A 288,358-nucleotide genomic window follows, 5' to 3' on the forward strand; every position below is an offset into this window, starting at 1 on the left:
GCTCACTATTTATTTTTATTTTATTTTTTTTAATGACCAGTTCTGTCATTCTGGGGTGACATTCCCACCGGCCTCAGATGTATTTTGCATTCACCAAAGAGGTGTTGTTTTTTTTGCCTCTGTTCCCTAGCAGGATTATGCAGAAACTAATTTGTCCTGACCTTGAAGGAGGGATGGGGCATGAAGAACCCTTGAAAGTATCAGGCAGATCCAGATCATTTACTGGTGCATGTTGTTTGGCATTTGCTGTGAGCATGGCTGTTAAAAGCTCTTTTTTTTTTTTTTTTTTTTGTTACCCCAAAAGACAGTGTCATTTAGTTATTTATTCATTTGCCGTTTTCTTTTTTGTTTGTTGTTGTTATTGTTGTTTTTTTTTTCAAGGTGCCACAACGAGGGGGAAAAAAAAAACATACATTGCTCAATTTCTCACTTTGACATCAAGGTTACCCTGATGGCTCTTTGCTGACATCACTCAAAGAGATACAGATGTAAGTTGAACTTTTTTTAGTCAATGGTCTACCTGTCCCTCCCTGCCACAGCTGTATTTACTGTGGTAGGTATATCAAAATATGATCCAGGTTGGTTCAGCTCAGTCACATCAATCATCAGAATTGCAAAGCTGCGAAAAGCAGTGTACAGTATGATATAGCCCTGGGCAGAGCCATAAACTAAGGGAGAAAACATCAGATCCTTGAAGTTTTACACAATTAGGTAAATCCTAATTGCCAATTATTTTGATTTGTAATCCTAAAGGTACTTAATGAGCTCATTTAATGGTGCCATGGAGCATGATGGAGTATGGTAATGGGTTTTTATAAGAAGAGTAAAAATCAAGGTGTGCTCATGAGGTGGGCGGTGCCAATTCTTTGCCAAGCCATCATTTGGCTTTGAGAGAATGTTTTCTACAAAAGAAGTTGAGGAAAGAATCTCAAAATCCCAGTTGTAGTCCTTCAGATAAACAGACACAAAGTTTTGAATTGAGATGTTTTTCGGTGCTGGCAGCTCTCTTCTTAATGATCATCCCCTGATGATGGTGTTTTTATGTACATCCATCTTGAAGGATAAAACCAAAAGGTAAAAAAAAAAAAAAAAAGTCACCCAGCTGCCCTCGCAGCTTTTTTTCTCCTAGTTTGCTGTAAAAGTCCATGTCTTCACTCTCCAGTTCTAACAAGGTCGGAGCTGTCAGGAAAGAGTGAGACCGGGGAGCTAATATACTCAGGCCAGGAGGAAGAGTCATCCTTCATACATACAGCAGATGGAAAACTGGAGGAGAGAGAAGGAGGAGGAACAGTGTGAGACCAAGAAAAGAATGGAGATGAGTGAGCAGAGGGGGAGACGGGGCGATTAGGACAAGTTAGACAGGGAAGACGGAGAGGAGAGGCAATGAGATAATGGAGAAGTGGAGCAGGCAGTGGGGGATGGAGGGCGCAGAGATGGGTGAAGAGAAGAAGAGAGAATCTGGCTGCCCTACCCTAAAGCAGTGTTGATATGACAGTTGTCTAAGGCCACATCTGAGGCCAACTCATTCCAATGATAAATGCCTCTGGCTTTACCAACCTTCACACTGAGGGATACATGCACAATGCTTTATCTCTTTTTTTTTCTCTCTATCTGAGAGAACAACTCACTTGTAAAACTTGGACCACTTAAGTTTTAGATCAGTCATATCTGAGTTGTCATTAAACTGTAAATTCCCTGCAGAGGGAAGCCATTACTGGCCCATCTGAAACACCATTTATCCCTCTGCTGTGTTCATACACTTTTATCTTTGTGACGCCAACATGACTCCGTCATGCTGACACGACTCGGCAGCACTCATGCACATATGCCTTCGTAGTCCTCCTTATCAATATTCTGTTGGATTGGATGTACTCAGCTAATGATTAATAAATAAAACTAATTAAGCGTATGGTAATGGAATGATAATTTGACATCAATTACTCATTCGCTGCACAACTAGGACACTTTGGTTTTTCAGTGGGTGACTCAAGAGCAGACAGGGAGGAGAGATAAATATCTGAAGCTGATGCCAGCCTTTGGGCTAATACTCACATTATGTCTACATTATCTCACTGTGCAATGGAGCCATATCAAGGCTAGCAAAATAACAAGGTAATCAATTAAGTTAACCATGCAATTAAGTTAATTAATTGCTTGTATGCCCAGGAGTTTCCTGGGGCTTGTGCTGCAGACTGCATTACTACATTGGCCAGTGATTAGATTACAGAGTTAGTAATGCCATTTGAGGCTCAAGTGTGAGAGCTGTGAAGTGGAGTCCCGCTGGTTGCTGTAAGCCTCTATCTCCAAATTAACAGCATAATGCATCCGACGGCATCAACAGCATAAATAAGGGAAGTTGTTTGTAGGGATACAGATTTCAGTGGATTGAAATGCTTTTCATAAGCCAGCACAATGTAGTTAAATCTCTTTAGATAGAATCTTCATAAAAAATAAAGATTATATCGCTGCATTGCCATGTGCTTTGGTTTGCTGAGGAGGAAGTAATGCAAAATTGCTTTGCCATCTAACAGGAAAGTGCATTAGATAGTTTGCTTACTGTGCACAGATAAACAGCTGATGGAAACAACACAGCAGGCCCTTCAAATCCTACAAACCCAAGAAAAAATGTCAGTGCCACTGTAGAAATGTAGTTTATTTCAGATAGCGGTCCCTTATGCTTTTTTTTTTTTTTTTACTGTAAGCCTCACTTCAAGGGCAATGGTTAGACTTGTGATGTCAAAAAGAAAATCCACTCTCGTATATCACCATCTGTACTAATTTTAATGTGCATTAGCTTATTAAATATAGGTGACAAAGATAAAACAAGGTCGAACAGAGCCTGGTGTCCAGTTAATCACAAATGATCTAATTTAGTCAAACTTCCACACTTCCCAACTGCAACTTAATTTGGATTTTGGTCACTGTCGCACAGCACAATTTACTGAAGTAAACAGTCTGGTACCACACACAATAAAGTCATAGCGCAACTTCATTCTAGCAGTTTCGACAGGCTTTATTCAAAAGAGAAAGTAAATTATAAATTCCCCTGGCAGAACATTGTTTGAGCTGACATTGCATATTCAACATATCACATTTATTTCGTATTTTTACGGTTCATACTTAGGCTGCTGTTTGCTGCGGTTGCACTTTTGTTAAATCATATTGACAGTAGCAAGCTTAGTAAGCATCCATCTCAATGTTATTGCTGAATATGCAAAGCAGATTCATGATTACTGAAACCCAAGTAACAATCGCCCCAGTTCTGTTACCTGTTTATCAATTCATGTCTCTGCTGTGTTAATTTATTACACGTCGAGTTAAGGTGTGAACATTTAGTATTTTAAAAGAATAAAGAACAGGACATCAAATAAATGCTTTCTGAAGTCCTCGCTGGACCAACACTTTGATTTTGACACTTTAAACCCTAGCGCCCTAACACCCTAACGCTTAAAATGAAAAGACAAAAGAAAATGAACATTTTCATGATTTCAATCGAAATGGGTAAACTATCAGCTAATAACAGTGGCTAATCTCCAAAAATACTACACAAAGACTTAATTAAGTTCTTATAAATGAGATTAAAAGTTAAAAAAAAAAAAAACTGCAGTAAAAAGTGGTGTGTGTGTGTGTGCGTGTGTGTGTGTGTGTGTGTGTGTGTGTGTGTGCTGTAATAATATTGTCCTGAACACAGAACAAAGTCACACCCTCTGTGTGTTGTAATCTGTGGAATCTGTCTAACTGTGTGTGTTTTCAGTGTGCCTGTTTTCAGTTTTAGCAACAGGGCCAGGAACGCGGGATGCCCAGGCGTTTGAGTCCCCCTCGATAAAACCGTTGGCCTTCCCCTTGAACACACAAGCACCGGCTGAATGTGAAGGCCTCTGACGAAGAGAGACCAGAGCGCAGGAACAGCTGGCTCAAATCCCTGTCAGCAGGTGAGTGTTTGTGTGACTGCGGATAAATCCAACGCTGAGTTTATTTCCCAGCTGGACTGTAGTCGGATCGCGTTCAGCCTCGGTCTAACAGCACATATTTGTCCGGATGTGAGGAAACTATGCTGACCATATTGATATTTACCATCTGAATCAGCTGCTTCGGGGACATTTGTGCAACTGCGTCCAAAGCTAAATATGGAGCCGATGCTGTTTTCAAAATCCTTTGAGCTGCTAAAGAATCCGACTTAAAGCAGAACTGGGTTCTTTTCCTTCCAAGTCCAGGATACTTGATTCTGCGTGATATAGTGTGTATTTTTATTAACGACCAGCTTAAGCATCAGCAGCTACCCATATAAGAAATGATTTTGCTAAAAGTTGCTGACAGGCCAATTGTTTGTGGAGATCTCTCAGTATGGGCTCTGACTGAGACGTGAAGTGGGGGGGCATTTGTCTTGGTATGAGATTCTGGTGGTCTAGTGTGACATCTACTGACAGGTTTATCTTTATTGGTAGAAATAGATAAAAAAAACAACAACTTTGAGCTAACTTTAATGAAGAGGGTTTGAAGTCTCAGTGGTGGATTTCATTAAACCGCAGACACGGTGCCACTGCACAGGGTACTTTTACGCTAAAACAAGTTGTGCCCTTAATATTATTATACTCCATTATGTTTGGTTTCACTTGCTCAAGAGACCGTAAAAGACTTTGAATAACGTCTGGTGTTGATGCTCTTAGAAAAAAAAAAGGGTTTTAACTTGAGATATTTGAAACACACACCCACAAACAATAAAGCGATTCGCAGTCATTCAGATGTGTCCATCTCCGTTTTGACTGGCAGTAATCTTGTGCGGTTTCTGCATGCAATATTGAAGATAAGGAACCCTGTCATTACTGTAATGGGCTGTGTTTGAGCACCGTGCTACTGCACCAGACATCTTTGGTGGATTTTACCAGAACAGAATGTGTTTCTGTCCTTCTCTCCCATTTCCTCTTGTGTTATAATGAACACGCTGACAGTCAAATTAGCATGGTGTCACTGTGGTAGTGTGCTTCAGCTACATGGCTGCACAGCTGTCCCCCTGTGATAGCACACCACACTCTATTAAAAGATCACTACAGCCAATGAAACATGTAGAGCCATGTGTTGTGAAGGTGGCTGACAGTACCTGTTTGGATTTCACTACTGCCAGCAGTGGGTCCATCATTCATTCCTTTTTAGCTTCCGCGTTACATTTTTTTTGGACGTAGCCAGCTTTTCAAAATGAGCATGTCATTGCCTCATTTCAGTCAGATTTCTTTTGTTTTTTTTAAAGGATTAAAAACATTTACCTACTGTAGAGAATGTACTGCAGTATCCAAATCGCTGACAACAGCAGTTACATTGACCAGAAGGGATTTAAAGCGTTGTTTTGGTCCCAGGCACTATTGTGCGATGCATAGATGATTTTCTTATAATCAATAACACATTTTATTTAGAGGAGTGCTGAGTTATTTGCACTGAGAAAAACAATTCAGTTCTTTTGTTTACTATTTTTCACACACACACACACACACACACTGAAGACATGCACTTGAGTCCTTGTACTACATGTTAGGGAAGTGCAATAAAATATTGGAAAAAATTCTCACTTTAATTGAGTCCCCCTGAGTAAGCCAGGCAAGTTCACCCATCACTCCAGCACAGGGCTCCTATTTTTAAAAACACACACTAGAGAGACCGACTCTTTAATAGGCTCCCCTGGGTTATAATGTTATTGTTGATTTCCATGCAGAAGACACAGAGGTGTACATAATCAAATTCCTGTGTAAGAATGCTCAGACACACACTGAACACATGCATGAATGCATGAATACTGGCAGACCCACAAGCTGCAAGTCCTTGCAAGTCCTATTCAATGTCTTCCTCTCTTCAAATGCCCCCACCCTCCCTCCCTCCCACACAAAACACACACACACACACACACACTGAACAGTTAAAAACATTGAGGTGCATTTTGTTACCAATGTCAGATTGTTTGTATAGGTCTAATGTATTTTACTTCATAGGAATGCATACAGAGGAGTTTTAGGAGTTAGGAGTGTTGGCAGAATTAGATCTGGTTATTCATCCATTTTAGACGCCTAAAACAGTTAAATAAACACGTTATTTTGCCGTGTCTCCATCCCCCTCTTCTGATTTATTGCACAAGACATTTTATATTGAGGAAAAGTATTTTGGTGTCTGGAAAAGTTAAAGGTCACCCGTGCTAGTGTTTCATGAATTTAAATAATCATCATTTATATTTTTATACTATTGTATTTATTATTATTACATCGTTGATTACATGCCAAGGCGTCAGTGTGTTTTTCGTTGTATTGATCACACACATAAAACACACACCACTCTTTTGTTGGCAATGTCATTTTCACTCAGAGTTTCACTGACCTTGCATGTGACGAGTCAACCTAATTAACTCCCAAAGAGTGACTGAAAGCTTTTCTGACATGAACCTCGCCAAAGTGCATAGCGCATGCTGTGAATACATCCCATAACTTTGCCACATAAAGTCAGTCAAGTACACGTTGAACTTTTTTGTTCTGGCTCCTCTTCAAAATAACATGAAAGCAGATCAATGGGAAACTAAATAATCAGCATCTAAGTGGAGGTGACATTACTGATTTTTAAAGGGCCCATGTATAACATTTGGTGGCATCTCGTGGTGAGGTTGCAGATTGCACTCCACTGAATGCTCCTCTTCTTAATATTCAAAACAGTATGTAATAAAGTAAAGCAAGGCAGGAGAACTATACAGTATATTGAGCCACGCGCAACTCCAAACAAAACATAATGAAGGTGTCTGCCTTCAGACATCCCTCTCAGTAATGGCCAATAACTGCCCCATTATAGGCAGTCCTATAGAATGTGTTCTGTGTTGCTGACGATGGAAAAAAGGTGGAAAAAAATAGAGGAGTGATCACAGATACACAGGAATCCCAGCCTAAAGTTATCGGCCACTAAAGTTCAGTATTAGTTGATTATTCAACAAGATATTCATCAACACTAAATCTCCAAAAATGGCCATGCTAGGTTTTTTTTATATACAGTCTACCAGTGCAAATGTCTTCTTCGAGTCATTAGCTTTTTACCCTGTGGCCCATGGTAAGTTACACAACCCACCATCCCACATTCTTTCAGAGAAATCAAGTGGTTCCTTTTTAAGGAAATTGCAGCTGTAACAATATGAGCTTGTAGGCAACTGCATGACAAAACTCAGGAACAGGCCCTTAGTTCATGCTGCCCTGCTTTCAGAATATTGGCAGGCAGGGTCTAAATATCACGCCCCCTTTCTTGACTTCAGGCTGATTTGAAAGTTTGAAGAATTGGTAGCGACATAGTGAATGTCTGCGTTTTATGTTCATGCTGTTTTCAAAATACATTTACTCCAGAAACTTGGACACATGGCCTAACAGGGTTTGTCTGTGTCTCTGTCCATGATGCCGACACGCTGAACGCGAGCTCTGGCGACTGCAGTTCTTTCCGCTAATGGGCCAGATGTTAGCATCGTTCAGTGGAAGGAAAAGGTAGTTTTACAAGCATGCCTGAGATGCAGCTCCCATATTTTAAAATATGTTGGGGCGTTTTTTCCATATAGAATTAAACAGTTTTATGTGTGGAACGACTCACATACACAAATGTATATTTTGTGTTGCCCTAAAAAGGCTTAAATGGTAATCGGTCACACATTGTGACCTGTTTCATATATTTGTTGTTATGGGGTATATTGTGATTTAATCAGGGTTTCTATTGTTATTTCCGCTATTATCTATGTTGCAGCACAAATTTATTGTAGGCAATAAAATGGAAAAATCCGGTTTGGCAAAAAAATGGACCACAGAGCAGATTTGCCCCATTGCCCACCATTTTCCAACACACAATACTGTTACTCTGTCTGCACACTCTGTCTATGACACAACAATGACTAGATCAAATCGTCTCCCTTTGTGTCTCTGTCCAGTCAAACCAGTCAAAAATTGCTCTACATCAGCGCGTTTATCGCTTAAACATCAACTGACTACTGACATTTACACATACACTAAGGAGCTCATTATTTACTTTTGATTCAATTACTTTGAAATAAAATAATTATTGGGTGTACTATGCACCAAACTTAAAATTTGACCCAAACAATAAGCTTGAGGTGTTTTCATAGACTTGATGATGATGATTTGTTTTTTGTAGACTATCTCTGACCACTGTCACGTGACCTTTCCATGACCTTCTCCAATCTGCATGTCCCGTAGACAGATGGGGTAATCATTTTCCTCTTCAGCTACTTTAACAGGCATCAAGAGAGCTATAAAACACATCTAAGACTCGCCTGCAGTCTTTTCATTAGTATTCATCTCCCTGAAAGATTGAAAAGAGTTTGCACTGGAAAATAAAATTACCTTGCAGGCTTAAAAAAAAACAACAACAACAAAAAAAAAGACAAAACAAAACCCCCAAACAGAGTATGTGAATATTTAGCACCTGCCGCATCCACATAGTAGCCACAAAACATGTAACTTTTCTTCTTCATGTTTATAGGCTATATATATTTATAAGAACTGTCTTCATAAGAGTAAAAGCAGCCGTTCCTAACAGCAACACGTTGAACACCAAAAAACAACAACAACAACCGTATAAAGGACTGAGATAGTATCATTTGCTATTCTTAAAGAAAAACTCCAAACAAATGAAACTGATGATTGATTATTATAAGTCTTCCACGTTCAAGATACTTGGAAATGCACAAATGCATGATCAGCTTTTTCACAAGTATAACTTACAAACGCAAGGGATATTTCTCACCCTCACATTTCATAGTCATCTTCTAATTCAACCAACCAGGTGGATTATGGGTGAAAAATGCGAAAATATGATTTTTACGGAGAGGAGAAGTAGACAACATTAAGTTGTGTTCATTTTATGTTCAGAAAAAAACGATCAACAAATCTATGTAAGTAGTGACTTAGTCTCATGATCAAAAACATCAACATGCTTCTTTCAAGGACACGTTTCAAGGAGTTATGAGATTTGACCCCCCAAACACCCCCCCCCAAAAAAACAAACAAACAAAAACACCAGAAAAGTAAGTAATAAGTCCTTTTCATTGTTTTGTTTGTAAATTATATCACAAATTAAGATTCATTCTTGGTGTTAAATATGATATGATGATGCACCCACAACTGACAACATAACAAATATAGCTGATGTGTTGATTTGGCAATTACTGCTTTGCACAGAGAATCAAGCTCACTTTGATGCATCTCACCCCTTTGGAGACACAATGCCAGCCAGATTTGCAGATGAAGAGGAAGAGGCTGCTGAAATTCCCCCTAATTTAACCATATTTCTGATCAGCCCTTATGCATCACAGCCACACAGCTAAATTAGATCAGTTTGAATTGTTCAGACGATGTGTTGTTTTGCTTAAATACTGAAATCTCACTCTTTGCCCTTTCGATCTTTATTGATTTTATGTAATGTCCTCTGCTCTTAGTTTACTGACACATTTTGGATTTTGATACCTCCCCTGCACTGTGCATAAATATGTGTATTGATGAGTGGATTAGATGTAAATCATCTGCCTAGTATGCTAGCTCCTATTTGCCCTTTTGAACTTCTGAACTCCAAATAAAAGTGGAAACCTTTATGTTAGTGTCTCCGCAGCAGCTTTAAATGTATCTTTTTGTTATTCATATCATGTTCCTGTTGTACAGCCATGAAAGTATAATTTAAAAACATCGATATAACTTCTCTACAATATTTAGGTCTGAGCAGCCTAATCAGGGCAGAAAGAGCTGAACATCACAGCTTTTAAGCACATGCTGTAGACATACCATACACACACAACTGCGGAAAATAGGTGCAAAGGCACACAGACACACTCGTACTTTCATTTAGGCAGCTGATCTAAACTGGGCCAGGCAGCGCCTTGGAGGGGGAATGAAGCTGTACAGAAAGTACAAGTCATACGGAGAGGTGGAGGGGCCACGGGGTGTGAGCGGGGTAAAGGGAAGAAATAAAAAGGAAAGAGAAAACGTGAGAGGAGAGAGAAAGAGGACAAAGTTTGTGTAACCCCTTTGGCTTGAATACACATTGGCTTCAAAAGTTTCGTTCTCATGTCTGAATGCATTAATAGTATCGAAAGTTGTAGCTAAATTGCCTACGTGCTCTATTTTAGTCTAATGACATAATTGTGTCTCAAGTTATGTCAAGAGAACTCTCCTGTTTAAATATCCAAAGTGAAAAAACTATTGTACTTGGCTCCTATTCTTACCCGTAAATGTTATATTGCTTTGTCCTCTCAGAAAGCTTTGAATTGGCGAATAAAGGACAGTCCTGACTGCTTAAAGGATTATAAATGTCCGTACATGATGCTGGAGCATGAGTCTGTTCTCTCAGAGCATTTGCTGTTTGGCTTCTGAAGTACAAGTGTATCACAGAAGTAAAACAAAAGGCTTATGGTCCGGCAGAGGGGCCTTTTTGGCCAATCTTACTGGCACATCTTTAATAAATATTTATAGGGGCCAATGGGGGGATATTAAAAAACATGACATGCAAGGATGGCTTAATCCCCACAGTGACAGAGATCTATGTCGGGCTTGAATAGAAAGACAGGTGAGAGGATAAAGACAAGACTGCCATTTGTTTGGTGATGGCAGGCCAAGAGATGACTTTGGCAAGGACGTGTTTGATAGACATCTGTTACACATTGTAAGTGATGAAAGGCAGACCCTAAGGGCAACACAAGGACTGTGCCCAATGGATGTATCAATGTATATGTTCCAAGAATTCAGGTGACGCGGATAATGAGTGACTATACAACGACTAGTTTAGCTGTCATTGACAAAGTTCACGAGTCGGATCACGGGCATTAATCTGACCGGGCTAAAGTGAGTGTTTCTGACAGGCTGTTGTTTGTGATATAGTCTGTCATTCTGTCAATCATGAGGTGTCCAGGCCATAACGCACACCCCGGTTTGTCCTCTAAATGGTATTGCAATAGGAAAAAATAAAAAAAAAAAGAACATGACCATCACTTTGTATGGAAGACTTGAAATTAGCAATTGTGACAGAATTTCACACAGACTTCAATACATTCCAAGAACCAGTGGATTTGCTGGAAAACTTTGCCGGCAGAATGCAGCTTTCAGGCTTTTCAACACTGACTTCACTGTACAACCTCAGAACCAGCGTCCACTTTTATATACAGCGTAATAAAGTCACACTGTTTTTTTTTTTTTTTTCATTATTATTATTTTATTTTCCATTAACCACATTACATTACACACACACTCAACACTTTAATCTCATGACCCATGTTTCATTTTAAATCCAATTTGCTTCTTGTAAGCTTTAGACGCCCATCTTTTCTGAATTTGACCTCAGTAGAAGGCTAAAATGTCAAATAATCAGACAGGAAAAAGACGCCATTTGTATGAAGAGGTGGATGCTTTAGGTTAATAAGCATCCTGATCATGTATAAGAAAGACTCGTCTCTCTGAAGTTAGATCTAATGTCCAGAAATCTTTTTAAAGCCTTTATACTTGCAGCCAGGCGGGATCAGACATTCCACTTTTTAAATGCAAAGTGAAAACCTAAGGTTGAAAAGATACATCAGTATGACGGCTGTTATATATAACCGTGGTGTAATAACAGCAGAATATGGTTTTAAAAAAATATCTCCTTTATATCTTTAGTGAGGAAATAAATTCAGTAATTTCACATCTAGGTCACTCTTAAAAAAAAAAAAAAAATCTATGTTTTTATATCATGTAACATTAAGGAGTCATTTCAGGAATTCATCTCCACCGCCCCTTATTTTTCAAAACACACAGACCGTCTTTGTAACAGTGTCAGTGTTAATCTTTAAACTTTTCTTTAAAATGCATGGAGCAACAGAAACACTGCACTTTAAAGTCAGGGCCCGGTTTTATAGTGGGTCAGGGTACAACATAGTGGTAGTGGTTATGGTCAAAGCTAGTTATCTCCTACTTGATTAAATAACATTTCTCACACACCCATTAACTCTTAAAAACAACCAAAAAAATGGGTTGAACACAGTGTTTAGTTTTTTTTTGGACGTTCTGTGAATGTCACTGTCAAACCAAAGCTTTGTTTATGTAGCAACTTTTCCAACACACCAAACCTGATGTCAAAGCACATATTTAATGAGCATCTAAATGTGCAAAGCTGAGCAGAGTATAACTTTAATGATGTGTGAGATGCAGACTTTACCTCTTGCGTCTGGCTTCCATCAGCAGTACTGAGTAAGGACACTGCTCTTATTAAAAAAATTTTTTATATATATATATATATATATATATATATATATTACTGTGCACAAGTATCATCTTTGCATTTCCTATAAATAACTTCAGGCGTTCAGCTGCAATGTGTCATTTTCTTCTCTGTTTAAAATTCATACAGTGCAAACTTAAACACATATTGAATATTATCAGAACATCTGTAAACTGCTAAGACTAATGCATACCAACGGATATAGATCACTGGTCCGACTGCAGGTTTGCCCAGCTGTGTCCGGTCTCCTGCTGTATAACAGCCTTTTAATACGCCCCGCTCACTGCGCTCATTTGTTTCCCGCATTCCATATTTTTGCATAATCTGAAGTAGCTTCTGCTATCAATTTCAAGACTTTCTGGCGCCGTGCAGTATTCATTGGCACTTATTACGCCCCTGCAGGTTTCATTAAAATTAAGGTGCAACTCTGATTATGTTTAACATCTGTTTCACATTATAATGTGCACTAGCAGGTCACAAACCCTTGGGTATATTCTCTCCCTTGATGCTGAGAAGACATTAGACCATTAAGAGATGGATTAATTAAGGGCTTTGCTCCACAACATCCAGGCTTAAATAAAACCTAATTTTCATAATTGAGGATTTTAATATCCTGTCTACAGTTAAATGCTGACAGGTGATGCACATTTATTCGGGTTCAGAGACTCTAGGCATTCTCCCCAGAGTTGTCTTTTATCTTCTTCATTATTTCACATATCTGTGGCATCCATCACCAAAGAAGTACAAGTCTGTGGGCCACCAGTCAAATACCATTTTTTGAAACTCCCCTTTTCTGAAGCTCCCTCTGCTGATGCCAACTTGATTTTCATCCCTGAAAACATACAGTCGCTCTAGCATGAGAAGTTTTGCGTTTGATCCTCTGAACGGTATATGTCACGGTATCAATGCACGAATACCACAGTATGTCGGACGTGAGGGAGCTGATTGACAGACCTAGTTGTTCTCTCTGAGGTCTTCTGAGGAAAATTTCGCTCCTCAGCGGGTTCCCTCTTGTACTCGATGTCTCAGCGTAGCCATTAATCAAGTTATATCAGTGAAATGTCTGAAAAGTTTGGAGAAGCTAAATGCGACTCATCAATCACATTACTGAGAGGCTTCATGTGTAAGCGATGTAGAACATTTTTCTTCTCTACCCCTTGTCAACGGGGGATATGATCTATATGCAGAGTCGGGTTCTACCTACATTTGATCAGTTTGTGAGGTCCTCAAAAAAAAAATAGGGAAAGAAAGAAAGGATAGAAAAGTAGAGAAAGGTGCAAGTGGAATGATGAGGGAAGTAGGTGGAAACAGAGAAGAGGAAAGATGAAGCGAAGGGGAGCGGGACACAGAAGGAAAGATAAATGGAGGGACGAGGGGGAGATTGGGTTACTTGTAGATAACATCGCTGTGTGATAGATTCTTCTGGAGACTAAATTGGGCTCATGGGCTGAGAGGGAATCAGTCCTGAGTCTTGAGTGACAGGCAAGGAGAGCGCTTATCAATGACTAGTGGGGGGAAATTGGACATGTCCTGAATGGTCTCATGATAAAGCTGCTCATTTGGGTGTATTTCTCGACTGGAACACAGCACCGTAATCAATTATTCTTTTATGTCAATTTAAAATGCCACATTTCAAGCTTTGTCTTATCTGTGGTAGATATTAGTCTGAGCATTACAGCTGCACTTATAAAAATTGAAATGCTCCCCCACCGCCCCGCCCCCACACACACAAGGACCCTCAGGGAGTAACACATTTGTCTTGAAGTTGCGCACACAAAAGCAACATCTGTAGCTAAGACCCTCAGTCAGGTTAAAGAATAATTTTGACATTTTGAGTAATACACTCACTTTATCTCTCACAGTTAGAGAAGAAGACCCACTGTTAGAAACTTTCATATTTTCATTAGTTTGCATGGAGGACCTGGAAGGCAGTAGGTGACTTTGCACAGAGCTGCCTCCAGTCTTTGTGCTTATTCAAGCTGTCCAGTTGCTAGTTTTATATGTAACACCCTAAACGAGAATCTTCCTTGTTTTCTCATTTTACCCGTAGTGGAAGCGTGACATTTATTTCACTTATTTCACCGCCAAACTATCCTCTAACGAGACACCAATGTTAATGGCAAGGTGAGAGGAGAGGCAGGGTTAGTCAGTCTTTGTCTCAGTTGGGTTAGTACACCTGTCCCCACGTTCACCTTGCTTTCTCCCTCTCCATCACTTTCTGTCTGTGCTCCCTGTCCCACTAATCTGGCTTTAAAAGCTGCAGCCAGATGGCTCAAGAAAATGAATGGCTCTGCCTTTGTATGTGAATGAATGTGTGTATGTGTGTCTGTCTTGTGACAGATTCAGGGTTAAGAGGGGCATTAGAGAGACGTGAAAAATTTCCTAGTCCTTAAACTTGGTCATTCTTCTCTATCTCTTGCCTCTGCCCTCGATATTTTGCATGAAAGTTTTAGTTCTCTTGTTTTTAAGTGCTGTGAAGTATGATCAGCACCAGGAAGAATGTTTAGGCCATAAATACCTTCTTTTATCGTCTTAAAAGAGAATCTCATATCTTGTGCCAGGAAACCTGTTATGTCGTACTGTCATCAGTGTTGTTGCAACTCAATAATTGAGAATTTTGAATTCAAAGTTCAAAACATATACCAGCTTCAGCTTTCTGGTGCACAACTGGCACCTTGTTGCATATTGTGTGTTTAACTCTCACAACAATTAACAATGCTCCCAGGCGTTCCCAGCTGCGTATAGCAACATTCAGTTCATTGTTCACAGTTGAATATATCCATTAGGCCCACTCATTCACCACAATGAGCGCCATGTTTTCAAAGTGGCCCAGAATGGGGAAAAAAAACAAAACAAAAGCATAACCACAGCAAGGTGAGTGGAGAGGAAATCAATTGGCCGTAAATGCGCAAACTCATAGTCAGATGCCACTAAATCCTAAATGTTGGTCATTTATTCTCGATCAAACATTTATTTAGGAGCCCATTAGTTCATTTCCACGTTATTCAGCATTCTTTTCTCACTTGCAAACATCTTATGTGAATACATCCTGGATGCAGTAAATGTAGAAGACCATAGCTGGCATACAGAGTTCATCTTGTTGTAACTGAAAGTATAACTGAAATGGATTTATCATCCTATACAAATATACTGTACAGAAAAATGATAGACAGCATTCAGAGCGCGTATTTTTCTGGAGGGAAATTCACTTCTCTTCTATGCCACAGATATATTAATCACCTCGGGGAGGGAGAGTGACAGCATGATAGTTTCATGAATTAATAAAGCTCTTGCTTTACAACAAAGCCTTCCGGTTAATCCAAATAAGGTCATAACTCAGTTGCATTTGTTTGCAAGCGGCCCCCCCCCCAACACACACACACACACACACACACACACACACACACACACACAGACACACATGCACACAGACACGGACAAAGTTGCTGTATCACAGCGTTTTTCATTGAGGAGATAGCAAAATGTTAATACTTATTATTCAGAAACAGTGGGGAGCAGTCGAGCTCAGCAGTCTGTCCATTTTTAATAAACAGCACACTGCTGAGCTAAATCATATCATTGCAACTGGGTATGTGTCTGTCAATGCATATGTTGGAGAAACACGATAGAGGAGAAAGTGAGGATGAAAGAATCTTTGTTTTTAATATCTACAGTAAAACAATTAATTTGCATAATTGGATTTGTGTCTTGTCTTAGTGAATACTAAGAAATCTTTTAATTTTAAATTGGGAACACTTTGAACTTGTTTCGTTTTGAGTCTCTTGTGCTACTGGGAAGAAAGAGCAAGAAGAAAATGATGAAACACTTCATTTGCAATTGTTCCCACGGAAATAAGCGTTGAGCTACATGGGGAAGGGTAAAGGAAGAGAGTCGAATTCAGAAAAAAATTCAGTCTTGAACAAAAAGTGCACTTTCAAAGAGAGTCAGCGACTGGTGAAATAGCATTTCTCACAAAGTGCACTCGTTCAGTGTTGAGTGGCTTTTCTTTTACCACATTCACTGGCTGTAACGCAACAATTGGGAAAACCGTACAACCTGCAACATCAGTGACTGACACAATCTGACACCTGGAGCAAAGGCAGGAGGCAGGCAGGGAGGAAGACAAAGAACTAATGTGACTGCTAAATAAACTAGCTACTCTGTACCCCCTACACACACAGGCACACAAAAACATCAAGAAATATACTAAAATAAGGAGTCCGACAACAAGTGGTATCGGCCTTGATATAAAAGGTTTTTTTTAGATGTGCATTTTCTCTCAGCTAAAAATGCAAAAGTGGCACAACATGAAATATCAGAGAGTTACATTCAGTGCCAGTTGTGTGTTGTACTGTTGGCTAAAAATGTAAGCACTCCTAAACAAGTGTTTTTTTTTTTTTTTTTTTTCAGTCAGGGACTTGTTTGTGTGTTTGATGAAAATCGTGATAAATTTGTTTGTCTGGTCCTTTGATAGCTCGGTTGGTAGAGCGAAGGTGTGATTGTAGCTATTCTGAAGTTGCTGGTTCAAATCTGGCTCGACGGCTGCTGTATCTGAGATGTGTGTAAGGTTCAGTCATTGTGTTTGCTGAGATAACTGACTATCAACTCTACATGCAGCAGGGTGTTTTACATGACTATTGGTTCTAGTACGACAATGCAAGCCACCCTTGACAAATGTTTTTTTTTTTTTTTTTTGGCGAGCATTTGTTTGTGCGTTTGATCAAAAACGTGACAAATTGTCATGCTTCTGCTCCTTCGATAGCTCAGTTGGTGGAGCGGAGGACTGTAGGAATGTGATTGTAGCCATCCTTAGGTCGCTGGTTCAACTCCGGCTCGAGGGATCACCTTTTTGACAAATGTGTGGGGTTCAATTCTCGACTTTCCGAGATAAACGACTATTCGCTGCATTATATTGCTTAATACCACACAACATGAAGTATCAAAGAGTTAATTTCCATATTCGGTCAGGCATTAGTTTCAGCCTTTGATCAAAAACCTGAGAAATGTTGTCAGTTTCACTCCCTTTGGCAGCTTAGTTGTTAGAGAAAAGCGCTGTAGAGTTGAACTTGTGGTCATCTTCAGGTTGCTGGTTCAAATCTGGATATAAGGATGTTGTACCCTATGGCAGTAGGGTTCACCTCTTTACTTACTGAGAGAAGGGACTCTATGCTGAACTGGTTATATGAAGTGACAGCAGTATGGATTCTTTGCTGGTTGGTTCTAGAACTAAAATCTCAGCACTTCTTTACAAATGTTTTAGACCGTGCCTTTTGTTTGTTTGTTTGTGCAGTCGATCAACTTCTATCTCTTCGATAGCTCAGTGGTAGGGGCTCATCGCTTGACTTTCCAAGTGAAGTGATCAGCACTGTACATTGGTTAATATTGTACATCACAAGTTTTTTTTTTTTCTTTCTGCCTCACTGAAATACATTTTTGAAGGGCATCTCTTTGTACCTTCGACTGAAGGTGCAAATCAACAGAAGGTTTTTGGAAATATGTATGAATGGGTTTTGAATGTTCATGATAAAATGCAGAGTACTTCTCACAGCATTGGTGCCGAAGGTTGACATGGCGAGCAAACAAATCATTAGAATTATGTGCATGACACTGTGACCGTTTAAGTGCTCATTGGTATCAGGGGCCAACGAATCTGTGAGAAAATTACTGATTTACTTGTAAATATCTCCAGGAAATCAAAGCACATTATCGACTTCTGTAGTCCAACATGTTTCTGTGAATGGCATGTGAGGTCAGATGTGTATTGTAGGCTGCAAGTTATGATTTAAAAGTCATATTGCTGGGGGTATATTATTTTATCATTTATTTTTTGGGTTTCTGTCTCTTCAGTGCCTCAGCCTCCGCACGGATCAAAGATAATGTTCTAAAGAAGTGTTCTTATTTTTCCCACGAAGAGGAAAACACATGAAGTAAAAAGACATCTTCAGAACGCATTTAAGTTGCCAGCTGTCAGAAAGGTCATCGTGTACTGTCATTCCTTTGGCTAGCATCTAGTGAAGTGTTGTTTTCCGACCTCCTTGCTGCTATATAATCCTGCTTTAGAATTCATTATTTGGACAGAAGAAGGTTAGTGATAAATTATGTAAGTGCCAGGTGCCATCATCAACATTCAGGACTTTATCTAATCTGAATTCATGAATTTAACAAGATTTCCAATTTCTAAGCATATGTATGTGTTACCTGGGTGCTGCATTTTAGGAGCATACAGCTGCTGCCACTTTACCATAAACAACCCTCTTTAATCTTGTTCATTTGTCGTTGCCGCTATTGTGTGAAGATTGCAGTGATCCTATATTTTCACATCCAGTGAGGAAATGCATCTCTAAATGGGCAGGAATGCAATAAATCTCATTTTGCGGGCTGTAGGATTGAAATCACAGACTTTTCTAAATGACATAAACAGATCAATCAGTTTTAAGCGGCGTTAGTGGTATTGATCACCCAACAACAAGATTGAGTTGACAGTGGCTGAATGCCATGGCACCAAAGAGCCAAGCGGGCTCTTTTTTGGGCTTTGATAGTGCGATGTAACATTAGCAATGATTTTTTTTTTAGCTCCGCCATGGCAACAACATAAAAGCTGGACTCCTGCTATCTCTCTTACTAGCAGGAGGTCTCTTGACAGGGACAGCATCATTTAGTCAGCTCAAAGAGGATGTGACAGGCTAATCCCTCCTGGTCCGCAACATCTGCTTAATACTGACCCATGTCCCGACGCATTGGCATCAGCCACTGCCATAACATCTGTTTAAAGGTGACCCTGACCCCTGTGTAGTACCGTGGTGTAAAGTCGTACCTTTCTCCAGACATAAATCATTACCTCTGGCCAAAACAGCAACTGTGACTTGTGTGAATTGAGGAACACATGGAGTCAGAGCTCAGTGAAAAAAACATCTGGTTCACCGTGATCCTTTTGCCCCCAACCTCTGATAGAATTATAACTTTTTCAGCCTCTTTTCATTGTTACAGCTCTGCAGCGTCTGTCTGCAAGGTCCCTGTGCCAGTTGAAATTATTGTTATAATGTAATGAGTTTTAGGAGCCGTACTGCGGCTTTAAAAAGATCTGCTCCTGTCCTAACTTCGTAATACTTGTGAGGAGTTTTTAAAGTAGGACACAAATCAAAAAGTCATATCATATGAGATAATTTATCTATATTTCTGTGGCACAAAATTGGGCTTTCAGTAGCTTGCATAATTCAAGAATGTGTGCACAAAAGCTCTTCCACTATTTCATCTTTTTGCACTCCCTATATCCGTAATTGAAAAACGGAAATCACAATGCAAAGGAACACATAAGCACGCCTACATATATCATCGCAAAAGGGGTAAAATCTTGCTAATAATTTGGTAAAGGCTGATTATGGAAGAGGTTGTCTTTGGCCAATGAAAAATTCAACTCCTTAACTCAGGTGATACTGTACAGTGAGGCTTGAAGGTGAGAATGTGGACATCGGCGGTTTAGATTATAACACACAGATGGGAAGTTGCCTTTAGTGGACACAAAACCACACTCATAACATTCCTCTCACCAATCTACTCCAGAATACATTTCATGACATAATGTCCATTGACATTGCTGGCTAAAGTGAGTCCATATCAAACAGACAAAATGGTAACAGAGACGGAGACAAAGAAACAAAAGTGCAAAGAGAGTAAACTGGGCTAGCTCTGAGGCTCTTTAATGAGACACCAGCATAGAGACCACCACAGACCCCTCAAACAACCAACTGCCACAGAGCATTCATTTAACACTCCTCCTCATCATTTGGAAGTGTGCCCCAGAAAGCCCAGCCTGGAGTGGACAGACCTGAGGCCTCTCACTTTCTCCATTGCTTGTGCAGCAGACATAAATTAACAGTATCACTGCAACCACGGCAGAATCTGGCCAAAGGCCATCTAATGCTTTGCTGTCCTCTATAAAACTTACATTCCAGCATGATATACTGAACTCCACTGGTGTCTCACATAAAGTGAGCTTCGTAGCCATTTGGGCAGACATACTGTGATGTTTTGGCTTTGCGTTGTTATTACTATCGACGTGAAACCGCACCGCGGTTATTTGTTCCCTTTCTAAAGGGTCAGCTTTAATGGACCTGTTGTCTCACATGAAGCGAGCCGTTTGAGAAGCTCCTTTTGTCAGCCACGGTTCGCCAACATTACCCAGCACCATGGTGATCATATGATAAAATTAGATTACCCTAAAAGAACATCTAAAAATATTACTATGACTGTTCTCAGAGGCAGTGGTGTTAATATTTAAGTTACTTTCTTACAATAAGAGCACATTAAGGGAGACAGGTAACACACGAGGGGAAGAGGAATGAAAGAAGGGTGGTCAAAGGTTATCTGCTGGCTAATGAGGGATTTCCTCAGTTCTTCTGTTTTTTGGACGGCCCTGGTCTAAATTTTGCAGAATATAGCTACTACTATTATAATTTGTTTAATCAAGTTTTGTTATTTGAGTCAAAATGCTCCACATAACTGAATTCATAGAGTTGTTACTTTTTAGCTTTGATGAGAGGTCATCATAGATTGAGGGCCCTTTTGAGGCCCATAGATGCATTAGTGACAAAATACAATGATTACTGTGTTCAGGCCTAATGTTCTTGTGGTGTTCTCTCCAGCATCCAGAGTTATTGTTTGCAGATTTTTTGATAAATGAGAAGTTAAATAAATGCCCTAAAGTTTTGCATTTTCCCAACCTTTTGAATTGCAGTGAAATACTTACAGAGATGAAACACTTCACCCCACGTCTAACTGACAAAAGGAGGCTGCGCCTGTTAAAACATCTTAACTGGAGGTAACCTGTTTGATCACCTTTGGCCCGGACTTGAGAAGAGTCAAAGAGGTGCTGCACGACAATCTCTGTCTGTTCCAAAGCTCATGTGGTGAAAATTGCCTCAAAGTAAAGCTTGTACACATCAAAGTCTTTTTCTGCATAAATTCTCTCTGATGGCATCTTGAAGCACATGAAACAGGTCGCAGTGTGTGTGTGTGTGTGTGTGTGTGTGTGTGTGTTTGTGTGTGCATGTGGCCTGTGTCTGAGTGCGGTCGTGTCTACACATGGTCAGCACAATTATTGAACATCAAAGACCACTAACATGCCCTGCTGTCATCGGCCAGTCCATCCCGCCAAAGTGAATCATCCTGCAAGGGAAATGGTGATCCGGCTACTCAGGATACTGCTGGAGAGAGAGAGAGAGGGATGAAGGGGAAAATGAAGATGAATTCAAGGGTACGTATTGACGGTAGATGATATAAAAGAGAAAATGGCTGAGGAAAAGATTGGGGCTGATACGATGGGAAGAAGTGGCTCAGGCTAAAAGCCTGAAAGGAGCCGACCAGAGATGCGGGCGAGTGAATTCAACGTCATGAAGAAGAGGAAAGTATTTGCATTTGGAGCGGCTGATGCTGTCGAGACGGCTCCAGCTCTCATGGCTGGCAGACTGACAGCACTGGGCAGGTGTGAGGCTCAGTGTTGTGGCACTTGTGTGTGTGTGTGTGTGTGTGTGGAGCACACTATTCATCTTTAACAGCCCTTTGTGTCTCTGCCTTCAAAAATCAAGGTGTACTGTATCAGTTTCCTCCCCGGCACATCCATCTGCATCCCCGTCTCTAATCGCCATTCCCTTCACTGGACTTCACTCTTCTTGAGTCAAACCAAGGTGCAACCAAGTGCTTCACTGACTGAACTGTACACATTACTGCAATGACTTTATATGAAAACCCAAGGTATGTGTATCGATGGCCGATTTGGGGAATTTCTTATGTTTTGGATCTCAGCACTGCACATGGAAATGGCACATAGTTGGACTATTTCTCATCCTGTAGCTGTCTCTCAGCTGACAAACCTAAATGAATGCATCAATCTATATTTCCCCCTCTTGCAACCCACTCTGCCATTTCAAAGGAAGTCACAAGGCAGCAAATTCTAAACAGACAGCACAAATTTGGATAACGGATATATATTTTATCATCTGTCTTCAATGTAACACATTTCTGTAAGCCCCCCTCCTTTGTTTTGCTATAGGGGAATTTAAATAACAGTCCACTTTTACCCTATTTAAAATCACTTCGTACTTAGTTGAATTCAAGGTCATTCATCATAATTTATGGAGTCTGGAGTCATGTCACCGGTTGTCTCCTGTAGTGAAAAGAACACAGAATAGCTTAGAAATTTTCAACTGAACCTTCTGAGAAAAATATTGTCAAATCCAATATTTATTACAGAAAGTAAAATAACTGAGTAAGAGAAGAAGAATAAGTTCAGAGAGCTCTTGTTTGTAGGAAGTCTAAACTCTTGCCGTGAGGCTTTTGATTTTCTCAGTAATGACTTTAAAGAAGTTTATTATTGCCTTTCTAAATAGATGAGGTTGTTTTTTTTTTTGGCCTGCTGTTTTTTGGTGATATCGTTGTGCGACAGAAATGTAACTCTACATTTAGGATGTGATTAACCATAAAACATTTAAAACATTGCATTGCTAAGGTGGTGAATACACAGTTGTGGGTTTGGTTTGTGTGATCACTCAGTTCATGTTTTGTGCTACTTACTCATTGCATGGCTTCAAATCCATCGTTGCCTGTCAACCCACCTGTCTCTTCCATCTGTCTTGTTATTCTTCAGTGCCATCTAACAAAGCAGGCGCATTACAAAAAAAAAAAAAAAAAAAAAAAGCTGCAAAATTTAGAAAGTTCATAAATAATTTTCCCCGCGGAACACAAACACTTTGGAAGTTATTGGCAGCAAATTTTGCTTGACATCAAGGCTGTAAAAAAACAAAACAAAACAACAAACAAACCAAGACACAATGCAGAACAATATATCACAACCAAAACTCAGACAGAAATTGCTTTTAAGCAATTCCTTAACCTCTCTGTCTAAGTTCACGAAACGGCTCCAATTGAGTCAGTGGTAATTGACTTTTTTTCACTGACCCTTCACTTCTCATCAAGAGAAGACTCAGAACTCTCCTGCAGAAATTCAACCCTCTCCAGGCTGCGTCAATTCCCAACAGGTGGGCTGATTGCAGCTGCTTTCTTCAGTCTAACATGATGTCTTATTGCCATTGCTTAATCCCCACGCCCCGGCCACTCACTGGGGTGGATACCACTCACCTGCTGTCTGTCAGACTAAAATTCATCCATAGACACACCTTCTCTCAGTTTCTCTCCCTTTTCATGTTCCCGTATCCCCCTTTATGTGCTTCATCTTTTCTTAAATTTATGCACATTCCTCTGCCTCCTGATGCTGTTGGAACAGAAATGATGGAAGTCACACAGTCGAGATTCAAAGGATTTTAACTTTACCACTACCAGGCTGAGTAAATGCCTTAAATCTAACCACATGAGCTAAAGCTTTTACAAGTGAATACATACAGATATTATTATTGCACTATCATACAATGCAGGCTGAAGTGTTTCAGTTTTAGGGATTTACTGTGATACCTTTTGAAACCTAAAGCTGCAAGAAAAGTCTTGCAGAAACTATACTTATTATAGGACTGTACTATTGCAGCTTAGAAATTCCTCTTTGGAATTGGTTTCAGCGGATCATTGTAAATGTGAGTCAGAGTTCATTCATGAAGTGACCATGGACAGAAACTTTAAGAAGTCATTTCCAAGTTTTTTTTTTTTTTTCTTTCTCTCCCTTCAAGCTGCATATACTTTACCATTCTCCTCTTGCAATGACTTTCCCCCTCATAACTCCAGGCGAATTTACTGAGACTCTGTTAAGTTCAGTTACTGCAGGAGAATTACAGCCTCATATAGACCTTCAGTTAATACAGAAAAAACACCACTCAGACAGCCCAAAGACTGCGTGCGATACATTGAATAGCATCCTAACACCACCACCACCACTGTGCGAAGGCAGGGGGGCTGAGACACAACATGAATTATTTTTGTTAGTAATGATTCATGAACATATGTCTGTTCATGTGTTTGCCTGCGTTTTTATGGGCGCACTGTGCGTTGTGTGTGTGCACAGATGAATTCAGACGCTGCAGCACTTATAATGCATCATCAGTGAGCTTTTTTCTCTGTATGAGGCTTCCAGAAGGAAAAAAAAAAAAGGGGGATGACCAACAAATACAGAGAATAGAATCAGACTTATACAGATGTTTTGGCAACTATTTATTCAACAATTTCCATTTCATACATGAGAACGAACCTCTAAATTAAATATAATAATCCCCACAGATAGTGGGAGAAATACACCTCCGTTATGGTGCTATATATCGAATCAAGCCCTCTCAGTACAGCTTGATATGAAACCCCTTTTGTCGCTAAGGTACATCAGAAGCTGAACTAACAGGTCTAGCTCTAATCCTGATTTGTACTGTGGATATCTTGTATTTAGTGAGTCATAGTGCATCTCAACTCCTTCCATCTATAGACTGATATACATAAAGATGTGTGTTGCTACAAGAAAAACAAGAAGACAAAAGCATGGAATTTTGTACATACCATAAGCTAAAATTAGGCAACACTGTGTATAAACACAACTTCTATCATCATGGAATTATGATTATTTGCAGCATATTTCTAAATCTCAGTATTTCAAGTCAGTGATCATATCAAAAAACAGCTTTTTAAGTCTAATATCCCAATGACAGCGAGTTGACAGAATTACTGAAGAATCACTGGAGAATTTAATTAACATTGTGGTCATTTTAAACTGAACAAATATATTGCGTGAGCATAATGAAACTAGGAGACTGAGAGGTGCTCACAAGTCCCCCTTTTAAGACAGAAAACAAATAGACCGAAAAAAAAAAAAAATCTCTGAATAAAAAAATATTCCTGAGATGCAAAATAAAAGAAATAGATACGAGAGAAAAAAAAAAATACATAGATTTATATATGCAATTGTGCCACATGTTGTTGTCATCACTGTGGGGCTCATTGATTTTAGTGTCAACATTGCAGAGGAGCATAGCAGTGTACAGAAGCCAAACTGACAGCAAAGACAGCACAGACCCCAGACTGGATCAGACCATGTCATGCTATCGTCAACACCGTGATAAACAGAAGAATGAGTAAAAAAAAAAATTACAAACAACTAAAAAGGGAAAACTTTTTCGATATGTCTTGACTCAAAGTGGCCATTACTTTTGTATCGCTCCCTTCACAATCAGGGATTCAGAGGTGATATTTTCAATCCATGGGCCTCTAATTTCCTGAGACTTGCGAGAAGCGCAAACACTAATGGCTCGGGGCTGAACGCTGTCCGTGTGCTCTAAGTGATTGCTATGCGTTTTCGTCAGATGTGGTCCAGGGGGAGTGCAGTGTGCTGAAAAGGCCATAGCAGGACGAATACACAATGCAGCATCAGCAAGTGGAGTTTGGACAAGCTTCAATAATCACCAATCACATGAGCTCGCTTTATTCCTCTTTGAAAGCAGCTGACAGGCAGGAGCAAGGCACAAACAGCTCCCCCAAACAAATGCCATGTCCATTTTTTAAATCTGAATTATTTACGTTATCCTTAAGTATCATAGTTTTGAGTATAATAAAATAGGTTTTATAGTATAATTTTCTGTCACATGGGAAACACGTGATCCCTGCTGCTGTACGACTGCAGGTTTTATTCAATTGAAACACAACGATCCTACAATCTATGAACAGTCAAGAGTATTCGTATAAATCACCAACTAATCTGACCCATCGAAGCTGCTTTCACAACATTCAAAGATGTAATTTATGTGCATTTAAATGTATCGGACTGAAATTCTTGTTGGGTATTTAACACTGAATAAGCAGACATTTTGTTTTTGTCATTTTGTGCAGGTCTGGATTCATCTTCAACATCATGAAGAGAATTCACAAACACTGCAGGAACACTAAAGATCAGCTTCATCACTCAGTCCCTCAGTCAAAGAAAGAGGCTTCACTTGGAGCCAGGAAATTCATAAACCAGGCAGAGTCTAAAAAAAACCCAAAAATGCCAGTGTTAATATCATCAATGTCTTGCCGTTAGGATGAAATTAGAGGCCCATTTTCGTGTAAATATTATTTGAATCAATATACATATAGAAAACAAGGAGGCAACAAGTTTAAAGCTTACTTTCAACCAGCAACAACAAAACACACGTCATCACTGACCCCAAGATGGAAAGGAGCTACAGTCGATGTCTACCACAGAAAACAGTGCCTTATGGTGTGTGAGACTGTTAAAATAACAAATGAAAGAGTCAGGTTTGGTCTAACTATTGTAAAAACCATTTGCAACAAATGAGTGCAATGCTTTCAAGCCAAACAAAATGCTTGTTGTTCTCAGAAAGAGAAAAACAAAAGAAGTAAACAAACAAACAAACCAACAAAAAAAGCACATTTCACCACCGAAAAATATCCATCAAATTAGTCAGAGTGCATAATTCAGAAAATGGTACCTTTTTCATTTGTAACACAAACACCAACTCGTGACTGCAGATCTGGTTATTTATGAGTGTTCATTTAATATAAAACAGCCTGTCCTTCTGATTTTAGAATCAACAAATCCATTAGTCCACACTCCTGTTTCTAAGACACGCATAATGGACGTGAGTATGAATTTAAAACACAATGAATATAAGATAATAACAACAATAAAAAGAAAAAGGCAGCAACAGTACATGTGTGAAATAGAAGGTTTCTAAAGACCAGAACCAGTCTTGAACCCTTTAGTCTAGGCTGAAGTTACACCTGTAAATGGTGCATCGATTGAAGTGCACTAAAATAGAAAAATGTGGCAAAACAGCTGCAAAAGAACAAAAAATAAAAAATAAACGGCATAAAATCCTAAATCCTACATCAGTGGTGACAGGCATTGATCAAATGATTCCCAACTTGTGATTCTCCTCAGCACTGCTTGAGTTATTACACATTGAGAAAGACCTTACTAGCTGACCTCATTTGCATAATGTTGTAAATTGGCCACTGAATTGGAGACAGCTGGGCCCACTATTTTATTGCCCTTGGTAATATTTTGCTCTCATTTAGCAGATTAGTGCCTTGCCTTTAAGTCTTTCATATTTCAGAGGCCACAGTGATGATTACTTTTTCACTGGAGAGTAAATCAACCAAATTCCTGCAAACTGATGAAACACAAATCGCAGGGACATATAAAAAGAACCAAAGAAAGAAGTTGTTTTCAGGGATATGTTTTTGTTTGTGTATGAATCTTCCTTTGCCCTCAACATCAGCTTATCATGTGTCTTCTTATACAGTTGGATTCCAATTAGCATTTTGTGGATTTGGTGAATACAGATGCACATATTCTTCAGTTTCTGTGGACTTCACAGGACTGGGTTTTTGTATAACTGAATTGTTTGCGTTATTTCTTCTTCTTTTTTTTTTTTTTTTTATCAATTATATTTCCCACAACACCAAATCCTTTAGATGTGTAGCACCAAAGAGCATGCCACAAACACAAGAAGCCACTTTTCTCCAAAGTTACAAATATACTTTGAATGTGATTCTCTCTTCAACAAATTGAGTTCAAATAAATTAATCATGATACAGAACCAACCAAAAACATGCTAATGTGTATTACCAAAGTTTAGTCCTCACACATTATATACATGCCTTGTGCCAAAACAAAATACATCTGTTTAAATGATTTCCAATAAGATTTATGCAATGAAAAATGATAATTAAAAAACGTAAATAGATAAGGTGGCTAATATACAAATTTGAAGGAGTACGGGAATCCAGAATTTAACAGTAATTTTCACAATTAACCACATTTTAGCAGACACAATATACAGCAGGGAGCTTAGAACCATTGAAAAACAAAAATATTCGAAATATCGCTTAAAAAAAAAAAAAAAAAAACGATTCAATTTACATTTTTAAAAAGATGCACTGTATTTTTTCTGAATTTAACCAAAGCCAGCCTTGCCATCTTTCAACTAACCATTTCAATTGAAGAAAATTTCCCCAAGCGAACTAGCAGTTGGCAAAGGAACACAGTTACAGATATATTTGTGCTTCTCTATTGTCTTCAGTTTTTAGTTTTGGAAAGGAGGCCTGCAGATCTACGACCCAACACTCGTTACACTAGTTCCTTTTTTTTCTTGTTTCTTTATTTCTTTCTTTCTTTTGTTTTTGTTTTTTTTTTTTTGCCTTTTTTTTTTTTTTTTTTTCCTTGAAGACCCCATGAAATGGAAATCAAAATTCAGTTCACAGAGAATAACTGACAAAAAAAAAAAAAAAAAAGGGAAAAGGAAAAGCATTTCTGCAGTTTGAGAGTTGGCTGTGATTTACGTGTGTGAATTCCACAGCACGAAAGTATTAAAACATAGTTCAACACATATTTTGTTAGAGTTTGCGATACAAAGGGGGGAAAAAATTGTGTTCACTCTTTTGTATTACGTTACAATATGATTGGTTGCTTACCAGCCTGTAAATAAACCGAGATTTGTATACAACCCACTATGGAAAGCTGCCTGGACCTCAAGCTTACAAGAGGCATCAATCAAAAGATCATGACAGAGAGGAAATTTAATTTAACACTAAATTCCTGTACATACTGTAACTGTATAATTGCTTAGGTCCTAATGGTTTATTTTACATTTCACAGGGTCCTTCAGCCTTAAAATAATTTCAATGTGACATCGACATAACCAAAATTCTTCAAAGAGAAAAGCTAAACTCACTTCAGTAAAATTTATACAGCTTCTTTTAGAGAGTGAAGGTCGACTCTTTCTGTACACCTGAACCCTTTATGTGAAGAGCAAACTACTGTAAGCTGTCAAGAGGACACTGAAGGTGTTGGTATTTTGCTAAACTTCAGCCTGGACAGTGCAGGAATATACAGACAAAGGTACATTATGGACAGCAGATTCAGCAAATGGGTTTGATATAACTGATTGAGCTCACTTGATGGAATTCTTCATCTAGTATTGTTCATATATTTTTGGTGTGTATTCTCTGCTCTAAACAATACCACATTATCCTTTATTATCCCTATCCTAAGAATGAAAATCATATTCTACACTTATCTGACAAACCTTGCTACAGTGTTACACAAAACCTTCTTCTTATCTTACAAGGGTCAACGGTTTAATTGCAAGTCTATTCAGAGGGGATGGAGTTGGGAGAGGTGAAGCATCTAAAAGTACCATATTCAGTGTGACAGACATGTATAAGGCGTAAACAGCACGGATCTTCCTTCAAATAATAAAAGTAAAAAGACTCAATGCATAATCAAAAGCTGTAAGCTAAGCAATGAAATGATGGTCCAGGAAACCATCTACAAAGCATTTACATTGCTACTGACAGACAATACATGAAGGCATTGACAGAAATTCAATGGCGTCTGTATTTTTAGGCACCGTGTTGATGTGAAATATGATATGTGTTTGTGGATGTGTGTGAACAAAGGGGCATATAGTATGTGTCTGGGAGTCTGCTCGGACGGAAACAGGAGTGAAGACGGACCCAGGGTCATGTAAGAAGCAGTCAGCCAAAACCGGCTTCCAGAAAAGAAAAAGAAAGTGAAGAAAGTAATACAGGACAAGATGTAAATGATAGAAATGCGCTCAACAAAAGGCAAGAAGGGGAAAACACTCGGGGAAGTTCTCTGTCTGTAGACTGCCTGCGGGTTCCTCGTGGTCACGATGGGGGCAGTGGTCAGAGATGGAGAAGAAAAGTGGGGAAACAGCAAGAGAGGAAAAAGAGATACAGAGACTGAAAGAAGAAAAGGGGGAAGGACAGAGCTGCACAGCTCCCCCTGCAGTCTAAATGAAGTATTCTTTCTTTTCTTCTGCGTGTGCGTGGTTGCCCTCAGCATTGATGATGGCTGTGTCAGCATCGGGTGCATCATCCGCTCCTTTGGCCTCGTTTGTCAAATACGTTCCTGAGGAAATGGAGAAACAAGTTTAAATAAAGGAAAACAAATACTTAGCAACACTGGTTGGTGTTCTGCCTGAGGCCAAAAACGCATATTCATATATGGAGGGATGTAAGTACAGCAGAGAGAAGGTGAGTAAAACCCCCCATCCACAAACAACTTTGTTCTCTGTGGTACCACTAAAGGGTTCAAATTGTTCTTTGAAATAACAAGATGCAGCTCGCAGTATAAGAAATCAATTTTGCTGTATCAGTGTTGGAAACTGACCATTAATGCTGGACCTCAGGCCTTTATGCTCATTTCGCTCTCTTGAGCAGAGCTGCCATTTTATATTTTAGTGAAGTTTGCCATATAATGTTGCTCTCAGAATAAATTTGGCTGATCAAAAATTCTATCAAATCACAACAATATGATTTCTAGGCCTTGGGAATGTAAAATTACAAGTGAAAAAACATCTTTTGGGATGATAACCATGTACACATACCTAGTACTGTGCAGGTTGTTAACAGGAAGTACAATCTCATGATCGTTTAAGCTGAGGGTTACAACTGCAAAGTACTTATTTATATTGCAATGGATATGAAGACATTGATCCTACTGAATTGAAAAATATGTGCATGATATATTTGCGGTCAGATTTATTCTGAGTTATATTTCTTTGAATTAGGAAACTCAGTTTTAACCCAAACCAGTAACTCCATGTGTACTCTATTGGCACCACACTGTGTGTCACGCATCGAAGGCACATGTCCATCATTGCTTATCTTCTTCTACACTGCAGGTATGTCATACTCTGTAGCATGGGAATTGAGGAAGCACTCTGATGGGACAAGTACAACATGCTCCACTAGGTCCATGAGCCTTAAGAGACTCGGGTCTGGTCCACTGCGGTTTTACCTTTATGCCTGGCCAGGTATCTTCCCAGAACAATGATTAAACACAAGGTGACAAAGACCACTACAGCCACCACTCCTCCGATCAAGGCATGGTCGGTGCCGTGCTGCCCCAGAGCGTTGGGATCTGAGGAAAGACAGAGCAAGAGAGAGACATAAAGAGAGCAGATAATGGCACCGGCTGGTGAGGTGAGGGAGTGAGGGGAGAGGAAGAACAGGAGGCAGACAATACAAAAAGGAGGAAGAAGGAAGAAGGAGATTACTCCCAGCTCGTCCATGATCTAATGATTGTTCTGAGCTGCTGTCACTCCTCTCTCCTTTCACATCATGCAGTCAAAGCAGAGCTGTCTGACTCTCTGAGAATAATAAGATCGAGAGGGAGAGAGGGAGAGAGAGAGAGAGAGAGAGCGGGGGAGAGAGAGATACCACACTGAAACAAAGAGCAGCTACAGGCAGAGACACATTCGCCCTGCAAAATAAAGGAGAGAATGAAAGAAGAGCTGAGGAAAAAATAGTGAATAATTCAAGATCGCCCCACCGCCCGGTCCACTGTGCCGCAGGAGTCCCTGACATGCAAACTAGGACAGCAGAGGAAAGGTAGTACACAGTAAATAAATAATCACACCCAAAAAAAGCAAAGATCAATCTTGTTGTGTTTTTGTTGTGAGGAAAAGGAGTTAGGAGTAAAAGAGTTGGTGCAGGTTGGAACTGTTGGAAAATCTGTAGAAACGATGGTGAGAGAGATGTGACAATGAAGATGGCATGATTAGTTCACACTCATTCAAAAACCCATGAAAGGTATTCCTTTTTTTCCCAACTGTAGCTTTATTAGCCTTATTCATTTCCTTCTCTTCACTGTCTCACAGGCAGTTCAGGCCAAAAAGTAAGAACGTCACACTGACACCAGACCGACACGCTTATATTAAAAAAAAAAAAGTTGACAGTGACAGCAATGGGAGAGATGGCTAACGGAATAGCCTATATTATTCATATCATTCTGTGACACCTGAGAAATTAGCACTCATCTCATTATCCTCCTCTGGGTGCCAGGGCATGCCATATACCGCCCTGTCACTTTGTGTGTGTGTATGCGTGCTCATGATAGCTAAAATATGGTGGTGTCAGAGCAGGGCGAGCGGTGACGGACGGGTAGTTTAGACAAACAGCGCACGTCGCATATTGATGTGTTTTCTCCTCAGTAGTCTACCTTTTCTTTCAGAGTCCGCCCATGTGACCAAATTGAGCAGCTGGCTCGTTCTTGCCCCATAACTCTCCACGGTCTGAGTGACCAGGCCGTCACACTCCGCCGCCTCTGAGCGGACAAATACACAGTCATACGACACATGGGCTCGTACACACAGACGCGCCAGGCGTGGTTCCTCTGTCCCGAGGTTCTGCTTGGTCAGTGGAGCAGAGAGCAGAGGAATGTTCCCCTGGTGTGGCCCAGCGGGGCGAGGACTCAGCCGTTTAGGCTTACACACATGGCTGTCTTCCTTCACCTCTGTCTGTCAGCATGGCGACTGGTTTTTACCATCACACACACTCATTGTCTGCCTTCAGGTCAGCTGTTGCAATCCAGTGGAGCCATAAAACAAGCCATGACCGTACAGTCATGTCTGCGTATTGAGGGCTGCACACACTGGCCATGCGATATGCTAACGTCATGTCAAAGTGGTAGGACGAAGAGCCAAATGCCTTGATACTTCTGGAGCATGTTGCTCTGCTGCTACCACATCCCCGTTGACCTTAAAGGACCCCTCGGCTGAAAAGCTTCTGTGCAGAATACAAAGTTGCCCTAAAAATAGCATGAATGGAGAATCACTACTGGAATCCTTCAATATTGATTTGCATGGTGAGTACGTTCGCAGACATTTATATATTGTATACAACTTCTTAGATATTAAGCCATTTATTAGAAAAGTGGGAACGGTTTGCCACATAGTGAGCATGCAGATCAATGGCAGGGGAGCTGCAGGGTGTGTTGGAGCGGTGCTTTAAGCTGTTTTGATGTTTTTGAAGTACTGGTCTCGGGGACTGTATTTACTACGTATGCTACAAAGTTGCGTTTTGCTGCAGCAGCATAGAGAGTTTGTCCAAGTCTGATAAATTGCACAAAGTGATGTCATTCAAGAAGCAACAGAAGCCTGTCACAACATAACTTGAAACCTGTGAATACAATAAATATAAGTGCCTTGGCCTTCAGGTGCAAAACATGGTTTATAGATAGTGTTTTTATGCATTCTGCTCAAGTTCACAGCAACTTGCGGGAGAGGGAAAATACAGCAAGGGTGTACAAAGGCACAGAAAAAGGAAAGGAAAAAAACAGAGATTAATGGACAGGAAAAGGCTAAAACTTCACTTGGAGCAGGACGGAAAAGGAAAGACAAGGAGGAGAAGGATATAGAGTGGAGGGTTATACATTTTTATGGCTCCAGAACACATTATCTTTTAATAAGGGCACATACATTCTTTTCTGTGTGATTTAATATGAGAGCGTTGCAGAGCAAACTCCTCTTTTAATATTTATAACACTCCCCTTGTCGCCTGGCCTCACCAATTGGGCTTGTTAAATAAGTTAAAGGGATTCAGCACCCCTGTGAGCCACTGTTTGGCTGGACCGAACCAAAAGTGTTACTTTTAAACTGCCCTACTAACTCTTCATCCGATCCGTTTCACTGATGCCAGCACCATATGGGGCTGCTGTCAAAGGATATGTGACAGCAATAGGATGGGTGGTTTCAGCCTTTCTGTGCAAAGGCTGGAAAAGAAAAAAAAAAAAAAAAAAAGATGAAATTATGTAAAATGTAAACGAGAAATCTGACTGGTTTGTTTGGTTGATGATGCTGCATGTTAAATGAGCAACTTACTGCATGCTCATAGGTTCCCTTATTGCATTCTTCTAAAGCCATATTTTCTCTGAAGGTATGTTTCCTGTTACATCCACTCTTGTTCCCTGAATGTACTCTGGTCCACAGCTGCTGCACCGCCTTTCAGCTAAAGCCGCTCTTTAAGTTAACAATTTGAGCTGATCATATGCAGTGTCCTTGAATCATATCAGCATACTACTCAAATGGCAATTTCATGTTGTAGCTTAGCAAACATTTCTGCATCCCCTGTGCTTCCCCTCTTGGTATTACAGGCAACTTTTCTTCAACTTTCTTCTTTTCGATTATGCCATTTCCTTCCTCAATCTCAGATACTGCTTTGTAAAACAATGATTCCAATTGTTTTACAAAGCAACTTAGAAACGACTTTCTACTGACTTTATGGCAGCAGTTATGAAATGGATTGTTTTAAAATTAAAATTTACCAATCTGCATCTAATGTTAACTCTACTGCCAAGAAGAAAGAGGTGTAACCGTCAGGGATTACATGAACCAAGCACGTAAGTGTTACTTAGATAAAGACAGAGAAGTTACCAAGGCGTGTGTGTGTGTGTGTGTCCTTGCACATTATTACTTGCTGGGTGATTTAATTAGATTTTGAAAACAAATTATTTCTGCTAATCATTCAATAAAGCCCACTCTTCGACTTGGATGCTATCTTGAGCATTCAACAACTTCCTTTCTTTTCCCAGAAAAGAAAAGAAATTGTGGTCAGCAGAGTAACAGCAGATAGTTACAAGCAAAGACGGATAATTAATCATGCAAGAATCACTCTTTCAAGGCAGTGCTATGTTCTGGAAAATGCTAAATCACCTCAAGACAGCAATAAAATACAACAAAGCATGAACTGGTGAGATAGCATCATTTCTACACCTGTGGTATGTGAATCAAGAACGTGTCACTGTGGCTTTTCACATTTTTTCTGTCACAGCCCACATTATGCTGCTGGTTAGCTCGGGGAGGACTGCATCGTGTGAGCCAACAGCCGAACAAGAGCAGCAGAGACAGGAGCCCACACAGAAACAAGTGATGCTGGAGGGGGCAGGTTGCCACCAAGACAATCCCCACAGGGAGACAAGCAGAGAAAAGTATAGAATAAAACTTCATGCCAGCAAGTGAAAATTAGACTGCATTGCTAGTGTGTGTTTACGTGTGTGTGCGCACGTTTTGTTTGCATGTTTGTGCGTGCTTATTCAAGATTGGTGAAAATATCCTCTGAATGAATAGAGTGGCTATTACATATAATTCATAAAGCTACACCCTGGATCTAATGATTTTTCTTCTCCGATTCTACACTTTATCCTAAATTGTTGCTATAATTCTTCCCCAAAGTGAGTTAATGGGACAGCTCATCAATAAGCTTTGCCTGCAATAAGCAGAAAGACCTTTGCGTTATGTTTTAATTTCTCCTTAGCCTGGTAGCGCTACGGGGTAAAGAGTGGAGAGCGGAAAGGAAAATGGAGAGAAGGTAGTCAGTAGTGCTCAATATTTAACCACCAACCCCCCCCCCATCCACCCACCCACCCAACCCACCCACACAGCACCCCCAGGGGATGCTGCAACCCAACCGTAGCATTTATGCACATCAGCCAACCAGCTGCTCTGCACACTTGCCCTGAAGAAAATATGTCTTTTGCACATCACATAGCCAAACTCCCATCGTCCATTTAAAACAAAATCAATAGCAATGGAATAAAGTAGTTATATTCCTCAAAGGAATTAAAATTGTCCCTTCACTGATTGAGTTTTCACAACAGGTTTGTCCTCGGCCTAAATCAGCTTCAGTGGGTGAATGTGAGGTTAAAGACAGAAAACATTATTTGCGACTACTAATTACGATTGAATTGTTGGTATTTCAGCAGCCTCCACTAATTTATAAAAGCATGAAATTGAGTGGTTAATTAATGTTTTCTCAGTTGTTCAGGTGTGTCTTGTTTTCTTATAACATTTTACTCTTTTATTATCAGCCATAATAAGTATAACTATCCAAATGTAACAATGCATAATTTTGAATCTAAAAAACTGAACACTGGATGAAATGTAATAACACTTTCTTCCATTTGGATAACTTGTTTAGAATATTCATTTGTCTGTTATTATTGGCAAAATATTAATCTAAAAGATGATTTATCATGATCTCATATTTAATCTTAAAATATCTTAAGAGGGAAAGTAAAAAAGTGTTAACAGCAGATTTTCAAACCATAACAATAAATTCTCCAGGTTTGTCATGACTGCTAATTATTTAAGCAAACGGCTGATGATGGCTGTGATGCTGGTCAGATGTTTGAGCCGGCTCAGCTCTCAGTGTGACGGCGGTCCCGTTTTCAGGTTAGTATTCATATGCAGCTTTTTGGCCAATTCTCCCTTGAAAAGGGAGAAAGCTTAAACTAATCCCAACTTTTGAACCCTGACCAATCCTTTGCCTCCATTCTTGAATTCTCCTCAAGTGTGTCTTCACTGCTATTAACTTCGAGAGCAGAGGAAAGATCCTTTGTGTTTTTCCTTTTGAGTACAAACCAGGAAAAAACAAAACCAACAACAGCAACAACAAAAAGACAAATCACACTTAACGTTTATGAGTTACCATGGTAACCTCCAGCCCACCCCAGCCAACTCTTTGGTATCAATTTGAAGTGATTTTAAGTATACTTTTATTGAGTCTTAAGGTTGTTGCTGCCATGCTTTTATCTCCGCTTTTTATCTTCAGGATAGATGCAGATACATCCACTTTTTATATGCATAAGCATGAATAATTGGTATTTTCCTGCCAGTGAGCTCTTTTCCTGCGGCGTTATCAGGCTATAGGGGCTGTGGTTGGCTGCATAAATGCTGATTATGAGAAGTGAATAGTAAATATTGTAAACACCTAAGGTGTCCTTGTTCGCCAGTCAACCTTTCAGCATCACAAGGTCAAAGCTAATCAGCGAGCTATGAAAAAGCATTCGTCGAATTTGACAGAAGTCAAAGGTGGTGGGGTAGGGGACTTTGTGTGTGTGTGTGTGTGTGTGTGCGTGCACATTATTGCATAGACCTCTGATAGTTAGCGAAAGAGTTATTATAGCCATTACAGCTGGCTGGGCTGTTGGGGCAGTGTGTGTGCGTGTGGGCTGTACCTGCCAGCACTTCGTTAATAAAGTGAATCACTTACTGTAGTTATACATCAGCCCAGTACGGATTAAAAAAAAAAAAAAAAAACAGCCCAAAAAAACAGAGGAATCTTGTGTACATCTGCGCACTAGCAACACACTGCAAAGGTCAGCAACACTTAGAATTAAATAAATGGGTTACTGTCAGATTTACGTTTCCCATTAAAACCACTCAGTCTACAATATGAAATATTTATATCTGCGAGGATGAATAAATGCCTCCATTAAATAATACATTATTGTATTAGCCACTTAAGGGAAAATTAATGTCACAATGTCAACCGAATCAGACATAAACAAATATAATTGTGAAATTATACAGTAAAATAATTTTGCATTTTACAAACGCACTTTTCTAAATATCAGCTATTAAATTTTTTAAAACTGAGAAGAGAACAACTCATTGCTCTTTACAGAAGGAGAGAGCCAGGCAGCTGCTTTCAGCTCTCTGGACAATTTAGTCATGAACATGCTATTTTTCTCTCATTCTCCGATTTTGTGGGAGAATATCTGGATGGGGAAGTTAAAAGCTCTTTTTAAATAAAACATGCCCCAACAGTAATCGCATCCACAACACAATATCTCTAAACTCATTCTCAGTTTTTCTGCCCTGTTGTGTATTTTTAGAATTTTTAGAGCTTGCCAAAGCTAAATCTCAGTAACATGTTTGATTAATAACTAATAATCAACTTTCACTAAAATAGGAGACCATCATACGGTACTTTTATTCAATCAATTCCTTTGGTTTAATGGTAGCTGAATATAATATTTCTCTGCAAACATGTTGTCCAGTGACATCACCTCACTGTCTGATTGGCCCATGGCAGTCATGGTGGCCAACAGGGCTTAGGAAAATCAAAGCCAAAAAAAGTATTACGCTTGACTCACAATTATCACCATTATATATCAACAGTGGACTTGGTTCACATCTACAGCATTTAGTCGTATCAAAATACCATTCTGATCACGTTATTCATTCATTCATTCATCTTCTGGCACCCATCCGCTTGTCTGTTTCCGGGTCGTGGAGTGGTGCTCTGCGAGAGCAGGCCAGTCCATCACAGGACCAACACACAGAGACAGACAGAGACAAACAACCACTCACACCATTTAGTGTCACCAATCAACCTAAACATGATATCCTTGGACGGTGGGAGGAAACCCATGCAGGCACGGGGAGAACATGCAAACAGGCCGGGAACTGAGCTGACATCTTGCTGTGGGAAGGCTAACCCCTATGCCACCGTACAGCAGATCATGTAAGAGGAGAGAATTTTAATTACAAAGGATTAAAGCCAAAACTTCATCATCACATGATTTGCTATATTTCCAATGTAATGGTGACCCATGCTGTCTATTGTTGAAAATACATTAGCCTTTGTTGTCTTAGTCTCAAAAGATGTACCCCTGAGCTCATCAGGTATATAAGGCACTAAGGCTGAAGTGCTATACCCACAGAGTGCATTTCCTCTTCACGACAACTTTATTAAAAAGACAAAACGTCACAGCAGTGGCACAGCTCCATAGCTGTTTTGTTTCATCCAGAGCCCATGAAAAGAACTGGTAATAAATCAAGTAGACACATGAAAGCAGATAGTGTAGTATCCTGTGACTGGGATGCAGAGAAGGAGTCTGATATTTCGATTCCCTGAAGATACACCGGGAGACAGTGCTCCTCTTGTGTTTCTGCACCACGCAAACACGCATCAGAGAAGAACTGAGACATGCTGATGAACAACACCCAACAATGTGAAGGCTGTTATCAAACGGTGTCTTCAGAGAGATGTGAGGTTAGAAGAGACAAATTGTCTGAAAGAAAACTAAAAACAAAGCTCAGCGAAACTTATACTAAGGAAAGGGGATTCAAGGCTCCTGAAGGAGTTAAAAAATTGTATTTTAGAGAAAGCGTAAGAGATGAAAGGGAATTGGGGCTAAGGCACACTAAACAGACCACTGTGTACATACAGTATCACCTAAACCACACTATGGTAGAATAAAATAAACTTAGATTATTGTTGTTGTGATTTCCTTTCATAAGCCAAGTCAAACATTTCAGTAGACCAGTGCATTGATGGATATTGAAAATGGAAACCTACATTTTTCAACAAACTCCAGTAGTAGGGGTCCTTTGTTATCTAAAATGCCCTCAGAGATGTTTGAGGGGTCAGTAAAATTAAAAAAAATGTTCCTCCAGATGCTGTAAACTGAGAGAAAGTGTTCACTGTGAGCTGCTGTGGTGAACAGAGGTTTTTAGATAGTCAAAGGTTCGTCCAGGAACCTCCTCCTGTAGAGTGCTTACTTAAAGCTCTTTTGATGCAACTTTTAAGTCAAGTAGCCAATTGGATGTTTAAGTTATCGTCTTTTTGATGGGTTTGTTGAAGCGCCTCAGCTATATTTTCAAGGTCCATCCCACCGTTTATTTTAGGGACATTTGCATTTTTTTCCGCGCATGAAGTTGAGAAGATGAATAGAGGAAGCCAAAAAGCAGAGCCAAGACAGAAGGTCAAGTCTCTGACATCAATGTGATGGGAGTTGAATGATGCCTCTTATTTGCTCAGATGTGTAGTTTACTTTAATTATTTTTCTTTTAAATCAAGACAAATTATTATGGCAACACTTTATGAATAGCCTGCTTAGTTCTTTAGTGACAAACTTGAATTGACATATTCTGCTGGAGCATGTAGTAATACTGTAATGTTGCAGCAGGAACACAAATATTCAATCATTTTCATTCATTTAAACCGCCTATCGGTTTCCGGGTCACAGGGATGCTGGAGACAATCCCAGCTCACATTGGGCGAGGGCGGGGTCACCCTGGACAGGTCGCCAGTCCATTGCGGGGCCAACACACAGAGACAGACAGAGATCAACAAGCACTCACACTCAGACCTACTGACAATTCAGAGTCACCAATTAACCCAAACATGATGTCTTCTGAAGGTGGGAGGAAACAGAAGTATCCGGAAGAAACCCACGGAAGCACAGAAAATGCAAACCCCACACAGAGAGGCCCCAGGCCGGGAACTGAACCCATAAACTTCTTATTGTGGGGCAACAGCAATAACCACTATGCTGTCGCCCCAATCATTTTCAGTCATTTTGAAATTATACAAAAAAGGCTTTTACCTTTGTGTGATTAAGTGTGCCACATGACACATTTGAAGTGTTTTCAAAGTAGTAATTACCAGTTTCTGTCCAGTTGGTTAGAAATTAAATACAGTTAAACAAATAAAATCTAACTATGTTCACTCTGGTTTAAGAAGGTAAAGCTTTGAACATATTTTCACATTATGACTCCATTCAGTATGAGTGGTATTATACAGATATCCTTTAAAGGCTAAAGGCTTGTGCTATCCACTCAAACAATCAATATTTGGGACAAAGTGATGCAGAAACATCCCTTTCCCTTTTCTGGCTACTCCCAAAGAATCCCTTTCTCATGCCGTACATGTCCAGGATGCCACCAGCATGGTGTGGCTCTGCCCCAAGATATCCTTCCAGTTGGTTGTGCCAAAGCGCCTCCAGAGGGAGGCTTCAGCGTAGACATCTTCAGATGAAATGCACAAAAAACCCCAAAGTTTTTAATAGACACTGGCTCTTTGAAATGCAGAGCTGAAATGGATACGCTGGAATTCTTTCAAAAGCCGACACCTCCCTCTTCAACGAACTAAGCTGACTATGGGGAATAATGTCAACCATTCGGATGAATAGTCTCGCCATTTTGATCACTACCCTGGAGCAAGTGAAAGATTAGAGACTAAAAATGAACAAAAAATTCTTTAATTCTGGCATAAAGAAGACATTTTATCCTGAGGTGTGCAAAATGGACAATGAAAAAGAAATAGTAACGGGCTGCAACTTGTGTCATCTGCTTCTCTTTCACAATGTGCTTGGGTTTCAATGTCCCAAGCAAAAATATTGCTACAGCACACCCATCAAGATAGGATGGACTGAAGCCTTTTGAGGTGTGAGCTCTTATGAAATGTGCAGTAGGCTCTCCTTGCACTGTTTGGCAACTAGGACGAAATCTACTTTGATCCTTCTGAATCTGAGCTCTTTGCATAGCCCCGGCACGAGTTTTACTGGGAAGAAGGAGCAGTGGAACATACATGTAAACACTTCCAGACCAACAAACACCCACGCAACAACACTGGGCAGGCAAGCCAGCAACAATAACCTGACCATAGGGAGAAATTTGACCATCTCAAGGATAAATCCACCATTGCATTGATCTCTTTCCTGACCTACATCAAAAGGAGAGGGTAATTCCCGGGCTTCGAGCTGTTGGCAGCTGCTGACATGACACAATGGGCCAGACTTTGTGAGACATTATCACTATCATGGGGGTAGCCAGAAACTATGCTTTGTGTGGTGGCATTAGCGCTTATGGATGATGATGTTGGCAATTTAATTTACTGTATATCAGGGATTTTAAAGCTTAAATCCATAAGAATTACTCATGGCTTTTTATTAAGCTCTGCAGGACTAAGAAATGCTTGAAATTTGGTATAACATCAGCAATTTATGCCACTCCTTGCTTCTTCTACTGCCTCATTATAGATGACATCCCATTAATCATATTTTCTAATATAATGCTGAAAGGATAATAACAACAGCCATTCGTGCTAATCAGAGACAGATTGTCTGAAAACACAGGGTACTTGGTTTTAGTGGCGGAATGTGCAAACTGAGGAAACTATGATAAGTTTCCCTTCAAGTCCGACTTCTCTGAGATTTAACATAGCATTAGGAGTCATGATGAGACATCTCCAGTGGCCAGACATTTTCAGTTGGACATGACATTTGCTTCTTTGAGGTTTCAGGCCACAGAAGTACTGAAGTCTTTGAAATGCCAAGGGGACCGTGGGTGGAACATTTGAATAGCTACACTCTTTTCGAACACAGTGACCTGGAGTGTGCCTTAAAGCCAAATATGAAAAATATCCTCAATATAATAACTCAGAACAAATTAATTGCAATAAACAACTCGTTGTCTATCACAATGACATACAGTTCACAGTTCACAGTTCACACTGACAGTCCTGAAAGAGTCATGAAAGCAAGAGGGAAGACGGCATCCTGAGGAGGATGTGGAGATGCAAGGGCAAGTACTGTACCTCTGTTGCCAGTGACTGTGGGGTCTGAGGCGTGGGTGCCTAATAGTGCAGTAGGATCTGGAGGGATGTGATGTAGGGGGGGAGTGGTGGATGGAGGCAGGGTGGTGGGGACGTCTGGTGGAGGGGATAGACAGACACATATACACAAAAAAATAAAAAACACAACTACGCAAAAAAATAAAAATAAAAAAAAGAATAGAAAAAAAGATTCACATGAGGGCAGTTAAATACTTTGATACTGTGAAGAACAACAGAAAAAACATTATGTTAGGAAACAAAAAAACAGCTAAATGTATCATCATTCAGTGGAACTATATGGACCTTGAAAAATATGTGCATCTTATAACTGAATATTTTTTTGTGCTGCTTTAGGCCTGCAGACTCGACTTTGGGTCGGTGACACCATGTTTAGGGGTGATGGTTCAGTTTTATAAATGTCACAAATGTGTTCAATATTACTTTCTGTATGTAATATTCTATATACTGGACCATACACATGTACAGACTAGGCATGTGGATAGATTAAAGCTATATTCAGATTTTTTTTCCCTCACGTGAGTCAATAGCCTGTTGATGTAAGCAAAGTGAAAAATCTGGGAAAGGACAGTGATATATGCAGTTATACTGTAATGTAATGTCGGCTGATGTCTGAGAGGGCAGATTCTCCACTGGGAAAAAAAAAAGGGAAGAACGTTGGATTACACCAAATCATGGCAGTAATTTGTCAAATTATTTTTGCCAATTATCCACGTTTGCGAGGATGATTTCAGGAAGTTAGCCATCCCATTATTGCCATGCTTTGTCTTTGACTTCTTACTACAGGATAATAGTAAAAGTGCTTCAAGCAAAGCTGTGTTTCACACTGAAACATTGTGTGACAAAGTTAATGAGGTTACACTACCACCTTGGCTTTTATGTTTATGCCACACCGCTTTTTATAGCGATCCCGAGGCTTTTAATTTGCTAAGGTACTTCTTCTCAGGGCCGACTGTCCTGCGAGTCTCTGTGACATTTCAGCCTTACTGTGAATCACTAAGCAGCTAAGTGCAGATGTGCAGGAGAGAGGTAAAATGTCTCCTCGTTGGAAGGGAACCATTAAAACGGTATTTTCCAAGAATTATGGCAGCAATTGTGAAAGGCTAAAAGGTGTGCTAATCACTAATGAAGGGTAGGAACAGACTGGGTGCCATTTCAAAAGAACAAGTAATGAATCTGGATGGGAATCTTTGACCCTCCCATACCCAATTGCCTTTTTTTGTGGCACAGAATTTGTCAGTTTAATAACATCACTGTCACTTGGTGCATTAGTTTTTCTTGTTGTTACACTGAGCTGGCATTTGAAGGAATTGCTTGATGCACACAGACACCACGGCCTGTGGGATAAGCACACAAATAGCACCCTCGCAAACTATGTACTGCAATTAAGTGAGGTGTTAGTGCTTGATTAAATAGAAAGTGTAAAATCTCAGAAATACAGCTTGTAATGAAACTTTTATGGTTTCATTTATAAACGGCCTGTTTGAGTGGACCAATAAATTATTTAAGTGATCCCTATCAATACACTGTGATGTCCATTTTTTTTTTTTTTTAAATTACAATCATTTAAGTAGCAAGGAGATCACTTTGTCAGACATGGGTAGACAACACGTAAATTTCCCTGCTAACTGCGCGTGAAAACTGCACAGCCTTCATACGGATTTCAATTTTAAGAAAAAATATCTTACAAATCACTTCCCCATGCTGACTTGTTGTGTGGCTTTGAATGCAAATGACTGCAATGTAATAATTTATTCAAATATCAAATTAGTAATAGAACTGTGAACATTGTGATTACTTTAAATTGATGTCATCTACCGTGCGTGCTGAGTAATAAAATCAGAATCGTATGTGTGTATACATGATGTACAGCATTGCTAATTAAAAGAAAACTGAAATTGCTGAATAAATCAGTTCTGAGTTGCATAACATTGGGATTTTTCTGCATCCATGCTTTAATTTGAATTAACACACGCCACTAGACACCACTAGCTTAAGATAAATTTGGATAGCATTAATAATCTTAGATTTGTAAGATTATATCATATTTATATAACATTCACAATCTAATTTTGGTACCCGGAGGTATTGAAGTACTCGACTGTCTATGTCTTCATTTGTGTAGTGACATTTATAGCATTTATATTTTCTAACATCTCCGACTCCAGTTTTTCACTTATTTCTGTGGTGTTGGCTACAATCAGCAGAGACCACTTCATGAACTACTGATGTGACAATCCTTCAGTGGCTTCAAATCTGATTACTATTGCAATCTTATCAAAGAGAATTCAAGAAAATACTAGAAATCACTCTTGTTCCGGTAAAGCATAACTGAGAGGATTATTCTGTCATGTTTTTCATTAGATTAAGTCTGCTTTTTAAATAAGAGCAAACAAAACACATCCGGAGGCGCTTGTATTAATAGGACTTATGTAATATTTTATTGATCCACTCAGGGAAATTCCCTTTTACCTCCAGTTTCAAAGTCTAACCCCCTCCCCCTTCCTTTTAGTCCCAGGCCACACGCTGTCTCTCCTAAGACAGAGGGATAAGATATGTCCCACCTCCCAGGCCAGGCCTTTTTTTTTTTTTTTTTTAGCATTATTACTTAATGCCAAAAGACAAATGGCGGCGGAGAAACGGAAGAGAGGAAGCACTATCTGTTTTCACTGACACTGAGTCCCTTTATCCTCCACCTCCTCTGGTGTTTTTTGGAATTACTTATCCTTCCTAGCGATATTACTGACAACGCAGCACTAAATTCTGCCTCCCTCACACATTTCCCCCTTCGTGTGTGTGTGTATACATGTGTGTATCTGGGATGCAGGTTTATTTAAGGAAAAGCGTTGGTGGCATTTATGTCACCTGAGGCCCTTATTCTCCCTGTGAGAGATGCTACCACTAATCACTCTTAGCACTGATATAGTATGAAGATCAGGAGGTATTATATAGTTTTTTTTCAACTGAGTTGTTGGTCTTTGTGCTTGTGAGTTCATACTTTCCACTATTTCAATGTACCATTACTGTGTCCACGGCTGGCAGCTTTTTTTTTTTTTTTTTTTTTTTTTTTTGCTTTTATGTGTCCTTCGGCTCTCTGTAACATCAAATAACAACAACTCGTGAAACAATACGACCCACATACAGTATCAGCCCTCCCTCTGAACTCACCATACACGTAGAGTTTATATTCAGCGCTGCTGGTGCCCAGGTGGTTGGTGGCTTCGCAGCGGTAGGTGCCATTGTCTGTCTTGTTGAGTGAAGTAAAGGTGAGCTCCCTCCCCTCCACAATCATCCTGTCCAGGTCAGGAAGTTCACCTCCATCCTTTGTCCACATAACAGGATCTGGCCTGTAGGGTAAGAGGATGTGAAAGAGAAGCGAGGCCCGCTGCATTTACCTGCCTGAAGCATTATATTAGAGGCTTAAAACAACTACTACGAAATGTGAGCGACTTACGAAGGGTTTCCTTTGGACACACACTCCAGCTTTAAGTACTGACCCTCCTGAGGAACAGCAAGGGAGTGGATGATCTCCACACGAGGAGCATCTAGGACAGGCAGAGAGGCCTCAGAGTGAAGGGGGGTGATGTGCGAGATAACCTACGATCTCAATGTGTTATGATTATAGGACTTATTTAAGATAAGATGGTTCAGTCCATTGAATGAGATGTTTTTCTTGAAAAAAAAAAAGTAAATTTTCAGAATAAAAGAAAATATAATCATTTAAGCATTTGAGATCACCCTGTGACCAATTCTGATGGAATACATAATGAAAAAAGACTGTGATTAATGATTAATAAGATTATTATTACAATTTAAATACAGCATATGGCAATGATTTTCATGGAGAATAAATGATTAACTTCTTATCTAGATCACGGTGATAGTGTCTGATGAAAATATATATCAATGGGACCACTACTACTATTGTGGATCAGCAGACCATTTAGGGTTCTCCCTCTGTCATGAATGTTCCTCTTTTTTCCGCCATCACTGAGCATTGAGGTAGACTCACAGTGGACCTCCAGTACTTCTGTGGCCTGCTGTGGTGTCTGCGTGAGTGCCACATGGTCCACCCTGCAGGTGTAGGCCACTCCATCGTCGTTTCTGTCCACGTGGAGCTGCAGAGAGCTCCGGACTGTAAATGTCTTCCCACTTGCGTTCACCTCTTTGGCACCTTTGGAGAGAGTTTCATACTGTCACAGTTGCAGCACATTTAGCCTGGAAGGTAAGATGGTCACACATTTAGATGAAGCTTCGGTGTTCAGCATCACTTAGGCCCACGTTTCAGCAGCAGACAGACTACACTGGGGTCTTCTATCTGAACAGACAAGAGCGTATAATGCATACACAACAGGCATCTTAAATGGGAATTTCGCAGTATTTTACACTCTTCATTACCATCCATTATTCTCAAAACAACCATAAAATACCACAGCAAAAAATATTCTGTACTAAAATGTCCAATGTAGGAAATATGTCAAGTTTACACCAGAGAACGATATGAGTTCAAGAAGACACTTTTCCATAGTCATCCATCTGCTGCTGATATTCCTTGAATATTAATGCTTTGTGAAATCACTCTGATGTCTGTTTACCTCAGTGAACATTTTATCACACACCGACTGCTGCTTTGGTATATCTACATGCTTCTCCCACTCCTCTCCTGGCAGTCGGAGTGCGATGTCAATTCCGATCACTGGTGGTGCTGTTTGACTTTATGTGGCCTATCTCTGTGTTTAGCTCTGTGTGTTTCTGTAATTTTTAATCAGCCACCCACTCGAAATTATTCAGTGATTAATTTTCAACCGTGTTTCCGGGTCGCGGGGTGTGCTGGAGCCAACCCCAGCTCACTCTGTGAGGGCGGGGTCACCCTGGACAGGTCGCCAGTCCATCACCGGGCCAACACACAGAGACAGACAGAGACCAACAACCACTCACACTCAGGCCCGGGAATTGAACCCACAATCTTCTTGATGTGGGGCAACTAATCACTATTCCACTGTGCTGCTCACTCAATCTTGCTGACAGATAATTTTCACTCAGTTCACAGTTCGTAAAGCATTTGGTTTTCACTAAGTTCTGAATCAGTCAGGCGATTCCTTCGCTCTGCTAACCTAGCTTAGCAATTTGCAATGGCGTCTTGCTCTCTTTCCCTCTCTCCTCTTTCTCCTTCTCCCTCTTCTGCGGTTACCTGCCCAGAATAGAATAGAACCAATGTCTATAAATACTGTGCCCCCCCACATCACTCCCTCTATCAACCCAACCAGTCGAGGCAGATGGCTGCCCCCCGCTGAGCCCGGTTCTGTCCGAAGTTTCTGCCCCTTAAAGGAAGTTTTTCTTTGCCACTGTCACCAAGTGCTTACTCTTGGTGGAATTTGTTGGATCTCTTTCACAACTCTATAAAGAGTTTTGTCTACACCTGCTCTATTTGCAAAGTGCCTTAATGTAACTTTGCAATGTTTTGGCACTATATTGATGATGATTTTGATATGATTTGACTTACATGGCCACTTCTCATCACGAAGGAAGAGAAAAGCTTGCTCTCCACCCGGTTGTGATTGTTTAAATGTAAAGAGCAGACTGCAGGCTTTTTTAACCACCTACAGTCTCTGCCCATGGCTCACTAGACCTCACTGCTCCTACACAACGGCTTTCATGCACTTCAATTCTCCCTCCAATCCTCCTATCAAACAAACATTTCTCTCCTCGCCGGGACAAAAACATTACAAAGGCCAATCACACACTTGGCAATAACTTTGATCAGTCTGGTAACAAAGTATCATTATGCACAGTCATCTCCATCTGTACAATCTGCTCTCAGGGCTATCCCTGGAACACCTGCCTTGTAATCCAAACCAAACAGCTGATCCTCCTCTCTATGCCCATAAACCTCATTTGCCTCTAAAACAGGAGAACTCCTGCAACCGTTTTTTCTCAAATTTTCCTCCTGATACTGTGAAATTTTGAAAGCCTTGATCACATCATTCCATTTTTTTTTCTTAATTTGCCTCCAAACTGTTGACCAGTTTGACCTCAGATGAGTCTAATATCTGGATCATGAAAAGCCCTCATAACACCATTTCATGGACACCACACAAGCCTTTGATATGTTATTAATAGTAAATTGTGATCCTTGCAGGCAGCGAGACGACTCTTGCACCTTTGACTTCTTCCGTCCCCTTCAAACTGTCCTTGAGCTTGACACTGCACCAAGCCAGGACTGCCCTCTGCACTACCCAGATGACCAATGCTTCATCACATTACAGAATGACAGTCTGGTGCAAACACTCTCTCAGCATACCAAAGAACATCTTGCCAGTATCTTATACAATTGTGCATTTTCAAATTTTGTTGAAAAAATAACATCTATATTTGTCAAAGAGGTAACATGTTTGCCAATTTCTGATAAAACCTCAACCTACCCATACATGTGATGCCGTACAAATGACCAATGGTCCACACAACTCACCGCTGCTTTACTTTACCCACTGGCTGTTTTACAACTCAGCTGGTTATACACATCTGCTTTTTTTTTTTTTTTTTTAACATATTCTTCTTTTCAATCACATCTGTTCAAATGGTCTCTTGGGGCTGGTTGGTCGGCTAACATCTTGCCAGCAGCAAGTATTTTAAATCACATCTAGCCCGCTCATCCACACTCCCACAAGGATTTTCTTTTTCAAAAGAGAAAAAAATATCACTTGCACACTGTATTCAGCTGTCCGGGCTTGTCTCTGCATTCAGGTGTTGCTCTACTTTGTCAAATCATGTCTCTGTTTTCCTGTATTCTCATTACAGCAAAAATCATCACTAAAATCCATATCAGGATATGTACTATTCTGCTATTGTGCTGACTGCCCTTGTTTGTTTCTGTTAAATAAACAGTTTATGCTCCATATCCTTGTCTTTTCTGTGCTCATCTGCTCCACTTTTTAAGCATCCCGTCCCACTGTCTCCTCTACCTCTCCATTCTGCCAATCAACTATTCTGCTCAGTCATTTTCTCCCAACTGAGGCTATGAGACCGCCTCCCCGAGAGGTGAATGAGTGACAGGTCTGCAGTGTTTGCAACATCCATCCTCTCAACAGCGAATGGAAAATGGCTGGATTTCTTCCACATAAAGAGAAATTGGAGTAGACAAAGAAGAGTGCTGTAGAGAGGGTACATTGAATTTCCAATATTATGACTAGCATGTTGCTGCTACCATCTGTATTTGTTATGCCAGGTTCTCATGTATGGCTTGTCTTTGCCTCTTTAAGGTTACAACTTTTTAATCCAACCTGCAGGCAGACACAAGGTTCCTCACATTTGCAAATGATCCTAACTTTTTTTCTTTTTTTTTGTCTTTTTCCCTGTTATTGTTGACACTAGTTTTGGCATTCATGATTAGCCAATCAAACAGACGCTTTATTAAAACCCTTTAATGATTTAATTGAACTATTACGGTGAAGGGAGTCCTATTAGTGGCACCACAAAAAGGTTCATTTAAAACATTCAGTTCAAAAAAGTTAAGTAAACACACACACACACACTTCCATCAATAATGAATTAGGCATGAAACTATTCCTGTTAACAAACCTAATGTTCTGTCCCCACTGAGGCTTTCAGCAAGAAACTTTTTCTCAAACTTAGTTCATGATATTTCTGTTTCAGAGGTTCCTGATAGAAAATGTGCTCCACGCTGAAACAACTCTACTGGAGGGAACAAGAAAATCACTCTCTATATAACTGTGATTTAACTGTGTGATTTAAGTTTCGATTTAGATTCTTGTCTTGTGGCAATTTGAATGGCCTTTGATTGCCTGTGATTCAGGATAAGAGCACTGAAGTAGCTGACGAGCTTGCACAAAGTTTGAGTTCATTAATATCTTTGGACGGTCCCAAGTCTCCAAAGATCCACTTTGAGAACATAATAACAGTTGTTCAGCAGGTAATAATATGTAATCATTAAACTCTGTCAATGTGCATGCACTCAGCTGCCTTCTGCACTGTCAAAGTCCTCAGCTTCCCTACTCATCCTGTGTATTCATTACTCGTTAAACAAATGCAAAAAACTATTTGGAAATGAAATTGAAACGTTTAATAGTTGTGAATAAGTATCAAATACCTTCTCAGTTTCTCTTGATGATGTACTCATTTTAACTAGTGAGCAACTAAAAATGGTTGTTGTATTGTTATAATTTGTATACAGACACTTGCATGCATCTGCATCACTATTCACTGTCAGAACATATTTCTTAGATTGCAATGCGTCCTTTTTCGGAATGATTTGGAGTTAACCAGAAACTTGGACGCCAAATGAGAGAGATGGAAAATATAAAAGCTTGTCAGAGAATTTCTGTATTGCCTGCATGTTACTACTATTATTACTCATATTGGGTGTGTTTTTTCCTCTAATAATAATTCAAGGTCAGTCAAATGACTTATTTAAAATGACCAACAGTTCTAAGCAGCCATTTTTATGAGGGAATAAATATGCACAATATTATATAAGCTACATTTCCTTAAAAGAAATTCAAAACATTGCAAAAACTATTTTGGTCTTTCTGAGAATTGGAAACATGGACACTAGCCTGTCATATACACCTGTGGTGCATCTCCTTAACAAAAACCCTGCCAGCATTTGGCTGTGACTGCAGTACACTGTTCTGTGGGTTGGTGCTCAGAGCTCTGCATCATTGGTGCAAGCCAAGACAGTGCCTTTGAGGATTAGAAATGGAAATGACAGGCATGAAAAATGTTAGACTCTGACCCTATTATGCCATTTCACAGGAGAGAGGGACAACCCAAGAAAAGAAGATGGAGGAATCGACAAGAGGACGACAGACTGGAGCATTGCTGGGTGGGGAAGGAAGGAACAACAACAGCAACAGAGCTGAGTAATCCTGGCAGCAGGGGTCTGAAGGCTGACTCAACATACCCTGAACTGCATCTCATCTGAGATTTAAAACAATTTGCTCAGGGAAGAAAAATGGTAATTTGCCCGTGGGTTAGGGAGAGGACAATAAGAATATATAGTAGTACAAAACATTCATTTAAATACAATGAAATTCATGATGCAAACAGAAAAATATGTTGTGATGTATGCCCGATGAGTGCCTAATCTGCATGTTGTCTTTTACCTGTCAGATGAGCTGAATAGCAATATGAAAGATTAAACTTTAGAACAAGGAAACTAATAGATAGCAGGCTCCAGCTCCAGTGAGGCGTGGAGATGATATATTGTGCCCTCCACTAACTTTGCACTTATTCTGGCTACTGTGCAGGGTTCAGGGAGCTGGGCCTGTTGGCAGCCTGGAGGCACTCTGACTTGTCTCACCTGTCTTTGCAACTTGACTCTGTGCTCAGCTGACAGGTGACTGAGACCAGGGAGCAACTTTTAAATGTTATGAGAGTTCTTATCAGTTCCTGGAAGGCCCATATAATAATGTCCTTTCTGACATGAAACTCAGAGCATTCACTGTTAAAATGTCTATTGTGAATTCATGAAGACGCTTTTTACCACTCTAAAAGGAGAGGTCTGGTAGGGCTCGGAGCTTTGGCATTTAAAACTGGACAGCTGCTCCACCTCCAGGATGTTGCTCTTAATGGGCATAGACAGTGGGTATAGCAATCTGATCTCCTCTTTTTTCTCAGCATAATGCTCAAGTCTAAGTCTGTTAACCTGATCACACACTCCAAAGATATCAGACTGAGGATAAGTCAGGCACATTTCTATCAGGAAATATTTGACCAACGTGATGTGAATCTAAAGAAAGGAAGAAAGAAAGAAAGTAGAAGTGGTGTATATGTGCTCAGGATATTTCTGAGAGTTGGGCAAAACCCAAAATGTTTAACTCGAAATTGCTGTATAAAGATGAAAAACTGCTTGAAACCAGTGCTTTAACACACAAATTGCTAACTTCACTCTTTATGACAGCTGCATGGAAGTCTAATCCTATATAATTTACCTACTCAAATTCTATTAAGGCTTAAAGCTCTAATTAAATAAATAATCTAAATAAATGTGGTAGTGTCACTTTGGCCAACAGTTGGGGAAGGGTGAGTATATGCTTGTCACAAAATGACAGTCCGAGAAAAATCTCCTCGTCTCGGCCCACTTTATTTCGGATTTAGTGTGGAGTCAAACACTAAAAAGATGGCAATGTTGCAGCTGTTCAAAATTACCGTCCAACTACATGGAGGCAACATCCATTTATACAACTATTACTAACTGTGAAGAAAACACACCACACTGTGCCACACCATGTGCATGTGTGCATGAATGCATGCAGCTACTTTTGAATTTATTCTGCTAAGGTATACAGGATGGAGAAGACGAATGTGCATTTGTGTGCGTGTATGTGTGTCTGTGTGTTGCGAGAACAGCATCTTTTATTCATGCCGGAGTAACTTGCGTGAGCCATCTTGAAATTACATCTTAAATGGCCATTGATCCACTCAATCCATCCCAGGGAGGTGGATAGTATAACTGTAGTCCCAATACAGGCTTTGAATAGTTCGCAAGGTTGTGTCACTCTTCTGAAATGACTGAAAATTAATTTTTCTTTTAACTTGAAAACTGCTTTAAATTCCTGAACTTGATCGTTATTTTAGTGTCCACAGTGCCACTAGCAATCTCATCACACTCCGCATCATCCACTTTGAAATGAGCTCTGGGAGCTATTCCCTCTTTGCTTTCCTCAACAACTCTTTCCAGACAAAACCTTGGAATAATGATGACCACCTTGTTCTGTTCTAACTCCCAGCAGTCAAGAACAATTACCCATGAATGAAAAATTAGTCAGCACTATTTGAAAAGGGCTGTTCAGTCACTCTGAAACTCTTCAGTCAATGGGCAGACTTGTGCTAAACTGTACTGAAAAGTCAACAGCAGCGGACCTAAAATAGTGCCAGATACATCTCCAGCATTAGTTCTTTGTCCTTGACTGACATGTTTGACAATAGTAGAGAAGTGTGACCGCAATCAGATGTGAATCAAAAATCTGTGTTTTTTTTTTCTTCTTCTTCTTCAAGCCCTTTTGGAATAAAGCCAATGCATAAAATGATGAAGCAATAACCCCTACAGTTTAGGTCAGAGAGTATGATAATACTAGTCCAATAGCGAACATCCCCATCCTTATTTGAAATAAATATTCATTTCATCTCTGCCTTGCTTGGTATCCACACAGCTCCCCCTGGTTCAGTGGTGTATAAACAAGTGCTACATGTGGTGATATTGGCTGAGGTCTCTCTGGGTTATGGTGTGTAACTGAGATAGAAATATATCATTACTGGGTGGAGACTGAGGGGATCTGAGGGACAAAGAGACTGAGAAATAAGAATATTGGATTCCGTTCCACACACACAAGCTTATGTCCTTACATGCAGGCTGTCTGCTCCATCTGTCTGTTTTGCTCACACGCAAACACCTCCACGGATACACACATGCACACACTTAGCATAGAGTGTCTGTTAGCTGCATGTGAATGGGTGATGGACTGCTCCAGTGGCTCTGCTGCTAATATAATCTTCTCCATTCCCCTAGATCCCAAACCAATATGTCACAATTGTCATTTATTCCCAGCATGGTTGCCCACAATCAGATGGCTTTTCACATTGAACACACCCTGATCCTGTCAGGATGATGAACACTTCAAGTGCACTCACATGCGCGTTCACATGCATATATACATTGTGTATCAGTGTGTCTCGCACTTTGGGTTTGTTTGCCACCATGTTTATTTATTTAGTCTGTTTTAAATGTGGAAGGAAAGTCAAGCTGCTGGGAAGTGGTTTACTGGGTAGATTTCATTTACTCCATTTAAATTCATCACGTAGACACAAAATGCACACATATGCTTGTATATGAACTCTACCTGTATCATATGTAACAAGTCAGAGTGGCTATCCAGACAATGTTTCACGCCTTCTTATTACTACAAGAAAGCGGACCAATTAATGGCACAGATCCATTTATTGTGTGGCAGTGTAGAGCTAAATATGTGAAAATGTATGTGTCAATCACAATCTTGTTCCTGAACTCACCATGAATATGACTGACAAAAGCATCCCACTGAGCAGTGAACTGCTAATTAAACACAGACATCTACTTGTCAGGAAAGACAAGGTATTAATGAAGGGATCAGTGTTTTTTTTTTTCCACCTTTGAAACCAGAAACCTTTTCAGAATTTACAGTTTTTTTCTTTCTTGCAGGATGACTATTTGTTGGTTATTAACGTAGCAGTGACAACGTTAGCCGCAATGGTGGGAAATGGGCTTGAATATTTATTGTACTGATCCGATTAGAGATTAGATGTTAAAACTCAAATTGGTAATAAGCCTTTATTCTGTCCAGAGTAAATGTCTGAGATGAACTTGTCTTTTTAAGTATAAAGAGGATGTTCTGACTAAGTCAGAATAAATATGATGACATAGATTCAATATCATCTCCCTGTAAGTTAATTAAATGCCAAGATAGCCATGATAGCTGTTTAAAACTGTGCAGAAAACCGCCACTGATTTACGCTTATCAGCTTCCTTATCTGGACCCTGGGAAACCCTAATGTGAGATAGCAGGCAGAGCTGTCAAGGCTTAAGATCGCATAGAGAGGCTGCAATGGCAAACGCCAAGAGAGCTTTTCAGTGAATTTAGTGAGGCCTGAAACATCATCTCCAATTGACATTCTTGACGAATCCAATAGCAGATCTGAAAAGGATCTTCTAATCTGACATTTGTATAAAGTCTCATGGTCTGGCTTTCTGCTCTGGGACAATGTTACCAAGCTTTCTATTACATGGAGAAAAAATGGCTGCAACACCCTGATGCTTTTGCTTTGAATAAATCATCATATAAAAAACTCCCACCTATATTATTAGTTTTAACAATGTGTTGTAAGACATTAGCAGCACAGAATACAGTACAGCAGGGCCAACCTGAACACACAGTCCCTGTCCCCTCTGAGTTAAGAACTAAAACCTTGTCACAGTGAATAATATACTGATATAAAATTGTACCAGGACCAAATTAAAGATAGCTGTGTGCCAAGTTGAGGAGAGAATTATAGCATCTGACCTTAATGAGAAAGCATATCCTCTTGAGACTAACTCCTCTTCAAGCCACCAAGGATATCTCTGACTACCTGTTCATTCTCTGTGGTAAATTAAAAGAACATAATGTCTTGGCTAAGCTTCCATTTGCCTTACAGGAAGCTCTTCTTGCAGTCATAGGCCACTGGGAGAGGCAATAATCACCAGTAAAGACATAGTAAGCCTGCAAGGAAAAATACTCTCCTGCTAATTAGTGTTTATTCTGTTTCCATAAAGGATAACAGGAGAACATGTAAAATGAAGTGATGAACTACAACATTTTACAGAAATATGTGACAATATGTGACTTGGAGATCATGTTCATAAATGTAGTATTAAGTGAGTCCAAAGATAAATCTTTAAGTACAAATGAATGTGATTATTGTTATACAGAGAGTAAAAAAATAGTAAAAAGTAGTAAAAAAATATGCTGTTACAAGGTGATTAATTAGGTATGTGAGCTGTAGTCATTTCAATAAAGTTATTAGAAATCCTGTACATAAATATGTTTATATGACTTAAATAATAAATACTGGTTGTTGTTAATGATACAAGAGAAGCAAAAAACTGAGAGCAGAATGAAAATTATTCATATGCAAAGTTAGAAATCATGCATGCTTAGGCAAAAATAATTTTTGTGGTTTATCAATGTGACATATAAGCAGGGAAATGAAGTCTGTGACGTGTCTGTGTCTCAAAGGCTTCTCATGGAGAGAGTTTTACTGCATTTAATTGGGCATTTAGGATGCAACACCTGGTTGCTAGTTATTCTAATTACTGAGTTTCAGTGATCTGTTGGATTTTACAAAGATTTTCAAATTTTGACAGAATCCAATAATTTCCATGATTTCTTTAATCAACCTGTGGTTTTCAGTCTCATCTTTGTTTGCACTCAGTCGTTTAAATTAGAGAAGGGAGATTTACATTTTGTTATCTGACTTTAATCTGTTTTGTGAAACAACACGGAAACCTTGATAAAAGTTCCGCATCTGTGCTAAAGATCTCTTACAGATGTATTCCACTGGGTCCTACATTTCATTTGATACAGAAGCACATTGTTTCTTTCTTCCTCAAAAACTTAATTTCAACACTTTGTGTCCCCAGCTCGCTCTCTCTTATATTCTCTCACTTGCTGTCTGCATGTCTCTTCTTCTGCCTTTCAAAAAATTTGAAAGTGAATGCCTTGTCGAATAGAAAAGAGAACGAGCAGGTGGATGATGAGGTGTGGAGTCCAGTCAGGGTAATTCATAACGGCGCTTGCACAACAAGGGAGGTTAATCTATCGGCCTCTGGCCAGATGATATGTGCTGAATCACCCACAACCTGTTAAGAATAACAACGCACACTGTTGGGACATCCACTGAAACAGGCTTTTGCCAGGAGACCAGGACTCTCTGAGCTTTTTGAGAGGATTTAAAACCAATAATTATCAGAATTTTTTGTCATATATATGTTTTCTGTAAAGGCAAATGTCGGTGAAATATGCTAACCAAAATTCAGAATGTGGTAACAAAACACTGGAGGTGAAGAGGGGGTCCTAAAGAGGCAACGTTTGGGCCTTTCTGAGTTGTCTGTTACAACTGGAATTTGAGCTTTATATCAATATAATTTCATCAGTATATAGTTTCTGTACAGTAACAACATGAATGAATATATCTTTGATTATTCAAATTAAATTAGGCATGAATCCGAGCGTGAATTGTTGTTTGTCTTTATATGTCAGCCACCCCCACCCACGTCTTATAACGGAAAAGGCAAGTAATAAAAATTTGCAACCCGTCAATGTCAAAAAGACATCTATAGTCAGCCTGTTGAGTGAAAAAAAAAAAGGAAGAACTCTCCCTTCCGACTGTGGAGAAAATTATTTTATCAGCTGTTATCAACATTTCCCATACACATCGTTCACCATCAGCTCTCAGTCTAACCCTTGACTTAGCTTTTGAATCACATAATCACACAGCTACACATTCAGATGTTACACACCTTTGATCTCCTTTTCATTCCTGAACCAGCGCAGGTCAGCGGCAGGTTTGCTGCCCTGAGTGATGCAGGTCAGAGTGATGAGGTCACCCTCCATGGCCGGCTTTGTCAAGCCATCGATCTCTGGTTTCTCCGGTACACCTATTGGAGGGCATGAAAATTACAGAAATTGAATTAACTGACACGCAGCGGTTTGTCACTACGCAGCAATAACTTTAATATGCTTCACTGGATTGTTTTTGTTTTTTTTTACCCCTTTATACAAATTACGAAGAACCACGTTTTCTCATGCACATCTGTAGTACTGTAGTACTCAGGATGTGAGACATCAGTCTGGGCTATAGCTTCAATACGAAGAGGTGAGTGAAGAGTCAAAATTGTGCTTTTAATTGAATTGCATTTATGAAATTGTTTGTATAACAAAAGAAATGTGTGTACAGGGGAAAAGGGGGAAGGGTAATGGGCCCATGGAGAGCCACAAGGTCGCACAGAAAAATTTACAGGCCACTCCGGTAATGAGTGTTTTAAGTGCGCACTGTGTGCTTCTCTAATGTCAATGAGCAATAAGCTGGCCTCTAGCTGAGTGACTGAAAGCTCTGTCAGTCAATGCCATTGACTCTGGCCTTGTCTGTCTCACTGTGAAGTTTATTACCAGTGTTCCCTGGATTTTCTGTTCACCATCCTTTTGTAGGGAGCACACACCAACCTGAAATAAGTGGCTGCTGGTAACGCATTGTCTAGTACTCCATTTAACTAAATATCATACACATCATTTTCTGTCCAAGTGTTTGGTTTGTTTTTTTTTTCCAATTCAGGGCTTACAAGTGTATAAAGTGCAAGTGTCTCTGTAGCTAACTAAGTATTGTAGTACGTGTGCATGAATCTGAATGAGTGAGTGTGTCTCCGCTCAGCAAAGTGTGTGATGGTTTTTCTCACAGACTGAAAGACTGCAGATCAAATACAATGTTCATCTTACACAGTTAAGTTCCTCCTGGGTGGCTAGAGGCTGCAAAGCTTTAATCTGTCTCACTGTTTGTGTGCAACTGTGTGTATCTGCATTTGTGAGTGTATAGAGTGTGTCTGTGTGTGTGTGTGTGTGTGTGTGTTTTGGTTCTCATTTTTGGAGCAAAGACTTTTGTGTGCTGTGGTGTATTTGAGTGTGCATGACTGCTAAAGCATGACCAAAAGCGCTTTCAAGCCATGAAAAAGAAACGAGAGCAAGATTTCTGATGCTTGGTGACAAAAAGAAAACTGGATCTCAGGATAGCTGATTCCTGTGAGCAGTTATTCAGAGTGGTAATCAAACTGTGTGGTTCCTTCATAGCCAGGTTTGAGGCTTAGGGATGTCATTGTCATTCTGTTGGTTGATCTCCTACTTGGGTCTCAATGGCTAATGGATGATTTACACACATTCATGTTCCCCCGAGGTTGAACTGCACTCATTTTGGTGACCGAGACACCGTCATTCATGCATTCATTCATTCCTGCCACTAATCCTTTTCCTGGTTACGGGGGGTGCTGGAGACAACCCCAGCTCATATTAGGCGAGGTTGGGGTACACCCTGGACAGGTTGCCAGTCTATCACAACTAGGCACCGTCCTGAGGTCAAATATTAATATAAATTATAGTTATCACATTGTAATGATGAATATGATACAATAAACATCATGTATACACACACACACACACACACACACACACACACACACACACACATATATACATACACACTGTTGACTTCATATTTCAATACTGTTATTTATTTTTGGATTTAGAAGTTGTTTTTTTTAAGAATTAATTAGCGGGAATAGATCAGTAGATTTTTATATCCATTCCTTCAATATGTTTTGAGAGAATTTGAATGTGAAGCTCATTTTAATTGCTTGTTTATTTGACTGTTAGGTATTTTGCTGAAATGATTTCCAATATTTTCCTTCCCAGCACTCACTGGCCCTAAAACAGCCCATTCCCTGGCTATTTTCAATGTTTATTAAATCTCCCTCTGTTTCCTGGCTTGCACCATTAACTATTGTTCAGTATGGTTAAAAATAATTTCCTCCATATCCTTATTGAGCAGTAGCCTTTAATGTCCCTAATTCTCAGAATGCTTGTTAACACAGAGAGCCAGCTAATGGTCCTAGAGTGCACGAGCACATCTATTAACATTAACAAAAACTAATTGGCAAGATAATAAGGCCTGTGGCAGGAAATGAGACAATGTTTTCTGTGGGGCTATGATCACAACACAAACATTACTGAAGAGGGGCAAGAGGGGGGAGAGAGTGAGGGAGAACTCCAGTTCTTATTCGGCTGTGGATGGAGGCTTAAGGAACAGGCATTTTCTAAGTACTGTGAATGTGTTTGCCTTCACAAGGACAAACACAACAAAGCCTTACCAGTCAGAACAGCTTTAGGTCCGCCAAGGTTGTGCAGTTGTTTACAGCTGTTATTAGAATGATATTTTGAAATGATGATAGAATCATTGCTGGCACCTTTTAAATCACGTCAAATGATCAGAAAACCTCACTTGCTCTTCTTCTCATACGGTTGATGATGATAAAAAATACAAAAAAAAAAAAAAAACCCCTCATCTTTAGCATTGAATGTATTTTATTACCAGTCATCTCTCAGATACAGAGCACATTGGAAAAAAACAAAAAACATAAAGCACTGGCTCTGCTCTCATCCTCTCTGTAACCATTAGTTTTGCTTGTTCCACAAACACATTTGTTCCGCAGCTGGAAGCAACAAAGTCACACACCTGTTGTCTGGAGGCTGTTTAAAGTCACCACGGTAAACTAGGCCAGACTGACTGACCTCAACACTGCATCCACAAATGAATGTTTAGAGCCTGTACTTACCCAGAACAGTCAGGTAGGCTTTGGCCGTTCTCACGGGCATGGTGAAGAGGGAGCAGGTGTACATGCCTTCATCAGACAGCGTGACATCGCTGATGCTGATGGTCAACTCCGACCACGATGCGCGCACCAACTCAATCCTGTTGTCCCTTAAAGCTGGACGGAGACAGACAGAGATAGAAAGACAGGGCTTCAGCTGTGCTGCTGGGAGACTCTTCAGTTTTCTACAATATAGTCAGATTTTCATACAGTTTAACAGTTGTGCGACACAGTTAACCTGCTATGTCTTTTGCTCTTTTTGGTTTATAAAACTAGCTCATAAAATGCTATTGTATCGTATTAATATTTATCTTTTCTCTATTTTGCATAATGGTAAAGTATTAAAGTGTGTAGAGGTTGGATTCACACACTCGAACACACACACACACCTACAGGTAATGCACACATACAAGTTCACAGCAACATGAAGCAGCAAAGTAAAGGAGATTGCTGGTGTGGTAATATTTTGCTGCTCTTCTATGACGTATTTGATGCTAAAAGTGCTTACATTGGCAACAATACAGCAGCTGAGTGGCAAGTTCTTAACAAACAGCATTAGTGCAAACATGCCAGAAATAATGACACAACGTTTTTTTTGTTCGGCAGTGATTTTTAAAATAGGCAATTCAGCTTTGGGCATTATTTGAACATATGTGCTAAAATGAGCAACCATAAATACAGATGGGGACCTATTGTTAGTGTGTCGCTTTCTCAAATAAACAGTGGATCTTTGCTCGGCAGTATAAATAATGTATGTACAGGCAGATTTAAATGCATATAAAATCAAAGATCACATCAAAAACGGCCTCAAAACTGAACTTTCAGTTAACTCTGAATGCATTTGACAGCACACCTCCACAGGTTGTCTCATGCAGCCCTCTCTCCTGTGAGCCCTTGTGGACACTTTACTTATATGAAAATGTAATCTTCCAAAAGACATAACAGGAATGGAAATCAATAATGCAATAACAGGCTGAGAAAAAGACCTAATGAGAGTTTGGCAATATGTGAGGCCTAAAATGGATTTGCTGAAATTGGATGGGCAGTCGAAAGACACTCCACAGTCTTTGGACAACACTTTATACTTGAAATCTATCATATGGAGCATGCGCTGAGGGGTCAGACTGTGGTGACACCTTGAAAGTGAAATGAATCGGACCTGCTTTGTACAAGGGCTGCTTTGAGCTACACAAAACAGCACAAAATCGTGGGTTGTACCTTGAGTGTGCAAAAAAAGAATAATAAAAAAAAAAAGCTTCAGTGGCCTTGGCTGCTCAGCAGACTTAGTCAATCCTTTTTCCTTTTTGCAAGTACAATGTCTTCCTACAAACCTTGTTTAATGTGAGCATCCAAGGCTACTTTGCTTTCACTCTCTGTCAGAGTTGCTTGGCGCGCACCTCGCTCGAATAACTGTGTGTGTGTGTGTGTTTGTGTCTGCATACGTAAGAAAAAAAAGACGCAATTGTTTGTGCACAGGTTTTTAGATTTTCTTTCATGAGCCTACACATGAAAGAAAAGTCTCGTCTTATGGTAATTGTGACAAATCATACAAAAAGTAGAGCAGTGTGGTTTTAAAGAGTAAAGGTCATTAGACAGTCTGTTTGTAGAGCACTTTAAAGAGTAGCTGGCTGGTGAAAAATGATATCCAAGGTATCTAAAGCATTGAAACCATCTTTCAACAGCTTAGGGCTTTAAGCCATCATTAAAAAAATATTCATGCTTTTTATCTCGGATACCTCAACCTTTCCTGATAAAGTATGACAAAAATAAAAAAAGTGAGTTTACCACACTGAATTTGCAGAAACAGTAAATTAACTTTGTAAAGAGCTCTTCAGGATTTGGTACAGACATTATCACAGTTTAATACATAATTTGTTTTGCCAATTTCTTAACTCTTGCATTTGACTGATGAAATTATTTCCAACTGCTCTGGCATTAGCTGTTTCTTTCTTGCACATGGCTGTAATTTGTCACTGGTAAATGTGTGGCTCTGGAGCCGACTCACAAAGGAAACACATAGGCCATATTCTCTTTACGGCTTCTGTGTATGCTGCAGTGATCACACAGCTGGAAAATGTAGAGAAATGTCAGCGAGCACACTATCTCATGTCATTTGGTTTGCCAAGGGATGGATTGCTTTGCTTTACGGGTTTCAGGCTAAACACCTACAGTAACCGACGGTTGAGTTGTAATCAGTTTGGCTAAACGACAGCTGGTCGCTCTCATTTATTATTGCATTTGTTCTGTCCCTTCCCGTCCTTCACAACACCAGTTATCCCTTCATGCTGCGCACCGAGCCTGAGCAGGCGTGACATGTTGATATGAGCACATGACATATCTTTAAGCTTGGCACCGGTGACAGAACATTCCTGCTTCTGCGTGCGTGTGTGTGAGTACACACGGCCATCAATGCAAGACCACCAAATTAGTTTTAGTCGAATGCACTGCCAGTTCTGCTAATGGTGAGACCTGTCCTGAAAAGATAGTTATGTTTCACACAGGATGTATCAACACAAACGTCTCGCCAAAGAATAAAAGACAAAGAAGAGACGATTTGGAAGGATTCTAGACAAAGAAAAGATTATTTTTCTGCCTCTGTGTATCTTTCTGTTTTTCCTCTTTCACTCCTTCCTCCCACCCAGACCTCATTCTGTCGACTCAGGCAGCTCCACACTAACCTGTGAAAGTGTACAAGCCAAACAATGCTTCAATTCAACTGTTGTCTTATTTGCTTTGGGCAAGGAAGTATGGGCAGGCAAATGTCAGAAAATACGTTTTTACTGTTGCTGGCTCACTAGTTGCAACTAGTGATGCGACTCTGCTTCATTCCTCTTCTTGCATTGAGGGACATGGACGGATCGAAGTAAACAGAATAAGCGGACTTGTCGGTCTACTTAAGCAAATTGCTGGTGATATTAAAAATTCCTGTCGGACAATAATACATCGATCAATACCATAAAAGGTCAAACACCTATGAAAACCTGTACGAGGTGAATAGTTTCCTCCCACTGAACAGGAAAATAGCATTTTATCCTGAAATGGTGAAACTGTAGAGTGCTAATAGTGTTGATATAATTCAGATATACTGATGTACGTAAACCATGCGAGGAGTCAGGTGAATGTACAAGTTTTTATGTCATTGGACAGTAAACATCAGAGTGGAATTTGCAATAAATTTAGCATCATGATTGGATTGGGGTTAACCACGCAGTTGTATTAGATCTTTAAATTGTGATCCGATTAGATTCAGATTAGAATTTGGATTGAGTACAAAGCCATGCTCGAAGTGTTGTTTCTGTACATTTTGCAGCGCTCACGGGGGGCTACCAGGATAGTTTAGGTGCCAAAAAGCTGGATCATCCTGATCCCCCCTGGAAGGGTGAATTCAGACTGGATTTACACATGAAAGGTGTTATATATAAGCATGAAATCAGAATGGAACTGGTAAAGATCCTACAATACACATCAAAAATTATTCTTTATATTTAATCAAATGAGCAAAAGTCTGCTATACGGCTAGACAAACTGGACAGGAAAGGGGGAAAGACTATTGTTTGGTCAAATTATTTTCTCCATTAAAACTCAGGACTGTGTAATATGGCTGAATCTCGATCAAACATATTTATTGAGATAAATTTGATTCTTCTACGTTAAAAAGCGAAAAAACTCAACATTTTTCAAATGCACTTACAACACAACAAAACATTGTAATAGGACAGCACATGTGACTTTTCTGCTGAATGTACAACAGAACAGAAGTCTGCCTCCATCTTTTTCTCTCCCCTCGCAGCAAAACCTACATTCTCCCATTCTGTGCCCAGTGAAAGGTTGGATATCGACAGAGTAGAGGTCGGGAATGTATCCTTCATTATTTGTCTGCAAAGGTGCTGCAGCTGCCTGACATCCATTAGAGGCCCTTAGTGTAGACAGTCCTGGATGTGTTCATGGAGGATGGTGTTGTTGTCAACATCAAAGGTTGGGAGTGATTTTGTATTCCACAGTAACTACTACTACTTACTGAATGTGCAACCATGTTTTGGCTCATTTAGCTTTAGCCTGCATCTCTCTGTGAATATGGAAAGAGATGGAATAAACAAAGCTCTACTTGTCGGCATCAAAGTTTGATTTGTTTTTGCAAAAAAATCGGCAATACACCTTTGTCTAGTTTACTTGTTGTTTGTTTACAGTTTGTGCATGTGAGAGAGAGCAAGGGAAATAGATGTACTGTGTGTCTGATTGCCTTAATCTCGGCAGAACGAACGCAGAATATCTTGAGACATGACAATTTTATTATTTTCTCCAAACAGATGCAGTTTAAAACCCAGCGAGTACGCGAAGCTTTGTATGTAATTATAAGTGCCTGCGAGTGTTGATTTAGAGGAGTCGTCCATGCTGAGGCTCCCTCGAACTCTGCCAAGACTGATCAGACAACAAACAGCAAATAGCCAAAAAAACCCTGTCTGTTCAGAAAGGGACCAGGCGTCGGGAAGGTGTCAGGCCACAAAATCATGCGAGCGCGGAGAGAAAGGCACGACTGAGACGCTATTCCGGGAGAAGGTCAAAGCTGTCTTGTTACTTTGAAATTAAAAGTGACATTTTTATTCTGAGAGCAAGCCTAATGGTGACACAGTCTGTTTGAAACTGTGACACTTTGAATGCTCTTAACTTTCTGTGCTGACCTTTGACCCATTAATATAAACAAACGATGCACAGTCATCGCATCTTTTCTAGTCAACACATCACCCCCGTGCGATTCCAGATGATCCCTATATGTATGTGCATGATTGTGGATCCAGAGCAGTAACGTTTTATTTTATTGGTCCATAATTTCTTATTAATTTCAGTCTCTTAGAAAGAGCTATGTAATTTAGTACTAATTATAGGGCAAATAGAGACATCGTTCAAATGGTTCACTTCCAATTAATTAACCCAATTAATGAATAATCTAACATAACCTGGGGAGTCTGTGAGTCAGTGCACAGCAGGTAGGCTGGACTTACCAAAATGGAAATTTCCTCTACAAGTGAGTGTGGGATTGGATAGACTGCGAGAACAGTGATGACATAAATGACTCCAAAAACACCACTCCAGATGACATATTTTATAAATATAAATAGAGCTATATGACAGCACCGTTCTGCTTTGTGAACAGCCTGTTGGCTACAAAGCGGTGAACTGATCGTTTTCCTCGTTTTCAGTTTTTCAGACACAGTTTGTGTCTACATTCCGAAACAAACAAACAAACAAACAAACAAACAAACAAACAAAACAAAACAGACAAGGATATTGGTGCATTTGCATACTTATTTGCCTTAGCTGCTGTTGACATGAAAAGCTTGCTGCAGGCGGCTCTGCACTACGACTATTTTGCTGACGACGGCTGGCGTTGCTTTCAGCTTCAGCTGCAGCAGCGATGGTTGCTGCTTCATATTAGCTTTTTTCCTCTCCCAACAACACCAACATTAGCTAATTGTCAGATACAGAAGCACATCTTGTGGATGCTCCCACATGTACCGTAAGTGTGGCCACAGAAACATTTTCTACCTCAAATCATAACTACTCACCGAGCATGACTCGGTATTGATTGCTGTAAATGCCCGACTGTCATTTTCATCACAATTTACCAGCAATTCATCTATTCTTAAAATCTACTTCAGAACAAGGGAACAAAAGTAGCAGTATGAATTTGACTTCAGAATCCTAAACCGTTATGCTATTAAATCCGTTTTCCAGATCACCACCAGGAAACTCTTGCGATTCATCTATATGTTGCCAGAGCCTCAGTAACATTGCTACACATCACAGACCAGACAGCACAGCAGCGCCTGCTACATACTCCGGGTTTATGTACATGCAATTAATGTGCATACAAGTGTGTAAGGGGATTTCAGCACATATCCTTATATCTTATTTGGCTGCATATCTATCAGTCCTCCACGGCTGTGCTCTTCCATCTTTGTAGCCAGCTGGTGAGTAAATATGGTGCTTGTGCTCATGTGCATAAATGTGTGTGAGAAAGGTTAAAGGTTATAAAATGATAACTCACTCAGTTTAAACCTGTATGGCTGTAAAATTCCATTCATTTCTTCAACATTCGTTCTCTCCTCATCACCTTTTACTCTTCCATCCTTTCCACTGCCCCCCTCCGCCTCACCTCCCCTCCCCACCCCGTCATCTACCTGGGGACAGTATGCATTAGTATAGAACCTTGGCAGGTGTTTGCTCATTCAAGTGACACAGTTTTATAATGAGAAAAGTGCAAATTTCAGAATATACATTCAACTCCCCCCTGTCTGGATGTGACTGTTCTCCTTTCTCTGTCAACAACCCATCTGAGGACTTGAGTTTGTCCATGTCTGTCTGTGTGGGTGAGTATGGGGGATGATAAAGACAGACAGAAAGAGGCAGAGAGCGAAAGAGAGAAAGAAAGAAAAAGAGGGAGAGGCGAACAGAATGCAATGTTTATTGAACAGCTTAATGTATATTCTGTATCTCGGCCCCTCCGCTAACGGTTATACGTCTCCAAGACACACTGGCTTTTTTAAAATGTAAAATGTGCCACAGTCTATCCAATAATTGGCTTGCGGAGATTTTTCCTGTGACAGAAATGATTTCCTTTCATCGGTTACTACATGCCATCCTGAGTTCAGTGGGACACCTCCACCAGCCCTACTTCATTAAATCTTTTGTGCAGAGCAGGTCAGTGAGGAGACAGCTGCTCCATATAAACCTTATTGTACTCCTTGCAGGGATACATTTTTCCCCTTCAAGCGTAAGAGTAGAGGAGCCAACATCTTGGTCTATAAGGATGAGTTTTTTTTTTCCAGAGTACTTTCTACAGCTACACTTCAAAATGTCTTTGAAAGGCTTTGAGGAAAAAAAAAAAAAAAAAAAAAGTGGACAGTGTTTGCGGACCCACGTCTTCCCAGTGATCATGCTAAAAATGTCTCAGACTATTCTTAATTTCCAGTCCTCTAATGAAATATAGTTTCTTTTTCCAGCTGTGTTCAAGAACTTTCTCCCGGAAGAGAGAAAGAATAAGCCTGCCACTAAATGTGAGCTAATTATTCCCATTTGCCCGAGGTATTTTTCTCTGCACCTCACAAATGATAAATGGTTCTGCTAATAAAGGCAGTAATAACTGGATCTATTGCTTCATTTGACAGTATAGTCTCTTTCTCACTGTAACCTGCTTTGAAGAAGAAGAAGAAACAGTATCCAGTTTCCTAATTCAAAGACATGTACATAATCAATTAGAGCTGTTGAGCTCCAAGCTTTTAATCACACCACACTTGTCTGCGCTTGTGCAGCGAGTGGTTGCCTGCTTGTCTATGAAAACACATACAGAAAAAAAAAAAAAAATAGGAATCTTATACTATACTTATACAAATTCAAAGAAAGAAACATGGCAAAGAAAGAAGGCACTCAGCGTTCAAGGTCAAAGAAAAAGTTTGCTTGTGTCTTTCAGAGGTGATAACTGTGTCTGAGAGCTCTCATAAAATGCCTCCTTAATTCCTCTCCTTTATCCCACCAAGGCCTACATTCGTCTCCTTTTTCCTCTTTTTCTTCCTCTCATGTTTTATGGTCCTTGTCTTGGAGAGAGGGGACTTGTTAGGGATCTTTGGAGATTTACAGTCAAGTTTTTTTCTATCAGAGAGAACACTGTACCAATCTTCAGGCCGATATGAAAGGATGTTTCATAGAGGCGCTCTTCCAGGAAATAAAAAAAGGAAAAAAAAAAAAAAAGACAGCTGTCTCCGAAGTTTAACTTTCCTGCCAAGATCAAGTTTTGAGAGAAAGTTCTGCTATCTGTTTAATAAAAAGTCTTTCAGGCATTTCTTATTTTGTTATTTATTCTGGAAAACTTTTAAAAGCCTATTCCTTAAATTGCTCAGGCACAGATACTCTGAATGCATCAAAGCGTTCATGGCTTCATACTAGGAAGGTGGAATGCTTGACATTCGACAGGCACACATGTATATGTGCACTTACAAGCCTCTACAAACACCCACACATGCACACGCACACACACACACACACACACACACATGCACAGCCAGCAAATTGATTCAGACAGCTGAATATTTGACATCTGAGGACCTGAATAGTTTCATATTCAGCAACTCGGGGATCTCAAAATGAGCAGTTGGCCCTTAGCTGTTCACCCATAACACTAATCTTAATGCCTAACCAGATTCAATCAATCCGCAGACGGCACCTCACAGGCTGAAGATGTCCACCACAGGTGCAGTAGCTTTGGTAATTTTGTAAATAAAATCTACATATAATTGGTCATACATCAAAAAAGCAGCATGCAGAGAAACTGCTGTGTAAATCCACCCTTGCTTAGGTGTGATGACTCACTGAAGTCAAACTGACCGAGTAACTGTGTTCTTCCTGTGTATTTTCGAACAGCTCCACCTTTAAAATATTAACCATTTCAGCTAAATGGTATCACGTGTGTAACTGTAGTTCATATTCGTTATACCTGCATCGTTTCATTTCCAAATGTTCAAAAGATCATTTCATGACATCTAAAAGCAAGTCAAGGCTAAATAGCTTGTACCCTAATGTCTGACTGCTAAATACTCTACATCCAAAATGTGATTTGTCCCCACATAGCCACCATTACATGTGCCTGCTGCACTGGGTCGATTTGCTGTAAAGCTGTGAAACATTCAGGTCCTCTAAATGGGTGCTGCTGGCAAAGACTTGATGATGCTTTTATGAACAGGTAAACCACGATGCTGCCGCACTCCTGGGAGGCAGATAATTAAAGAGAAGAGGAAGGGATCAAGGGAGAGCTGTAGGTTGAAAATGAATATACCAATGTGGGTGTCGGAGAAGAAAAGAGATGTAAAGGGGTTAGCAAATTACAGTAACCATGTTGAATAAATGATTTAAATGTCACACCTTAGCCAGTGCTCACACATGATGAGTCCACTAAATCGCCCTGCGAATTTAGCCTGGAAAGTAATTATACATAGATTCTTTCGAATAGGGGAATAACGAATATATTGTAATTATGCGTTGCTGCAAAATTTCTTCATCCAGGAAATAAAGCTATTATCAAGTCTTGAATTACATGAAACCAAAAGAGCAATTTGTAAAGAGATATTAAGCTCTTTTGAATCTTATAAAAGAGAGATTCCCTCTTGCGCGCTGCTCATCTCGCTCTTGCTGTCGAAGCACAGTTTAAGTCCCTCAGTGGTAAATGATGGAAAGGACAAAATTGGCTATTTTCAGGACAATGACTTATTTGAAATTCAAACAACTCTTCACAGCCGTTGCAGCACCTTTGAGAGGACAGGAGACAAGAGGAGTCCCTTTCATCCGACTAAATGCCTTCGAGGTGAGCCTCTGCCTTGACATTAAACAACAACAGCCGTGAAACCGGCACCACTCAAAGGACTCTAATGGAGTCAGTGGCTGCATTTGTCTTTGTAAGCAATATGTTTATGCTAATGCTCCGTGGCTGACTTTAATAGAGGATGTAAGTGAGACTCTTTGTGATGGGACATAAGACAAGACTCCGTTGAATGAGACGGCAAGCATTATTTCAACCATTTCCAGGTCTCACTGATTTGCCAGTGCACATGCTGTACTAACAAAGCAATCTTCTATTATGTTGCCATTCATTCCAAGAGAAATTCTCAAAGGGTCACATCTTAAATCGCGCCCATTTTCAGAGTTCTGCACTGTTTTCACTATAAAAATAATCTATAGCAATATAAAAATGTAACAGCGCAAACCTGTTAAATATTGTAACATTAAGGAACCAGCCAATAGCCTAAAATAAGATTGTGAAAATAACCTCTTGTACGTCTTCATTTGGCACAAAAGCAGATACATTTCAGCATATTTTGACAAAGAAAAGTATGGAAAAAGTTGACAAGTTGCGGTTTCATTTTCGAGCATCTGTGCGCTTGCCCTAATCCTCATCCTCTTCTTCCCAACAGGCAGCAAGGAAAATTAATCTGAAACCTACTGCGCTCAAAGGCGTTCGCAGCTGAGACATCTCTCCTTTCTCACACTGCCAGTGGCACTTTGGAAACACTTAGCATCTCAGCGCTCCCATCAGCATGTGCATCTGAATTTGCTATATTCAGTGCAACAACTCCCAAAACAGACACACACACACACACTCAAAACCCAAAACAGCAGCACAATTCTAGGGTCCTAGTAGTATTCCTTTGCCTTTGTGATAATAAGAGAGTCCTTGGCTGCTTTTTCATTTCCACTCTCAGAGCTCTGCCCTGAAAATGCCATGAAAAAGACCCCCAAGCTCGACCCCTGGTGTGATACGGAACAACCTGCAGAGAAGCTCAGCTGTTGAATTTGATGTTCAGTGCAGCTTTTTACCGCTACAATTTCTGAAAAAAGCAGAGGTAAGTAGAAATGTGAATGACCGAAAATTGGAATGCTTTGCACATTCATGCGTTCACTTACTGTCTGCAAACAAATACAAACACAGACACACACGAGTGCAAGTACTTGTGTGTGAACACACAAACGGACAAGGCAGCCCAGAGGGCAGAGGGATAATAGAGGAAGACTGTGTAAACCCCATATGTGCTTAATCCAGACACTTACAAGAGAGTGTGATTCATACTCTATTACACCCAACTAATACGGCTGAGAGACGCACAGGGCACAATCATTTCAGGAGGCATGAACCAAAAAATGGCACCCATGAATCCTATTTATGAGGCCTTTACCGAAGGAGGTGTGAAAGGTCAGGAATAAACCCTTTTTACTTATTAGCTATTAAACACAGTTGGCTTTGTGCCACACCCATGATTTCCATGCGTGTATTAGTTAGTGCGTTTGCATGTGTGTACTACCCTGTTTGGTGAATGTGCCCGATAACAAGGGTTTGCAATCAGTTAATGGAAGGACTTTATCTGCGGGGCCATGCAAGTCTCTATAAAGTGTTTATTATTCAGAGCTTATTTTTCACTCCTTTCCGCAGATTGCATTATTCTCAGGCTGTTTACTAACAGGTAGTGGACTGAGACGCTGCTACAGTCCAAGCTGACGAAACATTCCTTCCGCAATTAAAAACGAAGAGAGACCATTTTAGCTTGATTCATGTGGTATACTTAAATATCACAAAATGTGCTAAATCAACATATTTGACACACTCCTTTTTAAGTAAATACAATTTACCAAGGGAACTAATTTGGAGTTTCTCTTTTCTACTAATGAAAACCTTCCCACTGGGCATGTTTATAGCACTCTACTGTATAATCTCCATTTCTTTGTTTTGTTCAGTGTCAAATGGACTCTGCATTGTTCATCGTTGGGGTTATTCTTATGAAAAACAATCTAACCTTTATATTCAATTAGTTTCATTTTGGTCTGTAACCTTTCACAGTAGGCTACCTTGAAAAAATAAAACTCCAAAACGCTAACGAAGTGCAAAGCAGGGGAGTCTATAGCTAATGACTATTCATGCTGCAGTACAACATGTGACAATGGGATTCTGACTCATTTTAATCAACTTATTGCTCTCACACGACCAAGGCTGTAATAATGTAGCACCTACCACTCAGGTGAGGGGGTTTCTTCTTTTACCTGGAATTTAATTTCTACCGCACTGGACGTGCTAGAGGCAGTTTGAGCTAAATACAAGGGCACCACAGTGAAGGGCACCTGCACAGCAGGACGCAGGGCTGACATTGAAAGTGAATGAGCTGTTTTGGATGTTCAAACTTTAATTTCAAACTTTTAAGTATGCATTTTTTCAATTTGCACAGAAAGGCAGAGCTTTAAAATAGTATGCTCTTTTCCATGGATCGGATAAAACGCGCTCTGAGGTTTTCACTGATCATGTTTCTGCTTGGAATATAAATCAATGAGAAAGCCGCTGCTACAGTGGCCTGCTCCTCGTACCAGCAGTGATTTCAAAATGTGATCAATTTACACTTGCATGTGTCCATCCATTTCCTCCTCTCAACTATCCAAATAGGCACAATAGGCACGATAAGCACTCATCACTGACACTAAAGTAAAATGGACTGCGCACAAACACAAAGACTTTACCATCCAAAATTGCTCATTCCGGGGGACGCCCTCCACTGTGTATCCTGTGTCAGACAAGAGTTGCATAGAGATCTGACCGTATCTCTTTCACCAAGTGCTCTCCGGAACAGTGGGATTTCCTAGTGCGTATTTTTTGTGTCTGTGAGTGTGCATGTATGTATGCGTGCGAGTGTGTAGCGATTGGAGACAAAGTAAAACATAATAATAACCACATAATATTCATTCCCAGAAGAAGGTTTTAAAGGCTGCAGGAAAAACAGACATTAATGTGTGTGTCTGTGCTGTGAATACACTCCTGTGAAGGAAACTAGACACATGAAATGTGTGCAGCAGATGCTATGACATAAAAAAGATAGCCTATTCAAGTGACCACCATGGGGGAATATGGAAGGGGGTTCTTTCAGTTTGCCCTCCAACATGGAAAAAAAAAACAGCTCCCTCCGTGTGTGCGTTTGCCTCAGCTACCACAAACCGAACCCTGGAAATACTGCAGGATGGACTGCATCTGTCGTCCAACTGCTGCGGTCCATCAACGTCCAACTCACCTTTCTTGTCCCCGAAAAAGAGGGTCTGCTGTGCCGGGTTTGACCACTGGAGGGAGGTGTTGTCATTATACTCCACACGACAGGTCAGGTTTGCCGTCCCACCCTCTGTCACCGTCACATTCTGAACCAGAGGGTACTGACCACTGATGCCTGCAACACCACACATGACAGAACAGAGTTAGAGGAGATGAAGTTCCATCAAACAGAAACAGAAACAGATACAGAACTTGACAGATGGTTTGATTTTATTGTTAAATTTGATTACTTTCAATATTAAATGTGTTTAATACTATCAAATTCATTCTAACAGTGATCATACAAAATGAAGAACACTATTCTGTCACTGGAGGGACCAAACATCTCCCCCACACTGCAGGAGAAAGGGAAGGAATTTGTTTTTTGTCTTCTAGAAAACTTAACACCCTAATTACAAAGCAAATTTTCTTGTAGGATTGCCAGCCACTGCTGCGTGCTAAATTGGACCCTAGCATAGAAGAAACAGGGGGCATTTAGCCTTCAGCACCAACGCTGAAACCTCAGCTGCACAGGGTGTACCAATTAAAAGCCATTCTTCATGGACTTGTATGCTTGTGTAGATGTTGGTGTGAGTAATTCCAGCGTTGAATGAGGGAAACAGGGGGACACAAACGCGGCTGTGACTCTTTTTCACCCGCTAATCCGAGAGCTTCTTTTCAGCACCACGGACAGCTCAAGTTTGCAGCTGCTCAACGAAGAGCTCCATGAGGGTTTTCAGGACTTTGGACAGCTCACACATGTTGTATGTTGTATGTTGCGTGTTGTGTCGGCTCTTTTGTGTTTTGCTGCGTGTGAGATTGAGGCGGAGGTAGCAAGAAAGCAAATAAATAATAACAACCATAAATCTATTTCTGTCCTCATCCCCTGAGGACAGGTTTTAAAGACTGTGTGAATAAAGTCTTAGGTAAGAAAGCTTATTCATCCCCAGCTAACTCTCCCGTCTTAAACCAACAGTGCCGCAGGAGGGGATCATAAAGATAAATATAGAGGGGAAAAAGAAATAAGATACATTTTTAAAAAAGTGGGGGTTTTCAAACACAACAACTTTAAATTCCAAGTGGCTCTGACAAATAGCGGTCTGTCCAAATGCCATTAATGTATTCAGTCAACACTGTAATCATCGTCAGCTGCACTCGCCTTTTGCATTCTCTTGCTTTCTTTTGTCAATGGTCGCAAAGGAAAGGTAAATAAACCCCTAAAGTGCACTTGGCTGCAGAGTTAAGAGCCGAGACAAACTCCATCACAGAGAGACCCGAGGTGACGGACATGTTGAGAGGAGAGAAGATGAGGTGAAGGAGGCAAGGAGAATCAGAGAGAGGTAAGTCAAGGAGCACGGGTCATTTTCAGTGTTGATTAAGGCCTCCCGAGGTTAATCATGCATGCGAGAGATAGAGAGGGAAGAGAAGGGAAACGGAGGAAAAATGGATCGGCGCTATGGGAGGCTAGGAATATGTTTTATTCATGAAAGTTTTGCATGAGGCATGATCTGCCAACGATTTACCATTCTACTGCGCCTGTCCTTGCTCTCTTTATTACTTCCTCTCTTTAAATCACTTACTTTTTCTCATTTTTCTCACTCACACAGTTGGGCGACATACAGCCCAGTGTGATACATTTTATTTCTTTTGTGCTGGCCACAAAAGGAAGGTAATGGTTTACCACCATACTGAATACTAGCACTGAGGGTTTTTGAGTACAGTTCTGCACTGTATGACGCGGCAGACAATTTCAGTTCATTGCTTTTGTAGATGTATCACTGCAAAATCTTATCGAAGATGCAGACACTGGTGAGATCTTCTTACTTGTTTTATTGTCATCTCTTTGCTCATCTGCTAGTTTGTTCTCCAAATGACTGGCTTTTGACAAAGAAGAAAACATAAGATTTGAGCGATTTAATGGCTAGAAAGTTATGTACTTGGCTTTAGGCAATATTGGTGCTTCAAAAATATGTTTTATGTATCCAGCTATTGACTGAAGACTATGGACCAAGAAAGAATGCAACAAATTGCAATAGAATTTGATGTCTTTTACTGAGCGCTCCTTACAAAATCTATCATACTGTGGGCAGGCCTTTCTTCAAAGATTTCTGTACACTACAAGTGGCACACCTGAGACCATGTGTCCTTTTGTTGCTATAAATGTACATAAAAGACCAAAACAAAGTGTTTTTGCCCTTCTTTGTTTCTTCTTCAACTTCCCTCTTGTCTCCTGTGTTCCAAGTGCCTAAACAAAGTTACAGTGGTCTGGGGATCCCAAGCCTGCCACCGTATCTGCTGCTACACGTCCAGGGGGAATAAAAGGGCCAAAGGAGCATCAATGATGGTTATATTAGAACAATGCAGTGATCTGTGCACCTAATTGGCCAGTGGAGTAGGTTCTTGCATTCGCCCCTCTGGCCACCCAGACCTGATTTAAATGTATCTCCTGAGGGAAGGAGGCAGCTGTTCTCTCCTGATTTCCATGTCTAAATTTAGGTCCTCCCTTCATTCCGGCTCAACTCTTTCTCCTACTTTTCGTCTCTTGCTCGATCGTTTCCAGTTCACATCCATTCCACTCAATTCCCCTCTCTCTGCTCTCGCCCTCTCTCTGTCACGTTTCCTCCTTGCGTCGATCCCTGAAGGGTGGCATTTCCACTTTCTTTGTGTCTCGTTTTTATATTCTGCCTGTCTCTTCGTGCTCCCCCTGGTTTTTAAACACGTCTTGATCCTACCTCCTTTCTTGTGCTCAGGTGTCTCTGCCGCTGAAAGAGGGGTCAGTTTAATTGCCCTCCACTTTGACTGACACGGCGAGGGTAAGCCAGGTCAACAATGTCCTCATCTGTATGGCATGATGAAGTAATGACATAATGAAATTAGCTTTGCTTTATTTCCCTTGAATTGGATACATGTCGCCATAAATGGCAATAAATGGAGTAAAAGAGTAATGCAATTATTTAATGCAGGTTATAGCTGCCTCTAAACAAACGGGAAATCCTTATTTCCCTTTCGAGGAGCCAGATCACAGTTTCATGCTTTAACCGTCCACACAGCTGTCTCCCCAGTTGAACTGAAACTTAAGCTGTCATGGGTCCACTCAGTATCCTCCTTCCCCTGGTAGGAGCACTGGCTACTAATCAAGGCTGGCCACAAAGCTTCTGCACATTTGGATTTGTGCCTCCCTCTGCACAAAGCACCGCAACCACTAGTTCTCAAAATACTGGACTGCTACTTATCCCAAAAGTATATGCCTTGGCGGGCAGTGGGGATATTAACGGGACATAAAGGCGCATTCAGAGTACATGATGCCCTAGCAAACTACCAGACAAATAATACTCATAAGAGTATCCTGAATGATTCCTGTTTGCTCTCTGACATGACCTTTCAGGCAAGAGCAGCTGAGTCTACTAACCTTTCTTATTTAGGCATTCAAGAAGAAGAGAAAAAGAGAGAGATGCAGGCAGACAGACGGACAGCCTGGAGCTACTGACCTTTAAACCAGGACTGGAGCTCAACTGATTTATGATGTATGGCTGGGAATACAGGATTGCAAAATGGATAGGGGCAGTCCACAGTTTTGATTAGCCGAGTCACCTTTTAAGCCGTCTGAACATAGCTGATAAACCCAGATGTGGCACGACTGAGAATTTATATTTAATCCATAGTTCCAGTTTATTAAAGTTCTTATTTTCCGATTCTTACTTCCAACCAAAATTTCCAAGGCATTAAATACTCACCAATAATTTTATCTGGAAGTTAAATCTCAGTCTATGACTTAAGGACTCAAGATGTGAGTAATAATATGCTATTAAAGTTCAGAAGTTGAGTCAGGAAGTTGATCTAAGAGCAATGGTTGGTTTTTTTTTTTTGTTTGTTTGTTTGTTTTTTTGCAAGTCTCAGGGTATGCAGTAAATCTTAAAGTTATTCTTAAAGTTCTATTTTTTGAACTTCCAGATATATTGTTATTGATAGGAACAAAGCAATGCTTCTGTTGTACGACCAGATCGCAAGATTATTTGACCTGGACAAGAACAACAATACCTCATCAAAGAATATTTTATTATAATGTATCCTTCATTGAAGATGAAAAATGCATTATGAAGAGCATGATAACTAAGAGATACAAATTAGCACATGCAGTTACTGTGACACAATACAGACTTAGATACTCAGTGGGACTGGAAGAATGAGATGCAAAAGCCTTCATAGGACATGACACCTTTGCCATGACCAGTTAGTGTCTATAAAGTTACACAGGTGGCTACACAGCTGGGTGCACAAGCTTTTCAGACTGAGTGATACTCAGGGTGGCCTAGTGATTGGAGAGAGTGTTTACAAGGTCAAGAGTTCGATCAGTTCAAGAGCTGGTATGAATTCATCAGCCAGCCATGTATTCCTGTCACAGCGTCCTTCAGCAAGAAAAAATATCGCTGACCTTGTCACAATAAACTGTTGAAAATACAAATGTATTGTAACTTCCAGCAAGGGGATTTTCTGTTTTCTTTTTTTTTTTTTTTTCTGGGCAAGAACCAATTTTAGCAGGTAATATGGAAGACAAAATGCTGTTAGTAACTTCCGAGAACAGAAGCTAACATATCAAACAAGTGCATCATCACTCCCTGCCCACCCTCTGGGACTTTTCTTCCCACTGTGACAATTTTCACGCAAGCGCCTTTTTTTTTCCCCCCCAGGAAGATGTCACGCACACACACACACACATTCTTGTTTCTTTCTCCTTCCCTATGACCTCTTCTACACCTTTTACCAACTTACATCTTGAATCCATGTAGCATCGCAAATGCAATTTATCAACATTTCATAACGCCGTTACAACTGGCATGTAAAATGTGCTTCTTGTACTCACGTTGATATAAAATTGCATGTTCCTGTGAAAAATACTACTCGCCAGCGTGACAAAAATATATATCAGTCTCTTTAAATGAAAACGCATTGGAGGAGTAAAGCTGGATGTAATATATCTTATAAACCTTTTGAAGGCAGATGAGACTGTTAAGTCTGAAGTCTAAGTGTTAAGTCTGACTTAAAACATTGCAGCAGAGCTACCCATAAATTTTGGAGCTGTCATGTAGGTGTAAGTCATCTGTAGGAGAGGATATACTGCTGTGATGCAACAAATAAATACAATTAAATGCATTAACAAAATTTTCTTTCCACAACTTCCTTTCCTTCTTTACATAAGAGCCACAACAAAAGAAAATGATTTTCTGCAATGTTTTCAGGGTAACTCTGAAGTGTATTCTCGTAAGGAGAAGATGGCCTTTGACCTCGTCAGATTAGTGTTGATGTTGGTGGCATTTCAACTCCTGGTAATGTTAAGGAGGGTGATAATGAACCAAAGCCCTTTGTCTCAGCTCATGTTTTAATGGGGAGCAAAATGGAACCAAGGAGTGAATGTTTATCACAAACACACAGCGTCTCATGCATTGTTTCACTGTTGCTTTTCTGGTGCCTTTCTGTGCGGAGTTTGCATGTTCTCCTCGTGCTTTGCGTGGGTTGTTGAAATTGTCGGTAGGCCTGAGTGTGAGCGTGAGCGGTTGTTCGTCTCTGTCTGTCGGCCCTGCGATTGACTGGCGGCCATCTCAATGTGAACTGGGACTGTCTCCAGCACATGGATACGTGGTAGAATATGAATGAATGAACGATTGTTGCTTTTCTCATTATGGCCATATGAAGCCACTTTATTTATAGCACCCATTTGAAAACAACAATCGCTGACCAAAGTACTTTAAAGAAAGATGGTATAGTAGCTTGTGTGACTGATTATTGTAATAAATTAAAAGCCCATGAATGTGTGGGTGGAGGATATAAGTAATTGAACAAAAGCATATTGGCTTTAAAGCATGGGTTACACATCCACTTTTGTATAGATAATGAGTAAAAACCGAAAAAAAAAAAAACAAAAACGACAATGCCAACATGCTTCAAATAATAATAATAAAATAAGATTTATAGTAATTAATCAAGTTAGGGCAAGCAACAACAAGGCTACACCTCTGGATTTCCACTGGTTCAAAGATGTAACCTGGTCTGCTTAAAAAATAAAATAAAAATAAAATTTTAAAATCGATTCTGTACCTCAGTGGCAACAAGTGAAGAGAGACCACTAAGAGGGAGATATGGTCACTCTGCTTGCTACTGTGAGTCATCCACCTAGAGGAGACCAGCTAGATAGTGTTTTGAAACAGCTGCACAGAAGATAAGCCTGACTGACTGGTTCCTGCTTAAAAGGGAATTGCAATAATCCAGTCAAGAGGAAATAAAAGCTTGAACTATAGTCTAAAAATCACACAAACACAATGATCTAAGGTATGCTGATTTGTTTATCAAACCCAGAATCAAGGGTAACACAGATTTGGTGCTCAGGAGTTGACATTTGATGAGAGTGGCCCAAAGGTATTGATTGTGACTGTGGTGCATTTTGCAGGGCTGAAGAATGAGACCCCAATTTTATTTTGGTTTAGCTGGATCAGGTAAAGTGTGGCAGCGAAGTGGTAAGCACTGTTGGGTACGGTTCCCGGCCTGGCGCCTTTCTGCATGGAGTTTGCATGTTCTCCCCGTGCCTGTGTGGGTTTCCGCCCGGTACTCCAGTTTCCTCCCACCATCCAAAGACATCATGTTTGGGCTAACTGGTGACTCTAAATTGTCTGTAGGTCTGAGTGTGAGTGTGAGTGGTTGTTGGTCTCTGTCTGTCACTGTGTGTTGGCCCTTTGATGGACTGGTGACCTGTCCAGGGTGACCCCGCCCTCACCCAGTGGGAGCTGGGATTGGCTCCAGTACCTACAGTGACCTGTCAACAGATAACCTGTAGAAGATGAATGAATGAATGAATGGATCAGCTAAAAGACACCGGGTAATGTGGGTTGTTGTCTGAGTAACAATGGCACGGGAACTGAATTTTCTAAAGATAGAAATCATAAAGAGGAAAAATGAAAAAGGGCCTAACGTGGAGCTTTATGGTCCTCCACAGGATGTGGATGCAGAGGAAGAGGGTGTGTTATCAGTCTGATCAGAATCGGATCTGTCTTGAAGGCAGGAGGCAAACTGCTGTGTGGAAGGCAGCAGAGAGAGCTAATATAATTAAAATAGTTTGATTTCCTGCAACTAAAGACAAGAACAATTCAATCTTTCACCCTCAGGACAGCAGACTGTGCCAAATGGTGCATCCTGAAACCGGCAAAAAATTTATCCAGGATGCTGAATAATTTTGAAGAAGTATGAATAAGGAGAAAATAATTTTTCCATAAATCTCAGAGGGGGTATGAAGACATGCTTCAAGCAAAGTGGCGATTGAAAAGAATGCTAGTTGATATACTTATTATGCTAATATAAAATAGTAATTGTAATAATAATACATGAATAATAAGTATAGTAATGGCATATGTACTTGTATTCAATAAATATCTAATAGATATATATTAGAATAAAGAATCTGAGGAAATATATAAACATATTTGATGTTACTTCAGTTCAGTTTGTGTCAGGAGGGTTCAGTATTGGAAGTAAAGCTAAATGAAATCTCTATTGCAACTGGTGCAAAAAAAAAAAAAAACAAAACGCATATGTGGCAGCATACATACACAATGAATAAATATACATGTCATTTATATTCAATTCATAGACATCATGCGGGAGGAATTGGTAATAATGCGTGATGGGACATTTTAAGTTTTGTAATCTTGAATAAACGGATGGTCTCTATGGTTCAGAAATACTTACGTTCACATATAAATCACATTATTACTATGCAAATGGTCATACACTCTGTTACGCTTTGTGAGTCGGTTTGAGTTCTTATAACAGAAGGAATGAAATGTTCTGTTTGTCTGCTTTGTTCCATTTGTGTTTTTGAGTGAACTGTGTGTTAATTTTCATGTTTTGCGAGTTTGTGTGCGTTTGTGTGCGTGCGTGCACGTGCACAGGCACATTTCTAATCTGAGCTCGCTCTTCTGACAGTGATAAGATTCCTGCTGTGAGCAAATTGAATGCAACCCCTGCAGAGGGTGGCACTACCTTTGTATTCAGTGCTCGCGTACAACCACCTCAGGACAGTCATTTCTGATCTGGAGATATGAAATTAATTATCCAGCACCAGAGAAGCTGGCTACGCCGGTGTTGTTGTCATTTACATACAGTAATTAGACCGGGCAGCTGTTGGTGCCGCCATCACAAATCTGACGTCCAACTCAACCCCAGGAGTCAGATCAACAAAATATCACCTGCTTTTCTCCACGGTGGTATGAGGTGCTCTTTAAGCTTGGTGTGCTGACAAAGGATAGTTTGGTAGCAACCCCAAGCTGTCAGAGGGGACAGCGGATTCTTCTTGGCTTGTTTTTGAGGTGGGGGGGCGTGTTTCTGCTGGCATCTGGGGTGTGAAAAGTGTTAGCAGACATTGTTAGGGTGCTGACAAAGCATCCAGGAAAGAAATTCTCCTATGATAGCACCTTCTTGTGTGCACAAAGCATCGGAGCGAGCACACATGGCAGACCACATATCGGTTTCACTCTCTTTACTCTTTCTTTTCCTTTCCTTTATTGCTGAAGAAAAACTGCCATGGCTGAACTTTTGTTCAATGTTTCTTCTCAGAAACCAATTCTTTATATCATCACTTATAAAAACCCACACAGTAATTTCAAATTGGTGACCACACATGTTCCCAGACGCCATTATCATTTGTGCTGTATTCCTGCCCTTGATTCAGCCACATCAATTTAAAGGGCAGAGATATAAACCTCTGCCCATTCTCTGTGTGTAAGCTGACTGTGTTCATGCTCGCTCAGTCCAAAATGACCAGGGATCTCACTATCCTATCTGAGCCAAGGGCAAGCATCTCATGGTTTTATGACAGAGGTAAACCTGGCCTTCATAAATACTTCATACGCTGTTTTCTTCCAGCTGGCAAAAGCGGGCAGACGAAGCTGAGAGCAGAGTTAAGGGAAGGTAAGGCCAGAAGTACACATTTTGACGGATAAGTGAAAGCGAGGAAAGCAGGAATGAAATCCAGGACTGATGAAAGCGGATGAACAAAAGAACAAATTTTCAAACGCTTCCCTCTCACCAAAGAGGACTTGTTTCTCAAACAATTGCAGATGTTGAGGAGGCATGCAAGCTTTTGAATCACGTTGCCCTGATTTATGCATAAAATGTAAACATTTCTCTGCGTGCTTGTGTTTACTTCTTCGTACATAATTACTTCTGAGTCTGCTTGCCATAAGCGTAGATAGAGTGTGGGTTTTGTGTTACTGATGAGCAGTGCGTTATACATTCGATGTTATTTTCAGGTCAACCTCTCTAGAAATAACAAAATCTTGGCCTCATCTTTTCTATTTCAGGTGTAACAAGTACACAGAAAGCTAGAATTTGGCTACATGAAGTATATGTAGCTTTAAATAATCTGCTCTATTACCTGCTTAAATGTGAAGCCAACTGCTGGCAATGTAATATAAGCAGCCATCCATATGCTTGAAGGCTTAGTATGTTTTTGCAATGTAAATATCAGAAAAGTACAACCGTGGCTATTGAAAGATTGTCAAGCTGATGTGGAGGTGAAATGCGCTTGACTTCTTTTTATCACAGAAATCTATTCATTTCTTCTGCTACGGGGTGAGGCAAGGATGATCTCAGACTATGCTGGTATTCACAAGGGAAATCACACTAATCATCGCTGCCACCAAAACCTCCCAAATTCCCCAAATCAACATGACACAGTCTGATTTTCTAATGTGTGGTGATGTGTTGACAGATAGTGTTCATTTAGGGAGGAACGGGGGAAATGCTTCTTGCCCCAAGGGGGATGTGCAAGATTCAGTGAGCAGAAAGTGCGACTTTTAAAAACAGCTCTTATCATTTGGCTTGCGTGTCAGACTCACTCTGCTGCTATGCTCTTTTACCACAACTTCCAGTCAGGGCCCATAGTGGCAGGTTTGACACTGAAGATCTCCGCACAAAGCCGAGCTCAGACTGGTCCAACCCAGCAAAATCACATCTGAGCGCAAAATGTGTGACAAAAGGCAAGCGTGTGGCCTGCGTATTTTACCCTACCCCTTTTTGTAAACTGGCATTAGCCAGTGGAAATACAGGCGCAGAGTTTTTCAAACTGTGGAAGATGTGAAGTGGAGCTGCTGCAGTTCAGACATCACTAATAGTCTGATGTGATTAAACTATGCCATGAATTCTCTCAGTAGAAGTGATGCTTATTCATTCTGGCTTCGTGTCATTGCAGTTTTAAGTTGTCTTCAGGATCAGATTGAACGATGGACAAGTTTCTGTACATTCATGTCATTGTTGCATACAGGAACGGCACATGATGACCAACAACAACTTGACTTTGACTTGACTTTGCCATGTGGAGGGCCCTCTGTGTCTGTCTTTCACTGTATTTTCAGATATATAACTTCACTGTGTAACACAAGTCCATGAAACATTATGCTAATTTACCTTATTTAAGAAATTTAAATTTCTTAACATTTTTCAAGACAGTTGAAAGTGCACACTTACACTGTGTGCCTTAGCATGTTATATTTAACAAGATCCTTTTCCATGCTCGTTTGCATCACTATCAGTGATGTCATTACGTTGTCACATTTTCTAAAAATAACTCAGATTTAATAAGAGGAGAAGTGAGACTGTGTTGTGAGGAGCAGGCAGGGTTTTAAGACAATCAACGACGACCAAAATCTATTATTCTTCAGCGGGCTGGATATAGAATTTCCAAACCTTATTTCAACACTTGAAAACTGTGAATATTTGGTTTGCTGGTTGAGTGTTTGTACAAAAGGAACTATTTAATCACAGCAGACCAGTGGTATCCACTAATCTGCCCGATAAATGCCACTGTTTTTAAATATGGTCCCCAGGAAAAAACACATGGGAGAGAAGTCAAGAGCCCTCATGAATGCTAAACAATGAAAGCATCAAGTCTACTGACTGAACCGCTGCTGGAGTCTTGATTCTACTAAACAAACTTGCTGAAAGATTTTCTGAACTGAATTGAATTTGGGCCATTCATATTTATCCATTTATTGTTTTTTACGTGTCACTTTGCATTTCAGCACATATAGTTTCATAGCTTCCATTTCATTTACAGGTTTGAGCTAGATTTTGATTATTGATTTATTTCAGAATCTCTTTCACACCATCTCACAATATTGGTATCTGGCACGTTGCTTCAGGTTGCTTCATCTGTCTGTGGTGTGACACCTATATGATCATGCTACTTATTATGACATAACTGCTCAGTAAGTGACTATTCGAGAGCTGTGCCACGGGAATCATTATCCAAAGACGGTAGCTAAACAGAGGGAGATTATAGTCGTTGACTAAATTCTTAGTTTTTGAGAGGCATATTTACTGAAGCGCACAGCTGAATATAATCAGGTTATCGCCTCTCAAATAAACACTTCATAATCCATCCTTCAGTTACTTTCTGTCATCTCGGAGACAGAGCGTGAGGGAGAAGATTATGATCACTGTAATTTACTGCCATCTCTCCAATGTCCCCCTGATGGTAAAGGGCAATGAAACACAATTAAATTCTGGAATATTCATCTTATGGGACTTTGCCCTTCAGTGTTCGTAAGTTTAAATGATTTAATAGCAAGTGTTGAAGAAAAACAAACCAAAACACAAAAAAAAAACTTAAACTATGCTATAAGTTTAAAAGCAGAAAACATATTTTGATCCAAAGCAAAATCATGTTCTCGGCTGGGAAATGACAAAAACAGTACGCAGTTCATTTCAGTATGTTTTAGTAAACACACTGAAATGCCATTTAAACAAAAGAGCACATTTGAAAGCAGAGATGAAATTTGAAATTACTGTGACAAAAATCCTTAAAATTTCCCCCCCTGACCTTTTACTACACGCACCGGTGGAAGCAAGCAGCAACAGAAAAAAGGATGACTACAGTACAAGCAAGCAAACTAAAACATCAGCCAATGAGAAAGTAAGAGTTGGAGCCACTACTCTGATGTCAGACGGAGGCACAGCGGGGGTAAAAACACAGCCACAACTCACCTCGAACTTTGCCTTTTGAAGCCATCACTGGAATCCCCAAGTAGACAAGAGGGGTTGGATGGACAGCAAGAGAAGGCAGATGCCAGAGAAGAGAAAGGAGAGGGAACAAAGACAGAAGACAGAGCAGCTGATTAGAAAGGTGAAGGAAGAACAGTGTACCTCTGTGTGTCGCATGAACGGAGAGCCAGCATACTCTTTATCTTCTATGTCAATCACGGGTGCTCAAACGCTCTGATCGTTCAACCCTGAAAGATTGTCCTGATTTGGCTCATCAGCAAATTGAGACCTCACAGCATTGCACCTTTTAATTAGTCATGTCACATCACCTGGATCAGAAAAGGAAGCTCGTTGCTTTCCGGGCATACTGTAGATATCATATGGTTCATTAGCGAATGCTGTGCTTCATTTGGTTTCTTATAGGAAGGCCGAGGCTAGTATAGCTGGTGCTTATATGGCGTCTGCGCTATGAGAACATAGAGGAAGCACTGATTTGTGCCTGTGTGTGTTTGTGTTTTTGTGCGTGCAGCTCCAGAGAGACTACAGTGGTGAATCTGTCATCATATCGTACGAGCTTGTGAAGGACAGCGCCGCGATCAGTGCAGAGATGGACAGAGAATGAGCCCTGATGTGGGAGGGTTCAGTGAGCAGCGTAGTGGAAACATAGGAAGCTAGAAAGCCACGTATGAAAAGAAAAGAGAGAAGCGCAACACAAGGGGCCTGACCGACAACATGAACGTCACCAGCCGAGGCGAGTAAACAACAGGGATTGTCTACGTGTGCTTGCGTCTGTGTATTTGCGTGTGCATCCCAAGGGAACGACTCTCACGCTTCACACACTATGCCAAATTGATGGATCTATTGGAATGCCTCTAGTGAGCCTGAAATGAGAGAAGAAGAACAAAGAGAATCTAACTGCTGGTGCAGGAGTCTGCTGGTTAGAAAAAAATTGTTGTGCTTTCTTTTTGAATACAGATTCACCACCTGTACACAACAAATCCAGAATTTTCCAACGCTGTTCGTCAGCAGAATGCAAATTGATTTCAAACTATTGGCAGGTTAAGTTATCCTAAAAGAGTAGCGATAGAAACCAGGCGCTAAACAGTCTGACCACTCACATATGCAATATTTGTTTATATTTGAGCGCCATTAAAACCTGATAGCCAATTTTCAGCAGCTGATGGAGATCATTATGTTTTCTGAGTACGATTTCCCAGCTTGCCAGCGTGTAGGATAGATACGGTGATGTGAGAGTGCCAGACAGAGAAATGGATCATTTCTTGTGATTTGCAGTCTTCAAACCTAATTTACAGAGATTTTTTTGCTCTGCAGCACATTCAGAGGCAGATCACACAAAAACAAAAAAGCCAAGATGATCATATAAGAAAGCAAAGTCATGTTAGCAGAAAGACACGCACGCACGCACGCACACACGCACGGGCAGCAGGTGGACATTTCACACCTTGCTGCTGTGTCACTGCATATGAGGAAGAGCGACCGACGGGAAAGCAGGGCAGCAAGTGTCATGTCTCTGCCAACACTTCTTTCTACATGAGACTGATGGCTTTGTGAAATATTCCCTAAGCAAAGTCTGACCCTGCTCCACTCCTGCCTTTCATCCCCACTGTCAAGGTATGAGTTTCCTGTCAGAGCTGTGACTGTGTGATCTCTCCCAGTCAAACCGCATGGAAAAAAAACCAAAACAAAACAAAACAAGAAAGAGCGACGAATGCCAGACAAAAAAAATAAAAAATAAATCAATTACACAACGTCCACCTTTCACCATGCTCCTAATTGGACAGAAGAATAAGAAAATGGCACCTGAATGGAATCAAATCTTCTTATATGCTACATATTTATTGCTGTATTTTCAACCAACACTTGTTGCAGGGTTTCTTTTTCCTCCACTCTGTTGCTGTTGGCTATATGACCAGGTGTGTGAAATGCTAAAATCAAATATTGTTATAGATCCTTGTCCTTTAAAAAGCCACAATCTGGAGGTGAAAGCCCACTGACACCTCCAGGAGACAACTGAGCTGAAAGTGAGCTGAGTGAAGTTTGATCTCTCCTGCAGGTTGAAAATAGCCCCATTGCAGAATTTGAACTGTATTGTCGCCTACACACTGTATGTGTGCATTTTATTTATAGTAACTGAGTCCTTCTCTTTATTTTAGGTGGAAGAGTAAATTTGTGATATGAACATAAAAATGCATGTAAGCCAATGTTTTATCTAAAATGGCGCTCGGAGCTATTGGTCTCGGTGTTGTGTAAACACACACGTCTCTAACAGAGAGAAAAGTGAGTGAGTGCACGGTGGTTAAAGAGAAAAGCTGAGTTGGGAGCAGGTTGTTCTCTGTCTCTGTAACCGTCAGCGGGAAGCCGTCATAAATAAACTGTGGCAGTTCATACACAGCCTGCCTACTTTGACACACACTCCCTTGGGGGTATAAGTCTCTAGAGAGGACATGTGTTGTGTTGTAGTATCCTTCCTGTTTTCCGCTACATTTTCCCTTTTCCGCTCTTTTCCCTTCAACTCATGCTCATTCAGGATTTAGTCTCACCTGCGTCTTTCATATTCACTCTTCCTTCGTGTTAACTCTTTCCTTCCCTGGGCCTTTCGTTCCCCCATCTGTATTTCCTTCTCCCCTCGGGCTACTTCCTTCACAGTGGCAGATATATTCAACGTCTGACATGCAGTGAAAAGCCTATGGAGATCGATGTGTGCAGCGTGGCACTCTGAGCTGTCACATGGCATGATGGAGAGTTTAGCTTATCTTCCGTACAGCAGCAGCTGTTTTGCCGTATGTTAAGATGTACTCCGGGCCTTTGGAATCCCACCAATATTCCACCGGTGAGCAGATTGCTGTAAAACCTTAACATACTCTTTGTCACCTTATGACTTGGCTGTACGTGGAGCCATCAATCCACACATGCACATGAGCATAAAAACACCCGGTGGAGGGAAAAAAAAAAAAAAAAATTATGACACATATTCATGGCAATCCCCCACACACATATTTGCGGCTATTTTGATTTTCAAGAGAATCATCAACATAAAAATAGCTCTGAATGAACACAAGCAAATGCATTTAAATCTTATTTGATTTAGCCACAAATGTATTTAAATCTTATTTGATTTAGCACAGCTTTTGCTAAGGGCCGCAATTCATCTCAGGGTAATAAAGGAGATGGTAAACAGTGTTAATAGATGGAATCAAGCATACTTAACTCAGCTTATTGCCACCATACTGCCTGCTTTATTAGATCTGTCTACCACGTCCTTGTTTTCTCACATTACAGGGAGGCACACATCTGTTGGTTTTGTCATTTAATCTAGCATATTGAATTCCACTTCCTTAACATAATTATAGATACATACCCTGTCTGTGGTAGAATCATCTGCTCATAACGTCTGAACGCCCGCAAAACATGCACAAACACACACACACACACACACACACAAAGTGATGATCTAACACGCACGCAACACGTTAAATTTCATCCTCTCCAATAAGGCCTACAGTAGTTTATAATTTCATGAAAAACGCTTTACAGATTTTTCTGCCATGCTGAAAATAGCCCGATCTGATCGAGTGATTCACCATCAACAGACCATGTCTGAATGGCCCTGGGCAATCCGGACCCCGAAGACCTATCATGTAGCATTCTGTTTTCTTTGCAACAGCGTCGTGATCAAACATAGTCGAAGTTCATGGGCAACAATAATACTAATAAAAATCTATATCTTCTGCAAAAACATGTTTTCAACAACATGCAAGCACTGCAGTGGAGCCTGTTGTTAATTAAATGCTCTGTAATAGGGATTTGGGGATTTTGAGTTGTTTCTTTATTTTGATGGAGGTCAAGAACTAAGAATGTTTGAAGCAATTACGATATAACCGGATGAAAGGCCCGAAATGTTTAACTTGATCCAGCACAATAATGGTGGCTCTGCTGGGATGAGGTGACTATGGACTGGAGGCAATATGCAAAGATCATGACTCCAGGGATCGGCAGTTCACTGCTGATTGTTGGGCACCCTTCAGCCAAACACAGCGAACACAAAGGGGCTCCTGATGGATCACGACTATAAGGTAACTGTTGACATGCTGCTGTGGATGAAGCGGAGCAACACAGACCCACCAGCTCATTTGCAAACATGTTTATGGACATGAAGGGAGCAGCGTAAAGCTGGTGTCCCATTATACATAGATCCCACTATTAGATTTAAGCATTTCCTTGCTTGAGTTGGTTCATAGTCAGTGATAAATGATGGTGCGTCCAGCAGAGACATCAACACAACAGAAAAGGCATTAACCCACCAACTATGAAAGTTGAATCACTGACACTGTAGGATCACCGTTGCTATGGTTATTCGCAGACAAGAATATGCTTACAAAGCAGGGCGATTTATTTAGAGTAGTGATGCATTTAGATGCATTAAGAATACTGCTGGCCACAACTACAGTATCTGCTGTGAGAAAGATTTCGTGTGGACATTTGCCATATAATTAGAAGCAGTTTAATTCAGTGGTATGTGAAACAGATGTTCTTATTTATAGTGGGCTTAAGTTAGGTTTTTACAGCAAGATTAAAATGGAAAGCTATAGATTAATTACGCATACATAATGGACTGGAAATTCAAAAGAAGGCATCTGTCATCCATTTAAGTCTTGCATTAATCTTGGCTCTGGTTCTTCAGACAAATACAGTTTACAACAGAACGGACTTCTGTGTTCTGTGGGTACATTAGTATTATATCAGGAGAAGGCCTCAGTGACAGCGGCCGGGAGGTTTTTAATGTCAGGACATTTTGGTTTACAGCTTGTGTGTCACTTGACTTCACAGCTGTTCTATAAGAAAGGTCACAGCATATGCAGCAACAAAAACACATAGCTCTGACTCCACGACAACCTGGACAAAATCTGTGATTTCATAAAACATATCATCACCCAACTCACTCGCCCTGTTGAGATTTGATGCACAGAATCCTGTTCTGATCTTTTCTCAGTATTTTTATATGGCATGTCAATTCACTCCGCTATTTGCATACTACGCATGGATCTACAATGTTTTATCTGGACCATAAAACATCAAAGATTTGACATTGCATATAAAAAAAGGACTTTTTTTTTTTTTTTCTCAAATATTACTGCCAAAAGTGCAACTGTGAAGCAGAAGGCTTTGAACAACAACGATACATTTTATTTTGTGCCTCATGTCAGTAGTAACTGTGATGCCAGTAGTTAATGAGCCATTGATTTTACTGTGACTTTGAAATGGATCCATTAGGATCAATGATTGTGTATTTCATAAAGAAATGTCTTTATACCAAAACACGTTATACAAGAGATCGGGAAGTGATTGTGACACGTACACAAAGTGTCTTATTTAAAACTATCATTTATAGTTCGCATCCTGATGGCTTCACTGCATGGTAATTATGTACGGAGCAATAATTGTTATGGCGTAAATGAGCAACTTTATGTTGATGACTCCATTCTATGTGGCTCTGTCTGCCAGAAAGACGTGTTATATCATGTCAGCACTTATAAGCATTTGTTGCAAGGCTGGTTGTTTAGCATCGTGTACCTCTGTCTACTGGCAGGTGGATGTGCAGTTGGAGCCGCCCTTATTAGGTAGCAGAGAGGCCCTGGAGAAAAACTCAGATCCATGACTCACATTACAGGCAAAGGCAAGACAAACAACCCAACCCTCTCCATACAGAATAAATAAGGATGAGATTCGACATTAATTATGACCTTTGGGACTATTTAGGATTCTGAGTTTCTACAGAGTTCAAACCTATCAGCTAATTTTTATCAATTTACATCCATTTGGCTATTGATGAATTCTTAATGAGCATGTTTTTGACAAGACAGGAGCTGAGTTAATCCATGAATCCCTCCGAGATTCTCAGTGGACTGTAGCTATGGAAGCACCCTATCAGAGAAATCCAGTCTTATCATGTTACTGAGGGTAATATAGTATGCAATGTTTCTATTCATCATAGTCCAATGGACGGTATAAAAAAGAAGGTGCTGAGAAGAAAAAGAAGGGTCAGCTCGAGGAGGAAAGATAAAAGACAAGTGTAGGTTTCACTATGGCCAACTCATAAAAGCTGCCCTTTAACCGTAAAAAACAAATACGGGCACACGCACACGCGCACACACAAACAGCTCATAACATTTTGCCATTTAAAGCCTTAAAGAAATTCCCCCGGGGCTCCAGAAGCACATTTCAATTTCACAAAACACCCCAGGGATATGACAAACCCATGAATCTCTCCAACAAGAAAAGTCAAACAAGAACAGCTATAGGATGATGGACACACCCAGATCCAAACACATGTCCATAATACACACACACACACACACACACACACTGTCAGATGGGTACTGCTGTATGATGATGGACACTCCAGGTGCAGCCTATAACTCAGCAGATTCTTTTTGTTTCCAGTGCTTCTTCAAATGAATAGTTTAGAAGGTGAAGTTATATTGTGATAAATGCCCTTGGGGGTAACAAATGGCTTCCTCCAGACAAAGCTTTGAAGTGGATGCGTATGCTTGGTCACCAACTTGTAATCTCAAGGCATTCATCTCAGGGTGAAGGGACAGCAGATTTCCAGGGAAAACTTCCAGATAATACAAGCTCCATTTTTTACCCTGTGCAGAGGTCAAATCCTTACAGGATAAGGAGCTATATGGCAGTGATCCTTTATTCAGCATCGAGTTCGCTTTTTAATTCAAATATGTGGATTGCCATATATTTCTATTTTGTAGTTTTATCCTTACTGTTAGCCGGAAATCGTGCTGAGGAGGAAAGCTTTTATCTTCAGTGAAGAGGAACACATGGCGTCTGGAAAATGCCTCCTCCCCTTGATAGTGAGACTTTGATCAAAAATGTGTCATAGCTTTTTGCTTGAGCTGAATTATTCAAAGGTCAGTGAACAAAGACATGTTTGTGCTGTGTTGCATTACAATAGCTAGAATGATGGTAAATTGGCTAAAGTGTCCACTGTGTCTCTGTCGGGAGCTGACCAGTGAGCCTCACCCTCAGGGGACCGTTTGGCATCAAACAGTGCAAGCTCCCTGTGATTGTTGCCTCCTCACTCATCGCCAGGCTGTTACCTCAAATTTTTTAAACCATCACCTTTTTATCCCCCCCCCCCTTTTTTTTTTTTCATTTAGGACATTGTGTTTCCGTGGCTTTCCAGCAGGTCGAGAGGAGAATAGACTTCCAACAGGAGAGGCTGAAAGCTTAGGACCTCTGGGGCCGCGCACCCCTAATGAATGTTGCATGTATGCGCACGCGTGTGTTGGTGTGTGTTAAGGCTGTGCACACCCTTTTGCAGATTTACACACAGTGGTGTGCACATGTGTGCGCGGGTGTGAAATTCTTCCGTAATAACGGCAGCAGGCAATCTCTAGGGCATCAGGATTGCAGCCTGTCTCAATGGGCAGCAGCTCACTGGAGACTGCAGCTATAAAGGATAAGTAGAAGAACAAGCTCTAACGTATGCACAGCTTTATCCTCCTTTCAAGTCTGTGACTATAGCTTTCACTCCTTTGTCTTTTATTCTCCCTGCATTTATAGCTTTCTAATTTAGTGGCTCGTGCAGTCTATGTATTGTTTTTTTTTCTTTCCTGCAACAGTGTGTGGGTTATATGGATTCATGTAAACAAGACAAACTAGAAAAATACACAAAATGCACGCACGAAGAGCGGGGAGAGAGATCCAATGGACTAATGGATCTACTGTAAGAGACGTGAGTGGCTCTGCAGCACAAACAGGTTGCCCCTGGGGGTTAAACTGACTCCAGTAAACCAGGTCAGCCAAGCCTCCCGCAAGGCTCTTCTTCTTTGGTGTCTCCTGCTTCTCAGCTTCTCCTGTGCATACTAATACTTAATAGGAATCAAACAAGCCTATGATAGTTTATTCAGCTTGAGTTTTTTATTACTATTACTATTTTATTGTTTTTTCCTCACTACGGTACATCTTACAGAAAGGTAATGAATCTATTCTGTAGGTCAGTAGAAGACGTTTTCACTCCTGCGGCATCAAAGTATTGTTGACTCTGGAAATATAATCACTTGCATTTCAGCTAATGTATACGAGACGAGCTGTCAGCCTTAAACGTGGTTGTTCATTCTCTTTCTGTGTAGTGGGTGGAGTCATGATGTCTCACAACAAAGACTGGATATAAATCTGATTTTACTCAGCTGAAGCTTTTGCACCAAAAACTGCACACATTTCTGCACAAACACAAAATGAAGTGTAACTTAAAATTAAGGCAGGAAATGACACTTCCAATTGACTAAATTTATATCACTGTTTAGACTTTCGGCATATTTGCTAATTTTCTTGCTTATTGATTTGCATCACTGAGGCGATTTGTACTGTTTGTAATGTTCCTCCCCTCCTCCCTTCACACTTAATTGTGTCCATCTGTTTCCCCCCGTCATACTTTGTGCAGTCATGTGGGTGTACTTGCCTCCTACTGGCCTGGACTGGCAAGAGTCCTGCCAGGTCACCCTTGTAATAAGAATTTGTTTGTAAATGACCCATGTAGTTAAATGTTGCTTTTGTTTTCAACCACCCAACTGGTGAGTCGTACAAAAAATGCGTATGTGCTCAGTTTAATATGGTATCAGAAAAAGATCAATTTAACCATCTCTGCATTTTGTCCATAGCAGCTTCTCTTTCAGACATATTAATTGTTCAAATCTGCATGCTGAAACATGCATTTAACAGATAAGATTAATGAAACAAATTTCTTGTTTATATTTCATGTATATTTTGAGGAACAATGAAGAATACTTTCCTTGACGAAACAGATACAAAATAGTAAAAAAAAAAAAAAACCTACCAAAAAAAAAAAAAAAAACCCCAGATATCAATACACCTTGGTTCAGCCATTACTTTTCACCCAAGGGTGAGAAACATGAATTAATCTCATTTCATGCCACATCTTATATTTACAGAACAAAAGAAAGGCCGCGTTCAATTACCAAAGACAAATTTGAACTCATTGGTGTCATTTTGAACAAATTGAACTGGAACTAACTCCTTCCAAGTGTTGCAATTCAACAAAATATATAAATAAAATGGAAACTTGTTTTTTTTTTTTTTTTTGACACCATCAAATTAAAGTTGACCTCAACATGCTCCTATTATTGCTATCCACAGGCTTAAGCTCATGGGAGCTATGTAAGGAAAGGGGGGGGTTTGGTGGAAGGCGGGGGCGGGGTGATTCACTGGTGCTTAGAAGCGGTGCAGCTTGGACAACGCACGCACCTCAGTCTATTATAAAAACGATTACAAAAACTTTAGATTCTTACAAGTGTTTAATATTACCCGTCTATCCTAGATTCCACTTTTACCATCTCCCTTTCACTTTTATCTCTCCTTGTCTTTCTCACCAATTACAAAGGTGTAAATTGGACACAGATAATTGAACATTACTATCCGGGGAGGTAGCTAGCACCATCTGTTAAATGTCCGCCCCCGACATCACAGTGCACCACACATTGTGTCCAAACATCCCAATGCACTGTGCTGCACATTTGTGTGGGCATGCACATGTTGCTTTGGGTTTAGGCAGAGACTTCTCTCTACTTTAATTCACTGATTCCTGACTATTCTGAGAGCAAGTGCCGCATTCAGTCGCTTTCACAGAAGTATCCTGGCCACTGTAGGCTGTGTAGGATGCACTTCATTTATAAATCAGGGCATCCAGCAACATTAGATGTAGGTGAATTGTAGTAGCTTGTATTATACCAAAATTTCACTTAATCATTTGCATTCAACTAAATATCAAGAGGTGGAAACCTCCCACGCACAAACAGTTGATAAGGTGCGACAAAAAAAGTAACGTCAATATTCTATTGGAACTGACTAATGATAGACAGGTTTTTGCTTAAATTTTACTATAAATAACACGTTTCATTTTCGATATGGTAAGGCTTTAGTTTCCCATCGGTTTGATGTTTGAAGTCTACCTACTACTGACCTACACAGAGCAGAAGAATACAACAACTTTCTATGTAGCAGCACCTTCGGGCTGGAAATTACAACAGCAGCCACCACAGCCACGAATTGTGCCCCACTTCTTGTCTAATGGCTGGTATTGTTCAGTCCTCATAGTAGTTTTATATGAATACAGAGCATGCACTGCATTCCCTAAGATTCCCAATAAAAATCTAATTATTGGCTGGCTTATCCACACAAATAATGAGAGTGATTGTCTATGTGAATTTCTGAAAAGCCCTAATGGCCTCTTTCTCTCTCGCACACACACCAACACACAGACAGACAGATACGCACACACACACAGCTGATTAGCAGTTGGCATTTTGTCTTGGCTACGTGCTAAATGAGAGCAGCAATATTACCATCTCAAAGATGCTCTCCTCGTCTAGTTAATGGTCAGGACACAATGGCTCCTCAAACACTTGATGGATCATTGAAGGATTATGCCATTTGGCTTCATGCCTTTATGCTCACTTGATGTGTGTGCTCATGTTAATGTGCGTGCAAGTGTGTGTGTGTCTGGGTGTGTACGAGAGAGACAGAGACATCCTGTATCCGGTGGGTGTTGACTCTCCACAGACCTCTCAATGGGAGCAATAATGTCAAGGAGCTGCAATGTCATATCCATCAGAGCTGACTTTCTGTCAGGGCCAGACAAAGGTGTTGACACCTCAACACCGCAGAGTGAGTGAGGAGGCCATTCAAATGTCAGTTACCTGACACATAGCCATGCTCTCACAGATGGGTGGTAACCAGTGATTGTCAGTTGGTAACTCAGAAAAAGGCCACTGTATATATAAAGCTGAAGAGGAGACGACCACGGAGCTTTAATGAATGAATGTGTTTACGTCCTGTGAGCCAAGTATTCAGCTGGTACAATCACACCTGCCAACTTCGGCAAATCAGCACTTATGGAAATAAGATGGCCATCGCTGAAGCATCGCAGCCTTTAAGAGACACATTTAGATTGCTCAGTCAGGTACAGTACGAGGCTGTCAAACGCCAACCACTGTACACGCTATCTAATTAAAGTCAAGACTTTGGCTGTTTTGCTAGAACAATTTAACTGGCAAGCTTCAGACTTTACCAGCAACATTTTTAAAAACTTCCCAAGAAATCATCATTAACGATAAATCTCATTACCACAAAGGTTTTAGGGGACCGCAAAGAATCTGCACTTCTTTAGTTGTTGAACAGTTGCAGGATATTGTAACTAGACCTTCAATAGCAAAATGTTTTCGAAAAGAATACAGTGAACTGTCTAAAGAAAGCCAGCCATTTGGCTATATGAGTTTTATATACACAGCTGACAGGGGCTCATTTGACCAAAGATTCAAAGCAAATGGAGAAAAAAGGGGGTTTGTTTTTCCAACAGTAGGACTTTGGTGTGCAGGATAATCTCTATAATCTTTCAATTACCTGAAAACAAATAAACTCATTTGGTCTGGCCATGCTGGCAAGGACACCACAGACCACAAAAAAAGATGACCTCTGAAATCCATTTCTCTTTGAAAAAGAAAAGGACACATTATACAGTAGAAGACATTGTTCACTCTGGTTACTGAAAAATTATTTTGTGGATGAACTTGAGGTAATAACTGCCCCAAAAGTCTTTATGCTTAGTTGACTCTGCTGGCTTTGCTCAGTATAAAATACTAATATCATTCCAGAACGCCATGACACTTTGTCACTTCTCTCCACAGGAGCTTCCCATCCTCTTGCTGGTGTCTCTGAAACTGTCAACCACCAGCTGCTTCTCACAGCCTTCACTGACCTGGAGGTCACCGTGTCTACACAATGGTAGCTAGAAGGTCGATATACGGCTATAAGTTTCAAACTGTACCTCACTGCCCTTAATTGTATCTTTCACGATGTTCCCCAAGGCTCTCTCCAAGGTCCCATTTTTACCTGCAAAACTGTTAAACTCATTAGCTTCATCTAAAAAAGAAAAACAACAAACAAACATCTTCCACTTATATCCCAACAGCAACCTCCACACATTCAACACAGTTGAGGTTTATCAAGCTGACATATCTGGCCTCCACCTAAAGCTCAACTATAGTGAGACTGAGCAGCACTTTTTCACTGGAAAATAATATCTAGTCATGCTGACTCTGACCCAAACCTCTGTAAAGCCTGTCGACTCCTCAAACAACTTTTGTTATGCCCTATACAAAGTCCACTGACACACATTCACAGTGGGGACTTGCACTGGCCAGGTACTGTTCAAGCTTTATTTGTCTTCCATCTAATAGTACGGCTTCCTTTATCCCAGAGTCTCGCAGTAATGCGTTCAGCTCCAACAGTACCTCCAAAGCAATTCCTGTTTCATTGTAAAATAAAATGAATGTCTCAGAGAAATATGGCTCACTGTCCCCTTTGAATAGTCTTCTTCCTCATAATTCTTGATCTACTCCATCCTGCAAAGTTTCTTCAAGTATTTACACCTTCAGCGTATTGTTTTTTTTGTCCTTTTCTACTTTTCTTAGCCTTAATTTAATTGATACAAATTCATTTTCAAGTTGTCATTAAAATCCATAATATTGTCAATTATGTCTGACATAAAACTAACATTTAAATTTAACTCATTCAAATGAAGATTTCAAGCTCAACGGATTAGTTTTATGGTTGCAAAATACAAACTTTCTCAGAGGAGTTTATTCAGAATTCACAAAATAAATAATGTCTATGCAGCTTACAGATCAATATAGAGCAGTGGTCAAATTAAGCAACAGTAACACATACATTTATGAAGGAAAAAAATTAACATTACTTATGAGCAAAATTAAAATTTTCTATTACTATTATTACTATTTTTCACATGTATCACGTAAAGTCACAATAACAAACGTTCAGCAATATGTACTTTTACCTTTCACCAGTCTTGTACTAACTGCCCTGTAATACAATTACAGTCTTACCTCCTCTGTTTATTCTCCCTGCATTTTACTTTTTGTTCCTATTATCTAAAGTCAATACCATTCATTACAGGCTTTAATTCTAACTTAGGGAACTTCCAGGTATTTTTCAATACTAGCATTTTAATATAATAATAACTTTCCTGCTGAAAGCAAGACATCGGCCTCCTTCTTCCAGATAAATCTTATAAAACCATGGTTAGATTGTCTGGTTGATATGTGGATACAGAAATTTACGTGCAAGGTTGGTGCAATATTTTTTCTTATTATTTAAAATTCAGTAGCTAGTATTTTTTAAAAGCCCCTGCTAATACTCAAAGGCTCCAGGGGACTCATAATGGCATTATATTTGCAAAGGGTATGCAAAGTGTATGTGTGTGTGTGATAAAATGATTTAGGCTTTGTGGAGGTATGTAGATTGGGTGGATAAGTTTTCACACCTCTGATCCCTGTGGTCATCCAGCAATTGTGTGCAAAGGGGTGGAAAATTTGAATTACAGCTGTAAATAACGGAAGTCTGTCTCATTCATCTTTGATGGCGAGCCGACAAAAACAGACTGCAGGTTGTAGCTTCTCCACCTACGATGTGCATCTTCTCAGTACAACCATACGTTTCTGTGACAATGAAAGTTGGCAGAAAAAAAATTTTTGCTACTGTTGAATTGATGCCCACAGTAGAGCTAACATTTAACCTGAGAGAGGCGGATGTAGACTTTTTTTTTTTTTTTTTCCAGTAATCCCAAAGCGATAATTAAAAGTCAATCAAAATGTGTTAAATGTGCTTAAGCATTTTGTTGACATTCTCCTGCACTTCTCTACTCTGTTTTATGACCAGCCAAACGACTTATGTGACTAATCTCTGACTGAATGAGCTGTAAAATAAAAAACATGGCAGCAGTTTTCTTTTCCACGGCGGAAACAACAAAAAGCTGGAAGCAACGTTACACAATAACTGTATCAGTTAAACAGTCTGAGTTGTTCTATGAACATTTTGATGTATCTTTGCTGCATTATGGGCTAATACTTAATTGTTTACATGCATTTAAAGTGATTTATTTGAGTTGGTGGCTAAACAACTATTTGAATTGTGTAACAATAAACTATATGACACAGACAAAGGTTCATTCACATTCATTAGCTTAACAGGTTTTTAGATTTTGGACACTAGTGTTATATTGTAATTTTATTTAATTTGAAAGAAGATTATATTCAATGTCTAGTGGTATGTTTCACCCGTGTTCCTCCTGGGTCCTTTTATCTAATCCTCACCATATATTACAGGTCTGACACCCAGTAAAATTATCTGAACTCCAGATATCTGTATTCAGCTCAATTTAGCTTTGCCTCCATACCAGTCAAATCAAAGTGAACAGTAAATGTTGGTAATAATTCCATTAATATTTATAATAGTTACAGTGTTAACTGCATATGCTCTTTGTTGTCTCAAACACAAAACAAACCTTGTGTACTTCATATGAACAGCAATTTCTCCAAAATGCATTTTAAACTATGGCAAAAGAGCACCAGAAAAGTTGACCTTTTGGAAATGGTAATGATATACAAAAAAATGAAATGTCATTAGACTGCACTCAGTTCAAGACATTAAAGCTATTTAATTTCTGCAGACTTTCAGAGAGAACAAAAGTCAACAGAACTCTTGTGGTTCTCCACCACTGAACAGACAAATGGGCTACCTGTGGAGAGACAAACACTGACTGTCTGCACTGACATTTATACTGTTGTTGTCCTGAAAGGAGGACAACTGGAGGCCATGATCAAATATCTTTCCTGTTTTAATGGGATGTAGTAACCTCTTACATCAGCACACTTCCACTTAGACCCATCAGCGTACTTCCACTTAGACCTGCCTGTTAGTCTCACTTGGCTGCGCTTTCCTCCCAGAGGAGGAAGTTTAAAAAAAAGAAAAAAAAGAAATTAACTTCTATGTAGGAGAATACATGCATGTGTGTGCAGCCATGCATACCAAACATATACACGTGCGCGAATGAAGACAGACATTTATACGTCGAGAGACAGACACTCAGAGACTCTAAATGTATTTCTGTCTAAGTAGGAGCAGTGTTTATCAAAAAGACATATGTGATGTATTTTTTATTAACAGAATCTAGTGAAATAAGGTCAAAACACATGAATACGCTACGCTAGCGAAGCTTTCCTGTGCACATGCTTAAGATTTTGATAAAACACTATTCTAATGTTTCACTTAGATTATTCTGGATAGCCGTGCAAGACGACCCACCTCAGTCATGAAACCTCTAATAAAAAAAAAAATCCCATCAGTATTTAGATTGTTTTTCAGATTGCTACAGTTTCTATAAACTGCAGTAGCTGCAGTGTCCACTGTGCTAGAGATAAACAGTACAGGAGCGTGGCTGACAAACTTCCTGCAGATAGAGTAACAATTGCATGTTCAACAGTTCTGTCTCTCTGTGTTGCAAAAAGTGTTCAATGCCAGTTCATCTTGAGCATCCACTGTAAATTCATATGAATATCCTGCCCCTGAGTTCTATTGATTCCACTCTTCCTCTCCACTTTGTGCATACAATCGCACAAGTGCATGTTTGTGGGGAAATGTGACTGTTTTCACTCTTGTGTATATGTGTGCGAGGGTGTTTGTGCTCTTCGTATCGATCCCCCACTTTGCACAAATTATCACATTATAATCACACAAAAACACAAACAGCAACAGAAGTGACCACATCTGAGGATGAAGGTTCTAGGAGAGCGGGAGGAAGAAAAAGAGGGAGAAGATGCAGATGTAGACCCAATCACAGCAAAAGAAAAAACATCATAGAATCCAAGGAATGTATACGCACACACACCTCTTTCATGTGTTTGTGTGTGTGTGTATTTCATTAGAGTTGTATACTTTTTTTAAGACTGGTGAATAGATCCTGAATCTATACATCAGCAGTTCTGATAGATAAACCACAGACACTTTGTCAGTTTGTACACTATGTAAAAAAGAAATTACTTCCAGATAAACACATTGAAAGGAAGTCTACAAATCTGAATTAATCAAAGCAAAGATTAAACGGGCCTTAAAGGTGACAGACGGCTTAAGTTCATATGTCAGGGTCATAAGCCACAGCCACATGATATTAAGTTAGCAAAGGGCTGGAGTTACGATTGCTTTAGAAGCTTTTGAAATGTGTCATAATTGGAGGCTTTCAAATATCTACTGCTGTGTCTGTTTTGAGTTTACAGCGTTCAAAGGTCTGCACTGAATAAGCTGAACATTAATTACAAAATAACACAACTGAGACTTCCTGAGAATTTTTTCACTCTTGCCACAAGACATTAGTGGTTAATGCCTTTGGGCATGTACACATGCTGACTGACCTTTCCTCTAGGTTGCCCACCCACTGTGTGGATTAAAAGATTTAGTGTTGTTACACATTGATTTTCTGATTCCCCTTATATACACACACACTCCTGTTTGTGTATGTGTGAGTGAGTGCAGAAGTACCATGCAGCTTCTCAGCAATCAAGTATAACCCATAAACCCGGGGTTGGAGGTCATCATCACTAACACATAGAGCAGCTATTGATTGCCTTTTCAGTTATCTTTAACAGTTCAGAAAAAAATGTCAGGCTATGGAGACCCAGGGAGAATCTTAAGCTTTATCATTACTGCAGGCGATCACTTGGTGGCCCACTAACAGCTACTGTGCAACCTATAAACAAATGCATATGGGGGAAGAGGGAAGAGGGAGAATAGGGGGAAACCTAATGCTGGGAGAAGAGAAAATGAGATGCATTTGTGTCAATTTGTGTGTGTGTTTGCTAGTGTGGATGAATATCTCTCCTGTGGTTTGAGCTGCATTGTTTGATTCCACTGATTCCACAGTAGGAGTCGCCAGGGGCTTGTTGCCAAGGTTCAGCCAATTGAATTAGGGATTTGCCGTTCCCTCCTCAGTCCAACCCTCCTGACCATTTCCTGTTTCTAGGGATCCCCGAGGACCTTTCCTCTCCATTCAGCTGTGGACTGTAATTGTATTTAGGATGCCGGTGCATAGCCCGGTGGAATACACCACAAAGAGAGCGAGAGAGAGGGAGGCAGAGAGACAAAGAGGGATAGAGAAAGAGCTGAATGATGACTAAACATGACGGGGGGGGGGGGTGAAGAAGGAAGGAAATCTTCAAGATGGATGTCCGGCGAGGGTATGGGTAGTGATGGATGTGGGATGGGGCCAGAGATAGACAGACTATCCACCCATCCAAAATGGAACACAAGGTCATTGTTCTCGTTAGGTTTCCAAGACGGAATAACAAAGACTGGTCGGACACAGTTTGGTCTAAGTACTGCAGTACTCATACTATAAAGCAGGAATCTAATAGGCTATTATATCCAAAGACATTAGGGTGGCAGCAAAATGATTTTCCTTCACCCTCCACCCAATTTGGAAGCAGCCATGGTTTTATATCTCATGGTAACTATTATATTTCAAGTCTCTAGCATTAAAAATAGCCCTCTGTGTACTACTGGGACTTGTGTATTTTAGATTCATGTATTACATTACAATAAAAACAGCCATTTCAATATCGATTGACTGATATCCCCCCCCCCCTTTTTTTTTTTTTTCAAAGATGATCTGCCTGCTGTCTGTTGGGAAACAAGTTTGCATAATGTTGTGGTGTTAATAAGTGCACGCGTGAATTAATTTAAACATGGGCGCAATTATCAATATGAATTTAAATGACAATGTGTTGTTGATATTACCATAACAGCAGGTGCAACATGGTCTTGGCCTTCTGACAAAAAGGGCTCCTTTACATTGATGTATCCTGCTTAGTGAAATATCACCTCACCTGCTCAAAGACCTTTTGCTAAGGACCCCCTGAGGATTTTCTCCCATAACCACCCCGCTGGTAGCATCTCTGCATACTGAGCCTGGGCACAACATCATTAACACCTGTGCAATTTAACGGAATGCATTTCTACAGAAATGGTTCTTGTGAGTACCTGTAAGCATAAAGCAACTAAAGACAGCCACACGTCTTACAGCTCAGGAATAATAAACAATTTCTCTCCTCATGTCTAATGTCTGAGAAAAAATACATCATAAATAGGGAGTTCAATTCACTTTAATTACTTAACTTTACCGATAAACATCTGCAGAAATATGTTGGTAATTTGATTGTACTTTTTTTTTTTTTAATATTCCATCGAAATATAAATTCAGTATGTATACGTGTTGATGATTTCCCATGTAGTTGGGCTTATCTGATTTTCTTTTTTTTGTTGCTGATTTTCTTTTTGTCTGACTTTAAATGACATACACGTGGAATATGGTGTAAGGTTGAGTGAACATAACTCATACTAACAATATGCTCATCCAAACACACTCAGCTGATAGTGAGGGGCAATAAATTCATCATGTGCAAACATAGACTCTTCAGGAAAATTCGAGGTCTGAATCTTTTTCGGAATGAAAATCAATGAGAAAGCAACAGCCACAGAGTTTGAGTGTCAATGACGGCGTTCACTGTGTTGTCGTACATCAGACAATTCAGCTTAGCACATTATGCTGCTGTCCGCTCTTGTTTGAGCGACATATCTGCATGCGTGAGTTTTGATTGGGGCACATTGTTCGACTCTAACCTTCCAGCTACAGCTAGAGAGGAGATACGGCCCGACAGGGGTTCAGAAACACAAGTTCACACCAGAGAGATAAATGAAGAAATCATCAATTCAAAACTCAGTGTCCAAATAATGCTCAACTGTATTTGTACCGCTGTCACACTTTTTATCACATTTTTTTTTTATTTATTTATTTTTTACAAAAACTCTACATGACTCTACATAATGTGTCACAGTGTCCTATGAAGCCCACATATATCCTTAATGGCTAATAATAACCTTGTTTTAAAAACACTGCTTTGAAAGTGGGTGATTACCTCTAGTTAATTTGCTGGATACAGGAATCTGAAGGACTTCTTGAATAGATCATGGAATAAAATATCTTTCCATTGGCAGAAAAATGTGCAGTCCCAAGAGCACACAGATGCAAGTGTGATTGTTTCATCAAAGGTAATATACATTGGTAGTTTTCATTTTACAGCATAAATACCTTATAATTACATCTGTGTTTCCATCTGTGGGCCCATTTTTTATGAATGCTGTTGCATCCAAAGGTATCGTGGCACACTGTATCACCCCCTGGATCTTTTCCAATGGGATCATAAAACTACCTTTGGTGGTGCCCAACAGTTTTGTCTGACATGTGTTCGTCAGGGTCTGTCCTTCTGTTCCACTGCTTGAATCAAAGGGGGAAGCTGCTCCACCCCTCTGTGTCACATTTAATTTATCGAAAGCACGACAGGCCTTGACGGTGCGTGAACAGAGACACGCAGTTGAAAGAGACACAAGTCGTTGTAAGGCAGAAGATGACAAGAAGCTGATTGACAGAGAGAGGAACCAGCGTCCGTGTCGGGGTGCAAAAAAAGCAAAGGTAAAATCGCATGGCATCAGCGCCCTTCCACTCCGCCGTCATTTAGCCTAATTCATTCTATCTCCTATGAAGATGAGAACCCTCCTTGGTCTTGCTTTGATGACCAGGTGCTGGACAGGTGGTGCCGAGTGACAGCAGGTTGCTCCGCATGTGTGTGTGTTTGTTTGTGTGATTGTGTGTGTGTGTGAGTGTCGGTGCGATAGAGGAAAATCTATCCCCACAGTAATGAGAGCGGTTCCAACTGCTCCTCCATCTGGCACTGAGAAAACTTTCCCTTCCTCTCTTCCCTCCTTCCATTCTCACCCGCTACACTTCTCATCATCTGTTCATTTGCTTCTACTTTGGTTTCATCCGTTTTGACATTTTTAGATGATGTAAAGACTCTGCTGCCCACATGCACCACATCCTATCCCAAAATTTTAGACCTGAGAAATTCAAGCTACACCTCCCACTGAATTGGGTATTGGTACAGCGGCTAGTTTACAAATGGAGCCAATTGGCAAAAACATCTGGTTATGAAATATGTGTGGCTTAAATGTACTGTATTGTTGCTGTGCTTAGAAATTTGTGTTTCGCACCACTGCATTGACTATTTCATGGTGAAATCCAAGAAAAAACAAGTGTTAAATTGGTGTAGCTGTTTTGCAAGCATCCTTTTTGACACATAAAGGCAAAATAAGTAAAATGTTTGGTGAGGCAAACTAACTCCCCTCATAGCCTGATAGTTATTGTAAGTTCAAACGCAATTACATAAATGCTCAGATATGGTGAATAAATGCTGGGGCTGTTGTTAATGTAAGCGTTAGTTATTTATTTAGCAGTGAGTTGAAAGATCCAGATGGACATAAAACAAATTCAAGGTGCTTATAGAAAGAATGCCGATAAGGATGTATACTCAGGATTAAAGTTTTTTTTTTTTTCCCATTAGCTCAAAAGTGCTTCTAGGTAGTATAAAGGTTCTTTACAGTCAAGAGATGGCTGCTCTTAAGCAGAGAATCTTTATGCATGGTGATGTGCTGGGATTATGGTACGTTTGTTGAAATCTTCCACAAACAAAACCAAGAGGCAACAAAGTAAAAAGCACAAACTTAAAATTCTATCAGTCTTGCTGGTTGAAGTTTAGCATTCTAGCGGTTTATACAACATATAAATGAAGGACTCACTTAAAGGGCAGCATGGCGGCATAGTTGTTAGTGCTACTGCCCCACAATAAGAAGGTTGCGGGTTCGGTTCCTGCTTTCTGTGTGGGGTTTGCATGGATTTCCTCTGGGTACTCCGGTTTACTCCCACCGTTTGGGTGAATTGGTGACTCAAAATTGTCCGTAGGTCTGAGTGTGAGTGGTTGATGGTCTCTGTCTGTCTCTGTGTGTTGGCCCTGAGATGCACTGGCAACCTGTCCAGGGTGACCCCGCCCTCGCTCAGAGTGAGCTGGGATTGGCTCCAGCACCCCCATGAGCAGAAACAGATAAGCAGTTGAAAATGAATGAATGAAGGACTCACTTTATGCACAATATGTAATTTTCTGCCACTAGGTGTCTATCACGCTAATAGACAGCAAATAGGACTGAGAGAGTCAATGATTTTCTATTTAAGTTCAGCAGGATTGGGGCATTTCAGAGAATGTCAGGAGTTGAGTCCTTCTTTGACATAAAATACTGTTAAAAGCAAGAAGAGCTGAACTAAAAAGTCTGCGCAGGTCAATATGCAGGTGCAAACTGGGTATGACTGAAAAAAATGGGACAGTAAATTGACCAAAGTTATGAATTTTCTTAGTTTGAAAACTGATGGAAATATTTTTGTGTAAATACTCCACAAATTTTGAGCCATTCTTGAGATGAAAGAAATGCAGGCAGACAGATATTCCTCCTTATTAACAGGATACAACACAAATATATAGCTGCTTTGTCTATATACTATATTCAGGTAAACTATCAGCTTAAGTAGTAATTGATGGTTTATATGGAGAGATGTTAATGTGGCTGATATACTCCAATCCAATAACTCACTTTCTGAAACCCTTACCATGTAAATTAAAGTAAATTGTGCTTGGAATTGCTGCTTTTCTGCGGCATAAACTTGGGACGACAATGTAAATCCAAAAAAAAAAGAAAGAAAAGAAAAAAAAGGCTCAAAGGACAGAAATCATTAACCTGCAATATTGAATATATACAACTGAACTGTACGCTGTTTACTCTACACAAACCTGCACTCTTGTTCTACCTCTGTTTCTGTCATACACATGTAGGCAGACAGACATGCTTGCCTACAACACACATTAATTGACTTTCCAGCTTCTTCCCAGGCATTTGAGTGACAGGGGCTGCCAGGGGAGATGGGTAATGATGAGGCAGCTGGCAAATGGGCTGATGGGTAATGAGGGACCTGGTGCTGGCAGCCGACAGTTAGATGCTGAATTAAACAGCAACTACCGTGCGCTATCCAATGCTACATGCATTCAATATGCTATTCTCTAAATGTGACAATGTCAATATGGTGAAACCTGGAACATCAACTAATAAATAAATAAAAATATGTATTATATGAATGGTTAATCAGCATCACTTCATTCAAAGGCAAGATGTTACTCTGTTTGTTTCTCTGAATAAATTCAGAGAAAAGGCTGCTCCAATCACTTCTCATAGAAAAACCAAACTTGGACAGTTTCATGGGTTGAAAACTGAAATATTTATATATAAGTATGTGTCATTTATAGCTTCATTTTGCATGCACACTTTCAGTGGTGGTGGGATAGGTATTTGCAGGTTAGCAGGATAATCCTACACAAAGCCTTTTAAGCCTAAACATTGCTCTTGGGTACTGAGGATTCTCTTTTAGCTGACTGCTACTGTAGATTTTTAGTATACTCCATGGGACTGCGGGATACAGAGGAGTCAAGCATAAAGAGAACCATTTGGCAGTGTTGCACCTGGATTTCTGGTCTGAGTGCAGTATTTGGGAAACCAGTGAATATTAACATTATCGACTGTGGGTCTGTGCTTCTACAGTATAAGTGACTCATACTGTGTGAGTAGGCCTGAGCACATTCGTGTGTGTGTGTGTGTGTGTGTGTGTGACAGTGAGTGCAGACACTTCAATTAACATATTACTTTGATTTCTCACTAAAAGTTAAAATGATAAAATGAATGTGGGCGTTTTCGTGTCATTCATGTTTTTGTCATGTGGTTGTCCTACCTGTGTGACAGAGATGAAACAACTCCATTCTATACATGCAATAGATCACATTAATGCTTGAATTGGTAGGGTGGGTGCAGGTGGATATGTTTCCCTGAGCAGGATAAATTTACTTTTATCCAACACAACATCAAGCCAGTTAACGTGGTAGAACAGAACTAATATTAGACCTTTTCATGGGCCTGAATTTTATAGTGGTGGATGGTAAGACCTTACGAGCTACTACAAGGTGTATTTCTCTGGTCCTTGGGTAGTTAAAGAGATAAAGGGGTGGTGGCTGTTTCTGCCTTGGGTGCTTAGAGACAGTGGCAGACATTGTCCATTTGGGATGCTATTAGAATGATTTAGTATTGAGCTTTCTGCTGACAAAAGCAGGGACCTTATATGTTCTCTGTTTATTATTGGCCATTACTGATATTTACTGCAGCCACCATCAGTGGCTTGACCCCTGAAAGCTTCCCACTAACCTCTAACTCCTAACTAAACAAGGCCCTTCTGTCTCCACAGACCACCTTTTTAAAGATGCCACTGTTGAAGAAATGCTGGGTTCCTGCTGCACAGGGCTTCTGCTTCTCCTTTGAGAATATGGTGACACTTTTTGCTAAAAGGTCTTAATTGCTTGTGTTGGATGTTCTTAGCACACTCGTGGGCTTCGTCTTCAGCAACAGAAACATGCAACATTGATTTGCTTCCTTGCTCATGTTCATGCCTGTGGGTGCCACCTATTGGCACCTGCATGGTTACATGGCTAGACATAATGAAGAGACAGGGTTGTGTTTCTCTGTAGAACTACTGGTTTAGAAGGAACTGAAATGCCAATTCTGGTCCCTTTAAAATATTACATTATATGAGTGTGTGTGTGTGTGTGCTTGTGTGTGTGAGAGAGAGAGAGAGTCACCTCATTTGGGCCAATAGAGAGGATCTTACAAAGACACTCTACTTAGAGCAGGTCATTCCAGCAAAGTTTAACTTAAGTAAAGTAAAAACATACTCTAACATGCACAAACCAATAAAAGTCAAGTAATATCCATTACACAACACAGCTTGGTGTGTCCAAAGCTCTGTCCACAACAGGGTAAACAGGGAATGCCAAAGTTTGGCAGCTATGTATTCTGTTTCGAAAATATGATTGCGGGAAGACTGAATGTCAGAACTACACCATTTAGCAGCATGCGGCCTGGCTCCAGATGATGTATCGCATGACTGTATGGAAATCCAACTAAGGGGAAATAATGAGCATCATGGGAACGCTGTCCTTTCTATGCACAGTACCACGCACCTATGTAAATTCTGTTGATGATTCTTACCACTATGAGATTAATAAAAAAAAAATTGCTTTGTATGAAAAAGAACAGATTGTGCAGCCCTTATTGTGTTATTTCACTGAAGAGGGTGCAATGAAGATTGCACAAGGAAACATATATAATAATGCTGAGCATGATGAAATATACAAGCGCAGCCTTAATTTTCAGGCCTGGGACTGAATTTAACATTACCAGCATCAGGGAAGCCTTGCTACCTGTCAGGCAAACATGTCTTGATCAAGTCAGGGACAAATGGATGTGTTCAAGGGGCTGGAACCAAGTCAGATAAGAAGACTTGTTTCAGCGTACAGGAAATTGTGCGCTTACCTGTTGATGAAACAACAGCAGTCAGGTAATAGTCAGGCCAGGAGGAGGAGGAAATGAAAGACAAAATGAGAAAAAGAGAAAAGCTGAGCATGTATTGTTCACAAAACATGTCAACAGTAAGGAAATTGTAGGTTTTTCAAAATTCTTGAGAGTATCGCAACAGGACAACCATGTTCATGAAATGGAATGCATTGTTCTTGTGCTGTTATTGTTAAGGAGGACAAAGCTATCTTTGCTGTCACAATGCTGAGTTAAGATAAGTATGTGTGTGAGTGTGTCTTTGTGTTTTTGGGTTGTGCAAAGAATTAGTCGCCAAGGTAACAGTGGATATACCTATGCTGCACTCGGTGAGGGACATGAGTCTAAAGAGACAAGCCTATTGAACTGTGTGTGTGTGTGTGTGTGTGTGTGTGTGTGTGTAATAGAACTACTGTGTAAAAATCTCACCTGTTGCTCATTAGAATAACACTAAGTGAAGCGCAGAACTGAGACCACAAACGAAGAGAAAGAACAAAGGAGGAGAAAAAAAAAACAAAACAACAACAGCACACACACACACACACACACACACACTTCCCAGGGTGCCAAGGGAAAAAGCTTAAATGGTAGGACATGACATCCCAGCCTTGATTGGTTGCCTTAACTGACTGGAGTGTGTCATAAGCTGGCAACAGCTGTTGCGTTTAAGTCCATTAGTTTTTGGGGAATAATACATCTTAAATGAATTATGTCGTGTAAATGACTGGCTGATCTCCCCCGGATTCAAGAAGAGAGGGATGATAATCCACTCCGCCTTTCCCTTTCTTCACTCACGCTCCCTTTGTTTACACTAAGCTGTGCCCCCAGAGGAAGGATAAGAGGGTTTAGTGATGGGTTGCTGTGTGTTATGTCACATACACACACGGCACGGTGCATGCGTGGAAACACAGATGCATGCACATCCACTGTGGAGCGTATATGATAATGTCAGCATGATTAAAGAATAAAGAAAACAAATAAGCTTCATGACAGTTTTGTATTGCGAGCAGCTTCACTGCAGGTGAAGCCAATTAACAAACACATTTTTATGCATAATTCTTGTTGACAAAAATTCTTCCTAACAAGTCATTCTGTCTGTCCTCCAGAGGTCTGCCATCAGCAACCTTCTCAGCAGCACACCTCAACTCTATTTCCTCTGGTGAGAAATAATCCAACTTAATAGATAATGTCATTTCCGCGTGTCTCACAGGACTATTGGAAGCCTGAGCGGGCACAGGCAATTTTGTGAGAACAACAGCATTGCACCATGCGGCTTTTAAACAGGCTTGACTCACGACCTGTGTCAGGGCGCAAAGTGGTATGTTTGTGTGTGCTCAAGGAAAGAGGGTGCAGCATAAATACGTGTCAGGTACAGCCAGTCAATACACAGGCTGTCGTGATCAGCTGACAGGAAAGAGGACTAACTGGCTATTGACGAGGTCGGACAAATCAAAAGAAGCTGGAAATGACTTCCAAGCCAACAACAAGAACAGGCACAAAACTTTTTAAGTGGAACTTTTCCCAGCAGTGCGCTTTTCTTGCCATGTCTGTCTCTATGCACATCTGCCTCTTCTGCAGTGGGGAAGAAGAGCTAACACACAGGAGGAGAGAGAGAGAGAGAGAAAAAAAAAAAAAAAACTAATTACAGAGCCTCTGGAGGACACAGTGCACAGTCAGGGACGTGACTGAAGCAGCCTTGGCTGAGACACGACTTTGAACCTGAGGCATGTTTAACAGCCATCAAAACTTGTAAATCAACATTTAACATCAAAAGAAGAAGCTCTTACACCAGATCTTACTTCAGCTCAGCCCACAGTCCCCCAGCTCACACAACCTTTTGTCTTTAACTTTCATTTCACTGAACCGGCACTGTAACCAGCTCTGAGCAAGCGTACTGATGTCCATCTTTGTATACGAAGGAAACAAGCTGGAAACCAACTAGCAGCTTACAATAATCTCATGAATAACTGATTCTTCACTGAATTATCCCGACTGAGAAACATATAAACTAATAATTAATCCCTTACTGATAAATGGATGATAAAATACACAGAAAATAAAATAAAATACATTAATTGATTGAATGATTGCTTTTATTCTCTTATTCAATACAATATTTATTGATGAGTTCACTTCCACTATGTAACAGATTTTGTACAATATTTTGACTTGTGGTGGCGCCTGCAGCTCATTAATAATGGAAAGTGTTGGTGCTTGCGTTTTTAAATAGGGTGCTAAAACTAAGTGAAAATATGACATTCATTAAATAATGACTTCCATATTGATGTTTTGAAACATCTGTTGTGTTTGCCCATCAGGCCGAAAGTGGAAGTTTGGTATTGAGAGTAATCAATAGCTTTCTAATTAGATATCAACCAGGGGACAGCTGTGAGTCACTTAAAAAGAAAATACAAAACAACCAACAGATGCTTTATTGTGTGTGTGTGTGTTTGAGTGCATGAGCATGCACGCTTGCATTTATATTTGCATGAGGCAATGCAATTTTTCTGTTTGTTGTTTGTCGGTGTGTTGTTTTGATTTTACACAAGTAATTTTGTCTCGTCTAAACTACACATCCGCATTATGACGGGTAATAAACAGGCTGCACAGTCCAGAGGCAAACACTATCCCAGGTTCATTGTTTTTCAAGTTTTGTTGTTTAGCAGGTGGGAAAATAAAGATGATGTATGTGAGGCAAATATTAGCACAAATGTTTTTCTGCTTACTTGTGCAGCATATTGAGTACAGTCAGTTATGCAGCAACAACATAATAACAAGAAGGTGATTCACTTTAAGGGGATATTCAAGGTTCCCGAGAGAAAAAAGAAAGGAAGTGTTTGCCAATGCTATGTGTGAAAATGAACATTGCAGAGATACAAATGGTATTTTTGTTTTGATTATTTGATTTGACTGTTCTCCCTCCTTCTTTTTTTTTTTTTTTGTTACATGTCTGAGTCAGGATGTAATTAGTATTTAGTGATATCCTTCAGGCCACCACAACAGAAAAAAAATAAAATAAATCATCCTATGCCTCTTCTAGGTGTCTTTGAAAAAAAGTGCAACACAGAGGTAATGACACCTAAGGAAATAAAAGCAAATTAAAGTCTTCATATCCAGATGTCTCAGCTTGATTAAATGAGACTCAAAACAGCAATTTTATTTGTTTGTTAGTCAGACAGTTATACAAGCGCGCGCACACAAAGACACACATTCAAAAGTTCTTCAAAACAGCCCAAAAAAAGAAGTAGCATATTTTTATATAAATCAAAATGCTAAAGTAGAATAGTAACAATCAATCACTGATCATGAATGAATTAAAGATGAAAAGTAACGATCAGTGCTGGCTTGTACATGAAAGGTGAAATCATTATCTTGTATTTGTATATAAAGAGCTGTTCAGGATGTCTTTAGAAAGAAAAACAGTTTTGTGATGGAGAGTAAAAATGACAGCAGCTTTAGTCTCCCGATTCAAATGTATGGAATAATAAATAATACCTCGGCTGAGCTACACGTCTCTGAAACCACTGCAGAGGCAGAGTGACAACTAACGTTTAAACACAAGTCAACCAATCAGTCCTCTGTCTATACATAACAAGAGTCTGGCAAGCCGTGCTAGCAGACCAATTTCCTCAGTCTGAATAAAATGGTACCTCAGTGTGTGGGATTCTGTGTCAGGAGACAGAAGGGGGACCGAAAAAGATTTTTACATTCTTGGACTTGAGTTTCTTGTGCAGATGGTCTGCTGTTGGATTTCTCATTCATACTCACGGTGACTTTCGGGAAAATAAACTGCCAATATCTGAGCCCGGCAAAAGACAATCAATTAAACAGAAGATTTGTTGTTCAACATTTGGAATGTGCTGAATCAAGCCATGCCCTCCATAATCCAATTTTCAATAAGGAAGTCTGTGTGCAATACCCAGTTTGGTGAAACTGGCAAAAGCACTCAGTGTGATTTTTGATATCTCAAAATCAGTTTGAATGCCGATTCTTACTGTCGACGCTGTCCTTTTGTTCAGCTGGTGGCTGCATCCACTGACTCACCTCAGTTAACTACTGCTAATGGTTAATGGCTTGAATGAGTCCATTAATCCTCTGATTCATGTCTTTCTGTCAGGCAGCATCAAATCTACCATCATTACATCCCATTACAGCCAATGCTGACATTAGTGACTGGTATACAGCAGCAATCTAATCACATTAAGAGTTTATGTAATTACAATCCTGAGAGACTAGATCTAATGGAGGTGTGGGGCAACATGATTTGCGGAGATGAAGCGCACAGGTCAAAACTTTTTAAAGTTGTTCAAGGAAAAGTTAGAAAGGTGACATTTGTAAATACGCACGCAAAAAAGGTTGGCCACATATATTACAGGACTTTCTATCTTCCTATATGTTGTTGCAAATCCCAGCTTGAGAAAAGGAGCAAACTACAACAGTTTTAGGACAAAATTTAGTGAGCAGTGAGAGCTCAGTTTTCACCAGCTTTTGTGAGGAAAAAAAAAAGTTTAGCTGAATGACAATGTTTTACTTTTTCCAATGTGTCATTGCTATTGATTTCCCTCTGAAATTGTTTTACTGCAGCTCTCTGGCATTATATTGCCCACGAGACAGGTTGTCCTTTCTCATTTTGTTCTGATCTCACGCCCTATTAGTTACTGTGGATTTGCTACATTTACGGCAGCACGACGGAATAGTGGTTAGAGCTGTTGCCCCACAATAAGAAGGTCATGGGTTCAGTTCCCTGGTCTGGGGCCTTTCTGTGTGGAATTAGCCTGTTCTCCACGTCTCTGTGTGGGTTTCCTCCCACCGTCCAAAGACATCACTTTCGGGTTAACTGGTGACTCTAAATTGTCTGAAGGTCTGAGTGTGAGTGTGAGTAGTTGTTGGTCTCTGTATGTTGAGAGTACCCCGCCCTCGCCTAATATGAGCTTGGATTGGCTCCAGCACCGCCTGCAATTGAAAACAAATTGCAGCAGAAGATGAATGAATGCTACATTTATTACATATTAAAAGTCTTCGACTTTAGAGCTTATATGATGATAAATTAGTTAAATGATGACAATTGTAATTGTCAGCTAATGATTTTTTTTTTCTAATGGAAAAATGCTAATTTTTTTCTGGTTCTAGAAATGCCAGATTGCTTTCCTACTGCTCTTAGTTATGTCTTCACCACAAATGGGGTCTGTGCGTGACTTGGGAATAATGGTTGATTCTTAACATAAACAATAATATGTGCTTTATAAGTAAATAGCTGTTAAATTTGCCATTTGCTTTGGACAGCTTCTGTCACTGTGATCAGTGATGAAGAATTCGTAAAGGTCTGCGCATGCATGCACACAAGGATGCATATGAGTGCACGCACTCACACACATTTATTTTTCTTTTCTAGGGAACATACTTATGTCAGCGGGTACACAATATTCAGGCGCATTCTCTTTCAAATGCAGGTTTGCCATGTTCCTTCACACAGCAACATTAATGGTATATGGGCACACACACATATACAAGAGATAACTTTATTTAAATTGTTAGAAATGTTTTACAACAGCCATTTGTGCCACACAAATGCCAATCAAAATAATGGAGGCTTTTGATTTGAGGTTTGTTATAGGTGCTACTTTGGTTTGTGATTCCAAGATGAAAAGCAGTAATTAGTGTCTGTGCCTCTGTCGGTCTACACTGGAAGGGGTTGGCTAAATTATGCATTTAGACACAGCAGGGAATCCCACCACACTACCTATACGTCTTTCTTTTGTTTTCTTTTTTTGAAGTAAAGTGACTTTGTTTGTGTTAGTGTGGTTGGCACAATGTTATGCCGCAATATTAGAGAAAGTTTGGTAGTTTTAAAAATGTTGTAAATAGCAGTGAAAGACCACAGAACAAAGTCTGGCTCTGAACGTGCCCTTTGGATTGAGATAGTGGACACAATTATGTAAGCATTTAAGCAAATTTTCACATTAGAATTATGCAAAATACACTATAAATGTCCAATCCAAGCGAGCATTTCCTAGCAAGGGTGGGTGCGTGTGCGTGCGGGTGTGTGCCTCCAAGATTTGTGAAAGTCTGTCAGCGTGTTTGGACAAAGAATATCTCACACTCATCCTAACACAAATCGCACATTTAACGAACAACGAAATACACAACTGCACAAGAAAGCAAGTATAAGCCCCACATGTTCACAGCATGACTAACACGGGTAACACAAAAGGAAAGCTGCACACTGCCCCGAGCAGGCGTGTGGCGGTGTTGATGTGACAATGGACATCTGTGATAGTGTTAAGTCATGTATAGTTTTTAGACCATGACTAAACAAGGGCCTAATGACCGAACAAAGAAGCAATCAGTCCACATTAGACTGAAGCCGAAAAGCCAGCATCGCCCGCCTCGGTCTCTTGTAAAGTTTGTGTACGAATTCTTGTGTGAGAGACAAAAAGGGAAACATAAACAGGATGATGGAGCAGCTGTGCCTGCAGTCCATTATCAGTTTCCATTTCCTTCCCATCAGTCTTGTCTTTTAGTATCATTTCTTCCAACTGGATTCTCTGTGGTGATGTGCTTTCACCCATATCTTAACTCTGTTTCACCCTGACCAGAGTGCAGCTTCCTCTCAATTTTCTGCATCCATACATTACCCCCACCCATCGCAGACAAGAAAAGCATCTCAGTACCTTGTCAGTTGAATATTTCACCACTGGTGGGTGGGGGGGGGACACCCGCAGTGACTCACACACAACATTATAGGCGTTGCACAATACAGTAGCTGGAGAGCAGATGTCAAAGGGTCACAGCCGAGAGAGCCAATGTAAGAAACGACAACCACTGCTGGTGTCAGTGGCACTTTGTGTACAGTATCTGTTTGTGCCACAGTAGCCAGAGGTCAGAGCAAAACAGCATCACAATTAGCCCAGCAGGGAGAGCTGTCTCAATCACACAGGGGATTTGACAAACTGCAGACAGACTGCAGATGTGTGTTTGTGTGTGTATGTGAACTTAGAAACACAACTCCACCTCTCATAGAAGCTTCCAATACTCTCGATTTCAACCATCTGACACCATCTAGGTAACTGATATCCAGTGTGGAGGAATCACTTCATTACTTGAACACGCATGAAGCCGCAGTGTCTGTTTGGGAATTATCAGCGGAAATGCTTTGACTCAGCCGTGCATAGACATTTCCAGTAATTGTGCTGACAATTTACTTTAAATAGCACATTTCAGACAAAGGAAGAGTGACTTTATATATTCTTTGAAATCATCGCATTTGTTACCATAGTTACAGCTGCGCTATGAACACCATTCAAAGGGAGTCTCAGAGAAGTGGCTGATTTGCACTTTGCAGGGGATAACACAGAGTTTATCCAAAGCAGCAAGACAGCAACAAATCAAATGTTATAGGTCACACTTTGACTCTGTATGGGGAGAAAAAGAACATGAAAGGCTGCAGAGCCAGAGAAATGGAAACCTGAAGGAAAGCAGTCATCACATTATTTTTGAAAAGGTAGAGACGGGACAGAGAAAGCAGCAGGTAGCAGGAGAGAAACAGCGGGCGACCCTACCTTCTTTTGGATTATCTACTGTTCAAATGGCGTTTCTTTCACTATTCGCCGAGTAAATTTTAGCCTTGCTTTGTAACTGAAATACACAGAACCATCAATATGGAATTTTCTCCTGCTGATGCTTCCCCTCAACATTTCATGTTATTCTTACTCGTCTTCTTCGGCTACAAACAAATTCACAAACACTGCATATATTTTGCATTATACCACATGGAGGAGCAAAAAAAAAAAAAAAAAAAAAAAAAGTGTGATGAGAATCATTATGTCAGTCATTTTTTAAAGCAAATGGAAAAAAAATCGAATGAAAACATTTGCTTTAAATTATACAGTGTATTGGCATTTCTACAATTTTTCTGCACATCAAACTGAAATGACAGGCTTTAAAAATGTAAAAAGAGAAAAAAACACCAACTGTAAAGTACACGGTACTCTTTTTATAGCGCTTGCTATTAGCTGAACCTCCTATCTCTCTCCACTGTGAAATTATGAGAAGCCAAAGCTTTATCATGAGTCAATTAGGGCAAAACCCTTAAGATAGGAAACACCTGGGCTGCAAAGTGGAAAGACATCAATTAATGTTTAGAACGCAACAAGAAAATACTTCTTATCATCATGTCTGGTTGGTGATGCCTTTGTGCTCTTCTCCTTCCCAGACACACTCCACCATCTAATTACAGAGCCTATTGAGCTGAATGAGAGGGAAGAACAAAACCTGTCTCATCTGACTAAAGACACTTAAAAGCTGCCAACCCCCTGTTGCAACACACAATAAATAAATAAATAAATAAATAAATAAAATTACAAAGCAACTATGTAGTTCAGCCCTGATGAGAAAAGTTTGTGAAGCTGAGAGTACTTTAGAGGGACCCGTGATGTTTTCCACATTTGTTGAAGAGTCACTCAAGTGCTCCATTAATCAAGAAATCAACTCGTGTAATTTCACTGGAGTGTGTTTGCACTTTGTAATGATCTAAGGGTCGCTGTGACGGTAGAGTATAAATGGAGTGAGTCTAACTGTGCATGTCCACCTGTTGATACCTAATCACTCCAGTGGTATAGCAAAACACTGGCTATACTGCAATTCTGAATTTTCACATTGGCAATGCTATTTTAGAAAGGCGCAATAGTTCCTACAGTGGACGCTACCAAGGGACTGGCTTCCCCTTTTTTTCAAGCTGTTGCAACAATTGTAACGATTAGAAATACAGGCTTCTCCCCTTTCAATTACAGGTCTGCTTTTCTCCTCAGTCGAGTTAAATAACCACCACGTGGCAATTATTAAGATACTCATCACAAGCATGGAGAATCTGAGCGATCACTGGCTTAGCATCCTCCTCTCGTAAATGACCTCTTTTGTAGCACTGATAAACACGGACTCCAAACGTCCAAAGGGATGCAGAGTGGCGCAAAAGGCTGCTAATGAGATCAAAGTAGGGAACGGTTTCCTCCCAGCTTGATTCATTCACGACACCCAACAGTCCATGTGTGATATGATTTCAAAGACCTAGCCACATGTCACAAATTAGCGAGTGACATGCCTCAAATTAGCCTTTGTTCTGCACTGAACTGCAGTGGCTCTGAGTAATTGGGAAACTATGATGCAGGACGAGGGAAGTGATGAGTATGAGGCTTATGCTATGCATGTGAAACAGATCAGCAAGAGAGAGAGAATTTACATTCTTGTTCATTATCACCAGATAAATAATCCCTCAAAGTTTTGCAGATGCAATTGAAGCGTATTACTATTGTAAATGACTTTAAAATCAGCATTTATTCTTCCTGCATCTTATTGTGCAAGAGTGGGGAAATGTAAGATATCTTAGTTTAATTTGTTTCAGTTTGACTCTTGATGAAGACCAAGAGTAACAATCTTGAATTAAATGCCTCGAAGAGTTATACCAAATTATCTTGTACAGTCGACAAGTGAGCAACATTGCTTTTCTCTTTGAAAGCAACACATTTCTTACTGAATTGTTAAGACATTAGCTAATTAAAAAACAGAGCAGTGGTTTATTGACTTATGGAAAACTGGCGATGAAAAGCACAAACCCACAAATACATGTAGCTCATAATAATGTTTTTGATTGATGAACTTGTTTTTTTTGTGTTTAATACTTGTCTGATAGTTTCGATAGTTCAATTGATAGAGTGGATTCCATTTTTTCCATCTTCTATCTATCTAGCTGTTATTTTTCCTATTTACGTACCCGTGTAGCCACGTTGTAATATGAAATCTTGCTAAACTTCACTCCTGTTCAGAGTTAGAGATGTCTGGCAACCACTCATATGACAGCCATCAGTCATTATGATGGGGTGGAATTTCCCAGCTCAACCTCTGTTGGTACTGTACCGAGGTGTTATGTCCTCCAGGTTGTGCAGAGAACTGATCAGTCCAAGATAAAAATATTTACCATCAAGGGAGCTGGCAGTTCCCCTCTGTACTTTATGAGTTACTTTAGTTTGATACCAACACTTTCTTCAATGTTTCTTTCGTACTATTATGTATAAGCCGTGTTTGTAGCCCTAAGAGTGTCAACTACTCATTCTTGACCCCTCGTGTTTGCACTTCTATGCTGTAGTAAGCATTTAGGGGCAGCCTGCTGCCACTGACAGTGGGTTTCCATAAACTTAGCAAAATAGAGTGCGGTACACCTTTTTAAGCCATTTTCCTGTGCCACATCAGAAAGAAGAGAGATGTGAAGCAAAAAAACCCCAAAAAACTGACTTTTCTAACCCTTTCTCTAAAGAAGACGTTTTAAGAAACGAGCCATGGGCTCAAGCAGTCAAGGAAACAAACAAACTAGTGCAGCCTTTTTGAGATTGTGTTGTCGACTGGGCCAAAAAACAGAGTAATCCGGATCTTACACCTCTGGGTGGACAGCGTGTCTATAAAAAAAGGGCCAAACACCAGGGGACACAGTGGCATCAAACAGGCTTTGGAATCCTGCTGGTACCCTGACAGGGCTTTAATGAAAGGAACAATACCCAAAACGAATGTACCAACATCAAGATGGATCACAACATGAGACAAGACTATTTTGTCATCCTGTATGGCAAGGATGTCATGATTGACTGTTGCCATCCATGGCACTACACTGTAGAAAACATTACCAGATAAATATGTTTTGATTTTTGCTGCTTCTGGGAGCAATGGAAATCAGAAGCACTTTATATTACAAAATTCCCAGTATGCTGCTGCCCTTCAAAGCAAATTTTGTTTTTTCCTTTATCTATGACACTTAACCGCCCCTTAAATGTCTTAATCTGTACGGCATAGAAAGTGAACCACTCAAATCAACAGTCAGCAGCATCTGCAAGACTAAAAACATATTTCAGAATAAGACACGATGGATAAGATAGAAATCAAAATGAGATAGGAGTGATTGATGGTTTGAAAAAAGATGTTAAGGGGGGCATGCACAGTGCATTAAACTCAAAGAGCTCTCACATAAGAAAGAGAAGGGACTTAGTCATTATATTTCAGTCAAATACAACAGATTCACACATTTTTTTTTAACTTCAGTTATGGTGTGAAATTTCTGAATTTCAAACCTAACACATAGAAATGAAAAAAAAAAAGGCACTTGAATTATCTCAACACCATCAGAAAACATCCGGTTTTTGTGCCGAGGCCTCAGAAAAAGTGCCTTTTCGAAGGACTTGCCACATTTAAGCAGGGATGAATCTGTCATTGTGGAGGAAATTTCTGTGCTGAGAGCCTCTGCAGTAATTCACCGCTGCCCTAAGATCGCTTGCTGTTCTGCTACTGGAGAATTAATCTCCTGCTATCACTGCACAATCACCTTGATTGCTGTTCTGTCCAGCTGCACCGAATGCAAAAAAAGTCAGGTTAAAATTTGAAGGCATTAATAAACTATAAGAAACGGGAACAGTTGTGTGTCCCCCTCAGGCCCGCCAAACCAGCATCAGACCTGGCTTGAAATGCGCAAGATGATGATGCGAGATCAAAGATCCAATATACATTAATTTGACCTTAAAGTCACCAGGTGATATTTCCATCAACTGACCAGCAGTGATTGCTGTCGCCTACATTTGAATGCCACCAGAGCAAGATGAGATCGAGTTGGTCAGATATCTAGCTGGCATGAATAATTAGACACTTCTGACACAAGTCTGACTCATTGTGAAGACGCCTACTGTTGGAACAAGGGTTATTTAGCTAAATATATCAGCCCTATATAACCCTAACCCCAAATGCAAAGTAGTCACTGCTCTGCAAAAGCTACACACAGTTACTTTAACTATTGACTTGATTTAACTATATGATGTTCTGTGATTCTGATCTTTCAATCCAATGTCTGAAGTTATATCCAATGTAATTCAAATGAAAACGATGGTGTGCCAATCCCTGTGCTCACTCCCAGTGAGGTATTGGCTCACTTGTGTTGCATTTGCTAACTTGAACGGAGCTATTGAGAGAAAATTTACAACTAAATACACAATCATTCATTCATGAAGGCATTCCAGGGCTGCAACAGAGGTGGTGCGAGCCAGGGTCAGTGGTTTTGAGAGGGATTTCTGCTGGGCTGCAGGCGGGAAAGGGATTCTGTGAAAGGACTGATGGGAGCTTGGAGCCCCTAATGCACTTCCTTTTAAATATGAAGCTGCACATTAAGCTTTCATAGGCTTCCCACTGCTCCTCTTATCTGGAAAACTAGCGAGCCAAGCCGCACGCACAAACTTGCCGCAAACATGTGCACATATAGATTTTTTAGTTTTCCCTCCAAATATAACTCAACTACTTAGGATAGCTCAAGATACAGCATTAAATCATGTATATGTACCAAGTAAAATTTCTGAAAACTGTATTTTTAATTGATTTTAAGATTAATAATGTTAAATTCATGTAACATATAAAATGTCTGTGAGTAAATTGGAGTACTGACATCCAGTCGGTTGACTTGCACGCCATGAATAGCTTTACCCCATTTCCTCAAAGCCATCATGAGACTAAATGGATGAAGAAAATCCATCCAACACTCAGCTTCTTTATGAAAATAAATTAGAGCTGATAAGTCAACTAATGCCTCACATTTGCTTGAGCTTGAGGCCTGAGGCTAATGTCCGAGCACTCAGTTTCATTCAGATCAACAATACATTCGGGAAACACCTGTTAAGCTTGAAACCTCAATTATGCTCCCTTGCAAGACAGCTACAGATGCTACGGACACAGTGCTATTTTTGATTAATGGACTCAATTTGTACTCAATTCTCAATTTACCTTGTCACCATGTTTCATTCACTTTAAGAATTAGTACCAATGTCTTCCACTTAAAAAAAAAAAAAAAAAAAAAAAAATCACCCAAGAACACTTTTACCATTTTTCTATAAATCACACTCTCAGAATAGGTGCCACTCAGATTAGTGGCTGTCTCATCTGGGATTGAGATTTTTTTTTCTTTCTCTTTCTGAAAAACAAGGTCGTTCAGGAGAATTAAATATTTAAAAGCTTTGAAAGGCACTGCATTTTTTTCACATCCCACATTCCATTTGTTTACAGAGACTGCAATAACACAGTGGCTGCATTCATTTCTTTTCACAGGGTGTTTTTCAGGGTCAGAGGTTCAGTCAGCTGAGTCTTCAGAGTTCATAACTGCTTCAGTGGCAGGGCAAGGAAACCCTGGAGATTTTAAAGTATTGATTTGGAGACCAGCTATGAGAGAAGTAGATAGAGACAGGGATGCGCAAACCCTTACAACCAGTTTTAGGTCTACTACAAATGTCTATATTTTTAAGGAAGAATGACATATAATGGTAGGTTAGGCTATGTTGCTATTTATTAAGAGGCAGATCTATATTTTAAATGCACATTTATGATTATGTCATTTTAAAAGAGAGGAATGTGTTAGGGTCAGTCATGTTCAATGAGTTAGTTTCTGTTGTGACTCAGTTTTGATTTTGTTCGTTACTTCCTGTTTTATTTTGAAGTCCTTGCCGCTTCCCTCGTCCTGTCTAGTTCCCTCCTGTTGATTGAGCAGGAAACATCTAAAACATGCAGGACAGTAGCTCTCCAGGACCAGAGCTGGAGACCATTCTAGGCCATCTGGTACCAGGTGACAGGTGAGTGTGTTATTTATAAGTCATCAAATGTGGTGGAAAACCCTAAACTGTGAGCACTCGCATCGTCACTGGCATGAAAAGAAGACTGACAAAAAAGAAAAATTATAAATTGATTATCACTGTCTTTGATTTAAAAAAAAAAAAAAAAGTCCCTAATGAGCTGTTGGTAGTTCGGATTGTGCTGAAGTGTTAGTGAGGACTGCAGTAAGTGTGCTGTACACACAGCTGTCTGTCCATATATGTGTGTGTGTGAATGTTTGTACAGGCAGGAGAGCAAAAGAGTGTGTATTCTCCGAGCAGACAGCATCCAGGAGAGAGCTAATCCTGTAAGTCCAGAAATGGAGATTGTCGCACGAACACACTGCCACTGCTGCAGAGAGATCTGCCAGTACACCCCGCGTCTCTCTGTGCCTCTCCCAGAGTCTCTGCACTCCTGTTTTATTCATGTTCCTTCTGGAAAGAAAACACAAGATCAGGTACAACTGTGTGTGCACGTCTGTATATTTGTGAGCCTATGTGCACAATATGGCATGTGTGTGTTCGACACATTATTCCTTTTTGAAAAAGCTGCATGCACCACCAGAGGAATACATCAGGCTTTTGAAAACGTTCTGAATAATCAATAGTCCAAAGCTTTGAAGGATAAAAAAAAAAACAAAAAAAAAAAACATGGATTTTTCAAAAGGTTTACGTTTCTGTATCCTGAAGCAACATTTGCAGCTCTGTCACTCATTTCCACCAGTGCCTCAATAACACAACCCCTGCCACCTGCAACAAATGACACTGTTTTCACTAACACTCGTTTTAAGCAACTCAGCAGACCCTGATGTTAGACCAAAGTGTTGCCAAATCAGTTCCAAGTGAAGAGAAACAGAAAAGCCTCAGAGCCGTAGATGGACCACATGAAATCAGAGAGAAAGAAACAGAAATGAGCAAAGACGCAGAGAAAGAATTGAAGAGTGAAGGGGAGGGCGGGGGAGGGAGAATGAGCAGGCGAGTGGGTAAGGAAGAGAGAGAAAGGTCCCCACTGAGCAGTGGCTGTTGAGTGAATTTATTTGTGCTGTGGCTTCTCAAGTGAATCCCCTGAATGGGAGTAAATAGACAGCAGGCACTACAAGGCAGCCTTGCCTCACATCAGCTGGTGAATGTAAGAGAGGAGGAGGATAGCAACAATACCAGAGAGCTAACAAGTTCACAGGCAGTGGAGACTTCACAACACAACACAACACAAAAACAATATGTCAGCACACACGATAGAAACACAAGTTATTTTGTCATGATTAATGCCGAACAAACGCAGCAAACAGAATGGAAAACAACAGTTTGAAAAGTACATGTACAGAATGGACAAACTCAAATTGAATGAGATTTTTTTTTTTCTCCCTAAAAATGGTAAATAAAAGCAAGTTTTCAAAGGGGTTCTCCTTTGGGGCTCAGTTTGTTGTGTATATTTAGCAGCACTGAATAAGTCTCTTACTTTGTCTGCAAGGCCCGTCATTAAAAAAAAAAAAATGTTTTCTCTGTCTTCGAGTGAGGCAATGAACGAGCAAAGTGAAATGACAATAATAGAGTAACAATCACCTGCAACATACACACAACTGCTTGACAACACCTTAACAAAAATGCTGAAGCGACATCCACCCAAAGCGTAAACAATCCCAAGTCTCTGTGTTGCTTTTCATACACCGGTGGCCTGAATGGGTCAGCGATCACCAACATTATGGTCTGCCTTAAGAAATGGTTCATAGGAATATGAATTCATTGTAGTTGTAGCGATGAATATGATCGTGTTTGGTATCGATTAGTTTAAAAAGTAACACACAAAAGACACAGTCAGACCTTTTTGTTTTTTAAACATCAGTCATGTGTTTTACTCCCTAACCCACTGTCTCTCGGCCCCCTCCATCCCAGCCGCACTTCCCTGTCCTTGTCTTCTCTCTGTATATAAACGCACTCAGTACAAGGTGGCTGTCCACGCCTCTGTGACTAAGTGACTGGCAGTGACGAGCGACAGTTCCTCTTTCTTTCTTTGTGTTTGTGTGCGTACATCAGTGTGGCTGAGCAAGACTATATGTTCGAGTTCTCCTAGCCCTTATTCTCACTTTTTGCTCTCTCTGCCTCTGTTTATCTGTCTACCTGTCTAACAACACCCCAACATCCCTAAAGTGAAATGGTGAAATCGCCGGCGAAGACACATCTACAGGTCCTCATCCTTTCACACTGCATTTCTGCATTTGTATTATATGTATGTATAAGGTAATATCTCTCTGGTGTGATTCCTGCCCCTCTGTGTGTTTGATTGTGCATGGAAAACTTATAACTTATAAGTAACCATCGGAGGGAAGACTGTTGTATGACACCACAGTTGACCAGGAAAAGAAGAGAACTTCACTAAATATGTTATCTGTCAGAAATACTGTGTATAAGACCCGCTCAGCTCAGTCTGTACGTGTGTGCATCTGTGTGTGCATTTGTCTGTATGTGTGTAAACACAAGTTGTTTATGTCAGTGAGAGTCTGGTCCCGTGTCAGCTGGCACAGACAAGCATGGCATTAGGATTTTCAGATTTAGCTAATCTCAGAGCAGCCATTCTTTCTAGTTGCCAGTTCAGCAATATAGCGACACAGTGGCGCTTCACACCTTCCTTCTGAGGCACACTGCATTTTCAGCTCATGCAAAAGAGTGTTACACTGTATGTAAGATGGAAGAAAAGAGGGAGACATAATGCCTGTGTGGGTCCATTTGTGTGTGTGCTTAAGGGGCAGTGTGTAGCCTGGACAGTGGACAGCACTTTGGGTAGCCATCTCATCCATCTTCGTCAGTCATTGTCTCAGACAGCTGTTTCACAGCCCAGCACTCACAAAAAATTCAGCTCGCCCACCTGCTCTAGCAGCCCACACACACACACACACACAAAGGCATGTGACAGCTATTTGTTCTACAGTACCAATGAAAAAAAAAAAACCCCACTGAGCCGACAGCCCTCCTGAACTCACCTCTCCCAGTATATGAGCATCTGTATGCTGCAGCAGCTCGATCCACAAATCTGCTTGCTCATCGCTGCCATCACATAAGTAAACAGTAGATATTCATGTTTAATTCTGTATACTTACTGGAATTTCAAAGCCCCATCTTCAAAAGCATATGCATATCTGTACATATAAAGTGAGCATTTATTCTTTATTATATTTATATATAAGATAAATAATAAATACTCTATAAGCCTTCTACTCACACACAATATGAAAGCATATCCCCAGTCCAAAAATGATAAATCTGAAAATAGGATCCTCTGCTTCCTCTACAATTTTCACTACATTTCTTACACTGCTTACTGATATCTTTTTTGTGCTGAGACTACAAACAAACCGTTTAATCTTAGCTATTAAGCAGGGCGAGAGAAGAAAAAGAGGCAAATGCTTGCATGGGTCATCAGTGAGAAGGGGAGAGAAAGTGGGCAAAGTATGTAATATTTGTTGGATAAAGATTAGCGTGGGTCCCTAAGTGTTGAATAAAGAGTCTGAATAAAGAATAAAGAAAGTCAGTGGATTGAGGGCCCAGCAGCCAGATGGGCAAACTGAGATTAGCCCACACTTAAAGGTCACACTGCTTTACAGGAAAGAGGAACAATTCCTTGAGGAGGGGTGAATAACTGGATACTTGGAACACAGTGTCCACAGTGTTTTTCCTCTTTTTGGAAGTTCAATAATGTGACTGTCATTGTGATAATGGATTTGAAAAACATTAAATATTCCAAATTCAGGCCAACTTGGCTGATCTGTTGTGTTCGCTAGATGTTAACTGAGCTGAAACCATTTTCCTCCTGTCTCTGTGTTCGCCATACACTGTCATTAAATTGTGGTGCATTAATGTCATTCTCTGGGCTGTCATTTATTCTTATCATTATTATTTTTAGTGGAATTATATAGAATCATGATTGCAGAGTATCATACACATTAATGAGTGTTTCTCACTCATGGTAAACAGAAGCGTGTCAGATTAAGTGTGGAAGATCTGACTGGCTAAAACAACCATCGGCTGCTCCTCTAAATAGACTGCTTGGATTGGTAATACGGACAATTTAGTCTGTCATTTTGTAATTCTGGCCAATTCATTATAAAAAATCCTTGGGTAAGGGAATTCAGTTTGCTAATTATTTAGGATTTTCCTCCATGGGCTGTTTTTTAATAACTGCGTCTTTAAGCACCCCAGAAAGCTGCCAACAAATTTCTTCCCATCACTGACTGCACAGCCTTTTTTTCTTTTTGCCATCATTCCCATTTGGAATCAAATTTTCCTCTCAAAATTTCTAATCAGTTAATTAATTTACATGCACTGGTTATACAAGTTTATTTTGATGAGATCGTCATTTGAAATTTTCCTCAAGTCCTCATACTGACACATCGGTTTTTGAGAACTTGGACTTCGGGCTATCATATAAATTGTCCAACAAGCACAGACGCTAATAAACGTGAAAGCTTGACAGGCAGACTCACAAAACTGCATCATAATTCAACCAGGGTCACCACAGTCCATCATAGTGCTGCAACTATGAATTTCTCTGAAATTAGACACAGATATCCAGCAATTCAGCCATTTTTCCATTAGTAACATCAGGCATTTCAGCCAATACATTCCCTCAAGATTCATTCTCCTTTCAATCACATAGAATGACCAAGAACTAAGAAAATGACACACAGCCTGGCCATGTGTACTCAGGGCATGTATTCAGTGTTTGAAAAGAAAAAAAAAGGGGACTTAAGGCCACTACTCAGTAGAACACAAAGACCTTTACAAGCAATAATTTGAAATTGTCCAGTTCCTGGCAGGTACAGTACGTAGAATACACTATAAAGACTGAGAATATTTTTGCTTGATGTGAGCCTTGACTCTTGTGGCTAAAACAGCCACTCTACACGTGGACATTCGATAAAAGAAAATTGATGCAACAACCCCAAAAAATACAGGGTGTTTTTAAACCACATGGATACCTAAGAAATGATTATTTTTTTCTTTCATATAGATAGGGCAGCACACCAGCATAGTGGTTATTGCATGTTCTCCCCATGCCTGCGTGGGTTTTCTCCCACCGTCCAAAGACATCATGTTTGTGTTAATTGGTGACTCTTAAATGTCTGCAGGTCTGAGTGTGAGTGGTTGTTGGTCTCTGTGTGTTGGTCCTGTGATGGACTGGCGACCTGTCCAGGGTGACCACTGCCCTCATCCAATGTGAGCTGGGACTGGCTCCAGCACCCCCCGCGACCAGGAAACGGAAAAGTGGTTGAGAATGGATGTATGAATGAATATTTCATATAGCATCTGCTTTGCAGAAAAAAATGATGAACATAGCAGCATGAGAAACAAAAAGCATTACCAACAAATACAGCTTCTTACAGGTTTTTCACCACTGATAACATACTTGAAATAGCTGTTTGAATGACACACTGTCCCTGAGAAGGAGACATTTTGTTAGAACATGGCAAAAATGGTGAATGGCTCCACCACGTCTAAATTGGTCAGAAAAGTGTTTTGATTAGAAAAGCCATCTGTGACTGCTAATATAATCTGTGTTAGACTGACTCAAAGTTTGGGGATCCAAAAATGTCAAAAATGCAATTTGATCTTCGAGAGCTCCCTCACAGCACCTGCAAGAGCCAAGCCAGTAGTTCAAAGGTGTATCAACAGGACACATGAATCTCATAACCTGCTTCACCAAGTGAGGCCCAGCAATAAAGTCTACCTGCAATGGTCTATTACACTCCTCACCACACCAAGGACTGACAAATGTGGTTGGAGTGTGAGGCGATCCAGCCTATACGTGCATTGGAAGTTGTGATCATGATGTTTTCAGGTGTTTGAAATTAAACTTTCACTGTCAGTATGTGTTTTATAAGATGGAGTGCAAAGCAATTTTAAAGCACAGTGTCATGAGTTCCCTGTAGTTTTCAACATTCATGTGAATTGCTGCTGCTTTTTCAGCCAGACAGAATAAACAACATGAGAATCAGTTTCCGCCGTCAGAATTGGGAAGGGGACAGCAGTCCTGCTAGTCTCTTTGTTACAGCTCACATGAAGGTAAGGTGACCATATAAATGGCATTTTGTATATTTATTTCAGGGGGATAGTTGTTGGTCCTTCCTGACAGGCTGAACCAGCATGGTGTTTTTTTACTGCACGGTACCACAGCAGTAACTCAATATTCTCACCACTGAACCTTTGACTTATTATGGATTCCATTCTCAACTCTGAACATTCCCCAATAGAATGTTTGACCCCTTCTGAAGATGAAGATGAAGATGAAGAAGCATTTTTTTTATACATCATGCACATGAAAACACGAGTTCATTTTCGTTCAGCATAAAGTAGAGGGCCACACATTGGCAGGCACTTTATTATACAATCAAAAAAGTAAATGGCAAATTCTTTATGAGCTAAGAACATTCACTCTTTCATTCATCTGCTGCTGCTCACACTGGGTGAGGGTGGGGTCACCCTGGACAGGTCGCCCGTCCATTGCAGGGCCAACACACAGAGACAAACAGAGACCGACAACCACTCACAATTAGGAGGAAACCAGAGAACCCGGAGGAAAGCCACACTTGCACACGCAAACTCTGCACAGAAAGCCCCCAAACCTGGGAACCGAACCCGTGACCTTCTTGCTGTGGGGCAGCAATGCTAACCACTATGTCGCCGTGAGTATTAAAATCAAGTCAAGACCTCACAGCATTCAAATAATTTAAGTATGGTAACCTAATTTCAGAATTATTTAGTCTATACATGTTCATGTTGTAAAGTTCGAAAGTTGGGTTCTGTACAACAGAGATCCAGTCAGCCACTGACTTGTGAAACAGTTTATTATTACCCGCAGAGCCATTATTCTTGGGAGATATGTAGCAGCCATAGCAGTTATGATGGGCACCAGTGGTTTCCCTTGTGAAACTAATGGCAACAATGTTTCTTTTGTGACTGTTAAACACACACCAAACCGTCTTTTAGGTTGGACTTAAACAATGGCTAAGGAGCATTTCCTTGCTGCATATCAAGTGGTGCAGGAAAAGGGTGCAAGAGGCAGCGAGAGCAGGAGATGGAGAGTGTGAACATGAGAATTGTGACTTATGAGAGATGAGAGTAATACATTTTGTGCCCCAGGGACAGATTTGAAAAAGGATGGAGAATATACCTGAAAATACGTTGAGGTGTAGCACCTTTAGGAGTGCTGAGCATAGATAATTATGCATAATATATTTGAGTGTAAGGAGTATTGCATATATTCTTAGATGGCTACTGAAGGTTGCAAGAAAAGAACATTAAAAACTCATGTACTGATTAAAGACCTGTTACTGTAAAGAATACATTTTCCATCAAGCCATAACAGAAATTTTTTGCTGATGGCAGAACGATTCTTTATCCCATTGCAGTTTGTCACACACATACATGTGGAAATACAGATACACACACACATGCATGCTAGCTAATGCACACAGATGCACGGTGAGAAGCCCCCTGATGGATCTAATTGAAGAGATTACATGTTATCCTGTTATATCCCAGCCAATTTCAGCCCATAGCAAAAAGTATTGCCTGAGAATTAAAGGGTTACAGCAACCTCCACATACAGCATTGCTGTTTCCTTGGAAACAACAGGAGGACAGTCTATAAAAACTTGCCTGATAAACTCTCTTCCTCTAACTCTCTCCCTTATTTCTTTAAATCTTTTCTCCGTCCGTTTCTTTTGTCTAACCACTTTTCATTTACCCATTTCATGGTGTAAGTCCTTCATCTTTTTGTCGTCAGAAAGAAAGTTTAATTCTTAATACCTTAGAAATGTCATTATCAGAAAGCCTTGAACTTTACCAAGAGAAGATCCACAGCTTAAGACAGAAGAACAAACACTATTTTGGGATCTCCTCTCAGTGGATTCACTCACATAAAACATGAATTTTTGGGTTCAATAATGAAACCAACAAAAGCTGAACTTAGTTGTAGGTTTGTATTGTGACAAATGTATGACATCTTTGTTGAGCAGACTAAAGGTGCATCTGAAAGAAAAGTAGAGAACAAAATAATTATAGCGCAAAGGAGTCATATATTTCACTCTTCGAGTGGTGTTTGTAACATGCTGTGCTCTCTCAGCAGGGCCGGCATTTTAATTATAGTCTAAAAATATGTCCACTGGTAATGACTATCTCATGTTTATCACTAATCACTAGACTGAGACGAACAGAGTATGCATCCATTTCTGCTGAGCATGCCATGGAGAGTAAATATAGGCAAACAGAAGGGTTGGGTGATATGTAAAATATTTTCCAAGCAGCCATTAGCGGCAATCCCTCATATATTTGCTCAAGTGTGTGCATGCTGTCAATGAATAAACCGATATTTGCCTTCAGTCCTCTTCTTCACCAAAATAAATCACCTTGATATTTATAGGTGGTTGTCCGATGAAGTATGCCTCCACTTGCAGCTTCCAAGGGAACAAACAATTGGGGACAAAATATGCCATTAAGTCACCACTGTGCACAAATTGACTTTTTGATCTGTTTTCCACAAACACTTTATGGATCGAAGTTGTTTTTCAGAAGCACCAAAGCCAACTTAACTGTCATTTGGTAACTCCCTGCATTTGGAAATATGGAAATTAGGGCAAAAAAAGAAAAGTTTTAAATAGTTATCCACAGGTCAGGTTGTTCTTTTTTTTTTTTTTTTTAAGACCTCCTCACATTCAACCTGTTATGAGAGCCCACCCACTGCAACCAGTTTTAATTATCCCATCAATACAAACATGCAAACCTTGAGCTCTTACTCTCACAGCCATTGTGGCTTCATCTTTTTGCACTATGTGGAGAATGGCAAGGAGAGAAGGAAAGCAATTTTAAACATAAATAGAGCTACTACATATTACTGCTGATAGAATGAGAGAAAAAGGCTATCCATGGAATGACTTCACCTTTATATCCTGAGTAGTATGAGTTATATATTTGTTAACTGTATTAATTCATCATCGGTGCAAGAATGTCAGGAAAAGTGCACCGAAAGTGAATAGTAAGTAGAAAGTAGGCAGGTTAGTGGAAGTGTAAGGTGAGGATGTGTTTACAGAGAATGGGGCTGTTCAGGAGATTCTCTGTGATGGAAGGAGATGCACTGATAGCGTTCAGTAGCTTATTACACAGTTTTGGGAAGTGCAGATGGGAACAGTCTGGCCTGTGAATGTCGTATGTGCAGGGATGGCAATGCGATATCAGCCCTTGGAGGGAGAGAAGGGGCATATGGCTGCAGATGGTTGCTGACCCAGAAGTCACTCTGAGGGCAAGCACTGGTGACTTAAAGTGAAAATGTTTCTGCTGATTTTGGTTAGGTTGACAGCTGAGGCAGTTTTCTTATCGGTATTAATATGGAAAGACTGATGGGCCTAGAGATGTTTAGTTAAAGATGGAGTCCTGCATCAATACAGAGACAAAGAGACGGGCTCACCAGTGTGTCTGGTGGGAGAGGGGGACAGTTTCAGCCTGTTACACACATTTCTTGAAGTGATTTATAACTACTGCAAAACATTTTTTGTTACTTTGCGATCCAACCTACCTGTAAACCATGGTATTTTCCATTAAGCTTCTGTTAAGCGTCCCTGAAGCGGCCTGAACCACAGGTTATGGCTAACCTGTGCATCACTATTTCATAACAGGGTTTAACTTTCATTAGCGCACACTTTGAAATGCACCCCATAAGTTAATTATTTAACCAGTCTAATCTTCTAAGAGGCAGACTATTGAATTAGTAAAATAAAAAGACAAAAATAACTAAAAGAACTGTCCCTACTAATATAGGCTTTTAGTCTATGTTCGCCCAAAACCAATGAAAAGAGAAGAGCGGTGAGAGTGAAACCACTCGAGGACAAAGTGTGGGTTCATCACATAAGACTGGCTGGGTTCTTACTGCATATGTGATCTATTAATATTGGGCGTGTTTACTGGAGAATAAGTTCCATTTATGGAGGCACAAGCACTCCCGCTCAGCTCGGGATGAGCTAAGCATGGCCCCATGTGCTTAATAGAAGGGTAAATTTAATCTGTGCAAATAACCTGGGGGAAAAAAATGTAACCAAATGACCAATTAGGATAATGCTTACACCCTAATGCTCTTATTTGCATGCTGCAATAACAAAGGTTACAATACCCTTGACACACACGTACATAGCAACACCCGTGGAGACCTGCCTGTGCTGCCGGGTTGTGCTTGTTTACCCAGCAGTTTAGTTTAGCCTTCAGTTACACTCTCCAGTCTTCCATGACATGGTACCACGACACAGCCCATCTCATGTCAATACGAGTTCTTGTAATAATCTCAGAATGAAGAACCAGATAATTGAAGGTGGATAAATATATGCACATTTCATATCCCATATTGGTTAATTCAGTGATTTACATTCAACATTCCACTCCTGGGAAAATGAATTACACAGTTTGGTCCACAGAGAGTTGATTTCCAATATCAGTTGCAAATTCTTCTTCACCACTAAGGTTTACTTTAAATAAAACTGGTAGCTCTTTTATGCAGGTATCTATAAAGGCCGATGCGGTTCAATGGAAAAATTACCTTTCCTTTCTTACTACTTAGCAGACTGGTTTCTAAGAATTCACTGGCACTCACTTTAGAAAAGTAATCAAGGTAGGAAAAAAAATTCCTCTATTTTAATGTGTTTAATGTAAAACTATCCACTAGCCGAGAACTTTCAAACATTCCACCATTAATGGCTTCGTCGGTCTAATGACTTATAGTACTGACTACTGAGACAAAAATTACTTTGCATTTTAAAATATATATATATGGCAGGTTTTAGTTTAGATAATATGCAACTTTATGGATGATAACATGAGCACCGCAGGCAGGGCAGAGCTTGAAACCTCATGCCCTTCATAGATCAGAAATGTATTAAAATCGCTGGACAGAAATCAAATATATGCAATAAAAACTAGTAAACATATATTTTAACAAATTCTGAAAATATATACAAAGAACTAATTCAGTTTACCAGTAAATATAAGTTTAGCCAAGCTATCAGACTGGCCTGTAATGAGGGCAAAAAGGCATAAAAATCCATCACCGTCATGGCAAATTCTATGATTACTATTGATGCTGCTCATCAGGGATCTCATTGCTTTACCGTGAATGATTGGTTCTGTCTGGCAGGGAGTTCCATGTATGTGGTGGCAGCCTCCTGTTAGTGTGTATGTGTGTGTGTGTGTGTGTGTGGTGATGGGAGTACAGAGTGTTGGTGAGGTTGTCCTGTGATTAATACCCTTATTTGCCACTGCCCATTCCTGTGCCCAAGGTTAGTTGGAAATATCTCATGTGATTCCACAACAATATTGGAACCATAATGTACCATGGCACCAAAGATTCAGACTGAATTTTTAAGCACCCACACAATGATGTGTGCAACAGCAGCCAGTTGAAGAGGACTCCAAATATTGTCTTGATCTTGATAAAGAATTTTCAATAAAATTTGCACGTTCAACACTGTTGTGATATGCCATTGTTAATTAACCACATTGTCCCTTGCGAGTTTTAAATACTTTCAGTTGGAGGTGACTGGAATTAATGAATTTCACAATTTAATTTCCTCTATTTCTTATGTGCTATTGTTTAATAGTCTCAAGGTTAATTGCTGTAGCATGTGTGGATTCCAGGCACATGCTACTGCTGGTAAACACTGGGGGAATATCTGACTATGCACCAGGTGGATGACAAAAGCTAGGATTTGGTTTGACATATTGAGTATATAAAAAAGGGCAATGACCTCTGTTCCTAAACCTGCAGACAATGAACTACAGCTTTTAATACTTGAGAAACCATGAACATTTCACTTTCGGGGGGACATATGGAGGTAGGTTAGCATAGTGCTGGTTCCACCTGATTGCAATTCATGCACTTCCACACTCTCTTGTTATAAATGACTCTAATGCACTCTAATGCCTAATGTTTTCAGTGCCTGCACCGTGTGACGCATTGTCTTTATAATGAATGGATGCCATCTCTGAACATTGTATTCAGCTCTTTTAAGGCATACATCCACTACCCACACTTACTTCTTACTTTAAATGTAACAACCAGCATAAAAATACATGGTGCCAGACATTGCCATCATCCACGGAAGGACAGAAATGATTGTTTACTTATTACCCTTTTACATCCTTTGGATTCCGTTTTCTTGCCGATAAAATAATAAAAAATGCATATGCCCATAATAGTCTGCATATATTGCAGGCTTTTTTTAGAGAATACATTGTATTCAGAATACTATCAGCCTCAAAATGATTAATGAGAATCTCTTTCTTAGTACATAGTACAAGCATGGAATCCATGTTCATTGTGAAGTATTTTAAAGTCATAATATGAGCCAAAGCACAAAGTAGATATTTTGATATTCTTGAATTTAAGACTGGGGGCTGGGGGGGGGGGGGGGGGGGGTCCAACTGCAATATCCAACAAAATGCTGTAGCTTGCAGTAATTACTCAGCGATTAAGTTGCCTATCATCATCCATCATCTGTCACACAGAACTGTATTTTTCTCGCCACATTATCATGTAAATTAATGACTCTTCAATCAATTAACACGCTGAACCTTCTCAGTTAGTGCTTTAGATAATCAGAGATAATAGGAATTATTAGAAAGTACAATACACAACTGTCGTCTCTGACAGCAGGGACATTTAAATGTTCTTTCCAAGCTGGATTTCAAGCTCTTCTTAATGTCATCAAAAATAAATGTCTCCTTAAACTTCCCGTGTCCGTGTGCCTGTAAACATTGTGTACACGCTTACTTTAAATTTACTGTACGCTCGTCTTAACGAGTGCTTCCCCGAGCACACGCACTTTTCCTGACAGATCGTGCAGTCACTTACAGTGGAGAGCAATTTCAAGAGATGCACTTTTTCCTTAGGTTTCAACTATGTTTATCGCTACTTTTCTCTTTGCCCCCCCCCCTTGCCATATCTCTATATTTCTCCCTGATGACAACTTGATTATGCAGAAACTGTAGGAAAGACGAAAAGGTTGGGGATAAATTCATATTAATAACTGCAATTCGGCTGGCAGCATCTGATCATCTTGCCCAGCTGTATGCGCATTTTGTTTATATTTGCAACCACATCTGGAAAAATTAACACTTGCTGAAAGGAAAAAGGGGGACTCAAAGATAAAATTGCAGCTATGCGTGATAATGGGCTAATTTTCACAGCAATTCACAGACCACAAGGGGATGGACTTAGAACGGATCTGCTGATAGGCTGCACATTCAGACAGAATGAGTGAAAGTAGCCAATTGAAGGAAGCTTGACTCTTGATCACTATTGAAACAAACAGTTGCACGGTAGGGTGGTCCGCTTCAACTAAGCTGCAGTTTACTGGCATTTGAACCAAATGAAAGATTTGGCTGCCGGGTCATGCTGGGTGGCACGGAGGGCAAAGGCTAAAGACTTGAACACAAATATTACATTAAGTGATTTTGAGATGATAGAGGCATACAGACCCTCCTGACCTGATACATTATGCCTTGCTTTTGTTGCTTGCTTAGTCCTAAACATGGTGTCTAAAAGTCAGCTCCTGTTGACAGCCTTATGCGACACATCATTTGGAGCTGAGCTTTAGCACTTATAGCCCATTTCAAAATATTTTCAATAATACTCACAAACGCTTGCAAAGGCAACTCCGAACCGTCACTTGCAATAGGGAACTACAGTAATAGTGCGGACAAAGATAGAGATTTCACACATTAAGATAAACGTCAAGCTGCACAAAATAATAAAAACTACAACATGAACTCATACTAATAAAAGCCAAAACAAAGTCTCACCCAACAGACCTCAACACTGAGGCAAACAGGAGCTTTGTGCACGGCAGGTAATTAAGAAAAACAAATGAGTTTAACAGCATGCTACATTTTCGCAGCATTTCACTTCATTTTAGTAAATAAGCAAACTAGTGAAAATCACGAACACACTGTAAAAACAAGCACAGACGATCGGTTAGACTGCTGCACACATGGAAGCATCCATTCGCTGTAGAACCAGCACACACCTATACAGTGCACATTGTGGCAATGCAGATTGTAGGTAGAGTAGATAAGATGATAAATACTGAGAGAACGGGGGCATCATTAATCTTTGAGGAGATGAGGTGTAGTAATTAAGGTTGCTGACACATGGCGGACTCCCATAGGGAGGCTGTGACAGAGTCAGACAGGGGAACAGCAAGCCCCTCTACCTGTGCCGAGAATCCTCTTGGTGGGGTGCTGAGGTGAACCTTCACTGTCTGGCAGCATGGCTGACATGTTGCCTCTGCTCCGTTCTTAATGAGGATTTGAATTTCTGCCACCCTCAACCATAACCTACCTCTTAGGAAACAACAAGAGTTTAGCAAAGACAAGGGAAATGTTAAAATATGCAGCACGAAACAGCTAATGTGCTATGACGGAGCGGGGTAAGATGAGGGGCAATTAAACAAATGACAGCTGACGAATATAACTGTACTCACTTGTAACCTTTGTTTTTACAGCCAAAGTTTATTTAAAGTACATGCTTTTTTGTTTCTGCCAACAGGCAATATGGGGATGAATCAGTGGCTGTATCGCTGAGCATTAAGACTACATGCTGACTTACAGGTGATTGTGAATCTGATAAAATCACCAAACACATTTCGATGGCTGAAATGCAAAAACCCACTATCTGAAAAATACTCTCTTTTTTCCTAGATAGATGGAATATGAGCATCATTTCTTGTTCTCATCATCCACAGTGAAATCCACCAGATTTTTTTTTATTTTTTTTTTTTAGGTAAGAGATTTTGTGTTTTCGACGACCAACCATTTACAATTTTAAATGTTTTACCTGTAAAATGATCACTCTGAGAGAAAGTTAAAAGCAACACAATATCTTTTCACTTGGTCTCTTTCGCAGCAGATGGCCTGGAAGTGTAACAACCTCCTGCCTGCCATTATGCCACTCACTGAAAAGAGATGTAAAGAGAGATCCTTGTCTCTTGAGGGGAAGCTATGGTGTTTCTCTTCTATGGAAACTTGTGAAAGTTCATCCAAAAAGATTTGTCACTGTTTTATTTATTTATTCATTTATTTATTGCAACTCCAATATTTAGCTGTTTGTAATTTGATCAGTCAGTCAGTCAGTGTTTCTGGGTCTGGAATCACTATTAATGTCCAGCCAAAATATAAAATTTAAACAGTTTCCACTCACAAATTCTGAAGAAATGGAGGGATATGCATATATGTCTCCCTTATTTCACAGTTGACTACTGAAAAGCCAAGAAATTGTTTGAATTAATTGTCAACAATTATACTATGAGAGTGGAAAAACTCAGAGGAGCGCAAACTCAGCTTGGCTGAAAGAACTCACATTCTGTAGAACCGCCCTGAAACACCGCTCCAATTTCTCCTTCCCATGAATATTCATACAGCAAGAATTAGCTACTACTTTACACCATGTATTACTGCAGAGAAAGCAAACGTGTAGAGAAAAAAAAGGCCTGCACACCTGTCTCTGCTGCTCAGCCTTTTTTTTTTTTTTTTTTTTAAGGTAAACCACACATTCAGACATCTGCCAGACAGATGCTACTTGGAGGAATTTTCATCTTCGTGTTGTTTATTTATTTATTGGTTTTGTATATTCAATGCTTTTGCGTAGAACCTTAACTTGGTCAAGTATCATCTTGCAATTGTTGCATCAACTTAATTTTAATAGTAGAATTTTTATATATATATATATATATATATGTATATAATTCCAAGAATTGTGTAACTTACACAGCTGCATGGGCCAAGAAGGGGTCAGAAAGTGTCAAATGATCACAGACACCGGCAGACACAGCGACAATTAGCATAGTTTAAAATGGATTTGAGTATCGAACATTGTTTTCTCTGGGCGCTTATGACTGACATATGAAACGTGATTTGTACTTCTTGTAAACTAAGCAAGTGTGACTTGCTTGTTATTCACTGGATAAATGCACACAGTGCCAGCACAGCATCAAAAGTGCCTGCTGGAGTCCACTCAAACAGAGGAAATAATCTGCATGTTTTTACTGGCACTACTGTGTGTTGATTGGCAAAGGCTTTGCTTGAGTTATTCAGTGATGTTTGCTTGTCAGCATAGGAAATGTTGCGTTTTTGTTTTTTTTTTTTGTTGTTGTTGTATTATCAAACTCGGCCCAACAAAAATAGCCCGGCTTTGTGGCGTTGCAGTGCTGCAGAACATTTCAAATTCCCCATAGCTCAGGCTGCGTGCTTCCACTTCATACCACACTCTTATCGAGGTGTGTAAATTCAGTGTAATTGTACACTTATGTCCTGGATATGATAAAGCTTTAATTTTGGTTGTATTCAACATGGGCCTCATTTTCTAGGTTTTTTTGTCAGATGGGTGATTGATTGTATTCATTATTGCCTCATGATCTGAAGAAAGTTATTAACACCAATATTTCCTTTCACCTAGACCACGGTGCATTTTTGCACATTAATTTCATCCAATCTTCTGAGGCAGATCTAAAGGTAGGTTTTATACTTTCACTGGTCCCTCTGCTCTGGCCTCTCTTCTCCAGCTCCCAGTGTGGACAACACATGATTTTAGCATTGCATTGCTTGTCTTTTTAGCACTAAATGGGACAGTCCTATCATACACCTCAAATCTTTAATCCTTCAAGTCTCCCCCAGAACTCCTGGGTTGTCTGATCTAAAGTTGTTGGCTGCTTCAGCATCTAAAGTTATGTACAACGGGGCTCATGCCTTTGCTGTTGGGACTTCAGACATGGACTCACAGACATTTAAAAAAGGGAAAAAGACTGACACCTGTATTAATACTATATAGTGTTATTTAGTAAATTAGTGTGCATAATTGGCAGCATATCTGCATTGAAGTGCGTTTATTCTGGCTTTAAGACACTATAATATAATAAAATATATATAATCACATTCTGAGATTACCACTGACAGAAATCAAAGGTAAAGTGTCCATTTCTCCAAGTTTTTGTGAAGATGGGGGGGAAAAAAAAAAAAAAAGACCAGCAGCTCCCTGAAAACTTTTGCATCCACAAGAGATGCTGCAGTTTCACTGTTACCTCAATGGTCTCACACTTTAATCACAGTCATCCAAGATCTGGAAAATTTGAGCCGTTATAAAAATGAAAGTGTTAAACTATATGTACTGTAGCTTGTTACAAGTAACAGGTGTTAAAGTACAGTGAGAGAAGAAAGTTCTTGTGCCTTTACAATTGTGCTACATGGCTGTTTCCGTTAAATTACAGAAAGGCCACATTACTTTTTTTAACATTTCATATTGTGCTGTCATTCTACAATTCCCCTCTTTTTTATCTAATTGAAGGCGTATGACAGGAAAACAGAATGCACTTTTACTTTATGCATTAGTCACTCAATCCATTAGCTAAAGAAAACATGTCTGCTGTAGGAAATGCAGCATATATATATATATATATATATATATATATATATATATATATATTGTTGATAAAAAGGTTATATACAGAAAAAAGACAACAAATTAATGTATTAATCACAGATCTGAGTAGGATTAATAGTCAACTAGTAATAACCTGTTATATGTGCGATGACAATGTAAAGAGTCGAGCAAGTGAATGCTGATTACATATTACAATGACAGAAGCTCTGGTTTGTTCTGCAATTTAAAAAAGGTATTGAGTGCACACACAATGCAGAGCGCAGGCGATGCACAGGAATGTACAGGATTTTTTTTTATTTTACGAGGGGGCGGGGGGGGGGCTCACTGTATTTAGTATTGACTGGAGGTGCGCATTTTACCAGAATGAATAATCTGAATTTCAACCGCACGTGAACATTCAGAACGTCAGACAATTTTTAATGAGAACAGTCCTACCATCCTGCTAAACACGCCACCACATCACCAGTTTCATGCCCAGAGAAATCCATTCCATCATAATTACATGGATGTCTGGCTATATTGATCACATGTTAGTCAGGCAAGACTGACAGTGAGCAGTGAAATTAAAACAGATGTGTGAGTACCAGGCACAAGCTAAGGGACTTCTACGCCACTTTGGCTGAGTAGCTCATGAGTCTCGGAGCCTTTAAGTGTCATTTTGATAGATCTCTTTCCCTCACTCGCTCTCAAACAGTTATACAGTACTGAATCACTGGTGTATGTAACCTGACAAACAGAACAAATGTAGCACATAATATATATTGGACAATTGCACAGATTTATTTCTCCATTTACTTATTTGTGTGCATATGATTCCAATGCAGTCAACAGCATTGCTGGTGTATTAAAACAGAACCACCAGGGAAATGTAAAATGGTTTTTAATAGTCAAGCGTTTCGGAGTCATGAATTATATGTGATAAAATGCCCGGTCTGATGCAAATACCGCTGGGAGTGATGAATACTCCAGACAGGTCACAGATGATAACATGTATTCCATATTTATGCTGTCTGGTCATATACCAAGTTTAACAACAGTAAGGCCTTTGAGTAAAGTAAAATCAAAATTTATGAATATAGTACTTGTTCCAACGTGCTTCACAAAAAAGTCATAAAACAGAACAAACTATCAAGCGGATACGATAGCTAGAATTACCACTTTGGGGCAATATGCCTCTGCCAAACAGTCAAATTCCAGGAAATGAGGTCCTGAATTATATCATTGATTAACAAACAAGTTATTTTTATATTTTTTACTTATTTATTTATTTTGCTTTTATTTGAGTCCACTAGTACGCACAGACATGAAATTCAAGAACAGAGAGTAGGACGATGCCATGCAGCAAATGGTCTGGTAGTTAAACTGAGTCCCACTGCTCAAGACAATCCAAGACTCCCAGCTATCAGGCCAGCCCAGCAACCAGAGATTTGCAAAATATTATGATGTCACTGTAAAGTTAAGCATTAACCATAAGTTGTGCTGTGGATGAATTCCATAGGTTCAACCAAAAATGTGTTTCGTCAGATTTTTTTTTTTTTAATCTCTGATTCAAAGTTGGAGCCAATTCCAAATTCTCTCAAGGTAACTGTAATTAGAAGTTCCACCTAAAATGTTAGTGTGTTGTTTGATATTTGTGGTCAAAGCTCTCACAACCAGATTACACATCTCATGCCTTTTGGGGACAATTTGGGGCTATGATGATACGAGATACTTGACATCTTAAATGTCTTTGTGTTTTCAGGAATCGTTTCAGTTGGTTAAATTACTGAGATGCCACATTTAACTACCAAATGAGCATAATGTTCATATATTATTGATGCCATATTTTAAAATTATAAACTTAAAGACTCCATGATAACGTCTATGAAGAAAATAGAACACGTTCAAGACAATACCCTTGAGGGACTCCATGGTCTAAAGCAGCAGTGTCAGACACCTCAGCTCCAACGTCTGCAGAAAATTTTCTGTTGGGATCTGAATCATCAAAGCGTAGACCCAGACATGCCAACCCATTGCCTTAGTCTGTCAGTAAGGATCTCATGATCAACTATATCAAAGACTGAGCTAAGATCTAACAGAATTAAAATTTGAATTCCTCCAGTATGAGCTTGCCTCCTCAGGAGAACTGCCTGTGTGCTTTAAACCAGAGATGCCTCAAAAATGGTGTTGTCTTATTGGCTTTCAAATTTCCACTTAACTGGTTGGCAACTACTTAACATAAAATGTTTCAGATAAAAGGTCATGTTGAAATATGTCTAGAATTAATACAGCAATTTGGATTCCAATCAGGGTTTGTTTTTTTTTTTTAGAATGGGCTGAACACTTTCAAACTTGAGGTAATTAGAAATATAACTAGAGAGCTGAAGCATGCACTGAGGGTGCTCAGTAACCAGACGCTGCCTAACAAACTGTCAGGAATGTAAACATGGACTAGAAACACGGATGTACAAGATTAAATTCAACACGTCTACGAAGGTCTTTGAGATGCGCCCAAGCATGGCAGAAATAGCTGTAGGGTAAGGCTGCATCTATATTTAAGGAAGCTGTGACTGTCGGCCGAAAATTTTTGATTCTTCTTTTGATTCACAAAATTGACATAAACTTAATATTAAAAGAGAATTCACCCACATTTAGCCTTGTGGCTTTCTGTTTTCACGTGAGTGATTGTATTATTTATCCAGGCAGAGGTATTACATGATAACCTCTGTGCAGGCCTGAAGGAAACCATCCTGTCGAATGTTGAAAAGCATAACTCATAGAATGTGTCCAAATAGCTTCTTTTGTACACATAATAATGTTGAAACGCTATCATCCATTTTAATATCAAAATCTCCCGCTAAACGGGACCACAGTTACCACAGCTCTCCTCACTGGGCTTGTCTGTTATAGATCTTGTATTAGCCATTTTTAATCATTGAAAGAGGAGCTGGTGCAGAGCATCATACCATTGTTTTCGTTTCTTTCTTTATAACTCCCTTCATTGTCATTATCGTCATCGATCTGGAATTGTGATTGTACTTATTCTACACACTGACATCACGTGACTTTGTAGTTGGTCTTGACATTAGCCAGAATAGATACATTTTTCATATTTAAATTCATTACCTGTCTTCATTTTCATCTCATGTCTACTCCCTTCCATCACACCTCATTTCTCCAGTGAATGCGTCAGTGTAACTCTGTCTTTCTCTGCGGAACAGCTGAAGCCTTAATGATCCCTAATGATAGGCTCAAAAAGTGCGTGGGGAAGGTTAAACAGTGATGGCAGAACAATGAGTGAATGGGAGAGGAAAATTGATAGATGGGGTGGTGAAGAAGAGGTGAGAAAACATATTGAAGTGAACGAACGGCTGGAAAGAATGTGTTGATGGGATTGATGTGAATGTGAAGGAGGATATAAGACAGTGGGGAAGTAGGCAGGCGTAAAAAGGGGAAAGGGGGTGAGCTCGGGCACGATACTATAATTGGTAACAGCAAAGACAGATAGAAACAGACAGGGTGATTGAGAGAGGCGATACGGAGATACTGCAGATATGACGAACATAGACACCTACGTGATGCGTAAATGACCCATGAAAAAGTCCAAAGGCTTTCAAAATTGAGCTTTTCACAGGTGCGATGCAGTCGGTGCAGCTACAATGCATAGTCTGACAGGAGCGAGGCCTGCTGGATGTCTCTGTTGTTACCCAAGTGTTAATGTGTTATACATCCAAACAAGCGGCAAGGCAACAGCCAGCTGGCCGGCCATGGCAGGACCATCACATGCAGCCTTCACCTCAGTAGTATATTGATGGCTGTGAGAGACAAACAAAGTCTAAGTGCACCAGGTGTATGCATGATCACACACGGCATGCTGGCCAAAGCACACACGCACACGCAACACATAGGTGCACTCTGTTCCTTTTACTTGGCGCACCCACACACAAACATGCACCACACAAACAGACAAGGAGAAAGTATAGTCCGCATTAACAAATTTGTGTATCCAACATCTGTCACATTATGGCTCAGTGTGGAGAAAAGCAGGAATGAGAGAGACGGAAAAGTAGAAAGAAGGGCAAGGGGGGGTATGGAAGAAGGGTATAACTTCTCTCTGTCCATCTTTCATCCTCCAGTTAGCAGTAGACAGTGGCTTGTTTAGTATGGGAATCACACACAGACATAGTCGGGGAGGGAACAGGGGAAAAGGAGGAGGGTTTTTTTTTTTTTTTTTAAATTGCTGCTTGGTAGGGCTAAGTGTTCTGCAGCAGTGTGGTGAAACCACATGCTGAAACTAGATATTATGAAAAAATAGAAGTGGTTGGAAAATGAGAAAAATAAAGAGAACGGCAGAGACACGACCAAATTAAAAAAATGAAGAGTGGCTATAGAAAGAAAAAGGCAGTGAATTCAGGCACAGAGGCTTTTCCTTCCAGATGAAGCTAACATGATCAGGGTCTGTACAAGGTCATCTGAATACTCAAATCATCTAACCATATCCACATGTTCTTGTAGGAGAGTAGCTAAAACCATTTTAGATTATACAAAAACTAGCCATCTTACAGTCGTCACATGCAGATAAAAATGTGAAAGTGTAAAAAAAAAAAAAAGAAGAAGAAAGGCAGGAAAAAAACAGCCTCTGACAAATTCAATTTCCAAGGGTTCAAGCCGGTGCATGCAAGCAGGCCTATATTAGTCTTTCTCATATGACAGAGCAGACCATCCATCACACATGTACAATGAAATGTAAAGCGGAGGAGATGACAACGAGCGGGGGAAGGTAGACAACAATCGAGATGAGAACAATGCGTCTAAACAATGTCTACCTATGGCTGAACCTGCTCTGAATTCACTTCTGTGTGATCTGGGGTCCCGCTGAAATGTATGCATATGGACAAACACATGAGTGGCCGGGTGCGTGTGACGGAGTGTGTTTTGCTACCACTGACCTCGGGGAAGGTGGGGAGAGATTATTAGAGCTAATGTTTTGTGAAGGACAAAGCCGAAGGCTGCAAACCAGTCCGTCTAGTTCGCTATCCCTTCTGGGGAAGACAGTGACGTAGCAGGTGGAGACAGATGCGGTATGAAATGCATTTTACTGTATACAGCCATGTAGGTCACTGTTCTCTAGACAAACTTCCCTCTCCATCTCTCCTTCTCATAATATGATACACTTGACTCTGTAGAGACAAAAAAAAAAAAAAAGCTGTATGTTGGGGAATTGGAAAACCAAGTGCACGCTGCCTCTGACTTATGAAGGTTGAAATATTGATTTGGGTACTTATTTGAACTTTGACTCTACTTAGCAGCTGACCTTTCAGGGCACTTCCAGTCAGATGCTTTTTTCTTGCAAGCAGAGAACTTGATCTACTACAATATATCTTACTGCTTACAGAGCTAGAAGTACATTGAAATAGCTCCACTATCAAATGTAGTTCGAACCAAAAATATCATTTGTTGTGAAGTTGGTGTCAATGAATCCATCAGATCTTATTGAGATCTTCCCCAGGCAGAAGTTTGATTGCACCCTAACATACTTAATGTTCTGGACATGTACATTTTCTTGAATTTGTCAATAAATATTTAATCATAGAGACAATGAAAAATTTGAGAGAAAGCTTAAAATTATAATTTGATTGAATAGAAAAAAAAGATTAAGAATTGATAGTAAATGCTGAATAAAGGTATGTTTATTTCTGGAGTTGAGATAAATACAGTGTGAATTTCTGATGTCTTGTTTGTTTGGTGTTTGGTTGTTTTTTTTTTTTTTTGGTCACATTTATTCCTCCTAATTTCTTTCCCTCACTTCCCGAGTATGTATGTAACTGTCATGGCTACCTATGCTCTACTTCACAAGGAGAGCAAAAAGCTTGTCATGCATGTTCAATGGAGGTGTGCAAGCATGTATGTGCAATGTTATTTTGACCCCGTCCAACTTTTCCATTGCGTTGCGTCCCTTGCATCTTGAAAGTCACCCATGTATTCGCTTCATCGCAGCCTGAATATTCTCATACCTTTCAAAAAACTAAATCCTAAACTGTTTCATCATTTGAAGTTGCTGTTACACATCATTCATTAATGACTGGTGGAGTCTGAGAAAGAGAGAAAAGAAGCTTTTCTGCCTGATGTTCTTCACTGTAAATGCCCTTGTGGATCTAATACAGGCAATAGACCCCCCAACCCAACACACACACACACACACACACACACACACACACACACACACACACACACACACACACACACACACACACACACACACCCCATTGGATAAGATTGCTTGGACACCCAAATGTCAAGGTCAGCCTAAAAGTTCAAAACCATCACTTTGTTTCTAAACCACTCTTCAAATGAATCCTGATAAAAGTCACTAATGCAATCAACCTTTTAGCCTCAATCCCAAACCTCCATTCTCCATGTGGAGCAACGTGGGCTCCGATGGGGCAGAGGACAGTAACTTCCCCCCTTAACAATTCATGAGACGACACAAAGATAAAAATCAATAGAAAAAACCATGTGCAGGCCGACGCACCCTTGTGCTGTTGAGGACAATTGTTCAACTTTCAATCATTTTTCCCACCAGTAACACTTTCCTTAACCTCAACCATTAAATGCTTTCTCCTCAACCTATCTCTAACCCCATCAGACTGCCTGCCTTTCTTTTATTCATTTTTTTTTCTTTTTACATCAAAGCCTGGTAAATGGTGCTCACAAGTGCCAATTTCTGGGTTCTCTGATCTTGGAAATATCACAGGATCCTTTGGACCCGGTGTGATGGGAGCACATGCAGCACAGACCAGAACACATGCACAAGCGCATACACAAATACCTGCCTGTTTGTTCTCATTGCTCCACTTTGAATGGAGTGCTTATTGACTCTCACCAGGTCCAGGGTAAATCCTCCCATGAGAGTCCATGCCTACTTGAGGTCAAACTCATAACAGTGTTGTGTTTGATCTCAGGTCCATACGAAAGAAACCAACACTGCCTGTGGGGGGATATTGATAACAGGACACTTCACAGGTATGTAAGTCAAGTTAAAACTAAACTGAACCCTGAAGTTACAGCTCAGATTTGGCAGAGGCGGTAATTGAACCCATATTTGGATGGTTCAGTCTGAATTTTTTAGGACATCAGAAACAAAAGCCACTTGAAAACACCAAGTGTTGCTTCACTTTTGGAAGACCGCAAGGCTCAGACAATTCTCTTATTCAGTGCATTGTAAGAGCTCCTCCAATCTTCCAGGATTTTTGAAGAATCTTCTTAATGCATGAGAGAAAAAGAGAAAGAGAGAAAGCATAACAATATACAATGCAGTGTGTATCTCTTGGTGTGTACATAACTGTGTGTTTCTCATTAATGTGTTTTTGTGCCTGTGCACCCCAGAGTGATCTAATATAGAGGCTGGGCTTTCAATTTGCGGTGTTTCTCAAGCCTATATTTAACTGCGAAAAACCCAAGACCCCAGACCACAGTTCCCTCCCACTCAATCTAACTCCATTTTACATCCACAAAAAGCCTTTACTTTTATTTCCAGAAATTCATCTTGGACACATATGGGGACCTCACTGCAAAAATAAACAAGTGGAAAAATAGGCAGTGTACCCCTCCCTCTCTGTTTGTGGTACACAATCATTTTAGATCCAAAGATATAAAGCCGAAATGATTTTAGATCCAGACAAAATGAATCAGCTGAGCTCTCTTTCATAACAAGCTGCAGAGTAAAAATAGAAGCTAAACCAGCCTTAAACCGTGCCACTGCTCTCTGCTCCAAAATAGGATCAAATTCGCAACAATGAAACAGAATGAAAGTGGCTTGACTATCTTTACGAATCAAATGCATCATTTTAATGCAAATGTACAGCACAGCTCTTATGTTTGACCGAGCACTTACCAAACCATTTTACATAATTCATATACATAAATTCTGCACAAGTTCTTCTTTCAAAACTTTCCTCGATAAGCTACTAAGACACTATTTCATGTTCTTTGCACCCATTTGCAGTATTTTAGACTATAGATTTTTGTGCTGATTCTACCTGATGCTCTGAAATTGTTGAAAACTAAAAGACAGGAAATGTGTAATCAGGACAAAAGTATAAAAAAAGAGACTAATGACGATGAGTGTGTGTTTGTTAAAGGTCTGTACTTCCATTTAATCAATACACACATATATATATATATATATATATATATATATACTTTTTTTTTTTTTTTTTTGGGGGGGGGGGGGGGGGTTTCTACATTTCCTGAATAACTTTACAATTGACACGTATGCAAATGCAGCTCTAACTGCCATGCCGTTCCTTCTGTGTCGTGACTCAGACATGCACACTATAGCAGTCCCAGGCATCGGTAATGCCTTGGCTTGTGTTGGCTATTAGAGCGGCAGACACTGTGCTGTTGAGTTTCAGCGCTCCGTTATTGCTGGCTCCATTCCGTAGCTTGAGGTTAACCTCGGAGATACAATAAAAGAAACACAGCTTTGTTCGTCCACTCTGCACATACAGAGTATCTGCACACTGTCAGCTTTTCAATCTCTCTTCTCCAAATCTGCCGTATCTCCCTTCAGCCACATGCACGAGCGAACACATATTCACAAGCACTTCCACGCTTTCCACACACACCTCACCGTACACTGTGGAGACCACGGAGGCTTCAACAGCTTCGGACCAACTGGCCCAAGGAAACAAGCATTCAATCACAGTGTGTACGTGCTCCTGGAAGCATGGCGAAGGAAGAATGGGAGTGCAATATGTGTGTTTATCAAGTGTGAAGTATCACAAGCCTTCTTCATTTACATACTGATTTAAGTGTAGCCCACTACAGTTAATGAGCTGAATTTAATTTGCACATTGACATATGAGCTTACTCAACTATTAAGCAAAATTTACATTTCATTAAGGCTGAGTGGATTTTAGCATGTTAGTCACTTTTGAGTTTGGACTGTATATGACTGATATTTATTGCTTTTCCCAACAGCTCTGAAAAGGTAAAGGCCAAATTATGAAGGTTATTTACCACAATTTCATTTGGTGCAACTGGGGCCTTGGTGTTCATCCATCCAGTCACAGATTTGAGTCTATTTGATGAGTTCTTGGTGATTTGGTGGAGCCTCGATGTGCCAACTGCTCCACTGGCTTAAATCTTTCCAATAACCTGAGGTATGTGTGTGTTTGGAGCTACTTGCCTGCATGTGTGTGTTTGTGTTCCCCATTTAATGTGGCATCTAAAGGGATGTGACAGCTCATGGTGGCTGCTAAGGGAGGGCCTGGCTATTCCTGAGCCACCCGAAATTTGACAAGAAAGGAAGGAAGGAAGGAGAACTGGCACAGAAGGTGATGAGATCTGGCAGCTTTCAAGTGTGTTGCTCGTGTGATTATATTTTGTGTTCACAGAAACAAAGAAATGTGCAACTCTGTTCGTGAGACTTTCATTGACTTTTGAGCACAGTATTTGTTCACTGGTCTGTGCAATTCAGGACAGTCTGTTATCTGTCAACGCAAGGGACAGTCAGGAACTCTGGGCTGAGGAGAAGTACTGCAACCTAAAGGGAAGCTTGACCACACATCAAAGCTCTTCTCCCAGGATACGCTATTTTTCTATTTAAGTGTAAAAACACAGGGCAATTTATCATGAACAATGGGCTATAAGTAGCACATCATAAATACACGGTCAGCTTGTTCCTCCACCTCGGAAATAAAACCAGAGTTTTACCGCATGTTTCATTTCAATGTGTCTTGTTAATGTGTTGCCAAAATAATTATTTTTTCATCTTTTTCCCTTTTTTTTTTTTTTTTATTGTTTATTTTATGACAAGCCAAACCAGTAGTTCACGACAGCAGTAACCACTTAAAGACAGAGAAAACAAAAAGAAGGGTGGTCTTCACTGCAAGGATAAAACCTGAAGCCCAGATGAGTAATGCTGCACTAACGCGAACCAGATGCATGTGTTTTTGCTCCAGCGTGGGTTCACTACACCACAGCTTTTCTGCGGATGGCAAGTTTGTCGGCTGCATGATCCAATCAAAGCCCACTGTGATGGCACAACAGTTTGCTCTTTTGCCAAGAGGTTCATTTGTTACTATTTCTGGAGTCAAACTTATTCTGCATGATCAAATGTCTGGGCGCTTAATGTCTACCGTAGACAGCTGGGAGGGTGTCTGTGCATGTGTCTGCCCAATTCACTGTGTGTGTAAAATAAATGGTCCCCATTTGTGTGTCCCTGTTCGTGCCAGTGTGTCAGTATAAAAAGAAAGCAGAGGACGTTGGGAGAGGCTGCGGTCTTAATGTGCTGGTGGAAAACAAAAGGGAAGAATAAGGTTAGGGAGGGTTGGCTGAGTTCAGTTCAGCGCCTTCATCAAACTGGATTTAGGAGAGAGGAAGATACAAAGTGCAAGTAAAAGTTCAGAGGAAGAAAAAACAAAACAATGCCATCACTTTTTTTCTTTTTTTTTGTGAGTATGGTATGGTGTACATGGTATAGGGCAATGCCAATAAGTCTGGTCTGGTCTAGTTTGCTCTCCCTCTCAAGAGAGTGAAGTGAAATCACTCACACCTTTTTTGACCTGGATCATTCTGCCTTCTATTTCACCCTGGACCCCTGAACTTTTACGTTATTATTATTTTCATTTTTCAAGTCTGCCATTTTTAGTTCTTTGTTCAACTGAAGATGTACTTTAGCATCGAGGTCATGCTTCTCCAGCAGCAAAATGTGTTACCTAACAAGGAAAAAATGAACGTGCGAAACCTTAAATTGTGTTCATGAAAAAAAAAAAAAAAGGCTGTAATCTGACATATCTGTGAGATATATTGGAGCATTCCTGGTGCAGCAAATCTTCAAATATACACATATATGTATAAGGTCAAGTTTATATCTTTGATTCATCGTGAGTGGTAGGTGAGGAGGACAGCAAAGAAAGAGTGATAGCGTTTCGCTTTTTTATTTATTTTTAGTTAGTTGCTGTGTAAATTATCTTCAGGTTATGACATGCCAGTGAATTGCACATACATTGTTGATAGTCCAATGCTGAACATCAAATTCCCATCAAGTGAAATTAATATGGTGGTGCAAAGAGCTCCAGCCTCTGGTTCAAAGTTTGGCTGAGGTTTAGGGTTGGTATCGGAAAAACTAAGGGGGTTGGGTTGAGAATTGGAAACCTGTATACAAGATTAATGCTCTGAACTGTGCGTAATAATTGAACTGATGTTCACCACAAAGGTCAAAGCGAATTAGATATAAAATCTTAAGAATGGCCAAGCCTAGAGTTGGTTAGTTAGGGTTTGACTTTAGGAGGATGAGCTTCCCCGTGAGTTTATCCAGGGTATTTTCTGAATTTCACAATGTTATTTAATTTATTTTAAACATTTTTAGGTGGGCAGTGTGATTAGTTAGAAAAATTGACTACTTCATTTGTAAGTGTTGTTTGTACATTAATACACTGAGTGTTTTAATATTTTTTCTACATGCAGCTGCTGAATAGCCTCATAAGACTTTAAATTACTCTGTTAATGCCTAGGAGTTTACATTAAATAAAAATTTGAATACGTTTTTAAGGGAGCATCTCACCTTACTCTATGTTGATTGAGTGCATGAAATTATGTAAATTCTTAAGGAGAAAGATTTATTGTTTAGATTAATTGCCTGGTTGATAAACTCGTCCATATATTATCCAATGTAAAATAGTTATTAGCAGCAGCCTTATTTATTGATAGAAAAAAATTGTTAAGGGTCGTTGTTCATGTAAGAGATTGAAGGCTAAACCAAAAGATGACTATTCAAAAATCCCTGAAACGCTGTAAGCTCAAGTTATTTTAATACTGAAACTGAAGGAAATGGCAAGAGCTGTCATTTTTAGGAAGATAAAGTGGACTCTAGTGAGAAAGACTTTCTTGCAGGTGTTTCTTTTTTTTTTTTTTCATTTATTTGAGTAGAAAATAGAGTTGTTTGACAGGCAGATAAATATTTTCTATTAAGAAAAAAAGATAGTTGGGAAAGAGCCGAGCTGACAGATCCCCAGACAGAGGAGGATCCGCATGGCCCGATGTGGAGTTTTAAAATGTGGGGCCTGAGAGAAGCAATAATTATTGCCATCGGCAAAAGAATAGCAGGTGGAAAAATGTGTAGTTTCGCATCTAATTATCAAATATTTGTATGTAAATAAAGTCAGACACAATTTTCCAATTTAAAAACTTAAGGCACAACCTCAGTCAACACACCCAAAGCAGAAGACAGCAAAAGAAACACAATGATTCCCAGCTGTACCACCCATCACTCAAGCAGCCAGGAGAAGCCATAAAAGAGTGAGTGATGATTAAAAGTCATTACTAAAACAAATAAACACATTTGGGATGAAGACCAAAAAATATTTGCGGTCATCTTTCTCAGTCTTATCATTCCCAAATAATGAAACACAGCAGCCCTTTAAGGTCATGCCTGTCTGCTCAGGTTGGCAGATGGCACTCTTTACAAATGAGACTGCGTTAGTTGTGCCTTGACTTTGTGTCTGATTATATCATTGTCCTGATTTAATGTTTAATGAGTTTTTACACGATGCCTCCAGCTAAAACTTTGAAAAAAAAAAAAAAAAAAAAAAAAGCAGAGCTGAATTTTACTGAAACAACTGCAATCTGATATCAGAAAATAGGTAGCAGAGACTTGTAATACAGTACAGCGTGGACTGAAGGTAGCATAACCAAAGAATAGCCTGCAAATATATATATATATACAGCCTACAGCAGGTGATCCCAAAGTTTTTCAGCTGTGATCAGTTGTTCACTTTAAATCAACACAACCCATTCGCACAAGAGCAACAGTTATACTGTGTCATATTTCCAATCTGTGAGCATCTATCGTGCATTTTCTTTTGTTCCAATGGCTGATAAAGACAGCATGTCTGACCTGGAAAGTCTGGTGCTCATGTGCTCAAAGTAGTAGCCACCTGGTGTGGATAGTAGTTACTTTCTAACCATGTGTCAATATATTTGAATAAACACAGCTTCAGGTGGACACAACTTATGATGTACACCACAACACTCCTGGCAAGAGCCTGTGCAACAGAAGTTTACTCCAAGATCAGGCATGTGGATTCTTGCAGAAAAAAAGAAGGGTATAGTGCACTGCTTATCCCTTGCTTTCGGGCAGATAATATTGGCAGTAGAGAAATGCAGGAACAGCCTCTTGGGGACTACAAGGGTTTTATTTTCTGCTGAGATGTCAAATTGTGCGCTTGGTGATGTCCCCTGGTTAACCCATGGTCAAAGAACTGAAGTGGGCTATCTAAATTCTACTGAAAATATATCTGTGATGGCTCTTGGCTAAAAAAATCTGCCAGAACTACTTAAACAAAAAAAGAAAGAAAAAAAAAAAAAAGAAATACAGATAGACAGATCTGGTTGTACATTGTTTTCCATGGGAGCCAAGAGAAACTTACTGCTTGGCTTTACATTTTTGACTGCATGAATAATTCTGAAGTATTTGGAAAAAGTTCAGATTTAATAGTGTAAAACTTTGAGGTTTTTTAAACTGGCTCAAAGTGCATCTGTCATTACTGCGCAAATAATCACTCACTGATCCACAGAGCCCCACAGGAGAAGGTTTCACCATGCATTATTGACTCACCCGCAGAAGAGATAGAGACAAAGGAGAAGGAGAACAGTTATAAACTTAAAGCAGCAAATTTCAGGTAATTTCAAGGATTGAACTCTCCCAGTGGAATTAAAGCCACTGTTTGAACTACAGCAAATTCAATATGAGGTGAAACTGTATTTATTGTAGAAAAGGACTCTATATGCATTTAATGAGGCACACGGAAAGAGAGGCATTAATAAATGCATGCACATTCACACACGGCAAACAAGTCTTTTTTTTTCCTTCATAATGGAGAGTAAACAGTGAAGTAGGATCAGAGGAACGACTGAGGAGAGGATTGGTCTTTCCCTGCTGAGTGTCTGATAGAGATTATAGAGGGGGTGGAAAGTGTGCTGATTAGGAAAGAAAGGATGCATGTGTGTATATTTCTGTATGTCTGCTTCCAAGGATGTGTGAAAAAAGTGCAAGTGGGTGGATGAGATTTTGGCATCTTGTGAAATGTCGAGATGTGCTTCAGTGTCAGTGATCATTGGCAGCTCCACGTTATGGAGGAGGCTATGTTTCCTGTTTTTATATTTACATTTTTTTCTATTTTATTGTGTTTCACTATATTTGCATGGCATACTATAGAAATGGCAAGGCTAATAAATCCATTAGTACCTTTTCTTAAAAGCCTGGTTGCGCAAGATACATAAAAGGCTTATGTGTAGATGTGAAGACGGGAGAATAAGGAAGAGACAGGCGTCGGGGAAGTAAGCACGGACAGAGAGTGAGGGCAGAAGGTAATGAGGCCTGTTCTGAAGTCAAAAGCAAAGTAGAGGCTCATCTCCCCCAATCAGATGATAGCAAAGTAAATGAGGCATAAAGAGGAATCCTTAAGAAACCTCACCGTAGCTTTTGTGCAAACTGGTAGCTCGCACATTAACATGGGTCATTGACATAAAACCCAACATTAGACAGTCCAGCTCACCTGAGTGAACAAAGTGATCTTTAGCAGGTGGAAGATACTTACTTTCCCCCTGTAAACCCATTAATGCGCCTATGAAATGGCTTAACGAGAGCTCGATGCAAACACCCCGTCACCGCTCCCTCTGGCGGTGTTGCCGCAGCACAACAAGCTCCGCTCTTCCTGCTAAAGGGAGCCGAGCGGCGTGTGTGACGGGAGGCGTTCAGCTACACTGGCATGGATAAAGACACTCTAATGCGTTAATGGATGCTTTACTCATCAAGACACACCTGGAACAAGTGCTGACAAGGTAAAAGTCAGCATGTCTCTGAATGTGTGTGCTCGTTAGTGTGTGTGTGTGTGTGTGTGTGTGTGTGTGTGTGTGTGTGTGTAAGTGGATGGATATGCATGTTGCAAGTGCAACTAGCTCTAATGTCTCCCTACATGTGGTTTTCACATGTGATGCTGTACTTAAGCAATGCAGCCAGAGAATGTAAACCTGCTTGTAGGTCAGAACAAACCTTCATAAGCCTTAAATATTAAAAGGAAGGATTGTTAGCATTAAGTGTAATCTTCTTTATAAAGCATTTATATAACACGCACATACATTCTTTACAAGTGGATGAAGCTGTCAGTGTGTCTGATAATAGCTGCGTGTTGGTCTGCAAATTCTCACAAAGAGTTGATCACGGAGGACACGGACCTTTCATTCATTGAGTCATCTTCTCCCGCTGGTCCATTTCCGGGTAGCGTGGGGGCTGCTGGAGCCAATCCCAGCTCACATTGGGTGAGGGCGGGGTCACCCTGGACAGGTCGCCAGTCCATCACAGACCAACAACCACTCACACTCACACTCAGACCTACGGACAATTTAGAGTCACCAATTAACCCAAACATGATGTTGTTGGACGGTGGGAGGAAACCCACACAGGCACGGGGGGAACACACAAACTCTGCACAGAAAGGCTCCAGGCCGCGACCTTCTTGTTGTGGGGCAACAGCGCTAACCACTATAGCGCCATGCTCCCCACACACATAAATGTAAATACCAAAACAAAACTGAAATTCTTTATGTTCACCTCACTAGATAAATAGGTGTGTGACTTTATGGGGCAACCATAGATGTTAGCTCAGAATCATGTCGAAAACGTGGCAATGCTTGTTTTATTACAGTATAACAGTATCAAAGCTACTGTAGGTGTTCTATGCCATTGGGAAATGATTCCTCTGAGACTAATGCTAAGAATGTCTCAGCCTGACATCAAACGTGAAGAGAGGCAGAAGGCAGGAACGGTGAAAAACAACATGTGGAATGGTGGCAGCAGCAAGCACAGGTGTAGCATTAGGCCGTCCATGTTTTGTGGAGCAATAAAAAAAAAAAAAAAAAAAAAAGCATGACTAGAGTCATTTTGACATTTTGTATCTGATGCAGAAGAGTGGGAAAAAGTTTTTGACAACCAAAAGCCAGAACATTTCAAACTAAAAAAGGAAACACCTCAAACTTAGATATGCAGCTCTGGGGGTGAACTTTATATTAACATGTCATCAAAAAGTGTCTCTCCTGAAATTTTACTGTTACTGTTTGAGAATTACAACATTTGGCGTCCATCTCAGCATCCGAGGTGAACAGTAAATAAAATCCATATTACATTTTACAACACAGAGAAAAATAAAACAGCTGGTACAAGACATAAAAAGTCATCTTGTGTATGATAACATTGAAATAGCTGAGACTGTGAGTTGGGTGATCATAAGGCCACAGTCATTAGTTTTCAGTCTGTCAGAGAAATCTCTGTGTTTAACTATCGTACAGTGGAGTGGTGCTGCCAGTTTTAACATAAACACTCCATATGGGGATGTCTGCATGGATGTTTTTTGCTTTTTTTGTCAAATTTGCTATTAAGAATAATGGAATGTCATTAAAATGAGTACTGACTACGAAATCGCTGGTACTGTCATATCTCCACAGGTTACTGTTGTCACAAAGCACATGTTCTCAGTGTGAGGTCTGTTTACGGGCAGCACGGCGGCATGCTGGTTAGCGCTGTTGCCACACAACCAGAAGGTTGCAGGTTCGGTTTCCGCCCTGGGGCCTTTCTGTGCGTGTTTGCATGTTCATCATGTTTGGGTTAAATGGTGACTCTAAATTGTCTGTAGGTCTGAGTGTGAGTGGTTGTTGGTCTTTGTCTGTCTGCGTGTTGGCCCCGTGATGGACTGGTGACCTGTCCAGGGTGTACCCCGCCCTCACCCACATGTGAGCTGGCCCAGTGCCAGCACCCTGCGACCCAGAAATGGATCAGCGGTAGAAGATGAATGAATAAATGAAAGGTCCGTGTCTTCTGTTACTTAACTCTTGGTGAAAATTTGAAGACCAGCACACCGCTATTATCAGACACACTGACAACTTCATCCACTTGACGGAGACGAAAATATGACGTGACGTTTTTGTCTGAGCACAAACCCGGAGCAGCCTTGTGACTGCTTGTAAATTGTACAGATGTTTACAGCATGTCCTGGCAAAGAAAGAAATAGGCGTACGTGTGTGTGTAGATAAATGAGAGGAAGAAAGAAAAGCTGCTACGGAATCCGTCATGTATTATCAGCAAGAATTTTCATTTTTCTCTCCTTTGTAATTTTTCAGGTGGGCTTGGATGTTTAAGACTGGTGTAGGTGGTCCAGTGGAGGGGTCCTCTTCATCCTCACTTTATAGGTGTTTACTATATGACTTGTATAATAATGATTTAAACTGAAAAAATCTAAGATGCCACATGGATTGTACTGAAACACATTCCTCCCCAAGCAGTCCACTGAAGGCAAAGTTCATATATTCTATATATATGAGCACGTAAATGACTGCAGTAGAACTTAATTCCCTCATTTTTATATAGCCAAGTTAATATTAGCCTGTTTGTTGCATGAAGAACTGGCTGTTACTGGCGCCTTAATTAAGTCTAATAAGCTGCACTGTGTGATGACAGTGTCTCCCAGTGTGCTGCTTAAATCATTTTACCATATTCAATTTTCTTCAATAGTAGAGAAGCATCTCTGTAATATGTATTCTATGAACACAGAATTTTATTTATTTATTTTTTTTATCTTAACTTGTTGTTTATCTGCCCTGGGGGCTAGGTGGTCCAGGGTTAGGGTTAGTTGTTTCGTCTCTTTGTTTGGAGTTGGTATTTTCTACCTTTTTGCTGGGAGCGAAGGCTCATTGTGAGGTTGGCCTGGTACCTTCCCATCTTTTCCTCTTTTTGCAGATTGTCTCCAGACCTTTTTTGTTTCATCTTTGTTGAGTTGTTGATCTGGATATCCCTTGTAAATTGCTGCCCCTTGTTCAGTGTTGCTCTCTTAATCTGCTGCCCCCTCCCCACCCTGTTTATTTTTTATCCTTATATTCACTGATTCATGTCATTCATTTATCATAATAATGATATCTCTGCTAGCTTTGCTATGATTATAATGTCATCACAGCATTTTGGAAATGCTTTTAAAAGAAGCTCACATTGCATTTGCTTTAGATTGAAGCTCTCCATTAGTTTTATTTAGTAAAAGAGGTCTGCTGGTTTTTTAACGAATCTAAATTGTAGGTCTACAGAAGGGGCATAATTGTGTTTATGCCGTTTTTCTTTTTTCGTTCTGTGGTATTGGATTATATTACTGATACCTCCCTTACTTTGCAGCATTAGTGAGGTAAAAAGTCGAAACTCCTGGAGAGGAGGATAAACATGATTTTTGAGAAATTATGAGCTCTTCCATAAATTAACGATTGTCTTTTTTTTTTTTATCTTTTTGATGAGATATCAGCAATTCCAACAAAGACTAACTCTTCCCTGAAACCTGAGGCAACACTGTACTTTGAGTATTGTGGTTTTCTGTCATGGGTTATGACCTTAACGTGACAGTTAACTTCAGAAGACCAGATTTGACCCATTGAAAGGTCTCCTAATGGCCAATATGCTTCAATATTGATGTAACCAACATAAACGAAGGACATCAGTGGCTCAATAAGATGTACAATAAATAACTGATTTCAACAAATTAAGCCAAATGTATGTAATAAAATGTAATAATGTATGTAATAATAATGTAATAATTAATTTCTACTGCTTTAAATTCAGAACAGCAGACAAATGACTGAGTCAGTGCTATCAATCTTAATGCAGCAACAAATGCTGCATTAACAGTTTAACAGTCATTCTTAAATTGGCATACTCATTACACATATGAAGTAAGACAGCTTTGGAAGATTTTAATTACAAAGGGATAATATGAATATTTCTGGCCATTTCTCCTTAAAGACAGGAACCAATTCTCAGGTTGGAATGACACCATAATGGCAAACTCAACTCATCTATTTACAGAGCAGAACTTGGCTAAAGATTTTCTGACCATTAGAGTTTGTCCAAATGATCAATATTGCAAAAAGTCAATAAATAGCCAGCGTATTTCTAATCTCATAACCAAGACTGCAGTTACCACTCCAGAGACATTCACTATCCCATTATGTTAAATGTCAAACTCTATCATCACCCGCATTTCCTTGTTTCCTTGTTTGTGAGCAAACTGATAAAGTGGTGATATATACAGTCACAAAATCAACATTCGCTGCAAGTTGTTTACGGCTTATCAAAATGATTCATATGTGCTTCCCATGCGTGACTAAAAAGTTATTCAAATGTTGTCTTTGCACTCATGAACATTGTACTTTTCTCATGTTTTCTCACAATGCATCTTGAGCCAAACAAACAAGATTATGATTGTTTTCAATTCAAATTCCGCTTTGTGTATTTTCTATTTCAACTTGCAAACTGTATTTTTTCCCATCAGTGCATGTGTTTCTGTGTCTGTGCACACCCACGAACTCTATGTTTACTCGTGTGCACAGAAACTGGGTAAAGTGTACAGCAATATGTTGCTCTGTGTCTCAAAGTCTTCCTTAATTTAGATCTTACTGTCTTGTCGAAGCAGCCTGAAAACCTCAGCTCTACTCCAATCAACTCTGTCAGCAGTCAAACACTAAATTCCTGTCAATTTTCGCTCTTTGTATTCCAGAGTACTGGTCTGCACTTTACCACAGAAACCTCACCCCATTTGCCCCGAAACACAGCCTTTCAAAATAACTGAAACCCTGCCGGAGGCAACAATGGCAAGGGGATAAATTACATTTTTTCCAACTTACACGTACACGCCTATGTGTAATACCAAACCCTGAAAAGCCACAGTCGCAATACCAAAACATCTTGATAAAAAAGCTGACGGAATGAAATGATTTCTTTTTATTCACTACCAGCAGATTCTCCGAGACCAGAGTAGACATGAAAAATCAAGACTTAAGTTGGTGTTATTCTGATGGCAGCGACAATAATATAAGCAAATTGCATTGCCAACCTCACACAAGTCGCACAATCGCACACGTGACAGAGCTAGTTTCCATTTACACAAAGCATATGGCAATAAGTGTACTAACACTGGAGGGGTCCCTAACCTTAACCTCTCGACAAAACCTTTGATTTCTCTTTAAAAAAGAGAAGAAAAAAGAACAAAAAATAAAACAAACCCTGCATGCCTTCAGCTTGAAAATGAGCTCATCTCAGTCTCACTCCAGCATCCACACCGACCACACACAACACAGTTAATCCCTGCTCACTGTGCGATCTGCTTTTGGCTGAAACTATCTTCAGGCTGCTATCAACACATTGTAGAAGGGAAAACACTATAGGTCCTGATACAGTTTCCTTCTGTCCGACTTTACCTGTCCAACTGAAGTGTGCGAGCAAAGACGTCATCACTGGAGTTTAGTGTTTATAATGAATGAGCCTTATTTTATTAATCATGCAAAAACAGTCTAAAAGAAAATCCGATTTCAGGTTCCAGATCTGCTGACTAGGCTTGCTTAAATTTTTTTTTTTTTTTTTTTTAGAAATCTTCCTTCACATGCACACAATTTACTGCTGTGCTGTTTTACCTCAAACTCCATACCAAGCAGCACCCTCCCAAGTGCTGACAATCATGAAGGTATTCCCAATTCAGGACGATTATCTGCAATAATCCTGAAGTGTGAAGGGTTTGCAAACATAATCTTGGTTTTGCCAGATGTCTCCCACAGTTTCAGTCTGGAAATGTCAGCAACAGCAGTCTGCATCCATATTAATTTTTGCTCTGAAGGCAAATTTGATCAGGTTTCTTTGAGGCCCGTGGAATCGTCACTCAAAAATCACTTAGCATGAGTGTGCGCGGGAATGTGTCTTGTGTTTCGTGTGTGCGTTCTCACCAATAAAATATGATGCATTTCTTAAATCTGTCAGCATGTCTGGGATCTTCCACAGTGTTAAAACTGAGTTAGGATTGGAAAATGCTTTTCAGGGCACAGAGCCCTCAACCAGGAACTAACTAAGACACACTCACCCTCTGACGTTCTCTCTTATGCACACAAACACTCACAGCACTATAGACATTTACAGAGGGAGTGTTGGGGCACTGATAACAGCGCTAATATATTTCTAATGAGGCACCTGCCAGGCTGTAGAGGTGTTAATTTACTAGTAGACTCAGCTCAAGAGCTTGACTCTCTTCAGCTCATCAGGAGACCCGGACACAGAAAAAAGAGCAAGATAGAGGGTGAAGGAAGGTAAAACATAAAATGTATGTAATTTTTTACTTGTCTGATACTAATAGATACAATAAAAAAATCATTTTATAATATGTAGCAATTGGTACTAAGGTGCAGTCAGACAACGTGAACAGCTTTACCTGCCAAGCAGCACCACAGGATGCACACAAAATGCTAAGTCAACAAATACATGTGCGACAGCAACACCCAAAACACTCCCGAGCCACATTTTCATCAGATTTTAAAATACGATCTGACGCTCCACCAAGATGAGAAGAAAAAAAAAATAAATAATAAATCCACCACACTCATTGCATCTACAGGCAGCTTCTATATGCATCCTTTCTTAAATGCAATGTCATTTCTGAACTATGCAAAGTAGCAGAGCAGGTGGAGAGGCAGCACAGTCAATAAAAGCATGGCAAGCAGGTGCAGGCTCAGGCTGTACTTATTTCTCAGCTGAAACGAGTGGAAAACATACATTTAATGGCAGCTTCTTATGTTGCATTAGGCACCACAACTATTTCGCCCCACTTGCAAGTGTTTCCGACTTTTGGAGAGACAGAGATGTCTTCACTATCAACGAGGTGGGGGGAAAGTAGCAACAGGTGGGGAGAGACAGCGCCGTGGTTGTTAAGTAAAGCTGTGGGAGAGTAAAATGTGTACGCCGTGATGTGTCACGCCTGTGAGCGCTACTTGCACTTGCACCTGGATAATTCTAGCCAGCATCCAATCGCAACTTCAGCATAAGACTTCATCCAAAGGTGATCTGGCAGACATGATCACATTCACATTACAGCGCATGCTACGGGCCCAGGCAGTACATCCTGCATTAACGTGCATTTTCTGTGGCCCAGGTATCCAAACATTTTGCCAGGAAACTTTCCACTTGAGCTTGCTGAGCCTTCCTCGTCTGTTTTGTTCGAATAAACAACTTTTAAACTTTAAAGCCACGCTGTAGATCCTGCTTAGCTTGAGGCTTTCTCAATACTTGACACTTGTTTGGCAGGCCACACTGGTGTGCTTTTTTTTTCTTTCTTTCTTCTTTTTGCAAATTTTGCAAAGCCCTGAGTTAGTCACTATTCCCTCTAGTCTGTAGCAAGTCTCAACATTTCTTTTCTTCTTTATCTTATCCTGGTCCCTGTTGTCCCCTTGCAATGTAGGGCTTCTCCGATAATGTCATCTGAGGCGCAGATGTGAATGAAGCATTTTTTTTTGTCTAGAAGTCACCCTCCATTGTGTATGCATGTGTGTGTGTGTGTGTGTGTGTGTGAGTGTGTGTGTGTGTGTGTGTGTGTGTCAGAGAGAGAATGTGAGCGACAGACAAAGAGCGCGTTCGCAAAAAGAGCAAAGGTAAGAAATATGTTGCTGCACCCAGAAGAGTGAGGTGACAGCAGGTCGCTAAAGGATTGATGAGCAGAGAGGGGACATGTTTCACCTGAGACACTTCCTGCTGTGATACATGTCCTCCATGATGACTTCCTGTCATCAATATCATTACATCCTGCTGAGGAGAGTTGACAAAGGTATCTGTTCTGTACCCATACTCATCTGCGCTGTGCCAAGACTCAGTGTGCATGGATCGGAGAGAGGGGAATGTGTGTGTGTGTGTGTTTTTGAAGGGCATGAAAGCATTTCACTGGTATAGTATGGCAAATTGTTCATTTTGGAAAAACAGGCTTCTCCTTGCTTATAATCGAATTGCCAACATCTTGCTTTTGTCTGTCCTCTTGTTGTATACTACTGGGAGCATTTGTTGCTTTGAAATGTAGCTTGCGACCAAAATTAGCTCAAGCTGACTTGATAAGTTTAATTAACTTGACTTCTCACTTGAAAACCAAAAGGTGCCATCAAGCTGGATCCAACACAGTTAAACTGAAAAAGACAATACATATCATAGCATGACGGGAAGATCCAGGAGGAAAAACAATTACAGATAAAGCGAAAGCCTCGAAAATAAATAAATAAATAAATAAAATACATTTAAAAAATCTGGATATAATGTGTTTATGACCATGAATTGAGACACAGCAAATATGAATTACATTACATTTGTTTCCGTCAAAAGTAATTGTCAGTATTACACAAGAAAAACAATCCACAGAAGAAAAACTACTGTCAACACTGAACCGATAAAGCAACAATGCATAGCTTGTTGGTCGCCTGTGAGAAAGGCAACTGTTGTATAAAACTCCCTCCAATCTGTCAAAACATCATATCAGCAGGCGCTCCACGATGTAGCAAATCATATTTCAGTAGCTGACTCTGTAAAAGCTTTTTTTTTTTTTTTCTCCTCACTACCACACCAATGTCCTGTCAAATCACAGTCTACTCGCCAATAACAAGAACCTTCTGGCTGGGAACCACTGAATCAAGCTGAAATCTAATACTTCAGACACAAACTTAATCACAGCTAAAGAAAGGAGCCTATTGAGAATCTTCAGCAGCTCCATATGTGAGGACGGGATCTTTCTGCCACAGGTTCGGACTCAAAACACCCATCTGATAAGAACAGCAGCGGCGGCAGAGGTGATAATAAGTGAAGATAAGTGACGCCACAAATAACAAATACACAATTTGAAAAGGTGAGGGAAGAGGATCTGACATTATGCCACTTGATTTCTCACGCTCTTTCCCTCATTGTGCCTTCTTCACCTCTCGCGGCTTTAATGGCTTTTCATTAAAACAATGCATATTACAGACAAAGATAGGCGAGAGTGTTATTTCATCAACAAAAATACATTCACGTTTGTGCCATTTAAATTATTATTGAGTACCCAACTAGACAAATGCCAAACCAGTGAATGAGCCAGAGCATAACCAAACGAACAAGGAGCCTCGACAGTAAATGTTGACAGTTAAATGTTAGATGTTAAGTGCATCTTCAGTGTCGTCATCTATTCGGTCAGGAAAGTTTGATTTATCTTAAAAGCAGTGATTTTGAATTGATTCTGCTTTTCCACCGCAGTGGCTCACATCGGATATTGCCAAGTTTGCATTTGTTCCACAACGCAATACCTTAACTCAAAAAAGCAATATTAGACAACAAATCGTCACAGATGTGTGTACATCTGCACCTTCTGATATACCTACTGTACAGCACCTGGCTGCAGATTCATGCAAATGTCATATATTGTTTCTCCTACAGCTTATGACTGCTCAGTCAACACAACATGGCCATACTAATCTGATATTGTTATAATGATGCAGGGCCCTTATTTTTTTTTTTTTTTTTACTATTATAGCATCATATTATAACAACGAGGCCACAGCGACAGGGCAAATGAGACATTTATCCATGGACTGTTGTGTTTTTTGTTTTGTTTCTTTTGTGGGAGTGAAAATACATTGCACCCCTTGCCAATGGCCTTAACAGCATCTAAATAAGAACAATGCAGTAAATGCTCTTCAGCCTGACACTTTTCAGTGGTGGGATAATACTATAAACTAAAAGTGTATAGATTAAAAAAAAAACCTCTTACTGTCTTCAGTCGCCATGGAAACAGGGATTTTGAAGAAGAAAGGTTGGTAAACTGGGAAACTGTTGTACAGTTCGACATGTGTGGACGCACTGATGGTTCAAATTACTATAATACAGAGGACACACACAGTGTACTCTATTAACACTCAGCTTGCACCGCACAGAAAAGTTAGCGCCATCACTCAGAAAATGTTCATGATTCAAATTTTCAGTATGAACTCCAAAATGTCAGCCGGTAATAGTGATTCACTTCTGTGTTAATCCAGGCCAGATAAACAGCTTAAATGATAAAATAATAATATGTGGATTTGACAGCAGCAGGCTTTTGGCTTGGCCTTTAAAATGCCATCCATCTCAGCAGCATCTTTATCTTCATTGTACAAGGAACAGTTAGCAGTTATTGAGAAGTCACATTCGATAAGACGTACAAAATACTCGACATTTTGAACATCAAAGTTAATACAGTATTTTTATAAGGGGATCCCATTTGTGTGGTTATAAAAACTGAATCAGCGAGCATTTTTCTTTCTCTGAACTCATTTAACGGTCCAAAGATGCAGACAATGTGTGCTGATGGCCTGAGAAGATGCTAAATCTTTCATTTTCCTCCATTTGTCTTTTTGGTGTTGTTGGTTTGGTACGTTACAGTAGCTCATTCCAAACAATCTGACTTCATTCACCTGTTGACTGTGCTCATAAATGTTGTTTTTGTTTGTCAGAAACAACACTGCCTCTATTTACATTTTAGTTATTTTGCCAGTGTTCTCATCCAGAGCAATTAAAATGAGTGCAGTGGTATTTACCAGTAAACAGGATGTAATATAACAATCTTTTGTGCCATAACCTGTGCTGAGTTTCCAATCAGAAACCCAATTTAGATGCTGAAAGCAATGATGCACCTTCTTGGAAATCATTACCAATGAAACACAGGCCTACACAGTGGAAACCAGCTACCTGAACCGAACGTGACTGCCACTGTGTGTGACAGTAAGAAAGAATGGGGTTTGGCATTGTATTCTAAAAAGACTTTTGTTGCAGCCTCTGATCTTCCATACACAGAAAACGATTTCCATCTGCCCCAGCTGCCCTCCTGCCCAGGATCAACATTGGTTTGCTTACAAATATCAAATGATCTAATGCAGTGGTTTGTTATCTTTTCAAGCTGTGAGCATGGCGTGTCCAACTCATCAAGGCCGAATAAAAGAAAGGTGAGCAATTTGACTCAGGAGAAAAGAAGACTGACAAAACAGACTACTCAGTTTGTGTGTCATAAATATTTTAGCTTGCTGAAAAATGATCTTAAAAACCAGCCACATCTATCCTTTAACGGCTGATCACTTATTAACCCCATCACTTCCACTTGAATTGTCTAAGCAGGTACTGATAAAGGATATTGATTGACTGGAAACATCCCTCAGTGAAGGGCAACATCAATTATCCACCCTCAGCCATTCATGAGATTTTTGTCAATCAGACTTCCTGGAAATAAAAAGTCTGTCTTTGGGTACAAGCAAACACGCTACCTGTAAATGTTCACAGCTCAAACTGAGCTGGGTTGGGTTTGCTTCTGTAAATCATCCATTAATGTTTAGATTTACTTTCCCACAAAGCCGTGTTTTCAGTGTATGGTTAGAATTAGACTGTAATTATTGATGAGATGTAAAACCACACCGATCCTGTTCAGTGCAGAGTTACTGTAAACGGTGGGTCTGTATTGACGCTTATGATTCAGGCAAAGGTGTACAGCCATGATTAGAGATATTACAGTTCATGAAATAGCAGCTGATGTGACCCACAGCCCAGCTTGATGGCAGCTGACGCACACCTTTACTCAAACAACTACGACTTTGGCCATGATTAGCAATGAAAAAAGAAACACAGAGATTATTGCCAAGATGGAGAAGATCTGCAGTGTACGAATGATAAACCAAAGACTTCCTGTTTGTGTGCAGAAATAATGTGAAGGCATAGCTGCACAAATTCCAGAATTACATTATGGGCCATCCAGATGTAATCACAGTTGATTAAAAAAAAGATTACTCACTCTGGACCTTCACTATAAATGTGGTAACTTATGTGGATGAACTATCGACCTGAGAAACAGAAACGCATCATTCCTTTAATTCAACACTTGAACCTTCTGCTCTTTGCCAGGAACATACTGTAAGGAGTGCATATATCTGTGTGAAGAGGCCAAACTCCATTTCAGAGTTGTGCCTTGAAGACAGTTTGCTGATTAAGGCATTTAAATAAAATAAGCCTCACAGTCACCATAGATCGATCTGCCTCTCTTTAATGAATGCCACAAATCTCACATTCCATTTCTCATTTGCATATGAAAAGCATCACCTTCACTTTCACTATCTGCGTTGCACAAACTCGATCGCAATTGAGTGAAATGAGAGACTGAAAACATTTTTGTAGTGATGCTCCAATGATGCATCAACATCTGCATATCAATTTGTGCCCAAAACCATCTCACGAGTCCGAGGTTCGCCGGCTAATTCTAACATCGGAGAATCTTGTGTTTGACTGCAAAGTTATTCTGCAGCAACCGACTGTGGATAGGTATGATGACGTATAATCAAGATTGATCAATATGAACTTAGCACTATCATTTATCATTTAAGGGGCTAAAATATGATGTTCATTGAGAACAGAAACCACTATCAGCTGTTGACAGCGCAGCCTTTGTTTTCAGTCTGATGAATATTTGGCTTTTTGGGAATAAACAATCATGACTCAGGCTGCTGAGGAGGAAGGGAAGGATAGACCAACTTCTGCATGGCATTCACAAAGGCCTTAACTTAATGGAAGTTTGAATTACCATTTAAATAGGATTTCTTTTGGGGGAAGGGTAGGCGTCATAGAGAAAGATAAATTACATTGTAAACAATGTCAAAACAGTTTAATGACACATGTGAAATGAAAGTACACACTCTGTGCTTTCCTAGCTACTGAATGATATAAAGAGTGGATTGAATAAATAACGAGGCAGCCTGAGGGAAAAAAAAAAAAAAAAAAAAAAAAAAAAACTAGGCAGACTTGTTTTGTCTCTGGCTGGGCCTGCACTTTTAATTGACTTGAATAAAAAACTCAATTACAGCATTCTGGCCACCGGAGGGGGAGCGAGCAAGCAAAAGAGAGAGTGAGAGGAGGATAAAAGGGAGGGAAAGACACAGAAAGAGGAGTGAATGAAGCATGAGAGAGGAATGAAGGAGTTATTGGGTCAGAAAGGCACCTGAGGGGGGGAAATCAGGACAGCAGATAGGCTTTTATACAGGCCAGTCTGTCTCTGGGAATTACACCTCACCGAGAGGTGGAAGAGAAGCGACTAAAAAAGAAAGGGGAAGAAGGTAAAGTGCTTTGTCAGTACCTTCTAAGGCTCTTTATGCATTTATTGTCATCTATCCTTGGTTATTCCACAGAGGCCGACTGAGATACTGATTGAAGGTGAGGGGCATTGAATCAATTGAAATCAGTAAGCGTTCCTACTCAGCGGAGGTGCTGATTTAGCTCCCACTGAAGTAGACAGGCCTCATACTAGGAGAGTATTAAAGTGAAGAACATGAATACATAAGAAGGCACCAGAACAAATGGTGTGTGTGATGCAAGGAGAGAGAAACTGAAAATTCTTTGTGAAAAAGAAACATCCTCACCACCACACACTGATACTGTCAGGGTGATAAAGCATGACTGATAGTGGGTCTATTGGCAAATTGCTTTGTGTGTGTGTGTGTGTGTGTGTGTGTGTGCGCGTGTGCGTGTACTTGTAAATCTTAGGTAGTCCAGACCACAAAAGTATTTTCCTAACAGAGTGAGGACATTTTGCTGGTCCTAGAGGGTTAAGACTTTTTTCGGGGGGTTAAGCTAACAAATAGGTTTTATGCTCTATGTAAATCTTCTTTTCAATTTCCTTTTTCAATTTTTCCATACATGTTTTGATTTGTTCTTCCACATTTAACTTTTAATTAATACATTTTTTATTTACATTATTTTTATGTAAATCAAATTGAGTTGCTTCTGGCTATGAAGTGAACTATACAAATAAACCTGCCTTGCCTGGCCTAACAGGTTTAGGTTGGGGTTAAAACTGTGGTAAGGGTAAGGGGCTGGGGATTGAATTATGTCAACAAGCATCCTCATGATGACAGAGTCGACGTCTGTGTTTGTGTGTTTGCATGTGGGAGAACATGCACTAATAGATTTTTCATGCAAAGGTGTGGGGTAACTGTGGGAGTGGGGATGGTGTTGGGGGCCTGGGTGCTGTGGAAGTGTGAGTTTCCCAGATATCCTAGAATCAGAAAACAACAGATTCTTTGTCAGCCTACAGCAGGCGCTGCAATGTTTGCAGGACAGTGAGCCAATATTTCCACCTTGTGTGCGTGTGTGTGTGTGTGTGTGTGTGTGTGTGTGTGTGTGTGTGTGTGTGTGTGTGGACAGCAAGCTGTTGTTCCCATGGTTGTGTGTTATTGATTAGTCATCTCTGTGGGCAATAGGAGCTGTTATCAGGCTTGACATGGAGACAGACGGGGGTGGATGATGCATGGGACGGGAAAACTGTTCAGACGCAAAGATAATGGAGCTACACACACACACACACACACACACACACACACACACACACACGGAAATGTACACACAAACGCTGCAAAGATGAACGGGCACACACTGGCACATGCTCCCACAGATTCTTGCACACACAATAGACCTATTACACAACTGAGCGCAAATGTATTGGCAGCGATAGATTTGTTTTCAGCACCATGGACAGCACTCTAAATCTTGAGCAATGCCAGTACACAGTGCATATGGCTAATGATTATCTATTGTAGCTCCCACAACCATAATCAGTCATTACTCATGGACGTTAAGTGTAGACGCCCTCAAGAATTGCGATAAATTGTGCCAAGTGAATCTAAGAAGTGGAGACAAAACTGGATATAAAAGTCCATACTGTGATTACCAACCCTGTAATTCTCCCAACCTTGGCACCTGCACCCAGCATCCTGGTACTCACCTAAGAGCGAAAGAGAAGAGAAAGAGGAGTCAGCCAAAGCACTGCATGGTAGAAAATGAAATGTGTATAGGAATTTGGGTATTTCAAACACTTAATGATGTGAAAAACGTTCAAAATACAGTGCTGCATTTTGTGAACACGCTGCCTTTTAACAAAAGCTGTTAACAGATAACGAGGGGAAAAAAGAAATCGCATACATCAACCATTAAACATATGGTTTATGTCAAATTTATTTTCAAAGATTGTTGGTGGTGAAAGATTTAACACATGGACAGTTAATATTATATTTTTTTTATAAAATCAAGAAATTATTCATTGAGAAAAACACCTCTGAGGTAATTCTCAAGTGCTCACAGCTTGAAAAAAAGACCATGATGAAAGTTGGTCTGAGTACCAGAGATGTTTAATTAGTCCGTAAATGAAAAATGGTTCTGGTAAATAGCCGGTAAATATTTCAGTGATTCTTCCTACGTGGAGTTGAACCAGAAGCAGAAATTTCCTGGTTTGTCCTGTGACAGCCGCAGAGCATCACACAGTTATACTGAGGAGTTTCCGGGAGACAACCGTGCATGTGTCATCACAGGCCAAAACATTCAGATTTTCAGCTTGAACTTAAGATGTGAGTTAATACAAGTCTGTTTTTTTTTTTTTTTTTTTTTTTTCCCCTCCTTCATCTCACCTGCTCACCTTTTTCTGTCTGTCCACTCTGTGAAAGCTGAGTGAGTTGTGTTTAAATGTCAGCTACGGGACTAGCTGTCCAAAAGAGGCCAACCATGAGCATTCAGGGAATAGGCTGTCATGGCCTGCACTCTACAATCCTCCCTTTCTCCACAGGGACAGGTACACTCAGGTTTTGCTAGTCAACCATGAAAATACACAGAGGTCAAGCTTCCCACCATGTCTCCCACTCTCTCTGATGACATGGACAGGGTTAGGTAGGGCCAGAGACCAAATACAGAGAAGGTGATCCATGAAAAGGAATTTCCATAACAACTTTCAGGAAAAAGTGGTGGGAAAAAAAAAAAAAAAAAAATACGACCAGGTGTTGACATTTTGTGAAGGCTCTGCACAACAGTGGTGTGTGGTGAAGAGTAAAATCATATTTTAGGCATTTTAAGTACGGCTGTACAATTCGACCAAATGTATGAGGAGAGCCACAGTGAAAGTATTTGAGTCATATTTCTTTAAAATTACTGCTTTTGAAAACTAAGACAAAGATCCAAAGTCTCCACTAAATATTAAGCTGAATTTTAAACTAGAAATAGTGCTAAGATTGATCTCAGCTTCTGAAGAAAATTCACACCATCGTCACCTTCACCTCAGTTATCTGCTTGTTATTCAGTGTTGTACAGCAATAACACTTGTGGCAAATATCTCAATATAAAAGAGCAAACAAAAACAAATTCAAACTGTGAATTAAACCAAGAAACCCTGCCAACCTATTGTTGCAAAACATAAATCGCTTGTCTGTTGGTCCAGTTTAAAGGGATAAGTGTGAATGCCTTGTGAACTCAGTGAAAAGCAGATTAAAATAAAAAGGAGACGTGAATGCATTCTTCTGACTGACACAACTTTTCACACCCCCTGATATGGGGGTCCAAATGGTTATTGGCAGTTCCTGACGGAGGAAGTCTGCCAGGAATACAAAGTTTAAAAGTCACCACAGCAACACCAACAGATACTCAGTTATGCTTGTCAATGAAGGCGGCTGAAACCAATCAGCTAACCAGACATCAGGCATGTCTTACCGACCTGGACGACCTGGACGACCTGCAACCTTTGACTTCTGAACACAGACAAAACTGAAGGCATTGTACTTGGCCCTTAGCACCTCAGAGAAGCATTATGATGTGATTATCATGTAACCACTGGCAACCATGGCATTACTTTGGCCTCCAGTTCTTGGGAGTCATTTTTGATCAGGACATGTCCTTTGTCCCTCATATGAAACAAGTCTCTAGGACAGCCATCTTTCACCTACACGATATTGCAAAGATCAGAAACATCCTGTCTCACGAGGATGCAGAAAAACTAGCGCATGCATTTGTCAACTCTAAACAGTTTTGTCCCTCCTGTCCTCTCTTTTTGTCTCCGTCCTACAGGTGCTGAATCATCTCTGCTCCATGTTCCTCCTGCTGCTGCTGCAAGAGTTACCTTTAGTTATCATTACACACTACAACTCACTTGCCATTGTAACCGATTCTTCTCCCCTACTGCTAATATTCACAAGTGCACGTTTTGAACTACCAGGCTTCAATCACTGCATATTTTCTGTATTTTGTTTGTTTTTTTCGAGGGATCTTCTCTTCTGTTCTTGTTCTTTCTCCATCACTCCACTCAGTCGCCCCTGCTCTCCTTCATGCTCACCCCCCCCCAACCAGTCCAGGCAGATGGCCGCTCCCACTGAGCCCAGTTCTGTCCGAGGTTTCTGCCTCTTAAAGGAAGTTTTTCCTTGCCACTGTCACCAAGTGCTTGCTCTTGGAGGGACATGTAGGGTCTCTTTAACAGCTCCATAAAGAGTTTGGTCTACACACGGTCGATGTGTAAAGTGCCTTGATGTAACTTTGTTATGATTTGACGCTATATAAATATATTTGATTTAAATTTGATCCCTTAATGTATCTCTCTCTCGCCTCTTTTGCCAGATGTTAGGTTCCAGCCTGTAGTATATATTCTTTCTCCCATACCGTAAGAGAACAAAGAATAAAGAGAAAGAAAAACAATCTTTTCTCCACAGTTGTCTCTCTTTATTTAAATGGGGAACCTAACTCATTGATTTCAGGCTGAATGCAGGATGGACACAAAAACAGCTTCTTCTTTTTTTTCAATCTTCTGCTGTGACAGAATTCAAGTCAATTTGTCTCACATTGTCTTCATGGCACAACAGAGGAACTGAAAGCACTGAGACAAGTTGTGAGTTTGAAATGCCACGCACAGTAATATCATGAGAGAAGTAAAAGAAGAGACCTTACAAAGGGTGGTTGAATAACCACCCAGAGGAGAGCACTTCACCGAATAGAGTTAGAGCGAGCATCCACGTCTGTCCACAGTCATACGCAGACTTTCAACTAAAAATTCATCAATGAAAGGTATTAGAAGTATTTGCAGGACAATTAAGTTAACCTTTGACTTTGATAATTGGAAAATTAATTCGTGAGTAATGGCCAAATACGTGTTTTATGAGGTCACATTGACCTTTGACCATCAAATCCTGATAATATCATCTTTGAGTGGAAGTGACCATTTATGCCAGGTCAGTAGGACTTGTCTCAAGGAATTCCGGAGTCATCACGATCAAGATAACGGGACAGATAGACAACAGCAGCACACAAGTTCAGTGAAGCAACAGGTTTTTAAATATTAACATAAGTGCAGTTAAAAAGAAAAGAGAAATAGCTGCCACAGTTCTCAGAGGTGGTTACTAAAATTTAGTCTGCACATCTTTGAATCTAATTTGCGGTAGTCTTATATATGAGCAGAAGACCCGGGGTGATCGGATAGCTGCTGAATTCCCATTCTGTTTACTTATTTATCTCCGTCTCCCTACAAATGGCAATTAGGCGAGAAGCCTGTGAAGAGCCAGCGCTCCAACCTTTCTGTATTTAGCAGGCTACGACATAGAGATGAGCATCTAGACATGCACACACACCATGGGAGGCCAGTAGATAGCAGATCCTGGCGGTTTATGTTTGGAATAAACACATTTTAAAACAGAGACAGCAGGCAGCGCGGCTAGTTGAGCGGTTAGTGCGCATTATTGCAGTGTCCGGGGTTCCACTCCGACCTGTGGACGTGTACTGCATGTCGTTGCCCTTTCTCTCCCTCCTTGATTCTCTCTCCATGACTTTACAAAGACTGAAGTATTTACAAGACTGCAACAAGATTGTTTTTGGTAATTTTTCCCATCTAGCTCTTGGTGGCAGAAACAGCTTTTGACTACAGCTGCCTGAATGTGTGCGGTGGTTCCTGCAAAAAATAATAGTAAAACCGCCAACAAGAAGAGAGGACACCGCAGAATGTGGCATGTATTAGTTGTTGATTGTGTCACATCAACATCAAGACTGAAAGACTTGTGACAATATCTGGCACGTAAGATTGAAGAAGACTGAAATATTGATTTAAAACAGCTCAGATTATCAGCTTAAACTAAACAGTCGAGATGACGGTAAAACTGAAAATCGTTAGGTGTGAGCCCAGTATCAAAAATACATTGTGGACTCATACTGAACTGGTTGTACTGTCTTATTATGGACTGAAAAAAACAAAACAAAACAAAACAAATAGAAAGGACAAATTGAAAAGTATTGTTGTTAGGAAACAATGAGAGAGCACCAAATTTTAATTGTTGCTCACTGCAAACACTGAAATAGATACCAACGAATACCGGTGATTATATAAGCACTCACATGTGAGTGCACAATTGCCAAAATTTGTTTTTGCCTAAATTAAGAGAACAGTCGGTTATAATGATGAGGACGATGGAGCAAGATACGGTATTACATAACTGTGTTTTGAATCAAGCCGACAAAACAATAGAGTTTGTTGTTGTTGTTCCTCCCTCAGAAATGTTGACTCACTTGTGTCCTTGACCAGAAAAAGGTACAGCTGTGTGTGTGTGTGTGTGTGTGTGAAGACATGGGAGGAAAGCTGAAATGATATGACAAAGAATAGTCTAGCCATTGTACTCCTCTGTGAGATGTCCCTTGTTTTGCCATCTTTCATTCTGCGTTTATTCTCACTACCCTAACAAGCCATGAAGCACACCAATGAGCAGTGGTGAAAGGATCGGAGCGACAGCTGAGGTTGAAGGCACAAAGTGGCACAGCCACTCCGCGGAGAGGACCCAGATGCAGCAGGGCAGCAGGTCATGAGCCAAGTCACCGCCATGGACAGTAAACACAACACATACGCTGCCTGCGTACCAATAACCCTGAACCCTGACCGTGACACCATACGGTGGGCGACCTTGTGGCCCCGACAGCGTGGCCACTAATGGGACAGACTGTGTTAGTCAAAATACATTAGCAGGGGCATCAAGGTCAAAAAGTCGCCCGTGAAAGAAGCTGTTTTGTGTCTCTTCTTTCCTTTTACAGACGGTGACACACAAATGTTTAGCAAGACCTGAGAGTGAAGTGTTGCAGTTATTTTAGAGAGGTAAATGGCTACTTTGTAAGTGGGGCCATCCATAAAACACACAACTTATTGTGTTTGTGCGTGTGTGACCGTGTGCAGGCGCGCTCACATACATGCGCACAAGTGTATTGATTTTTCTTTCCACCTCTTTTCTCATCTTTACTGCACGAGCATACCTGTATTTTTCTATTTGTTTGTGGACATTTTCTCAGAATTCACTCTGATGGAAAATGCAATCTTGTCCTGCCGCCTTACTTTCTTGCTTTCACTCGCCTTTTTTTCCCCCTCTGACTAATAGAAATTCTGTTAGTATGTTTGTATGGGATGAGAGATGAAACTGATTTTGTGAGGAAGAAAGATGGCAATGGAAGAGGAGGGAGTTGGCGATAAAAAAAAAAATGGCAGAGGATAGAAAATCAATGAGAGTTGAAATATATCAGAACTCCTGGAGCAAGGTCAACAGGATATGATCTCTCATGACACACAGTTGTGCCTCACTGAGCCAGAGGGGGCCTGCGAGACGGAGAGAAAGAAGGGAGACAAAGAGAGGGAGGATGAGCGAATGAATGAGTCACTAAGAAAGAGAAACGAGGGTGAGGGGCACCACAGACAGACAACTTTTCTTCAGAGAAGCCAGTGTTCATTTATCAAAAACAGCATCCCACTCAAACCCTGTTTTTGTCCATAAGGGTGAGAGCACTGTCGTCACAAGCAGAGGACATGCAGTTTTGCTGATGTCGCCACATTAGTCGCTGATATAAAATGTGGACATTAATCTTCCTTCAGTCAACTTCCTTCCCACACTGACTAATTCTGCAGCTGACTAACTAAAGCGGCCAAATCAGCAGGTTGTGTCTCCACCTCAGACCCAAGCCCTGTTTCATATGCACAGACCATTAGAGCCCCACTCTTGCCTCCTACAGAGAGCCGGGCGTGATAACATCTGTCTACAGTTACCTCCATGCAAACACTCAACCAATTTAAGAGCCATTACCACTCTGGCTCAGCAGGAGGTGGGTGGGACAGAATCTGCTCATTCTCCAGATTACCGCTTTTTTTTTTTTTTTTTTACCTCGCATGAATTCAGATTGTTTTACATACACGTGTCCAAATACTCATAGCATCCTTGGAAAAATACAAAAAACAGAAACACACACATGCACCTTCTTTCATGTAACCTTTGTTTTTCCGATCCCCACCCCTTTGCCCCACCCCCACCATGTATCATTCATTAGTCGCCCCAGTCTCCATCATACAATTTTAATTCATAATAAGGACAGAAGTAGGTCATTTGACAAACATGTCACATCTGCTCCATCAAGGCTGCACCTCCTTTTAGCATCAATGTTTCATCTCTGCTTAACATGAGAACAGAGGCTTGGGGTAGCAATATGTCGGCGCCACACCTGAAATAAAGGACGTTATTCGAGATGATGTGGTATTATTATGATATTATGACAGACAGAAATGTCCTGTACCCACAGGCCTATTCTACTGAGTGAAATTTATGCATAGCTACGGCAGATGCAGTCTTGAACTATTGCAGGATGTATACAATCCTGTAACACACACACACATAAAAAAACCCATTATAATCACAAAGCATCACACATCATAACAACCATTTGCAGCATCATCCAAAGAAAAAAAGTCTTTTATTGTCAACCAAAATGGAGGAGATAGGACCTTGATACCAGAAACCTTGTTTGTGTATATTTAGAGCATGTGAAGAAGAAAACCTGGGATGCAAATATCATTAAGTGTCCATTTTAAACTGTGTTTGACTACCTGCCAATGATTCTGCATGATAACCATGCAGATGAGCACATTGGAATTTGGGAATCTTCGTACTTGTAACGTTGTTTTGTTAATTTAGTTTTTTGTTGCATTTATAATCAAATCTTAGACTAAGCATTTTCATCACACCAATATGAAAAATAAAACCAAAAACAACATCAATAAATAAATACTGATGTGGAAACGGCACTTCCAAAATGTCTGTTGAGGGCATTAAGACAGGCCACATGAGCTGCAGACTCTCTCAGAGTGACCCAGGTGTCAGCTGGCCACCTGTGGTGTCCTCTGTCCCTCATCACTGACCCAGGGGAGGCAGAGTGTCTGCTGCACGCCAATCTGCTGCCCTGCATGATAGTCTGTCTGTCCACCAACTGGCAGAACGATTGCTCAATCACAGATGTGTGCACACACACGCACACAGTCCTTCCAATATCATAATTCACAGTCTATTGTTAGATGAGTGATGGTTCTTATTGGCAGTTTATATTTTTATACATCTTAGAGATTTTCACATGGAAATTGCTTCTTTGAAACATAATAATGATGCTGTCATGTTCAAAGTGAGATATACATTACCAAATCGCCACGTTAACTGCTTTTTATTCTAGATATCGTCTTTAGAATGTAATGCTTCAGATATATCTAATTTAGCGCAACAGAGTTAAAGGTGTGTTATAATGTGTAGTATATTTCTCTTTGAGAGTATTTAGTTGTATATATTTGCGCGTTCCTCCATTAAGTTCCCTGTGGCGAGACAAAGCCTGTAGCCACCAAGCTTTGATCATACGCACCACTTGAGACAACATGCTGACTTTCCAAATCCCCATATCCAACAGCCAGTCGCTCCGCTCTGCCTGATCACAGCCACTCATTTGGTGCTTTACGCGAACAATGAAATGACTTCAGTACGGCCACGTGGACCGAATTTAAAACTACAAGAGGAATTATCAGTTTTTGTGTTTGCTCCACAACAAGGAACTTGTGAAATCTGCAATGAAACTGTCACCAGCGCTACGTTGGCTGGATGAAGCTGACAACCAGCAGAGCAGCTCGTGCTGAGACAGAATATTCTGGAGTCTGAGTGTTCAGAGACAGGAGGGGATGCTCACTAAGAGCTCAGGGGTTACATGCTGATACATTCCATATCAGCTTATATCAGAAGAGAGAGACTCTGTGGAGAGCACATTATTGTAAAGGTTAATAAAATGACAACTGCATTACATGTTGACTATTCAAGGATACGAATATGCAGATAGTGTTCCTGTTTACGTTTTCTCATTTTGGAGCAAGGTCAACGTGAACTGAAAAGTGATAGATTAACAAAATAATATGGCTGAGTATAAACTCCACGGCACACAGCCCATATTAGTGATTCGGTGCTAGTTGGTCGTAAGAGCATCTCGAGTGAAAATGGAAATTAACCGCTGCATGATTAGGCGGCTTCACTGTGACTTTTAGCGAGAGCGAACAATGCTTTCGCCTGCAGCGTGTTCGCATTAGCTCAGTCACCTGAAGAATCCTGTAGACTCTGAGCATGGCTTGTGCAAACTAGAGTGGATGTCGGTCTGGATGAAGAGAAGAGGAAAGGAAAGGAGAGGAGAGGAGAGGAGAGGAGAGGAGAGGCTCAGACAATCTCTGTCTCTTCCACTTATTGTTACAAGTAGAATATTTATCTATGCCTCAGTGCCCAGCAAGAAAACATTGGAAGTCATTGTCTCTGCCTCTCCTTCTCACTCCCTCTCTCCCACTCTCACTATGATGTGCGCAGGCTTGTGAGCCAGTTATGTAAATAAATAAATAAATAAATAACAGGGCTGTCCACTAAAGTAAAACAGAGCAGACAAGATGCTGCCCCTGTATGCCACAACATGTCCCTCTTCCTCTTAGGAGGTGAACTTATCTCTGTGCCTTTGAAAGTCACAATTAAGTTTCCTCTTTCTTCACCCCCCCACCTCTCCATCCCCCCGAAACAATTACTGCTCCACTTGTTGACAGGAACCAGGATTATGAGTGCTAATGAGCACAATCAACAACACTTGAACTGCCTGCATGTGTTTGCGCACACGGCTGCCTCAGTGGGTGTGTGTATTTGGAATGATCTCCTTTTTACACCAGCAGTCTGCAGCACATTGTAAGATGATAGTTTATGCAGCAGTAAGTGTACCTCGCACTTCTTTTTATAATTGACAAACCTGTTCATTATCGACCAGTTTTTTTGTGCACAAATATAAACTTGATAACAAGCTTTGTTGTTTAGTATTTTCAGTTTTCTCACCTAAAATGCGTTGTATGATGTCATTATGTTCTGGCCCCATCAGTGGTGTTTTCAAACATCACTGAGGGCATCAGATTCACTTGAGAACGTGACAAAGTGTTCATACAGTTGCGTCTGTGCTTGAACGGGCAGCCAATCTCGTCTGCTTTAAGAGACATGGGACATGTCAGACACAGAGACAGCGTATTTTCTCATTCACATTTGCAACTGAGAATATTCTGGAGTTGACTGTCCTGGGAGGGGAGAGGAAAGTGGAGTAAGTGCATGTTCTTGATGAGTCGACTTCCTGCGCGCCTTCAGCATAAACCCATGTTCAAGATGCTACGGAACTACCTGTTAAAAATGCCAACATTTAATAACAACACATTTCTCCTCCAAACAAGAGCAATCAAATCCCTTAGCTGCTCTCGTCTTTGTTCCCCTTTTAGTAGTGACAAGCCCAGACGGTGGAGGGAGGTGGATGGAGGAAGGGGAGCTGCCTGCCTGTGTCCTATTTGTAGCGGTTGCCAGACTCCATAAAATCCCCCTCTACTTGTGGAGAATATGTCGCCCACCCACTGATAGCTTCCTCAGCTTGACACACTCCGCATTGCCAGTGGGAGATAGTGGAAAGAGATATGTAACCCAGCTGAGTTAATCCTGTTACACAGTTATGCACAGACCACAATCTCACCTAGAGAACACATACATAAATGCTTAAGTCAACACCTGCAACACCTGAAATAGTGGAACTGGTTTGCATATTTAAAACCCCAGACATGAGACCTGTCCGCAGGTCTGAAAAACATCTGCAGAATTGGTACAATTGTTCCACAGGTTATACTTCAACATGTATTCCTTTACAGTAAGATTAGCTGCAATGTTATGTAGCCAGCTAAAACCCAAACAGGGGGTGTTGTGTGTGAGATTCACCATTATGAATAACTGTTCAGGTGCAAAAGCATCAATCTCTTTGAAATTATATCTGCTTGATTAACAAAATGCCAATTAAAATTCAGAGACAGTCTTCTCCAAGCCTGTCATGTATTCAACCACCAAAAATGGGCTGCTAGTTAGACATTAATATTCTTCAAGCACATGTTTTTATATGGAGAAAGAATGAAGTCTATTTAGAAAAGCAAGTGAGTTGGAAACAAAAATTAATGGGGAGAAAGTGACCATACACATACAATGAATTTCAATTACCTCCCTCTGCTGTCTAAGCTCAGACACTGGCACTGCACACATTGCCTCGGTGTGGAAACAGAGAAAAAGAACAATTCGAGTGCAAAATGATATTTACATAGGAGGCTAAAAATATATGCAGGAAAGAGTGTGATAAAAGATTAAATGCAATTTAAATTAATCAGAAACTCACAACTTTCAGAATCACATGAGATTCTAAACTCACAGTTTATAATTACATATAGTAATAAGCATCATGAGCTCATTTAAATTTCAGCTTAAAGCACTCTTTGCTCTATTTTTTCAGGACTCGTGGATGGCGCATTGGCAGCACTCTAACATACCTAATTCTCTCCACTTGATTTCAACAGTTTAAAATGCAGAATAAGCTCAGGCCTGCAGCCTCTGTGTCCTATGTAAACTCTTGTCTTGTGTTGTGATTCACGGTTACTGTGTGTCACCCAACACAACAACGCTCTCCTCACCATTAACAACCACAACACAATGCTGCCGTGCGTTCCCAACAGCGTGGAGAGCTTAGCATGTGACTAGGACTCACAGTGCTAAGAGTGGAAAGGCAGTCAAACTTTTAGCTTGCAAGAGGGAAGTGCTCTTCAAGCGTGTCTCCATTAGTCACATAGCAACAGCAGCCACCATCACCAGAGCTTCCCAACAGCATAAAAAAAAAAGAGGGTTACTGCTGTGAAAAAAGGTCAAAGCTGCGAGGACAGCATGTACATTTTGCTTTCACTTGATATTTTTCTATCATTCTTTCAATTTTCTTTAGGATGCAGTAAATGCACTTCTCAAGTCCAGCTCATATCCACCGGCTCAATCACTACATCTTTTAATTCAGCTGCAGACGCGCAACACGTCAAGTAAAAGAGACTTAAAAGCAGACCTTCCTTGATATCCTATCTCAACCCTTTAACCAGCAGTGGAGGTGCACAGCGTCAGCTCCTTGTCACTCTGTCAGCTACCCGAGTGTCCTGCTTCATGTTAACATGCAAGTCCCTATCCGGTAGGCATTAACATGCAGGGCCAGTAGCCGCTAGGTGGGCCCAAGTAGAGCCCAAGGCAGGTGGCAGATAGTCAATGTGCATGCTCCTAAATCATTCATGTAGCTGGGTAGAGGGGATCTGGTGTGCATGTGCATGTGCATGTGCGTGTCTGTGTGTGTGCATCTTCATGTGTGTTTGTGTGTGTAAGAGGAGAAAGGTGAAGATTCTATTGATGCTACAATACAATAATAGAAGAAGGGAAAGGGTGCGCTGGATGAGATAGCACTGCATCGCCTTTGTGGCATCCCACGAGTGGATATAATTCATTCATTTGTGTATTCCTTATTACCATATGGTCCCTCGGACGGAGCAAGTAAAAATATAAAGATATACGGGGAAAGGAAAAGAGGAGAAGAAGCTGGGTGAGAAGGGGTGGCGGGATTGGAAAGATGAGAGGAAGGAGGGAAGGTGAAACTGACATTCTTAAGAAGGGGCAGGCCATGTGGGCAAGGTTTTGTTAATGAATTAGTATGCATCGCTGGTACCACACAATGACCTCGAGTGGGGAGCTGGCGTGCTATAGACACCAGACTGAAACTAACACTAACACCGCAAATTATTACCTTTTCATTATGGAAATTATCCCTTCCTTCCCATTCCTCCCCCTCTGTCTCTGTCTCGCTTCTCTCACCTTCTCTTTTTCTATTCTTCACCCCCTTCTCTCTCTCTCCACCTGCCCTGCTATATTGGAGGAAGAATGGTGTTGACTCCGAAAAGCAATTACCTGTCATTTACCTGTCTCTCTCCCTACCTCTGATAATGAATTTCAAGCAAAAAGTGAAATAATTATCTTTTCTCTCACAAAATCAAAGCAGGGGGTGGGGACAGCCCCTGTCACAATATGTGGCCCGCCATATGGGATTAAAGGATCCTCAGTAACACATACGCCCACGTACAGTAGACGCACTGACACACACACAGTCATACATACAATACAAAGATGTTCTTTGAACTACATTTGCATGAATACCTCAGCCTTGGACTCAGACTGTGACAGTGAGTCATCTTCTTGCATCCTGAAGTCCTGTGTGATCTCAGAGTTTAGCTTTAGATCTGGCAGCAGACTCATCTGGAAGCAGATGTGCTGTAACTGATTGCCTGTGCTCTGCTAATAATACAAGACAGCAAGACGTCCATTTGTGCTGCTTGTCAAGACACTGGCTCAGTTTGAACATTGCAAAAATAGACATTTTAGAGTCTCGAGAGGTTTAAACCCGAGGATTTAAGAGGTGATAGGAAAGTTTAATCCTGCTGTACTGTAGAATGCGACAAAAGAGGCTTTAAATGAATCAAGTGAAGGAGACAAAACTTTTGAACCTAACCAAGACACAGTTAATGATCTAAATATATTATGTAAATGTACATCAAAGTTCTAATGGGAAAGCTCTCTTAAACCACTACTGGATTTTTCGAGCTGGATTAATTGAAAAAAAAAAAAAAAAAAAATACAGCTTCCTTTGTGTGTTTCTGGGTGCAAACAAGAGTTTTAAGGGAAATCAATACGACTGCTTTAAGTTTCCATCAGGGAAATCAAAGAAGGCCAAAACAAACAAAAATCACTGTGGCAACAGTAAGAAAATATAAAAACTTAACTTTTGTATTGTCTGGTTTATTTATAAGGAAAGATAGAAGGAAAAAGTAAGAGCTATTGTACTTTTATGAAACCAAAGTCTTTATCAAAGTTAATCTTTGCTTCTTTACACAGACTTTACTGATTAAAACCCAGACAAATACTGTTTTCCATAAAACATGAAAATACTATATCTGCACTCCATAGTAAATTTGCTCCAGAGGATTTGAGAAAGTGGTGAAAAAGATAAAGAGTGTCGACTTTCTTGAGCAATATTCCAATTTCTTTCCAGGAACTCTGAAGCTCTTTAATTATTATATTAAAAAATGTTTCAGACAGTCAGAGGAGATTGCAGACAGAATCATATGAAGGCTTGGTACGTAAAAAAACATTCTCAGGAGAAACAACCTGACTTCTTCAACAATTAACGATTTCTCTGTATGTAATTGAATATTTGGCCAGGATAGACTACAGAACATTGAAAATCATTTTACCTTTAGACCACTAAATCTATGACAGAGATCAGCTGCACATTAAACCGTTTCATTGCTCTTTTCGTCATTGAAAACACAATTATGGTTTGTTAAGGTCCAGAAAAATAAACAAAGCATTTAATCCTTTCGCCTTCCTGTTTGTTTGGTTTGGTTTTTTTTTTTAAATCTGTTTGTGTGTATGTGTGATCGTATCTGCCTTCTGCTTTCTAGCATGTGCTGTTCATGTCTGTGTGTGTCTTTGTGTGCATAACAGGGGTTGTTACATAAGCATTCACAGCAGGCAGCTGCTCGACAAACAAGGAAGGTGGTGCTGGGGGGGCGGGGGGGTTAGGGAAGAGAAGTGAAAAAGGATGAGCAGAGTAAGGAGGAGGAGAAGCAGAAGAAGCAGCAGGAAGACAATGAAATGGGGGGTGAAGAAGTGCCTAAGTGGAAGGAAAAAAAGGTGGTTGTTGCTTGTTGCTGGTTCCTCCCTGTGGCACCTTCATGAGAACAGCTTTTAGCAGCAGGCAACAAAAAAGAGCTTTAAAATCTTAAGTGGACTGCACATGGACAAGCACCCGCCCCCTCAGCGTGTAAAACAGCGAGAGAGTGAGCGAGGAAACTCACTAATGTATGAGCAGGAGAACATCGTCATTTGTACTTCTTTCAGTATTTGGAGTGCATTTACCCCCAAAAAAAAATAAAAATGTTTTCGATGTCTGACCTTATTTATCCCGATTCAAACAGCTTTGTGTACCTGATGGTCTTGAAATATGTTTACATCCATACATTATTTATTTTCTGCATGTTTGTTTCTGCGTGTTCATGGCCATGTGTGTGAATGTGAACGTGAAAGCGTCTATGGCCTCCATATAGCCCAGAGCATGATGCCTCTGTCGATATCCAATCACAGTGAAAAACTACACTCTGCAAACTAAAAGCAAACCCCAGAGAGCCCCATACATTTATCGAGCCTAACAGGCTTCCTAAGAGTTGGCTTGTATACACGCACGCACACGCACACACACACATATTGATATCCCCATCTGGTTTTGCAAAGTATGTGGTGTTATACGCTGCAATACGTTCCACTTGTACCAAAAAATCATTTCAGAATAAGCTTATTTTTGTAAGCAAGCTTTTATTTTTCTATTTACCAAAACTCACAGTCAGCAGACGCTCGCATAGAGACGAACTAATGAGCAAAAGCAGAAAATGTGGTTTGTTTATCTGACTCTTTCAGTTGACTGTCAACTTTGCCCCTTGGGGCAGTGGAGGGGAGAGAATAAGACACGAGATGAGAGCTGATCCACAAGCAAGTTAGTTAAAGGTTGGCTCTTTGATCTATGGAGAACACACACAGACACGCACGCACGCACACAGTTTGATTTTATTTCTTCTACAATAATGGATGTATGTACTTGACACTGAAGTTCTGCTCTTTTTTTGCACATCATGTCATCCATGACAGCTCGTACGCCTTCACAGCATAACGACAGAACACTCTCAACGCTGAGTGACCGTTTGTCTGCTCATGTGTTGGCGGGGTGAGGTACGGTGCTTTTTTTTTTTTTTTTTGTGGCGCAGGGGGGCTTTGTTTTTGTGAAAGAATTTCATTCCGTCTATTCTCTCTCTCTCTCTCTCTCTCTGTCTCTCTCTCATGCCCTATTTTTCCACCAGCAAAAGTTGATATTATGCAAATGCTCATTAATGCTAATGTTGGAAGGCTGGCACAGGCCTCATTTGCATATGGCAGCACTCTCAGCCAGTGAAACAACGTGACATGCTGACCCTGGTCATGTTGCCAGGGGAACCCCCCCCCCCCCCCCCCCCAATCAACCCACCCTCCCTCCCTCTCCCAGCACCATACTCCAACACACAAACTGAGAACCACAACTGCACACACTTTTGCCCTGACTACAACAGTGTTGGTCCGTTGTGATGTGCCGCACTAACTCCCAATTAAAGGTTCACAACTTTATCTGGTGTACCATGTGAAGCTGCCCCCTTGACTACACAAACACCCCATGGTGAACATGGTCCTGTGATCTACCAGGCACAAACTGACGGTGGTAATGGGCTGCTTTTTGCGTCCATCACAGGCACTTAGCGTTGCTTTTGAAATGGAAATGGTTGGATTACTGACAATAATGGCTCCAGTCCTCTTTTGGTTAATTTTCACAATAGAACGAATAACTACGTTATGCTTCTCTTCCCCTTACTACCACCTAAATAAAGGCACATTTCCATGTTTTAGAGCACAACTATTTTTTCCCTGGTTACAAAGACTCACACACAAGCACGGGACACAATTTGCAGCCCAGTCAAACAGAAGAGTTTACAACAAACAATGATACATGAAAGCATGGACGGGCAGGCAGCATCGTTTATATGTATGTGCTACGCTCTCAGGCAAACACACACTATCAGGTTTCCTGGACAGAACAATAGCTGACAGGGATGGATGTTCTGGATTCCAGCTGCTTAAGGATTAGGGGAATGGGTCTTCTCAGCACACGATAAGCCAATAAGACTTTTTCTTGGACAGCAAATTTGGGTTGCCAGCAAGCAAAGTTACAAAAATCCTCTTTTAGCCAGAGCGTCTATGCATCTATCACATCGGCAAATTTGCTGAGATGAATGAAGAGACAGGGAGTGATATATAAATAAATAAAGAGAAAAAGAGTGGTGAGAAAGAATGAGAGCAAAAGGGATGAGGAAACAAGTGACTGAGGAGAAGGGAGGAGTCAAATGGATGGATGTGATTTCGACTCAGTCTGGCTGCAGCACGTGTGACGTTTAAGACTCAACAGTCACGACAGAAGGTCCTGCCACTTCCTTTTGGCTTTTGTGTTTAAGTGAGCCAAAACAAATGGGACACATGCACTCATAATAGCCCGACATCTCTCTGCCATATGATCTTTTCTGAACGCACATCAGGCACATTTTTTCGCTGCCATATGATTTCTATTTCTCTCTCATTACATGTCACAATCATTGTCTTCATTTCTGTGCAGCACGAATGACATTTAATGATCATGACAATATTGATGCAGATTTCACCTGAATGGACTTGGGCAGACTTTACTATTATTGGGACGTGGCTAATTAATTTGGGTTACGTTTCAAACGATGGATCCGCCAGCCAGACTCAAACAAGACCAAAGTCAACTTTGTTGTCAATACTTCTGTACGTACAAGATACACAGAGGAATTGAAATTGCGTTTTGCTTTTTGTGCTCTGTTGTGTAACATAAAACCAAAAAAAGTGGAGAACAAGAAAAAGAAAAAGAGCAAAAGAAGTATGAAATGATTTAAATATAAAAGGTTAAAAATTTAAAACCTAGAATGTCCAATAACGTACAAAGCAGCCAGAAATATTGTAATTTTGGAATATAAACAAAGCTATGCACAGAGTGAAAAAGGAATGTGCGATATGCGCATTAAGACCTCACTGAGGTCAGATGAGTGGTGGCAAAATTTGAGAATTTAACAAAGCAGTCGCATCCATTGCAATAGCAGCAAGTTCTTTTATAGTGGCTGGTGCCAGCATGGTGGGCAAAGTCTTATTTTGCACATCTGTGTGGGGTGACAGATGTGCATGGGTTTGTGGGGTGGGGCGACCTCTGCGAGTAAAGAGTTCAGCCAGTCTGGCAGAGCTGGCCCGTAGACTCATATACCCCCTCCCAGATCGCAGGAGACTGAACATGGAGTGGGGTGGGCAATGGTGACAGCTTTCCGGGTGAGCTGAGTGCTGTTGGGGTCTGCGAGGGAGGGGAGTGAAACACAGATGATCCTGCTGGCTGCAGGGTCAAGATTGGTCAATATTTGGTAGCTATCACTCAGCTGCTGGTCATTAAACATCCTGAGAAAAACTCCTGACTCCATGTCAAGTACCTGAAAGTGGCCACAGTTCTACCATTCCAGTAATGATGATTATCATGCTACAAAAACCAAACTTCATGTTTCTATTGTCATTACTGAATTCTGTTCAGGCCATTAAGGGAGAATGGTTAGTGAAAGACAGAGTTGCACAGTGAAATGTGTGAATATACAAGAAATTTGTATTATGCGGACGGTTACAAACTGCACAACTGAACTCACTATTCCAATTAAATTATTTGAATTGAGCTTTTAATCTGGGAAGTTTTGATAAAAAGGTTTAAAAGCATTGGATTAAACTATTCCTTGGACATTAAATCAGTAAATTATCACTGATCTGATCAGGACATCCATACTTCAGAGCAACATACAAAAAGCAAAACATGCAGAGTAATAGCATTTAAAAAAAAAAAAAGAGCCCGATGCAAAGAGATACAGTGACACAGTGTTCCTGGGAGGGAAGGGAAGAGAAGAGGGTGCCACAATAAGAGGTAATGAGAGCGACAGAAGATAAAAATAAATGAAGCTCGGCACATGCATACAAATCACCAACACAAAACAGGGAAATATCATTATTAGAACTGCATGCGGCAAAATGTCGGGCTCGGGCTCAATACACAGACTGTAAGTACACAAAAGAATGAAAAGTGTGATGGTATGAGGTGAAAAATATTTTGTGCTATTCCTATAATAAAAGAGTATACAGCTTCGGCTTATTGAAAACAACAAAGCGACTAAGAGCTGAAAATCTCCAGGATTCACGCATGACGTCTGTAAATGTGACAAACCGCAGCTGGTCGGCTTGTAGGTATGTTTGGTCACCTGTTATTAAACCTGGCTGATATCCGTCTCTTCAGCATAATAACAAGCCTGTGTTTGGTTATGCTCAGCAGACTTCTTTTCCAGACCAAAATCGTGACTTTCTGTAGCAAAATAACAAAGGATGGGGCGATGCCGGCTCCTTTTAGCTGTATGTTGCAAGCTGGGAAAGACTCAGCCAGCTACCTTTGTACTCTACACACACACATGCCTGCAGACACAAACATACACACACACTTCAAGTTAGTGTTTTACCTCGAGGCAATCTTTTTCATAGTCTCCCCTTTAAACACCTGCTCCCACTATTTCCAGTTGGCTACACTGAAAGCCTTGCGGTTATATATTTAATATACTAAGGTTTAAATAAATTAGAATGACATATTTAGAGTATACATCAAATCAATGGCAGAGTCTATTTGTGTTCAACAAGAACAAAACTTTACATGTATATCCAATGTTGAGATAAATGGCCGGGTTTGAAGAGGTGCAGGGGCTAAGTGCAGCCCATGGGCCTCGCTTGCCCTTCATAACTGTAGATGCCCGCAAGTCCTCCTCCAATACCCCATATAAATGAATTTCACAGATTCATTAGACCTTGCGACCAAGGTTAATCAGCTCATCATTTGGTGAAGAAAAAATTTCAAGTGATGAGTGGCTTCAGCTTCACTTTTTCCTTTGACGCTTGAAAAAGCAGAGAAAATATCGCACACATTTAAATGGACACTGAAATTCATTTCCTTGGCTCCTAAAACTAGACTGGGAGATGTTAATTGCAGCTTTAATTTAGTTATCTGATTAGGCTCTAGGGAATCCACAAAGTTACAATTATACAATTATAGTAGGCATAGCTGGAGGCATTGAGTATGACTCTGTATTGCCACATACTCAGTGTGTCGGAGCTGGATAGAGCATCTATTTATTTGTCACACATCTAATTCAAGACTGCAGCATGTGCACTTTTTCCGTTCTTTTACCCCTGTTTCTTGTTTATGAGTTTTCTTTCATTAGAGTGGCTTTTTAATTACTGTTCCCTGCTCTTTACGGTCTTTTTTTTTTCTCAAAGTACTTCTTTGATAGTTTTATAAGTTGCACCAGTGGCTGTGTGGTAAGCAGATTAATAGGAGACTAATGTCATTAAAATGGTAATGTGTAGACTTGGGCAAGATGCTGAGAACAAAAATACTCCACTTGATTAATGGCACTCTAAAGCATGAACATAAAGAATGAATGTACAAACACACATGTAGACACACAAAATATTCGAGGTGACTCTCCATTCAGGATTTTCAATTTAAAATAAAAAAAACAAACAAACAAACAAACTGCAAAAGTAATTTTGTAGACATGCAATTTAAATGTGTAATACAAACAATTGATGTTCTGTTTTATTTCCTTTTAATATTTTTCAATCTGATTGTACACTGCCAGTCAGTGGGAATGGGAAAGTATGTCAAAAGCTTTAAATGGTACTGAATGCCAAAAAGAAGGTAAGTGCATTATTTAAAAACCTCACTAAACGCACAGACGGAGAGAGACAGAGATAGAAGCCACATGTACAGAAACACACGCCCAAAAAACCAGCACAATAAGACTGAGGTGGCATGACGGAGCTTTATAAGGGAAGGTTTTCTAATGAAATCTGGACCTGCCTGTCTACCATATGCAACTCATGGTTTCCAACCACAACGACAGAGAGTGGGTGAAAACAAAACTAAGACAGAAAAGGACTGGAGAGGTTTTGATCAATAAAAAAAGAGAAAATGACTCCCTTCTGGCCTCTTTCAGTTTTCGACACCATGACACCCTCATGGAAACTACTGTTTGAAATAACAAATCAAGCAGGGTGGCTGTAATGGAGTAAAAAGCCGAGTTGAGTTTAGAAACCTTGGTGAATATGCGCGGCGACAAATTAGCTGATTCACAGAACGAGACTGTTGAGATCAGAAACCATGAAAAATCGCATCCTCTGATATTCGCGGCACTGTGAATGTTAGCTGTATTTCGACCTGCGCTGCGCCGCAGCCGTAAACCTCGTAAAGCAGCTGTGCAAAAGCAAACGCTCACATACAATGCAGCTTTCTGCCACATAACAACGGCTTGTCAGTAACAGCAGCCTCCGTGTCCCCATGAATTTACATTCCCTCATAACTTCTGATAGGAAAAAGTTGGCAAACAGTCGAATAATGACTAGCAGTGACAGAAACAGAGTACTTAGGAGTCTGACTTGTTTGTTTCTCTCATCTATTCAGCATCCAGCAAATTTGTACAGCAATGCCTGCCTGAAATGGCTCTGTCGGACGTACTCTGACGTATTTGCTCTTGCAGCTTCTCTCCAATATACATTTGGGAATATGATAATTATGGAAAAAGTTGTTTGATATAATCTCAATTATTGAACTATAAGAAATTAGGGCCTTTGTACGACACGAGTGCTTCAAAAAGCAACTGTGAAGCAAGTCAAGCATGCATTCTTCATGCATGTGTGCACAAAAACACACACCTCTGGGCCAGCCTCCAGGAGGGAGTTGAGGCCTCTCAGCCAGAGCGGCGTCAGGGGAATGCAGTCTCTGATCATTTAATAGGTCTGGCCCCTGACAGACAGCGCTCGCTTCGTCAGTCTGTCAGAGGGCCAAAGCTGACCCAACATAGCCATTTCAGCTCTCACTCGCTGCGTGCTGAGAGGCTAAGGGCAAAAAAAAAAAAAAAAACTAAAACAAATCTGGAGCCTTAAAGCTTCTGTCTCTGTCACTACTGGTCATTATTTAACCATTCACTGGCAGTTTCCAAATCATCAGGACAGGATAAGCAAATAGTCTGCACACATCCAGGCGGAGAGAGGAGCCAAGATAGCTCCATTAGATTTCTGCTGGTTCTGAATCATTCATTTACACATCATGTGCAACAGTGGGTTTTCATTGATTTGAGACACAGACATTTAAACAAATACAAACAAAGACATAACGCAAATCCTATGCGCTGGCGTTCTGTTACTTTGCGCTATACTGTGCCGTAGGCAAAGAGTCATGCTGCATTTGAGGCACAACAAAAATAGAATGTAACTAAAAGAAAGCCAAATAATACCAACCTCCAAACCACAACTGTGCCTGTAGCAAAGCAAAAATGACAGCATGTCTGAGCGCTCACACACGCATACAAATACGCACGCATCTGCACATGCCCTGCAAAACCGCATGAGTCAAAGCACGAGAGCAGGCTGATGTGGAGGCGTACAATGTGCAATGCAATATCAGCAGATGCACCTAAGCATTCCGAACAAGTTACACATGACTTGGTTAAAAGGTGCTCACTCGTGTGAGAGGGTAAAAGAGACACTCTGATTAGATCTGACCTACATGTTGCTGATAAACCGACACAGGCTGAGATTGGTAAGACACCAATGGCTGATATTGTGCAAAGACTGCGTTACACGTGCATATTCCAGTCAAGACATGAATATGCCATTAATATAAGTCATGACAGCGAATGTATGCAGCTGAATCGGGCTAATGACAGTTAACACGAGCGATGTGTTGCATACCAAACAGTGCAGTGCAGCTTTTGGAAGCTTTGCCAACATACACTGGACCAAAGCAGACGCGATAAAAACCCAAACCAATCCCAATGACAATCTGACATACGGGCTGCTCATCTCCTGCTTTGCTAGATCAACACAGATTGGACTAATGTATCACCATAATCCTCGCGGCACTGAATCCGGACTGCTGCCTCATCCAACAGCAGAGTGATATCTGTCTGGCGTGCGAGCAAATCGTCACACAGATTCAGGTGTGTCACAGCTCTGCTCGGTTTGTCTGGAGTGAAAGAGCCTGTTCATGTATGAAATTAGTACGTTTCTCTGTTAATATCTGCAGCAGATGAATTCATCGGATGATAGATGAGGAGAAAGGTGCTGAATGATGTTAGCAAGTTTCCACAGAATGTGGTTGTAACACATTCAGTACTGTGAGTTGTACTATTTGTGTGTGTGTGTGTGTGTGTGTGTGTGTGTGTGTGTGTGTGGGGGGGGGGGGGGGGTCGTCATTCATTGCTGAGTAGTTGTGAGTGTGCACGTGTGATGACTTAAGAGCAGAGGGCCACTTTGGGCCACTGCATAATAACTAGGTTTCTATTCTGTGGGGGGAGGTGGGGGATAGAGAAAATACACTCAACACTCAGACACACACATGCAGATTCAGAGGGGCCCCTTGTTACTCATGCATGACCGGCCCATAATGCTCTTCGGCGCTTTCACTCACCGTTGGCAGGACAACAGAATTAGAGAGAAAAGGATTTGGGAAGGCAAGATTTGCGAAGACTGTGGGAACAGCCAGACTCCTCCTCATAGCACAAAAGATGGAGGAAGAGCAGCTCAGCTTTCTCCCTCTCGAATACATACATTCAGTGCAGTGAAAGTTTTATCCTTGATTGTATCACCTCTTTGCTATGAGCCCAATGCAGCAGTGGAATAATTTTGCCACTCGGATTGCAACCAAACATTCATGAAGGGGGGGAGAAAAAAAAAAAAACAAAAAAAAAAAACTCTTGGGTGGGATGGAACTCTATTTTCAGTACAGAACAAGAAAAATGATGCAAAAATGACTGCACCTCTAAGTCTCATACTTACTGAACTGTGCGGAAGTGAGAGCGTGCACCTAAATATCCAACTCTGGCTGAGCATTGATCAGTCTGGCTCCCTACAAAGATGTGAGCAGACAATTAATGGAAGAGCTAGCCTCAATTAGCCCTACTGACTGATGGGAAACGTGATTTCATTTAGCCGTCGCTACAGACACTGTAAACGAGTCATGCTTCCTCTCTAGGAGGGGGAGCAAAAGGCGAACAGAGAGAGAGAGAAGCACACAATAGAACACTAAGTGCGACTAAGTTAAAATAATGGCATCATTTCCACTTTAATAAAATTGAAAGTATACAACACTGAGACCTTAAGCTTGTGTTCTGGCCAGCTCATCTTGCAGATTTGATTAAAACGTGCAAGAAATAAAAACTCCACAGAACCTGTGACCAAGTCTTATTAAAATTCAAATTAATATGGCTGTTATGAGCCGCTTCATTTTGTGTCTTGTGCAACGTCCTCCCATGTGTAATGTGTTTTTTAACTACCAACTGGCCTTTGGAGTTTACTGCTGGATTGGATGGTCTGTTCTCTAACTGTAAAAAGTCCGAATAATATCCAAGTTTGAGATAATGATGTAGAATTCATTTGAATTTAATTGAAGTGATAATCTATCAGTGGGCATCTTTTTGTGATGGATGGTTGCAAAAACTGTATTCATGGATTGTCCTCACTGTCAGATGCCTTCGGTGTTCCAACTCATCCAGTTCGATTTCTCCATGCCTGGTCTTCACTGGTCACCTCGCTGCTGGACGCAGTGCTGTTACACACCGACCCACAACTGTTCCCCGCCATCCATAGGCAACCCTCCAACTGGGATATGACCCCAGGTTGTGTCTAACAAGCTGCCCAGGAAATCTTTCTGCTGGTCAAATCCATAGAGCTCTCAAAAGTCTACAAACAGGTTGCATACAAGTCACACTCACAATTCCTCAGCCACCATTGTTTCATTTTCAATTCGTACAATGAAATTACACTGAGGTTGGCCTATGACTGTGAATGAAGGCCCTGAGTTCCACCGTTAATGCTGTCATACTTTCAAAATGTAATTTTGCTGCCCTCGCCCAATCTAGGTTGGGATTGACTCCAGCACCCCACACGACCCAGAAATTAATAAGTGGAAGAAAATGAACAAATTTTGCAAACACTTTCTCCTACTCCATCAAGGGTGTGTTTACAGGGAGTCTAGATTGACTGACTTCATGCCGCAGAAACGGACAGCACAGCGGCATAGTGGTTAGCACTGTCGCCCCACAATAAGAAGGTTGTGGGTTCGGTTCGGGTTCGGTTCTGTGAGTTTTCAGGTTCTACCCTCTGGGTACATCAGTTTCCTCCCATCGTCCAAAGACATCATGTTTGGGTTAATTAGTGACTCTAGATTGAGTGTGAGTGGTTGTTGGCACTGTGATGGACTGGCGACCTGTCTAGGTTGAAGAAAAAGATGAGATGTACAAAAAAAGAGGAGGTACTCACTGAAGGATCACTTAAGTTAGAAAGTTGTAAAAAATGAGTTAATATTAGGAAAGCTACGATGAACTTTTAAACAAGCATTTACTGAGTTTACATTAGCATTTAATCCAAACTGAGGTAAGAAGGGTCTTCAATTTAATGTCCCATTGCAAAATACTCCAAATGCCAGAACGTAAAACATGAATAGCATCACTCTGACTGACAGAAGATATGTGTCTTGTGATCTAAGATTATGATCGGAGCATTAGCTTAGATCATGGGCTTGACTCCATTATGGCGGGTGGGGGGGGGGGGTGTATGCTACGCATTACGCATCAGTAGACAGGATGAGACAGAGAAAGGCTCAGGTCAGAAATGATCTGAGTCCTCTCACAGACACTGCACATTAACTGTCATTTGGATGCATATAACCTTTATGCAGCTGAACTGCCGTAGAGCTGATATGAAACCGTCTCAGTTCATCCACGGATGGAGAGACAGCGAGAAAAAGCAAGTAAAGGACACAAAGAAGGGAACAAAAAGAAAGTGGCTTTGTAGTGTAACAGTTTCATCAGTACAGCCTGCGTGTATTCTGGAGGAAACAGAGCACTATACGGAGCGTTCCGAAGAGAGGAAATTATATGTCATGCTCTATAAAGCAGCCACTTTATATATTTTTCAGAGACAGTATCCTCGTGGCTTGTGTCATTATACAGTGGGTGTACAACACTCTGTTATGATGACATCACGCCATTTTTAGCCATTTAGTCTTTCTGCTGGAGCCGACTGCAGAAGATCGAGCTATTTTAAAAAGTAGACTCTCTCAAATTCCTTTCACATATTTTGAGCAGGGCAGAGAGCCAAAATAGAAGTGGAGCAGCATAATGATATGGCAGAGCCTTTACACCAGTCCAGTGCCATTTTCATCTCCCTTGTGCCTATTTGATATTGGGAAGACTGACTGTGAAAATAACGTGGGGAGTGAGAGATACTCAGTAAGCTTTACTCCATCTTACAACACTATACACGAATGATGAGGAATTACTGCATTTATATTTGCCTTTATTAGAAATTAAAAGCTTTGTAGACAAGATTATAGAGCACTTTCTGCTGCCTCACTGATTCTTCGGGTGGCTGTTATCAGGATTTGGATCAGACGGGACATGGAAGTAATCGATTGAAATGATCGCCACCATGTGCTTTAACTTTGCCTGAGTGGTTCTGTTATGTCCACTGCTTTATACTTTTTGGATGACAATGTTTCTCAACAGGTGATTTCTTAATAATAATTTGAATCATCCATTCCTTAGTTTTATGTACGTGTCTCCCTTTTTTTTTTTCTTCCCAGGCCAATTTCCACTTCCTGTTCGTTCCAATCCTACCATTCAAAGAGCAATCTAGATCTTCTGCAGTAGGTACACATTTATCAGAAAAAGAGGCCTCTAAATTTGCATTGATACATAATCACATCCTATTGGTTGTTTCTGTCCAGGAGTTGCATCTATTAACATTAGAGCTATTTCTCTAATTGGCTGATTAGCTTCTGTGCTTCACTCGTTTGCTTTGGTCTACCAAAGAGTTTCCACACTCTTGTGCGATTTAATAAAAGGTAGAAAAGTTGGCTAGTGGTCGCATAGTTAATTGTACAGTTTTGTACATAAATACAAAACAGAGGTCAATGTTGAAACTGGCAAAAAAAAAAGACAGTCTCATGTTCAGTTATGTCCTCAGCTGCACCCCTAAATCAAAATTATCCACAGACGAGCAGACTATGCTTACTCACTACCTTGGGGCTGCTGCAGTGAACTTTAATCTCTGACAAGGGCATCAACATAACTGTCTCCAAACTTCACTGCCTCTTTAATTTGGTCACAGGGTCTGCTTTGCCATTGGTATGCAATTTCAGCTGCACTGCAAAAACTCAGTGGTGCTTGTTAGAACACTTTTCATATCTATGCAAGTGCAATGAATAGTGTCTGACAAGGGCGCTTGTCTGCCCAATGGAGTATTCTTATAAAGGAAGCACCCTGCCAAGATGAAAGCCCTGGGTGACGCTGGAGAGTGAGATGTTGTGGGTAAGAGAGAAATGAAGCATCCAGATAGGAAGGAAAGAGAGAAAGTGTGGAGGGAGAGGCACAGAGAGCATGATGCACAAACATGTTCTGAAAAAAGTGAGAAGCGGGCGAGAATGAAAGCTTTGCTCCTTTTTCACATTGAAGACATGCAGATAAAGACAATACTTTTGACTGGGCCATTTGCATTTCTCTCTAGAGGACAATTCAATATCCTCCGCATTTGGCCAGCAGTACTTTGTGAAAAAAAGAGATGGAAAATGGTGGCATCAAAAGCTTTTTTTGTGTTTTGTGCGTGCTATTAAGCAGCTTCAGATTACAGAAATTTATGATGAAAACCAAAAGAAATTGACCTAACATTCATTTTTTCATTGTTGCTCATTTCTGTGATTGGATTTAAATATATCATAAAGGGTTCAAACTCAGCTTCTGTGTAGCATTTGCATTGGTGAGATGGTGTGTGTGAGTTTATGTTTGAGCACAAGATTGAAGCTGTGTCAAGGCTCATTTCCTGAATGTCTCATGCATGGTTGCTTTTCTTTTTTTGGCTCTTGCTCGTTTCTTATTTCTGTCTTCTATCAGTCATTCGGTTATTGTTATTATCATTACTATTATTGCTATTATTATTTAACTCGCCGGGCTAATCTATCTCTGCTCCAAATTCTTGTCTATGCATGGTGGTGAAGCAGATGTGGAATTCTTCTATTCTGCCATCATGATACCCTGAGATCCCTCTAAGTCTGAGATCCCCACCCCAACGCATTTATGACACACACACACACACACACACACACACAGCATTTTGCTGTTACCCTCATCTCCGTCTCATCTCATCTTATCACAGCGAGGCTTTAAGGGAATGTCGGCACAGCAGTGGTCGGTAACATGTCAGTCAGGATCCCAGCCAAACCACAGGCACAAAATATACTCACATAACAACTGAAAATAACCCATCACCTTCCACTTGAGCATTTCCCGATGTCTTTGCCTGCCAGTGCCCTTTTCCTTCCTACCTTTCTCTTCCCTCTTATCTCCTCTATCAAAAGTGGTCTGCTGTGAATGACAAGTATCTAGTGGATATAAGGAGAACTGCTGAGACTTTGAGGAATATGATGTTAATTTTGTTAATCAAGTTGGAAAGGGGTGAAAGCACCCCTATACAGCTATATTTCTGTTTGCAGCATCATTCCTGAAAGTGCCTCATTTGATACAAGGTGGCAAATGAAAGTCTACTTGCTTGTTCCACCTCTGCATTCAGAAATAATCTAATTCTTTATTTTTCATTAAAAGATGACAGAATTATATTATTGTTTGACTGAATCACAATATTGATTTAAATGCTGTATTTTATGGACCGGCCTACTGTACACATGCAGCCATCCATAATGGATATAATGACCTCTGATATGAAAAACAACAACTGGGATCCAACAGCATAGTGTGAGAGTTAGACCGCGGTTCATAAATCTCATTATTATCTTTTCTGTGATCAGTTTCATTTTTACTTACAAGTAGATCAGCATTATGAGACATAAGTAAACCTCAAAGCTAGAAGCAGACCTTGATCTTAGGAACACATATGAAAACTCGAGCTTTTCATTATAGATCTGTGATAAGAAAAACATTGTCATCATAATACAGAATATTTGCCATAGGCATGTAGTTCAAATGGTATAAATTTATCGCTGACAGAAAATTTCTTATTTCATATTACATGCAAATTATTTTTCACTGCCACGTGCAATACGATATGCAGCAATATTCCCTGTAATGCAGGAAATCACTTTGCACTGATAGATGAGCATAGAAATGATCCATATCTACCAGACAATCTCATATTGCCATTGCTTACTCTTAATGGATTCTCCCATGTAGTTCTACATTAGGGGGAAACAAACACTTTTTGGAATTTAAATGCAACCCTGCAGTGACCTCCAGCTCTGCTATCATTTGCCTAAGGGGGTGAAAGGTGGTTGTAAGATTATAAAGTGTGAAGGTCACCTCGCAGGGCGACGAAGGCTGAGTTTAGGTACCACCACAATCAGAGGATGAGGCTCTGTTTTAGTTAAAGGCTCCCTTTTAATAAGGTCAGGATTTGGGTGAGAAGCGCATTATGACAAGGGCTTAAGGTCACCGCTTAGTCCTGGAGAACAGGCTTCCATTTACCAGCTCAGTTCAACTGTGGTTAACACTGTCACATTATTCCTGTCATGCCTAGAGATTTTGGGTCTGTATCTTCAATAACGGCTTGTGTCTGCAGCTTTGTGTCTGTGTGTGTGTGTGTGTGCACGTGGAGAGACAGGCATTGGAAGGTGACCGCTGCTGTGAGCATTTGCGTGTTTTAGCTGTTATGATTTAATAATTTGCAATGCCAGTGTCTCTTTTCACCATTTTCTTGTCCACTCTCCTCCGCTCAACCATCTCAACTGCAGCGTAGCATGATAATGTTGCTCTCAGGGTACTTCTCAGAGGATTAGCACAGATTAGCATTAGCTGCTCCATTTGGACTGGAAATACATACAGCAGCATTAGCATGTTGGCAAGATAGTCTGGTGTTGTTGCCATAGTAAGAATTTGCAAAGGGAGATAAGGAAGCAAAGTGTGAAAAAACTCCTAAAGCCTTTTTCTTATGATTCATGATAGGAATTATTCGGCCTTTGCATTGTACATTTCCTGTGGCTCTGGCTTTTTTCTTTTTCTTTTTTCTTTTCAGAGGCAGTATTTTACACCGCTATCGAAATGGCCAAATGACATAAGTGTTGCAAGAACACTACCAGGAGCAACAAAAGTTTTATACAATAATAATGTTTTTCCCTGCTGTAATTAATGAAGTGCCATCCAATCCAAAAACAAATGACTGCTGCCAAAAGCCAGAACATACAGCCAAGGTTACAATGGAAATCTAATCCAGCTGTGCTAAATTCACTTAACAGGTGGGTCGGCAATTAACATTTAAAAATCAAAAATGCCGTAGAAGTAAAGCTCCAACTGGTGTGGTAAAAGTTATGGAAGCATTAGGCTGCCAGATGACTCGACTACTCTTTAAAAAAAACAGTTTCAAAGCATAAAAGCGGCGCTGCCAAACCCCACATCATGGATGAAAATGTTTACATTAAGCACACAAATGTGCAGCTTTGGCGCTGCTCAGTACTTACTGATGAGTCTTACTGGAGTCTAACTCAGAGACTTTTGACTCACTTCAGCCAGTGGAATCGTTTGACTTGTGAGCGTAGGAGAGTGATGGAGTGAGTAATTGAGTGCACTGTGAGACAAACACTAATGAGGAAGATAAAGGAGGAATTGAGTTAACCGTGTCTCACATTTGTAATGATAAGAGATGGAGACAGACAGAGGATGTGCAAAGAGAACCAGATCATTCCTTCTGCATTCCAAAAGAATGCATCTGCTGTATGTCTACCGTCTCCACTTGTTTTTGCAAAGTGCACTGCTTGCTCTACCCAACCAAAGCAAAGTGAGAGAAAAGCAAATAGCTTTAAGATAGACGATGAAATTACCCTTAATTGGAGACCATTTAAAAACATAATAAGTTCTTTGTTTCCTCAGCAGGAGGTTCAGGACTGGGGAAGCTTTTTGATTAGGGCTGCAGATGAGATAGCAATAAAACTACTGAGCCAAACCGTCACCAGATTCACACAGTGTGCAAGTGCAAGCATTAAATCCTTCTGGCAAAATGCAAAAAAAATAATAATAATAATAAAATAAAATAAAAAAATAATAATTCTAGGGGAGGCAGGATTGTCAAAGTCCAGTGACAGTTCAACGGAAACCGCTTGGAAATATCTTATCACACAAATTTCCACATTCAGCAGCAGGAACAAGAAAACAAGCTTGTAAAATCTCTAGGCATCAATGCTAAACACCAACTTACAAAAAAAATTCAAATGGAGCATGAAAATATGTATTAAAATCCAGCTGGAAACATGCCACAGCATCTTTAACGAAGATGTGTATGCAGTAGCAAATTGTTACCGTTCCACTGAGTAGGACAGTGGAAGTAAGCTTTGGGGTGTGTGTCACTTAGGATGGGGGGAATAATGTTGTGCAGCATAGAATGGATTTGCAATGTGGCAAACTGAGACAGATGGTGAGCTGTGTGTTCCTGTGCATTATGTGTTTGCTAGCTTGGACACACACACACACACACACAGAGTTGTTCACAGCGTATGCGCTGAAGAAATCCCTAAGGCGCATTATGTATGCTGCCGCTCGCTCACCCAAGCCAAGGGTCTCAGTTCATTTGGTTTTTAACTGTTAGAAATTGTCTCACTTGACTCCATCTTCCCTCCCCTCTACAACAAGCCTGGAGCAATCTCTGCACAGAATGGCCACACTCCAAACTTAGTACCAATATAGGATTTTGGAATCAGCATATACAGGATTTAGATCACAGATTCTAATTGAGAGCGATATTATGATGGCAGTGCCACAAAAAGTGGAAGAGATACATCTGAATTAATGAAAAGTCGCTTGAGTAGATGTCTGAATTCACTCAAACAAGGAATTATAATTAAAAAGAAACAGTAAAGAAGCCGATTGTTAATGTCCACTTCATGCCGGCTTACAAATTATGCCAATTTGATTTTCAGGTCAAAGTTTTTACTACGCCTTTTAAACACAGTGTTTAATGTTGATGATTATATTCCCGTATGTGTGTGGGTGGGTGTGTGTGTCAAAGCAAGTCTACGGTTTCATGGTGTGAAACCTTCTCAATTTAATGAAATCTAATACCTGTACTTCACAAAAGCAATGGTCTAATTAAAGCCTTTAAAAATGTGTGTTCTCTCAGGTTTCACTAACACACATGCACACAGATACACTCATTCTTCTGCAGATATTGCATAATCATTTTGATCCCCATCTAAAACCTTCTTAAATTTACAGTGTGCATCAGCATCAGCATCAGCATCAGCAGCAGCAGCAGCAGAGGAAGCAATTCACTTTAAGGTTTCCGACAGCATCAGAGGAGTCTACCTGCATAATTTCACTATATTAGATGTGTTTAGAAATGGTGTTCATGCAAGAGACTGTCTAATAGCTTTCAAAGACGAAATTAAGATGTGGGAGGGGGGGGGGGTGCTCAAACTGATGATTAGACAAGGGACTAGAAAGTGACTTCTGGCGATAACATGAATACAAACACACACACACACACACATTTTCACAAACAGACACATACACATACAGAAAGTCAATTAACATGAACATGTGTCTTCTGGGAATTTTATTTCAATTAGCTTTAGCAACTTCTAGGCTTCCTTAGAGACCATAATGCTAAAACAAGTGCATAGATGTGTACTTGCAGTTGCAATAAATCCTAATTTTCATTCAGTATAGTACTGTAATTTATTGTTGTCATATAAGTACAAGTTAGGCAATTAAGAAGTAAATCAGTGGTTTGCATGACATTAAGAACCAGAACATTACGATGAAGAACATACACTATGCTAGCTACCTTTTTCGACATATTCTCCGTGTTTCAGCACTTGCTGTCAACCCTAATATGAATAAAAATCTATGCCTGTGAATGTGGGCCGAGAAAGTTATCTCTGGATCTGGGCCACAAAGAACAGCAGCAGTAAATTAAAAAAAAAAAAAAAAGTAAATAAAAAAGCCAAAATGTCTAAGCTTCATTCCATGTTTAGTCCATATTATCAGATCAAACATGGTCTGTGAAAACGTCTTTACACCACCTGGTTTTTGTGTGTGCACAAGTCTAGATATGTATTTGCATGAGTCAGTATGTTTTTGGTGTACATACACAATATGGCTCTGTGTGTAAGAATAGCTCTGTACACAATACGGGCCAACTTTGCTTTGGATGGATTCATTTCTGTCAAGAACACAGACGGTCCCCAAACAATATCACATTTGGGGCAGTAGAGCTGAGGGACTAGGAAGAGTCATGGCTGTCCATATCTTTATCTCTGTTGAAGAAAATGATTACTGTAACATGTTCTACCAAGTCTCCAGACTCTGGCCCTCTGGGAATTGTATGAAAAGGAGCTGTCAGCTGAAAGGGCACATAACATAAAAAGAAAATTATCTAGGCTAAGAGTTGTTAAGAGTGAAGACGATACACGGACCTGTAGAGCACATTAGGTCAGACTGAAAGTGCATTTTATATCAGCCCACTTCATTTGTTTGTTTACTTGCAAGCACATGTGTCTATGGCTCTGTGTGTGTGTGTGTGTGTGTGTGTGTGTGTGTGTGTGTGAGAAAGAGGGAGAAAATAATGTATGTTTTCTTTATTTTCTTCTATTTGAACTTTCTATTACTTTTGCTTAACTTGAGTGAAAGATTACAATATCCTCTGTTAAGAGAGTTTTAATCCAAAAGGTGATTGTGTCTGTGTCTCTTTATTCTGGAGTGTCTTGGATTAGTGACACATGGCTTGTCAAAGACTGGAGCTTCAGATTAGCCACTCGCTAATCCTTCGGAATTCACTGCTAACACAGACATCACATATGCATGGACGTGTTCACACGGAAGCACTCGCACCCAATAAACATGCCTTTCCCTATTACATGTGCTTATCTTTCACTTGCAGAGGTAGATTATATCTAATCGCTAAAGTCTAATTCAAACAAAAGAGGACAAACATCTCAAGTGTGCTTGTCACTCAAAACGTACCTGATTGACTGAAGTGGTAAACCTGAAGATCGAGGAGTTCTTTAAGAAACTGATGCACAATATCAACTTTGCGTTGGACAAGTTTTTTTTTTTTTTTTTTTTAGAGCAGCGTTCTATCACATAAGTCTCACACCACCAAATACAAAATGAATTCATTTTCTAAATAAATTGCTCTTTGCTAACCTTGAGAGAAAGTCCCATCAGTTGATAGGTGAGCTGAGCCTGCATACCTCTTGCTCCTAATGTGAAGACTGTTGAGGGTATAAACTCGCTTTCTGCTGCTGCTGCAACTCCATCCACCTGTGGGCTTGTAGTCTCAGCGTTGTCCGTAGGAGGCTGCATCTGATCTCTCTTTTCTTTTCACTCTGGGCTGACTTTAAATTCTACTCTGCCTCAAATTTATAAAATTACAACCCCCAAATCTAGAAAAAAATAAATAAAAAAATTACCTTCATTCTACATTGATTCTCAAAAAACAAAAGGTAATTAGAAACATGGCTGGCATGTTCCCTATTTGTAACAAGGAGGCCATTAGCTCACAGCATCATCAACATGTCTCTATTAGATAATCACTTTGACTAAAATAACATACTATTTATTTGAATTAAATTAATATCTTGGAATGACATGTTCTTCAATTTAAGCCTGACAACATAATTGTAAATGTTTGTTTTTCTTTCTTTCCGTTTTTTTTTTTTTTTGTTGTTGTTTTTTTTGGGGGGGGGAAGCTTGAAATGGCCCATGATTAACACAACCGTCCATGATGGTGTGTCATGTCCATCACACAGCCAATTACTCCTGAGTATTTATTCTAATTTCAGGAGATACTTGCCAGGATCCAGAAAGCCTTATACAACAGAATTCATTCAGATGAATTGATGCCCAGACAATGCAGTGAACTGCAAACCTCTGAGTTATCTCAGGGAATCTGAGCAGCTGGAATAGTAAAACCACATTCTCAGGAGACGCTGTCTCCGTCTATGTGTGTTCATACATACAGGAAGATTCAATCTTCCCTCTCATTACATCTGTTACTTTCAGGCATATTTAGCACAGAGCAAATAAGCAATGGGCTTTTTGGTAAATACCTTCTGGATTTGTTTTTTTTTTGTTTGTTTTTTTTTTGGGGGGGGGTTGGTTTTTTTGGTTGTTGTTTGTTTGCTTCTAATGTTGAAATTTAAAAAAAGCAAAGTGACTATAGCGCTTGACCTGTCTGTCAATGTCCTTTTTTTAAGGAATGCATTATTTTACAAGCTTAGAAAACTGAGGAGACTTTCACAAGCTGGTTTGGGAGCTGATCTGTTGGATGGCAGTCTGTGCTTCAGAGGACGCTTGCATGCAACTTAAAACTTTCTGGTCCTAGGTGTGTGTTTGAATCCGTGCCATCTGTGACTATGTGTTTGGTAAGCTAAACAATGGCTGGCCTCCTCCCATTTCCTGCTTCATTTTAACCCTCCTCTAAGCACACTGTCACAGAATCTACGTTTATCTTTTCATTGCTGCAGATTCCCAAACAAAACCAGCCCAGAATTTAATAGTTTATTGGTTCAGGAAAGGTTCGGAACAGGTGGCGGGATCACTTAGTGTTTCTGGAGCACTTTTGGAGGAGCAGATTTCTGGTCCGCCATGAGAGTTTGAAAGCTCCAAATCCTACCACGTTCCCGTCCAACCTCCTCCTCCTTTCTGTTTTAACTTTTTTAACACCTGGACTAACAAAAGACTGGCTTTGATCACGGGAAATCCCTTGGCAGAGCAGCAATGATTCCGCAGCAGAGCTCTGTGTGTGTGTGTGTGTGTGTGTGATACACATGACCTAGCACTGATCTACAGAGGATTCTCAGCATTGAAGCTTCATGGCATTGGTATAAGGTACACAGCACCTCACATGTTCTCCCCCATCAAAGCGCAGCCATGGAAATGAATCTACTGCAAACACACAGAAGTGGGCGGGGGGGTGCTGGTGAGCAAGAAAGAGAGAACATCTTGTTTCTCCCGTGTAATCAGTGGCCCTGCAAACACACACACAAGGCCGCTTGTTATCAGAAGCTTTCCCACGCCGCTGTGGTACAAAGCTCCACACCAGGATGGGAGGATAAAGTGAGGGAGGAATGGACGGAAGTACTGAGGGATGGAGGGTCAGCCTTCAGCAGCTTAGACTCACTGCAGGGATGAACACATCCCTCAGCGGGGGTTTGTATTTAGGCTAGCAAGATCAGAGTTCAAAACAGACAGACTACCAGGCAAGCAGGGTGACAGGAAACAGACAGGGCAGCGGAGATAAACACACATCCAAACAGCAAACAACAGCCAGCGCACATCAAGTATTGCACACTTTAGTTGAGAAGACCGCACATTCCTCCACCTTCCCTCCCACATTACTCTTACATCAACTCCTCAATTCTAGAACATCTCCCTCCGTCTCTGTCGCGCTCTGCCTCTATCGCCCCTCGTCGCTTGCCGCGCAGCTACAAGCTCTTATGTAAGAGGTCCATTTGCATAACAGGCTGTTTTCTCTGGCTCCAGCATGGGCACATGGGACACAGTGGATAATATGTTAACAACTCGGCCTGTTGGTAAACAACAACCTCCATCACAACACTTCGCATTTGCGCTTTTGCGCAGGTCTGGTTAGTAACAGAAATGTGGGTTTGGATCTCGGAGTCCAGCTGGCGCTGGGCCAAAGGGGCTGTAACAGCTGTCATTTACAGAGTGTGCGGATGTGGCCTCGGCTAGACAGACTTTATTCAGGTGGAGGCTGACCTGCCTGCTGTGTGGAACCTATACAATAATAGGTCTTGCACGAAGAGATGACTGTTCAAATCAAGCAGGCTAGCATTATCCTCTTCAGGGTGAGGGAGAGAGTGTGGAGTGAAAAAAGATTGATGTGTGTGTGTGTGTGTGTGTGTGTGTGTGCGTGCAGCGAAGAACCACACATGAAAGGTGATGTTCACCAGGCTGTTACCTGTGTGTGTCTTTGCTTAGGGCTTTTTCACAAGCTACAAAACAGTTCAGTAATATATGCAGACCCACATGGATGCGTACAGACACAGACACACACACACACAAATACACTCGCTAATAATGAGTCCTGTTCTTAGGAGAATATAGAGGAAAAGGAAAACCTCTCGAATGCCAATACAGGTTACAGTGTGAGCTGTCAGTTAAATCAGATAGCTCATTACATACAAGTTCATTAAGCCAAGAATGGCCTTAATCGTGTCTGGTTATTAAGGACAGGCTGCTTTTATTCTTCTCCTCTCCTTAATATGCACACACACACAGACACACACACACATGCGCATCAAAGGGACAACAACAAATGATCAAGGGAATCAAGCACAAATGATCTCCCATTTGGGATTTCTCATATACTCATGTGGTAAGCAGCCGTTGAAGTCAAGATGATGGAAATGCTTGTCTTTCATGTAAAAAAAATAATAATTCAGTGCCTTTAATGACTTGATATGATCTGAGGTAGATAAAAGGGGCTTTATATCAAAAAAACTGCAGCTCACTATGGCATATGTGGCCCTGCTGTTAGACTGACAGCTGTGTCAGAGGAAATCCATCACCCTCCTGCCACTGTTAAAACAGTGTGAATATACCAGTCCAAAACACTCAAGTGTTCCTTCTTTAATTCCTGAAATACTGATATATTTCCTTCAATGTGTCCAAGACTTCCACAGTGTGCTAAAGCATATTGAGATATTACCACGGAGAAATATGGCTGGGCCGTACTACCTTTTAAGTTTATTCGAGGTGTAACTTGTCGGAGAGCAAAAAAAAAAAAAAAATCAAAAATAGTAAAACAGCCAGAAACCGTGCTGAAGCAGGAAATGTGCCGTATGTGTTCAAAAACAAGAGTCTGACATGAACTCAAGAGGTTGTTGTTTTTTTTTATGAGCGCCAAAATCTGATTTGAGCTACATTAAATCATGTCAGAATTTTTTCCTTCAGAAACAGCAAATGACTGCTGCCACAGAATTCATAAGCTGGTTTTATACTGGCCCCCGGGCTGCTGTTGCATGTGTGTCCTTTAAAGATACATATAGATTGCAAATGCAAGCACAAAAGAAAGAGCTAAAATAAACTGGAACTACTTGAGTAAGGCCTTCTCCTTTCGTTTTGTTCCTTCAGTGTTGTTGCTCAATTGTAGCTCCACTACAATGCCAGACGAAGCCTCTGAAACACAAACCCATCTTCACAGAGAAGACATGCGCATCTCTCTGTGACCTTGACCCCCTAAGACACCTCCTTCCCGTGTTTACAGCCAGGTCCTCTGACATCTTCACACCGGAGGAAGCTGATGTTGTGTTTCCACACCGAGGAGTCAACAATGGCCATTAATTTGTTTTCACAGAAAAAACAAAACAGAGCATCACAAAATATCAGCCACGCCATGCTTCATCTGAGGAGAGGGCAGGCCCCAGTGTGATGAGATATGTGGGAAAGACAAGTTGTGAGAAAGGAGAAGCTCATCATTCCCATCAGGCCTGTGCACCTGTTCCTTTAGTAGAGGCCCATGCAGGCACACAACACAACAATAACCACAGCCACATTAAGTACACCTGCACACAGGAAGCATGAGGGAAAAAATAAATAAATCAAATAAAAACAGAATGAGTGTGCTGGTGGCAGAAAGCTCTGCATGACTGTGGGCTTCGAAAGTTGCTGTAATAAGCAGCGTCAAACTGTTCGGTGCGTAAAACGCGTCCACTTTCTCTGTGACTCATCCGTGAGCTGCCAGTCAGGAAAAAAAACAGCCGCGGGGCTGGTTATTTCATGGCGAGGTGTGGGTTCGTTTTGTTTGTTTTGTTTATTGCCACTTGCTCACAGGACAGCGACCATAGATGCGGGAGGCGCGCCGAGTAGTGCGGCTTCATCTCCGCGCCGAGGTCGCGTCCTGAGCGTCCCATTACGAAAACAGGATTCCTGTCATTCCTCATCCACTCACATCCGAGTGATCCCCGATGTTACAGTACAAGTACAAGCTCTCCCTCACAACTGTCCTCACGGCACGCGCGCACATTCAGCCCACGTACACACTTGCGCAGGCACAGACGTGGATATACACTAGAGTGAGAAATCCCGAGAGACAGGGAGGTGTGTGTGTGTGTGTGTGTGTGTGTGTGTGTGAGGTAGCTTCTGTGTCTTTCTGCCAGGACCCGCGTGTGACCGCGAGTCCTGCCCCTGCCCTGCTGCTGGCCTGCAACGTCCGTGCGTAGCACACACGCACACGCACGCATCTAACGCGCACACACACAAAACACACACGTGCACGTACGCACCCCCCTCCCACAGGCTCACCTTTCAGAAGGATCCCATAGATTGTGTAGAGGGTGAAAATCAAATGACTCTTGAGATTCATCCTGTCTTCTCCGTCTGTCTGTCCGATGCTGCCTTCCTTCCCTCCTTTCTTCCTTCCTCCCGCTGCTTATGTGTCCTCCTCAGCGTCTCTGTCCCCTCTGAACCTCTGAACCTCGGACCGGACCGGACCCGGACTATCCAGGTGGACTGTGGACTGCGTCTTTTGTGCTTTCCTTATTACCACAAGACTTCACGACCCCGCAGACTGGCGCTTTTTGGGGGAGGAGGGGAGGGTGGAGGGGGGAGACGGAAACAGCCGCGCTCCTTAGAATAAAAAAAAAAAAAAACAACAACAAATCATAAAAAAAAACCCCACCAACAGTCTGAGTGTTTGTCGGAGATGGTGCAGGGTCAGCTGAGACGGGACTGAGTGCGCACCGGCTGTCAGAGCCAGAGAACAGCCGTCCTTTTGCTGACAGTGGATGCCGCCGCTGCTGCTGCCGTTGCTGAACTAGTGGCTGGCCCGCTCCCGGTCTGCTGTGGCGCACAGTTCACGGTGCAGGGGAACACGAGTGGACTGTTTGAGTCCCGCCCACGCGGATTTGACGGACGTGAAAGGTGAGCCAATCACGGACACCCGAGGCTAAGCTAAGTGGGGAAGAAGCGAGAGAGTGGGGAGGAGGTGTGTGTGCGTGTGTGTGTGTGTGTGTGTGTCACCGTATGAGACACACTGCAAAAGATACAAATTTCAGGTCGTTTTTAGAGTTTGCGTTAAAACATTATAACCTAGACTGGTAAATTGCTTTAGTAAAATCTCATAGAGGATGTGGACTGTGCAAGAAAACACAACATACACACACACACTTCAAAAAGACATATAAAAATAAAAATAAAGCAATAAATGTATGGCCAGCACCGGGATAAATTAAAGCTGAAGTCTCAGGTGCAGCAAAAATGGGCTGATCGTGGAGGCTTTACAGAGAATGGAGATGAAAAAGCAGAGACATTCTCCGATTCCGATTCTTTCTTCTTTATTTTTGTGTATGACAGACTGAGTGAATCGTTTTCTTTTCTGGCATGCTGCTTTAACTCAAATGGGCTTTCGGGATCGTGGTCCAGACCAGGACGCAGCCTGGCAGGTCATTTTTTGCAGTGTAGGCCTACATTTGGAATGGGCTCAGAATTCAAATCAGAGAAATGCATGCAGACGTGCTCCAGGGCGTGAGCTGTCCTTCCACATGAACTGGGTGAGTTATATGGTTCATAGCTTCCTGCTCTGCTCACAGCGGTGGCTGCAGTTATGGTGGGGTGGGGGGGAGGCGTTGAGCATTAAGGTTGATGACTGCCCATGAGCTTTGACAATTGTCTTGCAGGGGTCAGTCAGAGCTGTGGTAAGGTGAGGTGGGATGTGATAGGATGAGGGGGGTGTGGACGGGGAGGGACAGGGGGTGTAAGTGGTCTACAACCCCTTTTAAGAAAGGCCTTGGTTGTTCTGATGTTAAGGAACTGAGATCTGTGCTGAATTAGATAACAATGCTTTGTCACCACTTGTCAAAAACAACATCTTTAGCAGCAACGTGGGCACGAATTTCATTTGTTTAACCCAAAAATACAGTTAGTTTCTTTTAAGCCATTTCATGAATTCTGGTTGTGGGATCAAAGACACGTAGTGCCAAACTGCTTTGCTGTGCATCATGAACATAAGAAATATTAGATTGTAAAGTGGGAGGGAACTCTGATGAAAACAACACTGTGCATTTAAGGCCTTATGGTGTTTGCATATAAAGGCCATAAAGCCAAGTGACTGTATAATAAGACTGTGTATACACAATCCAAAAGAATAGGAACCTAAATTAATCTCTGTCATGCAAATAAAGCTGCTCAGCAGTGTGTGTCCTCACCAGACAACAAAAAGAAAACCGTCACTGCCGTTGTTGTGTGTCATGCCACAGTTTTTTCGTCATGCTTTTTGAGATCATGTAAAGTCTGTGGACAAGCATGACTCCCATTTGTGCTGATTTGAAAACTTCAGATGAAAAATCATTTAAGTTAAGAAACACTGATAAAATAGCATGCATTAACTCTCAGCTGGGGGCCATATTTTATTTCCATTTTGGTTCTTTCTTGGACACAGATTCCATCTTTCATATAAGCACACTGTCTTGCATAACCAGGCACACACATGACCGACACATTATGGCGCCCTTTGTTTTCTGTAAAAGATTTTAATCTGTTTGTGGAAGATGTTCTATAAATAAACTAGACTTTACTTGGCCTGCTGATCTCATTTAGGGTCAATCCACTTTAAGTGGGGGTGCTGCACACCTTGTAATGGCTCATTTCACACTCTCAAAATTGGTGTGTGCCATCACTAGAGGCACAGCAAGAAACCACAGGGTCTTCTCTAAAAAGCACTTGGATCCGGGAGAGAGGCTAGCCAGCGGACGGAATAAAAATGGTTCATTCAAGTTTCCACCTCACCTGGGATAATCTGGGTGCTCCAGATGGCAGATAGACCAGTCCCCCCCCCCCCCCCCAACCACCACCACCACCACCCTCACACTCACACACCCTGTCACAAACATACACACATACACTGCCACTAATGCACAGCCTCCTCTCAGAGTTTCAAGTAACCACCACCTGCTCCTGGTTAAAACCATTGTTCATTGGTCCATCTAATGCAGGCTGACACATGTTGCCAAGCTGAGGTCCGAGCACTTTGTCTCGGATGGAACAAGGGAAGACATAACAAAAATCACCTCACCTTTTATGTTGAAACTTTACTTTGTTCGTCTTTTCTCCATTTGTGTGTGTTTGCATGTGTCGGATTGACCTGGCTGTCACTTCTGTGCAAAGCCGTTCACAATAACACATGTTAAAAATACTTGAAATTGTATTGCTTGCATGGACAAAAGGTTGTAATTATATTATTTATATGTTTGTATTTCATAATCTATTTTGAAAACTTAAAAAAAAAAAATGTTATTGATCTAATTTCAATTTAAAGAACGATGATGACCAGAGACTAATTTCAATTGTTAAATTCAAAGATATGGTACAATATAGAAATGCAGCGAGAAGACTGGGAAGAAAAAGCTATTTTTCAAAATTGCACATTATGTCTCCTTCACACTCTTCTTGGACTCGTGACATCTGTTAATAACATACAGTTAGATAAATTTGTGGTGCGATATCTGGAAGTGTGTGGGTGCCAGGGTTGGGGGGGGGGGTTGGACTACTGTCTTTTCTGCAGCACTCTCCTGCCATCCATTTTTCATTTTCCTGCTGCCTGCTTTCAACTATCTGCTCCAAGCTAAGAGCATCACCTGGAAGATGGGTTAACAGTGATCTGGAACAGCACGTAAGCACAAAATCACTAACTGATTTCAAATCACAGCTATTGGAGGACTGCTGGAGCTCATCATGTTATGTGCAGTAACATTGCTTTTAGTTAAGTTTATCTCAGTGTGTGCAGTTTGGCCTGCAGGGTGTGTCAGCACGCATACTGTAAAGTCACTGTAGCCTACATGTCAAGACTGGAAAATTAGACACTGAGTGGTGCCGACAGAGACACAGCTGGAAAGAAAATGAAACGTAGTAGCTCATACAATGCACCAGTGACTGAAAAGGTTTCACAGCCCAATAGCCACTATGCAGAATGGATGAATAACTTCAGTATGACACAAGCTTCCCTTGCAGACACCTGAGTGTTTTTCTCCCACAGTATCTGCAGTATAAATGACCTTTCCCTTAGTTTTTGGCAACCATGCAGTGCCGTGGAGACCCAAAGCCATTGCAGGCTGCCACACCAAAAGGGGAGACTGTCCGCCAAATACGACCACATCCAAATCTCAGCAGCAGTGTTGAGATTAGAGTGGCATGCCAATTGTTTCAGTACCACTCACTCAGAAAGTGTTCCTAGACCAAACTCTGAATGCCCTTTTGTTAATGAGTACGGCAGCATTCCATATCCATTCAGATGCGTAAAGAGACTGCGGAGATGCACCGTCTGGATAATAATTGCTCTCGCACTTGCTTAAAAAAATGTACACACTTCTCTATTTTTCAGTGTTTGATCTGATACCATGCACCAAGACAGGAAATCGAGACTGTGCTTGATTGTGTTGCTTGGTAACTAAGGTCAAGTTCATATCCAGACTTTGGGGATAGAACATTTACTGCTGTTGGCTCCAAGGCTGTGTGCTATTTGGCTTCACACTTTTATATGTTTTTAATTAAGCCCATTAACCAGAATTATGAAAACTCTACCTTTTGTTCAGAGTCTTGTCCTGTTTTTTATGATCGCTCTTTTAACCGATGGGATTAAACAGGTGGTTCACATTTCTGTCTATCAAGAAAGACACTCTGACACCTCTACTCTTCTGGTGCATGCATAAACTAAGTTTGCCAGATTTCTGAAATTTAAAAAAAAAAAAAAACAACAACATATCAACATACCATCAGCAGGAGAACCCAGAGAGAACATGTGACAGCGCTTAGAGAACTCCACAGAGAAAGGTCCCAGGGCCTCAGGGAACCAAACCCAGAACCTCCTTGCTGTGAGGCAGCATGCAAACCATCAGCCCAGTGTGCTGCCCATGCACACACTCATTTACTTCTTACTAAAGTCAGTGTTATAGGCTGCAGCAGCAATCTATGTCCCACGAATTATGGAATGATCCTGTAATTGGGAAACTAAAGGATGTTTGTTCTGTGTTAAACAAAGACGTGCTTTATCTTGTACTTTTCTGGCGCGACTCAAAAATCTAAGGGAGATAAATATCATAGGTTAGACTCTTAAAACAGGCCAATTTGTTTTAGATAGTGTTATTTCATGTTTAACTACCCAAATAACGAATGAGCATCTCATTGTGTAACTCAGCTAATAATTGCTATAAATGTTTATGCTATTTTTCTACACGAGTTGCAAGCAGAAGGAGCAAAAAACAAACAAAAAAAAAATAATAATAAAAAAAAATAAATAAATAACTCCAGAGGAGGCTGAGCCTCTTTAAACAGTTTGGATGCTGGCAGGCCATTTAAAGCTTGTGCAAGCAGAGCAGCAACATACATTGTAATATACAAAGCTGCACCTTGTTAGCTCAGATTGACTCTCGACATTTTGACTCTTCAGCTCATTCGACAGTAACTGCACCTACAAAAGTATAATTGATTCAGATTTACTGGCATCTTAAACCTGCAAGGGAATGAAAAGGTGGGGACTATACCTTTGAAGTCTTGAAGTTCGATGGTCTGTCCATCGCTCCATTGCTCAAATATTTATATTCCATACAGGCTCAGACATCAAAAGCTTTAAAAGTATTGCAAGTTGTGAATATTGTCATGTGAAGTCTATTGCAGGGAGTTGAGCGACTTCATCTTTTTCTTCTTCAAATAGTAGTTGCATTAAAGTAGTTGCATTGATTTCATCTTTTGTAATCTGTCAGCTCAAATATTGTGATCTATGAATGTTTTCCATCACTTCTGTTTCCCTTCCTCACTTCTTAAAACATGAAAACTAATTTTTTAAGTTCTCATTGAGGGACTTCGACTTTATTTGTCCTAACCAATGAGTTTCAAATGGTCTGTCATGGATTAGTTATTATCTTTTCTCACACTCACTACAATCCTAATCCTCCATGTACATCATTCATCATTTTTGTCTTTTGTCTTCAAACTATCCCATCCCCAGAACTGTGCAGACACTACTGTCAGTAAATAAATAAATAAATAAATACCATACTGAATTTTAGAGGAAACCCAGCTGAGAGTGACGGGAATGATTTTAATGCACTGTAAATTTCAGTCAATTAAAAACTATTTGATAGTTCAAAATTTCAGAACTATGTTTTATTACTCAATTTCTTGTGATCAAAATAATGACTGTGTTTCTTGTGGACAGAAAGACAGGTGTGTGTGTGTGTGTGTGTGTGTGAGAGATAAAGTTGAACTTCAAAAGGTCAGAATCTTCTTCCTTTATGTTTTGTTACCTGTGAAATGTCACATTATGTTTTGCTGGTAGTTCAGCATAGGTTGTGTGCCACAGTAATTTCAGGGACAACACCACCTGTGCCAGCACCTCTCCCTCTCTCTCTCCCTCTCCCTCTCTCCCCCCCTCTCCCTCTCCCTCCCCCCCTCCCCCCCCTCCCCCCCCCCCCCTCTCTCTCTCTCGCTCTCTTTTTTTTTTTTTAACACAAAGCTATTCATTAATGTAATAGTCCAATATTCAAACTGGATTTTAGACAGTTCTGTTGAGAAATGGCAAAAGTCCTCCAAGTAATGGCCAAATGCAAAGACAATGCGCCTGATTCAGTTATGGCATTCCAAACTCTGTTTTAAAGATGGCTGTCGAAGATTTATAGCTTCCTACTCTCGTGTTGTAATGAAAGATTAGACCATTTGGCCGTGCTATTTCATTTTAAATTACAGAACATCTAAAATAGGGGAAACCTTTCATAAACACCTCTGTTCCCTTCTTGTGAGCAAAAGCAGATTGAGACTGACTTTCATCTGTTTTCACCGACTGAGCACTGAAGGGCAAATCAAGACGTGTCTATCAGACAGAATTGGAGTCTAGTCTCGCCTGTGTTCCTGTTTTTGTTGATGCCTGTTTGTCCTTAAACTGTGTGTCTGTCTATGTACTTGGACACCATACGCCGTCTTATTCTTTCAGATCCAGCACTGGTCTGGTAGGAAGCAGCCTAATACACCAACTCCTGGCAGTCAGAGATAAATTATTAGCCAGTTCATTTGAGTTACATGTCCATGTTTGATTACAATATTCAGCACAAGAGTGCCAGGGATGCTAAATCAGTGGGAGTAAATCTAAGATCAAGTGCTAAAAAGAGGCTCCAGATGCTTCATTTTCCAACCTACTCTGAGACGACGGTGGGAAAAAATGTAATGGGATCAATAGCAACAGTATTGATATGGAATAAATGAATCAAAGTTGTTTTTTGATGCTTTTTGTATGAAGTTAAAAAGGAAAAAGAACATTTCTAGGTGCAGCATTCACATAGTGTAATTTTGAAAAACAAAAGAAAATGCCTTCACACATCATATGTGATGTGCTGTAAAGAGCTTACAGTAATAATATATTCAAAAACAGGAGGTAGATTTTTGAAATAATCATCACAGCAGTAGAAATGATTTCTTCGATAACATCACTGTTAATGTTGCAATAATTAATTCTTCAAGTCTCATATTTTTACCTTAGAGGTTAGCGACTACAGTCACACACACACACACACACACACACACACACACACACAGAGTAATATGAGCCATTATTTGTCATTTATTTATAATATGAGTGTGACTGTCCACAGCTGAGGTATCTGGTTGGGCCAGAGACCTCTCACTCATGCAGAACCACACAAATGCCATGTGCACGCAAACATGCCCACAAGCACTGTACACACATGAACATACACTGAGCGCTACTGGAGACTAAAACCAACAGACCAGAACTTGCACAGATTTTGGGATGATTCACTGGAGAGGGGGGGCGTTCAGCATGCACACACACACAGACACACACACAACCACACACCAAACACAGACAGACACACTTTCTCTCACTCACTAGCTTCTAGCCCCTAGCAAAAGGAAGGCTCACGAAATTGAGTTCACGGTGGTCGCTTAGCAATGTTGAGCAGAGGGTGTGCTATCAGGCCAAATTGTTCCGGTTCCTCTTGGCTCCCCTCAATTCCGTTTGAGTGTTCAGGGGTGGAACGACGGCACAGTGATCTGGCGGCACTGACATTTAGAAAGGAGGAAGAGGAAAATAAAAGGCCGAAAAAGAGAATTTATCATCTCCTCACATAAAAGAAGCTGTAACATGGACAAAAAAGGAACCATAGCAGATCTTTCCCATTTAAAGAAAATGAATTGGAATTAGTTTTATTTGACAAGCATACCTGTTCCACATCTCAAGATAAAAATTGGCTTTATTTGAACCGTACTTCTAAGAAAGTTATAAGGAACTTCACTTTTAAACAACAGTGAAAACTTCCCCACCTACACCCCTCCCCAGCTGGTCGAAACGGCGTACAAATGCTCGCACAGTTTAAAAACCCAGGGGTGTATGGGCCTAATTAGCAGAGACTCACTCTCAACACTTTTTTTTTTTTTTTTTTTAAACCATTCTCTTGTTTTAATTCATTTGAACTTATGGCTACAGAGGTAAGTGTAGCAAAATGGGTAATTTGGCAACTCATGTAGTCCTACTCATCTCATAATGCAGGACAAAAATTACTTGCGAAATCTGATTTCTCAGCTTGTAGGGGCAAAGCTGGGTGTACAATCTGCTACTTTCTTTTCTAAATGTGCCATCTTGACTAAATTACCCCTTATAGGGCATTGTCACCTTCATACCCCCCACCTGCCAAAAGGATGTTCTACAGGAAAAGTAATTTAATTAGTAGCTTTTACAGAGACACAGATGTGTGTGTTCATGTGCTTGTTGCCGTAACTGCTCAAAGCTATTCCAGATGTTTTCGTCTGCCAATACTCCTGTGACTGTGTCCTTTGACAGAGACTAACTTTGAACTATAGAATCCTATCTTAAAATGATGTTTGTGAGCAAACAGTTTTGTGTATTGATAACTGGTAGTTGAGTTTTATTAAAGAGAATGATCACTTCCTCCTCAGAGACTGGCTGGGTCTACCTTTGCCAACTGCTCCTGCAGCCTTAGACCGGTCTGTGATGATAAGGTGTTCACACTTGTGAGGATGAAGTTGAAAACATGTTTCCCTCTCTGTGCTGGCTTGTCATCTGCACTTTGAGCGTGTTTTGTACTGCAGCAGAAGTGGTGGATGGATATTGGAACAAACGCCGAGGTATTGTAGTGTTAATGGGCAAAGAAAGAGCTTTTAAGCACAGCATCTGTCAACCTTTCACCATCATGGCAAGGAAACAATGTCAAGTAGCCTGCTTTCCGTTGCATCTGCATCTTGCCTGCATCCTTTTCTGTGATTACTTGGCCCCTGGCATCTCTCATTGGTAAAGGCTGTGAGTGATGCATTTCAGCTCAAAAATAAATGCCAAAAAGTGCTCACTAGGGCATAATCAGCAAGCATCAGTAACAGCATTTGACTTAAACTGATTAAGATACAGTAGCTACGAGGAGCAGTAACAGATACAGTAACAGCAGCTGACTGGCGCTTTAAAAACGCCTCTGTTATGAGGAGGCGTATGTAGGTACGGTCTGGCTTTCTGACTGACATTCTCTGAGGATGTAGCTTTTGTTTTTCCTTTAGAAATAATTCAATATACTAAATCTGTAAATTGTCAATCAGCGAGCGTGTGTGTGGATGTCACAATGATAAAAAGAAACCAAGCGAAATATCATGTCACCACATTTTAAGCTGTTGGGAAACACTCTCACCTCTCAGTTTTACGATGTCTGACTGTGCGACAGCTTCGTGTGACATGAGCTGGTTTGCCAGTTTTTGCTTTCACATATCCTGTCAAACGGTCTTGCGGAAAATGGAAGAAATCAAAGGAAATTTCTAAAAGAAGAGAATTTGTTCAAGCATGAGGTTAGGGTTGATAGACTACCTGTACATCAACACGAATAATGAAAGCTAGAATTTCAGTAAAAATGCAATTGTGTCAGAAAGAGCATGTGGTGCAGTTAAGATGAACATTTGTGGCCCTGGGAAGGTTACAGCAGCAGACTGGGCAGCAGAAAACGGCAGCACAAATGTTGGTTTGGACATAACTGGGAAAAATTATCCCATTTTGTCCCTGACAAAGCACTAGTAAGCACAGTATATCTGATTAGTTGAGATTGTGATCTTGCATTTTCCTCATCCCATCTTTTAGCAGAAGTAATGAGTTGCCATCAGATCAGTCAGACGTCCGGTACCTTTACCTAACTGTTGTGCCTCCCAACCAAGAAGTGCAGCTGATAATTGCAAACTGACTTGAGAAGCCCCAGGTTTTATGTCACACTTTCCTTTCTGTGTGCATGTTCTCCCTGTGTGTGCGTGGGTTTCCTCCCACCGTCCAAAGACATCATGTTTGGGTTAACTGGTCTGAGTGTGAGTGGTTGTTGGTCTCTGTCTGTCTCTGTGTGTTGGCCCTGTGATTGACTGGTGACCTGTCCAGGGTGTACCCCGCCCTCACGCAGTGTGAGCTGGGATCCGCTCCAGCACCCCTGCAACCCGGAAACGGAAAAAGCGGTAGAATATGAATGAATGAATAAAATGCTTCTCTTGCTGTTGATTCAAAGTTAGACAGAACCAATCTCAGTTCATATGTGTGAACTCAAGCCAGCTGGTCTGTGCCAATCTGGCTGCCTACACAGGCTGCTGAAGGAGCGAGGTCTATCCAAACCGGACTGACCTTTCTCCAGACCAGAAAGTACTAAAACAGACAGCATGAGATGTGACTTAAAATTCTTGGTTGCTTTGCTGCGTGGGTGTTCTCGCCCCTTTAAGAGCAAGTACAGTGTTGATCTATGCCCTGCTGTGCTAGAACTCATCTTCTTCAACAAAAGCAGCACTAATATTACTGTTTGATGGAAGTGAAGTGATTGCTTGGAAAAGCCATTCAGCACTTCACAACCAAATCTTACAGTGACAGAGAGACAGAACTGTGGCATGGCACAGATGTGGCTTACAAAACCTTACAAGGTTACAAAATTTCTGCTGCAGTTAAGGTTCCTAAGAGCACAGTGACCGCCATAATCCTTAAATGGAAGATGTCTGGGGCAACCAGAGCTCTTCCTAGAGCTGGCTGCCCTGCCAAACAGAGCAATCAGGGGATAAGCGCCTTGGTGACAGAAGCAAGGAAGAACCCAAAGGTCACTGTGGCTGTGTCTGAGCTCCAGAGATGCAGTGGGGAGATGAACTTTTTGGCCTTAATTCTAAGCGGCATGTGTGGAGAAAAGCAGGCACTGCTCATCACCTGCCCAATACAATCCCAACAGCGAGGCATCATGCTGTGGGGGTGTCTTTCAGCTGCAGAGACAGGACCACTGGTTGTGATTGAAGGCAAGATGAAAGCAGCCAAGAACAGAGGTAGTCTGGACCTCAGACTGGACTGAAGGTTCACCTTCCAACAAGACAATGACCGTAAGCACAGAGACGAATATAATAATAACTGAGTGGCTTTAGAACAGCTCTGACTTAAACCCAACTGAGCATCTCTGGAGAGACCTGAAAATGGCTGTCCACCAACATTCACCATCCAACCTGACAGAACTAGAGAGGATCTGTAAGGAGGGATGGCAGGTTCCCCAAAATCTAGCTGTGGAAAAACTTGTTGCTTCCTTCCCAGGAAGACTCACGGCTGTTTCTACTCAATACTGAGCAAAGTGTCTGAATACCATGCGATATTTCAGTTTTTGTTCTTTAATAAATTAGCAAAAATGTCTACATTTCAAGGGGGGTTGTTTTTTTTCCTGTCAAAATGGGGCTCTGTGTACATTAATGAGGAAAAAATAAACAATAACAAAGAGTGAAAAATGTAAGTGGGTCTGAATACATTCTGCACCCACTGTACGCGGCCACCGACACAGCCAAATTTGTAATGAACAAATTAAACATTTTGTCGCTGCTTGCATAGCAATCTAATAATGTTTGATTTGTGTACAGCACAGTCACTTAATTGCATGATTAATTGCTTGATTAATTATATCCATTACATTACTAATTTTCAAAATGTCTTTAAGGTCAATTAAATAATCAGCTGCAACTGCAAGATGAATTATCGCTTTTGTTTTTTTGTTTTTACTCAAAATTCCCTTTATTCTGCTTTCTATCAGACAGCGCAGCTGGAAAAGAATCTACCAGGGAGGGAAAACTTTTGTGACATTGTTCTGACTGTACTGGGAAAACTGTAACTAGTTCAAACTCTGGCTTTGTCAGTTCAAGCAGATGGAGAAAGAGGCTGACACAGAGCTAAGGGGCTTTTCAAGGTGAATAAGTTGGCTTCACTGGCCATTGAGTGATGTCATAAATTCTCAGGTGAGCAAGAGAAAGTCAGCAGTCTTGTTTAATTCCAGTACTTAGGGCGACCACCCGTCAATTCTGCCATCAATCCAACTCAAGATGGCGGAGCTGGAGAAGGGGAACAGAAAATGTTGACGCGGTGTGTTCACTTCACCCAAAGCAGCTGTGGATTTATTCGGTGACAGCACACAGGAGATTCTGCTTTGCAGTTCTTGTGTCCCCAAAGATGTTTAACTTGTGTTGTGTTGGACTCCATCTGTCCTGAACTCTGCTCAGTGTAGTTGAAAAATGTTGCTACTAAAGTTCTTGCTGAGTTGGGATTTTATTGTAGTTCAACGGATCCATGAATCTTAACATCATGGGCCTTTTAAAGACAAGGCTGTTTAATCAAGTGAGGGTAGATGTCCTTAGTTGGTGGATTATATTAAGGCAATGTATAATTACTTTGTAGGTTAATGTAAAATAGCTGGGTTTGGGTTATATTAGGGTTAGGTTTTGTGTGTTTTGTGTTCTTGGATCAAAACTGTGGCTCTATATAGAATTGCTCCAGTGAGCTGATGCTGATGCGGCATAGGCTCTTCATTGCACTTGGTATTTTTCTACACACCATGTTTGATTTGGATGCATCACTGACTCAAGACATTCAGCCTTTGGATGAACCTGTATACCTTTTTTTTTTTTTTAAAACTGCTCATTTCTTATTAAAAAGTCTGCAGCACATTAGGTTCACTGTGTTGTTAATAGGTAATACAGATTTATATTAAGAAAGCACTAACTGAGTGAAGAGGAAGGTTGTGAATTGTCATCTTACGGCGGCTTCAGGCATCTTGTGGGAACGCCTCTCGTTCATATTACTAAATAGTGTGAGCTGGTGCCCTTGACAGTGCCCAGCACCCAGCACCCACACCAGCTTTGTTCTGAAAAGATCCTTCTGTGCTCATCATCCAAAAACACTGGCAGCTGAGAAATTCTTGCTACTCAGTGAACACCTCCTCATTCTGCATCTGTGGCAAAGGTTGAGTTTTTTGAACATCAATAGTTTTCCAATGTGCAATAAACAGTGTTTGTTTTCCTTCGCTTTGTCGAGTCACTGTGATATTTAATTCCACCGCTGCCTTTTAATGTATAGTTTTGTTTGTCAATGTCTTCTTATGGATTCCATTGCGTAGGTGTCCTTATAATGCTGCAAGCCTTAAATGAATAAGAAACTTTTGTTTCCTGGAAGTGAGTGTGTTTGTTTTTTGCAGCCCAATTTCATCATTAATGTTTTGTTTACCGAACACACAACATATCTAGCTGTACAGCAGTCAGTCAGTTACAGTACACCTCAACTGATTATTCAACTCTGAAGAAATTAAGTAGCCCAAATTTTTGTCAGACTTTCATGGTCTTGCAGTTTAAGTTTGTGTGCTGAATGCATGGCTTCATGCATTTATTCATTCAGGCGCAGGAAGCATTCAATTGGTATTTTAGAACAGCTGGTAGTTGTGGCTAAATCTTTGTTATTCCATAACCTCTTCATCTGAAAGCTCTAGCAGCAGGTTGAGTAATTAGGAAGAGCTAATTATTCTTGTCTATTGTATAAGCTAACTGATGGTTTCTAGATTTATGATTGTGGCAGCTTTTTGACTTTCTATCCTTCTCTCACCAAGGCGATAATGGAGCATGATCATCATCGGTACTCTGCCCAATACAGATTAAATATTTTGAACACTTACTGGCTTACAAAGTATGTTAACTAGAGTATGACAGGCCTTTTATGATTTTATGATATATGATTTTGGTGAATGCTTTCTATGCATTGGATATATGGTGTAATCTGGATTAAGATGTTGATACATTTTCATTTCCACTATTTTCTAAATAGATTTTCTTTTTTCGTTTTTCTGACAACACACACATGTTCCCTGCTTTCAAGGGAGGAGTGCACTAATGTCGTTTCGGTCAAAAAGTTATTGAAGCGGTACAGACTGAAATCAAAGTACAAATTCAAGAACAGATGCATATTTTTTTCTGATGATCTTGCTGCTTGCAAGAAAAGACGAGGTAATGTCGTTTGTGAATAAAGACTAAGTATATTAGGGATGAGCAAGCACACCACTATCCATATCTGTTCTGTACATTATCTGTATCCGTATTGGTACTCATAAGGGGCGGACCTTAAACCGAAAGTGGGCGTGGCGAAGGTTGTAATTTTAAACCTGAAATTGATATGGGTTGGTAACAAGTTATCTTTATTGTAAGTCAATATATTTTTATTTACAGCTTAATTTGTATTACACCAAAGTAAGAGCAAGTCAACTGGAAAAAACTGACCTGGTGAAGAAACTGACCCATTTCAGCAGAGTATCCAGCTCAACCCTAATAGTTATGTCATGTGCACGAGCACGGGGACAAGTCAGCTGACATGTAGAGGCGTAAAAAGTGTGGAAAGAAGTAGGAGATAAAAAAAACAGAGGTGAGGTATCTCAAGGGAGCTACCTTGCCTGGACTTGCCTGCTGCGACCCAACAAATTGTCAGCACCTTTTTCCCCAATATTAAATTGGGAATTGAGCCACAATACATGGGGAAAAGCAAGAAATACTATTGCAGGACAAAAAAATAAAGAAATAAATGAAAAATAATTGTTGGTGCATGTCTTCTAATAACAGAATCATCTGCAGTCCCAACCACTAAACCTTAATGGAATCAGCTGCAGCATAGTCCATTATTATCTCTACAGACGTTGAGCTGAGCAGGATGGTAGCAAGGTTTCCTGTGGGATTTAACCAATTCAGTTGGTTAGTTTTATTTAAAAAAAAAAAAAAGTCTTTGGCAGACGCTGTATCTTGAACAAAGAGTTTTTACACTGTGGCCTATAAAACTGGAGAAAACTCAATCCTCACCAAGTCTCTCTAAAACCTTCAAGAGCTCTTTCTGACTACAACTGGACTGAAGAACCTTTGCACCATGACTTGCTTTCATCCCATCAACTTGCGGGCTAACTTGCTGTAAAAGGTGGTTGTGGACATGGTTGGGGGCAACATGAAAGCGACAGTAAAGCTATCATTATTTGTTGTACATCAATAGATGCGGCATATATTGATTATTTATAAATGAGGTACGGGATAAAATGTCTGATAGCACATTCATAAAAAAATGTATTCATATCTTCTACCTCCTGCTTTTTTCCAATCACTCCTGCATTCCCCTAATATTTTCATTTCTATTTAATCGCTGGTAAATGCATCAGCATGCATTTTATATACGTGTCAGTGAGAAAAAGATTAAATGAATGTGTATATGTTTCAAGTTGAATGTGAGAAGGTGAAGTGGAAATGCACGAAGTGTTAAACCTCAGTTTTTTTCTATTTGGTCCTTGGTGGAGTGCCAAAATGAAATTACTTCCTCCCCGCAATATCGCCAATCTGACTCAGCACCAACTTATTGTTCTTTTCTCTTTATTCCTATTGCTCTCTGGTCACCTTTTAGTATTATCCTTAAATCCTCAGCTGCCGCAGTACCGTGCATGGCCGTGGAATTCAACAGAAGGTTGCAGGTTTATCTGTTATTTTCTACTCCCCCACTTTCTCCCCCCACACTTCATCTGTTAGGTTTTCTCCCCACGTGTTTCTGCTGTTGATGGGCCAGTGAGAAGTCATTAATTCCCAACACAGTGTGAGCGAGAGCGCACACCAGAGGAGAGCGGGACTGAAGCATTCACAGCTCTGCATCCTTCTGATCCCTTAGCCAAAAGAAAAATATCCCCATGGGCCACAGCTCTTACACCAGTGTGTGTTTCTGTGTGCGGGGGGGGGGATAGCTAACCCAACCCACAGGTATTGTTCCAAAGTTAGCTCCCTTGAGAAAGCTGACAGCAAGCTCATCATGCTTGATAAGAATGATGCCTAGGATCTTTGGATGTCTCGGGGTTTATACTCCTGAAAAATCCTGGAAAAGTCTGCCTGTCCTCATCAGGGGCCAACTCTTTTGCTGCCTGGGTGTTTAAAAAAAAACAAAAACAAAAAAGAAATCTCACAATATGGGTCCTTCAACATATTGATTTACGAGAAGATATGGCAAAATATATGTATCATCATTGAATGATTAAAAATCATAACAGAAAAAAAAAGAAACATGAATTATTTCTGCCTCTCTTTACAGAAAAGAACACAAAGCAGAACAATTGCCACTTTATGCTCTCCAAACACTGGAAAGAAATTGTGATGCTGGCTGTGTCTCCAACACCATCTGTTAGACAAAAGTGTCTGAAGTTGCTTTGAGGGGAGAACTAAAGGTAAACTAATCCAGGGCCAGTAGGTAGTGTAGTCACCGCGAGAAAGAAAAACAAAAGCACACATCAAACGAAGACTGTCACATTTTTATCACAAAAATCTGTAAAAATCCCTGTTTTGCTTAACCTTCACCCTCACCTCGTTCAAAATGTAAAGTTTGGGTGCTCAGGCCTTAAAATATCACGTGAAGTTGAAATCAATGAAAATTTTCAACTTAATCATTGAGTGCACTCAACGGGGAAAATGAAGTACTCAAGACTGCCGTCTCTGATACTGATGACGGCTGTTGAATTGATGACGGCCTTGTCTGGTTTGGCGTTTGATCTGACCCATCCGGTAGGTGGAGGAGGGGTTAGTTGCAAGATGCTGAAATCTGCCTTTGTGCTTTCTTTAGGCGTCATTACAACTGTGAACTTTAAAATGTGATTGGAGGTGCCCACTTAGAAAAAAATAAAAAATTCATATTATAGTTCCTCAAATCCCTCAAATCCAGCAGCAGGAAGATCTAAATGGTTGAATGCTTCTGGTAAAAGGACGCTCGAATAGGGTGACAATTTACTTTACTTTGCCAATCCAGTGATGGTGTTAATAATAGTAATTGTGATACAATTTATCTATAAGTGCCTTTAAAAGCACTCAACAGCAAATGGTTAAAAAAAAAAATTGAGAGAAACAACAGCAACAGCAAAAAATTTAAAAACAAGAAAAATAAAATCTAAAGAAATGATGTCAGATTGTCCTTTCAGGGAAATTTTAAGGGAAAATCACTTAATTCTGTGAAATTATAACAAAGCCTTGAAGGCATTTTGCCCGCCTTTACTGGCTCTGATCACCAGCTGAAGTCTGAGTGACTGATTCCCTAAATTCTGCCACTGTAGTTACTGTCTCATCTCAAGGCCACCTCAAAATGCTCTTTGTAGGCAGCACACTGCCCACTTTCCAATCTTCAACCACCAAGACTGATCGCCTGCCAGCGGTGGGTGTTAACCTTCCCAGGCTGCGCAGTGCATCCACTCAGTTGTGTCACATCACAACTATAACAGTGTTTGGATCTGAGGTCATTATTTGTGAAGTAGCCTTGCTCTGCTGGATTCCCAGTGGTACTGCTTTTAAAGACCTTAACCACACAGAAAAGACAAATTCCTGAGCTGCATTCATGGCAAAAAATAGAAGCAATAGATTTGAACATATGGGGGTGCTGTAGGGTTGTTATGATGGTTCTTGCCAAAGTTCAAACATGGGGAGCACTTGCCCAGAGGGTTCCTTTGGATCATTTATAAATCTGATGATAATAAAAAACACGGCTTGATTTTCAGCAACTTTCAGTCCACTGTAGGTTTCTTTCCGTCGAAATTCGTGGACGTGTGTTTTATTTAGTCCGTTTGGATCAAATAAGACATGCCAACTCTAATAATTTGGACTGTGTCTGTCAAGATCATTTTACTGTAACTATCATCATGCAGCCAGAAGCATTTCTTATTTATTTATCTCCCAGAAAATCTTAGTCACTGCCCTTGTTCTATTGTTATAATTCATCCATTTTTCAAGACATGATAATCTATTTACTGACTAATATCTGACAACAACAACAAAAAAAAAAGAAAACATAAATAAATAACGTCTGCGGCTGGATTCAGACAACCAAAGCGCTTCGGAGCAGGTACATCAATGTGATGTCAGAAACGTGTTGGACGTTAAGCTTTGGCTAAAAATGAAAATTGTTCATCTGAAACAGTGTTGGCTAACTGAAATGATAACATCTAGCAGGAATGGTTTTGCTCGACACTGTTTTAGTGGTAGAAGAAGTGGTAGAAACAGGGTTTTTATTTTGAGCTTAACACAGCTTGGTCAACTGACGTGACAACTTACGTTTAACCAAAAACCACAAATATGTATTTTACATTATTCATCATCATGTTAAAGTAAAGTACATTCTGAGCAGTTTGAATATGCCTTTCCATATTAGCTTTATCATTCATTGCTTTTTTGGTGATAAGAGATAGAGATATTTGGAACCAACTCCACATAGGTTGGGTGTTTCAAGTTGCTCGATCTTGCTCTGTTTGACAGCTTGTAAATACAGATTCCAGAAGGACTTCTATTCTGCTAACATGTTGGCACACAAACTACACAGCTGTGGGGCTGCAACCTTTTATGCACAAGTAATCTCCTCACTGGATCCCTCAACATTACGGTCCCATCAAAAAACCGCTATTATTATTATTTTTTTTTTTTTTAAGACCGAGGTGTTTGTGAGCATGTCCAAACTCAAATTATATAATAAACCTTGGGTTTATGATGGTGATCCAGATGATGATGCACTTGAAGGGTTCCTGGGTGCTGACAAACTTTCTGGTCATCAGGCTCACTGAGTTTACAGGCCTATGTTGTGCTATTAACAAACACACACACGCGCACACACACACACACAGGCTTAGCCTTCAGAAAACACCAACGTGTGTTTAGAGAACACTAACTGCCATTTTAACGCATCACTAGAATGACGGGAAAGTTTCGCTGCAATGCAACAAAAAGTGGTGGAATAGATAGAAGTGCCCTCCAAACTCTGCCAGAAAATATAATTCAGAATTAGGGGGGAAAGGGCATATTTCATATTTCTCTCAGCTTCTGAGGAATAAGGCATCATTCCCTCTGAGATTATTAAGGATAAATATGATGATAATAAGCAGCACGCATCCAAATTTGCCACATGGCCTTTCTAGGTAGTTCTATCTCAGTGTTTCTCCTGTAAAACCCAAGAGCTCTCTTAACGAAGCAAAAGCTGTTGCCTCATGGATAATTGCTCAGTCATTTGCCTTCCTTGTTGTTATTAGTGATGTTTGCAGGGTTTGATCCAGCATGCAAGGCCAACTCAAGGCAGAGGTCGTTACGAATCAGCATGAAATTGCAGGTTGCTGCACCTTTGCTCCGGCGCACAGAAGTGTAGCTTAGCTGGAACGTCTCGGATTCTCATTTTTCATCAACTGATGGCAGGTTATATTCATTTACCTCCAGGTGCCTCACAGTAATTGCAAAGAAATACCCAGTATGAATGGTCAATTAATCTCATTTTTTTGCACTTCATATAATGTGTAACATAGTGCTCTTTTGTTACACAACTCATGGCAAAAAGGCGTTGAAGATGCAGCTGGACCTTCGGTTTAACTGTGACAGTGAATCCACTGAGGAAAGCCTCTGAATCTGTACTTTTGACTTTTACATTGGTAATTTTCATAATTAATCTTAATAATCAGACTAATGTGTGCGAACGTGTCGTTAGGCAGCTAAGCCTGTCAGTCATCACTCCTATGTGTTGCAGTGGTTTGAGGATAGTGTTGGAGAGACTGTCGGTTAATTCTGTATCCCTCAGCCCCAAAAAAGAACTCATTACTTCTCAACATCTGTGACTTCAGTTATGACTTTTGAGAATCTCATCTACGTTTATAGTCATTGTTGATAGCAGCACACCATAGAAAACAGTCATGTAAACACTTGTTAGCGCCGTTTTTTGTTTTGTTTTTACTTTACATCTACCTGCTTCTACCGCCTCTCTTCCAGCTGTTGCTGCTGCAATTATGGCAACCCTCACATTCAATTTGAGGACAAGCTTATATTTTGTAATATAAGAGAATAAAATCAGGAGGTCAGAATCATAAAACATGCTGTTTGTCACATGGTTGTGGGGCTTGGATCCAAAAATAGTTCAGATCGTCGTACCCCAGGTTGGTTGAAAGAAACTAAGAAAGTAATGAGGTGGCCAGGAGGGAGGGGTGAGTGTGTGTCTGTGTGTGAGGGGGGGAGGTGAACTGGAGACTAGAAAAGTGGAAGAAGTCTGCTTCAGTGCTTAACGGGAAAGTGAGGAGAAATGTAACTGATTACTGTTATCAGTGGACAGGCAGTTACTGTAACACTGATAATGGCATCCATGATATACTATCGTGCAATACACTGCGAGACTGATGGAAACGGACTGATAGAAAGCTCAGGAGCGAGTGAAAGAAAATGGAAGATATAGGAACCTATAATGGTCTGAATCGAGTATTGAGACAAAGCAGTAGAGACAGAGACAGAGGAGACCAATGAGGAGGTTCTAATGATATAATGGTATATTCATATATCAGTGTTATCCTTTGTAGGGAGGTTTGATTTCCTCTTTTAGCCATCATTTCTTGACCAGCACACTTTCACCCTATGCAATTTATTATCAATATCCACCTATTTCACCCATACAACGCCCATTCATCTCCCATCACCTATTCTTACCCTGTTTGCCCCATTTCTCTCGACAGCGCTGAGCGAACACCTGTCCCCAACCCCCTCCTAAATCAAAGCTTCCTCCTTTATCAGCCATCTCATCGCTATCTTCTCTCCTTTTTTGTCTTTCTTTTTCACTTTCTACCATGGCTGAAGAGCAGAGCTGGACAACATTGTTGCTGTTGTGGTCAAACGCTTAAGACGAGAGAAAAGGAGGATGAAATACTTATTAAGAAATATTTACACCCAAAACACATTCACACAGACCACAAAATAATGTGCACGTGAACAAGTACTGGCTGTCATGCTCTTAAGGACGGGTGCAAACTAGAGACCTACCCCGGCAGAGGCATGAAGGTCCCAGAGATCCTGCAACATTTAATTTTCCTCCATGACACATGTCTCCTGTTTAGTGGTCATCTGGGAGAAAACTCACACTCACACAAACACACACACACACACACACACACAAAAGCTCACACATACCGTCACAGTGCCTCATAAACCTTTACAGTTATTATTACAGAAATTGCACAGGCAGGTGGTAGGAAGGCAGCAGCTGAATTCGAATCTGTATTCCGGCTTTTCGTTTGCTTTGTTTGCACTGCACTGTTGACAACAGCTCCATATTTTGACAGTGAGCACAAGGTAAAAGGATGCACGATATCAATAAAACAAATTGTAAATAAGAAGAAAAAAAAAAAAAGCAACTCCAGCACATAACCTCAGCGCATACCCATAAATTGGAGCTTTTTGAGTGCTTTTGCCTGTTACTGAAATCCAACATGTCCTTCAATCCTCGCCGTAATAGGACTCACAGGAGCATTGATCCTCTGCTAACGGCACGATACACGTCACAAATAAACCTTTACCACTATAGTAAATATTTCACCAGGTTTAGGCACAAAAGAAAACGGTGGATTGGGTTAAATGAGTTTATTAAGGTTAGAAGAGAGGAGAGGCAAGGGTTTGTTGTCATGGTAACATTAGTTTCCGGATTTTACATTTGAGAAAATAAATGGTGATCACCTGTCCAAAAAAGTCCAATAATTGGTTAGCCTTTTTATGCGCCCTGATCTCTTCCTGATGATGCTGACTTCTCTGCTCTTTAAAAGCGTCCCCTGACATCCTCCTATGCTGCCATCATAAAGAAAAGTGGGTTTGTTCAAATGCCTGACAGTGTCTGTCGTATCCAGTTTTCTATGAGAGGACGGGCTCATGAAACTATACCAAATAAAGACAGGTTTATACAGTATTAATATCATTCTGTTGTGAAATGATATACATCTTTTACTGTAATAGAGTGCTCACACACATCAGCAATCCTTACTCGAGGTGTAAGCACACATCCGGTGGATTAGTCCCATGTTCACATCATGGTGGCAAACATGGAGACAACAATTTCACATTCGCACGTGTCTCTGGGATTAAAAGGGGAATTGGCGGGGAATCAGGGTGATGCTGAGCTGGTATGCAGGTGAGTGAGCTCAGGAGGGTAGAGGAGCCCTGCCCAGCCCTCAAGAAAGACAACACAGAGACAAAAAACAGAACGAGACGGAGGACGAGCCAGATTTTGAGTATTCATGAAATAACTCTACTGTGCTGTCACCACAGACACCAGACTTCACCCTTTTATGTCAAGCACACAGGGAATATTATGAACTTGTCTCTTTTGCAACTGATTCCTATTCAACTTCAGATTAGAAATAACTTTTATAACACATTAGAGAGCAACTGCAACACACATTTAGGTTATATGAGATGACTGCTGATGAAAAATGAGGGGGCCCACGGCACTGACCTCTTGCATTAGGAGCTAGATTTACATTTACTGAACTAACCTTAGTGCACCAGAGGTTTCATGGAACTTGGAGCGGCTCATAGGTGATGCTTATACCTATTTATCGAAGCTCCCTGATGCAACAAAAGAAGCAATAAACAAATTCTTTTCAGCCCACTTGTGTTGAACCACCCACACATCAAACAGCCCGTCAGCAAAAAAGTCAAATAAAACCCAATGTGTGGTTTAACTATGGAGTAGTTTACTTTTAATGAAAGTATGACGCCAGCTGTGAAAGTAAGTTTGCTTGTACTGATACCAAAGCAAAAGGAACAAGATGATTAAGAAAACTTAGTAACCTGGTGATTGTGAAGAGTAAGTTAGAAAAGAACCTTCAGATAACTATTTGAGAACAGAGGTGAAACCTGTTACTTGAATAACCAAACTAAAAAAGTCATGTGTGAACTGTAGCATCACCGGCTCCCAGAACGAGTGCAGACAAATAAAGAAGAGCGTGGTGCACAAATGGAAAGAGTCACCAGAGCCGAGGCTGGCAGGTCATCACTTCGCACACCTGGCTGCCGTCCCAGCCTGTTAGAGGCCCTACCAAAGACCCACCACAATCAAATTACCAGGAACACACAGCAAGGTAACACAATCAGTCCCCCAGTGACTTCTACACCTTGTTGTGTGGATATTCTAGTCGAGGCAGACCCCCTACACCCGCTGTTGTTCGTGACACAGGCTGAGCAGAACCCTCTTTGTTGTTGCCTCCCTCACAACTGGCCTTCTTTAATCTGCGCACGTATGGACCTGGCAGATAATTGGTATCACTGATTGGGTAAATCAAAATGAATAGACAGGCACAATCTATTAGAGCGACTATCTTATTGTCACTTTAGTGCAGCACCCCCCCCCCCATCCCCCGTAAATTAAAACAAAAAAGCAGTTTCTTTACTTGTTTAAAAGTACGATACTTCTTCAGACAATAGTATGAATACAAACAAATACTAGATCAAACCAAAAATAGTTTTCATGGAGTCAGAATCACATCATCTTGATCACAACCGTATCAGCCCTGTAAACCATATCTGTCATGTGAATTTGAAAATGCAAGTTACCATGAACTTTCCAAGTGATCAAGTCTGAAAATTCAAATAGTACTACACAAAATGGCTGATCTGTAGCGTTGTTGGGCACTGTGACAAAGTTACATGCTAGGCTTCATAACAAACTAGGCTCATGTGCATCTATTGGTGCTGCACACACACGACCACTCGCGTTCCACATGAGAGTGACCTGATAGCTGAGCAGTTGGGGCAGATTCAAGTTCTTCTATAGAGAGCTATCAATCAGACTTCCTGCTGGTTGGACTCTCCTCAGCATGTCATGATCCCACTCTTTCCTACTGTGCTTCCTGCTTCTCTGTATCTACCCAGTAAAGGCAATAAGAAAATAAAGGCATTAGGTTGTCAGTAAGTTTTACACGGCATTGAATAAACTTATAGGCAATGTTATTCCATCATGATAAGTCATCTGGATAAATCTGGTGGAGTGAAATGAATGACATGAGGTATAAAAATCAATAAAACAAGGTGTGGATTTAGGTCAAGTTAATCAAGTTCATACAGAGTCTTGGCACATGGCACTTGGCACTATGCAGTGAATGGTGTACACAATCAATTACTCCACTTTCTGTCATACCCGCCCCCCCCACACACACACTGTTAGGATTATAACTATCCTCACTGGATAAAATGTGCTTAATGGTATGTCTAACTAATTTGCACAATGGATAGGTTGTACAGATACAATTTTCTAATGAATATTTTCCTAAAATATATATATATATATATATATTTCTGATTCGGAAAGTAATCACTTGAACAGATTGTTTTGCAGAGCTCCAAAGGTAATCTCAATTAAATGTACCTAGATTATAATGTAGATAGTAAAGCTCAAGATAATAAAGTTGCACAATAATTACCAGTGCTTCGATAAAATCATTTTATGCCAATACAGCACCATGAGTTTAAAAGTTAGTGTGTCAAGACCGAGGTGCTTATTGTAAATTACAGCACCAGCTTAGCTTCACCGTATTGTGTGTGTGCGCAGCATACATCTGTCTTCCTGAACTGGGCTTACTCCACCGTGCGCTGCTTTCCATGGTTGAGGTAGCCTGAGCTAAGCTGGCTCAGTGTAAACTGATAGGAGTGCGGAAGAGAGGTTTACAAAATTTCTACAAGTAAACACAGAAGTAATTTCCATGTTTCACTTCAAAGCAAAATGAACCAGGACTGCTGAAGATCATTAGGCCCTGCTCGATCGAAGCTTGCGTGTTCTGACAGCACATTCAACAAAACAAGCAGCGCCGTGATTGGTAAATACACAAGCCAATGTTCCTGAGCACAGGATATCAAATCTATTTGGCTCAGTGTCTGAGGTTTAAAATCAGCTCTCATAACTTTGCAATCCCACCTCCTCTTGGCTGCATGTTCTTTCACCTAAATTGCTTTTTCTTGGGGGGGGGGGGGGGGGGGGGGGGGGGGGTGTAGGGCTGTGGCACTGGATGCTTGTTGACATGCAAGATCTTTTTATATCAAAGGAGTAAATGGAGACCAGAGATGCTGCAGGATTTGGAGAATGATTGGGTATGGTTTGGGAAGCTTTCTCTCTGTAATATTTGACGGCCCTTAAAAAAGATGGAGGGTTCAGAATTCAACAGAGCGATAATGCTGGACATTCCTCTTGGATGCTTCTTGAATTTTTTTTTTTGACTATGCCATAATGAAGTATCAAACTTGAATCTTCCTGAATGGCAGTTCATTGGTCTGGTATGGCATTTCATTCATTCATTCATTCATTTCAACCCGACCTGTGGCAGAGGCGAAAATACACAAATACACAAGGAAAACCTAAATTACAGTTCAGTTGAAGGCAATTTGTACGACTGTGTTGTGTTGTGTTGATTAGATTTGTCCCTAGTCACATAGAGCCAACATTGTGTTTCACATATACAGTACATATGTATGTGTTCACTCTCACAAATATATGCACACAAATCAGTAGAGGTCAATTTAGATGAACCGGCAGATGAGTTCAGGATGTATTTTAGATGACTTCACCACTTATGGCTCAACATCTCATCTCCTCTGATTAACCTGAGACAGAAGTATCTGCCAGCCCAATCTATTAATTACACTAACCAGGTTTTAATTGCACGTGTGTGTGGCTGTGGTTACAATAATTACACAACACTGAAAGTTAATAAGAAACTGAGCCAGAGCCTGGTTCCTTTACATTTCACATTAAATCATTTCAACTAAGCACTATTTCACCAACAGAGGACGCATAAACTTGGTATTCTTGCTATTCTGTTGGAGCTTGGTTTTTCAGCATTAAGTGAGGTGATATGTGGGTTGAATCCACGCCTGCAGTGTTCAGAGGGTATTTTCAGTTTCCTTGAAATAAATTCTGGCCCCTAACCTATCGGTAACAAAGCATCTGAGTCCCAGAAGGCAACATTCAAAGAAAAGTGAGGTCCGCTATTAAATGTTTGAGTGCTCTCTGGCATCGTGTCTCAGATCCCAGACTTTCTACCCCTTCATAGTACCTAAGAGCTCTCGTTTCATAATTAATGGCGACAAGGAAATTTTCACTTAGGATGAGTATTGTTAGTCTGACTCTCATCCTGAATTATCATTGCACACTGCTTCATTATTCAGTGTGAAACGTTTGTAATGATGCCAACGCAGGGGGCATTGTGTTCAAATTGAATTCAACCCAGCCAGGATTGTCGCTTCCCAATTACAGATTCTCAGCCACCAGACGCTGGTCCTGAATAGCTCTGGTCATACCCACATGGGTTTTCTCTGTCTTTTCTTGATAAAAATCTAAATTTCCATATCACAATTGATTAGAACTAATCAAGTTATCAACTTGGCTTACTACAGTAATCAATCCTGGAAATACAATTTAAATCAAAAACACAAAGAATCGATGTCACAAAAGGAATCAAACAGATGAAAAAACCCATTCTGAATCTACAAATCTGTTCTATGTGCAACACGTTCAGCTTCCAGTATAGACTACTGTAACATCTGACACCATCAAATGCACAATGTTCCACTAACTTCATCACCGATGCAAACTAAGCCCCCTCCACCCCCCAACAACCCATCATCACAAAACTCCCCCACATTCACACACCGGGAAGAACAAAAATCTAAATTAAAGGAAAGGAACTTAACGTTCCAACATTCAGAGTGAACATAACCACAAGGAAGGAAAAAAAAACACCCAACTTGCATCACGTGTAGTTGACAGATGGACGATTGGCACTGCCGAATCAACTAAAAAAAAAAAAAATCCCCAAATGCCTAACTCAGTATACCCAGAATAATCGCTCTCTCAAAAACCTCCTTCCCAGCACTGCTCCCTCCCAAACTCAACAGCCTGCCATAGCATCTACCAAGTTTCATCTCTGCCTTTGTTCATATGTTACTTTTGGTTCACATTGGTCCACTCTCTAACCCACCCACCTGTCTACCTCTCCTTTAACACATCTTCATAAACTTCTTCTTTCTGTGTAGACTCTGTATAGACTCATTCTTTGCCTCTCTATTGTTCTCTTTTTTTTTTTATCCGAAACAGAACATAAATAACAAGATTTGGTCTAAGAGGACTGAAATCATCAATCATCATTAGAAATGAAAGGCGCATATAAGCCTCATTCAGGTCATCAACATAAGAAACTCAGAGCTGCATCTCAAATTTCCATCCACGTGACTGCAAACATGGAGACGTTTCAATGTTAAATCACAACACATCTATCATTTAAATGTATCAATCTATTCAGGTCATATAGAACAGCTTAGGGAGCTTCACTGAAATAACACAACAGTGCATAAACAACAATAGACCTGGCAGTAAATGGAGAAGGAGAGACCTATCATCGAGACAAGGCATTTTCCCTCCTTCCATAAGTCTTCCTCCAGAACTGACCTTTTTGTGATAAGTAACTTGCACACCTAACTTATCCTTGAAAACGTAATTCATTTAATCATGGTAAGCAATCATACCCCTGTTTCCCTCTAACAATAAACAGCCAGTACAAAGCCTCCAACAAGATGGAGCTTCAATACATTATTTTCAGAATTTAAATTCACCGAGTGGGCATCCTTCCTGCAGATAAATGACTGCAGACGCTAAAGCATCACCACAGGGAAACAGGCAAAGCAGTAACAAGAGGCAAGATCAAAATTATGTTTTCGCACAAGAAAAAAATAACACCAAAAACTGGAAAATACCTTAGAGCAAAGGATTAACCATCTACCAAGACAATATCACAAGAACTTGAATAAAAAGTGCAAAATGTATTGTGAAAAATTAAAAGCCAACTTGAAGCTGTGATGCACCGAAAATAAATAAATAACACAAATAAAAGATGGTTCCTTATTCAACACCTCAAAATTTTAAAACATCCACAGTAAATATCTGGAAAATCCGCATTAACGCAAGTAATTCTATAGGTACTCCGACCCAGCAGCCACAGATTGACTTTATTCCCCCAATGCCGGTTTGTGCCGATTCAATATGTACCTGTTTTGTTTCCTGTCAATCTTATAATTCATTCATTTTAAGTTCCAAATGAAAAGTTTGAGCTCTATTTGAAATTACATTATAAAATAGCCGTAATGTGTGTTTAGTCAGGACACTGAAATATTTTGTGGCACCAATAAAACTATCTGACTTTTTCATTACTACTGACCGTTATGGCCTGTTATGTGTTACAGTCAAATTAAGAATCTGCACATATGTTACTATCTCCTTGGAAGAAAACCCACAAATCGTTGATTTTTTAAATATACTTGTATATAAATTCAGGTGTTAAGGGGTTAAATATGTTACTGCAACCTGCCAACTCAGGGATACAAGATCATAGAGAGTGAACAAACATTTCAGATCCAGGCCATACCTCTGAGGAACTCAATAAAGCCTAGAATAAAATGCCAAATAATAAATCAACCACAACAGATGGAGCTGCCTAAAGTATATAGGCATTTCAGGGATATTTCATTGCCATTATTTTACAGAAGAACAGCAGAAACACTGTAGCCACGCTCACACACACACTACTACTGTCAAAATCTTAATACAACACAATAGAGACTACCCTTCTACCGTCCCCTCTAACTGATTCACACTGAAATTGTAAGTAAACCCTAAGCAGGCCAGAGAAGAGACCGCAGAGAGACATGAGTCACACAAAACCTCAAACTTTTCAACTTAAAACTAACTAAAGACACAAATAAAAAAAATCCATTTGTTTTCTAACTAGCACTCCCACTTGCGTAACCTCAGCAGGATGCCAGTTCATGGCATAACATTATTACACACAGTGGATACGGAACGTATTCAGACCCACTTACATTTTTCACTCTTCGTGACATTTGCAGCCATTTGCTAAAATCATTTAAGTTGATTTTTCCTCATTAATCTACACACAGCACCCAATTTTGACAGAAAAACACAGAAATTGAGACATTTTTGCTAATTTATTAGAGAACAAAAACTTAAATATCACATGGCCATAAGTGTTCAGACTCTAAAAAAATGTAAGGGGTCTGAATACTTTCCGTACCAATTGTATGTCAGACCCTACTACTCACCACAGGAACCATCAATATCAACTTGTAATCTTTCACAACATAAAACCCTGGCTGATATCAAATACCACTGTGTTTGAAAGGCCTGGGATTTGGCAGCCAAGGATTTCCCTCTCCCACCTCTGAAATGTTTGAGCATTAATATTCTCTGAAACTATCAGAGCAAATCCACCTCAATAACGACTTGCTGTTTAAAAAAAAAAGAACCAGGCTTCAAATTTTGGCCAAGTTACTCACCGGGAAAATCTCTATGGATAAAATGAAAACCTCACCTCACCATTTATTTAATCATTTATTTCTTGATGTTTCCTATCACTCTCACTGGCAAATGGTGCAAAGCGCTTTTTCTTGAAGAATGAAAAACCCAGAAAAGTAAAAATCACGAGGCCACCTAAGCATGCCCAACTTTCTTCAATACTTCTTGCCAAATCGACAACGCAATATTTATTCAAATGGACCCAAAGGCAGAAGAGACATAACCCATGACTAGAAATAGAATAGGAACAATATAAAAGCACCACAATTGTAGATCTAAATCTATCAAACAACTGAATTACTTTAAGAACAACACAAGCATCTCAACTGGTGGCCTGCTGGAAAATCAATACAATCACTGTATCACCACGAGCATCAAAAGTTTGGCACAATCCATTCTGCTGCATTCACAGCACCTCTGTGTTGTTTCCATTATGGCAGCAAAACGATGTAATGTATGATTGTGCATGTTTATTTAGCCTTGAACACAGATCTACGGACTGGTGTCGCTGGGAGGACATAAATCAAGGTATCCATGATAGAGACAGCTTTTTGTGCCTTTTTGTGTTATTAGCAGGAGAAATGAAAGCAGGCTGGGGGACTTCACATTCACATTTCATTTCATTTGCTTCTTTCTACGTTTGCAGTGGCAGCTTGGCCAGGGAACATCACAGGGAAGTGGAGCTGCTTTCTGACAAGGTCCCTTATAATATAAAACAACCACTTCTTTTGTTCTTCTTATTCAAGAGAATTTTATTTTGTTTTACATCCCGGCTCTACAGAACATCCCCCGCACATAAAGGTGTCTCAAAAATAGATAAACTGACAAAAAAAAAAAAAAAAAAAAAGACAATAGAGTACAGTACATGTGTTGGCAATGGCCAGAAGGATATCTGTAAGCCTGATGAAATCACTACGTGTTATATTAGATTTTGAGAGGTTGCCTGAAAAGGCATATCTCTAGATCCATTGGGAAAGTAACTCCATGAATTTTGGATAAAGCATCACAAATCTTCTGCCAAAAACCAACGCGCATATTACACTGCCGAGTGGAATTCATGAAAGTGCCCTCGACTACACCACCTCAAGAACAAGCGATGAGAGATTTGGGTTAAGAGAGATGGAGAGATATTGGGAGGGGTAGGATACAACTGATGTAAAAATACTTAATTGAATTAACCTATATCCCCATCGCTTAATGAGTCCCTCCTGAGTTCTGACTCAATCTCCATATCCTAATCCCTCTCCAATGAGAGTCTGTACGTTACCAGAAAAGGTATAAAGCATTCATCAACCTTAGTGATAGTTCTAGCAATTGGCTGATCATGCTGAACTTCAGACGGTGACATCTCTGGTAGATCCCATTGTTCTCGAGGGGTTTTCCTTACGAAGTCAACTGTCTAAAAAATGTTTTATTTCCAAAGCATCCAGCTGTTTCTAAATATAAATAATTAAAAAAAGTGTATTCACCCCCGCCCAAAAAAGAAAAGATATTTGTCAATATTTCTGTTGATATATCTGTTTTAGTTGCTGGAACAACAGAAAACAGAAAAATGTTCAAAGTGAGTGTTTTCAGGCCAACTGTCAAAGTTTCTGTTTAGTCTATTTCTGCAAAAGGGAGGCAGAAAACCACCTCGGCCAAACATATTTATTTAACACCAAGTTCGTACTAAGTGAATGATGAAAAAGATCTCGATAATCGCTCTGATTGACTTAATTCATTCATTCATTTTATATAGACTATACTGGAGCCTAATGTTAGCCTGTAAATGAACAACACATTAATTTCTCGTCTCCAACACCACACCTGTAACTTTAACCATTCTTACAAAGGCCTTCCTTTTTAAAAAGTCAGTAAGTTTGTGTGAACGTGGTACAAATGAGGCTGTAAAGGTGAACTGGTAAGCGGTAAATTTTTCATGTCCTCAGTCTCATTTAGCCAACCTCCGACACTAAAGTTTAAAAGAATCACCACTGGGGTGTTTACTGACGCACCTCATGTTGTAGAACTAAACGAGAAAATGACTTGTGTTGTGTGATATGTAGCATGTGTCTACATTAAAAAAATGATCCTATATTGATTACAAGACGGGCAGCACAGTGGCGTAATGGTTAGCGCTGTCGCCCCACAATAAGGAGGTCATGGGTCTAGTTTCCGGCCTGGGGCCTTTCTGCGCAGAGTTTTTTCTCCTCGTGCCTGCGTTGGTTTCCTCCCACCATCCAAAGACATCATGTTTGGGTTAACTGGTGACTCTATATTGTGTGTAGGTCTGAGTGTGAGTGTGAGTGTGAGTGGTTGTTGGTCTCTGTCTGTCTCTGTGTGTTGGCCCTGTGATGGACTGGTGACCTGTCCAAGGTGACCCCGCCCTCACAGAGTGAGCTGGGATCGGCTCCAGCACCGCCACAACCCGGAAACAGAAAGGCGGTAGAAGATGGATGGATTGGTTACAAGACTCTTCCTTTTTTGTTTCCCACATCATAAGCAAACAGTCGACAGGGATCTCCAAGCAATAATGCTGTTTTCCCTATCGTATGCCATTTGTCAGCGTTGTTAAGCTCTGTAGCCTTGTGTTCTAATTCAAATGCGTATCTTAGTGTGTGTTGCATCCAGCTTTGTTTGATCAAAGAAGTTTAATTATCCTCCATGCCATGGTGCCTGGAACAGAGAAGCCCTCTTTTTGGTGTTTCATTAATTTTAGATAAAAAGAGAAGTCTGGAAACGAACACCCCTTGTTTTTGTGGCTAATATATCACATTTTTTGGTTTGTGGCTTAAACCTACCCTGCAAGGTTCAGAGAACAGCATTCTCCCTTTGGTATTAATTGGGGATAGAATTAGGAACAGCCCACTGGCTACTGAATGTACAGCTGTCCGAAGGTGCAGAATAACAATCCATGCTCCCCTAAACGTCTGTAAAACTGAAATCGTTTTCAGAAATTTGATTAAGTAACCTGAACCTCCTGCCAAGAAAAATTCAGTCTGGATTAATGGAATTCATTCAGATTACTTTGTACTCTTAATCATCGAAAATGTCCCAGGCTATGAAAATCTGATGAGTTTTTTTACTTTGTGAATGTCAACACAAGCTATGCTTTACAAATGTAGAAACGAAAACAGGGGATGGGAGATAAGTGTCGATGAATCTGAATTTTTTCCTCCTTATTAGTTGACGCTCAGCTTCAATAATGCTCTCATGGCCGAGGAAAAGTGAGAGTGAGTGGAGGAATCTGTCGGAGATGTCCCTAAAATAAAATAGAACAGAACTCAGAAACCTGTGCAAAAGCGCATCACAAACTCAGATATACACTTGACATATGTGAGAATGAGAGCGCATCAACTTTAATAACTGCTGAATGTGGAATCAAATCGATTATCATGTTACCAAATAGATCAAAGACCCTTTTCCTAATATTATTATCATCATTATTCATATTATTATTATTATTAGCACTATTTATTATTACACGCTTTTACTCATTATTCTGTTTGTGCAATTGTGTGCAGGTCCCTATTCACAAGTGGTGTTCTATTTTTACATTAGTTTAATCACCCAGTACTTCACAGCCTCAGGCAAGCATTACAATATCTCAGCTACAAACTGTTCTGGCAATAAATTAACTTCAGCGCTTCAACCAATATCTGATGTAACATCAAGTTTAACACACACAGTAATAACAGACATGCATACGGAAACATATGTGACAAACGCTGATGGATGTCTAAACAAGCACACATAAAGGCTCACAGAAATATACGAGCTTAAGAAGAAATATATGAAAACGATTTTTCCGATCAGAAAAATAAATGTAGGCATACATGCGGGCATACACACACAGATGTGCACACAAACTCAGGACATTAGATAGAGTCAGGCAGGGATGGTGCTATAAATTACAAAATGCAACTCCTGCTTATCTCAACATTGATTAAAGGGGAAAACTGGCCCTGAATACCATCTCGAAATCCAAAACGGTTAGAAATGAATAAATCATAGCTCTTATCCCAAACAGCAGAAGGAGAAAATGAGCAATATCCTCGAAAGCTTTAATTTTTCCCAGCGTAAATAAGAAGGGTTGTTTAGTGAATTCTAAGCAGACGCTTACCTGATTGGAATTTGATGCACAGCAGCAAAGGTGGAGTTATGGGATAACCAGTGAGAGAGACACATATTAAAATACAGCCCTCAATTCCACCGTGAAGAATTATTTGAAAATAGTGTAGACAGTACATCTAAAAATAAATTGACTGTGTACTTTGGCACATATTGAAGAATCAACGCACACATAGAAAAATGTCAAAAGCTGATAAGAAAACATTTGTTGCATCCATAAATTTTGTAAATTTTTTGCTATTTCGCTTACGTCCAAAAATGAACGCGCACTTAGATTTTCCGACAAAATGAAACTGTACTTTATGCACATGTAATGTGCATATTTTGAAGTAGGGTAGTCACAATCGTTAATAAGCCCAACCAGAATATAGATTGGTTTATTTTTATCTCACTCATTTGCAGGCATGAATTGGACAAATGGTTCTTTCTGTTTCTGAAAATGATGGAATGAATTGCCCTATTTAAAATGTAGGTTATAGCCATTGCTCTGATTAATGAATTCAAGGCAAAAAAAAAAAAAAAAACGTGAATGCATGTATTCATCCCAGATCCCACTGAATAATATTTCCCTCCGCATGTTTCCGCATCAACCCCAGCTGAAAGAGCTCAAATAAACAAGCAAAAGCACATCACAGAGCCTCACACTGACTCTCTTTGATTCCCAGTTGTATTAGACTTATAATCTCTTACACTGCCGCTCTTTTATCTCTCTTGTCTGTACAACGGGCATGACCAAAAAAAGATAACTGATGGTATAATGTGGAAGAAGAGGAGATGTAATGGCAGGAGTCCTAATCCTTACTCATCAACATCCTCCAAATGATGTTAACTGGGTCCATAAAACCAGCTCTCTCAAAAGGGATGGCACATTGTGCAGCAGTTCCCTGTGAAGCCAAAAGCCATTATTGGTAAAGCAGTTATGCGTCTACATCTGAACTTGCTATCAGTCATGAGCTGAAATATCCCCCAGCAGGTAAGCAGTATTTGAATCTAAAATTTTTTATTTTTTGTTTTGATTTACTTGTGCAACTTGAATACTTCTGACAGTTGTAATTGTGCACTGATTAACTTCTTTGGTTTACACTGTGATTAACACAATCTCGTGTGATTTTGTGACAAACTAAATAGTCATAGTGAAATTCCATGAAGAAAACGCAAAAGTGGATTTTTAATTTTCTCCAAAAAATACAGTCTTAAAGGCATTTCCTGAAATAACTCTACAAAGTAGATATTTGCAACTGCCTGGAGGCTTGCTGAGAATGGACCATTTACATCACAACAGTGTTCGCAGCGCATTTAAAAAAAAAAAAAAAAATCCAACGGAGGGAGAATTCTTTACATGATTTGCAATTTAAACATCAGGCTTCTCGCAAATTTGAAGTTGCAAATGACTTTTTGGAACATTAGTTGGATTTTCCCCACCAGTGCAGTGCTGGAACTGAGACAGAAGCCAAGTAGTCAGCAGCTTTAGAGCATGTAAATTGTGGCGTGCACCGCGAGGAAATGATCATACAGCCTCTGCTCTCTGTCGGACACGGCCGACCTAACACAACCTTTGTGGATGCAACAGGGATATAAGACCATAAGGATACTGGGGATGTCTGGACCATCTCCTCTGTCTACAGCTCTTTATTTGTCTTCAGTCCCAATCAAGCTGTTTATGGTTTGTGTGTCACTTTGTGTGTATGTGCGTCTTTTACAGATGTGAAGGCTGAGCCAGGCGCTGACCACCTGGTGCTTGACTGGCATGTTTTCTGCACAGCAGGTAGTTTGGGCATGTCTCCAGAGCCGTCATTACAAAAAAAAAAAAACCTTATCAGACTCTCTAAGTTCACTCACTCCTTTTAGCCGCTTTATTTATTTGTGTGGTTCGACACCTCAAAGGTTTAAGCAGCTTTTAAATGCAACATTAATCAGTGGTCCTGTGAATTTTCGGTTTGAGTGTCTCAGGAGAACCTGCAGAGACAAATTTGCAGTTAGATTTAGAATTTTAATCATATTTCCCAGCAAGAGAAATAATAATTGCGCTTGAAATCCAGTGTGTTTTTAACTCTATTAAATTGTAAATGTATCAATGAAAGTCATTTCTAGGATTTAATAGTCACTGAGTGCAAACTGCATGAATGTGAAGGTTAACACACAGGTGTCTGTGTGTGATGCTGCGGATGTGTGTCCTCATGGGTGCACATGTGTGTGCAATAAACCCTTGAGCCATGAGAGTGTATAGCTTTGAGGGCCCAGCCCCTCCAATTAAAACCTGTTAAAGGCAGAAATCTCTTTACTTCTCTCCACAGGGAACTGACAGAGGAGGCTTGTCTGGTTTCTCACTCTACCCAGAGTAATAATTACCTGAGATAATTACTTTCCTCTCTCAAGCCATTAACGCCAATTCCAGGAACGCTGGTTTGGGACTCAGGCAGGGACTGAGGTTATGCACAGGCTTAGGAATTAACAGCAGGGAGTTGTCTCTCTCTTTTTTTTTTCTTTTTTTTTTTTTTACAGTCTTTTTAAAACACTTTGAGACGTGAAACCATGAGACATGAGCTGCAGTGGATGTAGTGAACTGAGGAAAACAAAGCACAGCGAGGTACACCCGAACAGAATGAAGGTAATTGGAACAGATGTCGGTGTGACAGAGTTTGCTTTTTGCCCCCTTTGAATCTTGTTTCCAGCTCCTGCTCCGGTTACCCTGCTAGACAGACTGGCAAGGGTGACGTGACTAATTATAAGGTCAAATAAGAGCTGTATTTACATGAAAAAGGTATGGTGGAAATACATACACAACTGTGCTTGTTAAATTTCACCACAGTCATAGTGTAACACGTACACTTTTACAGATTTAAAAAACACACACCCATCTATCGATCATTATATTTGTCTTTTTTAGTGAATCACTAAATCAACTCTTCTAACGGCACCACACAGAGCAGCATTGAAATGAGTGGGACTGGGATCAAAACCATACATGGCTTTGTCAGATCCTGCTGCGTGAGAGTTGGTGCGTGTTTGTTGCATATGTGCACATGTGTGAATAAGCGAGGCTGATAGCCGTCACAAGCAGCTGCCACCCTGGGACGAGCGCTCATATGCCGGTGCCAGTGTCTCATCATGGGGTATGTAAAACATTGTGAGACACTGACCCACACTCGCCACCATTTTTTTCCCTCTTGGAATTAAACAGCGCCAGGCGGAGAAAGACACACAGCGGGGAAAGATGAACACTCATCTCATTGTACAGCAACAGATCTCATCAAGTGACTGGTTATCCTCACGCAGTGTTTTTATTCCCCTTTGGGATGGGATGCTGACAACAGGGTGCGCTAACTGAGGCAGGTGCACAAGCAGGAACCACGTTCTGTTAGCTCTGTGTGATCCTGCTTATAATGTGCTGTTTATCAGCTCACCTTTTCAAAGCTTTTCAGAGCGAAACATCAACACAATGTGACTGCAATGAACACTCAACCTCACAAATTGGACAGCAGTTGCCCCTGTTCAAGATTGAAATGGAAGACCCACATGCTTCTTAGAAGAGCAACTTTGGTTGAGTATATTTAAATGCTGTTTTACTAAAGGAGTTATTTGCATGGGACAGCACGGTGGCATCGTGTTGGTCTCTGTCTATCTCTGTCTGTATCCCTGTCCAGGGTCGCCAGTCCATTAATGAATGTTATTTGTATGTTTTAAAGTAACCATGTATCTAATATTAGCTTTAAGAGTTGTTTGCTTACTTTCCATGAGCCTCAGCCAACATCTGTGAAGCACAGATACCAGGACAGACACATCTGTAACTACAGTTCAATTTTTAGAGACTGGATACATAAACAACCCTTTGATGCTACTCTTGGTTATGTTGCTACTGACAAAATCCTTTGTTTGGATTAGAGTAAAATAACTATAAATTACACGATTTTGTATATTAACAAGGCATAATGTATCATTTTGAAATAGGCATGAAGTTTATATCAGCAGAAATATCACTGACTATACTGTAAAACAGCACATGCAGCAGCACAACACACAACTGCAGCCTCCAAACATACCACAGTTGAATCGACACATCTCTGACCCTCATAGAGAATCAGCTCTTAAAGGTCAGGCTTGTTCCATGCCTGTTAGCTATGTGTACCTCATAATCCAGCAGCCTCTGGTACAAAAACAAAAACAAATACCCATTTCTTTCTTTTTCCTACTCAAGGCACATGGGTGTGTAGCAGTTGGTGGGAAAAAAATAAAGCAAAACGCGTTATTAATATGCATGTGGGAAGTGTAAGAAAATATTGGGAGACATTGAAGGCCTCTAAATGGAGAGTCACACACAAATACACTCTGAAAGAATGATCATTATGTTCATGGCTGAGACAAGGGAAGCAGTCGAGAAAGAGAGCATCATAGAGGGAGATGGCATTTCAGATGTATAGCTGTTGTTATTGTGTGTGTCCCATTAACGTGGGAAGCAAAATGACCACATTGTTTCATCAATACTGGGCAAATGACAGTGAGAGAAAAAATGTCACCTTTAGTGTGAGCAAGAAACAATACCTGTAATGGCTCATTGTGTCTGTGATAAACACAATGAGCCCATCTTTTTAGGCTGTTTTTGGCTGTCAGGAATAGATAATGTGCTTGTTAAATATTCATCTAATTACTGTAGATGAAGAGCCTTCCTTTTGCTATGAGATGACATTTCAAATGCCATTCAATAAATCCTCAAGTCTAACCTATTCCTTTTTAGTTCAGGTTCAAATAGATCAGCTGGAAATGTAATCACCATCTCAGTAAAACAGGGCTGCTGCAAAAATAAGTAATAAAAGGATATGCAAAGAAGACGGGAACATATTTAAAAGAAGATGTGTGTGTAATATGAAAGGAACCGTTTCCTGTGTCCTTTTTCCGAGCACTGCAGTGCGAGCTTAGCATCAGGAGTTACTCAGTAATGTCATCTAAGGAGACTGTCCTCGGTGGAAAAGCTACATTGCTGGTTGTTTGTTCAAACGCCTAAAATAAGCACAGATAGAAATGAGGATGAACTGTGCTGTAGACGGAGGAGGCTGCTCAGTTGGGCTGGTCTTGTGGGTGTCAGACAGAGAGGCTTTTATGAGTGATGGGAGCAGAATCCACAGGAGGACGTAAAATTAAGGAAGCGAGGATGAGCGCATTTGAATGGGCAGAAGGGGAGAGGAGGATGGAATGCAAATTGAGACAAACAAGCGAGACAAACAGAAGATGATGGGTTAAGCAGTTATAAGGAGGATTGACTGGTGACTGGAAACACAGCCCCATTTTCAAGCCTGTTTACTCATTAACTTCATTATGTTGACAAACTGGGAAACGCTGATTACTGACTGTCAGCAGCAAAGCACAGTGAGAGGACATTATGTATAGCGGCCCGATTGTTGTGCGGATAATTCATATAGATTGAAGGAATTGCTGCTTTCTTGTCAAAAACATGAATTTGCGTCTGTTCTCTGCTTCTGATCATTTAAATTGACAATTCCAACTTCACTTCTTTATTTTGTATTGCATATTTGCTCAGTACTACATTATTTCCAGGAGTTGAAAAATTCCAGGATGTGAATACCCAATAAAAAGGAAGAAGTATTGATTGCATTACTGTTGGAATCTCCATCTGTGTTAGTGTCATTGAATATTTTTTTTTTCTCTTTCTTTTTAGATAAAGTCACAGAAGATGAAAGAAAATGGATGAAAACTGCATCTGTGCCAGTCCAGTGGTGTCTGCGGTAAAGTCAACAAATGCTGTTTTCATCATCTCCACTCAGGATCAGTTAGAGCATTTTTGCGTTGGGTCATTCTTTTAGCAGCTAATGGGTTGTTATTAGCACTGCACCACCCAGTGGCTCAGAGTGGCCTCAGGCCTACAGCATGAAGCAGCCTCGTTATCCTTCTCCAATCTATGATCACTGTGTTTTCTGTCTCGTAAACAACTCTCACACTGAACCGCCTCCCCTCCCCCAGACAAAAAAAAAAAAAAAAAAAATTGAGATTATTCTGACAATCCAGTAAAATTTCTCATTTACATTCAACTCAGTTTTTAAGACACTGTGGTGTCTTTTAGACCCCGACATTTCTCTCAGTGAATCACTGCGATTTTAGGTCCTCTGATGTTGTTTCCATTAGCTGGGTTGATCTGCATACACTTAATAAATTGCCATCCTCGCTGCACCCTGACTTCTTGAAAAACTTGACATTCAACGAGGGTTTTTTCTTTCTGTAAAATACATAGGCTCATTGGATTATCTCTTCATCTTTTCAGTTTTCTGCAGTTAACATACAAGAACATTCTGTATCTAGTATGTATCTAGTCTTATATTATCTTATATGAAACAACACACACCGAGTGCAATCACGGATGATGCATCCATGCGCCCTCAAAACAAGAATGCGCACAAACATTAGCATGCAACAAACGCGCAGGAACACGTATATATGGCGATCATTTTCAAATCTGCTCAGTGGCTTTAAAATTCAGGCGACCTGTGCATCTCTCCAAAGCCCTCTCTCTTTTCTTCTCTTTCTTTTACATAGACAGGAAGTAATCCAGCACTGTAAAGTCATCTGTAAAAGAGACTGATGTCTAACAATTGATGTGTCAATCCTGTCTAGACGGCAACACTTCATCCAATTATGTGAGAAATACAAACATGATTGCAACAACAATGGCAGGATTACCAACACCATAAAGAGCAGAGGATGAAGAAGAGGAAGGCAAGTGATGAGGATGAAATTGACAAAGGAAGATAGATGGGGGTGAGCCTGGACTGTGATGGCATCGGTAGTAAGAGATATGGATTTTATTTAGCCAGAAGAACAAAATACAAATAAATGAAGCCTCTTGCAGCGGCGCCACTGAGTGGGCATCAGTGAGATGAAAGCCTGTGATTGAGTTCATGTGTGTGGGAAAGGAAGAGTCAATATGAAGACGATAGCACACCTACAGATTCTAACAGAAACACACACACATTCGATTAGTTGGTTTTAGGATAGACAAGCAGAAGCCTGAGCTGTAAGTGGAATTTTGTTTGCTCAGGATTTCTAAAAGTTATCAATATTGTGACTGTCTGAGCTCAGTTTTATTAGAGCTACATCCTGTGGATTATCTCATTATTTTAGTTTACCTCCAACTTCAAAAGAAGTTTTGATAGTGCTTTATGAAAACATGCACAAAAGGGATGAAAAAGGAAAACTACCTGCTGGGTATTGATTCAGGTCAAACAAAAGTTTAATTCAATATTGTTTTGCAAAGTGAATCAAATCGCATGCAGGCAGAGTTCATCACACCAGCATCACGAATGCACCAGTCATAGTGACCAAACCCTGAAACCTCATGTCAAATCAAATCGAATAAGCTTGACTTTTAAATTTAAGATTCAAAAGAAGAGAAAAGATAAGACTTTTTTTCATCCAATTCTGATTCCATTCTCTTTTTCAATCAGGTTGCCGTGAATGAAAGGCAGTCGTATCGATGCTGAGTAAAGTAAAACATTTTGAAGATATCTTCCCATTCTGCTGCTGTCTTTTACATTCATTTAATAATACATGCCCTTTTGGATTTGTAGTAGGAATAATAAAATATTGATTTTCTTATTTGACATTCTGTGATGCAATTAAAAACCAACTGTGGACTGAAAATGGAGGACAGCAGCCTATAATGTCCACTGGGTTAGTGCAGGTTTTATTTGGTGGTGGTGGGGGGGGTAAGAAATGCTGATGTAATGTCTGATGACCAGCTCCACAAATAGGCATCCAGCCAGACAGACAGTTAAAGATGATATGTGGATAGATCACCCTCATTTACAAGGTCTTCTCCGGCTCAAAACCGCTCTGCAATTTCATGTTGCTCAGGTGCGAATGTCAGCAGAGGCAGTATGCTTAACACTTCAGTATATGTGAGTATTTATGTCCTCTGTTTCTTCAACCTTGGCCTCATTTCTGACTCACAGTGTTAACTTGCAGCGTATGAGAGACATCGGTGACGAGCTGTTCGTTGAGTTTGTGTCACCAGGCGTTGTTCAAAGCTACACCTCATCCTGTCCCACTTTCTCAACTGTCTGCTGGTGCTGGATTGTAATTTACAGTACAGCTGTGTCTTCAGTTCAGTTTCCCCTCAGTTAGTTGAACCAACCTCCCACTCAGTTCAGGTTTGCTGCCGTTTTTGGTAAATCTAGATTTATCATGATGTGCATTTGTCGAGAAAGTCAGCGTGTTCTATAGCAGTCACTGTGTAATCTATAGGATGCTAAATCTGAAAAGACCAAGCATCCCGTTCCCTATTGTTCACTAACACAAATAGCTCTGCGTGTAAAGCTCCCTGCTGTTCCGGGGCTAATGTCTAATTTTGAAGAACAATGGATGTGAGTTTACAAAGTCCTTAAAATCTTCATCACTCAAAAACCCAGTTTTGTGTTCAACTGGTTGCTAAAGCTTTGAAATTAACAGGATTAGTCAGAGAAGTATCATCACATGGTGCAATGTATTATTACATGGCTGGTTTAGAAAGACAGAAGCTTCTTAAATTATGCAAAGATTACACTAAAAAGGAGGAAAGTGGCTAATTAATTTATTTTCCAGACCATGTTATTAATGTTGGATGTTGCAAAGGGGATCATATCCTGGTTTAGTGACTTACACACAGCAAACTTAATTAAAATTAATGGTAGACATCTAAAACATTGATAATTATTTCAGAATTTTTTGCAACACAGTGTTCACATTGTTTCATCTTTTAATAACTGACATTTTTTAAATGGTATTAATTAGCCATAACTTGGTTAATGTGTCACAAATTTCAAACAAAGCCAGACAGCTTAGTTTTCTGGACACAACATAGTGTTGATGACTGACACTCATTTCAGCGCTGTGATGATATTAACATGTTCTGATTTTGACATACTTTTTGTTTTTAATTAACGACTACATCGTTTTATTTAAAAAATGAGAGGACCACTCCGCAAGGGTAAAGGCATTAGAATTTGGGAAGGAGCTGCATGCCAATAAAGTCTTTCTGCATTTTAATTAGGACAGGATCATTAATGAGTCATCTGAAACAGCACACTCTGAATACACAACTCCTTTTTAAAATGTGGCATTGGCTGCCTCTAAGGCCAGTGTGCTAATAGAAAAGTTAATTACATTAGAGGCATTCATGTCAATGTATGTACTTTGACAGAAGCAATATAATAAAAGGTTAGAGGAGTGTGTTCCAGTCCCTTGATACCAGACATACTTAATTGCTTTGTCTCGATTTCCACAGTAAGTTATTTTGTCAATGTAGTAAAACACAGTTGTATAACCATGAACGGCTTGTTAAGCTTTGGTTAAACATTAGTATTAATGTTTATCAAATATAATTAATATTCATGTTTTATGAAGTGACTTATAGACATAAAAGTTAAGTGTGGCACAAACAAAGGAGACACAAATAAAACTCAACTGCCACAAGAATAAGACTACGAGGTGTGATGAACTGATGATATGCTGAAATGTAATATGTGCATGATGCTATGGGCTGTGTTATCATTGATTATTACAGCTAGCAGGATTTGATATTTTCTTTAGAAGATGCAATCTGTTGGGATAATTGGGTGATGACTGAAAGCTATTTGTTTTGCTAATTTGCAACATACTCTCCCCATTCTTTCTACTTAGTATGGTTTGGTTGAGAGTAAAAGAGAGTAAGTGATATTGTATTCCGGCCTCTTCCATATATACTCTCCTCCCTCCAGGCTACAATAATGCAATAATAATGTAAGCTCAATACAGCAATGACTAGCTGTCAAGTCTGATTAGACCCCTGACTGCTGGAATATATTATGTCATGATTTAAAAACACCAAAATATACGTATGTATGTTGTTATACTGTAACTAATTTGTCATTCATATGTCAGTAATGTCCACGCAACACTATGAGGAGTCCAAAATGTGGAGAATTGGGACTTATCTCATATATAACAACTTATATCACCCCCAAAATAACTGAATGTCCTGAAACACTGGTTCAATATGCCTCAGGTCTTATTTGATTGCGATCCACAGTAAAGAGGGAAGCTGTGGTGAAGACAGATCTTACAATTTATGCTCTGTATGGTCTGGGCTGGATGGTGTCTGTAGTAAATGCAGGTTATGATACGGACCTATAAGAAGAAAATCAAGGGAGTCAATAATTGAATCTGTATCATCATAATCACATATATAGATTACATTTATCTTCATACAGTTTTCCGTACGGTGTGCTTAATCATGTGACATGATTTGAAGGCACAAAGTGGAACCGAATGCTGTGTCCGCTGCTTCTTCCCAATGCTGGTCAGTGTCAAGTGTCAGTACGATGTGTACCGTATGTTGTGTTGTTGTCTGACGCTGAGTAAACCAAAGCATGCAGTTGTTTAGCGGGCTGTTGTGTGTTTGCAAAAGAAACAGGCTGAGATGAAATGTGTGTAAACAGCATTGAAAGATGAAAGATGAAGTAGCAGACGTGGGATTGTGCAGCTGCAGGCGGAGCAGCGAGCAGTCCCTGACCACTACGGTACCACCCACACATATACTGGGTTTAAGGAGTTGGAGAGGGGAGGGGGCATCAAAGAGCTCGTGGGTAATCTAGACCGCTGTGACAGGATGTGCAGAGTAATCCCTTTTTTATTGTTAGACCAACAGTAGTCACTGTTCAACACAGAAAACAGAAGTCCGTCACATTAATGCTGATACTGTTAAGAGGCGCCTTGTTGAATAGCTGAACTTCCTGGAGAGACACACAATGATTACCACTTTTTCTAAAACGTGTATGGCATTTTTTGCTGTCTAAAATGAAGGTTTGAGAACCGCTTTCCTTATTTCAACACTTGGTCTAAAAGTTTCGGATCTAAATTTCTTGTGGTCATGTTGCATTACGTATTCTGTGATTTGCATTTACATGCTGAAAGGCTGAAATCTATGGAATTTGAACGAGATCTGTTTTGTTGAAACGTCAGATATTTATTAAACTTTACAATCTCCACTGAGTCCTGGAATTTTGTTGTGTGTCCATTTTTTTCAACTCACAAGAAGGATTAGTCTAGGGAAAGAATTTCCCCAAAGTGCAGCTGGCTGAACACCAGTGTCTCACTGTCCAAGATACTAACAGAGCTTACTGTAATGACAATGTCCGCCACTACAGTGTGAAAGATACACCAGCTTAAGGGAACAATGATGAATTCTTTCTAAGCCTTTACACGAGTGTATAGAGCGAGACAGCAGCCTAGTCAGAGGTATTAGACTGAGCTGTGTGAGGGTGCGATAGAGAGGAGGACAGATGGACAGGGACAGTGGACTGATAGAGGGGCATAAACCAGATTAATCATCTCATCATGTGTGATTAATTTGGGACGGAGCATCATTGGCAGAGTAACACAATGAACCAGACACCCCATAGGCAGGTCAATATGTTTACACTGATGGATTTGTCTAACACATGTGTATGTACACACAAATACACGCGCACAAACACACACACACACACACACACACACACACATATATATATATATGCACATTGATTCATTATTCATAACACACACACAGGACAAACAGGGTCCACATGTTCTGATTTTTGATGTTATGACAATCAACCGACTGAAAAAAATGCAACTTTTGACCTGTGGCCGGGGCAGGATGGGGCCAAGCGGGTGTTCAAGCAGCAGATGATCCTGATGGTTTACACCCAGATCCCCCAGTGTGCTAAGTTTTACTCTAGGCTGAGGGAAGTTGTTTCAATATCAGTGAATTCAGTCTGACTAAATTCTCCTAAGTTTCAGGGCCACGTTACTACTTACAGTAGCATTATGGCTTTAATTTTTTCCTCCACGCTTGTTTGCATCTTTCTTCAGAAAATATGTGAGCAGTCAGGTGGGTAAACCATCCTTGGATGAAGATGAGGAGGATTTTTTTTCCTCTGTAGATCCAAGTCACAAATGACAATCACTAAAAGCCCAGGTGATTTAAACTATGGTTAAACACCATAACCAAACAACAACATCTGCAATATATACATATCGCTAATTCCTCTTAAGAATATCATGCACAAAAATTCTACGACATTTAATTACATTCAGAAAAAATTCATCAGCAGCATTATGTCCATGAATTAAAATACTATATTGGCTTTTAGTTCATCCCACTATCATATATAACTAAGCTCATTTAAATGGCAATTAATGGGTGAAAAAATCCAAATCTGGCTTCCTTTTGGAGCTTGATTTGACTCCAGTGGAGACAGACTGCGTTCGTAGTAGTCAAAAGTTTACTTGTATGAAGGATAGCGCATCATTAGAACGTCTTTCACAGCAGAGCGATGACCAGCTCAGTATCTAATGGCCTCTCCCATACAGCACTTGAATAGGCCCATTCCAGCTCTGGCAGCAGTCAAAATGCACAGGGGAGGAATACAGAGGAAAAAACAATAGCGTGTCACCTCATGGCTGCAAAATAAAAAAGAGAGATGCTTTGTATTGCTCTCTTTTGCAGACGCACAGGTGTTCTGGCAAAAAAAAAAAAACTCAAAAGTAGCGTGTGTTTGTGTGTGTGTGTGTGTGTGTGTGTGTGTGTGTGTGTGTGTGTGTGTGTGTCCGTGCGTGCGTGCGTGCATGTGTGTGTGTTTATCCGCTCACCTTTACTGTCCTCTTCTGAACTGCCCTTGATCACTGAAACGTACTGCATCATCAAAAAACAGACACATCAAAACAGAGAGTGTTTGCAAAGTTGTGAGAAACGCTCTCTGGGGATCCGATGACTTTTGTGTTGTTCAGGGTCCTGTGGAAAAAAGAGAGATGGCAGAAGTGCTCTGCTGTCAGTCTAAAGGAGAAAAAGGTAAGGTTTTATCACAGGAATACATTACACCCTGGCTATCCACATAATGTAGCATCAAGCATTTCAGCCTTCCTTTGTAGATTCGGTTGCAGTATGTATTAATCGGTCACACTGCATGGCTGTTGAATGTATTTGTTTTGGGGTTTTTTTTCCACTATGTGAATATGAGTATGTGTGCTATCAGAGCAAAAAAAGGTCTGACAAAGACAGGCAGCTCTGAGTAGGTGTTAGAATAGCTGTCTATCTTTGGAGAAATGTTTGTCACATCACAACCCTGGAAGATGTGGTCACGTTACTTTACAGATGTGTTGCAGGGTCCAACAAGTCAGAGAACCTGTTCTGTAAGTTTAGCTCGCTTGTGTCACTTTGTTTTATTTTGAAAGTCTCCTTGTCTGGCATCATTTCCCATGTCCCCCATAAACTTCCTGTCTGTCTGATTACAGTTGCCCGACATAATGTATCATTGTCTCTCTCCTTCCATGTCTATGAAAGCTGTGTTCAGACTCCCTTTTTTGCCAGATTGTCTTTATCCCAGTGTGAGCAGCAGAGTCTTCATCCTCATGTATGTTTGTCATTGTTCAGAATTTTCTGTGTTCGACTGTCACAGCCATCCTGATACTGTTGGCCCCCCAGTGTAGTGAACCACTGGACGGAATTAAAGGATATTGAACTTTGTCTGTGTTGAGTCTGCCTTGTGAATCCGACAGTGTGCAGTTTAGATTCAAATGGAGGCTGAGTTTGAAGATGGGTGTGTCCAGGCCAATGAGCGCTGACTGGGGTTGCAGACAGTGTGATCCCACTGGCAGACAATCTCCAGCCCCAGCAGTGATAGATAGTGGTGCATATTGTTCACGTAACTCCACCACTTGGTTCAGACTGAAATCGGCACGCGTATACAGGGCGTTGAGTGTTTGAATCCTTTTCATTCATTCATTCTTCTTCTCCGGCTTATCTGTTTCTGGGTCATGGGGGGTTCTGGAGCTGATACCAGCTCACTCTGTGAGCGTGGGGTACACCCTGGACAGGGTTGCCAGTCCATCACAGGGCCAACACACAAAGGCAGACAGAGACCAACAACCGCTCACACTCACACCTACGGATAATTTAGAGTCACCAATGAACCCAAGCATGTCATGATGGACAGTGGCAGGAAACCGGAGTACGCGGAGGAAATCCACAGAGACACAGGGAGAACGTGCACAGAACTCCACACAGAAAGGGCCCAGGCCTGGGAATCAAACCCACGACCTTGTTGTTGTGGGGTAACAGCGCTAACCACGATGCCGCTGTGCTTGTTTAAATCCTTATAGATTAAATTACAAGTTACAGTTTATGTCATTAGCAGGTCAAAGTTTTCATTCACACAATGAAAAGTCTCAACATCTAATAGTTCGACTGGCAGAATTCATCACAACACTCATGGTTTGGAGAAAATGAATGTCAGTAAGTCCATTACAAAGATATTGATTTAAAAAAAAGAAAAGCAGCATCCTTATCAATCGCAGCTGCACTGTGTTTCCTGCTTATTACTTTGCTTATTGTTAAATGACAGAACCCTAACCAGTAAAAGGATGATTTCCAAAAAACAAACATACCTGTTGAATATCAAAACGGGAGAAATGTAATTTTGTGCTGTAAAGCATCTATCCCCACACTTCCTTTCACAAATCTTTTCATAAGGGCTCAAACTGTTGTGAGTACTGTGGCTGATCTTTTATCTCAGTCAGACTGAATACCAGTGTTTTAATTGAGTTGCTTTCTTTGACAGACACAAAAGCTGCAGAAAGGTTTCTTGATTGAAAACATGCTGTTTCCAACTCTGATTGCAACACAAGGATCCGCACTGGTTCCACTTGTGTGCTGTATAGAGGAATATCTATCTTGTGTGACAAAAGGTGTTGGCAGTTGTGAGCAGATTTTTGTTCAAATAATGTGGCAATAACCATTGGTCTGCTACACAGCTGACATTAGAAGGAAGTGACTAAAATGGAATTCACGTAGATTGCTATCATTCAAGATTAACAAATATAAGGAAATTGTGGGTTATTATTGAGAAGAAAAGGTAGAAGGACTTCATTTATCAGCAGGAATCCTGATTCTTCAAAGAGCCCCATTAGCAGCACAGATTAAATCACATTTGTCCGTGTGTGTGAACATTCAGCTCTGTTTGGTCTTTTTCAAAGGAATCTAATCAAACATTCAACATGCTAGGTATGATCATTGAAACTACACTCAACTGCGGCTCAAGGTAAACTGACTCAGAAAGGTTTTAACACATTGGCCAGATAGCCAACTGATGAAAACTGGAATCATATAGCACAGACAACAACAAAAATGTGAAGACTTTAAAAGCAGACCAGCACTCAAGGCCACACCAGCTGTTTCTGGGTTGACGACTATTTTTCACTAAATTGTATATAAGATGTAAACTGTAATCATTTGAGAGAACATCTCATTATCGGTGACTACAGGAAATCGGAGGGCTATAAACATGTTTAGCACATACCAGTAGAGAAATTCCCAGCTGCTCTGCACAGCAGAAAGATTTAATTATGTCCATTCGATCATTTGGCTCTTTAAGGAGATTCCTGTGTGTTGTTGATTTTAAATAAATATGAACCACCAAACACATAAGCCATGTTACATTAGAGTACAATTTAGCATCATCCTGCTGAATCAGAGTCAAAAGAAATGGAGAGGCTGGTGTGCCACGAGCTGGAGAGGTGAACATACAGAATTACGTAGAGAATGTATTCGTTATTTCACCGCAGTCTCAAAAGAAACCCTGACCGTAATCATTTTACCTTGTTTCTGCAAAACAAAAAGCGCAAACCATTTCTTTACCAAGATACATACAAGCAATAGTGCAAATTATGACAAAATCTGGAATGATATTCTCCCTTAATACTGCAGCATGCCATGCTAATAAGAGTCAGACCCATTGAGAATTGGCACAAGATGAGAGAAAGTTTTATACTGGCAAAAAACTCTGATGCCAAGTCAGGTCATTATTACCTCCAGGAAGTAACCTTTTGACTTTTTCAACAAAATCTCCAAATATCAGAGCCCTAAATGGTTGGATACTGTACACTAATATCCTCATACTCCTTATATGCTTTTTATCGCCCCAAGGTTTCCACTGGTTCACTAATTCATGAACACATTTAGAGGCAATCTTCTCCAAATGTCTAAGAGCTTACAGAAAACTATCAAGCTGATCATGTAATGTGACCACCAAGCACTTCCCAGTACAGAATTACAGAATGGCTTCAGTTAGAACCAAAACACAACAATTTGGAGTAATCAGACAGGAGATCTGTGTGTATAACTCCAAGTATTAGAAAATGTAAGATTAGTGTCTGGGGTCAGAACAGGGGGAACAGAGAATACGTTTTGTCCAGGGTCTGATTTGGGGTGAGTGTTCAGGGCTGTATTTGTTGGAGGGTATGGGAGAAGCATTTCATCACCTTCAGGAAAATAAAAGCAGAGTTCCCTCCACCAGCATGCAGTAAAATGATCTTCTGGGCTCAGGTACTGCAAAAAGGTCCAAATCTGTCCAATCCTGTGTTCTGGTATGGGGAGGAAGTGAAGAGGAGCAGTACTCTGTGCCCAGGAATGTTAATCCATTTCCTGTTGTAGTGCTGAAAAGCCAGCTTCTGCTCCAGTGCACCAGGTTTTACTCCAGTGAAGTTCAGGCAAAGAAGGAACTAGCAACTTGCTTTAGTTGTCATCCCAACTTTTCCATGAAACACATTAATACCACATGTACTAAGGCTAACCTAAAGGTGATCCTGCTTGTTGTTATCGAGTCAAAAATGCCCAGAGATCATAATGGATCACAAATTGCTATGAGTAAAGGAATGTGAGGCAGCAGCGTGGGAGGAACAGCCTCTGATTGTAGGCATGCCTGCCAATGATCACTTGCTTTTTGCTGCTTGTTACCAGCGGCTTTTGCTTGAGGGCCAATGTGGTGAGGCATTAAGTCCAGAAGTCCAGAAAAACATGTTTAAGCCACAGGGGTCTTGCAACATGACTGAGTCCTTTGTATAAAAGCCTGGAATGACCTCATCTTTCCATTACTATCTTTGTTCATGAAACCATTTATATTTGAATCTGCTTTGCCCTGTGTCTGTGGAGGTGTGGCCTGCACATTTTTGGCACAATTAGACAGAATTACACATAGCTACAAGAGTGGATAGTCCAAGTTTGATATAAAATGATGTAGAAGTCAAATGGCCTCCTGCTGCCTAAGGCAAGAGCAGCCGCTGAGCATTATTTGACCTAAACAGCCCACTAGGAGAGCTGGTGGCCATGGAACACACACAATTTTTTCTTGTAAAGAGAATTGGAAAACAAAAAACCCCGATCCCTGATATTATTACATGAATGTATGCATCTTTTAAGGCTATGAGTATAGTTATTATTCTCCTCAGCAACAGACATTGTTCACATTTACTCTGTTCATCATCAGTTCCATTACTATGATTGTTTTATAATTATGCTCATAATGCATTCTCGTCATTGCAACATTATTTTCCATATATCCCACAGTCTGACACGGCATATTTAAGAAAAAACAAACAAGGAATGTAAAATGACCTTCACAAGAAGCTCAGTTTTATATGAAAAAAATGACAAAAAAAACAAAAAACATTGAATTACCTTATGTGTTCATCTTATTTATTAGATTTATTTTTGCATGTCCAGGTGCATTAATGAATGGCAGCATTCACATAACACAAAAATTGAGCTTTGAAGCAAAATGAAAGAAAGAAAAAAGAGAGAAAAAAATTCATGGGCCTTTTTGGCAAAGCTATAAAAAAAAAATAAATAAAAAAAAAATCAGCGCTTCTGTAATTTCCATGTCAATAGCGTGCCTCTTAGCAAGGTGAGCCATCATAAATTGTAAAAAGCTCTAGAGTGCTTCAAGGTTGATGCTGAATTGAAACATATATTGCAGCATTTTAAAAGTCACTTAAATAAATGTTCCACCCCTGTGGATGCTCCAAAGCTGCATGAGTTCAGTTCCTTCAAAGCCAAAAAGCACTTCAGAGGGTTTCTATGCACTAGAAGTCATCAGGTCAGATTGCGAACAGAAAGTCTTTGCAGTATTGTATACTCTACTCACAAATGTCAAAGGCGAGACTTGTAAGCTGCAGTATATACCATTTCAAAAGGAAAGAAATCTCTAGCCTTCATTTGGAGAACCTATGGTGAGAATTGGTTGTATTTCCATGCACCTTTTAATAAACATGACAGGATGCATTTGTTTTGCCTCCACTTTCCCGCTTGAGAAAAAGCCACCCAGATGTTGCCAACTATTCCTTTTTCAAAAGGTATGTCATTTGCATCTCACATCGATTTTCATATTATTTCTATGACAAGCACCACTCTTTCATGCATGTGTATCTTTTCAATGAGAGTAGGCAGCACAGCTTAACACCTGGGGAAATAAATAAGCCATTAGTTCAAGTGATGCTAAACTGGCCTCTCTGAATATAATCTGGTCCCAGAGATATTTGTTTCTGTGCGGCTGTATTGTGTATGCGACAACGCATGTGTGTGGGCTTGTATGTGGAAATGTGAGTCAGTGTGTGACTGATCTGATGATTTGGAGGGCAACCCAAGCAGACAGGGATGGCATTTGTTGCATGGGAGGGGGGCTGTACTGTTCTGTCAGCTACACTACTGTGGCAAACACACGCGCACACACACACACACACACACACACACACACACACACCCTTAATACTAGAATACCATGTAGAAATGCCAAACACACAGACACTGATATACACACACAGTATGCAAACGACATTGCCTGTAGCTTTTCAGATGCCCCCCGGGCTTTTCCTGTCCATCTGTGGTGACAGAATGACCACTCTGCCCCCTACAACTTGAGCCGAGCCATGTCGTACCACACACATAGAGGAAAACCAGACCAGCTCTACAGAAACCCACCACTTCTCTGCAGAAACGCAGCATGAATCTTGTTTGTCTAATTGACAGCATTCCAGCCAACCAAATAAGCAAGTGAACTCAGTCACACATTTAGCCGGGAACACCTAAGTTGGTCTGTATATGTGATGTGAAAATACACAAAGTGAACTTTTGCAAAGGTTAGAGCTGACAGCACTTGTTTTGCACTTTTCATCAGTGCTTCCTGCAGCAGATGGACTTTTGACAAATTGTCCAATAAAATTTGTATAATATTGTATTTTAGTGGAGATGCAAGATGTAGAAAAATGCAGATGGAAAAAGCATATTTGCCTAACAACAATTTTTGTTTTTTTCTTCGTACTATTTTTACTTCCTTTTGATAGCAATGGTGGAGTGAGACAATAAAGTTAAAGGCAAGAGGTAAATTATTCTAACAGAGGGGTGACCAGAGGGGACACAGATTTACTTTCAGAGGTGGATGAGACCTTTCTCACCAAATAATTAAACGATTATAATCAGAATTCGGTGGGCGAAAAAATTCCAATTTCCCCAGTATACAAACAAAAGACATTTTATCCAAGTGATACATCCTAAAAACAAAAGCTGTATGATGATACAAAATTTAGTATTAAGAAAATCAAAAGCTCTGAATCTCTTCATCTAAGCCAGACTCAAGGTTACCAATTATTCTAGCACTGAGCTAATAGAATTTTTTTTTTTTTTTTTTTTTTTAAATCAGAACAAGGGGTGTGAATCTTCTTAGTGTGTTGATAAATTCACCTCTGTGATTATCACATAGGTGAAAGACACAGAAGCTCTTTGCTCTTGGATACTTTGGATAACTAACGTCACTTTGAAAAGCTGAAGCATACAAGAGCTAATATCTTATATGTTAAAATATCATTTTGACACTAAGCATAGCCAATCCACCACAAAACATGTGAACACAGGCAGATAAAAAAAAAAGAACAAGTCCGGACACGCAGCAGTTGATGATATAATGATATCATCTTTGGATGTATGTTCAGACTGTATCACCTTTCTTGCAGAGGGATGAGTATGAAGTAAAATGGCATTTAGGACAGACAGCCTGGCAAAGGTGTACATGTGTTCTGATTTGACTGATCAAACCGAAATCCCAAAACATGTTTCGAAACACTGCAATGTACATGAGAGTACATCATTTATGCTGCTGTACAGCTTCAATCAAGGAGATGAGATGAGCAAAGCCCCGATCATTACGGGGATGGCTCACATCAAAGCCTCATAATACACCCGTGTGTGTGTGTGTGTGTGTGTGTGTGTGTGTACGTGCGTGCGTGCGTGCCTGTGCAAATTCCCATTCAGTCTTTCAGCATGATTGACCCAGAGATTACTGCAAAGTAAATTTTATGCTGGAATTGTATGAAGCCAATGATAATAGAGGTGAATGTATGTGTTGTGTGTCTGGCCAACCGAAGAAATGCTGATTTGCTCTATAAAATTAACACCTGCATTGTTAGCCTCTAAGCTATTATGACTCTTTTCAGTCTGCAAGTAGTAGATAGCTCATTGTACGCCATAACAGAGAATTTACATTGCAGTGAACCTCTGATCCATTCTGTGATGCCACTACTGATAACGTGCCAATGGCAACTGGTAGCATAACCTTCAAACAACTAACCCCTTTCAATAGCAACGATTTTAGCACTTGCACGAGTCTGATTCAGATCTGCTAAGCATGAAGACACATCACACGTTGTGTGTAGACATTGTTCACCAAAATGACACATAAAAGCATCCTCTGAGTTAAAAGCCCAGTCAACACGTCTTACAAAAATTAATTATGTATTTTTTGGCTTTGCTTTGGTCAAGGTTGCCCATGAGCAGGACACAGGATGTGGAAAATGGCCTAAAAAAAATTGTGACATTGTGATTTCTATCCTTTCACACTGCAGTCATGTAAGACAGGGATGGAGTCACAACACGTGAGAAAAACTGGAGGCATCAATACCTTTCCTTTAATGGAGCACAAAGCCTGACATAGCCTCTCACCTTCTCGCTGTCCAAAAATGGTGGTGGCACTGCAGGAGATGCTACAGGGCAAGGGTGGGCAATTATTTTCAATCAAGTGCACTCGCACCCCGCAAGCATTTCAAAATAAAAGCTGATTTAGATTATGTTATTTGTACCTTTAGCCCAGACGTGGGCATTGTGTGGTCTGTGGGCTGCACAATCGTTGAAGGCTAAACCTTTGCCTTATGAGGCAAATCTTTAGCGTCATAAGTAAAACCGTGCGGTTTTTCCTTGACCTCATGGGCTGAAAGAAGCGATCATGCAGGGCTGCACAATGCCCACGTCTGCTATAGGGGATGGCTTGAGGTCTGTCCCTGCTGCACTTGTGCACACACCAGGTGGATATATACTAAGAGAGAGAAAGAGAGAGAGACTCACTGCATGAGAGAGCCATGGGGATGATTCTTCACAAACATCAGGAGCCTTGTCAGGAGCTGTTGGCAGCTGAGGAGAATGAATCTGTTTTTTTGGGCACCAGAGTCAGACTCAGCTGTTTCCACCTGAGAGCTGCTAAATCTATCCTTTCTGCTTCCCACTGCTGCGTTCACTGGAAATAAGGTCATGTTGTCTTTTTTTTTTTTTTTTTTTTTATCTCTTCCAGGCTTGATGTGTACTGTTTTCATGATACCCCATCTAATTGGAGGCATATGAGTGGCTCAGAGACATCTCACCTCTGGTGCAATCTCTAATGTTGCAGCATGTTTAGCAGTGGTTCAAGAGTTCAAACTCAATGTAGTACTTGTACTATATACTTGTACAACTTATAAAAAAAATAAAAAAATAAAATAAAATAAAAAAACACGTGCACTGCTGAAAAACAGTAGTGAAGCAAAAAGGAAAACGAATGAAGACTAATCAAGCAAGAGTTGTTTGTCAGTACTTAACTATTACTGCGTTTCCAGTCCTGATCCTCCATAATGAAGTGTGCAGGCAAACCAAAGGAAGATTTTCTCCTTCTCCCCTTTTCACATCTACTTAGCTGCTTTCTACATTCTCCTTCTTCCTATTATATATCTCCATATCCCTCCCCCTCAGCTGGGTGAGGAGTCACATTAAATATAAATAGAGAGAAATGATGGGCAGAGAAATGTAATTGTTTAGACACCATATTGAATTTTAAAGGTCTCCATTGAATTAATAGGGCATGATTTCATTGTTAAAAATTCATGATAAGATTGTAAGGATGTTGGTTTTAATTCTGAGAGAATCAACAGGCCGGGCCGGCGGAGGCACAGGGGAAACGGGATAAAACACAGTCAAAAATATTTAACTCTTGAACAAGTGCTCTCGAGGGACAATTGAAATAAAAACGAATGTAGTGCAGGGGTAATCAAAACTAATCCAGACAATCAATAGAAGTTCCCTTTAAAGCACTGCTCTCACACTGTGCAAAGACAAGCACAGTAACATGCATAAAAGATCAGTGTCCCTAATCTTATTGCTGAACATGTGCAGCGTCTTTGTATGAGTACACACACATGCACGCACAAACAAACACACATCCGCATTCATACTGACGCGGACGTGAGGGAGACTTGTACCCTTTATTCTTTCCCTTTAGGAAAGGATTGCAGGCAGCAGTTCCTATTTATCAGACTGCCAGCCATCTGAAATCAAATTTCCCCTGAAGACACCATGAAATTACAGATATTTTCTCTCCCAGTCCACCTCCCTGCCAAAGCCCACAGGATAAATATCACAACTCTAAGCCTTTCAAGCTGCTATAAGCTGGCACGCTGATGACATTTTGACCAGGCCTGTGTTTCTCCCCAAAGCCTAACTCCAACACACCCACACACACACACGTGTGCACACACAGATTGTGTCAGGAGTTTCTCCCTTCTCTGTCTCCCTCTAGCCCCTCTCCCAGTGACTGACTTAGCAGTGCAGTGATCCATGGTACTAGCCGCCTGTTTATCCAGGCTAAGTGCTCTTTTGCTGAGCCACTCTACTTTTCTCTGTTGTCTCAGACCTGTATGATTGATAAATATTGCAGCCGGCAGCCAGAGCGAGCTTCTGACCTTAAGATAATGGAAATAGTCGGGGAAACATACGACAAAGGGCTAAAATCTCCTCACTTTCATGTTCAGTATGTTTTGGAAAAGACATGGCAGGTGAGGTGGATGGAATTAAGCTAATTTGCTGTCTACCATCCTGTTTTGCAAAATGCCTTAAAATCCCACAGTGAAATAATGGTTATTTACATTGCTGAACCAAGAAAAACCTTTGCCCGGGTGTGTTTTTGTGGTCATATCCATTTCCTGCAGAGGGCTCGGGTTAAACACTGTGATTGTAAATGCATTTTGGCTTTTTGGCCACTCAAACAGTTTACTGAAATGGGTTTTAAGATCAAAGTGTAGAAAGAGACCAGAAGATATGAAATTTGATTTCATGTTGCAGTCCATTTTATATCATTCTTCCTGCATGTTGTAGTTTTTAATGTTATTGATTCTGTCTTCTCCTCTAAGATAGGGAAATAGCACCATTGTTCCTAAAATCAGATCAGCTTTCAGACTATGCAGAAAGTGAAGAAAACCTATGGCTCATTTGAAAAATCTGGTCAATCAGAGAAATGTCTGAAATTGCAGTGAAGATCAGAGTAGCCCAAATGATTGCAGACAGATAAGCATGACTGAAAAAGAACTATAAACGTATGAAAAGTCCAATATGCTGCCGATTTGTGTTATGTGTCAGGTAATTCACACACCTTATCGCAACTGCTTCACTTTGTTATTTGTATTGGTGAAAAGTAACAGGTGCTGACAGGTATAATGTATAAATGTATAATTCTAGGGCTGCATGGCGGCATAGTGGTTAGTGCTGTTGCCCCAGACCAAAAAGGTCACAGGTTCGGCCTTTCTGTGTGCCGTTTCTATAAAAGATGAATAAAACCTAATTAAATTGTAATGGGGGGGGGGGTCAATGGAAAATTTCTTTGTGATGTAACGTTGCTGACTGCACCAGACCGTCAGTCACATGATTGATTGGAGCATGGGAAAAGTGGAGTGCGCCTCTTGACATTCTCTTCAGCAGCCACACACTCACAATTTCTGCTGAGCATTAGGACTACACATTTAGCCTGGAACACCTAAGACTCGTATTAGGCTGTATGAGAATTGCGGTGTGTGACTTGGTGGTGTATCAGCCACAGGATTATGGAGCAGGATACATTTTGGGAACCTCCCCTCATGGCAATTTTCCACTCTCAGAGAATGAATTTAAGAAACTAATTCCTTATGAAACTAGAACAGGACTAAAATTCCCACAAATTATTAAGCTTTTTATTCCCCTTGGTATTAGCGATGAGGTCTTCCTCATCTCCTCATCCTCAGATTCCCATTCAGCCAAAACCATTTATCCTGTATTATTATACTATTTTTAGTTAGTTGTTATTGTTTTACTTTCAGTATAAACGTTATGTATGTCGCACTTCACAAAGTATTGATGCTCAAGGAGCTGAGAGGCAATTGTGGTCCAGCATGTGCTGTCAGAGATACAAAAAGCCCTTAGCGCACACTGTGTGTGAGACAACCTGAAAGAAGCAGAGGAAGATCCACATTGATGGGGCCTAGTGTGACACAGCGGGTACCTGCAGTTACCGACCAAGTGATGGAAAGACTTTGAATTCCTCCCAACTATCTCCGTTAGCGTTACCTTCAACGCGCCATCTGAAGAACAGAGACATTTGGACAGAGATCCCTGGGAAAATACCCAACAGTAGGTAGGTAGGCTGATCTGGAAAATCAAAAAACAAAAAACCAAAACCGAGAAAAATGTTGCTCACAGGCTTATTGATGGTAGTGTACAAAACACACTATGTATGCTATGTATTGACTTTGTGGAGCCCAACCACCAGAATGAAGATTGTGCTGCTACCACCACAACAACTTCGGGCAAAAATGGTTGAAGTGGAAAACTATTTTGATAGAGATTTGTGGCAGGAAATTATAAGCGGCCACAAATGGAAGAACAAATGTTGATCTCTATCAAACGCTACCAGTGCAGTTTTAATATTCCACTTAATACATAGCACCTGAAGTGCCTTAAGCACTCAATAACACATTACTTTTTGTAAGGCGGTTTGTTGATAAGACACAATGTTATTAAAAAGTTTAATGATATTTGCTTCTCAACATGTGAAAACAAAGATACACATCAAGACCAGGTGGCCATTTTTGTTTTCAGCACTGTCCCCACTTCCAAATGGAATTGAGGCTCCTATCAGTTCAGATATTAAATTAACATCTGTTCTTCTTCCTTCTTTTAGTCAGAAGGAATGGCACCAAACCCGCATGTTTATTTGAGAGTATTTTAGCTCTTGTTTTATTGTTGTAAAAGGAAACACATGATGTACAAACTTGCGTAAATGTCTCTCCTCCAAAACTTGGAAAAGACAACACGGAGTGAGATGATGCCTGAGGTCGCTGCTACTCTCAAGTGATGTGTTCTGCTGGCTGCGATGCGTTATGGTTGTGTCACCGGTGCTCACTCTTTTGGTCGTCCTACAACTACCTGCTGCGGCTCAGCTCCACTCTGGCTCTGATTCGAAGTTCTCTGAGGGGATGTTGTTATCATCACCCTAATTGCTGCTGTGCTGAATTTGGCATAGCCCTGCAGGAAGTGACAAGGGCATCCCTGAAAATGCCTTTCAAGAACGTCTGATAATTATTAAAGTATTATCAAACAACAATCTTATTTCAGCGAAGACACAATATAAAAACTGCATGGGTGTCCGTGTGCATTTATTTCAGCTTTTAGTCGTCTTCGTCCTGAATAATCAAAAATAACTGCTGAAATTACTTCAGGAAGTGCAGGTAGAAAGGTAAACCTGTTCTTTCACATTTCCCCACAGGGGAGATGGGTCTGACTTCCAGTTATGTAGGACACATTTGATCTGCAATCTCATCCCATATTCTGTTATATAATATCTCTGAGACACACACCAAGCGTCAGCTCAGTAACTGCTTCTTCTGCTCTCCAGTCTCTTGTCCATTTATTTCACTGTCTCCTTTCTTCCAGCTGAGCCCACAGGGGCAGTGACCTCATCTAAACCCAAACTCTGTGACCGCTGGGCTTCCTGTGTATGTGCGAGGAGATGAGAGTGCCCAGACAGAGCTCTTATTAAACTTCTTCTGTTTGGCTATACAGGAGGAGGGAGGGGGGGGGGGGGGGGGGGGGTTGAGACAGAGATGGGTGGGGTGGACCAAACTGAGTCTCTTTTGTCATCACCAATATCACCCTCTAATTGGCTCCCACAGGTTTTGAGCTTGTGAAAAAAAAGAACACACGCAAATGCACACAAACACATACATACAGTAAGTTTTATTAAAAGAAGATCAAGCAAAGAAAGCTTCAGACTTAAGAGTGTATTTGTCAAGAACACACTTCCAAGTATGTTAAATATTAACAGTAGAAGCTCATTACTTCGTCTTTTCCTTCAGGCAAGTTTTTTTCTTTTAAAACGTGATTATTAAGTTCACTACAACACAATCTACAATTGCTTTGCTTCTGTGTGGGCTACAGTCATGTATCTTTGTGACAGACTGCCCAGTATAATTAGCTTCCTGCCAGGTATCCAGCAAGCAATATTTTTTGGGAAATTAAAGTATGGCCATGGGTGGATTGGCCTGGTCTTAAAAGTTTGCAAAGGCTATAATGTGGAGGAGACAACCGGAGCAGCAGTCTGTTGGTAAAGGTACCCTGAGGAGTTTTCGCTGGTGCTGCTAGGATGTAATGTTTTGATGAACAACAAGCTCCAGTAGCAGGCACAAGAGAACACATGCAAACTTCGTTTTTTTTTGTTTTTTTTTTTGTTGAAAAAATACTTTTTTTGGGGGGCACAGTATGCTTTTATCAGATAATCGTAATAGAGAGATGAAAGGAAACATGAGGGGGACAAGATATGAAATGTAATGAATGGTTCAGGGGCTGGTGTCCCTACTCCAAAGCCACAGGGGTGCCCCACAATACACAGTTCTGCTGACAGTTTCACATTATTCCAATGATGAGAAAGAAAATGCAACCTAGTTTCGATGAGAAGCATAATATTTAATAAATAAAATTGTTTCTGTTTGTAAGCAAACACGACAAGGTTCATTGCAGGTTGTGAGACTGTGAGAATATTTATAAAATGCATAACTTATTCAGCATTAACCTTATTCAAGCAAACGGCCTAAAATCAATAAGTGCATCCTTAAATGTCACTTTTATATCCTGATGTTTTTGGGATTCCTATGACATACCATAGGTATAGTAAAAATAGGATTTAAAATTCAAATATATATTCATTTATTGTCTTTTTTTTTTTCCCCCGTGTCACACTGAAAAATAATTGCTGACAATTTGATTGTGAAACAGTCATCAACTTCATCTTAATGAAGTGATGTAATGTTCACATTGCTGATAAATTAGGCGGTAAATGAAAACTGGCTTGTTTTTGAAAACACCGCTATGCAGAGTCACAGAAACAATCCCTATCCCATTGCATTGCTGATGGCGGCCTTAGGTCTAACTGTGCTCTGATTAAACATGCAGAGTTCCAGGTGTTACTTTAGCCAGACACATCAAAAACACGATGAAGTGTGCTGCTGCAGTTGAAATCTGGAATGGAGAAAGGAATGGATGGTTCTGAGGGAGTACTGTAGGTCGTGGACAAAATAGTTTTAATTGATCAAACATTTTTTGATTTGTGTGATGAGGTTTGTTGCTCTCACGAGCGCAGAGGTTTCTGCGTTATTTTTGGAACATCGTGGTGCTGATTGCATAAAATTAACATTACGGGATCTGCTGTTTGTACAGCAATGGTGGTTTGATAGTGTGTTTGAGAGTCAGTGGGCCGAGCAGATATCTGGGTGCCTTCAGACAGCTATAAAGAGACTCTTCAGAATAAATAAGGCCTTCAATTAAGATGCATCCCGACTGTCGTAAATACCAAGGCTTGTAAGAATCACTTGCCTAAAAAAAAAAAACTTGGAAAAAAAAAAGTGAAAAAAAAAAGAAGAGCAAAAATGACCTATGTGGCATAATAGCTGAAACAATGTGACCAACTACAGCATAAACTATAGTTAAAAAGGCGTTCAGGCTGATGACCACACAAAGCAACATTCATTCAGTGCAGTGCTCCTCATCCTCCTCTACTGCTCTTCTCCCACTTCTCCCATTCGCCGGTGACACCGGTTTTAGCCTTTGGTCTTTTTAGTACAAAATTAGCTTTTGGGGTTCCTAACCATCCATTATAACTGAGCAGGTAAGCACCAACTGAGGGAAAATAAAATTGGGAATCTTGTGCTAAACAGAGTAACTTTGGGAAGATTTCCCCCATGTAAAAAGTGGATTATCATCATTCACACCAGAATTGCCTCAAGAAGCGATCGCTTTAGGGCCCTAAAGAGGAGGCATAATTGCTGTTGCCCAGCTTTGTTTAAATGTACATATGTGCACGGAAGTAACCTTTTAAGATCAACCCTCTCCAATAGACAATGTTGATCGGCCACCCTCAAATAAACATTTCAGTAATAACTATGTTATGAAAACAAAGAAACTTTGTTATACTATGCCATGTTCTATTTCCATTAAACAGCATTGTGTGCCATGTCATATCGTCGTATTTAAAAATATAATCACCACAGGCAGACTATCATCTTTGGTGGGTGATGACAGTTCATCACCTGCTATGTGAGTTCAAATGGACTTTGCATCAGTAAACTCCACACAGCAAGGACCAGATCCAACACTCAGACCCGAGAGGCAACCTTGTTATTCACTTCCACCAGGGCTCTGCCAGTGTTGCATTCAGTGATTATTGTGAGTTGTGACAGGAAATTGCTTCCTGTAGCAGCAAGTTCCATATGACATGACTCCACAGATTCATAAATCAGAGTATAAAGGCTGAGATTATGAAATGCTGCCAGTCATGGGTCTTTGTTTTCTATGTTCTGTGTGACTTTCTTTGTTCCATTATGTGCTTTGTGACTTTCATTGTTCCATCAAAGTGACAATCATCCCTGGAAAATGAATAAAGTGGCATCATTTAGGAACCTTGCAAATTATACTCCATTTCTGCTCACCGTCAACTGAGTCCCCCAGGTTTTATATGACCATCCTCGTCAGCTAAATCATCCGCTCTCTAACACAGCCTGCCATCAACCGTATCCTGATGCCACATTCACAGACTATAGATTAATTCACTTTCTCATATAACAATGTTTAATTACACAGCCTTCAGAGCAGCACCATCACAGGCTGAGATTTATGTGTGTTTGTCTGCAGATATGAAGTCTATATAACAGTACGCTGCCATATTCATCATTCCAATAGATGAAACTGGGTTTAATTCCACCCCCTGTTAGGATGTAATTACAGAGGTTTACTGAGATGGTAAAGAATTCTGATGGAAAAACACCGTCTCAGATACACACACACCAGACATTTCACAAAGATGAACATTTTCGTTCTTTGTTGTGATGCATCTTTTTCTCCCAAAATTGTGTGCTGGGAATAAGTCCTTACCTTTCATCCCATAGAGATAAATTCTTGTCATTGTGATTCAGGAAATGACAAGTAAGATTTGTATCTGGCTAATCCTATTGACATCACCATGAGTCTTTCTTTTGGAATATTTTAGGCACAAGTGTCAGATTAGGGCAAATAAACAGCTACTATAGACTTAAAAAATGGCTGTGAAAGTCTCTCACGGCCACTCCTAAAAGAAATGATCACTGCATTAATTATATTGCTTGCTAGTGCCAATATTTAATGACCATCTGAAATCTTGGTGGCATTTTGAGCACACTTGCTTTCTGCAGCTCAAGGGTTGTCCTTAGGCTTGGCTAATTGGTCTAAGTGTTGCAACTGATTGTAGATGATAGGCCGCTGCTTATATCCAGACACAAAGAAGAAGCTGAGCAACTGTAATTGGCCAGGGAGGCGAGAGAGTAGAATGTGAGCAATAGCTGTTTTTCATTATTATTATTCTTTTTTGTTTTTCTAAAAATGTGCACATGGGACATAAGTGAAGTGAGAGAGTAGACAGTCATGCTGTACTTCTGACTCCCCCCCGCCACACACACCTATACAGCTACACACCACCACACACAATCCACCACCAAGCTGTCAGAGCTATCAGTTACATTTTTTTTGCCCATCAATCACTGGTTCTCCCCATGTTGTCAATCACTCCACATCTGTCTCCAGATGTCTGTCAATCCATCACAGTTTTTGTTTTTTTTTTTCCCTTATCTTCCTTTCTGATTTTCTCCCTATTCCTCTAAATCCTACAGTGGGTCAATGTCTGTACCTATAATGTCCCATCTCAGTCCCATGAACACAGACATGAGCAAACACATAGCTTACACTCAGCCGCCATTCAGCAGCTGAGGGATTTCAGCAGAAAATTGTTTTTATTCATATCATACATATACTGACTATAACCCGGAAATCTTAAAATGGAGGTTAAATATTTATTAGCCCACCCATTTAAAGCAATAAGCTGATGACAGGAATGATTAACTGTCCAAACCAGCCAGAGTCATAATCAATTCAAAAAGAATGAGTTTGATAAGTGGCATAAAAATGGCATTGAGAAAAGGTTTTAGACTTAAACATGGGAGGTTTTGAAGCGCCATGTGAGTTGAGTGTAAAAACAGTTTTGACTACTGTTGAAAGTATAGGCAGTTGCCGTAGTTCAGTGGGCTCCACTTGCTTGCCGCTGCGTACACATCAGCAACTAAACTGAGAAGAGAGAAGCAAAAACTGCTAAATTGTCTTCCTGAGAAGAGAGCAGATGAGGCAGAAGCTGATCACTGAGCTTTAATAGGGGCAGGCCCCATAGGCTTCAACCCACTCTTCTTGATTATCTGAGCATGTACATGGTAAAAGTTCAGTGCACTCGTTTAAGCCATTGCGCCCATGGGGCCTTTTTTGAGGACCAACCGTGAGCAAACCAATCGCTTCATCTCTGAAATCATTGTTTTCTGCTAAAAGTGACTGGCTGATATACATGTGTCAAAGTGGGCATAAATACACACACACACACACACACACACACACACACACACACACACACCCCCCCACCCATTAGCATGGTGAGGTGGGAAGAGATATTGCTAGCCTGAGACGTGTGACAGATGTGAGAAAGAGAAGGACAGTAGTGAGATGGGAATGGCGCTTATTGATGAGTGTTGGTGGAGAATTAGACAGCTGAAAGCATTCGTCGGATCCACAGTGAGTCAGACTTGGCATAACCAAAGGTTTATGAGAGAGAGGGGGTATTCTGTACGAAGTGGCTGTAACCAAAACCACATACAAAATACCTTCCTTTTGTTCTTAGTTATGAACATGAGCACTACTTAAAAACCCACAGACACAAAAGCTGCAACAATCAACGTTTGTTCAAAAATAAGATTTAAGACCAGGAGCAATATGCCTCTCTTAAAACTGGTAGTTTTTAAAAAGCCAAGAATAAATCTAACCAGGAAAAAAAAAAAAAAATCAATCCAAGAGGGCTCAATGTTGTGCACAGAAAGATTTTTTGGCACCCTTTACCAAGTGCTCTCTAGCCAGGTCTACACCACCAGTAGTCAATCGTCAACAGCTTGGGGAGAAGCTCATGCTTCCACCATCCACATTCAAAGGCCTCCAACACATTGCATTTGTCGTCAGGTCTGCCAGGGGCTGCCTGGGACTCTCCAACAGCTTGAGGGGTTGTGGGCCTCTGTCAGTCAAATCTGCAGCTGGTCTTTCTACTCTCCTGCTTTTACATTTCAGGGGAAGCCCTCCCCCCTGCCACCTTTTGCCCATGGAGTCAATCTGCAGTTGACCATTGGCTGATGCAGCTGTCAGTCAGTATCAGGGTTTCGCTGCCTCAGTCGTGTTTAACTGTTTGACTCAAAAGCCTTGCATGTCAACAAAGCCAAACCAAGAAAAGGTTGCGTCTTAAATGCCGAAAAACTGAAAACAGCAAACCAAAGCATGCATGCAAATGAGATGTTGAACACAGCAATTGTAAATGTATACAGGGGGTGAAAGAAAAATTAATATAAAATGTATTTTTGGGTAGTGCAATTAACATTAAAGACATTTAATGTTTAACAAGCTATTTATGATCTCACTGATTAACGTTACTGAACCAATGCTGACTTTGAGGGTTGGTACTTGTGAAGAAGTGATCAAGGTTTAAAAAATATCAAGCATATGAGGCAAATCTACACTTGAAGGTGTGAATAAATATGTGCTAAAATTGCTTCAATACTGGTTAATTTTCTTTATCGTCGGCAATTGGCTGAAGCCCACCCTCTTCTTCTGAGTTCCAACATCACACCACAACAGCCTGGTACTGTATGCATGAGGTGGCTGCTTTCCAGTTGACACTCGAGAATGAAAAGCCTCTTGTGCCTGGATAAAGTATTTGTCATAGGAATCTGAATCTGAAAAGGAAAGGCTGAATTTTTTAGTCTTGTCTTCAATAATTTAAATGAATTAACTGAATATGATGTTATTTCTGGTCAAACCTACACCTGCACCTGCACCATTGGCTTTATATTGCTCCCAGACAGGGTTGAGAAGAACCTCCTTTCCAAAGACACATAAACTTGGCAGAGCTGATGTAGTGCATTGTCTTTGCCTCTCTGACTGGTGGAGAGAACCTCTAACTGCAAATGTCGCAGCTCTCTCACGAGAACCATTTAATTGATTTGTATTGGAAGGCACCTTTGTAGTGTCTGTCTAAAAGGGCACGAAGAAGTGTGCTGTCTCTCTCTATGTGCATGTGTGTGTTCATGTGAGTGCGTGTGTGTGCACGCCTGCATTAAAGAACAGAAAGTTAGTTACCAATTACTTCCATAGCCCTTTTCCCTATTAGAATAGATTCTACCTCACTTGATAGGTGTGAATGTGTTACTTTCAATGCACATGCACACAGACTGTGCTGCACTCTACGTGATGTATACCATTTTTTCCTTTTTCTTTGCCTCTCTTTTTCTTTAAAGTGTTCTCTCTGAGCTCAGTGTTTGTTTGTTTTCTTGGTGAATTATTAATTACTTGTTAGGCAAGTGAGGTACTCTTCTTTGAAGCTGAACTATCCAACCTTGCAGATCCCTTCTAATGATAAAAGCAGAGCCTCAACCTTTCAAAGGCGGCTTGAGTCCTGGTGCTTTCTATTTGGTTATAATCCTACTGAGTTTGAACTGTTTGTGGTGTGGTTATAATATTATAGATTTTAAATGAGAAGGATGAACACCTTTAAGAGGAAATCTATGCTTGGAGTCTTTCAGATAGCAGAGCCAGCTACCCATTCTCATACCTGTGCTGCAATTCACTGGTGAGCCTTTCGTTGAATAATAGAAAAGTAGTCCTTGGATGAAGTCAGCTCTATGCATAGCTTTTCAGTATGAGTCAATATTCCTCTCTTTTATTTCTCTCAGCAAGGATAAGTATCTCCCTGAAAAGAAGTCGCCTTTGTCTCTCAAGGAGATTTAGTATTTGTGCACCAGCATTAAGGGGCTGCAATGGTGAATATGATGAGAGGTGGTGCGTCTGGACCAATCTTGTAATATAATATCTGAACTACGCAGAGAAAGGTTGCTCTGCAGTGACTGGAATTAAACAACTTAGATTTTTGACAGCAATTTCAAACACCAGGTCAGCCTCCAGTTTGGAATATGAATGAAGTACTGGGATGCACGGAGCAGCAGATTATGTGATCCAAATTCACACCTTGGGTAGGGAGAAGTCCCACTGTGCCGACCTGTGCTAGACAAGAGACAACAGAAGGTGGATAGGTTGAAGAGAGGACAAAATGAGGTCTTAACATTGTAGGCAGAAGGGCAGGAAATCTATGGGGCAGCAAGCTCAGGGGATGTGACTGTTGATGTCTGTGTATGTGTGTATCTTTGTGTCTGTGTGAATGGCTGCATATGAGTGTTAATACCATTCTCTGGTGACCATATGGGCCAGGAGAGCACCAAACCAGGGTGCGGGGCGAGGGGGGGGGCAGACACTGGGGTCTTTTCCCCCCAGACAAAATGCTTGTAATCTGGGGAGCCATCTGCAAGAGATGACCTGTGGAATTGCAGTTCAGACAATCACAGTGTGATGGTAGAAAACAGACCGAAGCTCTCAATGGTTACTTCCTATACACACAGATGCACATGTGCTCCGACAACCTGTGTTGTTCACACATACACACACATCTGTCATCTTGCCACTGAGTGGGAAGGAGAAGTTGCTACAAAACAAGATAATTTCTTAGCATATGTGTGGATGTAAACTCGAAAAGATTAACACACACTATCTACTGTATCATCCATATGACCATTTAACATCCCTAGATATCCTTTGGGATTAATAAAGCATCTATCTATCTACCCATCTATTTAACAGTTTAAATCTGCAGTTGGATATATATTACTTTAGTCAGCAAGATCCTTGCACAATCTGTCATGGCCAGAAGGTTTGTGAGGAAACAAGTGTTAATCAAGAAAGACAATGTTTGGCAATTTACTTAAAGATTAATCCAATTTTACACCAAGGAGCAGCTAGTTTAGCATTGTATCTAATGACTGGTGAAAACTGTGCTAACTTTCCACTCAGAAAGACTATGCCATTCCTCGATGCAGGAATATCAGTTTCAGGGGATAAGAAGACACACCATGTAAAAATCGGACAACTTTTTTCATCCCTTTAGAGACACCAGTTATCCCCACAAACATCCCGCTCACTGAGCTAGGATGTAATGGACAAAGACAAATAAAACTATCAAACATCCATGTATCAAACTGTAATATGCAAATGTATATGTTAATAATCCCTAACACTAATTGATATTGTAAAAAGTGATATTACTGTAGTTTTCTATATTAAATAACAGAAATTGTGTCAAATGGTACACAACTCTGTGGAAAGCCAATATCCTGTCAGGGAGAAGAGTGTGTCTGTTCCTCAGAATTTCCCATGTGCGTAGTTTTACTTGTGTATTTTGACATACGCTTTCTAACTTTCCTCCTTTACTACTGTGCAGGTTCTTTCTCTATTCTTCAAATGTGTATTATTATATTTTTAGAGCACGTTCCAGGACCATAAGACTACAAGAAAGCATGTAACACTGACTGTGTCAGTCTGTCACAGTCTGTCTGTCAGGACACATTGTAAGTCATGATTCCATATGAGCAAAATGCCCCCCAAAGAATTCAATTGTCAGAAAAGAGAAAGCTTGTGGCTTTAATACAATAATTTATCAGCCTATTCACTGAGATGATACGGTTATTTGTGTAGCAATAATGAGTGTAATTATCATTGTCAATGAAAGGGATTTTATCTTGAATTTATGTAAATGATTCATTTGGTTGTGAAAGAAGCTAAATGGCCTTATCAATGAACTCCCACCCCCCCACCCCCAACACAAAATGATTGTTTACTGGCTATAAGGTTTATAGCTGAAAACATTCCTCATTCAGCAGATGACAGCCAAAGACTTGTCTCGAAATTGCAAGATGAAAAAAGATAAGGAAAGGCTCTGGGCTGAATATCCTTTTTGGCTTCCAAACAAGTGGTCAAGTGTTTGTCAGTGTGTGTGTGTGTGTGAGAGAGAGAGAGAGAGAGTGAGTGAGTATATGCAAGAGTGAGAAAAGGGATGGGCCTCCTCTTCATCCATTTCCCTTTGCTTTCCAATGGAAATAAATCATCTGCCAATTTTGTCTAATACGTTAAAAAGTAAAAAGAATAATGTTCCTATTAAAAATGCACAAACCTTCATAATAAATATTTATTCTCATAAAAGGAAGAAGAAAAACTGAAAAAATTAACTGTCAGTCTAATTTTATTAATAGTAATAATAATAAAACTGAGGAAAATCACAAACTGTGAGAGGGACAGACGAGGGAACGTTGGAGAAGGAGTTCTCAGTGCATCACTGGAGTTCCCTTACCAGCCTCAGCCTATAGCAGCATGACTCTGGAATGATTCAACCAGCCCCAACAACAAGCTTTATCAAAGAGGAAGGTTTTAAACCTAATCCTAAATGTAGAGTGGGCGTCTACCTCAAATTGGAATTCTGTTCCACAGGAGAGGAGTCTGATAGCTGAGAGCTGTGCTCTGTTGTACTCACACTTTTTTTTCCCCCATCATATGCCTTGAAAAAGAGTTTCCAGGAAGGTCACGAGGCTGTGTCTAATAAGGAATGATAATAGGAGTAGACTGCTGTGCGTCTATGGAGCCTTGTCCTGGCTGAGCTATGTTTATTAGGCTTTCCATATATGACAACATCATATAGCTCGAAGAGATCTTTAACGCTTCAGACGTCATTCCTAAATTGCACATTACAGTGTTCAGCTGGGATAATATGGCATTATGAGGTCTTTAAACTGCACCAGTTTGGGCAGCTTAAACCCTAAAGGACACGAGGACATGTCCTGGTCCACAATAACTTCTACAGAAGAAAAGAAAACCTACTTTCAAGAAAAACTGCACACTCACGCTCAATTTCATGAACCTAAAAAACATAAAACTCTGATGTGCACAGAGCAGTCTCACTAACCAAACAGGTCTTAGTGGCAGTGGGTGCCACCTCCAGTATTCAAATGGATTTCAATAGCAGTTTCAACAAATTGACCCTCAAGCTGAAAAAAAAAAAAAGAAAAAAAAGAATATACTTTTATGAGATAGGTACCCAGGGCCCACTGTGAGTGTAAAAGGCCAAAAGGTATTGGAGATCTGTCTTTTTCAGGATGCAGGTTGAGGAGCTGTAAATCATGTTAACAAGGTCATGCTAGTAGTTATTAGTCTTAGTTTTTCAGACAAGGTATTGTATTTGTTTCAGCCATCCTATGGACACAAGTACACTTTATCACATTTGATTAAACAGAAAAATAACATGCTATATGGTCCAGGAAAACTGAGAGTGGCCCTGTGTACATTCAAACTGTTCAAGTAGCTTAGTTGTTGCTGTTTTTTTTATTTCTTTTTATTTTATTTCTCCAACTGCACAGCACTTCAAAGAGTATTAATACAGCCTGTGACCTTTTTATATTGGAGAAAAAGAAATGCTATACAATCCTCCCAATGTTCTGAATCACAACAAGAAGGCAAAAGCTGAAGAGGGACAGTAATGGTAAAATCATCATTGTTGGCTTCAGGATCAAAGTTAGTCCTGGGCTTTCATTCATTAAATAAGACAGTTTTTTGTTTGTTTGTTTGTTTTTTTTATTTTAAAAACTGACGATCTTGAAAGCTTATTCATGTTATGTTAGCTGTGTTGCTTAATTATTAGTTAAACTCATAAACACTTAAGCACTCACTTCATAAATCAGGTCTGTGCCGCCTGTTTACTGTAAGCTAATCAAATTCATCAACGTGCTGTGGGAGTCAGTCCACTCCAGTGCAGGCATTGCAGGCCTTTCTCAACAATGTCCAACAATGTTTCACTATTGTGAAACGCATAGGTTAAAATATCGTATGTAAAGTTTATGGAATTTTAAATGATTTGGGATTCTGAGGAAGATAAAAACTGTTTTTAATACACTTATACTTTCCCACCGCGTGCTTTAAAAAAAAGAAAGAAAAGTGACTGTCTTTACATAAGGCTGCATTTAAATTTAGAGTGCTCTCTGAACCTGCACACCCACACACCACCAACTACCCTGTCCCCTGACCTAGACGTTTGAGTTGAACACATGAGAAATTATTAGGGTACGTCAGAATAATAGTGTAAGCCTCTGCTGCAGAGACGACATAACATTCATAGTTATTCATGAGGGACTCTGGCTAGATAAGGGGGATCAGACCATGGCCAGAGCAATTCTCATTATGCCCTCATTTCAAGGTTTGGGAGCACAAAATTAACCACATGCACCAGCAATACCACTCTATTTGGTCTCCGTTTTTTAATTCATGAAAATCCTAAAGCTTGACCAACCATGTGTTTCACAGTCTTCGCTGTACCATTAAGTCACAACATGGCCATATTGGTTGGCAAATCAATGCAGGCTGCCATGGGGGGGAGTGGGGGGGAGGGGGGTGTGGGTATTACATTTTGCAAACTGAATTTTGTGAACATGCATCTATTTACACATAACTACATGCATCCCTCAAGACAATAACCTCTTTTGCCAGAGCAACAGATATGCATGCACAAATGTGCTTACAGCGATAAACTGGGAGAGTACATTATGTGAAAAGCAGCAGAGTATTGCTTTCTTTGAGGTGTTTGAATGAATGGCTGGTGAGCCAGAAGGGGTTAATAAATATTTAACAGGCTATTTAGGCTCCTCTAACCAGTGGGGGGGCTCAGTTACTTTGCACACTTTGCACCTCTGTCAGTATCACTCTCTTTTGTGTGTTAATGTGTGCCAAGAGGAGCAGGGCATGAGGACATATGGACAAATGTGTGTCTGCAGCATGTTGTGCGTACATAACTGCAGTCCTAATGATGCGGAAATTCTGTTCTTCGTGTTGGCTCACTCCACTCTTCACTGAACACTTCACAGGACAAGATTGGATGATAGCGACTACCTTAATGGTAACTGTTATTCAGCATGCCGTCCTTCTCCTTTAAAGCCCCTGAATTATATCGGCGGAATATTATCATCATGTCTCTCCTTCACCTCTACCATTTCAATAGCTTCTTCTCTGTTTATAGAAGTGTTTGTAAGCATTTTCCTGAATTAAGGATACAACTCCAGGGTTTAACCTGGACCTAATATCAGTGCCTAGAATATTACCTACCCACCTACCTGCCTACCGAACATTGATTCATTATAAACTAACCTTACTCAAGTGAATCATATTCATATTATTGTAGCAGCACACTCACACAATCAAACCCACTAAACCAAATTACAAGCACGATCACATTATTTTTCTTTTGTCATATTAATTAGATAAATAACTGTCAAGAAATTTAATTAGTGCAGACTTGCATAGCGCAACAACAACAATAACTGCTGCATGGAAAGGGGCTGGGGGACTCAGGTTGTCGGTTGCATATTCCACACAAAATGCAGAAGTTGGGTTTTGGTCTTGAACCTTTGTACATCAACTGCCATAACAACTGAAATATTCACACAAAGAAGTAAAAAAGAAAAAAGAAAAAAAAAAACAAGGAAAAGAAGATTATTCCAAATCAACAACAAATCAAGTTTTGTCACCAAAACTCCTACTTTTCCAAACAAACATGGCCTTTGTGAGTAGCAATATTATTGATGCAAATGATTTGCAACAAGAAAACATCCGGTACAGAATCACAAGAAATCACAAGAGGCTTATCACAAGAGGTGGTTTTGTTGCAAATGTTTTTTCTTTACATCCACATTGTGCTTTCTAGTTCGACTGTAGCAAACATGTAAGTGATATTTCACTGCAGGATCTAATTACAGCAGAAGACTGCCAAATGATAGGACAGGAGGTGGAAATTTACCCGATCAGGACATATTTCACCTGAGCACAATGTTTTCCTAATTATTACATGTTACTTTAGGTGGCAACCACAGTAAATAACACAAGTTGGAGGCTGAGGAAAGCATGTTTCTCTCGTAGACTCTTCTTTCTGCCTCTAGATATATAAGGCATCATCCAGTCTAGGCACATAAATCTCACATATTGGTTAAACTCTGTAATATACCAATATCCTGTATGCTGCCTTGGTGCTTTCATGACACTCGCATTTAAAACAGCTAATCACCTTTTTGCTTTTCAACAATTTTTAACTCTAAGTAACTAACTAAATCAGACAACACTGATGAGCAACTGCAAAAAATCATTGATTGATTTTTTGCCACTGACGGTAATTGTCTGACACCTTGACTACTAGCAGCAGTTTAAGGTTTGATCCCCATTACTAGCAGATCAGATCTAGTTCCTAAAAGCTTTGGCATTATGCAGCATCTGCAGGGATGTGGAAATATAAAGGTTACATTATCTAACCCGATTTCATGCCCACAATGAAACAACTTAACAGTAGATTTGCATTTACATAAACGCTTTCATTGTTGTGAGTGTCATTTATGGAAAATGTGCCGAATAATAAAAAGTTGTTTTAAAAGCATTTTACCAGATGGTAGGTGTCACCATCACACCAGGAAATTGACCCTATGCTCATAACCTGTCGCATTTTTCTTTCTAATACGCAATTTTGAGGAAAACTGTTGAGCACCATCCTCTCGAGTCTGCGTGGGCCTAGCTCAGCTAACAGATTTACAAGTATATTATCCATCTTATAGCATTTAATTCAAGTTGAAGTCATGATCTGTCTTTAACTTCCATTACAATCACAGACACCTTTGAATGTCAACGTGTACATCTGCTCTCAGTCTACAGTCTATTTGAGAAGCAATTTATGCAAAAGTGACATTCATAGAAAGAGTTTACTGGCCTGTTAGATGTTAACATTTTCCGAAGTCACACTCTGTCCATGTATACAAACTGTTACGGCGTAATAATTGCTAAATTGTAATTTTTACTGGAATAAAGAGACGCTTGGCAGTTAGTTGTGCCTTTCAAGTGCCTTATAGGCACTGAGTACCCCTACAAATAATTGTGAGTGCAAGTGGAAAACTAAGATAAGGTTTGGTTTCCTCTTCAAAAATTGTGATTCACAACTACCATTTTAATATGTCCCAACTTTATCCATATTTGTCAACAGACTGCAAACTTTCACAAATCCGCCTTATTTACTTTTAAATATCATTGTTTATCCATCATAAATATGTATGACAATGCGTGATCCATTTTCTTAAGCGGCATGTCTGCTATCCTCCTCCTCCCTGGCTTGCGTGCTTTGTTTCTGGAACGTTATAGAAAGTGCAAGATTTATGCCATATTATGTTCAATTTCCCACTCTGTACCCTTCTAAGAATATATGGTGAACACACTCTTTCTTCTTCAAGTATTTTACACAGTGGTTTAAATGCTTCTTTGATATTTTAGTTGCTATACAAGAGAGGAAAGAGGGCCCACTGGATACCTGGTGTAATGGAAGCATCATAAGATGACATTTTTAATTTGCTGTTGTTAGAAAGGTGGATCAGGTCATTCACCAATTAGAGGCTCATTGGTCCAATCCCTGTCCAGGTCCATATGTCAGTGCCCATCAACCAAATAATGTACCTTAAATTCTCTCTAATAAAGTACTTGTACAGGGCAAATGCCTTTGAATGTGTGTGTGAATGGTTGAATAATGCCTGTAGTATAAAGTGCTTGGAGTTGTTGTTGAGATCAGAAAAGCGCTACATAAATGCAGCCCATTTACCTTTCTGTAATCAACATGGAGACATAGATACATACTCTACGATATCAGTCTGTCTGCAAGCCAGTGTTACAAATTATAGGTCACTGAGAGAATCACAACCTGTTTGTGGTTGTCTGAAACACAACATAATATGAGACCATCTTCTCCAGGTCCCTTAAAAGCCAGAGACAGAGTATAACAACTACTATGATTATTTAGAGTGGTAGTGAAACAAAAGATTGTGTTGTTCAAATGTAGAGAACAAAACTGCAAATATAACTAGCAAGGTAATTAAAATGAATGATCAAAATCAAAAAAACCAAATTGTGATACACCTCTAGACCCAAATTGATAAGATTTAATGTTACGTTTTCCACAGTAAAATGTTTGAAAGAGACGAGACCCAAGTTTGGTTCAATGTTCTTATGTTACCTCCAAAGTTTCTACCATATACTCTTATGAACATTCTGTTTGCCTGTCCCAATAAAGATAGAAATGTGGAAGTAATTACCTTAAATCTTAAAGTATCAGAGAAAAAGGCAGCTCAGCTGCCATCCCCTCTGAGATGTCCTACAAGGAGGCTAATTACTGACTTTTAAATTCAAGCTGTTTTATTCTGTGTGTGTGCTGACTTTTAATCCCTTGGTCTGTTTGTTATGGGCAGGAGGAGACCTGGATGGTAAAAACCTTTGGAACAGCTGGCACCGAGAGAATCAAAACCTGGAGAAGCTGACTCCACACAGTTTCTTTACATCAACCAAAGCCATTTAGTTTGAATGAGAGACCCCTTATTTGCAGATTTTACATACTGCACACTTAATTGTATTGCAATATTTTTCACACAGATAATTGGCTATATCACTAATTGTCTGTAAAAATCAGTTTTCATTGAAAAATCAAATAGTCAGCTCTACTTGTTCAGCGCCAAACAGAAAAGCACAGGCGCTGACTTGCTGGTTAACATGATGGAGCCTCTGACAACGTAAGTATCTGATATTTCAAAAAAAGTATAGGAATTTCATTAATCAAAACCATGATGCCAGATAAATGTGAATGCTGCTGTGTCTTAGATGGAGGTAGGACTAGGCAACAGTTTTATTGTGTTAATAAGTCAAGCATGTTAACTAAAAGGTGATAAAGTGCTAGTTTATAGCTTGCTTTTTCTTGCTTCCCTGAATATATATATATATATATATATATGTATATATATATATAGATATATATATATATATATATATCTATATAGATATATCTATATATATCTATATAGCTAGATAGATAGATAGATAGATAGAGTGAGAGAGCTACTGATTTACAGAAGTTAAAAATCATCTTTGCTGCTTTTATATTCTTTCATTAGCTTTTGTGAGGAAAAGGCCAATCACTAGTGTGTAACAGGAGACTTCAGACCAAATGCCTCCTTATTTTGCTTGCCATCCATTTCCACACACGCTTGCACACATAACTGTCACACTAGAATCCACCAGTAACTCACTGAAGTAGCAACAGATCATAGCTTGTGCAAAACAAGAAATACAGCCACAGCCACAACCATAACCAAAGTTAAATCAAGGATGCCTCCAGTAATAAGTAAACAGAAGACGAAAACAAAAGCAGTTTTCAGTCTAACGTGACAGAATATATGTGAGCAGTGTGGCATGGGAGCATTAGCCACAAAAGCAGGTATGACAGATTGTGTTTTGAGGCACCACAGCAGTCATGTACCAATCAGTGTAAATTATTTGCAAAACCTTTCTCAGCCAATCATATCCATTTAATTTTTGTTTCCTGTGTGCACTCAGTTACTAGTTAAAATCTTACGCTTCTGAGAATATAATCTGAAATTGATCTCAATTCAGTGAGCTCTATCAGAATGAAATTGATGAGTGTCAGAAAGGCAAATTCAACAATAAAACAATTAGGCGAATGAGAAGCGCCAGCATTTGAAATAAGAGAAACATGGCAGCTAACAGGACTAAGCACAGAAATACAAGTGAGATGAGATTTCTGAAGGATAATAAACAATTCCTCAATGTCATTCACAAAATTTTATCATTTCATCCTCTGTCCTTGCCTCCAAATGCATTGCCATGGTACTCTGATTACTTTGTACTCTGCAATTTTCCATTAATATCTTGCTGACTGTATGAACTTCCCTACTTGTATATAGATAAAACTGTCATGACAACAGTGGGAGCATGAGTGAGAAAGATGGCAAGCCAGAGGGGGAGAGGGAAAATAAAATTAAATAGAAATAAGCTTCACTTGATTCAGTGTTTATCCTGTGCAGGAGCAGAGGAACAAATTTGGTGCTTTTCCTCTTCTCTTTCCAAGTACATCAGTCTCCTCTTTGGGACGCTTAAGGAAAAACATCTTTTTAACCAAAACAAGTATAGAGCAACAATTTGAGTTTTAATAGACTGTGATTTTAAAGTTGACAAGGACAACTTGAACTGGTGTCTTTGCAGAAAAGATTCCTATTCCTCATTAGAGAAAGATCAATAATATTCAGTGCAGAGCTTCACTAAATATGCCAGCACCAGTAGAAAAATAGGTCTTTTTAGTAACAATTATATGGGTAGTGACATGAAAACCCTGTACAAATCCCCCAGACATAGTGCAAAGGTGGAAAAAATATGGCTGCACTAAATTGTGCCATGGTTTGATTTATGCAGCTAAATCAATGTGAAATGGAATAGTGAAGAAAGTAAAGGAAGGCATTTTGCCTGTACGGCAAATGTTGTCTTGGAAACATAAAAAAAAATATAATCTGAAATAAGTGCATATAGCGGGTAATTTGTGATAACTGCTGCTATTTGCTTCTGCAGAACAAAAAAAAAAACAAGAAAATATCTAACTTGAGACAGAGGAAACTGCTGATGCCCTCCAAGGAAACTGAAGCTTCAGCACTCATGGCGCACGTCATAACACAATAGTTTTGATTTTGCTTCAATGTAAAAAAAACAAAAAACAAAATAAATAAAAGGCCACTTAAATGAATAGCTCATCTTAATCCAAAAGCTACACATATATATATAAGATGTTGTTGATGCAATGCAAGAGATTTAAATAGAAACTTTTGTAGTGTCTCGGTTCAGCATACACCGAAGTAACAACTTCCCACGTTTCATTCATTTCAGTTAAATCTACTGTATCAAAGCACCCATAGAAAATTTCAGCCCTGCAACGTGAGCTACCTCTCACATTAGTCTTCCTTCCCTCATGAAGATGAATGTCAGGGTGTGGCATCGATACCAGGCCAGCAAGCTGCCACCGACAACGCGCCTCATTTATATTTTACAACTGATAATATCTCCCAGCGGTTAAGTTAGTCATCTGAATGACAATGAGAAGCCTGCTAACATTTTCCGAATGTGAATTGATTTTTTGATTTTACCTGATGATGATGCTTCAAAAGTCACCAAAGTCATCATAATAAATTATGAGGGGTGGATGAATATCTGCGGCAGATTTCACAACAATGTTTTCAATATTTGTTGAGATATTTAACACAAACCAACATGACAGCGTGCTGCTGAAATGTTATGGTGTCACCAAAGTCAATAGGATAAAGAGTTTAAAATTCATGCATGTCTGCCAGATTTTGTGTGACATCATCTGAAAGATGAGGCTGTGTCACAGTTAAAATATTTTACCTTATAAAAATTTGAATTTAGAGAAAAGCACATCACTTTTGTGCCTCTGGGAGGAGACCTTAAATGTCCATGTCCAATTTTACCTCCTTCACCATTAAATTCTAAAACTGATAGGTCTGTCATTTAACCTTTATTAGGATACAAAATAAGATACTGTTTGTAACGTTATTTTTCGATATAAAGAACCAGGACAAGCAGACTCCGACCAATGTATGGAGACAATAAACAAAGTGCCTGACAAGACAGTGAAGGAGACTGTAGAGTTAGCTGTTGACTTAGACGCAGCTTACTCTTGACCTTTCCACAGTGGATGAGAAGTTGTGCACACTGAATGAATACTGAGCAGTAGTGCTTCTTGAAACATGAATTGCGTCTTAAATATATTGAGTGTTATGAAACATAACATCGAACATTTTCTTTGGGTTTTTTCATCAGTTATATCTGTAGGAAGAGACCAAATACAACCAGATGCAAATGGCTTCCACTTGTGTATTCCAGTGAAGGATCAGTTTACTGAAGTTATCCATGCATGCAGCTAGACCATTTTTGTTTGTGGTTAGATTTAGGTCAAATAATTGAAATTCACATTTAAAATACTCAAGAGCAAAATATCTTCTCTTTCAAAACAACATTCAACCATCACTTTCTGTAGCATCATTAGTGAAATTCTATTAACCTCTATTTCATTGGCTTTGCAAGAAGAACCTCAGAAGGGAATATATCAATGTAAAACCATCAGAGTTTTGTTTCTTGTTTCTTATTTATTACTTTTCTTTGACTGGTAATAAACAAGGTACTGTGAGGTAACCCCAAAGAGGTATATGCTCTGTTCTTAGAGACAGACAAAAATAAAAATGCGGCTGAAGTACGGCGTTCTGTTTGAATGCAGTGTAATCTCGAAATCTTGATACTGTATGTAAAGTGTGCAGTTTTGTGGACACTTCTGACCTTTCAATTTCTCCTACAGCTGCATAGTCTATCTTGCAGAGCCATGAATTAGAGCAGCATTTCCTGAGAGCTGCTGAGATAAAAACCTGGCGACAGTCACTCCATATCCCAATTCATAGGGAGGATGACAGACCAAAGGTCATTGTGATGAAACAAGGTTTCAATGCACTTTCAAAGCATGCACAGCAGAAAGTGACTGCTTTGGTGCAAGCGACTTTGCAATTTTCAGAGAGGATCCTTTTTCTTAGGTGGTATGCATAGTCTTCAGTGCCAAAGCTGCAGTATAATGATGAATATGGTGAGGGAGAGACTTCCGAGCTGAAGCTATCACAATAAAATGCAATCCGAACAAAAGTTGGTGTCCTCTTACAACAATTGCTGCTTGCTTAGTAGGTGAAACAGGTAAGCCTGTCAGTTCAAATTTTCATTGAAATCAGTGCAATGTGAAAATATGTATATATAAAAAAATATGTGAATATATTATAGTCCCCATTTCCTTATTTTATCATTTCTTCTTCAAACGTCACCACTTTTTCACACAGAGGTTTTCAAAGCCTTCTGATTTTTCTTGCCCTTGACCCTGTCTTACTGCATGAATAATATCCTATTAAATCTATGCTGACAGTTGAGCTAAATCATGTCCTGGCTTTAGGAAAGCCTCTGAAAGGGAAGTAGCTAAGTCTTTACAATTTTCTGGGACCAGATGGGGGCTGGTGGAGCGTGACATACTTAAGAAGCTAAACAAGGCCCCGTTTACGTTTTACAGTCATTTCAAGTGGTCTTTTTTAGACCCTTTGAAACACCCCCTACCCGTCTATCTCTTATCCTTTGACAAAAGTCTGTGTCACAAGGCTAACTCAGACAGGACAAGTCACGTTTTACTGATTTGTATTTGCAAACCACTTTCGGGTTTTGGATATTTAGACCAACGTTCGCTGTCTCCAGTGGCACCATTGCTGTTTGTGGGGTAGGACGCAACCCCATTTCATTCTCCAACATTCATAAATAGCACTCTAACATTCACAATGACAACACCAGATGCTTTGTAACAAAGGGAATGAAGCTCAAATAAAAGCAGCTTGAATTAAGGCAATTTACTGCTTAATGTCAGCAACTCACAGCTCTGTCTGCACTGCTCCACCAAACTAACAATCAGGAAAACAGGTTGCAGTGTTTCTGACGCATGAAGTTCACAGCTACACAGCAGCCATATACCAGGGATTAAAGATAATTCTGGAATCAGGTGACTCAGGTAGGCTTTTGTCTGTTGGCCTAGAAATTGGTCCTGCCTCTGAGATGAAGTACTT

At 40.3% G+C, this 288,358-nt stretch overlaps 1 protein-coding gene and 1 non-coding gene across 2 annotated transcripts; one reads left to right on the forward strand and one right to left on the reverse strand.

Moving 5' to 3' along the window:
• The first annotated feature begins 17,010 nt into the window (after window positions 1–17,010).
• trnay-gua (transfer RNA tyrosine (anticodon GUA)) lies at window positions 17,011–17,099 on the forward strand. The gene is given in 2 exon segments: window positions 17,011–17,047; window positions 17,064–17,099. It is a non-coding gene; the product is annotated as a tRNA-Tyr (tRNA).
• A 12,219-nt stretch (window positions 17,100–29,318) lies between these two features.
• Window positions 29,319–208,174, reverse strand: LOC115054176 (cell adhesion molecule 2-like). Its single transcript, XM_029519243.1, has 11 exons — window positions 208,075–208,174; window positions 72,727–72,876; window positions 60,101–60,253; window positions 57,242–57,379; window positions 48,350–48,358; window positions 46,202–46,363; window positions 45,644–45,734; window positions 45,358–45,536; window positions 42,154–42,267; window positions 31,007–31,129; window positions 29,319–30,115 (listed from the first exon to the last, which is right to left on the reverse strand). The coding sequence occupies exons 1-11, from the start codon at window positions 208,133–208,135 to the stop codon at window positions 29,997–29,999; spliced, it is 1,299 nt and encodes a 432-aa protein (XP_029375103.1). The 5' UTR covers window positions 208,136–208,174; the 3' UTR covers window positions 29,319–29,996.
• Window positions 208,175–288,358: the final 80,184 nt, after the last annotated feature.

Source organism: Echeneis naucrates, chromosome 14 (genome assembly GCF_900963305.1).
Source record: "Echeneis naucrates chromosome 14, fEcheNa1.1, whole genome shotgun sequence".
NCBI lineage: Eukaryota > Metazoa > Chordata > Actinopteri > Carangiformes > Echeneidae > Echeneis > Echeneis naucrates.

Coding starts and splice junctions, on each gene's coding strand:
- LOC115054176 (XM_029519243.1), bottom strand. CDS start 208,135: ATGAATCTCAAGAGTCATTTGATTTTCACCCTCTACACAATCTATGGG. Junction 72,877..208,074: donor CTATGGGATCCTTCTGAAAG/GTGAGCCTGTGG, acceptor GTGGTGTTGCAG/GCATCAGTGGTCAGTACCCT. Junction 42,268..45,357: donor ATATAAACTCTACGTGTATG/GTGAGTTCAGAG, acceptor CCCCTCCACCAG/ACGTCCCCACCACCCTGCCT.